The 265,003-nt window shown below is 47.8% G+C and overlaps 5 protein-coding genes and 1 pseudogene across 19 annotated transcripts; 4 read left to right on the top strand and 2 right to left on the bottom strand.

The window, feature by feature from the left end:
• Positions 1-6,460: 6,460 nt before the first annotated feature.
• Positions 6,461-17,610, bottom strand: LOC132487465 (cytochrome c oxidase subunit 5A, mitochondrial). Of its 2 annotated transcripts, XM_060095152.1 has the most exons (6): positions 17,414-17,610; positions 15,954-16,094; positions 12,831-12,947; positions 10,941-11,062; positions 9,163-9,285; positions 6,461-6,626 (listed from the first exon to the last, which is right to left on the bottom strand). In XM_060095152.1, the coding sequence occupies exons 1-5, from the start codon at positions 17,517-17,519 to the stop codon at positions 9,172-9,174; spliced, it is 600 nt and encodes a 199-aa protein (XP_059951135.1). In that variant the 5' UTR covers positions 17,520-17,610; the 3' UTR covers positions 6,461-6,626; positions 9,163-9,171. The 2 variants fall into 2 exon arrangements, with proteins under 2 accessions (XP_059951135.1, XP_059951136.1); XM_060095153.1 differs by lacking the exon at positions 15,954-16,094 and having other exon boundaries at positions 17,414-17,607.
• An 8,395-nt stretch (positions 17,611-26,005) lies between these two features.
• RPP25 (ribonuclease P and MRP subunit p25) lies at positions 26,006-27,456 on the bottom strand. The gene has a single exon (XM_060095151.1). It carries the CDS (start codon positions 27,297-27,299, stop codon positions 26,658-26,660), a length of 642 nt encoding a protein of 213 aa, XP_059951134.1. The 5' UTR covers positions 27,300-27,456; the 3' UTR covers positions 26,006-26,657.
• A 28,381-nt stretch (positions 27,457-55,837) lies between these two features.
• On the top strand, positions 55,838-74,673 carry SCAMP5 (secretory carrier membrane protein 5). 3 transcript variants are annotated; one of them, XM_060096989.1, is made up of 9 exons: positions 55,838-55,956; positions 63,452-63,560; positions 66,002-66,055; positions 66,716-66,770; positions 67,535-67,663; positions 69,862-70,018; positions 71,107-71,208; positions 71,640-71,757; positions 72,023-74,673. In XM_060096989.1, the coding sequence occupies exons 4-9, from the start codon at positions 66,764-66,766 to the stop codon at positions 72,215-72,217; spliced, it is 708 nt and encodes a 235-aa protein (XP_059952972.1). In that variant the 5' UTR covers positions 55,838-55,956; positions 63,452-63,560; positions 66,002-66,055; positions 66,716-66,763; the 3' UTR covers positions 72,218-74,673. The 3 variants fall into 3 exon arrangements, with proteins under 3 accessions (XP_059952972.1, XP_059952970.1, XP_059952971.1); XM_060096987.1 differs by having other exon boundaries at positions 66,002-66,121; XM_060096988.1 differs by having other exon boundaries at positions 63,443-63,560; positions 66,002-66,121.
• Positions 74,674-75,893: 1,220 nt separating this feature from the next.
• On the top strand, positions 75,894-184,107 carry PPCDC (phosphopantothenoylcysteine decarboxylase). Of its 11 annotated transcripts, none has more exons than XR_009531784.1 (8): positions 75,894-75,923; positions 80,604-80,812; positions 93,561-93,656; positions 94,540-94,668; positions 98,514-98,682; positions 117,724-117,884; positions 133,029-133,214; positions 183,998-184,107. XR_009531784.1 is itself a non-coding variant. In XM_060096985.1 (6 exons), the coding sequence occupies exons 2-6, from the start codon at positions 80,627-80,629 to the stop codon at positions 99,155-99,157; spliced, it is 666 nt and encodes a 221-aa protein (XP_059952968.1). In that variant the 5' UTR covers positions 75,894-75,923; positions 80,604-80,626; the 3' UTR covers positions 99,158-99,947. The 11 variants fall into 11 exon arrangements, 2 of the variants coding, with proteins under 2 accessions (XP_059952968.1, XP_059952969.1); XR_009531783.1 differs by lacking the exon at positions 183,998-184,107 and adding an exon at positions 172,730-173,032; XR_009531781.1 differs by lacking the exon at positions 183,998-184,107 and adding an exon at positions 172,562-173,032.
• A 38,841-nt stretch (positions 184,108-222,948) lies between these two features.
• C4H15orf39 (chromosome 4 C15orf39 homolog) lies at positions 222,949-232,683 on the top strand. 2 transcript variants are annotated; one of them, XM_060096983.1, is made up of 3 exons: positions 222,949-223,105; positions 226,455-229,274; positions 231,221-232,683. In XM_060096983.1, exons 2-3 carry the CDS (start codon positions 226,505-226,507, stop codon positions 231,586-231,588), a joined length of 3,138 nt encoding a protein of 1,045 aa, XP_059952966.1. In that variant the 5' UTR covers positions 222,949-223,105; positions 226,455-226,504; the 3' UTR covers positions 231,589-232,683. The 2 variants fall into 2 exon arrangements, with proteins under 2 accessions (XP_059952966.1, XP_059952967.1); XM_060096984.1 differs by having other exon boundaries at positions 226,455-229,326; positions 231,221-231,309.
• Positions 232,684-253,010: 20,327 nt separating this feature from the next.
• LOC132488153 (stress-induced-phosphoprotein 1-like) lies at positions 253,011-257,452 on the top strand (annotated as a pseudogene).
• Positions 257,453-265,003: the final 7,551 nt, after the last annotated feature.

Below are 265,003 nucleotides of genomic sequence, written 5' to 3'. Positions count from 1 at the left end.
TCGCCACAGCCGGAGCTCCCCAAGGGCGGACCGAGGAGAGGCTGGATTGAACGGAAAAGAGCGGTATGACAAAGGGAGGTATTAGCTCCCGTCTCTACAAAAGGAAACAGGCTAGAGAGAAAGGTTCAAGGACCTTGTGGAGGTCACACAAACTAGAGGCAGTGCTTTGGTAACGCCAAACCTTCGTTATTTCCAACACCACGCTGTGCCCGAGACCTTGAATGAGACCTGATCTTCTCTAGGCCTCAGTTTCCACATTTTAAAATGAAACCAACGTCACTACCTGTCTTACAGTGATAAACAAGGACAAAATAGGACTTGGAAAGAAGAGCAAAAGTGCGCTGTGTTTGGGACTTCCCTAGTGGTGCAGTGGTTAAGACTCCACGCTCCCAATGCAAGGGACCCGGCCTGGTCAGGGAACTAGATCCCCCATGCATGCCAGGCAAGTAAAGATCCCACAGGCAGCAACGACGATCCGGCGCAGCCAAATAAATAATAACTAAATATTAAGAAAGAAAGTGTGCTGCGTTTGTGTGCGTTGGGGCATGGAGCTGTCATGGCTCTTGACGTTTCTGGACCCCAAGGGATGTGCTTGTGGCTGGCTGGAAAGTATCTCCAGATCCTTGTAGTAATTGCCAAATCTCACAAGGCTGTCCCAAGGTGAATTTATTAGCTTCCACAGGGTAGTTCAACAGTGTGCAACTTATGAACCCCCAGGGCCACCCAGAGAGTTGAGCGGGAGTATGCCGCAGACAGGATAAGAGGAAAGGACTAAATTTTTTGAAAAATCATTAGCGCAAAGGAATGCTAACTATTTTGGTAGATTCCACCACTGTTTTTGACCTCCAGAAACAGCAATTTCATGTGGCTCAACTTAATATTTAATCCTCCTGACCTCCCAATGAATCACTGTTACTCCCATTAAGCAAATGAGGCTTAGATTTGGTCAAATTCACAAGTGGTACACCTGGAATTTGTTATTTATTATGTTTTTATATTTTTTTGAATTTTATTTTTTTATACAGCAGGTTCTTATTAGTTATCCATTTTATACATATTAGTATATATATGTCAATCCCAATCTCCCAATTCATCACATCTGCATCTATTGAGATGATCATACAATTTTCATCCTTTTATTTTGTTAATGTGATGTTCATTAAGTCCCCTACATACAACCAAGTTCTGTTCTGAGAACGCGTTTGTAAGTCCAATTTGTTCATAAGTCCAACAAAGTTGGCCTAGGTAGCCAACTAACACAATTGGCTATATAGTACTGTACTGTAATAGGTTTATAGTATTTTTCACACAAATAATACATAAAAAACAAACACAAATATAAAGAAAACATTTTAAATCTTACAAGTAAGTACCTTGAAAAGTATGCCAGACATGTGAACTAACTCAAGTTGATTGGACATACGAACGCACGTTCACATCTTTGAAAGTTCACAACTTGAAGGTTCATATGTAAGGGACTTACTGTATCATGTTGATTGATTTGTGGATATTGAACCATCCTTGCATTCCTGGAATAAATTCCACTTGATAATGTTGTATGATACTTCAAATATATTGTTGAATTCTGTTTCCTACTATTTTGTTGAGGATCTTTGCATCTGTGTTCATCAGGGGTGAATTTTTTACCCTGCTACTTCTTTCTGAGGTTTTCTTTTCCCATCTCACCAGGTTTCAGATTTTATCTTTTGACTTTTCCTATTACTGGTAGAGCACAGATAACTGACAAATGGAGCCTATGAATCTGCGGGTCTTTCTGGGTTTCCAGGTCACCAGCCCCACCTTAATCCCCACATTAATTCATGTCATCTCCCTCTAGGGAAGAGATATTTCCCGATCCTCATATGGTACTGTCATACCTACTTCACATATATATAAGGAAAGTGACAGTCACAGGGATTAACTGATTTGCCGAAGGCCACAAAGTCGTATAGGTAAGAGTTGAATCCTTATCTGCCTCAAAGGCGTGACCTCTTTTTATACCAATCAGGTGTATGTCTTTAATGTTATGGACTGAATTGTGCCCCTACCCATCCAAATTCATATGTTGAAGCCCTAATCCCCAATGTGCCTTTATTCAGAGCTAAAGCCTTTAAGCGGGTGATTAAGGTTAAATGAGGTCATAAGGGTGGAGCTGTAATCCAATAGGATTGGTGTCCTTATAAGAAAAGAGACACCAGGGAATTCCCTGGAGGTCCAGTGGTTAGGACTCTGCACTTCCACTGAAGGGGACACGGTTCAATCCCTGGTCGGGGAACTAAGATCCTGCATGCCATGCAGTGTGGCCAAAAAAAAAAAAGAGACACCAAAGATGTGTGCACACAGAGAAAAAGGCCTTGTGAGGAAACTGAGAGAAGGCAGCTCTCTGCAAGCAAGGCAGACAGTCTTAACAGAAACCAACTCTGCTGGCACCTTGATCTTGGACTTCCAGCCTCCAGAATTGTGAGAAATGAATTGGTTTTTTGTGTGTGTGGGTTTTTTTTTCCCTTCTTTTTGGCCGCACAGCTTCCGGGATCTCAGTTTCCCAACCGGGGATGGAACCTGGGCCACGGCAGTGAAAGTGCCAAATCCTAACCACTAGACCATCAGGGAACTCCTAAATTTCTGTTCTTTAAGCCTGTGGTATTGTTATAGCAGCCCTAGCACATTAATACAAATGACATTCTCCAAATTTTCAGAATTTACTTCCAGAGCTTAATACTTGCTCTAACATGATACTTTTAGAATTAAAATGCTGGGCAGAAAGCTAATCATAAATAAAAGCATGACCACAGCTGTGGTGAGCCAAGGCTACCACAGAATCACATCACTTTTTTTTTTTTAACATCTTTATTGGAGTATAATTGCTTTACAATGGTGTGTTAGTTTCTGCTGTATAACAAAGTGAATCAGCTATACACATACATATATCCCCATATCTCCTCCCTCTTGCGTCTCCCTCCCACCCTCCCTACCCCACCCCTCTAGGTGGTCACAAAGCACCAAGCTGATCTCCCTGTGCTATGTGGCTGCTTCCCACTAGCTATCTATTTTACATTTGTTAGTATAGATAAGTCCATGCCACTCTCTCACTTCGTCCCAGCTTACCCTCCCCCCTCCTACTTTTCTTTGTTTTGAACAAACTTCCCCAACGTAGGAAAATTATGCAAAAGTGGGCCAAATGAACTTGCCTTTGCAAAACGTTGAAGATGGACTCCACGTGCTGCTAAGGACAAGTGCCCTGGCATCTGAACAAACAGGAGAAACTGCATTGGCAGCTAGCAAAGCTTAGGAAAGAATCGCCAGGCTTAAACCATTTTCCTAAGCACCATGATTATAAAAATGATTATAATGAATAAGACCTAATCTTATTAATCTTTCATTCTAAGCCTGCAAAGTAGCTCCCATTTTCAGATCATAAAACAGAAGCACAGGAGGGTTAGCTAACTTATCCATAGTCATATAACTGCTATATAGAATGGGATTTGAACATAGAACTTTTCTCACCCTATTTCTACACTGTGTTGCCTTCCGTCAGCTGATGGGTAGATGTAAAAAAAAAAAAATGCTGGACATACTAACATCATGTCCCTCTTGAGGCGTCTTGAGGCGATATAATTGGAATTTCACATCATCTGTGTAGTACTGTAGTACCCCCTTACCCATGTGGGGTACATTCCAGGACGCCCAGTGGATGCCTGAAACTGGGGATAGTACCGAATGAACCCTGTAAAGACTATGTTTTTTCCTATACATACCTATGATAAAGTTTAATTTATAAATTAGGTACAGTAAGAGATTAACAATAACTAATAAAAATGTAGTGTAATAAAAGTTATGTGAATGTGGTCTCTCGCTCTCCCTCAGAATATCTTATTGTACAAATTTAATGTCTTTCCATCTTAACTAAGCGCTTATCTCACTGTGGCTGTAACTTCTGCAGTTCAAGGTTCAACAGCAAAACTAGCACACATTTTTTTCCTTCTTCACAATAAAACAGCCTGGAGTTGTTCTTAGACCTTAGCACCCTCAGCATAGGACTTTTTTTTCTTTTCTTATTAAGTCAAGAACTTTCACCTTTTCACTTAAAGGAAGCACTTTTCAGGTTCTCTTTAGCATATGCAAATTGCCAGCATTACTACTCTTGCACTTTGGGGATATTATTAAGTAAAGTTATTTGAACACAAGCACTGTGATATCACGATAGTCAACCTGATAACTAAGACAGCTACTAAGTGACTAATGGGATGGATGGGATGGAGAGGGAAGGCAAAAGATTTCATTACGCTACTCAGAATGGTGCTCAATTTAAAACGTGTTTATTTCTGGAATTTTCCATTTAATATTTTTGTACCTCAGTTTACTATGGGTAACAAATTGCAGAAAGCAAAACTGCAGATAAGGGAGGGGACTACTATATCCTTGCCAGAAACGTTTAACTGGATTTTAATATGAGGAAACAATCAGGAAGATGCAGATGCAGGACATTCTACACCACTGGCCTGGCCTCTTCAGAAAAATCAACTGTATATATTTTATGCCAAACTTCTTGAAGCATGTTAATGGTACTGTGGTTATTTAGGAGGAAAAGGCCTCTCTCTTAGACGTTGCTTAAGTATTTAGGGGTAGGGGCTTCCCTGGTGGCGCAATGGTTAAGAATCCACCTGCCAATGCAGGGGACACAGGTTTGAGCCCTGGTCCGGGAAGATCCCATGTGCTGTGGAGCAACTAAGCTTGTGTGCCACAACTACTGAGCCTGTGCTCTAGGGCCCATGAGCCACAACTACTGAGCCCACGTGCCACAACTACTGAAGCCCATGTGCCTAGAGCCCGTGCTTGCAACGAGAAGCCACCACAATGAAAAGCCTGCGCACCCCAACGAAGAGTAGCCCCCGCTCACCGCAACTACAGAAACGCCCAAGTGCAGCAACGAAGACCCAATGCAGCCAAAAATAGATAAATAAAATTTATTTTTAAAAAAGTATTTAGGGGTAAAGTGTCACTTTCAACTGATTGAGGAAAAAAAGTGTGTATACATACTACAACGAAATAAATGTAGCAAACCATTAATCGGTTTGAAATTTTTCAAAACAAAGAGTAGGGAAAGAAAAAGCTAGAGACCCCATTCTGTTAGGGTAGAAGCCCTACCCATCATGAAGCTGTGACTGTGTTCTAGCTCTACCTAAAAGTAGACCATATTGTTAGTTTCACATCTCTACTTCTTAAAAAGGAGGAAAGGGGGACGTTTTGGTAGGGAATCAGCCTTTTATAAAAGGTCATTTGTGTTACATTTTACCAAAACTGATTTTTTTTTTTTTTTTTGGCCACACCGCGTGGCATGCAGGATCTTATTTCCCTGACCAGGAATCGAACCCATGCCCCCTGCAGTGGAAGCGTGGAGTCTAAACCACTGGACCGCCAGGGAAGTCCCCGAAAACTGATTTTACTAACATTTCCTTACATGGCTTTAGGAGAGAAGACATCTAAATTTCAACCTACTATTAATCCAATTCGCCTGATGCTGCAGTCTGAACTGGCTGTATTTTAAGTCACTCAAACCTAAAACCTCTTTATCCAGCAGCTGGTTTCTACTATTATGGGGCTTCTAAAGTAAGACAGGATTTGTGTATTTTATACTCTCAAGTAAACTTGGACTTCCCTGGTGGCGCAGTGGTTAAGAATCCGCCTGCCAACGTGGGGGGTCACGGGTTCGAGCCCTGGTCCAGGAAGATCCCACATGCTGCAGAGCAACTAAGCCTGTGCGCCAGAGCCCTCGAGCCACAACTACTGAGCCCACGTGCTGCAACTACTGAAGCCCGTGCGCCCTAGAGCCTGCGCTCCACAGCAATAAGAAGCCTGTACACCGCAATGAAGAGTAGCCCCCGCTGGCCGCAACTAGACAGAAAGCCTGCACACAGCAACAAAGACCCAATGCAGCCAAAAAAAATAAAAAATAAAAAAAAAATAAAATTACTTTAAAAAAAAATCTCATTTACTCAGTTCTTTAAGCAGAAAGCCTTCAAATCTATGCCAGCAAAGTCTTTGATGTCCAAGGCTAATACTGTACTGCGAGGGAAGAACAGGTAGGGAAAAAAAAGAGGCACTAAGGAGCTGGCTATTATCAGCACATCCTCAAGACTATCTTAATGACCACTTTAAAACTTTATTTCACCCATTTTGGGGAAGGTACACAATTTGATCTATCCCCACAGACATCCAATCCCCTAAGTCCAAGGTACTTGCTGGCCTGTCAGCAAGAAAATTCTATATAAATGACTTTTAATTTTTAGCTTATTTACCAGCCAGTGCACCCAAATATGTTTATGTAGCTGACTTTCATGTTGGGTGGTTTCCAGAGAATTGAAGTTCTCTCAGCAGATGACGTGGCAACCAGTGAAACCAACGACCCTATAATAGTTCTTTTTTTTTGCTTTTCAATGCAAACACATGAAACAATATCTAATTTCAGTTCAAACTCATTTCCCTTTTATTAAAGTCCAAGTTACATTACATGGTTTGGTACTCAACAAAGGAAAACTTGTTCAAATAAGGTAATATGTTTTCATCAGTATTTCCAGGTGATTGTTTACAATCAAGTAGCATTATCAATAAATCCTTAGGAAGCCCATCTGTAAGAGAAAACATGAAAAATTAGATAGAAAATAAAGAAAAGGTAGAAATCTTACTAAAAATAACTTTTAGAGCAACAGCCCAAGAAAATCACTGTCTCTGTGTAGTCTCTTCTGCTCTTACTTAATCCTGCCTGCAATCAACACACCAGGTACTAACTGCTTAGTTTTTTGTTGTCATACAGCCGGTAATTGTTGGGGTAGTCTTCTTTTCCAATCAGAAAAGTGTTGGGGAGTTGCCCTCTTAAAAAAATTTTAAGTAAAAGAATACAGTGTTTCTGCTGCTACAAAGTATCCTACATAACAAAGATCTTCTGGACTCCTTGGACTAATACTTGATAAATGAAAGCCTTTCCACGTTTTACAAAGATGTGCTATCTGGCTTCAGGGAGGAGGAGGAGGTGGTAGTGGTATAGGGGTGGACAAAGATAAAATTAAGACTCCTGCTCCAAAGCAAGCTGTGAAAAGAGACCTCAAAATTGGATTACAAAACCTCAGGCATTTCCTGCTCACTTTGTCAGCAGGAAGATTGAATGTAGGGATTCTTTTTGAGTTCTAAGATTTTTTAAATTTTTAATTAATTAATTTATTGGCTGCGTTGGGTCTTTGTTTTTGTTAGATTCCATACGTATGTGTCAGCATACGGTATTTGTTTTTCTCTTTCTGACTTACTTCACTCTGTATGACAGACTCTAGGTCCATCCACCTCACTACAAATAACTCAATTTCGTTTTCTTATGGCTGAGTAATACTCCATTGTATATAGGTGCCACATCTTCTTCATCCATTTGCGTTGGGTCTTTGTTGCTGTCATGGGCTTTCTCTAGCTGCAGCGAGCAGGGGCCACTCTTCATTATGGTGCAGACTTCTCTCTGCGGTGGCTTCCCTTGTTGCAGAGCATGGGCTCTAGGTGCGCGGGCTTCAGTAGTTGTGGCTCGCAGGCTCTAGAGCGCAGGCTCAGTAGTTGTGGTGCACGGGCTTAGTTGCTCCACGGCATGTGGGATCGTCCCGAACCAGGGCTCGAACCCATGTCCCCTGCATTGGCAGGTGGATTGTTAACCACTGTGCCACCAGGGAAGCCCTGATTTTTAACTAAGTGCTTCTTAGGTGTGAAATCAGATGTTCACTAATGGTATCCTAACCCGGCTCTTTATCTTGTGAGGAGTCTGATACTAGCTCTTTAAATAATTTGGGGTCCACTTTTATTAAAACTTTTATAAGATAGTTTAGTTCCATCTTTTAAAAATAAACTTCTTCCTACTCTTAGGAAGCAAATCCTCTACTTAAGCCTCATCATTTGCCTCTGAGAAGTAAGAGTATGGCCTTAGTAAATGCCTCAGTACTGCAATGCAAAGGATGTGTGGCATAGTAAAAGCAATGGACTCTGGACCCAGACTGCTTGGGTTTAAACGTGGGTTCCTCTACTAGTTGTATGACCTTGGACAATGTGCCTCAGTTTCCTCATCAGTGAAACAGTAAAATGGGAATAATTATAATAGTACATACCTCACAGGACTGTTTGAGGATTAAATGAGTTCATACTTATAAAGCTCATAAAACAGTACCTGACACATAGTAAGAGTTATATACACTATGTGTGTTTGTTAAATAAAATAAATATGACTTTTTACTTATATATTTTCTGTTTTACAAAGGATTTTCTGCATACTGCTCACTACCCAGGAAATCCTGTGGCTCGTTTTATTACCTAATCTGTCTTTCCATAGAGGACAAGGTATCAAATAAGCTTTTATTATCAATGAATATTACTTAACTATCATATTCCAACATGGGCACACAAAAACAGAATCATCAAATCAATAAAACCCTATTAAAAATAAACAGATGTATAAAAGCATGCATGATAAACACCTTCTATGTAGTAGATTACCTTTAGTTGGGGGAGGTTAAAGGGCTGCAATTAGGGAAGAGGTACAGAGAGGGCTTCAACTCTATGTGAAACCTGTCATTTCTTGGGGGAGGGGGAAAACTAAAGCACACATGGCAAAAATAATAATATCTCAAAATCTGGGTGTGGTTACACTTATTCCCTATGCTATTCATTATGCTTGAAATATTTTATATAGATTTTTTTTTTTTTTTTTTTTTTTTTTGCGGTACGCAGGCCTCTCACTGTTGTGGCCTCTCCCATTGCGGAGTACCGGCTCTGGACACACACAGGCTCAGCGGCCATGGCTCACGGGCCTAGCCGCTCCGCGGCACATGGGATCTTCCCGGACTGGGGCACAAACCCGTGTCCCCTGCATCGGCAGGCGGACTCTCAACCACTGCGCCACCAGGGAAGCCCTTATATAGATTTTAAAACAAGGCTTTCACTTGCCTTTACGCCAGTAAAAGAATAATTATGACAACTAGAAACAACAATTCTAGCTCCTTAATCATCATAGGTACTCTCTCAATCTCTAAACTCATAGCCTCTAAAAAGGCCATGAAAAGGTCTTACTGAGAATACTGAGATGCCACTCCCTCACCCCTCCCTGGATTCTTTCCTGCCTTTTTCAGGTATGTAGCTTACCCATGGGGTTTACACTTTGTCAAGGCCCAGTTCCTCTGGAGTGGAGATTCCCAGTTCATTTAAAGTTGGTCTAAGTTCCTGGATGACATAGGGATAGATTTCCTTATGAGGTCCTGCTTTGTCCTGATGGCAAAGAAAATAGTCACATTTAGCTCTGAAAAGCTGTCTCTATTAACAAAATGAACTTGAAAATGCTTTAAATCACATATGCAGAGGCTAGTAGCAGAGAATACAAGTCACCTACTTTTAAGTTAACATATTTGTTCAAAAAAGACAGCAACTTGGGACTTCTCTGGTGGTGCAGTGGTTAAGAATCCACCTGCTAATGCAGGGAACATGGATTTGAGCCCTGGTCCAGGAAGATCCCACATGCTGTGGAGCAACTAAGCCCGTGCACCACAACAACTGAGGCTGTGCTCTAGAGCCTGTGAGCCACAACTGATGAGCCTGAGTGTCACAACTACTGAAGCCCGCGTGCCTAGAGCCTGTGCTCTGCAACAACAGAAGCCACTGCAATGAGAAGCCCACGCACCTCGACGAAGAGTAGCCCCCACTCGCCGCAACTAGAGAAAGCCCGTGTGCAGCAACGAAGACCCGACACAGCCAAAAATAAAAAACAAAACAAAGCAAGACAGCAACTTATATAGGCACTATTGAAGGTAGGTTTTTAAGACACGTGGAGACTAACTGAGACAACCGGACTAAAACCAAGGGAAAAAACATTTTAAAGCCTTGAGTTACTGGAAAAGAAGGTGGTGATGACAGAATTTTGTGAAGGCAATTAAACATGCCTAGCAGGCAACAGTAATAATTAAATTATCACAGAAAAAAGTTTTTTGATTTGCCTCAATTTGAGACCCTAACTGAATTAACTACTGGTGCTGAATGGATTGATAGCCTACAGAACCCTTAATTATCTTACCCATTTTAGATAAAGTAATATCATACTTTCCCTCTTACAGTCCTTGAATTTCTTTCTTATAGAACACAATGTCTTTTCATGGAGAGCCACACTTAGAGAATACTTATTTCCAAGGCAAGAGAGTTTTGATGAATACTCGCCATAACATACAACACACCTATATTGTCATAATATTTGTTCCTCAGGGACAAATATTTAAAAAGTCAAATGGACTAAGACAGTGCCAAGCTATTACTCTTCTGTCTTTAACAAATTCTAGGTCCCTTAGCTGTATTTGCTAAATTATAAAATTCTTATTTAAAATTCCATGCATTAATTTGTTCATTACAGAAAAATTAGAAACTATAATCAAATAAGAGGGAGGAGAGTAAGTATGTATCCTCTTACATTTTGATCATTCTCTCTATACTTTTTAATAAAATGGGGTCATACACTGAAAAAATTATTTCATAATTTCCTTCAGTTAATATACTATGAATATCTTTAATGTTAAACACATTTCTACAACATTAATAATAACCTCTGTTGGGAAGTCCCACCTTAAGAAACCACTAGCAACATTTAATTTCATATCACAAACAGCACCAAGATAAACTGTACACTCTAAATTATTTCCTTAAGGTAAATTCTCAAATGGGATTGCTGAACAAATGGGTATCAAGCATAATTTTTCAGTCTCTGAATAAATTCTACCAAACCACCCTCCAAAAAGACTGTAACCGCAATGTACATTCCCTCTAGCTATATAAGAACTAATTTTAGGTATTTTAACAAATCCAAAAACACAGAGTAAGCTAATACCTAATCAGTAGTCCACCTACTTCCAAAACAACTTTAGCACTGTTATTTTACTGACCTTAACAACCTCTAGGATGCGAACTGCACTAGCAAAATCATTTAAGCGTCTGCATGCCCGCAAAGCAGCATCAATGATTTTGGGTTCTGGAACCAGATCATAGCCAACAAGGGTGTTCATCCCTGTCAAATTAAAAAGAGGGGTCATATCAACCTGGAATATCCTCACTTAAACTATGATTTAGTTATCTGTATTTTTATTGAACCACAGACATGTGATCTTGTCTGTTTGAGCCTCTATTCTCTTATCTCTAAAATGAGATAATTGGGAATTCCCTGGCTAGGGAGGACTGGTTAGGACTCAGCGGGTCCACTGCCAGGGTCCTGGGTTCGATCCCTGGTTGGGGAACTAAGATCCTGTAAGCTGCATGGCGCAGCCGAAAATAAAATATTCTAGATAATAAGATCATAGTGGATCTTCCACAGTGAGTTAGTGAAAAGAACTATGCAGTAGCATGCAGACGGAAGGAAAAAAACCTCAAGAGTTTTCTTAAATGCAAACCCTGTTTTCAAAAGTAGCTGGTTTCTTTTCAAACGAGAGCCATTTTCAACTTATATCTTTAACTCTTAGTACAATGTATGTACTTCGATTGCTTTAAAATAGATCTGATTGGAAAATAATCTAAAAACAACCAGAGAAGTGCTTAAGGAGAGGTAATGAAGCCCAAATAAGGACATTAAGGAGATACAGAGAGCCATTAGCACACAGTCACAAACATTCAACCAGAAAATGACTGGGCGTGATTCCTTTTGGCTCGGCACAAAATGATCATCATAAAATTTAAGATTCTCTTAATGGGAATGCACAACTGCTGTTCTTTTCATTACTTCTACTCAAGATTATTCAATAAGAATTTCCCCAGCTGCAGCAAAATAGTGTCATTACATTCCTGCAGAGAAGCATGAAGCACTTAGGTTTCTTGCTTTTATTTATTTTAAAATATTTAAACAAAGGACACCAGTGACTGCAATGCTAGAATATAGTCATAGAGAATGAACTCTTGGTCTGAGATAAACTTCTTACACTTAAAATTAGTTATCTACCAGTCTACTAGCCTGGTTATTATTAATGCTACTTACTTATGTTAAATGTGTACTTATAAATTTAGGATAAACAAGCTCTAGCTTATTCAGATCGGACACTTATTCAGGGCAAGACAAATCACAACTGAGAATAAAAATAACAAAAATCCCCAACTATTACCAAGAGGGGAAGAGAACCAAATGACTACTTGCGTAAATTATCTAAAACTTACACAACTGTTAAATCTTGCTCACCCTGGCCTATCATTATAGCAGTGATGATTTTGTCCCCCAGGAGACATTTTTAGTTGTCACAACTGGAGGTGTGTGAGGGTGTTGGCATCTAGTGTGTAGAAACCAAGGATGCTGCTAAATATCCTACAATGCAAAGGACAGCCCTTGCAACAAAGAACTGTCTGGCCCAAAATGTCAACTGTGCCTCCTTTAAAACCCTGCTTTACAGGAAATACTTACTCTGGAAACTATAAACTTTCCTAATTGCAAGATGCATGACAATCCCCAGTTTGCATGATACATGTTTTCAAAATACAGTTGACCCTTGAACAACATGGGTTTGAACTGTACAGGCCCACTTACACGTGGATTTTTTTCAATAAATACTACAGTGCTACATGATCTGAAGTTGGCTGAATCCGTAGATGGAGAACTTTGGACACAGAACTGTAGATAAAGAGGACCAACTGTAAAGTTATATGTGGATTTTCTATGTGGGGGTGTGTGCTGGTGTCCCTAACCCCCCAAGTTTATCAAGGGTTAACTGTAGTTACTTTCAACAAAGTAGTGGAAAACTACACAGCAGTTCATAACTCTATACTAAAATAGACACATATGCCTATGTTCCAATTACCTTTACGCAACTCCCAAGCATCAATATCTGGCTTATTGAAGTATGTCACCCAACGAGCATCAAACTCCTCATCTGTCTCATGTGACCCATGGGAGTAGCAGCGAATTGACTGGATAGCTATAGGGGAGAGAGAGCAAAAACTTCAATGTATAGAAGTAGTACTTGACATATCTTGCCAATACATAAAGTTTTTTGTTTTTTTCTTTTTTTGGTCTTAAAATACACATAACATAAAATTTACCATCTTAACCATTTCTAAATGCACAGTTCAGTGGTATTAAATACACTCAATGCATGAAGTTTTGAATCAGCTATGTATGTCATGGTAGGAAAACTATTTAGCAGGTCAAATGAAACAAATCTTATGTACTGATTTGAAAAAAATCTTAAAAATTAAGCACATTAAAGCAAGCAGAACAAAAAGTACTATGTACGTATGTTTATGCTTTTATCCCACTAATGTGTAATGCTGGCATGCAATTGTCAACAGCAGTTATCTTTGGAAGGAAAAACTTTATTTCTTTATACACTTATTTTTATGATAAGCAATTATTAATTCTTTATTTAAAATAATGTCCATTCTTGGGAATTCCCTGGCGGTCCAGTGCTTAGGACTCTGCACTTTCACTGTCGAGGGCCCGGGTTCAATCCCTGGTCAGGGAACGAAGATCCCACAAGCCACTCGGTGTGGACAAAATAAAATAAAACAATGTCCATTCTAATTCTTAAGCAAATTTATAAGATACACTTTCTTGATAAATTTAAAAAAAAACATGCTCTCCATTAAATTATATCCCAAAATAAATTAACATCCTGACAAAGCAATGGTAATTTAAAAATTGTTTTATCAAACTACAGCCTCCTCCTTGAAAATTCTAATTTAAAAAGTGACTTACACCCAATGGAAAAAAGTTTTACTAGATTTCTAAGAAGTGAGATTTATTAATATAACACTATCAAGAAAATAGGAAACACTTAGTATTCTGCTCTCAATCAATATACCCTTTCTAGTACCATATGAAAAGCCTTCCCATTTTTAGTTTCTGCCTATCAAATGGACAGTGAATTGGGAGTTAAGAAATCTGAATTCTATCTCAACAGCCACTGAATGGAGCAGGAGGTGGGAGAAGGCATTTTTACCTTTGGGTTTTAGGAGGCAGTGGAGCCTAATGGTCAGATGCTTCTAGGCTCTTCACTCTCCACTGTTTGGCCCTGGTAAAATTAACTCGTTTTATATTCCTTATGTATAAAATGAGGATACCACTACCTTAGCAGAGTTTGATGATTAAAAATGAAAGCAAGCTAACACTTTGCCCAGGGTTTAGTACCTTGTACGTAGGTACTCAATGAATGGTAGCTTTAAATTAATCCTTATCTAGAAACGTCTTAACTGATCTTCTATTTATGGAAATCCTAACTTATAGAAATAAAACATTCTTCAAACTGCAATTCTTGTTATACGAATTAGACAAGCTTGGTATAATTTCTAGTTATTTTTAAAGGCTTAACGTACCAAAAATAACGCTTTAGCCCACGGTTACCAAAAATCTGTAAACTACTTTTTTTTAAAAACTTAACTTATCCCTAGCAGAATAAAGTGCAAGTATATAATCGAAGTATAAACTGTTTACCAGTTCCTTATCAAGTTAAATACACACCTACCATACCCAGTAATTCCACTTCTAAGTATTTACCCAAGAAAAATGAAGTATATAATTCTCTCCAACCACCCAGAAAAGCATTTCATGATAACAAATTTCTTTTGCTCACTGCTGGGCATGGGCACGGATGTCACTGGATGATCGTGGCTTTGTTTTGTTTTCTAACTATGAAAAAGATGGCTAGCAACTACAAATCCTAGACAGGGAGATCAATGGATCACCTTCAACAATTTGTTCACTTTCCTTTTGAGAGTCCCAAATTACAAACTGGTTGTATTCAAAAACAAAAAAACAAAAACCCTGTATGAGACAAGTATTTAGAATACCCAGCAAGCACTGGGAACACACATAGCTTCCAGGTTGGGAAAAACATACTCTCCCACATAGTTTAAATTATATTCCTAATTCCAGTAATGGGTAGAGCAGGATCTATTCTTGTAGTTATTATGGACATGCTTAACATTTTGATTTTTAGGTAAACTATATAGGCATCTTTTCCCTCCCCCACACCACCCCTACTTAAGTACAGCATTTCCACCTAGTTTTGAGGCTTGTATGGTAAATTATTTTGGAAAACAATTACTCAGTGCTTTTATATAAACTAAAGATTCCAGAGTAGGAAAAGGGAAGCAGCTGTAAAAAATTGGGACATTTCTAGGGCTACAATCTAAAAATCTATTTCTAACACTGCTTTCTGGCATTCGTTAAGCAATCTTTTTTTTTAAAAAAGGCTAACAATATATTTAGAAAAATTAAGGGGCTCATTAATCCCCTTCAATAACTAATCAGCTCAGACAAGGCTCAGAGAATGGACATTTTGGTGGTGGTGATTCTAGGAGTAATGGAAAGAAGTGAATAATGTAGAGGGTACATGAACAAGCTCAAAGGCAGGGTTGCAGAGGTGTAAGGCTTAAGAGCAGTCATGAACCTTGGGGTCCAAAGGCTGGAAATCTATAAATGTGGGAGTGGTGCAGAAAAGGTTGGAAGGTAATAAAAAGTGCTACTTAAATTTAGCCCTGCACCGGGCTTCCCTGGTGGCGCAGTGGTTGAGAGTCCGCCTGCCAATGCAGGGGATGCAGGTTCGTGCCCAGGTTTGGGAAGATCCCACATGCCGTGGAACGGCTAGGCCCGTGAGCCATGGCCGCTGAGCCTGCGCGTCCGGAGCCTGTGCTCCGCAACGGGAGAAGCCACAACAGTGAGAGGCCCACATACCGCAAAAAAAAAAAAAAAAAAAAAAATTAGCCCTGCACCAAGAAAGGAAAAGCGGAAACTCCTCCCACCTTTTCAGAGCTATCAGGTTAAGGACAGGTGCCAGGATTGTGTAACTTTTAACGGTTGACTGGAGAATCTAACCATTATTCAAAGCATTTAATTATCTAATTCAGCAGTTGTTGGAAAACAATTCTGTTACAAGTTGGAGACTTCTCCTGGGACCAAATATGGAATTTGGGTTGCTACTTACCTACAGCAAACTTCAGGCCCCTCAGGTAACCCCTCCAGAGCTCTTTCACTTGACCTTGGATAGCCTCATCCAAGAATCTTAGTCCTTTCTGACTTTTAATTGCATAAAACCTCTTCATCTCATATTGATAACAAACCTCACCTATAATATGCAAAAATGAAATGCACTATAAAAAAGCAAATATGTATTAAGCATTTGTGCCAGGAAAGGTGCTATGAGTTACATTATCTCAGTTAAACCTCACAACTACTAAATCTTATCCCAATTTTACAGATGAGGCAACTGAGTCTTAAGGTTTAATTAATAAGTCCATGGTCACACAGCTAGAAAGTAGCTGACACAAATGTAACCAAGACTGCCTCCTTGTGGCAAACATTTAGGTTTATAGGACAACACCTAAAATAAAGCTTTTTATGAATTATACTAAAGGGGGTGACTAGAGTGCCTAAAAGATAAATCACTATGTCCAACTTACTAAGCGTTTGAGTTCACATGTTTAAATATGCATGCTTAGGGGCCAAATTTCATAATGTCGCATATACTACCATCATGAACCAAAATCAAAGTGCAGTTACAATAATTAAAAGTTCCGTGCTGGACACAAAGTTTCCCGGAACACATATAAGGGGAAGGCAAAATAAGAGACAGCAATCAGCAGACCATCTCATACTCCAACAATCAGGTTTCTAACCGGAAGCCAAAAATAATGCTTCCCCATGTTTGCAGAAGCCAGTATTCCTGGGTCTGTGGTACCCAATTTTCGAAAGAGTAATATTCTTATCATAAGACCTATCAACAGTCAGGCTTTCTTCCAGACCTCAGGAAGCAACCACACACGTCGATCTATCGTAAAAATGGAAGAATTAGAACGTGGCACAGCAGTCTCTAAAAATAACAGAATGGTCTGAGAAAGTGACAAACAAAACGCTAACCGAGAAATGTCGGATGAAACGACTATACTGCGTTCCACACGGAAGTATAACGCATTCTCGGAAGACGCTGGGGGCGGCGGTGCCGGGGTCCCCGGAGGGACCACCCCCCCCCGCCCCTACCCTGAGCTCAATGTCACCTTCGCCGAAGCGCTGCAGGCCGGCGGTGGCCACTCCCAGTCAGGTGGCCGCGGGGTCAGCGCCGGGGCAAGGTCACGGCCCGGGGACCGAAGGGGTTCGGTGGGCGCTGGAGGTGCGCTGCGCCCCCTCCTTGGCGCCCACAGCAGGTCCACACTTGACCCGTCCGCAGTGACCGCACCAGGAAGTCACGCCGAGGGAGGCCCCGGGGGCGCGCCCTCGAGTCCTCCACAACTCGAGGCGGCGGAGAGAACGGCCAGCGGTCACCAGGTTCGGCCGCCGGCCCGCAGGGCAGGAGCTAGGCCTCTGGGCGAGCCTGCCCTCGCGTGGCAGCGGGGGCCCAGGTCACCGCAAGGACACGCGGGCGCGGACAGTGGCAGGCGGGGGCCTTACCGGCGGCGGGGCCGGGGGCCGGAGTGGGGTGCAGGAGGCCTCGAGGGCTGGTCCGGGCGACTGCGGCTGCTGCTACCGAGCAGCGGCGGACAGCGGCGCCTAGCATGACGGTGATGGCGGCGCGCAGGATAAGGCTGAGGAGAAGCCGGGTGTGAGCTCAAGATCGCTCGCGAGCTCGTGGGGGCCGAACTCACGCACCGACGCACAGCGGGCGGAGCGTGAGGGCCCGCCCACTGCGGCGCTCGCGCCTTAGCGGAAGGGGGTACCACGCGGCCTCGGGCGGCCTACGGCGGCGCGCTCAGGACAATTTATTTCGGCCCCGCTTTCCGCCGGTTCGCTGGTCCCCTGTACTGCAGCGGCGATCGTGGAGCTAGGATGGAAGGAAGAAGGCAAAGAGCCGTCAGTGGACGGTAGCGTGGTTCAAGTCTGGCTCGGGAGGCGACTCTAGTACCTCAACATGGGAACAATAACAATAACAACGACAAATTATTATAAAAATACCTTCTTTGCTTTACCCCCCTGTTTGAGCCTAAAATAAGAGAACGAGTGGGACAGAACGACTGCTTACCTATAAGGGACCCTATTAGTAACTATTCTTATACCACAAACCCGCAAGCATTCAAAAAATGAGTCCAACCACTTGACTTTACAGAGAAGGAAACGGGCTCAGAAATTAGATTCCTTGCTGGCAATCGAGGCTCTTTTCACCTAATCCCCAGTCCCAGGACTCACCTGGATATTTCTGGTGAAAGGCCCTCCCCCAGTCCCTACAGGAGGCCGTTGATTAAGTTCCAAGACTCTTAACGTCTAATCTGGCTTCACTAACTGCATTCTGACCTTGAGCTCCTGGGCAGTGAGACCACATTCTCCAGGCCTGAATTATCTCGGTGCCACAAGGAGTTAATGAGACAAGTCTCATTATCTCTTGTTATCCCTCATTCTCTATGCCTGGATCTGAGGAAAGAAAAGATGGACATTCACTCTCCACTTCCTGACTCTAGGCCCTGTCTCCAGGGTGTCAGTATTGGCCTTTCTCTGTTTCCTACCCAGCAGTGCTTTAGGGGGTATGAACCTGGCTGGGAAAATGATTTAAAAAGCTTTTTTTCAAAGCACCTGTCCTCAACTTCGCCCACCAACCTAACGAAAGGACACCTGGGGAAGGTTTCGCCTCTTTGATTTCAATTAATATTCATCAAATCTCCAAGAGCTGGAAGCTCAGGATGAGGTCAGGGCTCCCATAATTAAGAAAGCACTGGGAAAAGAATCTAGAAAGAAGTGGGTATATGTATATGTGTAACTGATTCACTTTGCTGTGCAGCAGAAGCTAACACAACACTGTAAATCAACTGTACTCCAATAAGAATTAAAAAAACAAAACAAAAAACTATAAAAACTTGAAAAAGAAAGAAAGAAAGCACTGGGCTGGGAGTTCTGTAGCAGTCCAGTGGTTAGGACTCGGCGCTTTCACTGCCATGGCCTGGGTTCAGTCCCTGGTGGGGGAACTAAGATCCCTGAAGCCTTGCGCAGCCCAAAAAAAAAAAAACCCACTGGGGTATATGGCAACTGAATCCCAACTGGTCTCTGCTGTCAGTCTCTCCACTTGGCCTACAGGACCTTAGATTGGCTACAGGAGTGTTGCGTGTTTTTGTTGTTGTTTTCAGAAACAATTATGACCATAATTTATTATGTGCCACTGCATGATACAAACTATTTATTATCCCATCTAAGCCTTATAACATTGTTGTGAGATAAGTATTTATCCCTATTTTATGGATGAAGAAATAGACTCAGAGGACATTGCCCAAGAATCACACAGCTGATAAATAGTAGTGCTTAGACTTGAGGCCAGTTTTGTCTGACTCCAGAAATTTTCTTTTCCCACCACCCATAAAGGTAGGCTTTGCTGGCTTCCCAGCAAATTCTGAATCCCCCGCTACTGTGAGGGCAGTTCTAAGCCCTCATCACTTGTTTTAGGTTTTTTTAATTGCTGCATACCAATTTACCACAAACTAAGCAGCTTAAAACAATATCCATTTATTATTTCCCAGTTTCTGTAAGTCAGTTATGCCTTCATAGCATAACTGGTTTTCTACTCAGGGTCTTCTGACAAGACTGAAATCAAGATGTCAGCCAGGACTGTAGTCTCATCTGGAGCTCAGAGTCCTCTTCCAAGCTTGTTTAGGTTGTTGGCAGAATTCAGTTCCTTACAGTGGTAGGACTGAGTCCCCATTTTTTTCTTGCGTCAGCCAAGGATCACTCTCAGCTCCTAGAGTCCACCCTCAGGGCCTTACCACAGGGACCCTCCATAGGCCCTCTCACAATACCACCACTTATTTCTTTAAACCAGCAGGAGAGTATCTCTGACACTTCACCCGCCTTTAAAGACCTCATCTGATTAGGTCAGGCACATCCAGCGTTATCTCTCTTTTGATTAATTCAAAGTAAATGGATTACTGGGTCCGCGTGCCGCAACTACTGAAGCCTGTGCACCTAGAGCCCGTGAGCTACAACTACTGAAGCCTGTGCGCCTAGAGCCTGTGCTTTCTCTAGCTGTGGCAAGCGGGGGCTACTCTTCGTTGCTGTGAGCGGGCTTCTCATTGCAGTGGCTTCTCTCGTTGTGGAGCACGGGCTCTAGGCACGCGGGCTTCAGTAGTTGCGGCACGCGGACTCAGTAGTTGTGGCTCATGGGCTCTAGAGCGCAGGCTCAGTAGTTGTGGCACAACGGCTTAGTTGCTCTGAGGCATGTGGGATCTTCCCGGACCAGGGATCGAACCCATGTCCCCTGCTTTGACAGGCGGATTCTTAACCACTGTGTCACCAGGGAAGTTCCAATAAATTTATAAATTTATATAAAAAAAGAATAACGATGGAACCTACCTAATAGGTTATTGGGAAGATTATATAAGATAATGCATGTAAAATACTATGTCCTGGCTGGACACAACTCAATAAATGGAGCTCAATAAATGGTGAGTGTTGTATTCTTCTGTTGTAAATTATAGAAAGTTATTTTCCCAGGGTATCGCATGTTGTGAGATGAGGGACAAGGCATGGAGGTGGGGCGCAGGGATAAACACACCATATAGATTACCTGGGAATCAGGGAGAAAGGGTGGCAGGAGCCTTCAAAGGTGATCCTATGGGGGGCCACCATCCAGTATGGGTAGGAGAGCTCTAATGGTACTTTTTCATAATTAATTAATTAATACTTATGTAATTTCCTAAATTATTTCTTTCATGATAAGAACATCATTAAAGGATATCATTTTTGATTGAGATAGAACTCACAAACCATAAAATTCATCCTTTTAAAGTGTATAATTCAGTGTTTTTTTGTATACTCACTATGTTGTATAAGCATTATCATTATCTAATTCCAGGACATTTGCATCACCCCAAAGAGAAACTCCATACCTGATGGCAGTCACTCCCCATTCCCCCTACCCCACCAGCCCTAGGCAACCACTAATCTACTTTCTATCTCTATGAATTTGCCTATGCTGTACATTTTATATAAATATGAATGTTATTTCGTCTGGTTTCTTTCACTTAGCATGTTTTCAGGGTTCCTCCATGTTGTAATCAGTACTTCATTCCTATTTATGGCAGAATTATACTCCATCATATGGATATTCCACATTTTGTTTGCCTATTCATCAGTTTATGGACATTTGAGCTATTTCCACTTTTTGGCTATTATGAATAAGGCTGCTGTGAACATTTGTGGACATGTTTTTGTGTGGACACGTGTTCCATTATTTTGGATGTATATCTAGGAGTATTATATGGGTTATAAGGTAAGTCTGTGTTTACTTTTTGAGGAACTGCCAAGCTGTTCCAAGGCAGCCTACATCATTTTACATTCCTGCCAGCAATGTATGCAGGTTCCATGTTTTCCACATCCTTATAATTTTTTTTTTAAACAAAGAAAGCTGAGTTTTTGTAGCTGTCTGAACTGAGCCCCACACCCACAGTTTCCAATCAGGAAACAGGGCCCAGGGCAGGGGTACTTTGTGTTCTGAGTTCATTAGCTGCTCTTCTAAAGGTTTCTTCCTGTGTCCCCCAGCTCCTTGAGCCAGGAGACTCTCTTTTCCAGCACCAGCTGTAGGGGGCAGCTCTCAACAGTTCTTGAACAGTTGAGTTTCTCTCCATGGCTGAATGGGAAGGGAAAGAGAAGGGGATTTAGCTTTGGGTCTCTTACCAGTGTGAGTGCCGCTCCTTCTATATATTATCTCAGGGACTAGGCAACCTTGATTAATCATCAAAATCACCTGAGGATCTAATTGAACTGCCCATTTCCAGGTCCTTCCTGGGATATTCTGACCCCGTTGCTTTGGAGTTCAACTCCGGCAATCTGTATTTTTTAAAAATTGAGGTATAATTAACATATAACATACAATCTATATTTTTAACAAGTGCCCTAGGTGATTCTGATGATGAATGATTGGGAAGCCTGGTATTGTCCACACACCAATCTGTCCCATTTTGTAGATGAGAAAGCTGAGGCTCAGAGAAGAATTAACTTGCTCCAGATCAGAGTCAGCCTCATTTCCTGCAAAGCCTATGATCTGTTCAATATGACACCAGGCTTCATATTTGCTAGCAGAAACCTGCAGAGACCCTCTGTCCATGCAAGACTGGACCTTGGCTAACACCCCATATTCCTTTTCCCTATTCCCACTGAAGGTGGTGGGAACACCTATTGTATTAGTTTCTTAGGGCTGCTTTAGCAAAGTACCACAGGCTGGGTGACTTAAAACAACAGAAATGTATTCTCTCAGTTCTGGAAGCTAGAAGTCCAAAATCAAGATGTCTGCAGGACCATGCTCTCTCTGAAGGCTCTAGGGAAGACTCCATTCTGTACCTTTTTCTTAGCTTCTGTTGTTCACTGGTGATCTTTGGCATTCCTTGTCTTGCAGCTGCATAAACTCCAATCTCTGCCTCCATCTTCACATGCCATTCTTCCCTCTATGTGTCTGTCTCTGTTTCTTCTCCTCTTCTTATAAGGATATATTGGATTAAGGACTCATCCTACTTCAGAATGACCTCATCTTACATATTAATTACATCTGCAAAGACCCTATTTCCAAATAAGGTCACATTTACAGGTATCAGGGGTTAAGCCTTCAAAATACCTTTTGGAAGGACACAGTTCAACTCACAATATCTATAATAGTCAGCAGGTGTCAGAATCCTCAAGTTAGATATCACCATGGTGACCCTTAGCTTCTTCAAAGAGAAGGTAGAACCCAAGGGCCCAGACAGTGGGGATAGGGGATAAGCAGTGGTGGGGAAAAGGGGAACATTTTGTCACTGTTTATGGGGCTGGACAGTTAAGGACTTTGATGTGGCATCAGAACAGTTCAGAAATCTGGTTCAGCCAGTGTTTATTCACTCAGTCAACAGCTCTCTGTGGGCTTCCTGTGTTCCAAGATCTGGGTAGGGAGCAAGGCAGGCAGGATCCATTCAATCATGGCTTATGGTTTACTGGGGTGACTGACAACCAGAGGTTCACAAGAATGAGGGCACAATTACAAACTAAGGTCTGTGCTCTGACAGGAAGAAACCTGGTGTCACCAAGGAGACCTTCCTGTGACTATATTTCCTCCTTCCCTTTCTTCAATTGCCCTTCTCTTTGGGGGACCTGTAGGTATTTCAACATCTCAGTGAAATAGAGGGGACTAGAGATTCCCTAGTGGCCAGTATGGGTATAGCAATGATCCAAACTGCAGAACTATGGAGTGGGGGCTGGGACATGAAGGGAGCTGGTAGGGGAGATGGGTGTGGCAGGGTGGGAGTGTCTGACCCAGGTCTTCCCCCAGCTGTACAGTGAACATGCCCTGGCACATTCATGGGCTGTGGACAAGAGCTTCTAAAGCTTTTACCAATTTGAAGCTGTGGACCCCCCTACATCACTCCCCTTCCCCACCAAAATCCATCTATTGTTTGATGCCAGGAAGGCAGGCTAAGTCCTGGCTAAGCTAGGGTTAAAGCCACAAGGAGAAACCCTTCTCTATCCTGGCTGTAATGGCAGTGAAATCCTACCCAGCCTGGGTAGCTCTCAAATCTGTCCCTATCTCTGTCCCCACTCCCACTGTCCCATCTCCTATCTCCCTGCAGTATATGGAATGCAGTCAGGCCCCTTCCAATCCACCTCCCACCTACACAGGTGCCAGAGGGATCCTTCTCAAACATCAATCAGACCAGGGCACTCCCTGGCTTCCACTCCCTGCCCCCTCCCCTTTATTCAGGGAGGCTCCTTGTGACCTAGCTCCCACCTGGTATTCCAGTCCCACCTGCCTCTAGCCATGCTTCCTTCAGACACTTGTGGCTGCCTCAACACCAGACAAGCATCACCTGTGTTCTGCCTGGAATTCCCTGTCCAGTCCTGTCCAGCGGGCTAATTCCTTCCAATCATTGGGGAACCAGCTCCATCAGCACCTCTGACTGAATTAAATGCCTCTTCTCAGAGCTCCCTTCTCCCACTATCACTGCACTGTGCTGTAACTTTCTTTTTTCTCTCTCCTAGACTGGGACATCGTTGCAGCAGAAACAATGTCTGATTATTCCGATTCTTCCACCCCAGTCCTACCCTGTGCCTAGACTGAGACTTGGCATAATAATGAAGTCCCTCGAGGTCCAGCTGGTGGTCCACTGCCCATCTGACCACATGCTCTGGCCTTGGATGATACACATTTATGTTCCCAAATGGATTTTGATTGTGTGACGGGTCAGTTTTGTGGGTGTGAGTCTTCACTGCCACCCCTAGCCTGGAAGTGCCCCAAGGCAGGGCCCAGGAAGCTCTTGGTTAGAGGCCACTATTGGAAAGATGAGGTCTCACGGTTGTGGTGGTGGTCGTGGGGTTTCCCACTCCCTCCCATTCTGCCACTAGTCAGTTCTCAAAGTGAGCGTCTCTGAGATGCTCCCCTTGCCACTCCTTGCCTTACTCCAGCATTTCTCAGGTTCCCACCTTAGCCTTGGGCGTGGGGATGTATAGGGATATCTGTCACCTTCCTTTGGAGCCTGCTCCTGGGCCAGCAGGGCCAGAGGGTCCAGTAAAGCAGGGGTGGGGAGCTCACAGGTGCTGGGTTCCATTGGCACCCATGAGCACCTATCAAAATCCTGGGAACTGAAGCTGCTGGGGTAGAGTAGAGGGTGCACAAAAGAAAGCCAGTTTCATAACCTGCTTTCCAGCATGGGGGCAGAAACAGCCCACATGTGAACAGGTTTACGCTCTAAAGGTTGGGAAACAACATGAAGGGGACTTACCTGACCCAAGGCATCAAAAGAGAAAGTCTCTTCTTGCATAGTCCTGGTGACCCGGCAATCAGGACTTCAGACACTGGTGGTCTTGGAAAGTTGGCCCTTTTCCAGAACCAAGACCAGTCTCTCTTAAGATCCTACCATGCAGGACTCGTCCAAGTTTTATCATGTACTTTAGATGCAGACGCCCAGTGCCAGCCCAGGGCACCTTAGTTGTCAGGATAGTTTACGTTCTCTCCACACTTCCTGGGCCACCCCTGAGAGTCAGACAAGCACACCCAAACCCCTTGGCCCTCCTAGGGACTTATCAAGAACAAGAAATTGGGGAGGTCAACCAGTGTCAGAATCTGTATGGCAGGGCTCTCTGATCCAAAGCTGAAGCCGAGATAGGGGGGTGGGGGTGGACTCCCTGAAGAGCCCCTTCTGTCAACTGCAGAAACCTACCTCTTGTTACCAGCAGGATTTATTTCAGGTTTCTACCTACCAAGTGACTTACATACTTCCCCATCTCCTCCTTTGCAAGGATGCTGTTAAGTTGCAAGGGGGCAGGTCCCCTGAGATCCCAAGGCTATGTGCCCCCCACCGCTGCCGCCCTACCTGCTAGAGTGCTTCCAGTATACAGCACTCTCTCCACCCTCCCACCTTACTTGGAGTTGGGCAGAAAGGCTTATAAGGCCATTATCTCTCAACAGACAGCTGTGCAGGGCTGGAGGCAGCAGCTTATCAGGGAGCCTGCAGTGATTCACAACCCAAGTCCCAGCTTCTCTGCTGAATAGTAATTTCCAGCAGTGGATTTGAGCTCCATCTCTCCTCCCCCTCTCCCAAGGGTGTGCTGTCCTTTCTCAGAGAGAGAAAGCAGTGAAGGTTAGATCCTATCCATGGGGATGTGGAGTCTCTGTGCCAGCTTTCTGGATAAGGCTGTCTATTGGCAGGAGGCTGCAGGTTTAGGGACCCCAGTTGGATCTGCCACCCTTGGCAGTGACAGGAGAGTTCATTGATGCTCACCTTCCTTCCCCTTCCAGAAAAGCAATGTGCTGCTCCCTTTCCCTTAGTAGTAATGTGTAAGGTGAAAATGGTCTTCTGGCCACAAGTCTTGAAGCTAGAGCCAGCCAGGGAGGGCTGAGAAAGAGGGAGAAGCCGGGGACTGGGTAATGTGCCCCCTGCACCATTTTGAAGCTGTCCAGTTTCTGTGCCTAACCCCTAAGACTACAAAGGCTAAGGATCCAGGCTGGAGGGGACTGAGACACAAGGGGGCAGACCAGAGCAGTCTCTGCACAGGCAACTGATTAGGAAAAAACCCAGGGACAGAGCCATTTTTGTGTTTGTTTTATTGGAAGCAAGACTCCAGCTGTGGGGCTCAGGGGAGGAAGCGTGGGAAGTTCTGTTCTGGGTCTCTCCCTCTGGGCCAGCATGGGGAAAGGGGGATGTTAAAAGAGCTAGAACCTATGGAGATGCCCCTGCCAGCATGACCTCAGGATGCTCCCTAAAAGCAGGGCAGGGAAACTAGAAAGGAAACTGTGTCCTAGGTGAGGGGCACAACAGGCCACCCCCACAACTCATAATCCGCTGCCCTCAGGCAGTGGTTTCCAACCCCTTGCCCTCTGCTGACAGTGGTGGGGTGATTCCAAGAGCCTTCCTCAGCTTCCACCCTCCAGGTCCATTTCAAGAATCCTAGGTGCCTTTAACCCTTGGGGGTCCTGAGCAAGGCTCAAGAGTCCCACTGCCCACCATTCCCTCCCTGAGGAAGGTCCCCGTATGGTTCAGAAAAGCTGAAGGTGGAGTTCTGTGTCGTCAGTCCACATAGGTGAAGGAGCAACCCCACCACGAAGCTTCCCTGGGGTCCCCTTATTGTCGCCTTGGGGTCCATGCTGCCAGGTCGTGGGTTCCAGAGTACCAAAGCATGAAAGGCTGGAGGTACATCTCAAGGTCGAAGCTCTGGGGGTAAGATCCAGCCCGCCTAGGTGCCCCAGAGGCCGGAGCTCTCAGGCGGTCTGGTCCTCTTCAGCAGCACCTGGCTCAGGTTGTGACCGCTTCGCGGAGCCTTCTCCAGCTGCGGGTTCCCCTAGACTCCTCTTGGACGTCGATGCAGCTGGCTGGGACGAGGGGCCAGGATGGGGGTTCGGGGGCTGGTAGCCGGGTTGGCGCGGATCCAGTGAATCCTTGGAAAGTAGGATGGCGAGGCTGGGCACGTTCTTAAGTACACTGAGACTGGCGGCTGGCTCGCCAGGCTTCTGACCCGGCGTGGGCTCCGGAGGGAGGCTCTGCCACACTTCGCGCACGCTCCGGTAGCGCAGCCGCGTGACCTGATGCAGACCCGCCAGGCGGCGCTTGAGGATCTCGGCGCACGTGACGGTCTTGGTGGTGGCCCGACCGCAGCCGCTGAAGACGATGGTGCGCGTGGCTGGCTGCGCCATGCTGGCGGTGGCGAAGGCCAGCAGGTTCCGGATCTTACTGCCCTCCTTGACCCGCATGTGCACGGCGCCCGGCGCCAGGTCTGCGAAGGGGCCCGAGCCCGGGCCGCCTCCCTCGTCCCCGCTCCCCACCGGCGCCTCCTCTGAGTGCACCTTACGGAAGTTCTCCATGCGCCGTCGTTGCCGGGACCGCGGGGACGCAGGCTTCGCCATTGGGCCGCCTCAGCCCCGGGGCTGCATGGCGGCCGGTCGCGTCTGGCAAGGGCTGGCCGGGGTAAGGGTGAGGGAGCTGCGTGGACGCTGGCGGGCGGGCTAGGACGGTGGGATCCTCGTCTTCCACTTCTCTCCACTGGGCGCTGCTCTACTCCGCGCTCTCCGCGCCTTTGGCTGAGGCCCCGCCTAAGAGCCTAGGAGCCCCGCCCCTACCGCCAGGCCCCGCCCCTAACTCAGCCAGCCTGGCTGGGGCCCCAGCCTCACCAGCCTCTCAGATCCAGTCCGGTCCTCAGCTACCGGGGCGTGAGAGCTGCGCGCACCGTGGGGCGCCGTGGCAGCGCTAGGGGGTGACCTGTCAGGTGAAGTTTCCCTGTAATCGCCATCAGCCCTCCCAGAGCCAACTCTGATAAACGGGCAACCTAAATAAAAACTGCGTCTGCAGGGCAAACGGCGCTTCGACCCGGGTCCCCGAGCCCTTCCGCGTTTCAGCTGAAGGCCACCCCTTGTCCCCTCCCAAGGAGAGATTTCAAAGCGGCCTGCTGGGGGCTGGGACCTCTTTCTCCCACTCCTCAGTGGAACCCCCCACCCCCACCTTCGTCCCTTCGGCTCCCGAGACGCTCAAGGACAGCCCTGTGCACCGTCAGCAGAGTGCGGGAGGCGCTGTCTCCGGCTCCGCTCCGCGCCTGCCTTCGACGACTACGTCGCGGCGTGGTCCTCGCAGGGCAGCCGGAGACTGAGGTCTCAGCCTCGCCGTGCCTGACTGGGGCTGGAGGCTCCTGGACGCCCGCACACCCCTAGGGTGTGGGGACTGAGGCTCTGGGCCAGGCTGTTCCCTGAGATGAATGGGAAGAGAGCAAGGAGACCCCTTCTCAAGGGGAGTTAAGCTCCCTCCATCCATGCCTGAAAGTCGAGTATTAGAGCTGCATGCTTTAGGGTAAGCCAGGCATTGTTCCCTGCTAAAGTGGGTCCCCCTTTTTCTCAAGTGGAATTTGTTGTTAGCCTGGCTTGCTGGGACCCAGCAGGGTCCTTTTTCAGAAAGGAGACTGGGTGAGGGCAGGTTTTGAGAGAGAAGGAAGGTAGGTGGGAAGTTGAAGCCCCGGGGCCATTACGAAGCTACTGGGTGTCCCTCCCCGGGAACTCCGCAGGACTGAGGGGGTGGCCCCGGATCTCCTGCCAGGAGAGATGAACAGTGAAAGGAGAGGTGAAGTTGGGGTTGAAGGACTGCTGATGAGAGGGAGGGGGTTTGAGAAAGAGCTGGACCCTCCCTAGAACTGCCCTAGCGTCTCGCTCTTCATCCTTCCACCCCCTCGCGCACGCACGGAACCGAGAGTGGGCCAGACCTGATCCGGCGGGAGTGACTACGACGGGGCTTGGCGGGGAGGAGCGCAGAGAGCTGCGGCGGGCGGGAAGCCCTTGAAGTGCTGGGGGCATGACAGTGCCCGGGGGAGCTGGGCCCCAGTCTTGAGACGGGACTGCCGGGGTCCCCCTCCCTCCCCTCGCGTCCTCCTCAGCATCTCATATCTCCCAGCTCCCATCTTATATCTCCCAGCCTTCCTGTTTGGAACCCGGGGCTGACCCCATTACCGCCCTTGGGAGTGACTGGAGCAGGTGGACCTTTGAGCCCAGGCGTATGAATGACCATCCCCCTCTCGGATCTTCTCGCATTCTGGGATCAGGGGCCCTCGAGGTCGCGTTCCCCTCGGAACCTGTATTTCCGTCTCGCCAGCTCCCGCGGGCCCCACAAGGTGCAGCCGTAGGGGTCGGAGGCACAGCATTCCGGAGAAGACAAGAGTCTGCAGCGCGTGGCGGGGCGCAGGGAACCTCAAGCTTTGTAAGGCTCGGGCAGTTGTGGGACTTAAAGGGCATCAGTTTCTCTAGGCCTGAGAAAAAGTCCCCGAACAGCTGGAATCTATGTTCGAACGGGTTGGTTAGGGAAGAAGCGAGCTCTCCATCCACGCAGGTATGCAAACCTAGGCTGAACGTTCACTTGGAGGGGATTACGCGGGAGTCTGCCATTTGGAGGAAGGGGCCGGGGAGCTCCCAGTTTACGTCGGGTGAGAATGAGGCCGTTATGCGTCCGCCTGAGTTGGCCCTGGAAAGCGCCCCACCGCCATCCCCCTCCACTGCCGCCAGCTGTGGAAGTCTCAATTCACTACGCTCCCCAGTCAGTGAAGGGAGACCGCGGAAAAGGCCCGCATCCCCTCCCGTCCCTCCCCTCCCCTTCCCAGCTCCCTCTGCAGCACTTAAAATGTAAATGTACTCCGTGATTAGCCGCCGGGTCGCTAATTACCGCTGAAGCCATTCATTACACTGTCAGCGCGCGTCGTAGCCAGCCGGCTGTGCGCTCCTGCCGTGCCGCGGAGTGGCAGGGCCCGGTGGGGAACGAGTGAGGGATGGGAGGGGGGCGGGGGACTCGAGGAGGGGAGCGGAAAGATTTAAGGCGGGGGAGGAACTGTGAAAGAGGGGAGCGAGGTTGGCTGAGAGGACGCGAGGGCGGGAAAGGGGCCAGTGTGCTCGATGGTGGCGTGCGGGAGCGGGGCGGGGAGAGCGGAGAAATGCACGAGGCAGTTAGGAATGGAGGCGAAGGAGAGGTAGCGAGGATAGCTGGGGAAGGGGGCGCTGTGATAGAGAAACCGGGATGAGGAGTGGGGCGAAGGCAGGATGCGCTGGGGGAGGCAGGGAGGAACCGGGAGGACAGGGCGGAAGAGGTTGGGAGGGGAGTAGAGGGCTCAAATCTGGGAACGTGGGTAAATAAATGTGAGCATCTGTGGCGCTCACTCCGCGACAGTTAGAAACGTGGACAGTCAAGACTTTCTGTTTAAAAAGTCGGGTGGCAGCTATCCACACAGTAGGACCACAAGTATTTTTTTTTTTAAGTTAGGGAGTCTGTTTCCGTGTGTGCATGTTTATAGATGTAAATGTATTTTTAAAATAATTTAAAAATATCTGCAAGAAAACAGCACACTGCATCTGTTACCGCTGAAGCCGCATTTTGTGGGCCTCTCTAAGGAAAGAACTACTAAATATGAATACAAAATTAAGCCCAGAGTTTTAGAACAGTCTGTGTAAGTGAGGTCCTGACCTTGAAGCCTGAGCTCCATTAGTTTCTTTTTGCCTCTTTGTGACCTTGGGCAATTTGCTTAATCCTTATGCCTTGGTTTTCTTAGCTGTAAAATGGGGCTAATACAGGAACCTGCCTCATAAAGTGGTTGTGAGACACATAACAGAATTAGAACCTTGGCTGGTAAGTTCTCAGGAAATGTTGGCTAATGTTATTTTTCATACATTATTTATGATTAAAATAAATTTTAAAAATTTTAAAAGGGAGGGGGAGGAAGAAACCTGGTGAAAAGGAAAAGAAATGGGCAAAGCCTTGGAAATAACAGTTTTCCTAATATGTTGGGGACTAGTGCATGGCAAAGTTGACTCCTTTCACCCTCCAAGGAGGTGGAGGGGTGACTAGGCTGGAGTCCAAGCCTCGCCAATGCAGCACCAGCCCCTGATCTGCAACGGGACCTTTCCAGCTGTACATCCCGCCTCTTGTGGACAAGTTGCCTGTCACCCCAATATTGGGAGAAGATCCCTGGTGCAGGGCAGGTCTCTTCCTCCTCTGTCTCCAGTGGCAGGAAGAGGATGGGGATCCCCTAAAACTCGTGGTCCTAGTCCCAGCTTGTCCAGGCAGGGGCTTGGGGGCATGCAAAGGAGTCAGAAACTAGAAAGTTAGAGAGGGCCAGAGGGAGGTCAGATTTATCAGGCACCCACCAAGTGCCCAGCATTGGGCCAGGTACTCACATCTATTCCCTGATTTAACCTTTGAAATCTTTCTTTCTATCATTGTTTGACAGATGTGGAAACTGAAGCACGGAGAGATTAAGTAACTGGCCCAATATACCACAGCTAGAAAGCAGCAATCACAGATACCTGAATGCAGGTGTTCTACCTCACCTGAGTTTAAGAAAAAAAGAAACTTCTTAATGATTTGAGCTCCCTAGTAAACGTGTGAGTTGGTTTTGGGGAGAGAGGCAGTTCCTACAGTGGGGAAGATGTACTGCTGCATAAAAATTACCCCAAAACTCAGTAGCTTAAAACAAAAACATTCATTCTCTTACCCAGTTTTTGAGAGCTAGAAATCCAAGAGCAGCTTATAGTGGTGGTTCTAGCTCAGGGCCTCTCATGAGGTTGCAGCCAAGATGTCAGCTGGGTCTGGAGCATCTGCTCTCAGGCTTACTCACATGTTGGTCAGAGGCTTCTGTTCCTTATCCCATGGATCTCTCCACAGATCTCATGACAAGCAGCTGGCTTCCCCTGGAGCTGAGAGAGGGGGAATGAGAAAGGGAGGGAGAGAGAGAGAGAGAGAGAGAGAACAAGCGTGGAACCACAATGCCTTTTATGGCCCCACCTCCTCTGAAGGGGAATCTGGTTCCAATTCTTGAAGGGAGCAGTATCAAAGAATTTGTAGACATTTCAAAACCACAACAGAAGGGGAGTGTTTGGGAGGCAAATTCAGGAGGAGAGAGAATTGGGACTCAACATATCGAAGCAAATATGTGGAAAGACTTTGAATCAGGAGAGCTGGATTTATTTGTTTATTGTTAAATGGATGTAAGAGTGACAACTTTTCCAAGATTGTTTTTGGTCATGGGCATAAGAGCAGTCACCGCTCTACAGGGCTCTCCTGGAGGTTGAGTAGGATTATGGCTATCAGAGCTCTTTGTAAATTTAACACTGCTAGGCAATGATGCCTGGAGGTGAGCGTGGCCTGGGAGAGAGTTCTGCTATAACAGACAGGTACCTCCTCCATTAGACTGAGTCCGGGGCCCTGGGCCAGTGCTCTGATTCTAACTCCCCATCTTTGTCTCCACCATAGTCCAGCCTCCTCACCATGTTTCACTTCCATCAATGCTTTTCCCCTTGGGCCAGCCAGGATAGGACCCAGGAGTCCCAACACCACCAAAGCCTCTACCTTCAGGCCACTCCTCCTGCTGTACTGGCTATGGCCCCACAGATGGGGAAACAGGGGTTTGCATAGCAGACCCAGTGAGTGCTTCCCTTTACGGACAAAAGCCATTAACCTAGCATGAAATACGCTTGTTTTCTAGCCAACAGGCCAAGTCACCTGAGTCCTGGGAGGGAGGGGTCAGAGGGGGTATGTGAGGCCTAGAATGAGTGAGGAGAGGGGTCTGTAGGATGGGGAAAGGAGAGGCAAAAGAAGCCACTGGAGCTCCTTCTCCATCTCTTCAGGAGTGGGTGCTACTGCTAGTCGTCCATCTTCCTTCCAGATTCCAGAGGCAAGTATAGTAAAAAGCCACTCACTTGGGCAAAGTTAGAGTTCCCAGGAGAGTGCTTGTCCCCAAAAGACTTCCCAAGAGCCTGCTGGGATGCCTGAAATCCCCCGTTATTTCTTCCACCTTTAGGTCAATTTTGCCCTCTGAAGATAAGGTTATACTCCTAATTCCAAGGTGGGAATTGATTAAAAACAAAAGAATCAGCATGTTTGAGAACTTTGGGGTGGGAGGAAAGTATAGAGCTGATGAGGTGTGCGAATAGTTACCAACTGTAGCGGACACTTACTTAGCACTTACTTTGTGCCGGACACTCACACATATTAACTCATTTCATACAACAGTGAAGCCACTACCCATTTCATAATTGAGGTAGAGCCAGATCCAGAGTCAGTATGGCTTGAGCCTGTTCTTAATCATGGCATTAGACCATCTGCAGGAGAATGGGGAAACAGGGCAGAAAACCACCAGCTCTAGGCCTCTGCAGCTACCCACAACGAAGGTCCTGGAACTCCAGGGTAGAATTCTACTCAGCCAGGTGCTTGCCTGGGATGGGGCGGGGGGGCACCAGGGCCGCTCTTCCTCCTCCCACTCTGACCTGGGCCACAGCTAGGGTGCTTGGTTTACGCCTTCCCAGAATTACAATTATCCTTCAGGGATGCACTGAGTTTTTCTACAACTTAAAAAATGCTTGCCTATCTAACATACATGAGCAGCTGGTGAGGTGGTTAAGAGCATGGACTCCAGCCTGACTGCCTGGGTTTGAATCCCAGCTCTGCAGCTTGCTAGCTGTGCTCTTGGTCAAGCTATGGGACTTCTCTGTGCCTCAGTTTCCTCTATTATAAAATGGAATCTATGAGGATGATAATAGGACTTACTTCTTGGAATTGTCTCAGGTTATGTCCCAGTACCTCCATGGGATCATCACTCCCACTTTGCAGATATAGGCTAAATCCCTTGTCCAAAGACTCAGCTACTGAGCAGCAAAGCTTGGAGGCAAACCTGGTGGGTGGGGTTAAAAAAATTAAAAAAGAGAGAGAGAGGCAGAGCAGAATGTCAGCCCTCATGGGGCAGCCGGAGCTGCTGGGCCCCAGCTGTTTGTTGACAGGTAGGAATGCAGACCCAGTGGTTTTGTTTTGCTTCTGTGTGATTTGACATTTTCTGCTTCATTTCAATGGGGAGTGGTTGTATCAGCTTTTCTGAATGTTACATGCGTAGATCCCTTCTCCCATCACATCCTGTCAGAGTCAGGCTTATAATAAACTGTAATTTTGTTTCTGTAGAGGCCCCTAGGATTTGGAGCACTGGGAAGAAGCCAGGAAATAGTTTCCTCTTCCCTGCACCGCCTCTTTTCCTGGCAATTGTCCCTTCCCCACCTCCTCATGGTGGTGAGAATGGAAGAAGCTCTTTTCACATGATACTCCTGTCACCACCATCCCAGGGTTCATCCCAACCGGGGTTCATCCCAGTTCAACGAGCTAGTTGGTCAAATCCAACTTTATGACCATGAGGGTCCCCTGTCACCACCAGGTAATTAATTGTCTTCCCTTCTTTTGAGCAAAAGATGAAGTTAACCAAGTGTGCCTGCCCTCTATTCTGAATTGAATCACAAGGCGCCTTGTGCATACTGTCCCAGATGATAAATTTTACATATTTCAACAAGGAAAAAGAGCATATTTTGTTTGCAGAATTCCTGGGAGAACCCTCTCTCTGCCCAGAAATCATGCATACTTGCTGATGAATGAACTGCTCAGTGAACCTTCTTTGGGAAAGATAATAGTTGTGATTGGGTGTCACCAGCTCCCATCATTTCTGCCTCCAGGGAAGCCATGGGAACAGGAAGAACTCCCCTTTCTAAAGCAGTTGTCTTGTTGTATCCACAGATCTTCACTCTGGGTATTGGCACACCTTTCAGATTCTTCCCTGAAGTTCAAGTGGGCAAAACAGGTCCAGTGTTTTCAAAAAAGAAGCCCAGGGACTTCCCTGGTGGTCCAGTGGTTAAGAATCTGCCTTTCAATGCAGGGGATGTGGGTTTGATCCCTGGTCGGGGAAGATCCCACATACTGTGGGGCAACTAAGCCCTTGCGCCACAGCTACTGAGCCTGCATGCTCTAGAGCCCGCATGCCACAACTAGAGAGCCTGTGTGCCGCAACTAGAGAGCCTGAGCACCACAACTAGAGAGAAGCCAGTGCGCCACAACAAAAAGACCCCGCATGCTGCAATGAAGATCCCGCGTGCCGCAGCAAAGACCCAACACAGCCAAATAAATAAATAAATAAATATTAAAACACAAACAAAAAAGAAGCCCAAATTTCATATTTTTGTGTGACAGTTTAGGTTTTTAAATGTTACCAAATGTTTCAGTGAACTGTTGCTGGCTAACAAATCACCTTTAAACTTTCTTTTTTAAATAAATTTATTTATTTATTTTTGGCTGTGTTGGGTCTTCATTGCTTCGTGTGGGCTTTCTCTAGTTGCGGTGAGCGGGGGCTACTCTTCATTGCAGTGTGTGGGCTTCTCATTGTTGTGGCTTCTTTTGTTGAGGAGCACAGGCTCTAGGTGCACAGGCTTCAGTAGTTGTGGCACATGGGCTCAGTAGTTGTGGCTCACGGGCTCTAGAGTGCAGGCTCAGTAGTTGTGGCGCATGGGCTTAGTTGCTCTGCAGCACGTGGGATCTTCCTGGGCCAGGGCCCGAACCTGTGTCCCTTGCATTGGCAGGAGGATTCTTAACCACTGTGCCACCAGGGAAGCCCCAAATCACCTTAAAACTTAGTGGTTAAAAATAACAGTGATTTCTTGTTTCTAATGCTTCTGTGGTTTGCCTGGGCCCAGCCTGGCCGTTCTGCTCCATATGGTATCAGTTGGGGTCACTCACTCATAGACATTCAGCGGGGAGCTTGACCAGGGCTGGAACACTCAAGATGGTTTCATTCACATGTCTGGTGCCTGGACGGGGTGGCTGGAATGGCTGGGGGTGCTGGCTGGGCCTGTCCCCACATGATCTCTAGCCCAGACTTATTTCTTAAGTGGCTTGATTCCAAAAGGATGAAAATGGGGGCTTCAAAGACCCTTAAGTTCTAGGCCCAGAAGTCACACATTATTACCCCCTTTGCATTCCATTGGTCAAACTAAGATGCACATCTAGCCCAGATTCAAGGTGCAGGAAAATAAATTCCACCTCTTGGTGGAAGGTCTGACATGTATATACAGGCACGGGAGCCACCTCTCTGGACAGTCTACCATATCAACTAACTCCTGTCATTAAAACACACATATCTGCAGGTCAGTGTGGTCCACAGATGTAACTTCTACTTGAAACTTTTAAGAAATTCACTGGAAATCCTTCATGACCAGGGGCTTTTTATGACAGGAGGTAGGGTGGGGATTAGCAGGAGAAGGATACTCTGGGCTTTCTCTGGTGTTCATGAAGCCTTTTTTCATTGGAAGAGATGAAGTCAGAAGCTAGGCACTGCCCATGTCTGACTATTATTACTTCCTTCTTATCAACCTACTTTGGGACTACTTCCATCAATGAGCCTGAATCCCAAAGCTCCCCAGTTATAACTTGGAGGGAAGAAGGCTAAATGATTGTTAGGATTTCTTTAAATACCCTGGCAGGTACATCCGCTTTTGCCTAAGAAATCATTGCAGGATTTTAATCGGGCCTGTTTTGATTAGGTTAGTACTTTGAAATGCTCACTTAGGATGCTAAGATGCCTCTGTTCCAGTTACCAACTGCTGCCTGACAAATTATCCAAAATTGAGTTGTATAAAGCAATAATTTATTATGTTCACAGATTCAGTGGGACAGGAATTTAGGCAGGGCAGCAAGGGAGGTTTGTCTCTTTCTTGCCCGTGTCTGTGGTTTCAGCTAAAAGACTCATATGAAGGCTGGGGGCCAGAATAATCTGAAAGTTTTCTTACTTGCATGTCTGTTGGTTCTTGCTGGCTGTCAGATGAAAGCCTCAGATCTCCATGTGTGCCTCTTCATGTGGTCTTTCTGCTTAGAGTACTTTGAGCATCCTCACAGCATGGCGGCTGGATTCCAGGGTGAGCATCCAATGACAGAGAGAGCCAAGCATAAACCATATTGCTTTTTATGACCTAGCCTTGGGTGTCACACAGTGTCACTTCTGCCACGTTCTGTTTACCAAGGAAGTCACTAAGCCTTTGCCCAGGCTTGTGGGCAAAGGAAATAGACTCCATTTCTAGATAGAGAATGGCAAAGTTCTGGAAGAGCATGTAGGACTAGAAATATTGCTGTGGCCATTTTTAGAGAATATAATCTGCCATGGCCTTAAAGAGGCATTAATTCAGTGAAACCACCATTACATCCAAAATCTGCACTCCTCCCTCCTCTGATGTCATCTCCCACCACTCTCCCCTTTACTCATTCCATTGAAGCCTCACCAGCTCCCTTGCTTTCCCTCAAACACAATGAACACACTTCCATGTCAGGGCCTTTGTACTTGCTGCTCCTTCTGCCTGGAATGCTGTCCCTCTGATATCCCCCTGGCTCTCTCCCTCATATTCTTCAGTCCCTGCCCAAATGTCACCTCTGACAGGCTTCCCTGACCACCCTAATATAACAAACAAACAAACACAAATCCCCCTACTTCAGTCTCTATTCCCTTCTTTGGCTTTATTTTTCTTGGTGACATTTATTGCCTAACCTAATTATAGTTTAAAAATTGTTTATTACCTGTCTCCTCCCACTAGAATGTAGGCTCCATGAGGGCAGGGACTTTGTTTGGTTCTCACCTGCATCTCCAGCACCCAAAACAGTGTCTGATACTCAGAAGGTGGTCAATATTTGTTGAGTGAATGAATGATGGGCTTCACTGGGTATGAAAAATCAGCAACTCACTCCCAGAACATGGTCTAAAACAGTGGTTCTTAAAGTGTGATTCAGGGATCTTTGGAGGTCCCTGGATTTTGGTGGGGAAATGGAGGGAGGGAGGATCTGTGGGAGCAAACATTTTTGGGAACACTAAGATATTATTTGCCTTTTTCATCCTTATTCTCTCATGAATGTACAGTGGAATTTTCCAAAGGTTGCATGACGTGATATTGCAACAAATTAAATGCAGAAGCAGATATGGGACTCCAGCTGTCTTCTATTAAGTCAGACACTAAAGATATCTTCAGAATTGCAAAATAATGTGCTCTGCTAGTGGGACCTCACCAGAACCTGACCATGCTGGCACCCTGATCTCAGACTTTCCAGTGTCCAGAACTGTGAGAAATACATTTCTCATTTAAACCCAAACAGAACAAAACAAACAAACAAAAACACAATGCCACTCTTCTCACTACTTTTTTATGTGTGTTTGTTTGGAAAATATAATTATTTTAAATAAAATTATGTTTTTTATGTTAACATGTAATTTATTATTATTATTTTGAATGGATGAATACATAAATTTTTTAATGTTTTAAGTTATAATACAGTAAATATTGGTAAATAACCCACATTTTTAAAGTTCTATGGGGTTAATAAAAATAGAAAAACTCCCACAAGGACTCAGAGGCAAAAAATATACAAATCAATTTTCACTGCAAAGTAAAGGAGTTGTTACAGTGGAGGATTACTGGACTGAATGTCAATATTATGACATAGTATGAGTGTGTTTCATGTTTGGTAATTGCAATCATTGTTGCTTTTGTTGTGGTCATCCATTTACAATGCTTGGTGTCAGATTATTTATCTCTTGTAAAAATAAAATACAGTGTGTGTGTGTGTGAAAAAAATAAAAAATAAAAAAAATTTTAAGAAAATTAAAAATAAAATAAAATTCACTGATTAAAAAAAAGTTCTATGGGGTTAATAATTTTTAAGAATGAAAAGTGGTTCTGAGACTAAAATGTTTGAGAGGGTAGGAAGCAGAGAAGCTAAATTATTTTCCATATTACAGAATTGGGGATTGTGGAGCTGATCATCAGCAGTTCCAGAGAGATGAGGGTTGGGAGGAGGCCGAGGGGTCTGGACCCAGGGAAGAGTTGAAGTGTGCAAAGGAGTCAAGCATCACGGTGGCCCATGTACCCATGGAGGAACAAGGCCAGGGCATCAGGATCTGAGTTCAGGAATGACCAAAAATGTTCTAGAGACAGTCAGGTATGTTATTGACTGTTTATTGTTTTAATTGATCCAAAAAGATTTAATTTGTTTGGGGGAATATGCATAAAACATTGTCATTTTCATAGTAATTTACATATAATAACAAAAGAATAAAGCAACCAGATCCTTGAACTCACAAGTGAAAAGCATAACACTGGTGCAAATTTTCAGTTTCTAAAATTAAAAGCCAAGCAAGGAAAGTAATATATATATTTCTTATTAAATAATGGGTGGCCATAAAATTATCAGTTCATGAAAGGAAGGTTGACTTATAGCAAACTAGCTCTCAAGAGACTGATGAATAAACCAGACAGGAACTGTCAAAGGGTCTGGCAGTCACATCCTCTGACTGATCACACCTCTAAGAAAGGTCCATGGGAGGCAAGGTAATGAATGACCAGAGTTATGACTGATGGCTCTTGAGTCAGAGCAAGGGAGTTTGTCATATGACTTACCAGTTACCCTTCCAATAAATACCTTTTCTGCTCACATTAGCCAGAGTTGGCTTCCTCACATTTACAACCAAGAACCCTTGGTTGATCAAGGCATCTTTAACATACATGGGATACTTACTGCCTTGGGAGTGGCTGAAATCACCAGGGGATGTGAGTTAAACAATAGCTTGAGTGCGCAATGGACAGAAGAATAACAATTTTGCTTTTCCTTTTGGGGGATGTTTGAAGAATAAATAGAAGAAAGAAGAAGTTGAGGGCACTGAAGAAAGAGGATAATTGATGGATTAAAATCCCTGAAGAGGCAATAAGTGGGGCTGGGAAAACTGGACAGCTACATGTAAAAGAATGAAATTAGAACACTCCCTAACACCATACACAAAAATAAACTCCAAATGGATTAAAGACCTAAATGTAAAGCCAGAAACTATCAAACTCTTAGAGGAAAACATAGGCAGAACATTCTATGACATAAATCACAGTAAGATCCTTTTTGACCCACCTCCTAGAGAAATGGAAATAAAAACAAACATAAACAAATGGAACCTAATGAAACTTAAAAGCTTTTGCACAGCAAAGGAAACCATAAACAAGACAAAAAGACAACCCTCAGAATGGGAGAAAATATTTGCAAATGAAACAAATGACAAAGGATTAATCTCCAAAGTTTACAAGCAGCTCATGCAGCTCAATATCAAAAAAACAAACAACCCAATCCAAAAATGGGCAGAAGACCTAAATAGACATTTCTCTAAAGAAGATATACAAATTGCCAACAAACACATGAAAGGATGCTCAACATCACTAATCATTAGAGAAATGCAAATCAAAACTACAATGAGGTATCACCTCACACCAGTCAGAATGGCCATCATCAAAAAATCTAGAAACAATAAATGCTGGAGAGGGTGTGAAGAAAAGGGACCCCTCTTGCACTGTTGGTGGGAATGTAAATTGATACAGCCACTATAGAGAACAGTATGGAGGTTCCTTAAAAAACTAAAAATAGAACTACCATACAACCCAGCCATCCCACTACTGGACATATATCCCGAGAAAACCATAATTCAAAAAGAGTCATATACAACAATGTTCATTGCAGCTTTATTTACAATAGCCAGGACATGGAAGCAACCTAAGTGGCCATCAACAGATGAATGGATAAAGAAGATGTTGCACATATATACAATGGAATATTACTCAGCCATAAAAAGAAACGAAATTGAGTTATTTGTAGTGAGGTGGATGGACCTAGAATCTGTCATACAGAGTGAAGTAAGTCAGAAAGAGAAAAACAAATATCGTATGCTAACACATATATATGGGATCTAAAAAAAAATGTTCTGAAGAATCTAGGGGCATGCAGGAATAAAGACGCAGACATGGAGAATGTACTTGACACGGGGAGTGGGAAGGGTAAGCTGGGATGAAGAGAATGGCATGGACATATATACACTACCAAATGTAAAATAGATAGCTAGTGGGAAGCAGCCACATAGCACAGGGAGACTAGCTGGGTGCTTTGTGACCACCTAGAGGGGTTGGATAGGGAGGGTGGGAGGGAGATGCAAGAGGGAGGATATATGAGGATATGTGTATATGTATAGCTGATTCACTTTGTTATAAAGCAGAAACTAATACACCATTGTAAAGCAATTATACAATAAAGATGTTAAAAAAGTAAGTAAAGGAAAAAAAATCCCTGAAGAGGAACTTTGCTGGTGGTCCAGTGGTTAAGACTCTGTGCTTCCACTGCAGGGGCACAGGTTTGATCCCTGGTCGGGAACAAAGATCTCGCATGCAGTGAGGCACAGCCAAAACAAAAAAAAATCCCTGAGGAGTTAAGGAGGGGTGGAAATCAGAGCAAAGTTGGGGGGCTGTCCTTAGCCTGGGAGAAGATGGGGAGACATCTGTTTCAGTCCATTTGGGCTGCTGTAACAAAATACCACAGACTTGGTAGCTTATAAACAACAGATATTTATTTCTCTCTGTTCTGGAGGCTGGAAGTCCAACGTCAGGATGCACTCACGGTGGGGTGAGGGTCTTCTTTTGGGATGTAGACTTCTTGTTGTATCCTCACATGGTGGAAGGGGCTAGGGGGCTCTTTGGGGGTCTCTTTTATAAGAACACTAATCCCTAGTCTCTCCTCAAAGACCTCACCTTCTAATACCATCATATTAGGGGGTCAGGATTCAACATATGAATTTGGAGGGGGCACAAATATCCAGCCTATAGCAACATCTCTTCCTTTGAGACAAGTAGGAAGGAGGAACAGATATAGGGGCATGTTAATTTTTCCACCGAAAGAGTTGAGGTTACCTGCTGAGACTAAATGGAGTGGGCACTATTGGGAGGAATTATCCCCAATGGGCTTTTGCAACGTCCACATTCAAGGACATCAGCTGATAGGAGTTTATTGAAAGGATACCCAGGGAAGAAAGCAACACTATTATTTTTTTATTTTTTTTTAGAATGATTTATTACAATCTTCCTCACTTTTTAAGACTATTATTAATTTATTTATTTATTTTTGGCTATGTTAGGTCTTCGTTTCTGTGCGAGGGCTTTCTCTAGTTGTGGCAAGCGGGGGCCACTCTTCATCGCGGTTTGCGGGCCTTCTCACTATCACGGCCTCTCTTGTTGCGGAGCACAGGCTCCAGACGCGCAGGCTCAGTAGTTGTGGCTCATGGGCCTAGCTGCTCCGCGGCATGTGGGATACTCCCAGACCAGGGCTCGAACCCGTGTCCCCTGCATTAGCAGGCAGATTCTCAACCACTGCGCCACCAGTGAAGCCCAGCAACACTATTATTGATCATTGATTCATTCCAAATATGTATGGGGTCTCTGTTATGTGACAGGCACTGATGTAGGTGCTGGGGATACAGCAGTGAACAACACAAGAACAGTACTTGCTCAGTGGAGCTCACATTCTAGTGAAATAAAAATAGCCCAGTAGATGTGCTCATCACCACCTCCATGGCGCTGAATTGTCAGATGAACTGAACTCCTGATTGCCTCTGCAGTCAGTACACAGAATGAAGCCCATGGCCCCCTGAATATGCCCAGTTGGTGCTCACCAAGTGTGGCAGACAATGCTGGTACCCTCCTCAGTATCCATTCTCCCCGTCTTCCTTACTAATACAACCCTGGTTTTACTGGCAGAGACAATTGTGCCCAGTTAAAAAGTTAAAATGTGCCACACAGTCACTTCCTTGCCAAATAGGAGTGACTATGTGACAGCTCAGGACAATGAGAGATAAATGGAAATTGTTGGGTAGGGCTTCATGGAAAGCTCATTAAATAAGGGTGCAGACTCAGCTAGCATGCCCTTTAGCCCTTTGCCCTTCCTCCTTCCAGCTGTCTGCAATGCAGCCATGGTGGCTGCAGTTGAGAAGCCATCTCAAAAGTCTGAGGAAAAGGCCAAGAGATATGCAGAGATTTCTACGCTGTATCATTTTTTAAAATTGAAGTATAGTTGATTTATAGTGTTGTGTTAATTTCTGCTGAACAGAAAAGTGATTCAGTTATATGTATAAACATTCTTTTTTTTTTTTTTTTTTTGGCTGCACCGTGCAGCTTGAGGGATCTCAGTTCCCTGATCAGGGACTGAACCCAGGCCACGGCAGTGAAAGCATGGAGTCTTAACCGCTAGGCCATCAGGGAACTCCCTATACATTCTTTTTTATATTCTTTTCCATTATGGTTTATACAGGATATTGAATATAGTTCCCTGTGCTATATAGTAAGACCCTGTTTTTTACCCATTCTATATATACTAGTTTGCATCTGCTAATCCCATACTCCCCCTCCATCCCTTGCCCACCCCCCTACCCCTTGGCAACCACAAGTCTGTTCTCTATGTCTGTAAGTCAGTTTCTGTTTCATTGATAAGTTCATTTGTGTCATATTTTAGATTCCACATATAAGTGATATCATATGGTATTTGTCTTTCTGACTTACTTCACTTAGTATGATAATCTCTAGGTCCATCCATGTTGCTGCAAATGGCACTATTTTGTTCCTTTTAATGGTTGAGTAGTATTCCATTGCATATATGTGCCACATCTTCTTTATCCATTCATCTGTTGATGGACATTTAGGTTGTTTCCATGTCTTGGCTATTGTAAACACTGCTGCTATAAACATAGGGGTGCATGTATTTTGAATTATGGTTTTGTCTGGATGTATGCCCAGTAGTGGAATTGCTGGATCATATGCCAACTCTATTTTTAGTTTTTTTGAGGAACCTCTATACTGTTTTCCATAATGGTTACACCAGCTTAAGTTCCCACCAACAGTGTAGGAGGGTTCCCTTCTCTACACACCCTCTCCAGCCTTTGTTATTTGTAGACATTTTAATGATAGCCATTCTGATCAGTGTGAGGTGGTATCTCATTGTAGTTTTGATTTGCATTTCTCTAATAATTAGCAATGTTGAACGTCTTTTCATGTGCCTGTTGGCCATCTATATGTCTTCTTTGGAGAAACGTCTACTTAGGTCTTCTGCCCATTTTTGATTGGGTTATTTGTTTTTTGTTGTTGTTGAGTTGTATGAGATGTTTGTATATTTCAGAAATTAATCCCTTGTCAGGGATTTGCATCATTTGCAAATATTTTCTCCTATTCCATAGGTTGTTTTTTCGTCTTGTTTATGGTTTCCTTTGCTATGCAAAAGCTTGTAAGTTTGATTAGGTCCCATTTAAAAAATATATTTATTTATTTTTATTTTGGCTGTGCTGGATCTTAGTTGCGGCATGCGGGATCTTCATTGTGGCATGCGGGATCTTCGCTGTGGCATGTGGGATCCTTAGTTGTGGCATGTGAGATCTTTTAATTGCAGCATGCAAACTCTTAGTTGTGACATGCATGCAGGATCTAGTTCCTCAACCAAGGATCGAACCTGGGCCGCCTGCATTGGGAGCGTGGAGTCTTATTCACTGGACCACCAGGGAAGTCCCCTCGTTTTTTAATTTTTTTGCTTTTATTTTTATTGCCTTGGGAGACTGACCTAAGAAAACACTGGTATGATTTATGTCAGGGAATGTTTTGCCTGTGATCTCTTCTAGGAATTTTATGGTGTCATGTCTTATATTTAAGTCTTTAAGCCATTTTGAGTTATTTTTGTGAATGGTGTGAGGGTGTGTTCTAACTTCATTGATTTACATGCGGCTGTCCAACTTTCCCAACACCACTTACCAAAGAGACTTTTTCCCATTGTATATTCTTGCCTCGTTTGTCTAAGATTAATTGACCGTAGTTGTGAGAGTTTATTTCTGGGCTCTTTATTCTGTTCCATTGATACATATGTCTGTTTTTGTGCCAGTACCATACTGTTTTGATTACTGTAGCTTTGTAGTATTGTCTGAAGTCTGGGAGGATTATGCCTCCTGCTTTGTTCTTTTTCCTCAGAATTGCTTTGGCAATTCTGGGTCATTTATAATTCCATATAAATCTTAGGATTATTTGTTCTAGTTCTGTGAAAAATGTCATGGGTAATTTGATAGAGATCACATTAAATTTGTAGATTGTTTTGGGTAGTATGGCCATTTTAACAGTATTAATCCTTCCAATCCAAGAGCAATCAATTTCCTTTATTAATGTTTTATAGTTCTCAGCATATAAGTCTTTCACCTCCTTGGTCAGGTCTATTACTAAGTATTATAATTGTTTTGGATGTGATTGATTTTTTTTTACATTCCCTTTCTGATATTTCATTGTTAGTATAAAGAAATGCAAATGATTTCTGTATGTCAATCTTAAATCCAAAAAAAAAAATCTTGAATCCTGCTGCCTTGCTGAATTTGTTTATCAGTTCTAGTAGTTTTTGTGTGGAGTCTTTAGGGTTTTCTGTATATGATGTCATGTCATCTGCATATAATGACAATTTTACCTCTTATCTTCCAATTTGGATACATTTTAATTATTTTTCTTGTGTGATAGCTATGGCTAGGACTTCCAATACTATGTTGAATAGAAGTGGTGAGAGTGGGCATCCTTGTCTTGTTCCAGATTTTAGCGGGAAGGCTTTTAGCTTTTCACCGTTGAGTATTATATTGGCTGTGGGTTTGTCATAAATAGCTTTTATTACATTGAGATATGCTCCCTCTATATCCACTTTGTCTACCCTGAATCTTTTTTTTGGGGGAGGTGCACTGCACAGCATGCAGAACCTTAGTCCCCTGACCAGGTATTGAACCTGTGTCCAGTGCAGTGGAAGCATAGAGTCCTAACCACTGGACCTCCAGGGAATTCTACCCTGAATCTTAAAGTCACCAAGCCAACTCACTTATTCTTGGACTTCTCATTATGTGAGAAAAAGACTTATCTTGTTTAAGCCACTGTTATTTGAGTTTTCTGTTACATGTAGCCAAGCTAAATCCATACATGATACACCAAGAATCATCTGTGTTTGTGGCCATGAGAATGACTTCTCTCATCTTTCATGACAGGGAGCGCAATTGAACAAGGGACCCAGCTGCTGCTTTCTGAAATCCATCACTACATTTGTTACAAGGCCAAATTTCCCATGGGCTGCTTCTGGCTAATGAATGAGCATAGATGGGATATTAAAGCAGGCCCACTCCTGGGAAAATGTGGATGATGGGTGGCTTTTGCTGGAGGACTCCCCAGTGGCATTGCTGAACTTTCCTGCACCGCAGTCTAAAATGCTTCCACCCACCTTCCTTCCTTCCCTCTCTCCTTCACTCAAGCTCAGACTTGTAGCACGGTCTGATGGTTCTCCTAGGCTCACCTGGCTCCCTCTTCATTTTCTCTAACCAATCATTTCCCCTAATAAATATCTTTGGTATTTAATCCCATCTTGGTGTCAGCTTCTCTGGGAACTCAGACTAACACATTCCCAAACCTGTTTATGCCTTTTGTATTCATTATTGTAAATACATAATTTAATAAAGTGTAACTAAACCAAAGAAATACGAGTGCAAAAGGAAAGTTAGTTATTATTTCTATGAAAACTAACTTTACTGCTTTGGAAAATTTGGAAAAGATAGTCATTTGTTTAAAAAGCTGTTCACAAAAAGACAAATACTATATGATTCCACTTATATGAGGTATTTAAAGTAATCAAATTCATTTTGGTTTTGAAAGTAGAATGGTGGTTACCAAGGGCTGAGGCAGAGGGAGAAATGGGGAATTGTTGTTTAATGGGTAAAAAGTTTCAGCTTTGCAAGATGAATTGTTCTTTGTACAACGATGTGAATATACTTAACACTGAATACTTAAATGAATACTTAAAAATGGTTAACATGGTACATTTATTTTTTATTTTTAATTTTTTTATCAAAGTATAGTTGATTTACAATGTTGTTTAGTAAATTCTTTTAATTGAGTGAAAGATTCTTTAACTTCTACAGCGCTTTACAATTTTCAAAAGTTTCACAATATAATTTAAGATGGTAAATTTTATCTTGTGTGGGTTTTTTTTTTTACCACAATGAAAAATAAATGAAAAAAATAGCTTTCAAGTTTGGCTTGGGGAAACCACTGTAAAAGATTTGGGAAACTATAAAAACTCAAGAGTCTGCACTCAAATTGCCTTGCAATTGTCCTAAAACTCTTATGCATGTTATAGAATCTGGAAATCTAGACAATTTGTTATGGGTATGTTTTACAAGAAATGAGGAATTCCAATCAGCAGATCCATATTAAAAAAAAAAGCCTTAGCATTACATCAAAAGATTAGCAAGTTAATACACATTTATATGTTTTAAGTTAAAACATGTCCAAATACATATCTTTTTTTATGATACTCCTTTTTTTTTTTTTTTTTTTTGCAGTACGCGGGCCTCTCACTGCTGTGGTCTCTCCCGCTGCGGAGCACAGGCTCTAGACGCGCAGGCTCAGAGGCCATGGCTCACGGGCCCAGCCGCTTCGCGGCATCCTCCCAGACCAGGGCACGAACCCATGTCCTCTGCATCGGCAGGCAGACTCTCAACCACTGCGCCACCAGGGAAGCCCTATGATACTCCTTTTAAGCTGACTTTTTTGTTGAATTGACCAACTTCTGGTTTCAATTGCATCAGATAAGAGGGCTTCTACTGAAATAATGATAGTAAATGTGAATTGCTTTATTGCCCAATTATTATATGCCCAGGGTGAAAGGCTTGAGTATAGCTACAGGAGAAGGATGAGCAGAGAAGGGAGGACGTTTCAGGCATCAGGAAGAGGCTGATAAACAGGGCTCAGGGAATAATGTCCTTCAAGATTGAAGGACCTGTTTGGCAGTGCCGAGAGGACTGGAAGAAGAGCAGGCTATAGTCCAAGAGACAAGAGGGGAGAATGAGATTCTTGGGCAAAACTGTTCCTGGTGAGGGATGACAAGTCCCATAGTGAGACCATGGGAAAAGGGTGATGGCTGAAGGAGAAACAAAGGTCACTGGAGTGAGGAGGAGTCATAAGCCCAGGGTGTTGAGTGGGTCACCCAGTGAACTCAGAAGTCTTCTAGACTGGCAGCAAGATTGGGCCTGGAGGATAAATGGGGGACCAGTGATGTGCTGGAAGCAGCTCGTACTGGCTCATGAGAGCCAATTGTTAAAATTTCAATTTTGTGATCTGCTTGATAAACACAGCCATTATTAAAATTTTAATTATATTACCTTACAATGAAGTCAACTATGTTAAAACAAAGGTAATAAAATATTCAAAACTCATCACTTTCAGACATGTTTGTTATTTGTCTTCAAGGAGAAGAAACATGAGAACAGTTAACAATCCTAAATTCTGAGTGTGGTAGAGTTATATGTAAGGTAGTGCTGGCACAGAGGAAGAAGAAAGCACAGGCCCTAGGGGGATGAGGCAAGGGTGTGAATTTCAGCTTCCCACACGTTTTTCTGTGGGTTCTCCTTTTTCTCCTCTGTACCAGGCACTGAGCTAAGTGAGTTTCATACATTATTTCTCATGTCTTATGGCCACCCTATGGAAATAAAAATATTTTTTAGCCTTATTTTTCAGATGAGGAAAAAGAGACTCAGAGAAATTAAGTAACTTGCCTAAAGTCACACAGCTAATAAATGGCAGAGCTAGAAATCAAATCCAACCTTGTCTCTTTATGACTGCACACTATTACTTCTCCAACAAGTTGTGTTTAAGATACAGAGCTCTAAAGGTAGAATATGTTTGTTTTTCATGTCTCAGCTTTAAACAACAGATTAATAATTTTCATGATTATGTATTTTTTATGTTTATAAAAATATAGATGATCCAGGAAAAGGTGTTGCTTAAAAGTTCATTGTATATGGGGTTTCTCTGGTGGCGCAGTGATTAAGAATCTGCCTGCCAATGCAGGGGACACGGGTTCGAGCCCTTGTCCAGAAAGATCCCACATGTTGCAGAGCAACTAAGCCCGAGCGCCACAACTACTGAGCCTGCGCTCTAGAGCTCGCAAGCCAAAACTACTGAGCCCGCGTGCTACAACTCCTGAAGTCCACGCACCTAGAGCCTGTGCTCCATGACAAGAGAAGCCACTGCAATGAAAAGCCTGCGCACCGCAACTAAGAGTAGGCCCCGCTTGCTGCAAATAGAGAAAGCCCACGCGGAGCGCCAAAGACCCAATGCAGCCCAAAGTAAATAAATAAATTAATTCTTTTTAAAAGTTCATTGTATGGAATGATCTCTATCAACATTACTCTGGTGCCAAGAATTTGTGAGAACATGTAGCTTTCAAAAACCAAATTCAATTACGAAAAAACAAAACAGATATGTTGTTTCACTTTCTACCATGCCTTAGAAAAGCTTTTCCATAGACTTTAAAATAAACATGTTGGTAATAAATCATATTTTTTGAGCTGTAAAAAAAAACTCATCACTTTCTAATAACTTTACAACATTTTACTGTTCATGCTCTTTAAGTTATTTATGTTTCTTGTCTCTGTGTGGTGGAAATACTACATAATGGTGTGCTACGGTACATCTTTTCTCAACTTTGCATTCAGTGACATCATGTTGGTAGCTCAAAATCAGCCATGATGAAAATATTTACATCACAGAAGTTAGAAATACTATAATTACAGTTTGATTTATTGTTTTGTTGATTATCTACACTCCTTCATCAATTGTAACTATAAGTTGGCTATAGATACAAGAGTTAAGGGAAAACCAATGAAAACATTCTCTGAGAATCAACTGGCTATATGAAATTTACAATAAGGAGTATTGTATATTTTATTATGTGTTAAGTTATTTGTTACACATACATATCAGTAAAACGTAATAAATATATGTGTATATTTATGTACACATTTTCCCCTAAAGAGCCAGTTGTCAAACATTTAGCAAACATACCTCTCAACTAAGGTCTCCTTCCCCTGAGACTGGCACTGGGGTGATGGTGAACAATTCAGATGTGGACCTGCTCCCTCCCTCCTGCTCCAGAACTCACAGGCTCATGAGGAGTCAGGCACCTAGATAACAACACAGCACTGGGTGGCAGGGAGAGAAGCACGAAGCAGAGGTACCTAGTCCAGGGAGCCCTCCAGAGGAGTGAGACTCATCAAAGGATGAGTAGGAATCAGCCAGCCAGAGGAGCAACGCGAGCTAAGCCCAGCTGTTGACAGCAATAATGAAGGACAGAGAGTGGCAAGTCGAGGGACACAGGCCATCGTGTGTCTGCCAGGGAGAAACCAGCAGGTTATAGGATGCTCCACCTGGCCTTGTGGTACCTTGAGGGTGGAGTAAGGGCAGTATCTACTAGAGAGGATCCTCTGGATCCCAGTCCTAAAAACAGTAAGGATTTCTGGACAAAGGGACAGGGATGGGAGTCAGGTGAGGAGAGGAGAGGATGGAACAGCATGTGCAAAAGCAAGGAGGTAAAAGAGAATCTGAATTCTTAGGACTACAAGCTGTGCTGGGTGACAGCAGCAGTGGGTCGCCTCGGGAGTGTCCTAAGTAAGAGAGTGGCATAACTAAGATTCCTGTGACTGCTTGGAGGAGAATGGCTTGAGAGGGTGTCAGGTGGGGAAACACTAAAGCAGGGGTCCCCAACCCACAGGCTGCAGACCGGTACCAGCCCGCGGCCTCTTAGGAACCGGGCCGCACAGCAGGAGGTGAGTGGCAGGCAAATGAGCAAAGCTTCATCTGTCACTCCCCATCACTCCCCATCACTCGCATTACTGCCTGAACCATTCCCCCTGCTACTTCCGTGGAAGAATTGTGTTCCACAGAACTGGTCCTTGGTGCCAAAAAGGTTGGGGACTGCTGCACTAAAGGATGTAATGTCTTTGAGGAGACTATTGCAGTGGTGATGGAATTGGGTAGTGGGTATGGGGAAACAGAATTGATAGGACTTAATTTCCAGGGGTCGGGCTTGGGTAACTGAGGGTTGACACTATCATTTTTTTAAGAGTACTGGTCAGTTATTTTGTAGAATGTTCCTCAACTTTGGTTTGTCTGATATTTTCCTCATGATTAAATTGAGGTTATGCATTTTGGGGGGGCAAGAAAATCATAGAAGTCAGTGAAGCCTATCAGGAGGTACATGATGTCAACATGTCTTATCACTGATGATAGGGCCATTTTTGGAGGCAGGATCACAGGAGGAGGAACAAATATAGGGAAAATATCTGGGGTTCCAGCTTGGGACGGGGCTGGAATGCAGAGGAGAATTCAGACCAGAGACAGAGCTCTGGGAGCCCTGGGCTCCTTAGAGGTAGCGGAGGACTTTGCAGGGGGCAAGGTTGCCAGGGGAAGAAGGTATCAGGATGAAGAGGTAGAAGCAAGACTGGCTTTGCAATATAACTTTTCAGGCAGGTGAGGACTGGAACATGTCCTGTGGTTTTGGTATCCATGGGCTCAGCCAGTGACCGAGGCCACTGTTTACCAGGCCAGGCCCAAGCTGGGACTTGTGAAAGGTATTTTTTCTCTCTGACAGTTATTTGGAGCAAGTTGGGAGGGGCACTCCTGTTCTAACTCGACAAGTGAGCAGTGGGTGTTGCATGTTCAGAGCTGCTGGCAAGGCTGCAAGAGGTGGTGGTGATGAAAATGAGCTGTGTGTAGGCCAGCAGGCTACCCAGTGCCCAGCACTTCTAGCTGCCTGCAGAGAATTAGCTCTGCAAGTGTTAGTGGATGCCAAGTGCAAGTGCAGGCGTGGGCGCCCCCAAGTGGTCTATGGGGGGCACTGTTGGTACAAGAGAAGCAATGAGAGGTGGTCATTGACCTGGGTTTCATGTATGGGCAAGAGGTTGGAGGTCTGGAATCACCTTTGTTCTCTAGATTCAAGCTGCCTCAGGGATCCCCATTTTTTTAAGCTAACAGTCCTCTACTGAGTTATAATCAATAAGTTTTCAGTTTGGTAAGTTTTGACAGTTTTATATACCTTTTAACTATCACCCCAAACAAGATCTAGAATATTTCCACCACCCAGAAATTTCTTTCTTGTCCCTTTCCAGTCAATCTAATCTACCCCCATCGCCAACCAGGAACCACGATTCTGCTTTCTATCACATTAATTTTCCTGGTTTTGAACTTAATATAAGTGGAATCATATAATATGGTTTTTGTTTGTTTATTTGGCTGCGTGCACAGCTTGCAGGATCTTAGTTCCCCAAACAGGGATCGAACCTGGGCCCCCTGCAGTGGAAGCTGGAGTCTTAACCACTGGACCACCAGGGAATTCCTCCTAGCATGTATTTTTTGATCTACCTTATTTTGCCCAACATAACGTTTTTGAGATTCACTCGTGTTGTAGTTACTAATTGCTCATTCATTTTTATTTTTGATTCATATTCCATTGTTTGAATATACAATAATGTATCCATTCTCTTGTTGATGGCTGTTTCTGGGTTTTAGCTACTACGAATAAAATTACAATGAATTTGCAAGTTTTTTGTGAATATATGTTTTCATTTCTCTTGTGTATATAGCTAGGAGTAGAACTGATAGGTTTAACTATGTTTAACTCTTTAATGAACTGCCAGACTGTTTTCCAAAGTGGCTGCACCATTTACCTTCCTTCCAGCACTGTATAACGGTTCCAATTTCTCCCCATCCCTTTTTTTAAAAAATATTATTTATCTATTTATTTATTTATTTATTTTGGCTGCACTGGGTCTTAGTTGTGGCAAGCAGGATCTTCGTTGTGGCATGCGGGATCTTTAATTGTGGCATGTGGCAGACAGGCTTGGATTTAGATCTTGGTTGTAGTTGATACTACTACATAGTGTCCCTTTAGCCATTCCTGATGGCTTTTTATATTCTTATTCTTATCTTCTTTCCATATATATGTTTATATTCTTATTCTTATATTCTTACTGTATGTGAGCCCCTGGGATTTTCTGCCTAAGGGCGTTCTCTGCTTAGAAGGTACACAAGGAAATCTGCAAGTTCCAGGAGCAGCTCTCAACCCTTAGTTTCCTCATTCTTTTGGTGGGATAACTCATTGTATTCTGCATTGTGTCTTGGAGGTCCCCAGTAGAATTGCCCACAGTGGTAACCTGCTCATTACTGCACCCTGAAATGAGTTCCTTTCATTTCTTTGTTTCAACTTCCTCCACTCCTCTACTAGTGCTTCCTGGGATCATCTCTCAAATACAGCAGTGTTTGCTTCTGGGGAAACCCAACCTAAAGATACTGGTTCTTCCACTTCTTAGATACATCAATTCTATTTTCTGAGCAGATCACCTTACCTCTCCGGACCTCACTTTCCTTATCTACAAAATGGAGATAAAAGCATTTACTTCATAGGATAGTCTCGAGGCTTAACATCTCACTCAGATATATATAGGGTTCAGTAAATGCTAATCCTCTTTTCTTTCCGGTTGTTTACTGTCCTGTAAATAGATATTCTTCCAGAGACTGTTGGGTGGACATGCCTCAACATGCCTCCTACCACAGCTGAGCAGGAAAAGATAAGCAGCCTGCAACTGGCCCTGTAGGTGACTGGATTACTGTTCCCAGTCATTTGCTCTCTCCCTGCTATAGGATTAAACATCACCACTGTTTGTCATGTCTTGCATCCTCTAGAGGGAGCAAGTCTCCCTGTTGCCCTGGCATTAGCCATAGGACATGTGTTGGTGAGTGGCATGTGAGCAGATGTGACATCCACCCCATTTGAGAAGAAACTTTAACTGTCATTGCATGGTTTGGCTCTGGCTCTTTTACTCCTGCTCTCCACCATGAGAAAGACGTGTCCCCAGAGCCTGGCACACAGTATGAGCCAGCACTTATTAGACACTTTTTGTGTACCAGGCACTGTCTCAATTGTTACCTATGTCTACACGTGTTAATTCATTTAATCCTCACAGGAACTCTAAGACATAGGTATTATTATCATCCTTATTTTACATATGTGGAAAACTAAGATTCAGTACGGGTGAGTGCCTTGCTCAAATGTACACAATTGGGAAGGGGCAGGCAGTCTGCCTTCCAGGTTTATATTCTTATTTTTTTTTTTAGATTTTACTTATTTATTTATTTATTTATTGGCTGTGTTGGGTCTTTGTTGCTGCATGCGGGCTTTCTCTAGTTGCGGCGAGCAGAGGCTACTCTTCGTTGTGGTGCGAGGGCTTCTCATTGCAGTGGCTTCTCTTGTTGCAGAGCACAGGCTCTAGACGCGCAGACTTCAGTAGTTGTGGCACATGGGCTTCAGTAGTTGTGGCTCGCAGGCTTCAGTAGTTGTGGCTTACGGGCTCTAGAGCGCAGGCTCAGTAGTTGTGGCGCACGGGCTTAGTTGCTCTGCGGCATGTGGGATCTTCCCGGATCAGGGCTTGAACCCGTGTCTCCTGCATTGGCAGGCAGATTCTTAACCACTGTGCCACCAGGGAAGCCCCTCTAGGTCCATATTCTTAATGACTGCACTATGCTGTTTCTCATAGTTAATCAACAAATGCTTGTTGAGTAAAAGTTTGTTTAAATGGCTGTAAATCCTGAAGCATTGTTTCCTTCTATTTACCCAGATTCTGAACGTACAATCCCCTGGGACAAAGATGGGCTTCTGACTTTGGACCTGAGCACTTTTCCTGCCTCAGTTGTTAGCTAAATAGGAGGCCCTTCTAATTCTCTTGATTCGGGAAAAGTCATCTGTGGATTTCAGATGGGAACCCAAATATTTCTCCTGTAGGACCCACACGGACCACAAGATATCTCCTGTAAATTCCTTGTGGATCCCAGACATCTCCACTGTAGATTTCAACATGGACCTCAGACCCCTCTCCTGGAGGCTGATGTGAACCCTATATCTTTCCTGAGGCCCACATGGACTCCCAACATCTCTCCTGCAGGAGCCATGTTTGATAACCTCCTCAGGGTCATGTTCATTTCATTGGGTCCTCTCACAACTCTGTAAGTCAGCTAAAGCTTGTCTTATAGCAGGATAGAGGGCAGTTATTATGCAAGTGAACCAGGGACAGGATCAAAAGCAGAACCTCTTTGTCCTGCCCTGTAGTCCATGACTCTTCTGTTCTGATTGGCATAGATTATGCTTCCTGCACAACACTCCATAGCCCCTGAGGCTCCCTCCCTTTCCTTGCCTCTCCTGCACTAATTCTTGTCTGCCTTTCTTCACTCTGGCCCCCATTCTATCCCAGCTGTGGGAGTGACGCCCCACTCCCAGCAGGCTGAGACCAGACAATGGACCCTTATTCTGGGCAAAGAATCCCCTCAGTGTCTCCCACCCACTGAGGCCCCCTTCCAGGCCCAGGATGGTGTGGGCGGAGGGCACTGTGGAGGGCAGGAGCCATTGGCTGGCAGGACAGAGGGTGGCCCTGGTTGTAGACATCCCACAGGAAGTTTACAATGTAAACATCACTCACAATAAAAGCCAGTCTGTCTTTCACTCCCAGCCCCATCTCTCCAAGTGGGTCTCTCTCAACCCTCATTGGTTCTGGGTTTTTAAACATTTAGCCTGATTTCTACTCACTTTCAGTGTTCATCTCTGCATAACACAGGTTCTTTCTTTCTCTCTCCCTTCCTCTCTCTCTCTCTTCCTCCCTCTCTCTCTTTCTTTTTTTGTTTTTCTTTCCAGACCTCTCCCTTTCTATCCCTCTGGGTAGTTTGTCAGTCCCTATTTCTTATCTCTTTCTCACTTCCTCATGCTCTCTCCCCTCTATCTTTCTTTGTCTTTTTTTTCCCCTCTCCAAATCTTGATCTCTCCATGTCTCTGTCTCTTCGTGTTTCTATGTCTCTATGTTCATGGCTCTCCTCTCTTGTCTTTCTATGTCTATCTTTTTTGGATTTGTGTGTCCTTGTCTATGTCTTTTTTTTTTTTGTCTCTTTATGTTTCATCTCTGATCTACCATCCTCCAACCCCTCTCTGTCACTTCGGGTCTGTGGATCTGAAGGGCTTTCACCAGTCATCACACTCCTGCTCACAAAGCTCCCTCTCATTCTTACTTTCTGGTACGTCCCAGTGGCTCCCGGGACTGGCATGGGAGGTTATTTTCCCCAGTTTACTGATTTGGAAGCTGAGGCTCTGATTGTTGGTACCAGACTCCCATTTCTGGGTCTCTTCCTCGACGTTCTCGCTTTGCTCTTGTCCCCGTGCCTGCCGACCACCTGATCTGGCCTTGCCCCTGGAACTCAGCACCTCGGACAGCTCCTGTAAGGTGAGGGGATGACCAGGCCTTCCTTCTCGCGAGTTCAGGAGGAGCGGCCCTAGAGGAAGCTCGGGAATCTCGCGAGAGCGGCTGCTGCAGGCAGGCCGGCGCGGGCGCGCGAGGAACTGGCCCCGAGGCGCGCGCACGCTCGCGCACCCCGTCCCCAGACCCGGAGCCGTTCGCGGCCGGCTCCGCGCCGCATCGTTGGGTGCATAGCAGCGCAGCGCGGCGGCCTTTCCGCAGCCGAGCGACAGCAGCGGGTGAGTCCCGGGCCTAAAGGGCCAGAAAAGGGCTTTGTAGGGAAGTTGGGCGCAGGGCGAGAGGGGGTCACCCCATCTCCAGCTTTGTACACCCTACGCTTCACCTTTGGATGCCGGGGGCAGGTCGAGCTGGAGAGGCGCAGAGTCGAGGTGACCTTCCCTGTTGGGGCGGGGGAAGAGAATCTCGGGTTCCCCAGACCCCCCAACCCCCGCCATCCCCATTTCCGGCTCCCACAGAAGGAACCCAGTCTTGGATGACGTCAGACCCCTGGATTCTGGAGCCTGGGCCTTGGGCCCTCCATACCCCCTCAGCCCCACCTGGCGTTCCCTGGAAACAGGCCTCCTCCTCCTCCTGGGGATGGCGCACGCGGCCTGGGATGGGGGCGTCTGGAGGCGGGGTGACTGTGGCCTCCTTTGGGTCCTTCCTCACAAGAGGCGCCTGCAGGTGGATGCAGGTTGTACTCCCCACCTCCCAGACCCCGCCTAAGCGAAGCGGCGGACCTTTGGACAGCTCGTCTGAACCGCTTCAGTGTTTCATGGGATGGGTGCATTGGCTTAAGCCTGTGGGCCGCCAGGACTTTGGGGTGGTGTGTTGGGGGCGCCAGATGAAGCTCATTCCAACGCTGACAGGAGTCAGTCACGAGGATTGGGGTGAGATGTTTGGGAACCCGTCTCTGCCCCTGCCTCTGGGAGCTCCTGATCCAAAGGTTGGGAAAACCAAGTATAGTCTTGAACTGAGAATTCACTATCTCAGGCAGTTCAAACCGGCAATGCCAGGATAAGGAGTTGGGGGGGGGGGCGGGCAGACTTTCCCGTGGACACTAGGAGCACAAAGAGATAGGGAGGCAAGAGGCAGTAAATAAGAGGCTTCTTGGAGGCAGTGAGATTGGGATGAGAGGAGAGGTAACAGAGGGCATTTTCGGGGAATAGTCTGGGCAAAGGCATAGAGGTGGGAATTAAGCATAGCTGTTGGGGAGCCTGGCCTGTGAGTCCAGCCACGTGACTGTGCGCATGGGGTGGAGAAGTCTGGAGAATTTTGCAGCCTGTGCCCTAACTGTTCGGCCTCCAAGGGGCAGGCCTCTGAGAGAGGGAAATGGTTCTTGCAGGGGCATGACTGGCAGAGAGATTTTGTCTGGGGCTGCACAGATCGTGCTAGTTGATATTTGATCTGGGTTTGATGAGCCTGAGTTGCTGAGAGAGGACTGACTGGTCATGGGCCACAGAAAGAGGGTCTTCTTATGTCTAGCAAACCCATGGAGAGTTAGCAGGGCCCTGGGAGGGGATCTCTGGTTAGGGGCCTTGGGCTCTGTTCCTGTTTCTTTAACCCTTTCTCTGGTGGGCTGGCTGGCCACCTCTGAACAAATTGATTCCTCTCTCTGGGTATCTCTTTGCCAGCACCTTTCTCTAGGGATGAAATAATAGGACTAAGTACCGACCTCCCTTGAGGAAGCTGCTTGTTCTAGTTTAGAGCGTTCTTCTCAGTTCTTCTACCTCTTCCTTTTCCTTTTCTCCCCCCTCCCTCTGCCTTCCTCTCCCTGTCCCTGCCCCCTCCCCACAGCAGTTCCTCTACAGGCTGCACTTCCTTCCTTGCTGACAGCCTGGAGTCTCTGAAGGTCTCCTGGAGGAAGTGTGGTATAGCAGGGTTCACAGAAGCTGTGGGCTTAGCCTGATTTGGGGAGGGCATCAGTTGCTCCACTCCTATCCCGGGAGTAGGCTTAAGCAAGAACATGATTGACCGTTCTCTGTGCCCTGCCCTGTGCTGGGTCCCTCCTGGAAGCCCCATCCATGATGGAACGAGGAAGAGATTGGATGAGAATGAGTGAGCACTTGGTGCCCAATAACTGGTTCAGAATGTAAGCAGTGGGAGGCACAGCAGGGATGTCTGGAAGGGCTTCCCAGAAGAGGTGGGATGTGAGAAAAATAGAAGGACTCAGAGGCGCTGATAGGGCTCTGGTTTAGGGTCACTGGAAGCAGACAGGATGGCTTGATATGATCTGCATGAAGCTGGGTTGTGTGGGAAGCAGGTCAGCCTGTGGTAGAGAAGCAAAAGGTGGTGGGTCGGAGGTTTGTAGCTGATTGACACAAGGTCTTGATTGCCAAGCACAGGATCAGTAGGGGCTACTGAAGAGTCATCATAGGACAGTGATAGCAATGAGGAATATTCATAGTTTGGGGACATCAGGGCTGGAGATACGGGATTGGGTGTGGGATAAGGGGACCAGAGGTAGAGCAAGAGGGGGAAACTTCCATCTTAGCAGATAGGCTCTGGGCAGATAGCAAGAAAATGACCATTTCTATGCCAAGGATGGGGGCTCGTGCTGGGGAGGAGGGAGGGCTGGTGAGTAGGGAGTCCTAGAACTAACCCCAGGTCCCTGTCCTGATCTGAGGCCAGACTTGACTCCTCTCGGCCACGGGCCTCACTCTCTTTACTGTGGGAACTTCTGTCCTCCCAACTTCACAGTTAGAAATGGAATAAATTATAGTCTGTTTTTTTGAACAAAATTCAGTTAGTATTTGCTCTCTTATTGATAACTAAGGAGGTGCTTCCTTAGGCCTACATCTTTGGGGGGATATGTAGCACCCCCAATGCCTCCCAGCGTTATGAAAACTCTCAGTTAAGGAATAAATTGCTACTTCTCCCATTTTGCAGTTTAAGAACTTTGGTTTGCAGAGGCCAGTCATTGCTGCTCCCCTCTCCCCCAACACAAGTATAAAGGCTAAGCCCTGCTATAAGAGCAGAAGAGCCTGGAACCTTCCATTCTTGTGACCTCAGCCTCCTGTAGCCCTCCCAAGCCTAAATTCTCTCTGGGCTAACCATGTACAAACAAGGCAGCCTTGCTCTGTGCTCTGGCCCTGAGTGCTGGCTTTCCCACCATCCATACTTTGCTACACTGACTTTTCTGTAACCATGGGCACACCTTTGGGAGACAGCCTGGGACCAGACGGGGGTCAGGTAGGAGCCAGGGTTAGAGCCTCCTTCCTTGAGACTCCTACAATCTAGTTATTGCCCACTCTCCCCCTGCCTCTCTTTGTTTCCCTGGAGGACATCAGTGCTGGACCACAGTCTCCCTTTCCACATCCCATTGTCTCATGGAGGGCAATGGCTCCTTTGGCCACCCTTTCTACCAGCTACACCTGAGTCTGGTCATCATTGGCATGTGGCCACCTCCAAAATCTTAAACTCCAGTATCATTCTCTGACCACAGTCCAATTTCTGCTTTACCTACTTTGGGACCTCAAGGAGACCTCAAGTTCTCTGACACCTCCATTTTCTCTATCTCATGAGCATGACACCTTCTGTGTCCTTCCTGGACTCCATGGTCCAGGATTTTAACCATTCTCTGGCTCATACCTTCAATGACCATGCCACTTTGCCTGTGCGTCCCACCCCAGCAGCAGACCCCCCAATTCTGGATTCTACACTCAGAATGTGGAAAGCTTCTGGTGGTCATCACATACCAGGGCAGTCTGGTTCTGCTTCCGTGGAGGGTCTCCAGCCTCAGCTGTCCCTCCATCACTTCTAGAAACCCCGTTCCTCTTCCCATCAGCTCTCCATTCTATTCCATGGGAGGAGTATTCCAAACTTGGACTATTATCCCAAAGTCCTTTACTCATGGAGAGGGTTAGTTGGGGGGGGGGGGTTGTATGTGGGAGTTGGAACCACACTTATGTTTCTCTACTTCTTGAATCCTAGTAGAAGGAGGGCTCCTAATCTAACATGCCCACTCTGTGCTATGGGTGCTGGCCCTACCTATCTCCTGAGATACCAGTGTCTGTCAGCTCTTTCCCCCTCTACTGAATCTTCAGCCTCTCCACTGTTTTCCTTAATAATACCTTCCTCCCAGTCTCCTATCTGGAAAAACCTTTCTAACTGTATGTCTTCCTCTAGCTGCTGTTTTAAACCTTTGGCTTTGTCTCACTAGAAAAGTGATATATGACTGTTGCAGAAATTTTAGAAAATAAAGATAAAAGAAAGACAGCAAATAACTTGTAATGTCACTATCAAGAGATCGCTACTATTAATCCTTTAGTGTATGGTGTTTCTTTGTTGACACTAATATCCTCTATGTTATATTAAAGTCTCAGCTGAGTTTTTTGATTAAAAAAATTTTTTTTAGGTCTTTATTTAATTTGTTACAATATTGCTTCTGTTTTTTTAAGTTTTGGTTTTTTGGTTGCGAGGCATGTGGGATCTTAGCTCCCTGACCAGGGATCAGACCCACACCCCCTGCACTGGAAGGCACAGTCTTAACCACTGGACCACCAGGGGTGTCCCTCAGCTGAGTTTTTTTAAAGATTAGTGCTAGACTCGTTCCTCTTCCTCTCCTCATGTTCCCTCATTTCTGGGCAGTTGACCTCTACCCCACCACTTCCTGAAGCTGTGACCTCCTAATTACCAAATCAGCCCATGTCACACCTGACCACTCTGTGGCCACGGATGTTGTTGACCTGGTTGACCAGTCATTAAAAAGGTTGAGATAACCTGTATTCATTGACATTAAACATTTTCATGAGATATTGAGTGGAAAAAAACAGGTTATAAAAGAGCGTGTACAAAATGATCTCATTTTTGTCATATATGCTTATGTATACATAAAAACCAAAAACCTAAAGGTCAGACTGTTAAAGCAGTGACCACTGAGAAGGTGGATTTTGGAAGAACTTGTATTTTCTACTTTATGCACTTTGATTTTTTTTTAACTTGCAGATATTTTTATACATGTTACTAAAAAGCAACATAATTTCATTTTATTAAAAAAGAAACTTTGAGGTTATATTTTTTAAAAGGAGAAGAAGAAGAATAGAAATCTTCAGTGGCTCGCAAGTCTCAGGATAAAGCTCAAATCCTGCTCATGGCCTTCAAGGCCAGGATGACTGGCCCCTCCCACCTTTCAACCCTATTGTTGCCTTTTCTTCCTTCCTTCCACTTTGGACTTTATCTGTGTGTGCTCTACTTCTTTCTGTTCCTTGAATTCACCATGCTGTTACTCTCCTGACCTTCCCTTTGCATGTGCTTTCCTGGTTCTTTCCTTTCCTGGCAAACTCTTATTCATCCTCCAGGATTCAGCTCTGATATCGCTTCCTCTATAAAGCCCTCCCTGGCTTTTCCAGGATGGACCAGGGAGGTCCTCTGTGTTCCCACAGCTTTGTGTACTTGCTCTCCTGGAGCACCTCTCAGGCTGTGGTGTAATTGCCCCTTGATTTAGCTGCATCCTCTACTCTTGCCACCTCACTTTCAACTCAAACGTGTCTCCCCTATTACAGAGAAAATTGAAGCAGATATGTGGGACATGCACTGTCCTTTCCAAGGCCTCAAACCTCCCCCATCTGCTTGTGTCATGTTCTCCTTCCCACCTGTTAGGATTGAGGCTTGTCCCACCTCTTTGCACTGGACCTCATGTTTCTCCCCCTTTCAGGGCTTTGCTCCATTAATTAACCTCTGTCTCTATTGTAATTGCACCTCTTCCCTGGATCTTTCACACCTCTAGCTTATTAACATCCTAAACAAACAACCCTCAGACATAGTCTTCCCTGGACCCCATAGCCCACCCAGGTAGTACCCTGTCTCTGTTCTCTTCCAAGGCAGGCTTCTTCAACGTGCTGTCCACACCTGCTCTCAGCTTACGTGTTCAACTATTTAATTTGGCTGCTACTAGCCCCTTCCACCCCTCCCCCCAACTCCCAGCTACCACCGCCACCAAAGTAGTCCTTGCTGGGGTCACAGGTGACTTGCTGTTGTTGAGCGTACTGAACATTTTTCAGTCCAGCCCTTTCCATGCTGGACCTCTCAGTGGCATCTGTCATATTTGTCCACTCTCTACTCCTGGCTTTGGAGACTTCACACTCTCCTGGTTTTCCTCCTGCCTCATCAGCTGCTCCTACTCATTCTTTGCCAGCTCATCCTCTTCTGCCTGACTTTTCTTTTTTTTTTTTAAACAGGTAATACATTTACCTGATTCATAATTCAAAAAGATGTCCTAAATTTCATCAATTCTAAGATGAACATTTTGATATTTCCGAAAACATTTTAATGTCTGTGTCTTTAAGAGTTTGGCATCTTATCATTATAAGTTGGTGGCATTTTTTTCTTTCTTTTGTTCAATAAGATAATGATCTATCTTAAAATTGATGGTGTCTTGGATTTGATGGTATAAAGATACATAGTAAAAATTTCCTCCCTCCTACTCCCCTACTCCGCACGTATTCAGTTCCTCTGGCCCCCAGGAACCACAACTATTTTTTTCCTGATGTCCTACTAGAGATTCTTTGTGCATATATTACCAAATGCAACTGTATATATCCCCCTCCTGACTTAAAAGTATTTATTTATTTATTTTTAAATTTTTATTTTATTATTTTTTTTAAAATATTTATTTATTTATTTATTTGGTAGTGCCAGGTCTTAGCTGTGGCTTGCCAGCTCCTTAGTTGCAGCACATGGGCTCCTTAGTTGCTGCAGGCGGGCTCCTTAGTTGTAGCTCCAGGCTTCTTAGTTGTGGCATGCAAACTCTTAGTTGCAACATGCATGTGGGATCTAGTTCCCCGACCAGGGATTGAACCCGGGCCCCCTGCATTGGGAGCGCCAAATCTTATCCACTGCACCACCAGGTCCCTTTATTTATTTTTATGAAGTATAATTGCCATACATTATTTTCAAGTGTACAACATAATGATATTTATACAACATAATATTTGTATATATTGTGAAATGATCACCACAATAAAACTAGTTAACATCCACTGCCACACATAGTTACAGAATTTCTTTTACTTGTGATGAGAACTTTTAAGATTTACTGTCTTAGCAACTTTCACATATGCAGTACAGTGTTATTAACTGTAGTCACCATGCTGTACCTTACATCCCTGTGATTTATTTACTTAGAACTGGAAGTTTGTACCTTTTGACCCCCTTCACCCATTTCACCCACCCCTCAGCCCCCGCCTCTGGAAACCACCAATCTGTTCTCTATGGATGAGCTTGGTTTTTTGTTTGTTTGCTTTTTAAAACTTTATTTTGTTATAGATTCCACAAATAAGTGAGATCATACACTATTTAGCTTTCCTTGTCTGACTTATTTCACTTAGCATAATGCTCTCAAGGTCCATTCATGTCACAAATGGCAAGATTTCATTCACCAACCTTTGGTATCTCATCCTTCTTATAACAGCCATTCTAACACGTGTGAGGTGATATCTCATTGTGGTTTTGATTTGCATTTCCCTGATGATTGATTAGTGATGTTGGGCATCTTTTCATGTATTGATACACGTTGGCCATCTGTATGTCTATTTCCCCAACTTTTTATTTTGAAAAATTTCAAAGCTACAAAAAGTTTAAAGAACAGTGCAATGAACACCTGTACTAGGGTACTTCACCTAGATTCACCAGCTGTTAACATTTCGTGACATTTGCTTTGTCTATCAACATCTCTGATTTTTTTTTTTTTTTTTTTTTTTTTTTGGCCGTGCCTCGTGGCTTGAGGGATCTTAGCTCCCTGACCAGGGATTGAACCCGGGCCCACAGCAGTGAAAGCGCCGAGTCCTAACCACTGGACCACCAGGGAATTCCCTATCTGATTTTTTTGCAGAACCATTTGAAAGTAAGTAGCAGACAAGACACTGTATTTCTAAATATGTCAGCATGTTATCTCCTAAGAACAAAGATATTCTCCTATGTAACCACAACACCTAAGAAATTTAACATTGAACAATGATATCTACTGTTCAGTCTATATTCAAATTTCTCTACTTGTCCTAAAAATGTCCTTTATAGCTGTGATTTAAAAATCCAGGACCAGTCATTGAAGTTGGTTGCATGTCTCTTTAGTCTCCTTTAATTTAGATGAGTCCCTTTAACAATTTTTATCTTTCACTACATTAACGTTTATCTTGGAGAATTTCCCACAGTCTGGATTCGTCAGATTCTTTTTCTTAATAATTATTTTTAGATTAAAGATTTTGGCAGTAATACTGCATTGATGATCTTATGTCCTTCTGTGTGTATCACATCATGAGGCACATAATGTCCTTTTGTCCCATTATCAGAAATGCTAAGTTTGGTCACTTGGTCTGCCAGATCCTCTCATTATAGAAGTACCTTTTCTCTCTTGTGATGAATAAATAATCTGGGGGGTGACACTCAGACTGTGTGACTCCCCTCTTCCCTAACCACCTTCCACCCAGTGGTTTAAGCAGCCATTGATAATCCTTACCTGTATCAGTTCTGCTTAGGGGTTGCAAAATAATGATTTAAAAAATTATGTCATTCTTTCTATATTAGAACTTTTCTTTCCCTCCTCCCTCTCTTTTGTGTATTATAGTTCACTTATGCATTCTTTTCAGTGTGTTATGATCCATTACTGACGTTACTCATTTTTTCTCCAGCTTTTTATTTTGAAAACTTTAAACTAAAGTTGAAAGAATGCAAGGGACACTCATATAACTTCACTCAGATTCACCAATTGTTAGCATTTGCCACATTTGCTTTGATTCTGTCTATATCTATCCATTCATTATTTCTTATTTTTCTGAACTATTTGAAGCAAGTTTCAGATATCACGGTACTTTATCCCTAAGCACTTGAGCACATATTTCCTAAGAAAAAGGACATTTTCCTACATAACCTCAATAACATTATCACACCCAAGAAATGTAACATAGACATAATAATATTATCTAGAGTCTATATTCAAGTTTCCTCTGATATCCCAGTGTTTCCCTCTTGAACCAGGATTCAATCAAGGGTTACACATCAGTTTTTGTTGCCATGTAGCTTTTATTTTTTTTTTAATATTTTATTTATTTATTTGGCTGCACCAGGTCTTAGTTGTGGCACACAGGATCTTTAGTTGCAGCGCTTGGGCTCTTTAGTTGTGACATGTGAACTCTTCGTTGTGGCATGCACGTGGGATCTAGTTCCCTGACCAGAGATCGAACCTGGGTCCCCTGCACTGGGAGTGCAGAGTCTTATCCACTAGACCAGGGGTCCCCAACCCCCCTCGCCCATCAGTCTGCAGCCCGAGGCCTGTTAGGACCCGGGCCGCACAGTGAGAGAGCGAAGCTTCATCTGCCGCTCCCCATCGCTTGCATTACCGCCTGAACCACCCCCACCCCCCTACCCCTGCACCGTGCATGGAAAAATTGTCTTCCGCGACACTAGTCCCTGGTGCCAGAAAGGTCAGGGACCGCTGCACTAGACCACCAGGGAATTCCCCAACAACCTTTCATCCAGTGAAAGATTTAGCGGCCACTGAGGATCCTTGTCTGAATCAGCTATTACATTCATGATTGCAAAATTAAGAGATTTTCTAATTCTGTCACTCCTACACTTAGTGCTAACATTCTTCTGAAAAGAATAGCTTTCTTTCTTCCTTCCTCCCTCTTCTTTTTAAAAATAAGAGTGTCACTTTGGACTCACGGATTATTTTTTAATAATGTTATATTACTGTCATTATTTTTCATGCTCTTAATTCTCCCAAATATGGCTGGTGGTAGCTCCTTCAAACTGGTGTCCTCTTGACACCAATTAGTTGAATTCCTTCTTGCTTCTGGCACCACAAGATGTTTTAGGCTAATGTTGTATTTCCTTGTCCTGGCTTGGGACCAGCCACATATTTTTAAAGTCATGAGTTCATATTGATGCCTCCAATTCAAATCCAACATCACAGGACTCTGTCTTACCTTCCTATATTCCATATTCTGTCTCCATACCTAACACTGAGAACCCAGGTTCCAACAACATGACACATTCTCTCATATGCTGTCTGCTACAGTTCACATGACAGAGTTTCAGAATCATCACACTAGTACCAACAGTAACAGTAAACCTGCTAAGATTTCAGATTTCTTTCCAGTTGTTTTTGATCTTGAGATATATCCCTCTAAGAGAACACAGAGTACTGAGATGAAGTCACTTGGCTAATTCTTTTTCCTGTGTGATTGTGTTATCAATTCACAGTATAGATAGCTTCGTTTGTTTTTGTTTATTTCAATTTTAATGGTTCTCTCCAATTTCTTTTTTGTTTGTTTCTGTTTTTGGCAGCATTTCAAGGCTTGTGGGTTCTTAGTTCCCGGACCAAGGATCAAACCCAGCCCCGTGAGTGAAAGTGCCAAGTCCTAACCACTGAACCACCAGGGAATTCCTTGCTTTTTCTACTTAACAGTATGTCCTGGAAATCATTCCATAGCAGTTCATAGAGATCATCTTCATTCTTTTTTACATCTATATATTACTCCATTGACTGATGTACCATAGTTTATTCAAACAGTTGCATTTAGGTTGTTTCCAACATTTTGCTATTGCAAAATAGTGTCATGTTGAATAACATGTATTTGTTGTTTCTTACTTGTGGGTAAATAACTAGAAGTAGGATTCTGGGGATAAAAGCAAAAAATGTTTTTATTCTCCTCTCTCCTCCTTTTTTTTCTTTTTTTCAATATGAAAGGTAGCATAAACTATTCTATGTCTTGCATTTTTTCAACTACTTATAATTGTGGAGTTCTTTCCATATCAGTTTTTTTTTTTTTGACAGATTTTATTTATTTATTTATCTATCTATCTATTTATTTATTTATTTTTGGCTGCACTGGGTCTTCGTTGCTGCTCTGTGAGGTGGGAGCTGCCTCCGGTTCATTCCACCATGGAAATGTGAGATGAATCCTGCTCCAGGGAGTTTCCAGCCTGGCTGGGACTAAGAGAAGGACTAGGTTGGGTGAGCCATGATCCTCAACCTTCTCTGGCTCTTTTTCCTTCCAGTTCAGGATAAAGAGAAGTGGACAGGCCGCTGGGCTGGCTGGTGCCATCATGTCAGGTAAGGAGAGGGTGGGCCACTTGCGTAGGATGTAACAGTGAACTTAGGGTAGGGGTCCCTTTACGCCCCCTAGTTTTTGAAGGTCAGGTTCTTTCTGTCCTCTTGCCCCTGGATTTCCCCTGGTTCCCCATGGAGGCCTATTTATCCAAGACCCTCACTGTCTAGCCCTCTGTCAGACCTCTGACCATGGGGACCAGGGGTAGCGCATCCTGATGCTCTGGTCCTATTGTCTGTCTGACTTATAAGTGACATGGGTGGCTCAGTCTCCATCCTCTCTGTCACCATTACTCTCTAATACTCTGAGACCTTTTCCTTCTGGTTTCTGAGTTGTCTGGTTTCCAAAGGCTCAGAGCTGGAGGGACCTGTAGGGACTATCTAGTTTGACCCCCACCCCACTGGATAAACTGAGGTCTGGAGAGGGGTAGTGACTCACCCAAGAGCATGAGTGTTGGAGTGGAAGCTAGAACCCACGTACCCAGACTCACCATGCTGCTTCCTCTACCTGGAACTGATCCCCCACTGAAGAGGGTGCTGCACCTCTGATGGACAGTGTTTATTGTTTTTATTCTTCTGAGAGACAGTGACACTGCCTCAGGGCTACTTTGGGAGACCTGAGGCAGTGGGGATAGCTGGGTGGGGATAGCAAAGTGGCCTGTGCCCACAGGGGCCAAGATCGCAGCCCAGGCCAGGGAAAGAGTGATCATATTGGACCATCAGGGAGGGGAACGTTCAGGGTGATACCATATGATGTGCCTCGCCCACAGAGAAAGTGAACAACTTCCCACCATTGCCCAAATTCATCCCGCTCAAGCCATGTTTCTACCAAGACTTTGAGGCGGATATCCCTCCTCAGCATCTCAGCATGACCAAGCGCCTCTACTACCTCTGGATGCGTGAGTGCTGTGGGATGGGGGTGGGCCATAGCTGGGGAATGGGGGAGGGGGAAGGCTGGCGGGTGCTGGGCATTGGGACGGGGTCCCCACAGGCCCGGTGTCCTTCAGCCTCACTTGCAGCATCTGTGTGGGCCAGTAAGCCTTTCCCTCCCTGACTCCTGCAGGCTCCTCTCCTGGGCCGACTCCCCAGCTAGGCCTCAGTTTCCCTCAACCTCCCATCTAGGCCTCTCCCCATCTCCCAGTCACAGAGCAGCTGGGTGGGGGTCTCTGTCTGCGGTGTAATTCCTCATTTCTTCTTCTCCTTCTCCTTTTCACTGGAGTAGTTTTCCAGGGAACCTCTGATGACTGCCTCAGGATTCTGGATTTGGAGAGGAATCCTCCCCTCAAAGCCTCATTTTTCTTGCTTTCTCTGGAAAATTGCTCAAAAAGAACATTCAGCTGGGATTTAGGAGATATGGGAGGAGGCTGGGCTTGTCACTCCACTTCCCAAGTGGCAGGTTCCTCATTTATAGGAAAGAGGGTATTGTCTCAGTGATCGCTGTGGTTCCACGTAGCTCTGTGTTGCGTCTAGAGTTTTAATGTTCTAAGATTTTGAGGTTGAGAGTTTAAAAGCCCCAACTTCTCATGGTCTGTGGCAGTAGAATAATTACGGCCAGGGCACTAGATCAAGTGAGCTGGAGAGAGGTGGGACTGGGAAGAGAGATGTAAACCAATATAAAAGCAGTTTAATGTCTGTTCTATGTAAAGAGCAAATAAACTCAGTGAGAACACCAAGGTTCCAGGAAATCTGGGGGCAGTAAACAGGGATGGAGGAAATACAGCTGAAACCCACAGAAAGAAATGCTTACCCTCAATGTGAGGGGCCCTGAGAAGGGTGTACCTTCACAGGTGACAGCGTTGTCAGGCCCGACTTGGGGAGCACTGGCCCTGGGCTCTGCGGACTCTGCCCCTGAGAGGATCTCATCCAGGAGCTGGATTTAAGGGCTATAAATATCTTTCTAAGTCCTCACTAGGTGCCCGCCAGATGCTGTGTTCCCAAGGAAGTGTATATAACCCTTGAGATGCTTCAGGGTTCTATTCAGAAGCCAAGACCATAGATACCTGGCTGTTTGAGGCCAAGATTAAGCGTGCCTTCCTTTATTTATTCAATAAGTCTTTGTGGGGCCTTAAATGGACTCAGTCTAATGTTCGAGGAAAGGAGCACCCTTATGTCAGATGACCTGGGTGTGTGTGAGTGACAGCATCAGATGAGGAGACTTGAGGTCCCTGCTGGCTGTGACTCAAGGATACAGTGATTCCAAGGTTCAGCTAGATTATGTGGGCACAGAGGAGGGGGAGCCTGGGTGTCACTCTCGGGGAGCTTCTAGTTTGGTTGATGGGCTGGGATTTGTACTTGGGGAAGCATGAGAGTGCCCAAATGTTCAGGAGGTCAGAGGGATGGGAGATGAATAAGGCTGCAGTAGTGAAAGAAGGCTTCTTGGAGGAGGTGGCATAATAGTTGTCTAAGAAATGGATTAAAGAAAGACAGATCCCAGCCACTGCTGCCTGCCCTATTTAAGTGTGCAGCGGATGGTACAATGGCTTAAAGAGATGTTACCTTTTACTTTCCCCTTTTCATGCCCTACCTTGCAAGAGAAGATGGAAGATGGGTTTCCTGTGCCTTGGGCTTGGTGATTGCTATGGGTCTGGGATGGCCAGGGGCTGAGGCCATTCTTATAAGGAGAAATTCTTATAAGGAGAAGAGCATTTCTCCCAGGCTGAGGCTTTGGGGCCCTTCAACAGGGCTTGCTGGGCTGAGGCTCTGAGCTCCTGATCTGGAGACTCTGTTCTCTGGATTTCTCAGGTCCCCAGGAACGGGTGTGGGAAGGGGTTGGTCTGAGCTCCCAGTTTTCTTTCTCACAGTCTGTACTCCCTGTGTGTGTGTGTGTATGTATATGTGTGTCTTGTGTACCTGTGTGTGTGTATTCACTGATGTGACTTGTGGGTGTGACTCTGTACAAATGCGGTTTGCATGTGTGTTTGTATGTGTCTTCATCTTTCTGTGCTTGTGCTGTTTGCCTGTGTTTGATTGTGGGTCTGTGTTGAGTTGTGGGGGATGTGTGTGTGTCTGGGTGCTCATATATTTCTTCATGGGCCTTGGTGTCTGTGTGTGTGTCTGGTGTCTGTCTCTGTGTGTGCATGTGCTCCTGGGTCTGCAGTGAATAGCGTAACGCTGACCGTGAACCTGGTGGGCTGTCTCGCGTGGCTGATCGGAGGCGGGGGAGCTACCAACTTTGGCCTCGCCTTTCTCTGGCTCATCCTCTTCACACCCTGCTCCTACGTCTGCTGGTTTCGGCCCATTTACAAGGCCTTCAAGTAAGTGATGGGTGCTGAACCCCAGCTCCTAACCCTGTCTCTTTGCCCATCTCCACTGTCTCTTCTCTACATATTTTTAATTTTTTTTTTTTTTTTTTTTTTTGTGCCATCCTGCAAACTCACTTTCCCTTTGTTTACCCTCAGCTCAAACTGCCAGGTAGGATTTAGGCTTCCTGAGAGCTCTAGGCTGGGGTGAGAGGGCTGGAAGTTAGAACCTTTCTCTTAGTTCCTTCCTTCCTCACTCTTCCCTTGGGTGGGGGCAACATAGAAACCAGGCCTGTTCTTGTTTACCCTTCCCCAGGCAGCTAGCTGCATGATAAGTTTTGCCAATGGGGCTACCTCTCTTGATGGAGCTGTCCATCCTTGTACCCGTGGGGCTAGCTGATTTGGCGCCAAGTGGACCATCTATCCACGTGCCAATGGAACAAGCCATCCATGTGCCACTGACACTATGTGCTAATGAGGGCATCCAACTCTGTGCCAAAGGGATTCCCCACCCATGTATCAGTAGGGCTAGCTGTCTTAGTGCCAATGGGTGTCTGCCTTGTGTCAAGTGGGATTTTCAATCTTTGTGCCAATGGAGTGACCCTCTCAGTGCCAGTGTGATCTCAAATATCTTTGCCTATTGGACCCATCCATGTATGTGCCAATTAGGCTATAATCTTGGTGCCAGTAGTGTGTCCGTTCTTGTGCCAATGACACTTTCTATCTTATGGGACCATCCATCCATGTACCTAGATGTCTTGGTGCCAGTAGGGCTGTCCAACCCTTTGACAATGGGTTTGTTTATTCCTGCCACAGTGGACCCATCTATTTCTGTGCCAATGGGGCCAACCATCCATGTACCAGTGAGTGGTGCATTCATAAGGAGATCTCTCCCTATATAATGTTGTACACACAGGCCTAACACATGGAAACTTGCAAAGATCCATGGGTAAACGCTGTCCTGTTTTGGCCTCTTAACTAAGGCCTTTAAATGTCTTCTCTCTATTGTGTACCCACTTAAACTTGGAAGGACTTAGAAGTCTTGAAGGCAGGGAAGCCCTGGCTCTCTACCCAGGTGATGGAAACCATCTCCTCTGTTGCAGGACTGACAGCTCCTTCAGCTTCATGGCATTCTTCTTCACCTTCATGGCCCAGCTGGTCATCAGCATCATCCAGGCTGTGGGCATCCCAGGCTGGGGTGTCTGGTAAGAGACGGGGTGTCTGGGACTGACCCAGGGCTAGCAAGGTGGCACCTGGGGTGTGTCCTTTGCTTACTTCTGTGGGCTAAGCTGCCTAGCCTGTGGGAACACCATGAGTTATTGGAAGTGTGAAAGGATTCAGGATAGTTTATAGTAAACAGAGCCATAGCATCAGAGGGGAATGAGAACCTTGCAGTGGTTTTTAGGAGTGCTGAGGAGTATCAAACATCATGAGATTAAACTGAGGGAAGGAAGCCTTATGTCTGAGGAGCTTGTTTCCTGAGCCAAGGGTTCTTTCTGAACCACTGACACAGGCCCTTTGCATCCAATGATATCGTCTCTCCCTGTGACAATGAGATGGTCCCTTACTCTAGTGGGGAGGCTCCTGGGTACCCCTCACCATGCAAGGCAGCCCCACAGCTGGCCTATTTCTGCAGCGGCTGGATCGCTACCATTTCCTTCTTCGGAACAAACGTTGGCTCAGCGGTGGTGATGCTCATTCCCACGGTCATGTTCACGGTCATGGCTGTCTTTTCCTTCATTGCCCTCAGCATGGTATGTGGTCACCTCAAGGGTTAGAGGGTGGTGTTGGGGAGGGACTGTGATCTGTAACAACCCTTCTCCCAAGTTACAAGAGGACCCAGGGGTCTTCCAAGGGACTCACTCTGGAATGGCTTGGTGGACTTTGCTCCCAGTGCACAGGGCATGGGTGGGAGGGAGGACTGGCTTTTACGGTGACTTTTCTCTGGCTCCCATGTCTTTTCTGGATGGGCTGCCTCTTCCCTTTGATTAACCCTTCCTTGTGCTCCTCATTCTACAGGTTCATAAATTCTATCGGGGCAGCGGGGGGAGTTTCAGCAAAGCTCAGGAGGAGTGGACCACGGGGGCATGGAAGAACCCGCACGTGCAGCAGGCGGCCCAGAATGCAGCCATGGGGGCGGCGCAGGGTGCCATGAATCAGCCGCAGACTCAGTATTCTGCCACCCCCAACTACACATACTCCAATGAGATGTGAACGAGCCAAGCCTACCAGAAGCTGGCTGGGGGCCGGTGGAACGGGGGCTCAAGCCACACGTTGTGGTGACCAAGCAGGGTTCCCCCTTCTCTTTTTCTCCTCCTCCACTTTGTACAAAGAATCAGATATAAATATATATATATATATATATATATATATATATGTTTATCTTCTCCCCCACACCCTTGTATTCACGTGGAGCTGTCCCGTGCGGTGATAGCTGTGTCTGTGTCCCCTTGTGAATAGTGTGCAGTGAAGGTCTCTGTTGTTGTGGTGCTAGATGTACGTTTAGAACTAAGCCAGCCCCCCACCCTCCACCAGGCTGCCCCCTCTGACCTTGGCCCAGGGACCCTTCATGGGGCAGGGGGAGGCATAGCAGAAGAGCCTGGCCCCCTCCCAAGGGTTATGAGCTGAAACTGTTTCACTTTTGGTCTTACTGGGAAGCAGCAGTATTTAGAACTCATGGGGATGGTAGTGGGGAGAGTGGAGACCTGCAGAGGATCTTCTTCTGCTCCTTCTGATCCAGGTCTCTCCCCGCCACCGCCCCCAACCTCCTCCTCCCCTCCTCTCTTCCTGCTGTCAGATTCCTGTGGTCCCTTCTTCTGCCCAGGGTCTCTCTCTTCTCTATGTGGCTTTTCTTTGTCTTCTCCAAGGTTGAGTGTCCCAGTTGTATCTGCTCCTGAGACTGAGCCCCTTCCCAGATCCAGGAAACAGACAGGGGAGCTGAGCCTTAGCCCTGATGTGGGAGGGCCCACAGCCGGAGATGTGGAGCCCACCTGGGTACCTGAATCCCAGGGGATGGAAATGCAAGGCAGGCTCCTCTCTTCCCTGCTTTGCCTTCCCCTCCTTCTCTTCCCAGAGCCCCGTTGAGCCCCGTCTGCCTATGTCCCGGCTGTGGCCTGATTCTCCTACCCTACCCCTACTGTGTTCTAGGTTGCATCTGCCATCCATAAGGGCAGATTCCACTACCTTCCCTGAAGAGCTAGGTAGTGTCCAGGCAATTTTCAGGTGTAAAGGTGCAGCTGGAGCAGAGGGTATGTAAATAGCTACTGGTCCCTGGGTGTCGTTTGTTTGGCCCAAGCCCACTGGGCAGGTGCTAGGTGTCTCTGAATGACCACTGGATTCCTGGGAGCAATAGCTGCTCTGTTTGGGTCTGATAGAAGGGATAGGCTCAGAGGGCTGGTTCTGGAGGGAAGATCAGAGGAGAAGGCAGGCAGGGCCCGGTGAGAGGGGATCATGCATCGCCCCCACCCCAGCTCACTCTTGGTCATGGGGCAGTTCTGGGCACTTGAACTCAAGGCCCAGGAAGAAGCACAGGCCCAATCCTATGTGGAAGCACAATGGCTGGAATGTGATTTCAGTTTAGGTGGGGTGGGAGGGGAGATTCTCTGGCTCTTGTTTTTTTTCAAATCAAGATTACTTGCTTCCCTCTGCCTACTAGACTTGATTCTTGGCCCTTCCTCACCCTGTCAGCAACCCCTTTCCTTTCCAGGCCAGTGACTGCAGGCCTGTTCTGTCCCAGGCATTGTGAGAATGTTGTTGGTAGAGGCCCTGGCTCTCTCGGAGGCCTGGAGGGGAGTGGGTTCTCACCCAAGGAGCAGCTGCCCATTTCTCACTCACTGCCCCCACCTCCCACCTGGGCTATTTGTCTTGAAAAAACCAAACCCCGCCTGGCCACTCTGGGTGGCTCCAGCTTAGAACCTAACACCTGGATTTCCAGGTGCCATCCTGAGCTTTGAGCTCCAGGTACTTCATTTTTCTATAAGGGGAGCTAGGGCCTCTGGGAAGTTATCTTCCTAATGGTCCCTTAGGCTTGGGCCAGAATGTGATTGGCTCTCTCCTCTACCACTTTCTCTGCAGAAAGCAGTTGTCACAGCCCCTAGTATCTGAAAAGAGACCCTAGGTCTAGGTTCTTCCTCCCGTTTCCTTTCTCCCCTCCCAGACCTCTGGCTCCCTTTCCTCTTTGTCTCTGTGGTAACTCTAGGAGGCCTGTGGTCCAGTTGCCAGCCCAGCATCCTTGACCTGTTGGATGCCACCTCCAGTCGATTTCCTGTCCTACCCGCCCTTTCTCTTTCCTGGCTTAGACCTGTATGGCCATGCCCTGGCTCTGCCCTTAGGAAGACCTGCTACCTGTGTGTGGCCCAGCTTGTCCAGGCCCTGGGTTGCTGCATCTCCAGGCAACTATGCACTTTCCTGGGGAGGGAGCCAGTATGAGAAGTGGGGGCTGGGCACAGATTCATCTCTGCTGGATGGTCTGGCTTGAGGGTTGGGTGGAAGAAGGCCCAGGTCAGTCTGGAAATCCTCAGGTCTTTGGCCAGCCAGTCACCTGCTTTTGCATTCTGCTGGTGCCCCCTGCCCCTCCTTGTTTCTGGGAGACACAGACCATTCTCCAACTGGCAGTTGACCTGCCTGAGCCAATGTGTCTGTCAGTGGTAACTGAATGAACCATAATAAAGGGGAACATTTGGCCCTCTGTGTCCTGCTGTGTCATGTGTCTTCATGTGGGCCTGTGTGGAGCCTCACCGTGGGCTGTAGGCAATGGGGGTAGGGTGGTTTGAGTGGATCTGTGGCCTGTCATTCCCAGAGGCCAAAAGTCACACACCTCTGTGTGGTTCTTTCTCTGAGGCAGCCTCGAAATTGCCACAGAGGTCTTCTGCCTGTTAGGAGGAGGAGTTCTGAGTTCCCTGAGGAAGAAGTAGAAGGCTGGATCAGTGGGTGAGGGGTGGTTTGGTTCAGATGGTCCCTGTAGGCAGGGGCAGGGGTAGAGCACAGAGGGCCCCCCCTCAGCTCTCATTGAAGGAGACTGGCAGCTGATTGAGGACCCAGGGGCCTGTGGATGCTGGAGAATGAAGAGGGCAGGGAGGTGTATCCAACGTGCTTTCCTCTGCTGCTTTCCCTTTGCCAATGCTGTGTCCTCCACTTGGAGGGCCGTTCTGGCACTTTTTATTTAAGCTCCTGGTCATCCTTCAAGATTCACCTTGAGTGACTCCTCTGAGAGGGCTTCTCTGCCTCTGATTGTTACTTAGGACCCTCTCCTTCCTCATGGACCTTATTCTGTAATTTTTTGTGTCCCTCTTTGTCTCAAGAGCAGGGAAGAGTCTGATTTAGCTCTGTATCCTGTGCACTTAAGACATACAAGGGGCTTCCCTGGTGGCGCAGTGGTTGAGAGTCCGCCTGCCGGTGCAGGGGACGCGGGTTCGTGCCCCGGTCTGGGAAGATCCCACATGCCGCGGAGCGGCTGGGCCCGTGAGCCATGGCCGCTGAGCCTGCGCGTCTGGAGCCTGTGCTCCGCAACGGGAGAGGCCACAACAGTGAGAGGCCCCCGTAACGCAAAAAAAAAAAAAAACAAAAACCATACAAGAGGCTCAGTAAATGTTAAGTATTAAGTGCTGCAGTGATGAGCAGTGTGGGATGGGGCTGGGGCTGGGGCGATGGTAAGTAGGTCAGACAATCTGGGCCAGGCCCAGATGAGCACAGGAAATACCAAGAACTTGGGAGCTGGTGTTCCCGACAGGACTCCCCGGAATGGACTACAGTTCCCAGAAGGCTGAGAAGTGGACTGCAACTCCCAGAAGTCTGCGCAGTCGCGGAGGCTGCCGGCGACTGTGGTAGCGTTGCGTGCCAGTCAGAATCTGCGGGGGGGGGGGGGGGGGGCGATCGAGGTATCGCGATATTTGGGGGCTGCTCCGAGACGCGCCTGACGCGGGTGAGGAGTCTGGGGGGCCCTCTGGAGGCTGGTTTCTTGCGGTGGGGCAGGAGGGAGGCTGGAAACGCTTCATTCGCGATTTTGGGTCTGTGGCTCTGTGTGTGTGTGTGTGTGTGTGTGTGTGTGTCCTCTCCCTCCTATCGGTGCCCGAGAAGCTTTGCTTGCCGCTGCGGGTCTGCGGCTGTGTGTGTGTGTAGGGCCTGTGGAACCTGTGGGGCCGGAGCGCTATGGACCCCTTCCCGTCTCCATCCTGAAGTGGGGCATTTATATATATATATACACGCTCCCATCCCGGCTTTGTGCTGCTCTGCAATTAACCAGTACCATTTAATCTAGTTTAAAAGGTGGTCCTATCGGTTACCCACACTTAACCTTTTGCCTTAAAGAAACAGAAACAAAATCCATGAGCCTGCCTCCAGAAAGGAATGGGGATGGCCCAAAGTACAAACTATATTCTACAAGTTGGTAAAATAGAAAAAGTAAAGCCCTGGGATATTGCAGTTGTACTCTGGCTCCACCTAAAAGTGCCGAACGGCATTGAAAATGAAAGTGAGGCCAAATTTTGTCAGAGAAAAACTTCGTGCTGTACTTTGAAGTATTGGAGGCCTGTGCCAGATAATAGGCAGGGGAGATTCCCAAGCTGGGGAAGTGGTGGGTATCTTGGGGCAGGAGTTTTCCACATCTCTCCCAGTGACTGAGAGGTGGCAGTTCTCAGTCACTCCCTCACTAGTAGTCACCGCGTGTGAATGTAATATATATGTATATATCCCCAACATGTGGCCTTGAGGAGGGGTGCCTAATGGGATTCCAGGAGTAGCAGACTCTGGAAGCATGCCTGCTTCTGGTTTGAGAGAAAAGCAGTCTTTTTGTTTGTTTGTTTTTTGTTTTTAATTTTCTTGGCTGCACTGGCAGCCCATGGGATCTAAGCTCCCAAGCCAGGGATAGAACCTGAGCCCCTTGCATTCGAAGCTCGGCGTCTTAACCACTGGTGTCTTAACCACTGGCCCGCCAGAGACGTCCTGAGAGAAGAGCAGTCTTAGCAGAATGTCAAGACCTTGAGCTCTCCCTGAAGAGCTCCTTGCCTTTCCTTGGAGGAAGGGGTTTAAAGTGCCCCTGTGGCCACGTGACTCCTTTTAATGACTGGGTTTGGGGGAAGAGTACCGCTATGGGGAACTATAGGTGTTTCATTATTACTGGGGCAGAGTTGTATTGACCGGTGGGAGATGAGGCCAGAACAGACTCTTGGGGCCAGTAGTAGGAACTTTGACGTCAGGCTAAAGGATTCAAGCTCGTAATGGATCCTGGATCCCTGCCCACCCACCCAAGTTTGGTTCTGCTTTTTCCTAGGCCCCAGTTCCTCATCATTCCTGTGCTGTGCTGGGCTCATACCCCATCTGGCTTTTTTTTTAGCCCTGGTCCTGCCCTGGCTGCACACTTGCCCATATTGTGGCTGGCAAGTATTCCTGAAACTTTTACTTAACTCTGTCCTAATTAAACTCATCAGAGAAGGAGACTTACACATCACAAGTCTGCCACAACTGAGGCTCTTTACTCTGTCTGGCTTTGTCTTTCTAAAGGACAGAGAAACTGTCATTTTTTTGGCTGTGACTGTATGCATGTGGCTACCTGCATGGCTGGTGCCCTGGGTGCTTGAGGCTCAGTAATCACAACCTTCAGCCCTATAACCTCTCTGCCTGCCAACTCTTTCTGCTGCTCAAGAATTCCTATGAGTAGAGCAGAGCTCAGGAAAATGAGGTGCTGTCTACAGCTACCTTGGCTGTGCAAATAGATGGTTCTAACAGGGACTGGGTAGAGTAATAGACTTACTGGTTTGGGATTTGATCTTTTTTTGACAGTAAACATAAAGAACTGCTGGGACTTCCCTGGAGGTGCAGTGGATATGGCTCCATGCTCCCAATGCAGGGGCCCCGGGTTCGATCCCTGGTCAGGGAACTAGATCCCACATGCATGCCACAACTAAGAGTTCACTTGCCACAACTAAGGAGCCCACGTGCTGCAATTAAGGAGCCTGCCTGCTGCAACTAAGACCGAGTGCAACCAAATAAATATTTTTTAAAAAAGGGACTTCCCTGGTGGTCCAGTGGCTAAGACTCCCTGGTCAGGGAACTAAGTTCCCATATGCCACGTGGCATGGCCAAAAAAAAAAGAATTAAATTAAAAGTAAATAAATAAATACATGTTAAAAAAAAAAAAAAAGAACTCCTGCCAGCTGTCACCCTACATGGGACTGTCAGATTGAACTGATTTGACCTTGCTTTCAGATGTTGGTTAAATTTTCCACTTTCTGATCCTCAAGTACATATCCCCTACCCCCACCCCCCTTCTAGAAAGGTAGTCTTTGGTCCTTAACAAAGATCGCTCAGAAGGCTAAGTAGTAAATCTTGGGCTGTACCACCTGCTATGGGGAAGCAGCTGAAGTCACCAGCATGGATTCCTGCCCCAAGTTTAACTGACTGCTTTCAGTAACCTATTCCCTAGGAATGATATCAATTTGATTTGGAGGAGGTTTTATTTTTATTTTTTTAATTTTTAAATTTTTTTCGGTTTTTTTTGTTGCACCACGCAGCTTGTGGGATCTTAGTTCCCTGACCAGGGGTTGAACCTGGGCGCTCGGCAGTGAGGGGGCCAAGTCCTAACTACTGGACGACTGGGGAGTTCCCTGGAGGAGGTTTTAAATTCAGCTTCTGGTTTTGCAGGAATCTCCATGTCCTTGCACCGGTTGGCTGGGGTAGGACAGGGTCAAGGTTTGGGATTTGGCAGGCGGGTTTCCCTGGAGAGTCCAGAATGTGCCTCTATCACCTACTGTGGGTGCTCACTAGCACACTGATTAGTTCTGGGAAGCTGGCTGATAGGCCCTCTAGACCTTGTCAGTTGCTAACAGGGCACTCCAGGCCCTAGAGTAGACTCAGTTCTGCTCTGGGCAAGCATGGCCCCTGGCTGAGGCCCTGACGTAGAGTAGAGGTTGAGATCGCTACTCAAATGGAATGGAACTTTGGCGGAAGTTCTGTTCTAGGGAACTGGCCTGTGCTTAACGCCTGTTGAGAAGGGTCTGGGCCCCTCAGAGACCCTTCCAGGTAGAAGTGGAGTAATAGACCCAAACATGATCCTCAGCTCATGTGGTTATGTGTCTGAGTCTTGAAGGCAAAAAATGGACAAAGAGGCCCTAAGGAGCCAAGGGGCCTGTGGAGTGAAGAGGGAGCCCTTATGGGTGTGCAGCCACATAGATAGCCATTGGGTGACTCACTGGACTTCCTCTTCGGGGTCTGCCTTGGTCTCCCTTCCCCTTGTTGGTTCTACCCTTTTTGAGTACATCTCCCAGGTCAGGAGCACAACCATGGACAGGGCCCAGGGCTCCTGATTCATAGGCCAGGCTTCTGTTCTCTGCCCCACTCTGCTTCAGAGGGTACAGTTTATTACTCATTCAGCAGATGTTCAGGACCTACTACAGGCCCAATACCTGTCTGACAGTTGGTGTTTAGACCAGGTCGCACATTCAGGGAGCTTGCTGGGGGTGTTGGTGGTCGTGGGAAAGTGGAGAGGGAAAGGCAAGGAAACTGATGTACAGATTGAATCAGTGATCACCAAAAAGGTGCATCCCAGAGAAGGACCCATCTCAAGTGATTTCAGGTGTGACTCTTGTCTTCTCAGTTCATGCACAGATTCCCTAAAGGCGGCGGCTGTCTCTTCCACAATTTCTTTGCCGGTGCTAGATGTAGTTGGTCCTTGATAATTGTTGCTGATGGAGTATGTTTTGCTGGCCCAGTCTGCCAGAATGTAGGTTTTGATGTGTTCATCAGCCATATTATGAACACTCACTTCTAGCAACATCTGAGGGCCAGAGGAAGAAACCAAGCAGCTGGTCTCATGGGGTGGCCTTTATCCTTTTTATGCTTGTCTCTTCTCGGCCTTGGATTTGTAGGGTGGTGCCTGATCCACAGGGAGGGACAGAGGGGCAAATCTCTCAGCTCCCTGGAGCACCCAAACCCCTTTGTTGCATAGGGTTCTACCCCACAGGCATCCCTGGAACCTACCCTGACCTGCCACTCTCTTCAGCCAGCCTAGCCCACTGCAGTGGCTCCTTTGTCTGCCCCCTCCAGTCTCTTCACCACCAAGGCCCCCTCCACACTTCTCACCAGCACCGTCTTTCTAAAATGAAAACGCACCATAGCCCTCACTGTTCTTGACATTTAGTCCTTGACCTGACTTTGCAGCCTTACCTCCTGCCCGCCCCACTGCCCCCCCACCTTCCATCACGCTTTAGCCTCACTGCTAAGCTGCTTTCTGTTCCCCAGACCTGCCACCCTCCTTCAGGCCTCTTCACCTCTGCAAGATTGCTCCTTCTTGCAAAGTTATTTCCTTGTTTCTCTGAAAAACTTCCTCGTCCTGCAGGACTCAACCTGAATGTTATTTTTTTTGGTCTCTGACTTACTCAGACAGTAACTTGTAGGCAGCCCAGCCTCATGGCACCGACCGCATTACATTGTGACTGACCCACGTTGGGTGAGGGTGTCTGACCTTCTTATCACACTGTGTGCTCCCAGAAGCTGGGACTGTTGACCCCTCAGGAACCCTAGCATCTGGCCCAGGGTCTAATACAGGGTGCTCAATACATTTTGGTTGAATGTATGAATGAAGCAGGCACCCCCGTTCTGCTTTTAGATCCTAAATCCTGACAGAGCTTTATGGAGCCCAGTTCTGGCAGGCTCCCAGGACTCGAAGCCACCAGACCGCACATGGAACCCAGGGCCACATGTTCAGCTGCTGCACCCTTGGTGGAGAGACAGTTCCATGTTCTTGTGGGTGTCACTGGGAGTGTTGCTGCCCTGAAGTTGCCTCTTCTGGTGTCAAGGCTTTTGGACATTCCTGGCGTGAGTATGCTTACTAGACAGCCTCGGGCATTAGAGGGCTGATGCTCTGGGGCCAGCCTGTTTTTGTGCAGTGCACAGGGTTTTCTTTTTCTTAATCATGGTGTTTGTGGAAGTCCTCTGTGTGCATTGGTATGTGGGGGACGCGGAGACAGAGACCAGTGTGACAATATAACCAGGAGCTAGATTAGGTAGTAGACAGAGAGTGAGGGGAGACTGCAAAAGGAACGCTGTGGTGAATGGAGGTTTTGGGTTCCCAAACATTTGCTTTGAATTCCATGAAGTCCTAGCATGAGAGAAGAGCTGGCTGGAGAAGTGTGGCAAGTTCTCAGCGCCCCCTGGCTGCCTTGGGCTCCCTGCCTCTGCTTTCACTCCATCCAGGACATTGTGGCTCTGTCCTCCCTCCTTGTTAGACACCATGGGTGTCCTGTCAGTCCAAATGCACTGGAACCTTAGGGGCTCCCCGCTGCCCGCAGCTCTGGTTTCAAACTCTGCTCCTTCAGGTGTTCAGAGATGCCCAGGGGCCACCACAGTGTGTTGGAGGTGGGGGGCTTGGCCCCCTGCCTTTGGTCAGATCACCTCAACTTTGATCAGTTTTATATGTAGGGGTTCTGGGGCATATTCTTTTGCAGGAAAAGTTCAAGGCTTTAAAAAATGTGAAAGCCAGCTGGTGATAACCCCACTTCTTCGTCTGGTAACCTAGGCCCTTCACTGGTCTGCCACTCTCCAGCTACCCCACGCTCCACCCTGATGGCCTTTGCTTTGGCCCAGCCCCTTCCAGGCTGTGCCGCCCTGCCTACTTTTCCCTGCCTTTTCAAATTCTCCACAAACACTTCATGTAAAAGCCTTCCTGGCCTGCCTCAGCCCATGTGGTTTTGCTCCCTTCCTTTTAAAACTCATTTGATGTATTAAAGAAAAACTAGAAGTAAAGTGGTAAAAACAGGTTTTATTCAGAAAAACTATTGCAATAGGGGAAAATAGATCTCAGTATAGAACTGGGTTTAATTCTGAATACAACAAGGAAAAGTGGAGATTTGTAGCCAAGGAGCAGTGTGTGTGTGTGTGTGTGTGTGTGTGTGTGTGTGTGTGTGTGTGTGTGTGTGTGTGTGTGTGTGTGTGTGTGTGTGTGTGTGTGTGTGTGTGTGTGTGTGTGTGTGTGTGTGTGTGTGTGTGTGTGTGTGTGTGTGTGTGTGTGTGTGTGTGTGTGTCAGTGGATGGAAAATTACTAAGAGGAAACATCAGGGGTAAGGGAGATTTTAGCAAAACTGTCCTGACCGGATTCTTGCTGAAGGCAGCCCAGGATGATCTGGGGGCTGTTGGGGGATGAGGAGCCTGATGAGAGATCCAGGCTGATCAGATATCGAGTGTAGGGGATTCTGGCTAAACCAACGTAGCAGGAATCTTGCTCTGGAGGACGAAACCCAAAGACGGGCCTAGTTGAAAAAGTGGCTCAAAGGAGCCTGACTAAAGTTTGGTTAAGAAGAGAATCTTGACCAAGCTGTGGAACCATAGGTTATCTTTGACACTGCCTGTGTTGTCAGACACTAGTTTTCTGGAGTGTTAAGCCGTTGAGGCCCAGGCTGTGCTTTTTTCCTTGCTTGTATCTGCATAGCACCTAACTCAGGGTGGCGCAGGCGGGTGTACCCTAAATGTCCAGCAGGGAGCAGTGCTCGCTTGCAGATGACTATGTCAGGAGTCACAGGCAAGGGCGGGAAAGCGGCTTTTTTTTTTTTTTTTTTTTTAACTTTCCACAAACTTATACCCAGAAAGTCACCCCCTCACCCCACCCTCCAGGCAGCCAGGGATGCCAGTCAGGCCAGAAGAGGGAAGGGAGGAGAGTGTTGTGGCTGCTCTGAGGCTGGGCACTGGTGCTTTGGGGCAGTAACCCCTTCGGCCTGCCCCCTCCTCATGTGCCCAGAACCGTTGGTAGGAGCTGGCCAGCTAGAGCCTTGAGGGCGGGAGGCCTGCAAGCGTTGCTGCAGCAACAGCCTCTGCCACCGCCCTCTGGGGAGGGAGGGAGCCATGCAGTTCCCTTTTCCCATAGCCCCAGAGCAAGTGAATTTCCGGACTTGGGGTGGGTGGGGGCAGGGAGTCCTATCCCAGGAAACAGATGAGCAACCTCAGGGCAGAGGGAAATGGCAGCTCCACCGCTTCCTGCCATCCCACACAGCCAGCATTTATGCGGGTGTGAGGAAAGGGTTGCCTGAAGCAGGGAGGCTCTCCAGCCTACCCTAGGACTTTTAGTCCAGCCTCTGTGGGGGACAGGCCACGTGTGGAATGGGACTTGGCTCTCTGTCTCTGGCTGGAGTTGAAGCTGAAGGTCAGGCAGCCAGAAGGGCAGTGACAAGGAGAGAGGACTCCCTGACTTAGCCTCTAGGAGCCTGCCTTTCTCATTTTAAAATAAAGATGGTGGCTGCCACCCATCCCCTCGGGAATGTTTGCAAGGCTGGGGGAGGGGGACACATGAAACTGCCATCTTGTGCCCACGGCTAGGCGCAGCTCCTGGCACACGGAAGCGCTTAACACTGTTTGTTTCCTGTCCATCCCCCTCTCCTTTTCCCTTGTTGTCGTGTCCTTTGGGGCAGCCACACGTGGTGTGGGGTGTTGGGGTTGGTGAGACGGCCCATGTGGGAAGAGCCGTGGAGCCACCGTCCATCCGCTTATGTGGAGGGGCCCGCATCCCTCTCATCCTGTGGGTAGACAGCTCTCCAGAGAGCCTGGATTTGCTCAGTGGAGTCCTTGTGAGGTGTTGGTAACCAAAGGGGGATCCCTGCTTGCCTTGTGTTGGCCCCGGGGTGGGGGGGTGGCCTTTCCCCTGGCTCTTCCCCACACTCCCTGATTGTACTGATCTCCCCGGTGCCCCCCTTCTGGATCACCTCCAGGAGTAGTCTTTGTCCCTTGGAGCAGTCCTTCTCAGCTCTTTGCCTAAGTCATGGACTCACATGATTGAGGCTTTGCTGAGCTCCCTTAGGGATCCCTAGATCTTGACTAGCAAACGAGCAGCTGGGATATGGGCGGCAGGGAGCTGGGTGATTCTACGGACCTGGCTCAGGATTACTCCTGATCCACCAGTGTGTTCAGGCTTCCCAGGAGGACCATTGACCTGGAGCCAGACCAAGGAGACTATGGGGGAGTGATAGGGAGGGGTAGATTTGGTTTTCTGCCTCACTCACCAGCAGTTGGAGAGAGTGGCCACCAGCAAAGAAGCCTTGGAGGCTTTGTGTGAGGTGGGAGGAGTTGGACAGTGGGGGGCCAGCCCTCCCTCAAAAGAGGCGTTGCACATAGAGGATTTCTCACGCTGGGACTCTGGGCAAGTCAGGTCTTTTTTATGGCCTCAGTTTTCTTATCCCTGCAATAAAGTGGGGGCCAGGTACCCAAATGATACATCTCCAAGGACTCTTCTGGCATGAGTCGTAGAAGATTCTAGATGTGAGGACAAAAAGGACTAGGACCAAAGGCAGCCTGAGAGAAGGTCCTGGGGTGTAGGAGCTGTGGCTGTTTTGCAGTTCTGTGATCGTCATGTAATTGAGTGGCACTTAAATCTGAGCAGTTAGCTTAGTCAGTTTCTGCCCTTTGGTTGGTACCCTCCTCACTATGGAGGAGAAAACAGAACACCTCTCTAGCTTTTGCCGGGTAGGTGTCAGCAGGGCTGAGAGCCAGAAGAGGATTTCTAAAAGTGGAAAAAATCTCCCACCCAGGGAGTTGGCAGGCCTTGGCCTTAGAAAAGGCTGTTGCCAGAATGCCTGTCGGGACATTCAGGACTGTTAAGGGTGCAGGAAGAGGGCCCTGCTCGTACGCAGAATGAAGTAAATTCTGCTTTTCTGGAGGACTGTTGTGGCAATATCTAGAGAAAGCAAAAATGGTCACAGCCCTTGCTTCACCCATAGGATTGAATCCTATAGGGCAGGAGTCCCCAGCTCCTGGGCCACGGACCAATACCGGGCCGCACAGCAGGAGGTGAGCGGCAGGCGACTGAGCAAAGCTTCATCTGCCTGCCTCTCCCCATCACTCGAATTACAGCCTGAGCCATCCCTCTCCCCCCACCCCACCCCCCGCCCCGGACCAGTGAAAAAATTGTCTTCCATGAAACCAGTCCCTGGTGCCAAAAAAGGTTGGGGACCGCTGCTATAGGGTACAAAAGTTCACCAAATGTACACGCATGTTCATTTTAGCACTGTTTATAATTTTAAAAGAAAACGGAAACAAACAAAATATCCAACAGTAGAGCTGTGGTGCAGTTGTGGTTCAGCCTCTTGATGGATTCGGAGGCAGCAGTTCAGAAGAATGGGTGGATCTTGTGCGCTGATATAGGACAGTCCTCAAGATATAAGTGAAATGAGCAAGGTGCTGAAGTTAGTAAAGTGTGGCCCACAGGCCACATTCTTGTCTGTTTCTGTATGGCCTGCGAACCATGCATATGTAAACTACTTACATTTTTAAATGGTTGAAAAAAATCAAAAGAAGATTATTTTGTGCCATATAAAATTATATAAAATTCAGGTTTCAGTGTCTGTAACATTTTATTGGAGCACATCCACACCCATTCATTTAAGTATTGCCTATGGCTACAGTCTTGCTACTACAGAGTAGAGTAGTTGTGACAACGCCTAAAATAGTATCTGGACCTTTATAGAAAAGGTTTGCCAACTGCTGGCATATAGTAGGATTCCTTTTGTGTGTTCACATATCAAAGTTACTGCCTGTGGTCTTCCCCCTGGAGGTGGTTACCCTTGTGGAGAGATGGGGGCAGGAAGGGAGACTTGCATTTTGTGTCATTCTGTTCAATTTTGATTTTCTAACCTCTTTGTGTACTTATTTTGTTTTATTTTTAATTTTTTAATTTATTTTTAAATAAATTTATTTATTTATTTTTGGCTGCGTTGGGTCTTCGTTGCTGTGCACTGGCTTTCTCTAGTTGTGGCAAGCGAGGGCTACTCTTCGTTGCGGTGTGCGGGCTTCTCACTGCGGTGGCTTCTCTTGTTGTGGAGCATGGGCTCTAGGCGCACGGGCTTCAGTAGTTGTGGCACACGGGCCTAGTTGCTCTGTGGCATGTGGGATCTTCCCGGACCAGGGATCGAACCCATGTCCCCTTTACTGGCAGGTGGATTCTTAACCACTGAGCCACCAGGGAGGTCCCCTTATTTTATTTTATTTTATTTTTTAAAGTCAGTGGGGCTTTTAGTAGGGATATCATGGAATGTTCTTTGTAATTTTATCCTTTTTTTTTTTTTTTTTTTTTTTTTAAATAATGCTCACTGAGGAAAGGAGAGCAGGAGAAACGTGGCCTGGTTTGAGGTTTTTCTTTCTTTCCAGGCAGGGGCCACCTGCCTGCTCTGTGTTTCTGCTGTGGAAACTAGTCTACTCAGCAGTAGCACTCTGAGGCATTTTTCTGGACCTGCGCTGGCTTGGCTAGCCCCATCCTTCCCTGGCCTGCTCCCCCAGGGAGTGACCTCTGCAGGCCACTGGTTGGAGGCAGCCAGCCCTGGGCCGAGGGCTCTTGCACCCAGGGTCCTTCCCTGCTACTCCAGAACAGCGTCCCTATGGAGAGCCTCTGCAGTCTGCTTCTCTAGTTTAATTCTTTAGAAATTTGTCTAGTTGGGGAGGGATTGGCAGCTATGCCCTGCTTGAATGGCAGGATGGGCCATGCGACTAGAATACCAGCTCCCCCAGGAGGCCGGCTTGGAGGCAGAGGAGAGAACAGCAGAGCCTGGTGGGAAAGGACAAGGGTCACAAGAGGGCTGGGAGGCGCAGCGAGCTGGAGGGGCCCCTGGAGGCCCTGTGGTCCAGATGGCTCATGGCTCCGGAGGAGAAACCAGGCCAGAGAGGAAGAATTTACCAGAGATTCCCCCAGCCAGTGGGCTGGCAGAACTGGGGCTCAAGGCCGGTTTCCTGACTACCATCAGCAAGTGGACTTGAGCTCAGATTATGGGCATTCTCTACTCCACCTAAACACGGCCATGAGGCTGAGAATCCCCAGGCAGTTGTGGACTCCTGCCTGGTCTGTCTTGCTTTATAGTCAGGGGTCATATATACCTCACCCACTTGTTAGACAGACACACTGAGCCCTTACCAGCTCTGGCTCCCATGTGTGTAGTAGGCTCAGTAAATGTTTGTCAAGTGGAGACATCATTGAGAGCCATTGGGACACCCACTCAGCCAACTGGAGCTCCCTCGGGGATTTGTTAAGGAAGCCACCTCCTCCACAGCTTCCCCCCACCCCAACCCCATGTGCTGATGGCACCCAGAGTCCTTTTTTCTAGAGTATGCCCGCCACCCCCATGCTCAGGGTCATGCCAGCTTCTTGGCTGGCCCCCAGGCCCCGGGCACTACCAGTGTCAACACTGGGAGGCCCAATGTCGGGGTCTTCTGCTGTGTGTTTAAGCCCAGAGGAGTAAGCCACTAAAACTCTGCGTTCCTTGCCTTGTGCCAGGTTAAGTCATAGCTGGTGTTTCCTCTTTAGAGTCCTCATCAGTCTCCTGTGGAGCCATCATCACATGCCCTACTAGAAACACCTGCTCTTTTCTAGCCACTGAGCTGGGGGTTCCAGCTGGGGCTCTTCTTTACTTGTATATGCCAGAGCTATGCTATCTAGCATGGTAGCCACTAGCCACATTCAAATTTAAATTATTAAAATTAAATAAAACCAAAAGTTCAGTTCCTTTGTCACACCAACCACACCTCAAGTGCTCAATATCAACATGTGGCTAGAGGCTGCCATACTGGACAGCACAGGTGTGACATGTTTCCTTCACTGCAGAGAGTTCTATTGGATGATTCTGTAGAGTAGTGGTTCTCAACTGGGGCAGTTTTGCCTCCTAGGGAACACTGGACAATGTCATTCTGGTTGTCATACTTGAGGAGAGGGTGCTACTGGCTCATGGTTGTAATGGATAGAGGCCAGAGATGAGGTTGGAGGTGGACATTCAAGCCATGGGATTTATCTCATCCTGTGGCTGTGAAAGTGCTTCTCCACAGATCCCTTTGATATCTGCCCCAGAAGCAGCCTGGGCCAGACCAGGGGTCTAAAAGTAAAAATAGAAGTATTGCCCCAAATTCTGTTTTCCATTTCCCCTCCCTGACTCCCCAGAAGCCCCAGATGGGATTGCTGATGTATTTTCAACAGAGAAAGGAACACCAGACATGCCCACTGGTTTCAGGAAGAAATCTCTATAAATGCTAAGCAATATGCAGGCAGCTTATATAATAGGGTCTGGCCAAGCCTTGGTCACATCACACAGAAGTTCAGGTTAAAAATATTAAGACATAAAAACTGTTGGCCGGGGTCTCGCCAGGGGGCCAAGCACAGAGCTGCCTTTCAGGAACTCTGATGTGTGTGAGAGATTGTTTTAATGTCCAGCCCCGCTTCTACAATGACCCAGGAGGGTGTAAGAGAAAGCCAGGGAGGGTTCCTGTCCTCAGGAGTTTTCTGTTCTGCCAAGACTCCTTAGCATTTGCTGAGGGAAAGGTCAGGGTGAATGAGTGACTAGTCCAAGTTATTTAGTATCTCAGAAGGTAACACAACAACATGCCTTCTTTTTTTTAATGTGTGCCAACCCAGGGCCGAGCTCTTGGCTCCCAGGACCTTTTTACAGAGTGAATGAAAATGAAAGAACAAAGCCCACAGCACTGAAGAATCAGATCAAGTGACATACTTCTAAAACCAGAAAAACTAGCCTGGGCCTGCCAGACAACACTGGGGTCAGGGTCACTGCCAAGGAGAGGTGGCTGCTTGATAGGGGTCAAGGGAGGGACTTTGGGAAGAACAGGCTCATTACATACTCTTCACATTACTCTTTAGGAAAAACATTGACCCCAAGAAGCTCCCTAACAATGACAGTGTAACCTGGGAGGGTAGCCAGAGACGGATAGATTGAGAGACTAGGGGAAGAGCTTAAGGGGAAGATCTCAAGCTGCAGCTATGGACCAGGGTGGGAGGCCTACTTGGACCCCTGGTTGGAATTCCCCAGGAGCCAGGGGGAGACTGTGAGGGGGATGTAGAGGGAAGGAAAGGGTAGAGCTGAGAGGGAGGACGGAGCCCCTGAACAGGGCCATCACCAAACTGGGAATGTTTCTGAAGGCTGGCCCTAGGCACAATCCTCACGTTGAGAACTGGCAGGCCGTTGGGGAGTTGGGGAGAGTAGGGGAACTCGATCTTCAGGAAGCAGCTTTCCAAATTTCAGAATAGAGAGAGGATGAACTGGGGTGATCTTAAGTGGCAAATTGTTCAGGATGGTCAGGAAGCTCTTAGAAATGAAAGAGAGTAGTCCTCTTAAGGAAAAGAAGGCAGTGACCAGAAACTGATATGGCTATCTGGGACGCCCTCTGTTGAAGGAGACTAGAAAGCAGTTAAATGGAAAGGAGGACATATAACCAAAGATAAAGGTAGAATATGGTCCAGAGGTCACCAGAGTGAGCTGAAGCTTGCAGTGAAACTCAGAATGACCAAGAGGGCTGTTACATATATTTAGAAAAAGAGCAATGGAACAATGCCTGGTCCTGGAGGCCAATGGTATAACATTAGTCGGGGGACAGAAAGAAATGGCAGGGACTCTTGAGTTCACTTTGCTTCCATTTTTTTTCTTTTGAGTTTGAAAAAGTACCAATGGTGGTAGAAGAGACTTGAACCCAAGTTGGGTGATTCATCTCCTGAACTTGGCAAGTTCTGTCCTGGGGTGCTGAGGTTGTGTTTGGTGACCTACAGGATGTGTGGGAAACAGCAGAGGGGCTAGAAGCTGGAGATGACTAATGTCCATTTATCAAAAAGGCGGAAGAGGTAGGCTCCACAAATTAGAAAAACCTTGTGAGCCCTTAGAAAAGCACTTAGAAAATGGTTGTTACTGGGGTTTGATTGGGCTCACTGGGGACAAGCCATATCAATTTTATTTTATTTTATTTTGGATATTAGACAAAGTATTTTTGGATTTGGTGAGGACTTTGATGGAATCTTAGGACATCCCCCTGGACCACCTGGTAATGTTATCAGCATGTTTATAATCAGGGAAAGATCCTACTTGGAAAGGGTTCATTCTTGATTCTTTCCCACCCCAGCCCTGTGGACCTTGGCGAAGGGCTCTGCTCTTGACCTTGTCCTTTTCATCATTTGGATTTGTGTCTTGGGGCTACTGATGGTGGTACTGGCTGAGAACAGGCCAGGAGGAACAGGATTGAGATTTTTGGAGCTCTTTACATAGACTGAGCAAACACTGGGCCAACTCTGGAAAGGTGGAATTCACCAGGGAAATGTGAGGGACTACATTTGGGAAAGTAACAAATGCAAGTACAGTTTGGGGCTTGTGGTTTAGTAGCAACATGGGTGAAAAGAACTTGTGAGGTTTTGCTGATTGCAAACCCCATATACTTCAGTAGGAGGATGTGGCTTCCAGGAGAGCTGATGTGGGCTCAGGCTCCATTGACTTACACTCAGTGGATGCCAGGGACGTGAGACTTCAGGTTCCCTGAGCCTAACAGGTTGCCACCTTCTCAGAGCTCTGTAGGCAGAAGAGATGGCTCCTACCTCTGAGTTCTTCAGTTTGGAGAAATTTCATTTTATTTCTTTTGTAATTTTCACCCCTCTATTTTTCTGTTCTCCCTTTCAGGAACTCCTTGTTAGTCAGATTTTGGACCTCTTGAGTTGGTCTTCTGATTTCATCTTTTTTTTTTTGGTGGGGGGGGCGCTGTGCCATGCGGCATGTGGGATCTTAGTTCCCCAACCAGGGATCAAACCCTCGCCCCCTTCAGTGGAAGCGTGGAGTCTTAACCACTGGACCACCTCATCTTTTTTAATAGTATTATCCATCTCTTTATCTTTCTCTTCTACTTTTTGGAAAATTTCTTCTAAACTTATATTGAATTTTTTATTTGACTATTTGTAATTTTAATTTCCAAGAGTTCCTTTTTGTTCCCTGAATGTTCATTAAAAAAAAAAGATCTGATCCTGTCTGATCTAATCTGATCTGTTAATGCTTCCTTCCACTTCCATATCTTAACTGCTGGGTTTTTGTTTATGTTTTTGTCCTCTTCTCATTGTTCTGGTGATTCATATCTTTTTAAAAAATCCTTTAAAAAAATCCCTTTACTTTTATTTCAGTGGGCTTTTGAGAGGGAGTAGAGTTTAATCCACTTTATTTAACTGAAAGTTTATTCTTTTATTTAAGCTTTATATATCTTTTTGTCTTAAATGTGTCTTTTCAGACACATTTTGAAGTGATTGATGGATTTTAAAACATCCAGTATGAGAGTCTGAATTTTGATCAGGGAGTTTAGCCAATTATATAATTACTATAATTGCTATTCTATTAGGACTTACTTCTTCCATCTTCTTTAATGCTTTCCACTTATCATGTGTTCTCTCTGCTTTTTTTTTTTTTCCTTTCCCTATCCCTTTATTGTGTAGATTGAATATTATTCTTCTTGTGGTTAGTTCTAACTTACTATGCCCCACACCTTACGTCATTACTGTCTTGTGTCTTAAGAGTCTCAGCACCATCCTGCCTTTCTCTGCTCTCCCTACCTGGCTGGTCCTGTGACATCTTCAAGGGCTGGGTTCCATGGAGGGACAGCAGCCCTGTTCATTTGCCATCTTGTTCAGAACTGGACCAGGCTCGTTCAGGGCTATCCTAGAAGGGACTCCCTTGCTCAGCAGGAGTTTGGTTTAAATGACCATTAAAAAGGTCCCTCAGGGGCTTCCCTGGTGGCGCAGTGGTTGAGAGTCCGCCTGCCGATGCAGGGGACACGGGTTCGTGCCCCGGTCCGGGAAGATCCCACATGCCACGGAGCGGCTAGGCCCGTGAGCCACGGCTGCTGAGCCTGCGCGTCCGGAGCCTGTGCTCCGCAACGGGAGAGGCCACAACAGTGAGAGGCCCGCGTACAGCAAAAAAAAAAAAAAAAAGGTCCCTCAGGTTTTATGCAAGTTTGGGGGATGGTAGGTTCCAAGGGAGAGTGAGCGGGAGAATGGACAAATCTGAGAGCTCTTCAGCAGAGCTGGGAGCACCAGACCTTCTGAAGTTCTTCTGCAGTCTGCCTCTCTGAGATTTCTACTCCCTGGTTCCAGCTTTACTCCTAGGTACTGTGCAGAACAGTGTCTGACAACCCACAAAAGGCAGCAAACAAATGAGGAGAGGGAGCCTGGTGAGATGATAGGGAGGGACAGGGACTAGGTTGAGATGGCATGGGCACGGCCCATCCAAAGAGGCAGCCCCACCAAGTCCCACCAAGTCATTTTCAAGCAGGAATGTGGGCCCAGCAGTGCCAGAGCACTCAGTTTTTTGGGTTTTTTAAATAAATTTACTTATTTTATTTATTTTTGGTTGAGTTGGGCCTTTGTTGCTGCGCGTGGGCCTTCTCTGGTTGTGGCAAGCAGGCTTCTCATTGCAGTGGCTTCTCCTGTTGCAGAGCACGGGCTCTAGGTGCACCGGCTTCAGTAGTTGTGGCTCTCAGGCTCAGTAGTTGTGGCTCACAGGCTCTAGAGCGCAGGCTTAGTAGTTGTGGCTCACGGGCTTAGTTGCTCCGCGGCATGTGGGATCTTCCCGGACCAGGGCTCGAACCTGTGTCCCCTGCATTGGCAGGCAGATTCCCAACCAATGCGCCACCAGGGAAGTCCCACTCAGTTTTTTAAAAGGAGCCAGGAAATTGGATTTTCTATGTGAAATCTCCCAATTTGTATATTTTGGCTTAAAAATGTTTATAACCTGGGGCTTGCCTTGTGGTCCAGTGGCTAAGACTCTGTGCTTCCACTGCAGGGGGTGCAGGTTCGATCCCTGATCGGGGAGCTAAGGTACCACATGTTGTGTGGCGCAGCAAAAAAAAAAAAGTTTGTAACCCTATGCAGGCCAAATAGCACATCTAGCCCAGACACTGCCACCCATGACCCTTGCTCTGGTTAGTTGATGATTCTGTCCTTGTCACCCTTGACTTTTTTCCCTCCTGGATAAATGTCCCACAAAGATGTGATTTCCTACACCCCTCCCCTCCCAGCCACCTCTTCTGGGCCCCTTTAATCTGCATGCTTGTTAGTCTGACATCTCGTTTTACCAGTGATGGGAACTGGTCTAGTGCTGTTCACCCTATCATGTGCTATTTCTGTTCTGTTAAGCACCTTAACCATCCCTCTTGTTTGCGTTTTTAATTTATCTGCTGAATGAGTCGTGTGAAGGTAAATATCACTCTTGCCCCATGAGTGTAGGGCACACAGGTTTGCTTTTCCTGGAGCCTGTCTGCAGCCAGAGCCCACGAAGCCTTGTTCCTAGAAGTACGGCAAGGGACTCTGCCTGCTTTCTCGCTGGGCCATGGCTGCAGACACCACATGCAGGACCCCAGCTCCCCAGTGCCTTGCCTGCAGAGGGCAGATCTGCAGTGTGGCCCAGAGCTCAGGACCTGTGAGCCTCCTTGGGGTGGCCCCTCCTGCCTGCCATGGCCTGCGTGGCCCTCTTGCCCTAATTTCCCTTCCTGTCTGTCTCTGCCTGAGCGGCAGAAGCCTGCAGCTTTATATACGCTGGGCAGTTGGTGACTCATTCCTCGGCAGCCCCTCAGATAGGGAAGTGAAACGGCTGCACCTGGTGAGGCCTGACCTTTGGGTGACAGCGGAAGTAGCTATGCAAACATGGGGCTCGCTGCCTCAGAGGGAGAAGTCCTCTCCACAGCCAGGCTGTGAGGAAAGCTCTTGCTGGCCTGGCCCCGTGTGGCCTCCAGGCCGGTGGCTCTGGTAATTTTCTCTTTCCTTCTCCACCCCCACTCCACTTTTTCTTGGTGACAGCTGGAAGTAGCAGTGGTCACAACTGAGCGAGCCAAACATTTCTACAGTCCCCAGGATGTTCCTGTCACCCTCTACAGCGACGCTGATGAATGGGAGGTCAGTGCTGGGGGACCCAGGGCTGAGTTCCATCGTGTTTGTACCAATAGGACAGGACCGTCCTCCCTGCAGCCTATGGTTCTGGTGGCCGGAGCAGACAGGCCAGGCTCAAGTCAGCGGTCAGGGCTCTCTGGGCAGAGGCGATGAGGAAAACATCTGTCTAGCTCTGGCCTGCAGGAGGCCCACAGTCTCCTCCCACCTCAGACAGACCTCAGCTTTGGCCCTGTGCCTGAGGTTGAGTGTCCTTGTATTTATCTGGGCTGATGAAACCACAGAGGAGCTCTGTTCCCACCACCCTTGTCCACGCGGCTCCCAGCGTCGGGGCTGTGGAGAGCGCCTCACTTCCCACGGCTGCCGGGCTCTGCTTTTGCTCTCCTGCAGAGGGGCGGGCACTGGCCGATTCACTAGACATCGAGTGTGGGCCTCACAGGGGTGCCCTGCCAGGCATTTTTAAACATTCTCAGCCTAGAACATTTCTGGCTGGCCCGTCTTCCCCACCCCGCCCCCTCCATTTCTCACCGCCCAGAGCCTTTCCACTGGCTTGGACAACCCAAGCATCCGCCTCAAGCAGACAGGCCAGGAGTTCCCTGCCAGATGTCAGTTCTCTTGAAAACCAAACCATAAAGGGAATAGCTCAGAGAGACAAGGGGCGTTTGTTTCCTCAGGCCTGGTTTCTCTCAGGCTGTTGGCTCCACAGCCGACGTTCACCAGCTTAGCTGCAAGAGGGGTGGCAGTGAACTTGGGCAGGGGTCGCTCAGGTGGTCTCCCTTGGGTTCCTGACTTAGTGTACGTGGTCTGTGTTGGCCCTCACCCCACCTGCCACTCCTCCCTCTACCCTGAGAGAATGGCCGTCCCGGTGACCCCACTTCCTTCCTTCTGCCAGATGTGGAAGTGCCGATCCGACCCAGTTCTCCACATTGACCTGCGGAGGTGGGCAGACCTCATGCTGGTAGCTCCTCTCGATGCCAACACGATGGGAAAGGTGGCCAGTGGCATCTGTGACAACTTGCTTGTGAGTGACTCCCTGGGCCCTCCTGCCTCCCTGGGCCTCACTCCCAGTTTGCTGAGCTGCAGACTGCTTCTCTTCTCACCTTGGAATCCCTTCATGGTGGGCCTGTTTGCTCAGAACACAGTCCCCTGGACAACCCTCCACCTGGCCTCACCTGTGCTCCAGCAAGTGGGTAGAAGGCCTGGTCCTGATGGGTTAACTCGACTTGCGGGTGCCCTCTGAGGGTGTCCACCTCTCACCTGCCCCTCGATGCTCAGCTCCTCTTTGTCCATAGTTCATGGGCTGCCCTCAACATGCTCTTCTGCTGGTCTCCCTGCCCAGCCCCGTTGCCTGCCCACCTTAGCTCTGCCTTCCCACCAGGACCTGGATATCCACATGGGTAATCGGATAAGAGCGTTTACTTCCGTATGGATCTCTTAGGCACACTTATCTCTCCTGTAGCTTTAGCCACAAAGCTGAGATGTGGTTTTCCTGTATATTATAGAAAGCTTAAAGGGGAAGAAAGGAGAAAGGACAAGAGGCCCAAGGTGGAGGAGAGGAAGAGAAGTCCAGCTGTACAGAGTGGGGATTGTCTTAGGCCTGAGGGACCTCCAGGGAGCTGTTGTCCTTAAAGAGCCTTTGTTTACATGATCATCCTGGGAAGACTGGGTGTGATCCCCCTCCCTCTCCCTTATCATCCCTCTTCCCTCATCCATTGAGCTTTAACTTGCCATGTGTCAGGCCCTGTGTGAAGGGACACAGAGGACACAGGGAGCTGACAGTCTGGAAGGAGAGGGTTTTTAGAGTATGCTCTGGTGTGTGGTACAGTCAGTCCTTTGACAATGGCGGCACCACCTTGCACAGTACTGGGCATGTAGTAGGCATTCAGGAAATGCTTAATGTATGTATGAGGCAATCAGTAATTTTACTTTGGCTAACAGCCAAAGTCAATGAAGTGACTAATGAAGCTGGGTCAAGGTTTTGGGGGTTAGATAGGAGGTTAGTCTCCTCATATGTTTGTTGATTGGTGCTTAAGGTACTTCTCGAAGAAGCTGCTAGTGATTTAAGCATCATTTGAAATAGAGCACGGGTGATCAGAAGAAGAGCAACACAGATTGTGTGGCAGGAGCAGGGGTGGGGGAGTGCAGAGGAGGGGAGGCCTAGGAGCAGTGTTATCAAGAAGGCTTCCTGGTGGGGCTAGTGCCTGGCTGGCAGGACGGCGGAGCAGGTCAGGCTCCTGGCCACTTTCATCTACGTGCGTCAGCATTGTGTGTAACCGGCACCATCTCACCAAATCTCCAGGCTTCCCACTGGTCGGTCAGTAGCCAGCTGATGTGACAAAGCACGCTGACCTCTAGGAGCTAAGCCCCGGCCCGGGCCAGTTCTCTGAGGGCTCCTTCCTTACTCCCAAAAGCTCTGCTTCCCTCTTTTCTTCAAAGCTGCCACCACTCCCTGAAATCTTTGGGGTTCCCTCCTACTGAGTTGGCTGAGCAATGGAATATGTTCCCAGGACCAGCCCTGAGGCCCTTTGCCTCAAAGGTTTCCCTAGAAGGTGCAAGTATTTCAAAGAACTGCAGGGGCTTCCCTGGTGGCGCAGTGGTTGAGAATCCGCCTGCGGATGCAGGGGACGCGGGATCATGCCGCGGTCTGGGAAGATCCCACATGCTGCGGAGCGGCTGGGCCCGTGAGCCATGGCCGCTGAGCCTGCGTGTCCGGAGCCTGTGCTCCGCAGCGGGAGAGGCCACAGCAGTGAGAGGCCTGCGTACCACAAAAAAAAAAAAAAAAAGAAAGAAAAAAAACTGCAAATCTTACACTGCTGTCATCATGGTCTGTGGCTCTGTGCTCTCTCAAAAGATGTTTTTTCCTTATATTCCCCAAAAGAAGCTTGCCCTGCTTCCTCCCTCCTTCAGATTGTCTCCCTTTCCAGTGTCCAGAACTTGGGGTGCCATTAGAGCTGTGCGCTAGGTATGAACCTGTGTTCCCAGTCTCAGGGCCCTTGGCCTGGGTGATGTGCATCTCTGTCTGCTCTCTGGCCCACTCAGGCTCTAGCCCTTCTTTGCGCTAAATAACCAAGCAGATCCAGAAAGAGGAGGTGACTTCCCTGGGTCACCAGTATAGCTGGCAGCTGGTCTCCTGACCCGGATCCAAGCCTTCTCTTCACCCAAGCGGATTCCCGAGGGCAGAGCCTGAGGTGCTGCACACAACATTGGCCAAACAGAAGTGACTCTGGGAACTGATGCCTCCTTTCAGCCCTCCTGCTGCTGGAAGGTTTGGAGGAGCTGTGGTTTGTCCAGGAAGTGCTGAGTTTTGAGATGAGGTGGGAAAAGCTAGAGAGGTGCGGGACATGGAGGTATTGAGTTTCTGCTCTGGTTGGTGTGCTTTTCTTTGAGGTCATTGAGAACCCCAGCCCTGCCAACACCCACCCCACACGCAGTCAAGGGACTTTTCTAGGTATGCTCATGACTTCTGCAGAAGCAGCGGGTGGCACAGGGCCAAGAGGAAGTGTAGACTGAAACTGTCCACTCATAGCCAGGTTGCCTCATTGTGAGGACTTGGTGGGAAACAAACGCTGTGTCTGGGATGACGCAAGCCCCCAGATCCTGAGGCTGTGTGCTGACCAACTTCCTTCCTGTCCCCAGGAGAGGGCAGGGGCACTGAGGAGGGCAGGCATTTTCCCTGGCCTGTTCGTGGCATTGTTCTCTGGACTCCCCCTCTTTTTGCAGACAGGCTCCACTTCAGGGAAGGGGTGTGCCAGCCGCTGTCTCCCTGAGGGGCCCACAGCCCAGGCAGAGGCGCCTGAAGCAGTCAGAGCCCAGGGGAGCACACTCCTGCAGGCCCCAGAGCTTATTTCTCCCCGAGGCAGCCCCTGGCCCAGGGAGCCTATGCCTGTAATAATAACAGGAGCTACTATTTCTGGAGCCTGTACTTTGTGCCAGGCCTTGTGCAAACAGCTTTATAAGTATTCTCACCCTCTGCCCTTAAGACCACCCAGTGAGAGGGCTTTTGCAGAGAGGAAGCTGATACTCCCAGCATGAAAGAACTTGTTCAAGTTCTCATCGCTAGTAACAGCAGATAGCACAGCAAGATTTGAACCCAGGTCCATGTGATTGCAAAGCTCACAGCGCTAAAGACTCTGAGCTGGTCTGTCCCTTTCATAGCTGCTCTGGTATGTGACTTGGTGGGATGGCCTGGACATCGAGAGGTAGTGAGGTTGCACGATGCAGTGGAGGATGGCATGGGCGGTGTGCAAAGCCTTGCCCTGGATCATCGTCTGGTGTGTCCTTGGGTAATGGTTCACCTCTGGGAAGTGCAGCTTCCCCTCCGTGAAATGGGACAGCAACTTCGTTACAGGGCCGCAGTGAGGGTTCATGAGATAACACATGGGAGAGGGTTTTGTCATGTGGAAGATGTTGTTTTCATGGCCAAGCTTTAGTTGGCCTCAAGTAGAGCTGGTGTCAGGATAGATGAGCCCACCTGCTGGGCAGTCTGGTCCTTAGCTTTGTAGGAACCACAGGCCTGCCCCCTGCTTCCCAGGGTTGCTTCAGTCTGTGAGGTGTGGCTGACTGTGAGAAAGACAGAGGCTTGGGCAGAGGGAGCCCTTTCTGCACAGAAAGGAAGGTCTGCTTGGAGGTGGCTAGGCCATTGCTAACATTGGTAGAGCACCTCCTGTGTGTAGGGCCCTGTGACAGAGCCTATGGGGAGGTGAGAGAGACCAGGAGACACAGCCCCACCCCTAAAGTATATGATACAGCTCCTTTCAGACAGTGGCTCCCAGTCATCCCAAGTCCTCAGCTGGCGGTGGGTAGGATTTGGGAAGGCCGGGGTGGGGTGGCAGGCAGAGCAGCAGGCACCCCCCACCTTTTTCACAGACCTGTGTCATCCGGGCCTGGGACCGCAGCAAGCCCCTGCTCTTCTGCCCGGCGATGAACACCGCCATGTGGGAGCACCCCATCACCGAGCAGCAGGTGGGCCAGCTCAAGGCCTTCGGCTATGTCGAGATACCCTGTGTGGCCAAGAAGCTGGTCTGTGGAGACCAAGGTGGGTGTCTGGCCAGGCTCACGGCTCATTCCCACAGCCTGGGCCGCGACAGGGCTCAGCTTCAGATCCCAGCCTGTTGTGACCTCCAGCTCAGCTTGCTCATCTGGGAAATGGAAATGGTAATTCCTGTCTCTCAGAGTTGTTAGGTAAACTGCCTGGTATCCTCCCTGGCATGCAGCCCATACAGTTCAAGATGGCTGCTGTGACTGTTCCTGGGGCCTGTCCTGTGGGTGTCTCAGAAGGGACTTGCTGGGTCTGGCTCAGGCCTGGTCCTGGCCTTCTCAGGCACTGGGCTCTGGGTGGGACACTTGGGGAGCAGTGGGTGAGGGTGGGTGGGGGATGGTCCCCTGCTTCAGTCTGCAGGGTCATAGCCGAACTCTGCTCCCTAGGTCTGGGGGCCATGGCTGAGGTGGGCACCATTGTGGACAAAGTGAAAGAAGTCCTCTTCCAGCACGGTGGCTTCCAGCAGAATTGAACCCGGGAATTTCTGTCACGCATGTCCCTCTGAACTCAGGTGTTTTCAGGCCAAGTCAGTGAAGAAGGTGGACTTTGGCAAAATATGGTGAAGACTTCTGCATTTGCTGAGTAGTGGTCTGGCCTGGGCCTGCTCGGGAGCCTCCCCAGGAGCCTGACCTGCCCCAGGTTAAACTAGACCAAAGGCCCAGGTCCCAACTTCTTTCAACCAAGAGACACCCGCTTTCTGGAGTTCCTCCCCACCTTTCCCTGGGATGGGCACAGCAAGCCAGGGGAGCAAGCTGCTGTATTGTTCCTGTGCTTTGGGAAGGGGACTTAGGAATGACCAAGAAACCTTGATCCAACGTTGTTCCCAGGAACTGCTTTTAGAAAGAGCCACAGCTGGAGATCCCCAGGCCTTTGGAGCTTCAGCTTCTTGGTGGGGTGCAAGGAAGACTGCAAGTTGGCAAGGCCCTGAGATTTCCCACAGAACGTGCTGTGAGATCGGGGTTACTGAGAATAAAGAAAAGTGACTCTTTGGGAGACTCTGTCCTTCCTTTAGAGCCTCTCTGTGGTCTTAGAGATCCGGGGCCGGGGAAGGGTCTAGGCTGGCAACTGACTGACTCTCCTTAGTTCCCATATCGTATGGCAGGTAAGGGCAAAGGGTTCAGAAGCCAGACAGTCCATAGTTCAAATCCCAGCTCTGCCTCATACTAGCAGTGGGACTAGGGCTCAGGGCTCAGCCTTTCGGACCCTCACTTTCCTCGTGGAGTTGTTGAGAGGATTAAATGAGATAATGTGTGCAAAATGCCTACCCTACTACCTCTCACATAGTAAATGTCAAATAAAATGAAAGTTAGAGCTAGATATGTATTCATACCCGTGAGCTTTTCTAATGTTTACTGAAATAGACTGTCTCATTTTGGGAAAAATAAAATCCCTGACCCTAAGCTGACATGCACTTTATACAAGTGACAGCCACACAGCCAGCAGGGTTGGAACCTGACCGCCAGGCAACCCAGGCCCCTTGCTTCCTGGTGTCATCCTCATCAGCTTTTCTGTGCCTGAGATGGGGTCCTCGGTGTCTGTACCTCCCCCTGCCCCCACAGTGGCACACATGGATGGAGGAAGTAGACTCCAGAGAGACACATGTTCTGCCCTAGAAACCCTCTGCTACCCTGCCTTTGACCTACTGCTGTTTGATGGCTCCTGTGGGTTGGGACTTGTTTGACTGTTTGGAGCTGAGGTTGGGGCTGCCTTCCTGCCCTCTTGCCTTCCAGGCCGGGGTGAGTGGGTACCCCTTGCATGCCCTCGGACCACTGGGGGATAGAGGCGCCTTAGAAGGACCCAGGAAGCCTGCTGGCTGGAACCAAGCCTCCAGCAGCCTCTAAGAGCCTTTATCTCTATAGCACTTGACTTAATCAAGTGATCCTTTGGGATAAAATTGCCTTAGGGCACTAAAGAAAATATAACTAAAATGGTAGCATCAAGAACCAACTTCTGGGCTTCCCTGGTGGCGCAGTGGTTGAGAGTCTGCCTGGCGATGCAGGGGACACGGGTTCGTGCCCCAGTCCAGGAAGATCCCATATGCCGTGGAGCGGCTGGGACCGTGGGCCATGGCCGCTGAGCCTGCATGTCTGGAGCGTGTGCTCCGCCACAGGAGAGGCCACAACAGTGAGAGGCCCGCGTACAGCAAAAAAAAGAAAAAAAAAAAAAAGAACCAACTTCTTTGGCTGGTTTGGGGGTCGGGCATGGTGAGGGCCTGGATAACTGAAATCCAGAGGCAATCCCAAAGTTCCGTTTAAGTGGTTTCCAACTTCCCTCCTTCTGTCCACATCGCCCTTCCTTTCCCTCAGCAACCTCCTAATGAATGGTGAGGCTTCCAGTTTTAACAGAAACTGCTGCTGAGTGCTTGCTGTGTGCGAGGCTCTGTGCTGGGCACTTTAGCGAGGACAGTTGCTCAGGAGACCTGCTACAAAATGCCTGTTTTAAAAAGTCCCAGGAGCAGAGAAGTTCGTAGGCCTGTCTGTGGCTGCTCATAGCAGGACAGAGCCTTGTTGGCTAGAAGGAAAGAGATGTCCCCATGGACATGGGCCAGCTGGGGTCCACCACTCCATCACGGCAGTCCTGCATCCTGTTGCCCATTCTGAATGAGGGTCTGGATGAATGGGCGGGGGCTGAAGAGCCCAGCTATTTCCTGAGCCAGGCTGAAGCTGAGGAGAGGGCAATTAGTGTCTGAGCTGCGTTTACCTGGCCCCATCTGCCAGCAGGGTGCTGAGGTGGGAGTGATAACCACCGCCTTCTCCAGTAAAAATCAGAGCTCTTGTAGTTGTCATCATCTTGGGTAGAAATGTTTCTCAGAGAAGGTGCTAGCTTCCCTGATGATTTTTATAGAATTCTGGAAGTTTGACAGAACAGAACATTTGGGTCTGAAATTCTCAGTCTTGTTTGGCAGCCTGGAGCCTCTAGGCTGCCGTGGCTGCTGCTGGGCAAGAGGCGGAAGTCTTAGAGCCAGGGCCCAGCCTCCACACTGGATCGTCTCCAGCTCTTCCTCCACACGGCTGATGTGTCCCCCTGCCACCTCCCCACTGCCTCAGGGTAAGGCCCTGACTTCGGGGCAGTATCCTCTTGGCTCTCTGTAATCTGGTCCCTGTCTACTTTCCTAGCTCCACCCCTTACCACACACCAACCCTGCAGGGATCCTTGTCCTCTTGCCAGACTGGACAACTTTGACCCAGCTCTGTTGCTTCTTGCCTTTGCACATGCTGCCGCTTTTACTGGAAGACCATTCTTCCCCTGGCTGCCTCCTACGCATGCCTCCGGATGTACCTGGGTGCCACTGCCTTTGGAAAGCCTTGCCTGGCCAACTCAGGCTGGATTAGGTGGTCCTAGCCCAGGCTCCCATTGTGCCCCCTCTTATTTATTATACCATGGAGTTGCAATAGTCAGTTTGTCTCCCTAAAACTGGGATCTCATGGAGGGCAGGAGTTGTCCTATTCCTCACAAAACCTGGCAAGTCATTCCAAGCTTTTTTGTACTGACAGAATTTTTAAAAGCTTTGTGTGTGTGTGTGTGTGTCTGTGTGTGTGTGTATTTGGGGGGTTGCTCGTTTCTGAGCCAGGCACCCAACCTAGGAGCCATAAAAGCAAAGATTGATAAATTTGACTATAGAAAAATAAACAGTTCCACCTAGCAACAGCCCAAAGGCAAGGTCAAAAGACAACAAATGGGAAATTATCTACAGGTCATATAACAAAGGGCTAAATCCCTTAATATACAAAGAGTTCCTCTACATTGATTAGAAGAAGTGGAAGATCACAAAAGAAAAGTGAGCAGAGGATAAAAAGAGTCCACATAAACACACACACACACACACACACACACACACACACACACACACGACTATAAAAGCTATTCAGCCACATTCAGGAGGAGAGTGGTGCAAATCAAACTACACTGAAATGAAAGTTTTCACATACTAGGTTGGTAAGGGTGTTAGGAAATCGCACCCTCATACTTTGCTTGTCGGAGTGTAAAATGATACAACCTCTTTGGAGAACAATCAAAATTACATATTCACCTTACCTTTTGGCCCAGCAATTCTATTTCTAGGGATTTGTCCCACAGATACACTCACATATATGACATTAAGTCTGAACAAGGCTATTCTTTGCAGCATTGCATATGGTAGTAAAAGACTGGAAACATTCTCCCCATCTAACAACTGAAGGTTGGTTAAATAAATCAGGGTCATCCCTGCACTGGAACACCACACAGCTGCAAGACAAAGAGTGAGGAAGTTCTCTAGGCCTGATACAGGATGATGTCTGAGATACATTGTTAAACAAAATGCAAGATGGAGAACAATGTGTATTGCATGTTAGCTTGTGTATTAAAAAAATGAGGGGAGAAAAGGAGGATCTATTCGTATTGGCTTGTATTTGCTGGAATACTTATTGAAAAATAAATAAGAATCCAGTCCATTGTTTGCCTCTCAGTGGGGGAACTGGGTGGTTGAGAAACAAAGGTGGGAGGCTGACTTCATTTTAAGTTTTGAGCCAGATGAATATATTATCCACCACAAAAGCCACAATTACATACATTTTTTAAAGGGTTCCCTCTGCCCTTTATCCAGAAGTTCTTAAGAATGACTTGGCAGGGGCATCTGAAGATTTCCATCAAGGCCTTTGGAGTAGAAACGGTTTGTTTTTCTTGTCAGGAGCTAATAGAGGAAGATGACTTCTGAGTATCCCTGGGTGCTCCCTATAAGCCTTTGAGGTCTCTGATCTCAAGGACCTTATGCTCTTATGGGAAGAAGACTTAAGGCTTTAAAACAATCAAGTGACAGAGAAAATCAAAAGTGAGACTGTGTGGCACAGACTCTCTGAGTGCCGTGATTCAGAATTGAGAAGCAGCCAGGGTGGGCCCTTTGGAGGGAGTGGCACTCAGGCTGGTGCTCACTGGAGGGCCAGCGTAGTTAGAGTGCAGGCAAAGGTGGAGATGCACTGCCACGTGCTCGATGTGGGATACCTGGATGGGATCTTAGACTCCATGTGCTGAAGTCGGAGCTGTACAGCAGGGGAGCCACATGGTGAGTGTGGAGTGCAGTAAAGATCAGCTGCGTGGTACGTGCAGAACAGATGGGAGACTTGAGAAGCTGGAGTCAGGGAGGAAGCCAGATGCTAAGTCAGGGAAGCCAGGCTGTGCTGAAGGCCTTGGCCACACCCATGGTTCTAGAAAGGGAAGGGATGCAAAAATGAGTGATGGCGTGAAGGAAAATATTAGAAAGTGTAAAAGCCACAGTCCTGTGGCAAGTGGGGGGAAGGAGATCTTAATGACAATTGTGTGCATGGTGGTGCAAGACTTAGTAATGGTTCCCAGTCCCACCCACTAAAAAGAACTTTGCTTTGCTTACCACAGTCTTTTCTTTCAGGATTGTTCAGCCTGCCCTCATGGTTCCCGGACATTTTGTGGTGTAGAATTTGAAAAAACAAGATTGAGATATAGAACTGAGATATAGATACTGAGAAGATGGGAGGAAAAGGGAAGGAATCTTTTGGGGTTGGTTCCAGAGTGTCCTTTATTGTGACAAATTCTGGTAATGCATAAAGGGAGAAAAAAAGTAAAGCATGGAGCATAGATTTGGTTAACTCCATCCTAAAGAGCTGAGAGGGGCCTGAGTGGAGGGATGGCAGCAGAGCCATGCAGGCTGGCCAGAAGTTGGGGTACATTCTGGGAATTGGCTTAACAGAGTCTCCAAGCTGCTAAGAGGTACAAGAAGGTGGGGGTGGGGAGTAAAAGGATTTTTGAGGAATGTTGCTGGGGATTGTGAGTTTGACACACTTTAATGTTCTTCGAGAAACCCAAGTAAATATTGGGTCTTCTTTTAAATTAATTAATTAATTATATTGAAGTATAGGTGATTTACAATACTATATTGGTTTCAGGTATACAACATAGTGAGTCAATATTTTTATAGATTATACTCCATTTAAGGCTACTATAAAATATTGGCTATATTCCCTGTGCTGTACAATATATCCTTGTGGCTCATTTATTTTCTACATCGTAGTTTGTACCTCCTAATCCCCTATCCCTATCCTTTCCCTCCCCCCTTCCCTCTCCCCACTGGCAATCACTAGAATATCGGGTCTTTCAAATTCCTTTGCCAGTCTGTGCTTCTTGGAGTGTGACTCTGTGCAGGATTGAGCCATATGGAGCCCTAGATTATGTCTGGGTTATGTATATGTGTTATGTGTTCCTTATACTGCTGAGAGTTTCCTTGATTTCACTTCACCCTCCTAACATAAAGCCTCATGACAGAATCAACTAGTATATTTAATTCCATTTTATAGATGGGAAAGTGAGGGTCACCCAGCCAGTTTCTCTTTCTGCCCTAAAGCTGCCTCCAAATAGGGTGCCCCTGCAGAACCAGAGCTCCCACCCTCATTAGCATTTACCTCCCTGCGATCTGTTGAAGCACCCCCTCCACCACACACCACCACCACCAGATACCTTTTTTTAGTCCCAATTTAGCAGCTGCTTCATTACGTTTTTCTTCCTGTAGCTTCCTTCATACATATATTGTTTCTAGGGCAGCATGAAAATCTGAAACGTCACGCAACTGCCTCTGAACAAAGAACCCTAGAGTCAGATCCTAGTGACTGACAGGTTGTTTACACCGAGAGCTTCCTGGTGGAACAGAATATAATATTTGAGGCAGGCTTCGTGCCACCTGGGGCAAGGCAAGGGGAAGGAGTAGGCCAGGAGAACTGCTAGCTGTCTAAGAGCAAAGGAATGCCAGGAGCAGGTGGGTGTCAGGGCAAAAGGCAGATGGGAGATTTGAGCTTCAGGGTCTTTGGAGGACATGTTGCTAATCCAGGTGTGATCCGGGAGCATGTTATCCCCTTGCTGCAACAGGCTGGTCTCATGGTGGCTTTATCTGCTGAGATTACATGATTACCCTTTGCCTGCTGGCCCAGATAGCAGGTCCCTGGGGATTGGAGGCCCAGCAGACTCCTTTTTGGGCCTCTAGATTCCTGGAAGAGCGGGAGAGTTCAAAGGTGCCTTCTGTTCACGTGGGCAAGGTAGCTGAGGGCTGAAGGGTTTCCAGCTTATAGCGATGGGCTTGGAAGCTGCCAGCAGAAACACGTGGATGCACGCAGGAAGGAGAGGCTGGAATGCTCCTCAGGGCCTTCAGTGGAGGGTGGAGGTGAAGATCGTTTCTTGCTCTTGGGAGAGATCATGGATTGGGAGCTCATATGTCACTTGGAACTTCTAAAAATCACTCTCTTGGTAGGGGAGAAGTTTAGCTCTGGAGCCCCATTCTTGGGGGGAAGCCAGCATGATGGGAACCGGGGAGAGAAGGCCATGGAAGGGGACTCATGTTTATCTGGCACCTGGCCTATGCCAGACAAGTGCTTTGCATACCTTATCTCATTTAATCCTCTAAGCAGCCTTCAAGATAGGCGTTGCTATCCCCATTTAAAAAAATAACCTGAAGCTCAGAGAGAAGGATATAAAAATCCTCCTAACTATAAACCAAGACGTGGCCTCTTAGAGGGGAGAGTAGAAATGGGTGATGGTGCTGCTCACACAGGCTGGACCTAAGTTGGGAATGGAGAGAGGTGCAGGTAGGCTGACCATGTATTTTGTTGTCGAAAGTGGGCTCTTCTGGGACTTACCTGGTGGTCCAGTGGTTAGGAATCTGCCTTCCAATGCAGGGGACGAGAGTTCAATCCCTGGTCAGGGAATTAAGATCCCACATGCCGTGGGGCAACTAAGCCCATGTGCCACAACTACTGAGCCTGCACCCTTTAGATCTAGTGCGCCACAACTAGAGAGCCCATGTGCTCGATATCCCCCGCTCCACAACTAGAGAGCCCACATGCCGTAATGAAAGATCCTGCATGCCGCAACGAAGATCCCACATGCTGCAACCAAGACCCAATGCAGCCAAATAAATAAATAAAAAGAAAGTGGGCTCTTCTGAGAGTGAAAAGGGGCAGTAAGTGTGCCAGGACAATAGGCATCAACTGGGACTGTCCTGGGAAAACCAGGATGTGTTGCCACCCTGCCACAGAGCACCAGAGGGAAGTACTGCTCAGAAGCCATGCTCTGTGAAGTAACAGCTACCATTTATAACATAATCCTCGTAGCAGTCCCTAAGGGGGAGCTTATTATCCCCATTTGACAGATGAGCAGACTGAGGCTCAGAGATGTTACTTAATGTTCTCAAGGTCCCACAGCTTTTAAGCGGGGAAGCTCTGGCTGGCTTCAAGCCCTGGTTCTTCCTGTGGGTCATGCTGCCTCCCAGGCTCAGGGCCTTTGGAGGAAGACCAGAGAAAGAGACCAAACAGAGAAACAGAGCTGGAGTGTGGCAGACCATGTGATAGTCTCTGTGTGGCCTCTCCCAGGACTGGCATGTGAGCAGTGGCTGAGGAAGGTGGGTGAGTGTGTGGCGGGAGGCTGGGGAAGGGTGGAGGCTCCAAAGACTTCTGCAGCCTTCTCTGATCTTCCTGGACCTCCAGGGGGGGCAGTGGCCAAGGCCGGGAATTTCTAGGAAAATAAATCGTTGTGTTGCCCCATGTCTATGAGTGGTGAACAGGAACACTGAGAAATCGAATGACAGGTATCCTGGAGTCAGGACTGTCCCCTCTGGTCTACAGAGCCTGTTCTGGCTCCAGCTCAGTCCCTCTGGGGGTCCTGGAGAGACTGTGCAGGTCTGGGATACAGGAATACTCTAGATCAGGGGCAAAAGTCTGCAAGGTCACACACATATGGAGGGTTTGTGAACCTTGGGGTTAGTTCCTGCTACGTTCACCAGCCAGCCTGACCTTCCAGGAATGGGTCAGTGGCCATAGCGCTGACAATGGAGGGCCCAGCTGAAACCTCATATGGCCTTTGCAGGCTCCTTAACTTGTTGCATCACAGGTGGATGGGCAGGGAATTGGTCGCTGGTCATCCAGCCAGTCAGACCACACCACCTGTGTGCACTCAGACATGGGCTGACAGGGCTGGCAGGTCTGATAAGGGAAGAGAAGTTCCTGCCCTCAGAGATGACAGGTCTGCCTGGGGTACCTCCCTCAAATACAGTAGCCTACGGCCTCTGCAAGCCAGTGTTGCATAATCAAGGGCTGATCATGTTTCTTCATTCATTAAAAAAATTTTTTTGAATTAATAAACTTTATTTTTTAGAGCAGTTTTAAGTTCTCAGAAAAATTGAATGGAAAGTACAGAGTTCCCACATACCACCCATCCCACACATGCACAACCTCCCCATATTCACATTTTTCAAAGTCTGTGTTCCAGACAGTGTCCTGGACCAAAGACCCAGCCCTGTCATCAAGGCACTTCCGGTTCAGTGAATAGACAGCAGAGCAGAAAGACCAGCCCAGGGAGGGAGGAAGGGATGGCGGTAAGTAGGCCTAGGGTGCCAAGTGAACCAGCAGGACAGCCCACCCACCCTGCCGGGGAGGTCTGAGGGACGAGGAAGGATCTCAGAGGAGGTTCTACCCGGGCTGAATTCTAAAGGTGGTGTGGGCATTAGCAAAGAGTAGGAATGGCAGGAGTGGGATGCAATGTGTGCAAAGGCCTGGGGCCAGATGGCACACCTGAACCAGGTTCTGAGTCTGGCTCTGAAGTTGGACATGGTAGGTGGAGGTGGGAGGAACCTCATCCTGCAGAGCCCAAAGCCAAGGGGTTTAGTCTGAGGAGGAAGGGTCCAGTTGGGCCAGAGCAGGCAGGAGGGGCTTACCAGTGTGGGCGGGGCCAGCAATGGCCCTTGAAAGAGTTGGAAAGCTCAGGTGCTGGATTGTGCAGTTATGGCTTTAAATGTGTCCTGAAGATGCTTCAGGGGTTTTCACTGATGCCTCAATTGCCAGGCCCTTGAGGACAGGATCATTTTTCTGATGGCTGGGTGCTAACGCCTGCTTCACTTCTGCCCAGATATAGCCTTGGGTAACCGTCTCACATCTCACAAAGAAACAGACGAGGCCCACCTGGTGAAAGTCTGTGCCTAGAAGAACTTCTCGGATCATGTCAGGTTTTCTCCATGTATTCATCCCTTGTGGTGGTTCCAAGGGAAGAGGGGTATGAGAAAAAGGAACCCTTTTCTAATAGACAAGCTGACCAAGGCACAGGGAGGGCAAGGACTTGGACCCCTCACCCCAGCATGCCAGAGGCAGAGCCTGAGGCCCCTGGGAGGGGCAGCAGCCAGGACTAGAGTAGGTGAGAGTGCCCCATGCAGTCGAGGCTCAGAGCCTCTGCTTGCTTGTTTAGAAAATGGAGACAGTAAAGTGTGCCCTTTCCCTGTGACTCTGAAAGTGGGATGAGGATATGGGGCTCTGAGGCATCAGAGAGCAAAGATGGTCCCAGACCCAATTAGAGAATTCCCAGAGCGATCTGGTGGTGAGAGACAAACTGCTTCCCTGTCCCCACTGCTCTGCCTGCAGCAGAGGAGCCCCACCCAGGTGATGAGAACCTACCTGCCCGTTAGAGGTCTTGGGATGTGAACACACCCCTCTCACAAGCTTCTGGGAGAGCATTGTGTGCTAGGCCCTTTGCATACATGATTTGTACTTCATCCATCATCCTGTGAGGTGCCCACCATTACCATCCCCATCCCCATTTTACTGGTGAGTAAACTGAAGCTGGGGGAGGTGAAGTGACTCACCAAAGGCACAATCTGGTGAGTGGCAGTGCTGGAATTCAGGCCCAGGTCTGCCTATCTCCACGCCCACCCTCTGCTCTTCATCTTCTTGCTCCATTTGGGCAGGACGGAGTGGTGTGGTAATGAAGGGGCTTCGCCTAATTAGACAAAATAACTCTGTGCCTCAGTCATGCATTCGTTCACTTGATCCAACTTTGTTCTGCATATACCCCAAGCCAGGAACTGTGCTCAGTGTTGGGGATACAGTGTGGAGCAGAAGCAGATGTGCTCCCTGCTCTCAGGGCTAGCTGTCTAGTGGGAGGGATAGACCTTTATCAGACAAGGAAGAGGAGACACTTTGATAAGTACCATGGAAGAAAGATAAGGGTGCTATGAGAGGGGTAACCATGGGGCCTAATTTAGTGAGGGGGAGAGGGGAGCTTCAAGCAAAGACTTCCTGGAGGAAGTGAGCAGAAGAAAGATGAGTGAGCAGGAGTTACCCAGGGAAAGATGAACCAGAACGTTCCAGGCTGAGGCTAATGTGTGTGAAAAGGAAGGAAGGAGAGGGATAGCTGGGGGAACTGAAAGAAGGGTCGTGAATAGGGCAGAGGGTAGTGGTTTAAAGCGGGATAAGGTGGGCAGAGGCCCAGTGGGACAGGGCCTGGGGGCCACAGCAAGTGACTGTGGGAAACCAAGGCAGGTGCCTATGAAATGAGAACTTTCTTTCTCATGAGCTAAAGTGAACATACAATACAATGCACGTAGCTTCCCCAAAAGTTTGGGCTGCATTAATAGTTGCATAGCATGCAGGTCAAAGGAGGAGATTATTCCTCCCTCTGACTCAGACTGCACGTGAAGTGTTGTGATCCTTTCAGGGCCCCCACTGCCCAACATCTGCAGAAGAAGAGCCAGCACACCAAACAGGTGTACAAAAACCAGACTGGATGGGCAGGGAAGAGCAGCCTCAGGAGACAGGAGTATGTCCTAGACCTCTAAAGAATCTCCTAGAGGCCAAGTTCAACCCCATAAAGGGAGAAACATCCTGGCAGTTAGGGCTTATGAAATATGGAGTGAAAATGGGAGGTAGTGAGCCTCTTGTGCTGGGGAGCAGATGCCAGAGGACCAGAGATGTGGAGAGGGACCCTGCTTAGCTTAACGTGTGGTCGAGATTCAGTCCTTGGCATTGACTGAGCACATAGTGTCTGCCTTCTCCCTTCCACCTCTGAGCTGGAGGCTCACCACACATGTCCCCAAAACACAGGGTCTTGGGCCATGCAGATGGTGAGGCTGACACTGCCTAGCATGGGGTGGGCTCTGGGTTTGTCCTGCTTAGACTGCTTTGGGGAAACCAGGCATTGGGAATGGTGGAGGTCTTGGACCTGTGGGCTGGCAGCTGCTGGTCACTATCTGAGGTCACTTCCTAGGACACCTTTTCCAGAATCCTGAGTGTTTTCTAGTACCCTGGACCTTCTAGCCGTCTACCACGGAGTCCCCACTCAATCAGAACCTAGGAGAAGCCAACAAACGTCTCCCCACCTCCCCATTAACTGTGTGTATACTGAGACTTCCCAGAACTCCTTGGTTTCCCTAAAGAGAGGGCTGCCCTGGCTCTCATACATCAGAACTCTCACTCTTTTTTTTTTTTTTTTTTTTAGTTTCTGCTTTATAACAAAGTGAATCAGTCATACATATACATCTGTTCCCACATCCCTTCCCTCTTGCGTCTCCCTCCCTCTCACCCTCCCTATCCCACCCCTCCAGGCGGTCACAAAGCACCGAGCTGCTCTCCCTGTGCTCTGCGGCTGCTTGCCACTAGCTATCTACCTTATGTTTGGTACTGTATATATGTCCATGCCTCTCTCTCGCTTTGTCACAGCTTACCCTTCCCCCTCCCCATATCCTCAAGTCCATTCTCAAGTAGGTCTGTGTCTTTATTCCTGTTTTACCCCTAGGTTCTTCATGACATTTTTTTTTTCTTAAATTCCATATATATGTGTTAGCATACGGTATTTGTCTTTCTCTTTCTGACTTACTTCACTCTGTATGACAGACTCTAGGTCCATCCACCTCATTACAAATAGCTCAGTTTCATTTATTTTTATGGCTGAGTAATATTCCATTGTATATATGTGCCACATCTTCTTTATCCATTCATTGGATGATGGACACTTAGGTTGTTTCCATCTCCAGGCTATTGTGAATAGAGCTGCAGTGAACATTTTGGTACATGTCTCTTTTTGAATTATGGTTTTCTCAGGGTATATGCCTAGTAATGGGATTGCTGGATCATATGGTAGTTCTATTTTTAGTTTTTTAAGGAACCTCCATACTGTTCTCCATAGTGGCTGTACCAATTCACATTCCCACCAGCAGTGCAAGAGTGTTCCCTTTTCTCCACACCCTCTCCAGCATTTATTGTTTCTAGATTTTTTGATGATGGCCATTCTGACTGGTATGAGATGATATCTCATTGTAGTTTAGATTTGCATTTCTCTAATGATTAATGATGTTGAGCATTCTTTCATGTGTTTGTTGGCAATCTGTATATCTTCTTTGGAGAAATGCCTATTTAAGTCTTCTGCCCATTTTTGGATTGGGTTGTTTGTTTTTTTGATATTGAGCTTCATGAGCTGCTTATAAATTTTGGAGATTAATCCTTTGTCAGTTGCTTCATTTGCAAATATTTTCTCCCATTCTGAGGGTTGTCTTTTGGTCTTGTTTATGGTTTCCTTTGCTGTGCAAAAGCTTTCAAGTTTCATTAGGTCCCATTTGTTTATCTTTGTTTTTATTTCCATTTCTCTAGGAGGTGGGTCCAAAAGGATCTTGCTGTGATTTATGTCATAGAGTGTTCTGCCTATGTTTTCCTCTAAGAGTTTGATAGTTTCTGGCCTTACATTTAGGTCTTTAATCCATTTTGAGCTTATTTTTGTGTATGGTGTTAGGGAATGATCTAATCTCATACTTTTACATGTCCCTGTCCAGTTTTCCCAGCACCACTTATTGAAGAGGCTGTCCTTTCTCCACTGTACATTGCTGCCTCCTTTATCAAAGATAAGTCGACCATATGTGCGTGGGTTTATCTCTGGGCTTTCTATCCTGTTCCATTGATCTATCTTTCTGTTTTTGTGCCAGTACCACACTGTCTTGATTACTGTAGCTTTGTAGTATAGTCTGAAGTCAGGGAGCCTGATTCCTCCAGCTCCGTTTTTCGTTCTCAAGATTGCTTTGGCTATTCGGGGTCTTTTGTTTTTCCAAACAAATTTTGAAATTTTTTGTTCTAGTTCTGTGAAAAATGCCAGTGGTAGTTTGATAGGGATTGCATTGAATCTGTAGATTGCTTTGGGTAGTAGAGTCATTTTCACAATATTGATTCTTCCAATCCAGGAGCATGGTATATCTCTCCATCTATTTGTATCATCTTTAATTTCTTTCATCAGTGTCTTATAATTTTCTGCATACAGGTCTTTTGTCTCCTTAGGTAGGTTTATTCCTAGATATTTTAATCTTTTTGTTGCAATGGTAAATGGGAGTGTTTTCTTGATTTCACTTTCAGATTTTTCATCATTAGTGTACAGGAATGCCAGAGATTTCTGTGCATTAATTTTGTATCCTGCAACTTTACCAAATTCATTGATTAGCTCTAGTAGTTTTCTGGTAGCATCTTTAGGATTCTCTATGTATAGTATCATGTCATCTGGAAACAGTGACAGCTTTACTTCTTCTTTTCCAACTTGGATTCCTTTTATTTCCTTTTCTTCTCCGATTGCTGTGGCTAAAACTTCCAAAACTAAGTTGAATAAGAGTGGTGAGAGTGGGCAGCCTTGTCTTGTTCCTCATCTTAGTGGAAATGGTTTCAGTTTTTCACCATTGAGGACGATGTTGGCTGTGGGTTTGTCATATATGGCCTTTATTATGTTGAGGAAAGTTCCCTCTATGCCTACTTTCTGCAGGGTTTTTATCATAAATAGGTGTTGAATTTTGTCAAACGCTTTCTCTGCATCTATTGAGATGATCATATGGTTTTTCTCCTTCAATTTGTTAATATGGTGTATCACATTGATTGATTTGCATATATTGAAGAATCCTTGCATTCCTGGAATAAACCCCACTTGATCATGGTGTGTGATCCTTTTACTGTGCTGTTGGATTCTGTTTGCTAGTATTTTGTTGAGGATTTTTGCATCTATGTTCATCAGTGATATTGGCCTGTAGTTTTCTTTCTTTGTGACATCCTTGCCTGGTTTTGGTATCAAGGTGATGGTGGCCTCGTAGAATGAGCTTGGGAGTGCCCCTCCCTCTGCTATATTTTGGAAGAGTTTGAGAAGGATAGGTGTTAGCTCTTCTCTAAATGTTTGATAGAATTCGCCTGTGAAGCCATCTGGTCCTGGGCTTTTGTTTGTTGGAAGATTTTTTTTTTTTTTTTTTTTTTTTGCGGTATGCGGGCCTCTCACTGTTGGGGCCTCTCCCGTTGCAGAGCACAGGCTCTGGACGCGCAGGCTCAGCGGCCATGGCTCACGGGCCCAGCCGCTCCACGGCATGTGGGATCTTCCCAGACCGGGGCACGAACCCGTGTCCCCTGCATCGGCAGGCGGACTCCCAACCACTGCACCACCAGGGAAGCCCTGTTGGAAGATTTTTAATCACATTTTCAATTTCAGTGCTTGTGATTGGTCTATTCATATTTTCTATTTCTTCCTGATTCAGTCTTGGCAGGTTGTGCATTTCTAAGAATTTGTCCATTTCTTCCAGGTTGTCCATTTTGTTGGCATAGAGTTGCTTGTAGTAATCTCTCATGATCTTTTGTATTTCTGCAGTGTCAGTTGTTACTTCTCCTTTTTCATTTTTAATTCTATTGATTTGAGTCTTCTCCCTTTCTCCCTTTTTTCTTGATGAGTCTGGCTAATGGTTTATCAATTTTGTTTATCTTCTCAAAGAACCAGCTTTTAGTTTTATTGATCTTTGCTATCGTTTCCTTCATTTCTTTTTCATTTATTTCTGATCTGATCTTTATGATTTCTTTCCTTCTGCTAACTTTGGGGGTTTTTTGTTCTTCTTTCTCTAATTGCTTTAGGTGCAGGGTCAGGTTGTTTACTCGAGATGTTTCCTGTTTCTTCAGGTGGGATTGTATTGCTATAAACTTCTCCCTTAGAACTGCTTTTGCTGCGTCCCATAGGTTTTGGGTCGTCATGTCTCCATTGTCATTTGTTTCTAGGTAGTTTTTTTATTTCCTCTTTGATTTCTTCAGTGATCACTTCGTTATTAAGTAGTGTATTGTTTAACCTCCATGTGTTTGTATTTTTTACAGATCTTTTCCTGTAATTGATGTCCAGTCTCATAGCAGAACTCTCACTCTTGATCCCCTCTGTCTCTGACATTCTGTTAGTCCCCAGACAGTTTTTGACAAGGGCTCCAACCCATGCCCTCTGAAACTTCCCACTGCCATCCACCAACCTCCAGTTCTGGGTCCCCCAATGTTTCTATCCTCTGTCTTCTCTCCACTTGGCCTGTCTAGTCTCTGCTGAGTTCTGGGGGCTAGGGCCAGTCACAGTATTTTTTTTAATTGAAGAATAACATATATTATACCAACCAGATCAAGCTAGAGAACACTTTCAGGTCCATCCTTTTAAAATGGCTCCTTCCTCTAGTCTCCTACAGCTTTATTATTGGACACTTGGCAGGTGTTACCTTTCATGCCAGCTAGTTGGAGGAGAGGGAAGCATCCTGTGCACCATTTTTGCCTCTCCCCACCTGACCTAGCACAGTGTAGGGCCCATAGGAGGTGCTCCTTTAGGTCCATTAGATGGAAGGGTGTGGAATTTCCCAAGTGTGTTTTAGCATATGTGTTCAGTTGCCCCTCAGAAATGCAGGAGAGGTGACAGATGAAGGATGCGATCACCAGAGTGTAGGAAAAGCCCTGAGCACCAAGTGTGCTGGTTTTGCTCAGGTGACCGGTCACCCCCAGGATGATGTGTGCAGGCCTGGAGGCACACATTCCCGGCAGAGGGCTCAGGTGTGTAGAACTCCTTGTGTGGAATGCCCTTCCTAGATGGCACTGGCTACAGCATGGATCTGGCCAAGCTCTCATCCTGGCCCCAGGAACTTCAGGTTTGAGCACCCACCATGGCAGGATCAGAGAGCCAAAGGAATAGGGCCAGGCCCAGCTCAGGGAGCCTTTGAAGTCAGATGCCTGGTGCAGAATGCTCTGAAGGAGGCCAGAGCACACAGATTCTCAGTTGGACGCCAAGACCTCCCCTGCTGGCTTAGGAGAGGCTATCCCTTTTCTCCTCTTGCTTTATGGCCTTGCTTAGGAGATGGTATCCTCAAGGAAATAGAGCCGTGGCCTGGGCTTGAGCAGCAAAATGGGTGCAGCAGGAAGGAGCTGGAGGGCGGTGGGGAGGCAGGGTAGTGTGGGGATGTGGTACATGAAGTCTAACAACTGTCCTGAAAAATTGTGTATCCAGACTGTTGGAAGATTTGAAGACACCCTCTTTGCTCTAAGCAGAGAAGAACCTCTTTTCTGAGGTCCAGATGCCAGTTGTCACTGAGGGTCTTCCTCTTGGGTATGTTCTGAGTCCCTCAGACCATATTGTTCCTGTCTCCTCTTATCTCTCTCTTGTTTTTTTGGGCTGCATTGAGTCTTCGTTGCTGCGTGTGGGCTTTCTTTAGTTGCGGCAAGTGGGGGCTACTCTTCATTGTGGTGTGCGGGCTTCTCATTGCAGTGGCTTCTCTTGTTGTGGAGCACGGGCTCTAGGCACGCAGGCTTCAGTAGTTGTCACATGCAGACTCAGTAGTTGTGGCTCATGGGCTCTTGAGTGCAGGCTCAGTAGTTGTGGCGCACAGGCTTAGTTGCTCTACAACATGTGGGATCTTCCCAGACCAGGGATCGAACCTGTGTCCCCTGCATTGGCAGGCGGATTCTAAACCACTGCACCACCAGGGAAGTCCCTCCTCTTATCTCTTTGACTGTAGTAAATAGGGGTATCATCCAAGGCTTGGGGACACTGGGTGAACCTCTGATTTTACATGATATCTGTTATTTCAAGGCTCAGTACAGAGATTGGATCCCAGGTCCACCTGACACCAAATTTGTTTTAAGGCAGCATGGTGGCATAGTCTTATTATCAGGGATGGGCTGTCCCTCCATGGTTGGTAGAGGCATGATCCTGAGCATATGATGTTAATAGGAAGGGAGAGACAGAGGAAGAGAAGTGCACATCGCTCAGTGCAGAGGATAAGGACTGACTGAGGTATCTTAGACCAACTTCTGAATGGGGAAGGCTGGGATCTTAACATTTCCTGAGTATCTGTGGTGTGCCCAGCACTTGCTTATGTGTGATCTGCAAAGGTATATTATTATCCTTATTTTACTAAAAGGGAAGCTGATGCTCAGGGGATTTACCCAATCAGAGTAAAAAAATGTGGAGATGGGTTTTGAGCCAGGTGTGTCCAGCTCCATGGTTGGCCCTCTTTTTCCTCCATAGAACATGATCTCCAGGTGATATGAGCATGCCTTCGGGCTGGGATGTCAGCCCTGAAATAAAGAGCCAGTTTTCAGACATTTGAGGGAAGTCTTTTTTTAAATTTAATTGTTTATTTTTGGCTGCGTTGGGTCTTAGTTGCATCACGCAGGATCTTCGTTGAGGCATGCGGGATCTTTCATTGCAGCGCTTAGGCTTCTCTCTAGTTGTGAAGTGCAGATTTTTTCTCCTCTAGTTGTGGCATGCAGGTTCCAGGGCATGTGGGCTCTATAGTTGTGGCACATGGGTTCCAGAGCCCATGGGCTCTGTAGTCTGCAGCACACAGGCTCTCTAGTTGAGGTGCATGAGCTCAGTAGTTGTGGCGCATGGGCTAAGTTGCCCCGCAGCACGTGGGATCTTAGTTCCCTGACCAGGGTTCGAACCCACGTCCCCTGCATTGTAAGGCAGATCCTTTACCACTGGACCACCAGGGTAGTCCCTGAGGAGAGTCTTTAACATGTAAGAGAGGCCAAAACAATAGAAAAAGGGAACTCAGAAACAAAGATGCTGCAAAGAGCAGATGAAAACTTCAAAGAAACTATTGTTCATAATCTTAGACTGGAAGAGATATTGCATCCTGAAACAAGAACAGGATGCCATAAAAAGGGAACAATAAAAAGCAAACAAGTAAGAAATTTAAAATGTGATAACCAAGTGGTAGAAAGATAAAGTCAAGGAAACCTTTCAGAAAGTTAAACAGAAAGAAACAGAAATGGATAATAGGATGAAAGAGATAAGAAACCCGTTACGTCCCCCTTTGCCTGGCAAAGTAATAAAGCTGTCCTTTTCTACTTCACCCAAAACTCTGTCTTATTTGATTTGGCACTGATGTACAGAGAGGCCGAGCTTTCGGTAACAGTAAGAAGAGTTAGAGGCCATGACATTTGAGCTATGATCTTCTTTCTCTCTCTCCCCTTCCAGGTCATTGTGAAAGAAGCTCTGCTCTAGGCCGTTACAGCCAAGAACACAGGGTTCTCTCTATCCCCAGGGCCCAGTTGAGAGCTAAGGTATCTCCCTGAGAGTGGCAGACCACCAGCATTTCTCATCTCCCTCACCTCTGTGTTGCAGAAGCTCTATTCCAGGTAAGAGTAGCTGAGAGGGCTGGGGCTCTCTTCCTCAACCCATTCCCAACTTATAGGGTGGAACCTCTACCCTAGGTATGGAAGCCTGAGGATACTGAGGCCTTGATCTCCCTCACCCTGGTTCACTTATAGAGTGGAGGTTCCATTCTGGGAGAGGCCAGTTTAGAAGACCAAAGGCTACTGCCACAACCCAGAACCCTTGTAAAGCAGGGGTGCTTTACAAGACACCAGCTTCAGAGCAATGGCACAGAAGTTTTGTACAGGGAGAGAGGAAGTCCATAAGAGGGAGTCCATAAGAACATAAGAACTCTGATGCCCTCCGCAAGGGAACTTATTTGCAACAGAGTGTGGGGAAATACAAGCACATGGGTGCTCTCAAAAACAATGGAGATATTGATGGTAAGCAAAGTCTGGTAGTGCTTTGAGAAAAACAAGCTAAAAATTAGACTAAGTAGAAGTTTGCCAGAGAGAAGCAGGCAAAGAGATAACTAAGAGCCCTCTTGAGGTCAGAACAAACTTCAGAGACTGACCTCAAAGACTACTTCTGCAAAGGGTCTTCATTTCATTGGATCAGACTGTGGAGCAATTTATGCCCCAGGGCATTGTTGAAAACAATAGCGCAATTAGTCAGCAATTAGTGGAGGCAAACAGCTGGGTGTGATACCAATAGAGACAGCTTAACAGAATGGTCAAGGAAAGAGATGAACAGAGCCCTTTTAAAACCACTGTCATTCCAGAGTGACTGCACATATCCAAGGCTATGCAGTTTAGGAGTGAAATCAGTCTACACACTGAGGGGGAAGTAAATTTCAAAATAGTTTAGCCAGATCACAAAATAAATAAACAAACAGCAAGAAGAAGAAGCTGGGGGGAGAGGAGGATGGCTAGTATCCAGAGTTGCTGCAATGTATTATCTAAAATTTTATTACAAATATAATAAAATTATAAACACACGGTTTTCAATAAAAAATTATGAAACATACAAAGAAAGAGGAAAATGTGACCAATATAAAAGAAAAAAAAAAGCAGTCAACAGAGCTGCTTTTGAGAGGGTCCAGATATCAGACTTAGCAGGCAAAGATTTCACAGCAAATATGTTCAAAGAACAAAAGGGAACCATGCATGAAGAAGTAAAGTATGACGATAGTGTTGCCAAAATCTTGGCTGCCTGTACACTGATGCGGAAATGAGATATGGAGACAGAGTTCTGGAGGAGAAATAAAGGGTGGCTTTATTCTTTGCCAGGCAAAGAGGGGAACACAGCAGGCTAGCACCTCAAGAACTGTGCCCCCCTCCCTGGGGAATAGGGAGAGGTCTTATAGTTGGGGCTTGTGGTCAGGGGTGTGCAATAAGAATCAAGGCAGTAACAGTCCTGCATTCTTCTTTCTTCTGCAGAGTTTCAAAAGGGTGGGGTTTCTGACAAGATTAGGGTGTGTGCAGGGTCTCAGGTGGTCAGTCTCCTATCTTGATGAGCTTCTCTGGTCCCTTTAATCTTGCCTCAGGTGGTTTTCTGGCTGCTCCTCCCTTGATTTGCAATCTGCCCTTTGGAACTCAAGGAAGGTCATGGAGGCTGGAGTCTTGCCTACAAGAAATGGGGGACAAAAATTCCTCTGTACTTGGGAGCCCCATAGGGCCCTGCTCAGTTTCATTTGTATCTCATCAAATAGATAATATCAATAAAGAGAAAGACATTAAGATACAATTGGAAATTCTGAGTGTGAAAAATATAAGAATTTAAAAGAAAAGTCCAATAGATGGACTCAGCAGTAGACTTGAGCTGGCAGAAGGAAGAATTGGCAAACTTGAAGATAGGTTGATAGCGAATATGTAATATGAAGAACAGAGAGAAAAAAGAATGAAGAAAAAAGAACAGAGCTTTAGAGAAAAGTGAGATACTGTTAAATGTACCAATATAAGCATAATAGGAGTACCAGAAAAAGAGGAGGAAGAGAAAATTTAAAAATACTTGAAGAAGTAATGGCTAAAAACTTCCCAATTTTGATGAAAAACATTCATCTACACATCTAAGAAGCTCAATGAACTCCAAGTAAGATAAATATGAAGAGAGCCACACCCATATGCATTGTAGTAAAATTTTGAAAGTCAAGGACAAAGAGAAAATATTGAAAACAGCAAGAGAAAAATGATTTGTCATGTCCAAAGAAACCCTAATAAAAATAACAGCTGCCTTCTCATCAGAAACAATGGAAGCCAGAAGACAGAGGGATGACATATTCGAAATGCTGAGAGAAAAAAAACTGTCAACCAAAAATCTTCTTTCAGCAAAACTAGCTTTCAGAAATGAAAGTGAAATAAAGACATTTCCAAGTACAGTAAGTCCCCTATATACGAACCAGTTCCGTTCTGAGAGTGCATTCTTAAGTCCAATTTGTTCGTAAGTCCAACAAAGTTAGCCTAGGTACCCAACACAATCGGCTATGTAGTACTGTACTGTAATAGGTTAATAATACTTTTCACACAACATAAAAAACAAACACACAAAATAAAGGAAACATTTTCAATGTTACAGTACGGTACCTTGAAAAGTACAGTATTACAGTACAGCAGCTGGCATACAGGGGCTGGCATCAAGTGAACAGACAAGAAGAGTTACTGACTGGAGGAGGGAGAGGAGGTGGGGGATAGTGGAGTTGAAGGATCATCGCAATAGGAGATGGAGGGCAAGCTGCAATATCACTCATGCCTGACATTGATAGAATACATGTTCACATCTTTGACAGTTTGAAATTTGAAGGTTCATATGTAGGGGACTTACTGTAAAAAAAAATTGAGAGAATTCGTTGCTAGCAGACCTACCTTACAAGATATACTAAAGGAAGTTCTTGAGACTGAAAGCAAGTGACCTCAGGCAATAATTCGAAACTATATGAGAAAACAGAGTGTTAAAGACAATTAGGTAATTTATAAGATAGTATAAGTGTATATTTCTTCTTTTTCTCTTAACTGATTTAAAAAGCAATTATATAAAACATGTCTATAATTGTATTGTTGGTTATATAACATATAGAAATGCAGTGTATTTGACAATAACAGCACAAAGGAGGTGGGTGGAAACAACTTTGTATTAGAATAAAGAAATGACAACAGATTGTAATTTGGATCCACAGGAACAAATGAAGAGAGCCGGAATTGGTAAATAACAAACTCTATAACTATATATCCTCTCCCTTCTTCTCTCAGCTTCTTTAAAAGACATACAAATATTAAAAAAGTAAGAATTATAACAATTTATTATTGGATTTATAACTTATATAGACATATACAATACACTGTATACTATTTATTTTATAAATTAGTAATAATTAATAATAAATAACTATAATAACAATAATAGCACAAGGAAAAGGAGTATATAAATAAATGTGTAGGAATAATATTTTTACAGCTCACTGGAATTAAATTCAAATAAATTTGAATCAGACTCTGATAAGTACTAAGAAAATAACTCAAAAATAGTGAAAATATAGTGAAAAAATTATTAAAGAAATTAAAATGTTATATCAGAAGGTATTCACTTAGTGTAAAACTAAGCAGTAAAGGAAGGAGAAAGGAACAAAAAAGATATAAAACATATAGAAAACAAAAAGTAAAATAGGAGACATAAATCCAGCTATATCAATACAACACTATACGTGAGTATATTACACAATCTGGTCAAAAGGCAGAGAAGGTCATACTGGACTGAAGAAACAAGATCCAACTCTATGATATCTAAAAGATAAATGCTTTAGATTAAAAAATGCTAATAGATTGAAAGTAAAAGTATAGATAAAGGTCTCTTATGTAAAAAAAACAAAACAAGAGTAAGCTGGAGTGGCTCTACTAATATCAGACAAAATAGACTTTAAAACAAAACTTGCGGGCTTCCCTGGTGGCACAGTGGTTGAGAGTCCACCTGCCGATGCAGGAGACACTGGTTCGTGCCCCAGCCCGGGAAGATCCCACATGCTGCAGAGCGGCTGGGCCCGTGAGCCACGACCGTTGAGCCTGCGCGTCCGTCCGGAGCCTGTGCTCCGCAACGGGAGAGGCCACAACGGTCAGAGGCCCGCGTACCGCAAAAAAAAAAAAAAAAAAAAAAAAACTTGCAACGAGAGATAAAGAAGAACATTTTATAGTGATAAAAGGGCCAGTCCATCAGAAGACATAACAATTATAAACATATAATTGTTATGTCTGAAAAGACAACACCAATATGCATTAAGCTAAAACTGACAGACTTGAAGGGATAAATAGACAATTCAGCAGTAATACTCAGAGACTTCAATATCCCACTCTAAATAATGGGTAGTACAACTAGAAAGAAGAGCAGCAAGGAAATGGAAGAGCTGAATAACACTATAAGCCAAACAGACCTAACAGATATCTAGGGAACTCTCCACTCAAACAGCAGAATACATATTCTTCTCAAATGCACATAGAGCATCCTCTGATATAAACCATATGTTAGGCCATAAAACAAACCTCAATAATTGTAAAAGGATGGAAATTATAAAAAGCATGTTCTCTGACTACAATGGAATTCAATTACAAATCAATAACAGAAAGAAATTTGAGAATTTTACAAATATGTGGAAAATAGGAGCATACTTCTAAGAAATCAATAGGCCAAAGAAGAAATCACAAGGCAAAGTAGAAAATACTTTGAAGTAAATAAAAATGAAGACACACCATATCAAAATTGATGGCATGCAGCTAAGGCAGTGCTTCAAGGGAAATTTATAGCTTCAAATGTGTCTATTATAAGATAAAAATGATTACGAATCTATAACCCCACTTACCACCTTAAGACACTGGAAAGGAGTGCAAACCAAATCTAAAGCAAGCAAAGGAAGGAAATAATAGAAACTAGAGTGAAATTTAATGAAATAAGAGTAGAAAAACAAAGAGAATATAAATGAAACAAAAAGTCAATTCTTTGAAATGACAAACAAAATTGAACAAACTTTTAACTAGACTGACCAAAAGAAAAGAGAAAGAAGACTCAAAATACTAAAATTGAGAATGAAAGAGAAAACATCACTACTGATTTTAGAGATATAAAAAGGATTATAGGACTTCCCTGGTGGCACAGTGGTTAAGAAACTGCCTGCCAATGCAGGGGACACGGGTTCAAGCCCGGGTCCAGGAAGATCCCACATGCTGCAGAGCAACTAAGCCCGTGCGCCACAACTACTGAGCCTGCAAGCCACAACTACTGAGGCTGTGAGCCACAACCACTAAAGCCTGCGCACCTAGAGCTCATGCTCCGCAACAAGAGAAGCCTCTGCAAGGAGAATCCTGTGCACCACAATGAAGAGTAGCCCCCACTCACTGCAACTAGACAAAGCTTGTGTGCAGCAAGAAAGACCCAACACAGCCAAAAATAAATAAATAAATAAAATTTTAAAAAGGATTATAAGTGAATATTATGAACAACTTATACCAGCAAATTGGATAATTTAGATAAAATGGACAAATTCCTAGAAAGACAAAAACTACTGAAACTGATTCAAGAGGAAATAGAAAATATGAATAGACCTATAACAGGAAATTGAATTAGTAATTTTAAAACTTTCAACAAGGAGAGACCAGACCCAGAATTCACTGGTGAATTCTACTAAACATTTGAAGAAGAATTAACACCAATTCTTCACAAACTCTTCCAAAAAATGGAAGAGGGAAAACTTCTTGTCTTGTTCTATGAGACTAGTACTACCCAGCTACAAAACCAGACAAAGGCATCACAAGAAAATAAAATTATGAACCAATATCTTTTATGAATATATATGCAAAAAAATCATCATCAAAATATTAGCAAACTAAATCTAGCAAGATGAAAAGGATTTCCACCACGACCAAGTGGAATATTCTCCAGAAATACAAGGCTCAACATACAAAAATTGATCAATATAATACACCATGGTAATATAATAAAGGACAAAAACCACACATATAATAAAGGACAAAAATCATTTCAATAGATGAAAAAAATTTTTTGACAAAATCCAACACCCTTTCATGATTAAAAAAAAAGAAAGAAAAAAAACTCAGTAAATTCGGAATAGAAGGGAACTGCATCAACCTGATACAAGGAATCTATGAAAAATCTATTACTAACATCATACTTAATGGCAAAAGCCTGAAAACTTCCCCCTACAATCAGGAACAAGACAAGGATGTCCACTCTCACCACTTCTATTCAACAAGGTACTGAGGGATTTATCCAGGGCAATTAGCCAAGAAGAAGAAATAAAAGACATTAAAATTGAAAAGGAATTTCTATTTGCAGAGGACATGATCTTGAATATTGAAAATCCTAAAAAATTGCTAGAACCAATAAACAAATTCAACAAGTTTTCAGAGTATAATATCTATATACAAAAATCAACTGTATATTTACACATTAGCAATGAATGATATGAAGATGAAATTAAGAAAACAATTCCATTTACTATAGCATCAAAAAGAATAAAATATTTAGGAGTAAATTTTTAAAAAGAAGTTCAAAACTTATATTCTGAATACTCAAACATTGTTGAAAGAAATTAAAGATGACCTAAATAGATAGAAAGATATTTGTGTTTGTGAATTGAAGGAAAATATTAAGATAGCAATATTCTCCAAACTAATCTACAGATTAATACAGTCTTTATCAAAATCTCAGCTGGCTTCTTTGCAGAAACTGATAAACTGATGAAAAAATTCATATGAAAATTCAAGAATCCTGAATAGCCAAACAATCTTGAAAAAAAAGCAAAGTTGGGGGCTTCCCTGGTGGCACAGTGGTTGAGAGTCCGCCTGCCGATGCAGGGGACACAGGTTTGTGCCCCAGTCTGGGAAGATCCCACATGCCGCAGAGCGGCTGGGCCCATGAGCCATGGCCGCTGAGCCTGCGTGTCCGGAGCCTGTGCTCCACAACAGGAGAGGCCACAACAGTGAGAGGCCCGCGTACCGCAAAAAAAAAAAAAAAAAAAAAAAAAAAAGCAAAGTTGGAGAACTCACTTCCTGATTTAAAAACTTACCACAAATCAATGGTAATCAAGACAGTGTGGTACTGGCCCAAGAATAGACATACGGATCAATGGAACTGAACTGACAGTCCAGAAATAAACCCACACATCTATGGTCAACTGACTTTCAACAAGGGTGCCAAGACCATCCAATGGGGAAAGAATAGTCTTTTCAACAAATGGTTCTGGGACAACTGAGTATCCACATGTGAAGGATGAAGTTGAATCCTTATCTCACACCATATACAAAAATTAACTCAAAATGGATCAAAGACCTAAATGTAAGACCTAAAACTAAAAAACTCTTAGAAGAAAATTTAGGGTAAACCTTCATGACCATGAATTTGGCAAAGTATTCTTAGAAATGACACTATAAACATGAGCAACAAAAGGAAAAATAGATACATTAATCAAAATTAAAATCCTTTTTGCTTCAAAGAACTGTTTTGTGTTGGTTTCAGCCTATCAGTAGTGATGCTATTGGCTAAAAATGCCTTAGGCATTCTCCTGGCCTCATACTACTTGTGGCAAGCCGCCGTAGACATTTCCCAGACTGGAGCCAGTGTTGAGGTTGGACTGGCCCTTGTGGTTCTATTATGATTGCAAGATGCACCTCAGCAACAACTATCAGAGAACTTTGAAAAATCAAGGTTTATTATTCACAGGTCCTGGAAGGTACAGGGCATCCCCAAGGATCACACAATGAGGTTGTGGGGAGAGAGAAAGTGCGGACCCGGGGTTCTGCCCTTGGGGTTGAGGGTGGGGTGCCTAGGATTTCATGGCTTCACTCTTTACTGGCAAATTTAAAGCATAAGAGTGGGAATTAGGGCGTGGGAAGGGAAAAGCAGAGTCAATCAAGTGTCCAGTTACTCCAGGGCTTTCTGAAAGGAGAACTTCATGGGTGGGGTCGCCTGGCTACTTATCTATTTGTTTAACTAGAAGCTATGTCATACAGCTGGCAACATGTTTATTTGAGATGGATGTCTTGAAATGGATGCCTCAGAAATCAAAAGCTTAATGCCAGACACTTACATTACAATACATAAAATCTTAATGTCAGGCATTTATACTACAAGGACACTATATTAATTTCCTAGGGCTGCCATAACAAAGAACCACAAACTGAGTGGCTTAAAACAATAGAAATTTATCTTGTCACAGTTCTGGAGGCTGGAAGTCCAAAATCAGGGTATTGACAAAACCATTCCCTCTGAAATCTGTAGGAGAGAATCCTTCCTTGCCACTTCCTAGCTTCTGGTGATAGTCGTCAATCCTTGGCATTCCTTGGCTTACAGCTGCATAATTCCAACCTCTACCTCTGTCATAACATGGTGTTCTCTGACATCACAGTGACTGGTAATGGACACAGGGTTTCCATATGTATCTTCACAACATCTTCTTATAAGGATACCAGTCATATTGAATTAAGGCCCACTGTATTGCAGTTTGACCCTAGCTTAATTAATTACATCTGCAATGACTCTATTTTCAAATAAGGTCACATTCTGAGAAACTGGGGGGGTTAGGACTTCAACAGATCTTTTTGGGAAACATAATTCAACTCATAACAGACACTATCAGAGGTGAAAAGACAACCCATAGAATGTGAGAAAGTACTTATAAATTACGTATCTGATAAGGGACTTGTATTTAGAATATATAAAGAACTCTTAACCCAGTAATAAAGACAATTTAACCCAATTTTTTTTTTTTTTTTTGGCCGCACCATGTGGCATGTTGGATGTTAGTTCCCCCACCAGGGGTCGAACCCATGCCCCCTGCAGTGGAAGCATGGAGTATTAACCACTGGACTGCCAGGGAAGTGTGTAATTTAACCCCATTTTTAAACGGGCAAAGGAGGGAATTCCTTGGCAGTCCAGTTGTTGGCACTCTGTGCTTTTGCTGCCTAGGGCTCAGGTCAATCCCTGGTCAGGGAACTAAGATCCCACAGGCCACGTGGCATGGCCAAAATAATAATAATAATAATAAAATAGAATAAAACGGGCAAAGGAGATGAATAGACATTTCTCTAAGGAAGGTATACAAATGGCCAACATGAAAACATGTTCAACATCATTAACCATTAGGAAAATGAAAATCAAAACCACAGTGAGGGCTTCCCTGGTGGCGCAGTGGTTGAGAGTCTGCCTGCCGATGCAGGGGACACAGGTTCGTGCCCCGGTCCGGGAAGATCCCACACGCCACAGAGCAGCTGGGCCCGTGAGCCATGGCCACTGAGCCTGTGCGTCTGGAGCCTGTGCTCCGCAACGGGAGAGGCCCCAACAGTGAGAGGCCTGCGTACAGAAAAAAAAAAAAAAAAAAAAAACCACAATGAGATACCACTTTACATCCACTTATAATAAAAAAGGTAATAACGAGTGCTGTGATGGATGTAAAGAAATGGGGACCCTCAGAGTGCTGGTGGCAATGTAAAATGGTACACTTGCTTTGGAAAACGGTCTGGCTGTTCCTCCAATGGTTAAACATAGAGTTGCCATATAAGCCAGCCAATTCTACTCCTAGGTATATACCCAAGAGAAATGAAAACATATGTTCATACAAAAACTTGTACAAAGATGCTCATAGCACCATTATTTATAATAGCCAAAAAGTTGAAAAACTCAGAAGTCAATCAATTGACAGATGAATAAACAAAATGTGGTGTATCCATACAAGGCAATATTATCCAGCCATAAAGTAGAATGAAGTGCTGATACATAACACAATATGAGTGAACCTTGAAAACATTGTGCTAAGTGAAAGTAGCCAGTCACAAAAGACCACATATTATATGATTTCATCTATTTGAATGTCCAGAACAGGAAAATCTATACAGAGAGAAATAGATTAGTGGTTGCCTAGGTCTGAGTGATTTGCGGGGAGGTGGAGAGTGACTGGTAATATACAGAGTTTCTTTTGTGGGTGATGAAAATATTCTAAAATTAATTGTAGTGATAGTTGTTCAACTCTATGAATACACTAAAAAACCATTGAATTGTACAGTTTAAATAACTGAATCATATGGTATGTGAATTGTACCTCAAAAAAGCTCTTTTTAAAAATGGAGGACTTCCTTGGTGGCACAGTGGTTAAGAATCTGCCTGCCAATGCAGGGGACATGGGTTCAAGCCCTGGTCTGGGCAGATCCCACATGCTGTGGAGCAACAAAGTCCGTGCACCACAACAACTGAGCCTGTGCCCTAGAGCCCGCGAGCCACAACTACTGAGCCCATGTGCCTAGAGCCCGTGCTCTGCAACAAGAGAACCACTGCAATGAGAAGCCCATGCACCACAATGAAGAGTAGCCGTTGCTCACCGCAACTAGAGAAAGCCCGCGTACAGCAACAAAGACCTAACACAGCCAAAAATAAAATAAATAAAATAAATTAATTAATTTTTTTTAATGGAGAGAAGATTCCAGAAAGTGATATTAGATCTTATACAAAGGATCAGGAATCAGATCAGAATCAGACCTCTTAATAGCAACATTTGAAGCTAGAAGTCCTCAAAGCAATGCCTTAAAGATGCTGAAGAAAAAGTATTTTCAGCTGAGAATTATATACCCAGCCAAAATATCAATACAATGTGAGAGTAGAATGTAGATATTTTCAGATATGCAAGGTTTGAAAAACTTTATCTCCCATGCAGACTTCCTCAGGAAGCTACTGAAGGATGTGCTCCACCTCCTAGAAGGACATAAAACAAGAAAGAAAAAATTGAATCCAGGAAAACCAGAGATAATTAAAGAAAGAAGTTTCAGTATGTTGGCCAGGAGAAGTCCCAGGATGACAGCTCTGTGGCTGATCTAGAGCTATTAGTTCAGATGGAGGCAGGAGAACCAGAAACTCCAGTAGAGGAGTCTCAGAGGGAAAAAAGAAATAAGGAATTGGAACTGATAATGAAAATGTGTATCAAGAATCATTTTACAGGGCTTTTGCAGGGTGTGGGAAGGGTCAAAAAAAAAAAGCAAATGAAAAAATGAGTCAACGATTACCCTGAAGAGAGAAAAAAGTTTACAAAGAAAGGAAAGGTAGTTACAGCATATTACTTGGCTCAGCCATGAGCACTATTGATTGATTGTGAATGTAACCAAGAAATGTGGTGTCATGCTATTGAAAGGAGAGGGAACAGGGTGTAAGTGAACCTCATCTATCATGAGAGGAAGGCCAAGAGACAATATCTAAATTGGACCTCTCTGGAGATAATAATAACAATAAATGCTTTATTTAGGAGATAAAAACCCAGAAGAAATAACAGAATGAGTTGAGGCAGTCACTTCTGGAGAGCAGGGTGGAGTGACGTAGGAGGGTGCTGTCTTTGTTCTAACCCTTTAGCACAGTTTAACTCTGTAAACAATTTTCGCACATGAGTTCGGGAAGATAAAAATTAATTGAGGGCTTCCCTGGTGGCGCAGTGGTTGAGAGTCCGCCTGCCGATGCAGGGGACACAGGTTCGTGCCCCAGTCTGGGAGGATCCCACATGCCGCAGGGCGGCTGGGCCCGTGAGCCATGGCCGCTGAGCCTGCGCGTCCGGAGCCTGTGCTCCGCAACGGGAGAGGCCACAACAGTGAGACGCCCGCCTACCGCAAAAAAAAAAAAAAAAAAAAAAAATTAATTGAAAGACAGATGAGAAGAAACATGACAACAGTAAGGGTCTTACCTTTTGAGACACTTCTGTCCTCTGAATTCCCCTTTTAAAACTGAGCAAACAACCCCATCCGTCTTTTCAGCCATCTCATAAATTGCATTCTCAGCCTGTGAGGCATGTATGATAAGGGTTCTTGTGAGGGCCAAAAGAGATGCTGCTTCGTAAAACATGAAGTTGCATGTGGTTTAAAAGGTTGTTATCAGGCAGGACAGAAGGAAATATCCCCATGTTACACACAGGAAAACAGAGACCCCCCCCAGCCCAAAATGGAAGTAGTCCCCCAAATTGCACAGCTGGCGGAGCTGGAGTTCTGACTCCCTGTCTGGCTTTCACTCAGCTGGCATCAGGCCCAGGGACCTCTTAGCAATCATGCTTCCCCACCTCCCCTCTCTCCCAGCTGACCCCACCCTTGCCCCCAGACACTTTCCACAACTTCCCTGGCTCTGAGCCTCACCTGGAGGGTGATTAATGTGAGGGCCCTTGTCATCAGGACTGAGTTCTCATTCTGGTCACACTCTGAGCCCTGATCCTGGTCATAGACTGATCCCTGATGCTGGTTGCAGACTGAGCGCCTCATCCCTTGCCACTAAATCCCTTAATAATATTTACAACCAAACAAGCTGGGCCTGGCCTAGAAGACATGGATGGCTGGGTTCCATCCCTCTCCAGTGCTGTCTCAGGGTCAGGGTTGGTGCAACTGTGGCCTGGCTAAAGTCTGTGACATGGTTTGCCTCCATCCTGGACTAGACTCAAAGCCACAGCCTGTGCCCATTCCATTTCTGTCCCCTCCCACTGCTGTTCCTTGTGCGGGTGGGGGATTGTGGGGCCCATGGTACACTTTGAGCAGAGATTGTCTGTGATGAGTCATCCTTCCTCACAACAGAGGAGTCTAGCATGGATAGCAGTTTTTCTGACTTCTCTGCTGCAAGGGAGTAACCTCACCAACACATACGTTCAAGTAAACTGGCTGTTTCCCACCCTGAACTCTTCACTCCCATCCCTCACCAGGGCAGCATTTCTCCAACATGATTTCCAGGAATTGCCAGAACACTGGCTTGTTGCAGCTGCTGCCCTGCGCTTAGTGACTGGCACGCCCTCCGAGCAGTCCTCTAGGGTCAGATGGGAGGCAAGGCTGACTTTTAACCCTCTCATCTCTTGTCAGTCCCAGGAGAGGTGGAAGGTCAGGGAAGGGGGAGTGGCAGATGCTGGGTCTGGGAAAGTTGGAGGGAAGACAAAGGGGTGGGGTGGGGGCCAGGCATAGGATCATGGTCTTGATATACCACTGGGTCACAAATGTCAGGGCAGTCAGGAAGCTGAAAGACTTCCTCTCCTGCCCCTGTGTCAAACAGATGGAGAAATGAGGTCCCTGCAAGAGGAATGTTCCTAAGATCCCACAATGGCTTGGGATCAGATTGGGGGCCCAAATTGTGGATTTTTTGTGCTAAAGATTAGCCTCGGGCAGAGGGGGCAGACTCCATGGCCCCTAAGGCCAGAAGAGGACTCTTGCAGAAGGCCCAGGGAGACAGAGGGAAGGGCTCCAGGGAAGGAAGACCTTCCTTATTATCTGAGTTGTCCAGCCCTGGGACCTCTGGTTGGAGGGGACGTAGGGTCAGAGTTCCTGATCATCAGAAGCATAGCAAGTACAGGCTGGACCATAGTATGGGGATGTGCCCACAGTGAGGAGAGCTTGTTTGCTCCCTTGGCCATGTTTCTTTTTGTGGGACTGGAACCGAGTTGTGTTCCCCACAATCCTGGGGTTCCTTTGCTTGACCTAAGGGTCTGCTCTCCTTTCTGAGCCCTCAAGGTCCAGAACAGCTCCCTTGAGCAGCCCTGGAGCTCTGCAGCTGCCTCTGGCTGGCCACAAGGTACTGGGGCTGTAAGAGGCACCTGGACCCATAGTTAGAATATGTATTTGAGGAGGAAAGTTGGGAGAGGGCCACCCTGGGAGGTGTTGCTTATGGGGGCAGACTAGGTGAGAGAAAATCATGGTAGCAGGTGGGAACCCTGTCCCTCCTCCAAGCCAAGGGTCTGTGCTGCAGCTTTAGGGTGGCAAGAGGTGCTTAGGCTCTTGCGTCAATGCTGCTACCCAGTGCCTCCCAGATCCTCCCTGCCTGTGCACCAAAGCCTGTTTTTGGGGGCCTCTGGTGGCTATGTCACCCTGGGGCCATCCTTTCTCCACTTTGGTTGTTTACGTGTCTCTCTGCCACTAGGCTGGCAGCTCTTTGAAAGCCAAGTATTGCGGGTGAGTTCTCCGGGAAGCAGACTATGACTCAAAGTTTAGCATGCTGGATGTTCTTTAGGGAGAGCTCTTGAGATTGATGCCTGTAGAAGGGAGGGGGAAGAGGCAGAACTGGGCAGAGCTGCACTGCAGGCCCCACCCCAGCCTTGGTTGCCTCATTGGGAGCTTGGAGCAGAATGGCCTGTCACAATCCCACACTGGGTTGAAATAGCTGGGCCTTTATACCCCAACTAGATTAGTCTTTGTGTATAGAACACCCAGAGAAGGGCATGACCTCTAGTAAAGCAAGTATCTGCAGTTGAAGCAATCCCTTGAGGGGCTGACAGCCCACAGTACTCCTGCCCCTGGGTACCAAGTCCTTCCCTGAAGGGGAAAATGGGCATCTCAGTGTCTACTGTCCTGTGTTTTAGTGGGCTTTTAAGGAATGCTAGTTGAAGGAATGCATAGATTGCTTTGAAAGAAGCCCCTAAAACATTTTGGCCTCATTCTCCCTGTCTATTAAATGGGTATATCTTTTACACTCATGCTATAAAAGGCAAAGCTCATTATAAACACCATGTCCCATGGATGTATGCAACTCCCTTCAGTTCTCTTTCAGTTGATGCCCTGAGGTTGGGGCTAGGGCACTGACGGGTGGAGTGGGGAGTGGAGGGTAGATGGGGTGGGCTTGGCAGTTAGTGGTTGCTGTTTTAGGGAAAACCACAGCTGCCTGTGGTTTAGGGCGGTCAGTGAGGCCCAGGGGAAGGGAGGTTCACATGCAGGGTGGGCTGTGGGCACTGAGTCACCACCCAGAGGAAAACCACAGCTTCAAGAGCCCCAAGGCCCAAGGAAGGGTGGCAGATGAGTTGGGCAAGTGCCAGGTCTCAGGAGCGGGGATTTGGACAGCCTCCTTACTTCAAGGGCCAGCCCTGTTCAGGCTTGCAGGGAAGCACCTACCGTATGCCTGCCATGAGAAAGGCTGGCTCAATGGCACATCTCTGTGCAACAGAACAGGGCAAGAGCTGGGTGACCCTAGAAAAGAACTATCCCTCTCTGGTCTCTAGCTCTCCACTCTCTGGGAAAATGGGGACGACTCTTGAATTTGAGAAAATTCATCTAAGATATCTGAAAACTCATAGTCCACAACTTTGCTTATATATAATTTTACCATCATCATTGTAGTCTAGAGTGGCTGCTATCTGTCACATTGCATTCATCTAATGATTCCTCAGTAACTATGAAATGTCTGTTTTTCTTTCTTCTTTGTAGGAAAATGAAATATTCTGAATTCTCATCTTCTACAATGAAAGCTAAAACAAACAAACAAAGATAATGTTTCTAGACTTCTTGTTTCCATCTTCTTGAAAGATGTCTAATGCTTTGGACAGAACAATAAGAAAATTGAAAGATGGTGGAATAGTAATGATTCATATCACTATTGAATCATCCTTCCAGGTAATTCCATCATTCTTCTGTTTTTTTTTATTATTTTAGTCTCTGTTTTTAAAAAGCATGGTTGAGAATAATTAATGAGTAATGATGAAAAATAGTTCCTAGGAGGATGAAATAGCAAAATGTTTTAAGATCTAGGATAAATTTTTTTTTTTTTTTTGCGGTATGCGGGCCTCTCACTGTTGTGGCCTCTCCCGTTGCGGAGCACAGGCTCCGGACACGCAGGCTCAGCGGCCATGGCTCACGGGCCCAGCCGCTCCGTGACATGTGGGATCTTCCCGGACCGGGGCAAGAACCTGCATTCTCTGCATTGGCAGGCGGACTCTCAACCACTGTGCCACCAGGGAAGCCCCAGGATAAATTTTGAATTTATCCAGGATTCAATGGATCAATATGGCAATTGATACATTTTGGATATATAAAGGATCCAATGGATCGTTATGGCAATTGTAAGATAGAACAAGCTTTATTCTATTAAAAAGATAATTGAAATTTCTCTTTGGTTTTTGGAAGACCCCTGTGAAAGGATAGAAGTCATAAAATATCCATCCTTATGAAGAGTTAAAACTGCTCAAAAAAGAAACTTAAAAATTAAAATTGGGTTTAAAGGACCCTGATGGTATACTGAGAGTTAAAATAAAATTCCCCAAGGGGGATTTAGCTGAAGGTCCACTTTTCCCTACACCCAAATAGGGAGGAATAAGCAGAGACTGTGAATTTGACATAAAATGAGACCCCATGCAAATGACAAATGACATGCAAAAAGATGCAAATAAATGAGGACAGTAGTGAGGGCCCCATTGCGCCTGGTAGACATGGGATACTGGCTTCCTCTGGTTGGAAGGTAGTTCCAAGAGAGCTGCCCCATCCTCCTCCCAGGGGCCACATGGCCCCTCTGGCTGGGAGACTCAGGCCCAAAGGCTGTTCTTGCTTCCTTGCTCCCTCTTCCAGTCATCTACAGAGGCCTCTGTGGCCCACTGGAGCCCTAAGGCTTGGCACTCCAGGCCCCCTGCCACTGCCTGCCCACTCTGTTCTCTCTGCTACATGGACCCTGGGGATGGAGTGTGGCACTGGATTCAGGGCCCTATGGAGTCAGGACAACAGGGCATCATGGATGGTTCTGTGGCACTCCCTGATCTCCTTCACAGTCTGTCCCCTTCTCTTACACAGCCCCCTCCCCGCCCCCACACCATATGTTCAGCTGTTCTCTTCCTCACAGCTTCTTCAAACTCATTGTTTCTACCTCTTAATCTCTTAGCTTGCTGGGCATGACCTCAGAGTCCAGACAGCTTCATGGCCTCTCTGACATGCACCCTTTCAACTTAGCCTCAACCTCTCAAATCCCTAAGGGAGGAACTTCTAGTCATGGTAGGGTCATTGGTTTTAGATGGAATCTTCCATGGTAAACAACTATGAATGTGAGCAAAATATATGTGACAACAGTTTGCAGGGACTAGACAGCAGGCAAAGCAGGGCTATGATCTTTGGCAGATGGAGGGCACACAAGGTGAGCCCCATACTTACCCACTTTTCTTCCTGAGACCATTTTCCAAACTGAGATGCAGGAAGCTAGACCAAGCAGGAGGTGACATCTCAAACAAATGTTTTAAAATAAGTAAGAATAATATGTTAAAGAGAATAGAGCAAAAGATGGACAAAATGGGTGAAAAGCTTGAGTATTTAAACAGAAAACTTGAATCTATAAGAATGAAAAAAAATGGCATACTTTTCTGCAAAATACAATATCTGAAATTAAGAACTCACTGAATGGGTTTAACAGGAGACTGTATACAGCAGAAGACAAGATTAGTGACCAATCAATAGAACTTATCCAGATTGAAGCAAGAGTGAAAAAGAATTGAGGAATAAACAGAGCTGAGCAGAAGAGATATGCAGGGCATGCTCAAATACTTGAATAAATAATGACTGACAATTTTCCAAATATGATGAAAGGCATCAAGCCACAGATTCAGGAATATCAGTGAGCTCCAAGAAGGATAAATATAAAGAAAACTACACCTAGGCCTATCATAGGTAAATTGCTGAAAATCAAAGACAAAGCAGAAAATCCTAAAAGCAACTATATATATATATTTTTTGCAGTACGTGGACCTCTCACTGTTGTGGCCTCTCCCATTGAGGAGCACAGGCTCTGGATGCGCAGGCTCAGCGGCCATGGCTCACGGGCCTAGCCACTCTGCGGCACGTGGGATCTTCCCGGACCAGGGCACGAACCCGCGTCCCCTGCATTGGCAGGCGGACTCTCAACCAGTGTGCCACCAGGGAAGCCCAGCAACCATGTTTTTAAAGAAAGAAGGAGAGGGAGAGAGAGAGAGTTAGTTATCAGTTAACAGTACTGATGGCTGATTATGGAAGCCAGAAGACAATGAAATGACATCATTAAAATGCTAAAAGAAAAAAACCCTACCAATCTAGATTCTATGCCCAGAAAAATATCCTTCAAAAATGAAGACAAAATAAAAGTGTTCAAGTGGACAAAAATTCAAAGAATTTGGTTTGTCACTAGTACACATCAGCACTACAGGAAATTCTTAAGGGAGTTCTTCTGGCTGAAGGAAAATGATCCCTGAGGGAACTGCAGGAAGGAATGAAAGGCATAGCAAAAGATAACAATGTATATAATTATAAATGAATATTGACTATTTAAAACAAAAATAGAGAATTCCTTGGTGGTCCAGTGGTTAGGACTCCATGCTCTCACTGCCAAGGGCCCAGGTTCAATCTTGGTTGGGAACTAAGATTCCACACACTGCACAGCCAGTAAATTAATTAACTAATTTTAAAAATAAATAAAAACCAACTTAAAAAGAATAATATCTCATAAGATTTTTAACATAAAAGTAAATATATGTCAGCAATAGCACCAAAGATGGGAATTAACAGTTCTAAGGTATTTGCATTAAGTACTAACTATAAAAATACTAATTTAAAATAAATTGACATAAATCAAGGATGCATATTGTAATATCCAGGATGATCACTAAAATCATAATAAAATAAGATGCAATTAAAAAGCTAATAGTAGAGCAAAATGAAATAATAAAAATTTAAAAACTTGATTAACCCAAAGGAAAATCAAAAGGGAGGAATAAAAGTACAAAGGAAAATAGAAAACAAATAGCAAGGTAAACCCAACTATGCCAGTAATTACAATTAATGTGAATAGTATAAATATGTCATTTAAAAGACAAGGATTATCAGACTAGGTAAAAAACAATATCTAACTCTGCTGTTTACAAAAGGCTCACTTTAAATAGAAGGACACAGAAAAGTTAAAGTTGAAGGTTAGAAAGCAATGTCATATAAATACTAACCCCAAAAAAGCTGATATGGACACATGAACATTAGAAATTTTAAGTTAATAAGTATTATGAGAGAAAAAGAAGACTATGTCATAATAATCAAATTCCTAAAGTACTATCTATTTGGCCCAACTAGTACAGCCAGAGCAGGTTATAAGCCACTAGCTGTGAACTGAGTGCCCTTTCCCATCCCCAGGATGTACTGGTGCTAAGGAGAGCTGCCCTTTCAGCAGCTCTAAGGAGGAAGGTGTGGGCCCCTTGCCACTCCTTCTGGTTTGCTCCTAACTTCTCTGTGTTTAATGTCCAAAAGGGTACCCGGGTGTGACTGACCATGCTTCCCTCATCCTAGGCAAGTGCTCAGCTACTAGGATCTCAGTCTGAATCTGGGGTGTACAACACTCCAAGCTTGACTTTGAGCTGCAGTCCTGCCAGGGTCCCCATCCCAGAGCCCATGGCCTTATAGTGGGGGTTGACAGTCCCTGGAAAATCCTATCTTGTTTGGCTTTAGGCACCGTTCTCATGAACAGTGACCATGTGGGCTCATGACTGTGGCTCAGCCTCTTCCCTCACCCCAGTGGACAGGCAGGTCTTTGCTACCAACATGTTGGGCAGGCTGCATAGGAAAGGACATGGAGCTCCCCACCAGGGCCACAGTTCATGGCTAATATACCTAAACAATCATCTCTCAATTTCTGTGACCTCCCTTCTATGCCACAGAGAAAGCAGTGGGACAGGGTAGGCCACACTATGTCTGGGTCTGTCTGTGGCCATATGCCTGGCTCCTGCCTCAATTACTAGCTCTGATCTTTAGCACTTTCATCCTTCAGGCACCATTTCATCCCTCCAGCTCCAACTGCTCCTGCCCCACTGTTGGGATCCCTCCATTTGAAAGAGCAGGTGAGATAGATGCCTTTCATTGTTCTCCATCTATGGCTCCCCTTCCTCCCAATTCTGCAAACTTTCAAGGCCCTGCCCATATGGTTTGACAGGCCTCAGCAACAGCTTTTGCCTGCCTGGCTAGTCCCTACCCCTGCTCACCTGGGCAGATCCTGACCCACTCCAGGTCATAACCTGGGCTAGTTTTGGTAGAGCCACCACTAGTAGTCACCTTGTCCACAATGTTCTCTCAAGAGACATTATCTGTCTTGCTGGAGTCTAATATTCTCTGTGAGATTTTATTAGCTGTGGCAGGTGTGTGGCACATGACAACTGGGATGAATGATATTAATTAGTTTTAACCTCATTCAGGGGGCTAAGGGGCTGAAGAGTATGGGCTCTGCAGACTGGCCTGGGCTTGAATTCCATCTCTGTGATTCTGACCTCTTTGAGCCTGAGCTTCCTCATCTGTGAAATGGATTAATATCTACCTCCTAGGAGAGTTGTGTGGAATAAGTAAGATGATGTTTATGAAGTGCTTAGTATAATGCCTGGCACATAGATAATGCTTAATACCACAGATGGTAGATTGTTATTTCTCAGGACCTCGGCTAGGTTATAAATATTCTAAGTACAGAGACCATATTTCTGTTTTGTTGTGGCTGGGTTTTTCTATCTTTTTATTTTTTGAATTGTGGAATATATCATATATACAAAAGAATATGCCTTATATAACATATATGTACAAGTTTAAATAATAATAGTATAATTAATACCAATATACTTATTTCCCAACTAGAAAATAAAACACATCCAATTCCTTGGAGCCTTCTATATCTCTTCCCAAATCATATCTGCTCTCACCACTCCAGAGGTTACTACTATCCTGAATAGTATAGTGTAAGTAGAGGTCATAAATACAGGGGGCAGTAGGAGACACACCTACTCCTTACAGCCAGGGAGGTGTAATGGGAGCCAGAATTCCCATGCCCTCCCAGAAATAACACATAATACCCCCGACTCAAGAGTCAGTGGAGGCTGTTATGAACTGAATTGTGCCCTCCCCCATTCATAAGTTAAAGCTGTAACCCCTGATGATACAATGTTTGGAGATAGGGCTGTTAAGGGGGTAATTAAGGTTAAACGAGGTCATAAGGGTGAGGTCCTAATCCAATAGATGTCCTGATAAGAAAAGGAAGAGACACGTGGGATGCAAGTGCACAGAGAAAAGGCCATATGAGGACAGAGGGAATAGGTGGCCAACTGCAAGCCAAGGAGAGAGGTCTCACTAGAAAGCAAATGCCAACATCTTGATCTTGGACTTGATCTAATCTCATACTTTTACATGTCCCTGTCCAGTTTTCCCAGCACCACTTATTGAAGAGGCTGTCCTTTCTCCACTGTACATTCCTGCCTCCTTTATCAAAGATAAGTCGACCATATGTGCGTGGGTTTATCTCTGGGCTTTCTATCCTGTTCCATTGATCTATCTTTCTGTTTTTGTGCCAGTACCACACTGTCTTGATTACTGTAGCTTTGTAGTATAGTCTGAAGTCAGGGAGCCTGATTCCTCCAGCTCCGTTTTTTGTTCTCAAGATTGCTTTGGCTATTCGGGGTCTTTTGTTTTTCCAAACAAATTTTGAAATTTTTTGTTCTAGTTCTGTGAAAAATGCCAGTGGTAGTTTGATAGGGATTGCATTGAATCTGTAGATTGCTTTGGGTAGTAGAGTCATTTTCACAATATTGATTCTTCCAATCCAGGAGCATGGTATATCTCTCCATCTATTTGTATCATCTTTAATTTCTTTCATCAGTGTCTTATAATTTTCTGCATACAGGTCTTTTGTCTCCTTAGGTAGGTTTATTCCTAGATATTTTAATCTTTTTGTTGCAATGGTAAACGGGAGTGTTTTCTTGATTTCACTTTCAGATTTTTCATCATTAGTGTACAGGAATGCCAGAGATTTCTGTGCATTAATTTTGTATCCTGCTACTTTACCGAATTCATTGATTAGCTCTAGTAGTTTTCTGGTAGCATCTTTAGGATTCTCTATGTATAGTATCATGTCATCTGGAAACAGTGACAGCTTTACTTCTTCTTTTCCAACTTGGATTCCTTTTATTTCCTTTTCTTCTCCGATTGCTGTGGCTAAAACTTCCAAAACTAAGTTGAATAAGAGTGGTGAGAGTGGGCAGCCTTGTCTTGTTCCTGATCTTAGTGGAAATGGTTTCAGTTTTTCACCATTGAGGACGATGTTGGCTGTGGGTTTGTCATATATGGCCTTTATTATGTTGAGGAAAGTTCCCTCTATGCCTACTTTCTGCAGGGTTTTTATCATAAATGGGTGTTGAATTTTGTCAAAAGCTTTCTCTGCATCTATTGAGATGATCATATGGTTTTTCTCCTTCAATTTGTTAATATGGTGTATCACATTGATTGATTTGCATATATTGAAGAATCCTTGCATTCCTGGAATAAACCCCACTTGATCATGGTGTGTGATCCTTTTACTGTGCTGTTGGATTCTGTTTGCTAGTATTTTGTTGAGGATTTTTGCATCTATGTTCATCAGTGATATTGGCCTGTAGTTTTCTTTCTTTGTGACATCCTTGCCTGGTTTTGGTATCAAGGTGATGGTGGCCTCGTAGAATGAGTTTGGGAGTGCTCCTCCCTCTGCTATATTTTGGAAGAGTTTGAGAAGGATAGGTGTTAGCTCTTCTCTAAATGTTTGAGAGAATTCGCCTGTGAAGCCATTTGGTCCTGGGCTTTTGTTTGTTGGAAGATTTTTAATCACATTTTCAATTTCAGTGCTTGTGATTGGTCTATTCATATTTTCTATTTCTTCCTGATTCAGTCTTGGCAGGTTGTGCATTTCTAAGAATTTGTCCATTTCTTCCAGGTTGTCTATTTTATTGGCATAGAGTTGCTTGTAGTAATCTCTCATGATCTTTTGTATTTCTGCAGTGTCAGTTGTTACTTCTCCTTTTTCATTTTTAATTCTATTGATTTGAGTCTTCTCCCTTTTTTTCTTGATGAGTCTGGCTAATGGTTTATCAATTTTGTTTATCTTCTCAAAGAACCAGCTTTTAGTTTTATTGATCTTTGCTATCGTTTCCTACATTTCTTTTTCATTTATTTCTGATCTGATCTTTATGATTTCTTTCCTTCTGCTAACTTTGGGGGTTTTTTGTTCTTCTTTCTCTAATTGCTTTAGGTGCAGGGTCAGGTTGTTTACTCGAGATGTTTCCTGTTTCTTCAGGTGGGATTGTATTGCTATTAACTTCCCCCTTAGAACTGCTTTTGCTGGGTCCCATAGGTTTTTGGTCATCGTGTCTCCATTGTCATTTGTTTCTAGGTATTTTTTAATTTCCTCTTTGATTTCTTCAGTGATCACTTCGTTATTAAGTAGTGTATTGTTTAACCTCCATGTGTTTGTATTTTTTACAGATCTTTTCCTGTAATTGATGTCTAGTCTCATAGCATTGTGGTCGGAAAAGATACTTGATACAATTTCAATTTTCTTATATTTACCAAGGCTTGATTTGTGACCCAAGATATGATCTATCCTGGAGAATGTTCCATGAGCACTTGAGAAAAATATGTATTCTGTTGTTTTTGGATGGAATGTCCTATAAATATCAATTAAGTCCATCTTGTTTAATGTATCATTTAAAGCTTGTGTTTCCTTATTTATTTTCATTTTGGATGATCTGTCCATTGGTGAAAGTGGGGTGTTAAAGTCCCCTACTATGAGTGTGTTACTGTCGATTTCCCCTTTTATGGCTGTTAGTATTTGCCTTATGTATTGAGGTGCTTCTATGTTGGGTGCATAAATATTTACAATTGTTATATCTTCTTCTTGGATCGATCCCTTGATCATTATGTAGTGTCCTTCTTTGTCTCTTCTAATAGTCTTTATTTTAAAGTCTATTTTGTCTGATATAAGAATTGCTACTCCAGCTTTCTTTTGATTTCCATTTGCATGGAATATCTTTTTCCATCCCCTTACTTTCTTTTTTTTTTTTTTTCTTTTTGCGGTATGCGGGCCTCTCACTGCTGTGGCCTCTCCCGTTGCTGAGCACAGGCTCCGGATGCGCAGGCCCAGCGGCCATGGCTCACGGGCCCAGCCGCTCCGCGGCATATGGGATCCTCCCAGACTGGGGCACGAACCCGTATCCCCTGCATCGGCAGGCGGACTCTCAACCACTGCGCCACCAGGGAGGCCCCTTCATCCCCTTACTTTCAATGTGTATGTGTCTCTAGGTCTGAAGTGGGTCTCTTGTAGACAGCATATATATGGGTCTTGTTTTTGTATCCATTCAGCCAATCTGTGTCTTTTGGTGGGAGCATTTAGTCCATTTACATTTAAGGTAATTATTGATATGTATGTTCCTATTCCCATTTCCTTAATTGTTTTGGGTTCGTTATTGTAGGTCTTTTCCTTCTGTTGTGTTTCTTGCCTAGAGAAGTTCCTTTAGCATTTGTTGTAAAGCTGGTTTGGTGGTGCTGAACTCTCTCAGCTTTTGCTTGTCTGTAAAGGTTTTAATTTCTCCATCAAATCTGAATGAGATCCTTGCTGGGTAGGGTAGTCTTGGTTGAAGGTTTTTCTCCTTCATCACTTTAATTATGTCCTGCCACTCCCTTCTGGCTTGTAGAGTTTCTGCTGAGAGATCAGCTGTTAACCTGATGGGGATTTCCTTGTGTGTTATTTGCTGTTTTTCCCTTGCTGCTTTTAATATGATTTCTTTGTGTTTACTTTTTGACAGTTTGATTAATATGTGTCTTGGCGTATTTCTCCTTGGATTTATTCTGTATGGGACTCTCTGTGCCTCCTGGACTTGATTAACTATTTCCTTTCCTATATTAGGGAAGTTTTCAACTATAATCCCTTCAAATATTTTTTCAGTCCCTTTCTTTTTCTCTTCTTCTTCTGGAACCCCTATAATTCGAATGTTGGTGCGTTTAATGTTGTCCCAGAGGTCTCTGAGACTGTCCTCTGTTCTTTTCATTCTTTTTTCTTTATTTTGCTCTGCAGCAGTTATTTCCACTATTTTATCTTCCAGGTCACTTATCTGTTCTTCTGCCTCAGTTATTCTGCTATTGATCCCATCTAGAGTATTTTTCATTTCATTTATTGTGTTTTTAATCGATGCTTGATTCATCTTTAGTTCTTTTAGGTCCTTATTAACTGTTTCTTGCATTTTGTCTATCCTATTTCCAAGATTTTGGATCTTGGAAATAGAATCTTGGATCATCTTTACTATCAGTATTCTGAATTCTTTTTCAGGTAGACTGCCTATTTCCTCTTCATTTGTTAGGTCTGGTGGGTTTTTATCTTGCTCCTTCTCCTGCTGTGTGTTTTTCTGTCTTCTCATTTTGCTTATGTTACTGTGTTTGTGGTCTCCTTTTTGCAGGCTGAAGGTTCATAGTTCCCGTTGTTTTTGGTGTCTGTCCCCAGTGGCTAAGGTTGGTTCAGTGGGTTGTGTAGCCTTCCTGGTGGAGGGGACTAGTGCCTGTGTTCTGGTGGTTGAGGCTGGATCTTGTCTTTCTGGTGGACAGGTCCACGTCTGGTGGTGTATTTTGGGGTGTCTGTGGACTTTTTATGATTTTAGGTAGCCTCTCTTCTAATGGGTGGCGTTGTGTTCCTGTCTTGCTAGTTGTTTGGCATAGGGTGTCCAGCACTGTAGCTTGCTGGTCATTGAGTGAAGCTGGGTGCTGGTGTTGAGATGGAGATCTCTGGAAGATTTTCGACATTTGATATTATGTGGAGCTGGGAGGTCTCTTGTGGACCAGTGTCCTGAAGTTGGCTCTCCCACCTCAGAGGCACAGCACTGACTCCTGGCTCCTCAATTTGGGATGATTCGTTGTCTATTCATGTATTCCACAGATGCAGGGTACATCAAGTTGATTGTGGAGCTTTAATCCACTGCTTCTGAGGCTGCTGGGAAAGATTTCCCTTTCTCTTCTTTGTTCTCACAGCTCCCGGGTCTCAGCTTTGGATTTGGCCCCACCTCTCCGTGTAGGTCGCCGGAGGGCATCTGTTCTTCGCTCAGACAGGACAGGGTTAAAGGAGCAGCCGCTTCGGGGACTCTGACTCACTCAGGCCGGGGGGCAGGGATGGGCACGGAGTGCGGGTGGATCCGGCAGCGGCAGAGGCCTGCGTGACGTTGCACCAGCCCAAGGCACGCCGTGCGTTCTCCCAGGGAAGCCGTCCCTGGATCCCGGGACCCTGGCAGTGACGGGCTGCACAGGCTCCCTGGAAGGGGGGCGTGGACAGTGACCTGCGCTCGCACATAGGCCTCGCAGCGGCGGCAGCAGCCCCAGCGTCCCACGCCCGTCTCTGGGGTCCGCGCTTTCAGCCGTGGCTCGTGCCCGTCTCTGGAGCTGCTCCAAGCAGAGCTCTTAATCCCCTCTCCTTGCGCACCAGGAAACAAAGAGGGAAGAAGAAGTCTCTTGCCTCTTCGGCAGGTCCAAACTTTTTCCCGGACTCCCTCCCGGCTAGCTGTGGCGCATTAGCTCCTTCAGGCTGTGTTCACGCCGCCAACCCCAGTCCTCTCCCTGCGCTCCGACTGAAGCCCGAGCCCCAGCTCCCAGCACCGCCCGCCCCGGCGGGTGAGCAGACAAGCCTCTCGGGCTGGTGAGTGCCGGTTGACACCGATCCTCTGTGCGGGAATCTCTCCGCTTTGCCCTACCCAGGTACGTGGGGAGTTTCTTGCCTTTTGGGAGGTCTGAGGTCTTCTGCTAGCGTACAGTAGGTGTTCTGTAAGAGTTGTTCCACGTGTAGCTGTATTTCTGGTGTATCTGTGTCCATAAGTTTTTATTCATTCTATTGTGATGGACATTTAGGTTGTTTCCATTTTTATTGCTATTTTAAATAGTGCTCTGGGAATATTCTGTTCATGTCTGCAGGAGTGGAATTGCTGGGTCAAAGGGTATGTGAATGTTCACCTTCACCAAATTATGTAAAATTGTTCTTCAAAGTGAGTGTACTAATTTTTAGTCCCACAGCAGTTTAATAGTTACATTTTGCCAACATTTTGTCAATCTTTAAAAATGTTTCCAAACCAGTGGGCATGAAATGGTAATTTGTGTTTTTATTTGCATTTCCCTTTCTACTAACAAGGTTAAGTATATTTTCATAAATTTAATGGGCCATTTGTGTTTTCTGTGAAAAACGCAAATGCCTGTTTGTGCTTTTGAAAATTTTTCTATTGGATTGTCTTCCTAATTGATTTATAGGATTTGGCTACTAATCTTTTTTTGGCTTTATGTGTGAAAAATTCTGTTAGGACTTGATTGGAAAAGTAATAAGGCTATAGAACAATTTGGGGAGAAATAACAACTTTACAATATTTAATCTTTCTATCCATGAACATGGTGTTGCTGTGTTTGGTTTTCTTATTGCCTTTCAATAAAGTGCTATAGTTTTCTACATAAATATTTGCACATCTTTTGTTAGATTTATTTTCAATGACCTTATATTTTTCATTGCTGTTGTATTTTTTTTTTTTTTTTTTTTTTTTTTGCGGTACACGGGCCTCTCACTGTTGTGGCCTCTCCTGTTGCAGAGCACAGGCTCCGGATGTGCAGGCTCAGTGGCCATGGCTCACGGGCCTAGCCACTCCACGGCATGTGGGATCTTCCCAGGCCGGGGCACGAACCCGTGTCCCCTGAATCAGCAGGCGGACTCTCAACCACTGCGCTACCAGGGAAGCCCCTGCTATTGTAAATTTTTAATTGCATTTTCTGACTTTATTGCTGATGTTTATAAATTCATTAGACATATTTATTGGACACTGAATTGATATTTTCTCCCAGGCTGTAGATTGCCTTTTCCTTTTGTAAACAGTGTCTTTTGAAGATCACTAATTTTAAGCAATTTGTTTATGATGTACCTTGGTGTGGTTTCCTTCATGTTTCTTCTGTTTGGGTTCATTGAGCTTTTTTGTAACTGTTGGTAATTGTCAACAAATTCAGATTCTTCAAATGTTTTTCTGTCCTGCTTTCTCCCTCCTCTTCTTCTGGAACTGCAATTACATGTATATTAGGTTTCTTGGTGTTGTCCCACAGCTTACTTTTGCTCAACTTTTTTTTTTCAGTCTTTTTTTCTCTATATATTTCATTTTGGATAGTTTCTATTGCTATGTCTTCAAATTCACTAATCTTTTCTTCTTCAGTGTCTAGTCTACTACTAACCCCAACCAGTGCATTTGTAATCTCACATATCATATTTTTATTATCTAGTAATTAAATTTGCATTAAAAAATATTTATTTATTTGGTTGCGCTGGGTCTTAGTTGTGGCAGGCAGGCTCCTTAGTGCGGCTTCCTGGCTCCTTAGTTGCAGCATGCATGTGGGATCTAGTTCCCTGACCAGGTATTGAACCCGGGCCCCCTGCATTGGGAGTGTGGAGTCTTAACCACTGCACCACCAGGGAAGTCCCTAAATTTGCATTTGAAGAAATACTTTTCATGTCTCACTATGCTCAGGCTTTGTCTACTTTTTTGAAGATATGCAATATATTTATAATTTCTGTTTTAATGTCCTTGTCTACTAATTCTATCATCTCTGTCATTTTTGAGTCTGTCTCTACTGATTTATTTTTCTTACATTATGGGTCACATTTTCCTACTTCTTCATGTACCTGTTAATTTTTTTTCTTGAGAATAAGTCAATTTTATTAACTTGCAAGCAAGGAAGTAGCAAGGTGACCAAAGTATGCTGTATGAGAGAGGGTATGAGGAGGAGTAGTGAGATAGTATGGACACAGATCATTTGCCTAAATGGAATGTTGCCTAAGCAGGGAAGAGAATGAGGTCTTTTGGCAAGATGGTAGCAACATTAGGTCTCTATCATTTTATCAATTGTCACAGAGAGGGCCTTTGTGGAAAGCGGCCTGAGGTACCTGTAATCAGGAGCAGAAACACATGATCAGGACACATTTGTGTGTGAATTGAAACCACAAGGTTCATCACCCCCAAGGTGTGTCTCACTGGCCAATTAGCAGAAGGCAGGAAACAGTGTCACCCCAGACAAACAGCCAACCCCAGAGCAACAGGAGGGAATGATAAACAGGCAGGCCACCCCCAGTGCATTTTCTCAACCTCAGAGGATGCAGTGTATGCAGGTTGCCCATCCCTTAGTTTGCAGACAAGCAGATCTTCCTGTGCAACTTCATTTCTTAGCTGGAATCCCCAGTGTGGGCGCGTTGGAGAGACCTCTGATGCACCGCAGCAGCCCGCTTTAGTCCGTTTTGCCTCTATGTGGCTTATTTGCTGGCAGCCCTCTGTGGTCTGCCACCACTTTCGGGGTGATGGCATTGAAGCCTCCTCCGGGTCTGGCTGCAGCCCGGATACAGTGTCTTTCTCCCAGTGCGTCCTTACCGCGTTCCCAACAGTGTGCAGTCTCTTGGCACCGGACCCCTTGCCTTTCCTCGCGTGATCCCTTCCACCTACCCCGAGGCCCTATCTCGGACCCCAGCGGGCAGACCCGGTGGTACAGTACCTGCCCATTCTAGGTATTTAGTGAGTGGACAAGGGAAGAGGGAGAAATGCTTTTACTATGATATTATATGAACAGCTTCTCTTTTGAACTCTTGTTGGGAGAGTAGGATTTGATGAGCATATGTAGGATGATTTATTACTAATCCTAAGGACCCCTCTTCTGTTGGTGATGATCCCACCTGGGAAACCTTGATTCCTGTCTGCCTTCTTCTTCTTCAGGCCTACCATTTCTTCTCTCACTAAATCAATCCCTCTTTCACACTTCTTGCCTTCCCTTCTCCCTCCTTTCTTTCCTTCCCCCCTTTTCCTACTTCTGCTTCTATGCCTTAGTTCAGGTTCTTTGTGCTCAGCTCCTAACAGGTTTCCCCCTCCACTCCACCTTACATGCTATACTCCTGATGACCTTTTAAAAAATATCACTACTGAGACTTCCCTGATGGTCCAGTGGTTGGGGCTCTGTGTTTCCAATGCAGGGGACGTGGGTTGGATCCTTGGTCGGGGAACTAAAATACTAAGATCCCACATGCCCTGAGGCCAAAAAATAAAATAAAATGATCCACTCAAAAAAAACATATATATATATATGGCTACTAATGATGTCTGCAGTAGGGTTTGGCTCTGACTATGCCATGGAATTTTTTTGATGCTTTCCAGCCTTACCTCTGTTGCTGTCAGCCTGGCCTCCTCTCAGTTTCCCTAGGAGCCAGGCTCTTTTTCTCCTTCTCACCATTACTGAGTTATCCTTCCAGACCCACATGGAAGTCTTCTATGAACCCCTTGTGCTTGTAGTCATACAGTGTAGCCCCCAATGTTCTCTAGTTTCTTCATTTCTTCATTGTGGTAAAATACCCATAATATAACATTTACTATTTTAACCATGTTTAAGTGCACAATTCAGTGATATTAAAATACGTTCGTTGTGTAACCATCACCACCATCCATCCGCATAACTCTTTTCATCTTGTAAAACTGAAACTTTAGACCCATTAAACAATGACTCCTCATTCTCCCCTAGCTCCAGCCCCTAGTAACCACCATTTTACTTTCTGTCTCTATGAATTTGACTCCACTAAGTACCTCATCTAAGTGGACTCATACAGTATTTTTCTTTTTGTGATTGGCTTATTTCACTTAGTGTAATGTCCTCAAGGTTTATCTATGTTATAGCATATTGCAGAATTTCCTTCCTTTTTAAGGCTGAATAATATTCCATTGTGTGTATATGCTACATTTTGCTCATCCACTCATTCATCAGTGCACACTTGGTTTGCTTCTGTGTTTCAGCTGTTGTGAATAAAGCTGCTGTGAACATGCGTGTACAAATATGTTTTTGACACCCTACTTTCAATTATTTTGGTTATATACCCAGAAGTAGAATTCCTGGGTTATATGGTAATTCTATTTTTAACTTTTTGAGGAACCATCATACTGTTTTCCACAGGAGTTGTACCATTTGACATTCCCACCAACAGTGCACAAGTGTTCCAATCTCTCCACATCCTCACCAACACTTGTTTCCTGTTGTTGTTGTTTTTTAATAGTAGCCATCCTAATGGGTGTGAGGTGGTATCTCATTGTAGTTTTGATTTGCATTTTCCTAATTACCAGTGATGTTGAGCATCTTTATGTGCTTGTTAGCCATTCATATATCTTCTTCAGAGAAATGTCTGTTTATTCAAGTCCTTTGCCTGTTTCTGAATCAGATGGCTTTGTTGTTGTTGTTGAGTTTTAGGAGTTCTCTATGTATTCTGGATAATAATCCCTTATAAGATGGAGGATTTGCAAACATTTTCTCCCATTCTGTGGGTTACCTTTTTACTCTGTGGATAGCGTCTTTGATGCACAAAAATTTTTAATTTTCATGAAGTCTAATTTGTCTATATTTTTCTTTTGTTACCTGTACTGTTGGTGTCATATCCAAGAAATCATTGCCAAATCCAGTGTTGTGAAGTTTTGGTCCTATACTTTCTTCCAAGAGTTTTGTTGTTTTAGGTCTTACATTTAGGTCCTCCATCCACTTTGAGTGAGTTTTTACATATGGTGTTAAGGATCCGCCTTCATTCTTTTGCATGTGGATATGCAATTTTCTCAGTGTTGAAAAGACTGTACTTTCCCTCATTGAATGGTGTTGGCACCTTTGTCAAAAATCATTGACCATATATGTGAGAGTTTATTTCTGGGGTCTCTATCCTATTCCATTGGTCTATATGTCTATCTTTATGCCAATACCTCATGTTTTGATGACTGTAGCTTTGTTGTAAGTTTTGAAATCAGGAACTGTGAGCCCTCCAGTTTTGTTTTTCTTTTTCAAGATTGTTTCGGGCATTCGAGGTCTTTTGAGATTGCATATGAATTTTAAGATTTTTTTTTTCTATTTTCACAAAGAAGTCATTGGGATTTTGATAGGAATTGCATTGAATCTGTAGATTGTTTTAGATAGTATTGACATTTTAACAATATAAAGTTTTCCAATCCTTGAGTATGAGATGTATTTGCATTTATTTATATGTTTAATTTATTTCAACAATGTTTTATAGTTTTCATCATACAAATCTTTCACCTCCTTGGTTAAGGAAATTCCTAAGTATTTTATTCTTTCTGAAGCAATTGTAGATGGAATTGTTTTTATAACTTCTTTTTCAGATTGGTCATTGTTTGTGTTTAAAAATGCAGCTGATTTTTGTGTGTTGACTTCGTATCTTGTTTTATTGAATTAATTTATTAGATCTATCATGTTTCTTTTGTTGTTGTGAAATCTTTAGGGTTTTCAACATGTACAATCATATTATCTGCAGTGATAATTTTACTTCTTTCTTTTCAATTTGGATGCTTTTATTTCTTTTTCTTGTCTAATTGCTCTGGCTAGAACTTCCAATGCTATGTTGAACAGAAGTGATGAAAGCAGACATCCTTTCTTTATTCTTTTTTTTTAAATCATATTAGGTGTTTTCTTAATATTTGTTTATTTATTTTTATTTTTGGCTGCATCAGGACTTAGCTGCCGCATGCAGGATCTTTCATTGTGGTGCACAGCCTTCTCTCTAGTTGTGGTGGGCAGGCTCCAGAGCATGTGGGCTTAGTTGCTCCATGGCACGTGGGATCTTAGTTCCCTGACCAGGAATCGAACCCACCTCCCCTGCATTGGAAGGCAGATTCTTCTTTTTTTTTTTTTAATGAATACAGATCAGTTATTTTGTAGACTATCCCTCAGTTTGGCTTGTCAAATGTTTCCTTATGATTAGACTTAGGTTACACACATTTTTTTTTTACATCTTTATTGGAGTATAATTGCTTTACAATGGTGTGTTAGTTTTTGCTTTATAACAAAGTGAATCAGTTATACATATACATATGTTCCCATATCTCTTCCCTCTTGTGTCTCCCTCCCTCCCACCCTCCCTATCCCACCCCTCTAGGTGGTCACAAAGCACCAAGCTGATCTCCCTGTGCTATGCAGCTGCTTCCCACTAGCTATCTATTTTACATTTGGCAGTGTATATATGTCCATGCCACTCTCTCACTTTGTCACAGCTTACCCTTCCCCCTCCCCGTATCCTCAAGTCCATTCTCTAGTAGGTCACAGATTCTTAACCACTGGACCACCAGGGAAGTCCCCCTTGCTTTATTCTTGATATTAGAGGAAAAGCTTTCTTTAACAATTGAGTATGATGTTCACTGTGGGTTTTTCATATATGACTTTTATTATGTCAAGGTAGTTTCTTAGTTTGTTGACTGTTTTCATTATAAAAGGGTCTTGAATCTTTTCAAATTCTTTTCTGCATCAATTGAGATAATCATGTGTTTTTTTCCTTCATTCTGTTGATGTGGGATATTACATTGATTGATTTTGCTATGTTGGACCATCCTTGCATTCCAGGAATAAATTCCACTTGTTCATGCTGTATAATCTTTTTAATATGCTGCTGAATTCTGTTTGCTAGTATTTTGCTGAGGACTTTTTGCAGCAATGCTTATAAGGGATGTTGATGTAGTTTTCTTTTCTTATAGTATCATTGTCTCTCTTTGGTATCAGGGTTATGCTGATCTCATAGAATGAGTTAGGAAATGTCCCTCCTGTTCACTTTTTTGAAAAGGTTTGAAAGATTGGTATTAGCTCCTCTTTAAATCTTTGATGGAATTCACCAGTGAATCCATCGGGTCTAGGGCTTTTCTTTATTGGTAGATTTTGGATTCCTGATTCAATCCCCTTACTAGGTATGGGTCTATTCAGATTTCTATTTCTTCATGCTTTTGTCTTGTTAGGTTTTCTGTTTCTAGGAAATTTTCCATTTCATCTAGGTTATCCAATTTGTTGGTGTACAATTGTAATTGTACTCTCTTATAATCCTTTTTGTTTTTTCTGTAGAATTGTTAGTTATCTCTACTTTCATTACTGATTTTAGTAATTTGAATGTCCTCTATTTTTTTCTTAGTCCATCTAGCTAAAAGTTTCTCAAGTTTGTTGATTTTTTTTCAAAGAGCCAACTTTTGGTTTCATTGCTTTTTCTGTTATTTTTCTATTCTCTATTTTGTTTATCTCTGTGCTAATCTTTATTATTTCCTTCCTTCTGCTAGCTTTGGGTTTAGTTTGTTCTTCTTTTTCTAGTTCCTTAAGTTGTAAAGTTAGGTTGTTTTGCGATCTTTCTTGTTTTTTTAATGTAATCATTCATAGCTACAAATTCCCCCTTAGCTCTGCTTTTGCTGCCTCCTATAAGTTTTTGTATGTTGTATTTTCATTTTCATTCATCTCTAAGTATTTTTTATCTAATTTTCCTTGTGATTTCTTCTTTGATACATTGGTTGTTTAAAAGTGTGTGGTTTAGGGACTTCCCTGGTGGTGTAGTGGTTAAGAATCTGCCTGCCATTGCAGGGGACACAGGTTTGAGCCCTGGTCTGGGAAGATCCCACATGCTGCGGAGCAACTAAGTCCGTGCACCACAACTACTGAGACTGAGCTCTAGAGCCCGCGAGTCATAGCTACTGAGCCTGTGTGCCACAACTACCGAAGCCTGTGTGCCTAGATCCCGTGCTCTGCAACAAGAGAAGCCACCGCAATGAGAAGCCCACGCACCGCAACGAAGAGTAGCCCCTGCTCGCCTCAACTAGAGAAAGCCCGCGCAGAGCAACAAAAACCCAACGCAGCCATAAATAAATAAATAAATAAATTTTAAGAAGTGTGTTGTTTAATTTCCACAATTTGTGAAATTTCCTTTTTATTGATTTCTAACTTCATCCCATTTTGATCAGAGAAGATACTTTGTATGATATCTATTTTTCAAATCTATTGAGACGATTTGTGGCCTAACATATAGTCTACCCTGAAAAATGTCCCATGTGCATTTGAGAAGAATGTGTGTTCTGTTGTTAGGTAGAGTGTTCTGTATACGTGTGTTAGATCTAGTTGGTTTATTATGTTGTTTAAGTCCTTTATTTCCTTACTTATGTTCTGTCTGGTTGTTCTATCCATTATTGTGAAGAAGATATTGAAACCTCCAATTCGTGTAATCATGCCTATTTCTCCCTTCAATTCTGTCAGTTTTTGCTTCATGTATTTTGATGGTTTGTCATTAGGTGCATAAATGTTTATACTGCTTGCATATTCTTGCTGTATTGAATCATTTATTATTACATAATGTCCATCATTTGCTCTTATAAACTTTTTTGGTTTAAACTCTATTTTGTGTGATATTAGTGTTGCCACTCTTGCTTTCTTTTGGTTACAATTTGCATGGAAAATCTTTTTCAATCCTTTCAGTTTTTCTTTTTCTTTTTCTAAATCTTTTTTTTAAATAAATTTATTTATTTTATTTATTTATTTTTGGCTGCATTGGGTCTTCGTTGCTGTGTGCAGGCTTTCTCTAGTTGTGACGAGCGGGGGCTACTCTTCATTGCGGTGCACAGGCTTCTCATTGCAGTGGCTTCTCTTGTGGAGCACAGGCTCTAGGCATGTGGGCTTCAATAGTTGTGGCACGTGGGCTCAGTAGTTGCGGCTTGTGGGCTCTAGAGCGCAGGCTTAGTAGTTGTGGCACACGGACTTAGTTGCCCTGAGGCATGTGGGATCTTCCCAGACCAGGGCTCGAACCTGTGTCCCCTGCATTGTCAGGTGGATTCTTAACCCAGGGAAGCCCATCCATCCTTTCAGTTGTAACCTGTTTGTGTCTTTGGATCTCAAGTGAGTCTCTTATAGACAGCATGGTCGGATCATGTGTTTTTATCCATTCTGCCAATCTCTGTCTTTGATTGGAGTGTTTATATTAATGTAATTATAAGAGAGAATTACTTGTCATTGTGCTATTTGTTTTCTATATGCCTTATAGCCTTTTTGTTTCTTATTTTATGCATTCTTGTCTTTTGTGTTGAGTTCTTTTTTTGTAGTAAAATGTTTGAATTCCTTTCTCATTTCCTTTTGTGTATATTCTATAGCTATTTTTTGTGATTACCATGGGGATTATATTTAACATTTTAAAGTTAAAATACTCTGATTTGAATTTATACCATCTTAACTTCAATAACATACAAAAACTTTGTTCCTTTATAGCTCCATCCCCACCCCTTTCAGGTACTGATATCACAAAATGACATTTTTATAAATTGTGTGCCCCAAAACATAAACTAATAATTCTTTAAATGCATTAATCTCTTGAATTATCCAGCAAACAAGATTTAGAGTTACAAACCAAAGTTACAGTAATACTAGCATTTACACTAATAATTGCTTTTTTCTTTAAATATTTTAGTAGAAAACAAAAAGTGCAGTTACAAACCATTGTTACAATAACACTAGCGTCTTATTTGCCCGTGTATTTACCTTTATTGATATCTTTTTTTCTATATATATGACTTTGAGTTACTGCCTAGTATCCTTTTTTTTCAGCTTGCAGGACTGCCTTGAGCATTTTTTGCAGGGCAGGTCTATTGGTCACAAACTCCCTCAGCTTTTATCTATCTGGGAATTTCTTGATTTCTCCCTCACTTCTGGAGAACAGTTTTGGTGTATATAGGACTCTTGGTTGACATTTTTTTTCTTTTAGTACTTCAAATATAGAGGCCCACTGTCTTTTGGCCTCAAAAATTTCTAATGAGAAATCTGACAATTATCTTATTAAGGATCCTTTGTGTGTGATTATTCACTTCTCTCTTGCTGCTCTTAGGATTCTCTTTGTCTGGCTTTTGATAGTTTGATTATGAGTCTTGGTGTGAATCTCTTTGAGTTCATCTTACTTGGAGTTTATTGAGCTTCCTGGATGTTCATATTTATGTCTTTCATCAAATTTATTAAGTTTTCAGTCATTATATCTTCAAATATTCTCTCTATCCCTTTCTCTCTCTCATCTCCTTCTGGGACTGCCACAGTGCTTATTTTGGTCCTCTTGATAGTGTCCCATAGGTGTCTTAGGATCTGTTTACTATTCTTCAATCTCTTTTCTTCCTTTTCCTCAGACTCAATAATTTTCATTGTTCTATCTTCAAGTTGGCTAATTCTTTCTTCTTCCTGCTCAAATCTGCCTTTGAACCACTCTAGTGAGTTTTTCATTTCAGTTTTTTTACTTTATAGCTCCAAAATTTCATTTTGGCTCCTTCGTAAGTTTTCTATCTCTTTACTGATATTTCCATCTTGTTCACACATCATTTTCTTGACTTTATCCCATCTTCCTTCAGTTCTCTAAGCATCTTTAAGACAGTTGTTTTAAAGTATTTGTGTAGTATATCTGCGATTATGTCTTTTTCTGAGATAGTTTCTGTTGATTTAATTTTTCTCCTTTCCTGTTTCTTGGTATGGCTTGTCATTTTCTGTGAAGACTGGATATTTGAATCTAATAATATGGTAATTTTGGAAATCAGATTATCCCCTTCCCCAGAGTTTACTGGGTTTTGTTTTATTGTTTTCTTTTTTTGATTGTTGTAGGCAGTCTTTGTGCTGAAGATCAGCCTGAGTTATGAATTTAATGTCTTCTCATATCTTTTCTGAGACTTTCCCTGGGCATTCACGGTCACTTTCTAATTTTCCCTGTATATGAATTTGTTTTTGAATGTCCTAGTCTTCAATGTCTGGTTCCTGAAAGGGGAAAAAGATAAAAATGAAGGGTGGATGAAAAGTGCCATCCCTTTAAATCCCATGGAAGTCATTTCAGCTAGAGAGGGAGGAGCTTGCAACAATGGGAGGGGTGCAACAACAATGGCTGCCCACCTCTTTGTCTCCACCTCTGTAATCAGAAGCAGCAATCAGCCATCAGAAAAGAGATCCCTGATATTTGGAGGACAGGGTCCTTTTTGTACCCCCTTGCTTCCACATACTGCATGTAAGCTGTTGCAGGAATATGTACACAGTTGCCTGCCATGTGGCCGTGGGTGTGGAAGATGGGTAGCTGCTACTGTGCTAAGAGCTGAAGTTGGCTGAAATTAGCTACAATTCACCATCCAAGTCTTCCCCTGGAAGCTGCAAGCCTTCAATAGACTCCAGATTTCCAAAATAGTTACATCAGAGAGATTATGCCAATGCAATTCCAGGTGGAGAGACAGATTCCTGGTGCTTCCTACTCTGATATCTTCCCAGAATCTTCCTCTATACCTGGTACTTTTTTATTGGATACTAGATATTGTAATTTTAAATTGTGTTCTGGAGTTTTTTGTATTTCTTTGATTTTAATCTTTGATCTTAAATGCAGTTATTTGGAAACAATGTGACCCTTTTGAGACTTGCTTATGAGCTTTTTTTTTACATGGCTCCAGAGTAGTCTTTATTCTAGGGCTCATTGGCAATACCTTTCTGAAACCTCTCTCTGTTGTGTACTTTGTCAGAAGGTCCTTGCACACAGCTGTTGGGAACATGAACTATTCCCAGTTTTGTCAGTTCTGGTGATTGTTCCTCCTGTCCTTTTCAGTGGCTCTTTCCCTGGCCTTGGTAGCATTCTCACACATACGTGCTGTTCAGTACTCAGCTGAAGACTACAGATTACTGGAGCTCTCTTTCTCTGTAAAGTTTTCTCTTTCCAATACTCTGCCCTGCAAATTCTAGCCACCTCTCCTTCCCGAATTCTCAACTCTGTCTCCTCAACTCTGGAATAAACATTAATACACAGATTTTGAGAGGTAGGTGTATGTTTTCATTTCTCATGAGTAAACACCTATGAGTCAGATTGCTGGGGCATATGGTAAGTATATGTTTTACCTTATGAGAAACTGCCAAATTGTCTTCCAAGTGGCTGTACCATTGTATAATTCCATCCAGCAAAATGATTGTGCTGTTTTATAGTCTCACCCAGTAATGCATAAGAATTCCAGGTACTCTCCTTTCTCTCCATTTTTCTTTTAGCTGTTCTAATAGGTATGTAATGGTATCATATTGTAGTTTTAATTTTCATTTTCTTAATGTTGAATGATACTGAGAATTTAAAATGTGCTTATTGTCATCTATGTATCTTCTTTGGTGAGGTTTCTGTTAAAATCTTTTCCATATTTTTTAAGCTGTGGGCTTTTTTGTCTTGTGATTGAGGATTTTTAATTTATATGCCATCAAACTCACTCATTTTAAGTTTAAAGTTGTACAATCACAAAAAGAAAATAAATAAATTTGTACTACCATCACCACAATATAGTTTTAGAAAATTTTCATCACTTCAAAAATTCCCTTGTGCCCATTTGTTCTCAGTCTCTGCTCCCACCCCAAGGCAACTGGTGATCAGTTTTATATCTTTATAGTTACATTATTTGAATTTTGTATGAATAAAATGATTCACTATGTAATATTTTATTTCTGTTCTTTTCCATTTAGCATAATGTTTTTGAGATTCTTTAATGTTATAGCATTTACCAATAGTTTGTTCCTTTTTTATTGATATATAGTATTATATTATAAGGATATATCACATTTTTTTATCCAGCTACCAATTGATAATCATTTGGATTGTTCCAGTTTTAGACTATTATAAATAATGCTACTATGAATGTTCATAAACAAGTTTTTGTCTGGTAAATGTATGCTTTCATTTCTCTTGGGCAGATCACTAGGAGTAGAATTGCTTGATTGTACAGTAGGTACATGTTTAATTTTTAAAAATCTTTCTTTGATGAAATATCTATTCAACCTTTTGCCAAAATTTTAATTGGGTTGTTTGTCTTCCTGTTGTTGAGTTGTAAGAGCTTTTATGTATTCTGGATACAAGTACCTTAGCAGATACATGATTTACAAAAAATTTTTCTCTCTGGGTTATCTTTTCACTTAATTAACAGTATCCTTTGAAGCCCAAAGTTTTAAAATTTGATGAAGTACAATTTATTTATTTCTTCTTTTGTTGCTTTTGCTTTTGCTGTCGCATCTTAGAAGGCTTTGCCTAACTCAAGGTCATGAAAGTTTATGCCCATGTTTTCTTCTAAGAGTTTTAGATTTTTAAGCTCTTAGATTTAGGAATATAATCTATTTGGAGTTAATTTTTGTGTATGATGTAAGGAAGAGGTTAACTTCATTCTTTTGCATGTAGTTATCTAGTATCCTAGTATCATTTTTTTAAAAGACTATTTTTTCCACACTGAATTGTCTTGGCACCCTTGCTGAAAATCGATTGACCACAAATGTCAGGGTTTATTTCTGGACTCTCAATTCTATGCCATTGATCTACATGTCTATTCTCATGCCATACTACACAGTCCTGCTTACTGTAGCTTTGTTGTAAGTTTTGACATCAGGAAGTGTGATTCCTCCAACTTTGTTCGTCTTCTTCAAGATTGTTTTGACTATTCTGGGTCTCTTGCATTTCCATATGAATTTTAGCATCAGCTTTTCAATTTCTGCAAAAAAAGGCAGCTGAGATTTTGATTGGGATTCCACTACATCTGTAGACCAATTTGGGTAGTATTGCCATCTTAACAATATTAAGTCTTTCAATCCACAGACATGGGATATCTTTCTATAAATATATAAATGTCTTCTTTAATTTCTTTCAGTGATGTTCTGTAGATTTCAGTGTGCAAGTCTTGCACTTTTCTGTTAAATTTATTCCCAAGTAATTTATTCTTTTTTATGGAATTGTTTTCTTAATTTCACTTTTGGATTGGTCATTGCTATTGTATGCACTTGAGTTTTGTTCAAGGCAAATCTGCTGAATTTATTTATTATTTCTAATAGGTTTTACTGTGGCTTCCATAGGATTTTTTATATACAAGATCATGTTACCTGAAAATAGAGATAGTCTTACATTCTTCCTTTCCAATATAAAGCCTCTTTTTTTTTCCTCTCTCTTTTCTTTTGTAATTACCCTGGCTATTATCTCTAGTACATGTTTGAATAGGAGTGGTGACATTGAACATCTTTGTCTTGTTCCTGATCTTTGGGGGAAAGCCTTCAGTCTTTTACCACTAATTATGGGTTTTTCATAGATTCCCTTTATCAGATTGAGGAAGTTCCCTTCTATTCCTAGTTTTCTGAGTGTTTTTATCATGAAAGGGTGTTGGATTTTGTCAAATGCTTTTTCTGCATCATTGAAATGATCATATGGTTTTTGTTCATTTTTCTATTAATACAGTGTATTACACTGATTGATTTTTTATCCAGTTTTTTTCAGATATAATTGACATGCAGCACTGTATAAGTTTATTATTTTTAATTAATTAATTTTATTTTATTTTATATATTTTTGGCTTGGGTCTTTGTTGCTGCACACGGTCTTTCTCTAGTTGCGGAGAGCGGGGGCTACTCTACGTTGCGGTGTGTGGGCTTCTCATTGCTGTGGCTTCTCTTGTTGCAGAGCACAGGCTCTAGGCACGCAGGCTTCAGTAGTTGTGGCACGTGGGCTCAGTAGTTGTGGCTTGCAGGCTCTAGAATGCAGGCTCAGTAGTTGTGGCACATGGGCTTGGTTGCCCCGTGACATGTGGGATCTTCCTGGACCAGGGATCGAACCCATGTCCCCTGCATTGGCAGGTGGATTCTTAACCACTGCACTACCAGGGAAGTCCCAGCACTGTATAAATATAAAATGTACAGTGTAATGATTTGACTTACATATATCATGAAATGATTATCACAATTAGTTTAGTGACCATCCATCATCTCATATAGATACAAAATTAAAGAAATAGAAAAAATTTTTTCTTGTGATGAGAACTCTCAGGCTTTACTCTCTTAACAATTTTCATATATAACATACAGCAGTGTTAATTATATTTATTGTGTTGTACATTACATCCCTAGTACTTATTTATCTTATAACTGCAAGTTAAGGTTTGTACCTTTTGACCACCTTCATCCATTTCTCCCTCCCCACCCTGCATCTGGTAGCCACAAATCTGATCTATTTTTCTATGAGTTTGTTTGTTTTTTGAAGTATAACTACAACACTGTGTTAGTTCCTGTAACACAGCATAGTGATTTGGTATTTCTATACATGTCAAAATGATCACCAAGATAAGTCTAGATATGCTATGTCACCATACAAAGATATTACATAGTTTTGACTATCTTTCCCACACTGTACATAGCATTATATATATTTGATTATTTTAAGTTGCTGATCTGTTAAGTTCAAACATATTTTAACAACCATGCATTTTTACTCCTCCCCTCCCCCATTTACTGTTTTTGACATTGTATTTTACATCTTTTTGTTTTGTGTATCCCTTAACAACTTATTGCGGATATAGATGATTTTACTATTTTTCTCTTTCGACCTCCCTACTAGCTTTATACATGGCTAATTTACTACCTTTACTGTATATTTGTCTTTACTGATGAGATGTTTCCTTTCATAATTTTCCTGTTTCTAGTCGTGGCCTTTTCTTTCTCACTTAGAAAATTCCCTTTATCATTTCCTGTAAAGCTGGTTTGGTGGTGCTGAACTCTTTTAGCTTTTGCTTGTCTGTAAAACTTTTGATCTCTCCATAAAATCTGAACAAAAGCCTTGCTGGGTAGAATATTCTTGGTTGTATGTTTTTCCCTTTCATCATTTTAAATATATCATGCCACTCCCTTCTGGTCTGCAGAGTTTCTGCTGAAAAGTCAGCTGATAGCCTTATGGGAGCTCCCTTGTATGTAATTTGTTGCTTTTTCCTTGCTGCTTTTAATATTCTCTCTTTATCTTTAATATTTGCCATTTTAATTACAGTGTGTCTTGGTGTAGTCCCCTTTGGGTTGATACTGTTTGGGATTCTCTGTGCTTCCTGAACCTGAAAGTCTGTAGCCTTTCCTAAGTCAGGGAAGTTGTCAGCTATTGTGTCTTTAAATATGTTCTCTATTCCTTTCTCTCTTCTCCTTCTGGGACCCCTATAATGCGACTGTTAGTACACTTGATATTGTCCCAGAGGTCTCTTAAACTGTTCCCTTTTCTTTTTATTCTTTTTTCTGTTCAACTTCAGTGATTTCTACTACTCTGTCTTCCAGCTTGCTGATCTGTTCCTCTGTATCATTTAATCTACTGTTGATTCCTTCTAGTGTATCTAGTGTATTTTTCTTTTTTTAATTTTTATTTATTTATATTTATTTTTGACTGCGTTGGGTCTTCGTTTCTATGTGAGGGCTTTCTCTAGTTGCAGCAAGTGGGGGCCGCTCTTCATCACGGTGCACGGCCTCTCACTATCGCAACCTTTCTTGTTGAGGAGCACAGGCTCCAGACGCACAGGCTCAGTGGTTGTGGCTCACGGGCCTAGTTGCTCCACAGCATGTGGGATCTTCCCACACCAGGGCTCGAACCTGTGTCCCCTGCATTGGCAGGCAGATTCTCAACCACTGTGCCACCAGGGAAGCCCCTAGTGTATTTTTCATTTCATTTATTGTATTTTTAATCTCTGTTTGGTTCTTCTTTATATTTTCTAACCCCTTGTTAAACTTCTAACTTCTCACTCTGTTCACCCAATCTTCTCCTGAGTTCTTTGAACATCTTTACTGTCATTTCCTTGAACTCTCTATAGGTGGATTGCCTATCTACACTTCACTTAGTTCTTCTAGGGTTTTATCTTGTTCCTTCATTTGGAAGATATTACTCTGTCACCTCATTTTGCCTAATTTGCTATTTTTATTTCTATGTATCTGGTAAGTCGATTATGTTTCCTAACCTTGGAAAAGTGTCCTATGTCTAGGAAATGTCCTATGCGTCCCTGCAGCACACTCCCCTCTGGTCACCAGAGCTATATGCTCTAGCGGTACCTCCTATTTTGGCTGCATGGATCCTTCTGTTGTGGCGGGCTAACTATAATGGGCAGTATGGTAGTTGTGGCTGGCCCCCAGTCAGGTTCGTTGCCAGGCCCTGCCTTGTGCAGAGGCTGCCAGCCACTGGTTGGCAGGGCCAGGTCACGAGGCTGCTGGCTTTGGGGCTCTGGGGGGGACACGGGACTAGTACTAGCCCACTGGTATGTGATGCTCGGTTCTGGAGTGGGTGGTTATGGCGCTGGGGGTCCCAGATCTAGTGTCAGCCCTCTGGTGGGCTCTTCCTGACACAGCTGGCTGTGGAGTCTGGGTGACCCAAAGCTGGTGTTGGACCACTAGTGAGTGAAGCTAGATCCTGACTGAAGGGTCCAAGGTGTCTTAGAGCTGGTATTGGCCTGCTGGTTTGTGGGACTGGGGCCCAGGGGGTCCTGGGGCTACTGCTAGCTCACTGATGGGTGGAGCTAGTTTCCTGGGTCTCTGGCTGCAGGGCATGGGGGTCCCACAGCTGGTGTTGGCCTGCTGGTGGGCAGGTCCAAGGCCCAGGGGGCCCTGGGGCTAGTACCAGCTCACTGGTGGACAGAACTGAGTCCCAGGGTCTCTGGCTGCAGGACCCTGGGGGTCCCAGGTCTAGTGCCTGTGCATTGCGTGCAGGTCTGGGTCCTGGGCCTCTAGTGGACAGAGCCAGGACCTGGGATGGACTCAGGGAGTCTTAAGGCAGGAGGCCTGCTAATGGGTGGGGCTGCATCCCTTCCCATCAAGTTGCTTGGCCTGAGGCATCCCAGGACTAATGCCAGAAAGGCTGGTGGGTGAGGCCAGGTCCTGGTTCTAATAAGCTCCAGCGAGGATTCCAAAATATCGCTTGCCAGCACCAATGTCCAAGTGGTAGAACAAACTCCCAGAAATGGCTGCTGTCAGTGTCTGTGTCCAGTGTGAGCTCCAGTTGCCTCCTGCCTCTCTAGGAGGCTCTCCAAGATCAGCAGGTGGGTCTGATCCAGGCTCTTTTCAAATTACTATTTCTGCCCTGGGTCCTGGAGCATGTGAGATTTTGTGTGCACTTTTTAAGAGTGGAGTCTATTTCCCACCGCCCTCTGGCTCTCCTGAAGGTAAGCCTTGCTGGCCTTCCAAGCCAAACGTTCTGGGAACTCATCTTCCCAGTCCAAGACCCCTGGGCTGTGGAGTCTGATGTGGGATTCAGATATCACTTGCTCCTTGGGGAAAACCTCTGCAATTGTAATTATCCTCCATTTGTGGGTTGCCTACCTAGGGGTATGGGTCTTGACTATACTGTGTCTTCACCCTCCTACCCATCTTGTTGTGATTTTTCCTATATATATTTAGTTGTAGAAGATCTTTTCTGCTAGTTTTCCAGTTTTTCTCATCAATAGTTCTTCTGTAAATAGTTGTAATTTTGGTGTGCTTGTGGGAGGAGTGCATTTAAGGTCTTCCTACTTCACCATCTTGACCACTCCATGACTGATTTTCATATGTTGAGTCAACCTTGCACTCTTGGGAAAAATCTTACTCTGTAATGGTGTATAATCTGTTTTAGATGTTTCTGGGTTCAGTTTGATAGTATTTTGTTGAAGATTTTTGCATCTATATTCATAAGAGATATTGGTATATAGTTTTTTTGTTTTTGTTTTGTTTTGTTTTGTTCCCTTGTGATGTCTTTGGTTCTGGCCTCATAAAATGAGTTGTAAGTGTTCCCTCCTCTTTTAACTTTTGGAAAAGTTTGTGGAGAATTGGTGTTAATCCTTCTTCAGATGTTTGATTGAATTCACCAGTGAAGTCACCTGTGCCTTGGCTTTTATTTATGGGAAGTTTTTTATTATGCATAATTATCTTGCATACCATGACCCTGCTAAACTTGCTTATTAATTCTACTAATTTAAAAAAGTATTTATTTTATTTTGTTTGTTTATTTTTGGCTGTGTTGGCTCTTAGTTGTGGCACACAGGCTCTTAGTTGTGGCGTGCAGTCTTCTCTCTAGTTGTGGTGCACAGGCTTCTCTCTAATTGTGGTGCATGGGCTCCAGAGCACGTGGGCTTAGTAGTTGCTGCATGTGGCTTAGTCGCCCTACAGCATGTGGGAACTTAGTTCCCTGACCAGGGATCAAACCCGTGTCCCCTGCATAGGAAGGTAGATTCTTAACCACTGGACAACCAGGGAAGTCCTAATTCTACTAATTTTTAAAGTACACTCCTTAGAATTATCTACATTCAGAATCATGACCTCTGTGGTTAAAGACAGTTTTACTTATTACTTTCCAATCTGCATGCCTTTAATTTCTTTTTCTTCCCTTGTTTGCACTGGCTAGGACCTCCAGTACAGGGCTGGATAGAAGGGAGAGAGAGAGAATATCTTTCCCTTATTCCTGATCTTAGGGGGAAAGCACTCTGTTTACACTATTAAGTATCAAGTCAGCTGCAGGCTTTTTGTAAATGGTGTATTCTGATGTCTCCTCTTTCATTGCTGGTTTTGGTAATTTGTGTATTCTCTTTTTTTCTTGGTTAGACCAGTAAGCTTTATCAGTTTTGTTGATCTTTTTAAAGAACCACTTTTGGTTTCACTGATTTTTTTTTTTTTTTTTTTTTGGTAGTACGTGGGCCTCTCACTGTTGTGGCCTCTCCCGTTGCGGAGCACAGGCTCCGGACGTGCAGGCTCAGCAGCCATGGCTCACAGGCCTAGCCGCTCCACGGCATGTGGGATCTTCCCGGACCGGGGCATGAACCCGTGTCCCCTGCATCGGCAGGCGGACTCTCAACCACTGTGCCACCAGGGAAGCCCTCACTGATTATCTTTTTCTTTCTTTTATTTATTATTATTATATTTTTTTCCTATGTCATAGCTTTCTGCTTTTATCTTTATTATTCCCTCCCTTCCTCTTACTTTGGGTTTGATTGCTTTTCTTTTTCAAATTCTTTGAAACAAAAGCTTAGATTATTGATATTTGATTTTTCTCCCATTCTAACCTAAGCCATTTAAAACTGTAAATTACTCTTTAAGCATTGATTTAATGACATCCAATAAATATAGATATGCTGTGTTTGAATTTTCATTCAGTTCAATTTATTCTCTAATTTCTACTTTGTCTTCTTTTTTGATCCATGAGTTATTGAGAAGTGTCTTAATTTCCAAATATTTGGAGATTTCTCAATTTTCTTCTCTTTTAGATTTCTAATTTAATCAAAAAAATGTGTATAGAGAACATACCTTGTGTGATCTAAGTCTTTTTTAAATTTATTGAGTCTTGTTTTCTGGTCTAAAATTTAGAGAGTCTTAGAGACTAGAGAATATTACATGTTTGCTTGGAAATACTATGTATTGAACTGTTTTTGGTTTGAATTTTCTGTCAAAGTTAGGTCAAATTGCTTAGGAGCATTGTTCAAGTCTCTTATATCCTTACTGATTTTCTGATCATTTGCTCATCAGTTACCAAGAGAGGCATATTGAAATCTCCTACTATAGTTGTTGAACTGTCTATATCTCCTTTCAATTCTGTCTGCTTTTGCTTCTTAAGTGTTGGGGCTCTGTTATTGACTGCTTATTTATTTGTTTGTTTATAACTGTTTTATCTTCTTGATACATTGATTCTTTTATCATTATGGAGTATCCCTTTGTCTGTAGTAGTGTTTCTTGCTTTAAAGTCTAATTTTGCCTGATATTAATATAATTACTCCCACTCTTTTATGGTTACTGTTTACATGATATATGATTTTCCATCCTTTTTACATTCAACCTATTTATACTTCTGAATTTAAGATGTGCCTCTCGTAGACAACATATAGTTGGATCTTGCTTTATTAGACATTCTGACAGTCTATGTCTTTTTACTGGAATGTTTAGACCATTTATATTTAATGTAAGTATTGATATGATTTCATTTATGTCAATCCATTTTGCTATTTATTTTCTTATGTCTCATGTCCTTTTTGTTCCTCTGTTCCTCTTTATTGCCTTCATTTGTGTTAAATAAATATTTCTAGTGTACTACCTTCATGCCTCTGTTGATTGTTTTAACTATATATATATATATATATATATATATATATATATATATATATATATATATATATATTTTTTTTTTTTTTTTTTTTTTTTTGTGGTACGTGGGCCTCTCACTGTTGTGGGCTCTCCCGTTGTGGAGCACAGGCTCCGTACACACAGGCTCAGTGACCATGGCTCACGGGCCTAGCTGCTCCATGACATGTGGGATCTTCCCAGACCAGGGCACAAACCCATGTCCCCTGCATCAGCAGGTGAACTCTCAACCACTGCGCCACCAGGGAAGCACCTTAACTATATTTTAAAGGTTATTTTCTTAGTAGTTGCTTAAGGATTAAAATCCTAACATCACTATCTACTTTTTTTTTTTAAATTTTGTTTTTGATGTGGACCATTTTTTTTTTAAAGTCTTTATTGAATTTGCCACAAAATTGCCTCCATTTTATGTTTTGGTTTCCTGGCCGCTAGGCATGTGGGATCTTAGCTCCGCCGCAACCAGGGATCGAACCCACACCCCCTGCATTGGAAAGTGAAGTCTTAACCACTGGATTGCCAGGGAAGTCCCACTATCTACTTTTATATTGATTTAATTCTGCTTAAATATAGCAACTTTCCTCCAATACAGCTCCATTTCTTCTCCCCTCTTTGGTGCTATTAGTTTCATATGTAATTTATATATGTTATGAACTTAACAATACAGTGTTATGTTATAATTATTGCTTTATATAATTTTATGCTTTCTAAAAGAAATTAAGCGAAATGAGTTGGTCACAAAAGGACAAATGCTGTCTGATTCCACTTATATGAGGTTGTGCTCAAATACCTTGACTCTGTAAGATTTCCATTCTGCCAGTTGATCTGTATGTGGGTTGTAGAGTTTATTCAAAGTTCATCTAGTTCTCAGGACTGCCTTGGCCTTCACTTTCTGCTAGGGCTCTTGTAGATCTCCTCTGTGAATGTGCATACTTTCCCAGTCAGCCAGGAATGTACGGAGAGCTGATCTAGCCCTTCTATGGCTGTCTGATTTCCAGGATCTCCCCATTCAGTTTCTTGCTGGTGTGCTGCTCTCCCAGCCAGGCTAGCAAAACTGCAGGTTTTTTTTTCATTTGTTTCCTACTTTTACAGACAATGCTGCTGGTTTATGTTTTTGTCTATCTGGGGACTTCCCTGGTGGTCTAGTGGGTGAGACTCCACACTCCCAATGCAGGGGGCCTTGATTTGATCCCTGGTTGGGGAACTGGATCCTGCATGCATGCTGCAGCTGGGAGTCTGCATGTCACAACTAAGAGACTGCATGCCACAACTAAGATCCACATGCAGCAGCAAAGATCCCGTGTGCAGCAGCTAAGACCTGGCACAGTCAAAATGAACAAATACATTATAAAAATTTTTGGTTTTGCCTATTTCATTTCAAGTGTATCCCCTCTTGTGGATATACTTCTGGTTTTCATCCACACCCTGTTAACACTATCATTGTCAGTGACCAAGCTGGGGGGTAATGGCAGCAACCCTAGGCAAAAAGATTGCAAAATTCCACTGTTTTTGCTCAAAGTTCTAGCATTTTTTCATGAATAAATGCTTCTCAATTTGTTGTTTGCCTTTGGCTAATTTCCAAAACACTGCAAAGGTTTTTTGGTTTGTTTTTGTTTTGGGGGTTTTTATGTGTCCAGTTTTATACTTGTTTTGGGAGGGAAGTATTTGCCAACCTCTTCATGCCACTTCAGCCAGAAGTTCCCCTTCCTATTACTGACTTTTGGGAATTCTTTGTACATTCTGGATACTAGTCCTATATCAGATATGTGTATTGCAAATATTTTCTCTCAGTCTGAGACTTGCTTTTTCATCTATTTAATAGTGTTTGAAGAGCAAAACCTTAAAAACTTTTATGAAATGGGCTTCCCTGGTGGCGCAGTGGTTGAGAGTCCGCCTGCCAATGCAGGTGACACGAGTTCATGCCCCAGTGTGGGAGGATCCCACATGCCACGGAGCGGCTGGGCTCGTAAGCCATGGCCACTGAGCCTGCACGTCCGGAGCCTGTGCTCCGCAACACACGGGAGAGGCCACAGTGGTGAGAGGCCCGCGTGCCGCAAAAAAAAAAAAAAAAACTTTTATGAAATATAGTTTATTGATTTTTTTCTTTATGGATCATGCTTTTGGTATAATATCTAAGAAAGCTTTGCCTGACCCATGGTCACAAAGATTTTTCTACTGTGTTTTAGGTTTATAGTTTTAGGTTTTACATTTTTGTCTATGGTCCATTTTGAGTTGATTTTTTAATATGGTGTGATTTATGGGCTGAGGTTCTTCTTCTTCTTCTTTTTTTTTTTACTGAATGTTCAATTATCCCAGTACAATTTGAATTGACTTGACACTTTTATCAAAAATCAATTGACCATATATGCATGAGCGTACCTTTAGGATCTCAATTCTGATCTCTTAAAAGATAAACTAAAGTACATTAAAATTTGGAAGACTTTATTTCAGCAAATGTGGATTTAAACTGGGCAGCACCAAACCAAGGGTGATTAAGAGCACTCTACCAGCAGGAGCTGGGGGAAAAGGCTTTTATAGAGCAGAGATGGAAGCAAAACAAGGAAATTATTTGATTTGCTATACCTTAAGCAGTTGCCTTATTTGGAAAAGCCTAGTTGACTGTTTGTGATTGGTTGTTCTTCACTTTCAATTTTTTAACCTTGGGGCATTTACAGGAATTTACTCTGGATTAGGTTTGGTTTGCTTACAACGCATTAGAGCCACCTCAGTCTGAAGGCCTCCTTGTTTAATTACTAACAGCTCCACTGACATATGTATCAACCCTTTTGTCAATACTATACTCTTTGTTTTTTTCCATAAATTTATTTATTTTATTTTTGGCTGCGTTGGGTCTTCGTTGCTGTGTGCGGGCTTTTCTCTAGTTGCGGCAAGCGGGGGCTACTCTTCGTTGCAGTGCGCGGGCCTAATATTGTGGTGGCTTCTCTTGTTGCAGAGCACAGGCTCTAGGTGTGCGGGCTTCAGTAGTTGTGGCACACAGGCTCAGTAGTTGTGGCTTGTGGGCTCTAGGGCACAGACTCAGTAGTTGTGGCAAACGGGCTTAGTTGCTTTACGGCATGTGGGATCTTCCTGGATCACGGCTCGGACCCATGTCCCCTGCATTGGCAGGTGGATTCTTAACCACTGCGCCATCAGGGAAGCCCCAGAACAACTTTTAAATATATTTTTGCTTGGAGTTTTTCCACTCTCACAAAGAGTATGATTTAGGGCTTCCCTCCACATGAATTTTTTTTTTTTTTTTTTTTTTTGCGGTATGCGGGCCTCTCACTGTTGTGGCCTCTCCCGTTGCGGAGCACAGGCTCTGGACGCGCAGGCTCAGTGGTCATGGCTCACGGGCCCAGCCGCTCCGCGGCATGTGGGATCTTCCTGGACCGGGGCACGAACCCGCAGCCCCTGCATCGGCAGGCGGACTCTCAACCACTGCGCCACCAGGGAAGCCCATGGATGTTGTTTTATATCAGGAAAACTAGTGGGCTTTTTTTATCCCCTGTGTTCCTGCTCCACCCAGAGCTAAGCAAATATGGGAAAGTCTTCTGTGTGTGAGTTGGTATTTTTCCCCCTGTTTCTCCCCTAGAGCATTGACTTTTGAGAAGTCCCAAATTGGGGGGAGGGGAGGGGTCTTTGATAACCTCCTTCCCAGGCCCAGACTTAAGACATTTTCTTTCTCTTTCCTGCTCTGTTTTGTTTCTCCTAAGGCAGAGCTTCAGACAAAACTTGCAGGCAGTTAATTTGACCCCAGGGAACAGGAGTGAGGGTTGGGAAAAGTGAAACAAAGAAACAAAAGCCAGTACAAGATTACCTTATCAAGGGGACCTCTGATATGTTCTTGATTCTCACAGGATCTTCTGAGGAGCCTTGTGACATGGAGACTAAATGGAGAAGCATTTGTTATTTGCTCCTGTCCCCCACTGATCAAGAGTGGCCCTACAGATATTAAGTCCTCTGAACTTAGGGGTTGCACATGTATGAAGGTCCAAGAGATTCCCAAGGTCATCCTGCCCTGCAGAGTCAAATAGTCTCAGACAGGAACGAGAGGTAGATCACAAGTGCCCAAGATGAGGTGACACCTACATGAGGCTGGTTGAGGTCCACATGAAAATGGTCACCTCTGCAGTGGCTAGAATCAGAGTGGGGGTCAGAAGTACTGACGTGGTGCCCAGGAGGTCCATCTACATCCCAGTCCCTCAGGGGAGCACCGGCTCTAGTTAAGGCTTACCCTGCTAGGATCATGCTCTCTTGTTATTCTGGCTTCGGCCTGTTTCTCTTACTTTACACTAGTTCATCTATGCTTTAACATGCACATTTTTGATATTCAACATTTTTAGAGAGGGATTTCACTACTCAATTTGTCTGCATATTGCCAGATACAGAAGTAAAAGTCATTATTTTCAAAATGCTTATAATGTACTTTAATATTCCTTTCAAAGTTTGTTGAATATGGAAATCAAGCATCCCTTTCTGGAGTTCCCAGAACCTACCTTTGTGCCCTGTTTTGAAAGACAGTTCAGTCAATAATAATAACAACAGCTACTAGATTTTGAACACTTACTATGTGCCAGACACCATGCTGAGTGCTTTATAGGCAGTTTCTCAGTGAATCCTTCAGACGGTACTAGGATAGTCACTTTGGTTCCCATTTTATAGATGAGTAAACTGAGGCCTAGAAGTTGCCCAAAGGCACATAGTGTATAAGTTGTTGATTTAGTTCAGAGCTTCCCCAATTTCACTACATAGTCTGCCTTTCTGTGGAAAAGTCTTCCCTTCTCCCCGCAGGACTTCTCCGAAAAACCACATTCAACCTAGAGGATCCCTTAAGCTTCAGGGTCCCTTGGCAGCTGCCTGGGATTGAGCAAACTGAGCTTGAGGGAGCCAGGAGGCACACACAGAGCTTTCCTATCCACCCAGGAAACCTACCAGGGCCCCATAGGCCTTCGAAGGCTGGCAAATCCCAATTCCATAGGCAAATAGTGACCCGCCCCCCCACCACCCCCTCCCCCGCTAACTTACAGACTGGTTACTGTCACTGCTGGAGGTCTGAGGAAGTGGGTGGGGAATCCAGGCCCAGGGAGCAGGTACAGAGCTAGAGCCAGCTGCCCCTCCATCCCAGCTGGGGGCCCACGCGGTGAGCATTTCACTCTCCTTGGGTTGAGGTACTCAGGGAAAAAGCAAGGTTCAGCCTGAAGGCTTGGGGAGTCAGAAGGTGTAGGGCTCCTTCTGGCTAAAATGTGCCTTTGTGATGGGGGGACAGCACACTTAAATATTCTAGGGAAATTAGAGCATCTCTGGGGTAATCCTCTGGCTTGGTCAGGGGGTCCCCAGAGTTCCTAGGAATGCATATGTACGTTGAAAACCATAGAACCTGATTGTCAGCATGAGCAAGGACCTCGGGGACAGGGACATTAAGGCCAACATCTTGTTTTAGAGATCAGTAATCTGAGGTCCACACACCAGGGGCCTAGTGAAGGAGCCAGATTCAAACACAGTCTTTTCACCCTCTGAACAGGGCCAGCTCTCCTCTTCTGCACTTCCTCTGTATGTGTATGTGGCAGTGGGTGGCTGTGCGTGACTGTACATGAGGCAAGTTTATTAATTTGAACGCATGTGCTTTGTGTTCCACAAGTGAATGCACAAGTGTGTGTATATGTCAGCGGCTGGGAGGGTTATATAACCAAGCTGAGCACACCGCAACAACAAGACACATCCCTCTTTGGAGCCCAAGCCATGTTTGGAGAAGAGCAGTGCTTTCTCATGCCCAGACACCAGGGGAAGAAAGTGACCCCTCGTGGCTGCCCTGCATGGCTGTGCTGACTTGTGCCCTGGGCCATGTGGAAGATTGCAGCTGGCTGGGGCCTTGGAGTACCACTGTCTTCAGCCACCCCATGGCCGTCTGCAGTGATGGCCATTGCCCTTCCTGTGTGCTAGGGCTGTACTGCTCAAGTCCCCAAGGCCCTGAGGGATGGCCGGAGATGTCTGTCCTCCCCACAGTGCCCTCTAAGTCTTCTCTGACCACTCTGGTCTCCCGCCCCCAGCCCTTGTTATTTCAGGAGAAAGAAGCTTGTCTCTGCATCTGGACCTAGAGCTCTCAGGGGCAAGAATCACTTCTCTCATGACCCCCACAGACCTGGCATTTTATCAAGGATGGGTTGATAAATGTGTGACTAAAACAGGATGGGATGGAAGGGTAGCAAGCAGAGCTGCAGAGCCACAGAGCATGCCTCTGCCCCAGGTGTCTCCGCCTCAACCTTGACCCCAAACCTGCTCCTTCTTCTCAAGCAGCGAGGGACACCACTGTCCACATAGCTTTGCAAGTCATAAAACTGGGAGTGAGGGAATTCCCTGGCGGTCCAGTGGTTAGGACTCTGTGCTTTCACTGCCATGGGCCTGGGTTCAATCCCTGGTCAGGGAACTAAGATCCCGCAGACTGTGTGGTGCAGCCAACACAAGCAAACAAACAAAACTAGGAGTGAGTCTCCCTCCCACTGCCACTGACATGCAATCAGTCATCAAGCACTGCCGCTGCAAAAGTGCTTCTGAAAAGTAGATAACTCACATCTTGTCATGTCATAAGGATCTGTGAAACACTACCAGGATTATGTCAAAAGAACATAGGAGCTGGGATTTCCTTGGCGGGCCAGTGGTTAGGGCTCCGAACTCCCAATGCAGGGGAAACAGGTTCGACCCCTGGTTCGGGAACTATGATCCCGCATGCCACACGGCACGGCCTAAAACAAAACAAATCAAAACACAGGAACCAACCTGAATACACTTCCACTAGCCAAAGGAAGGATTACTTGAGCATCAGTAAGAATAATAACTGTAATAGACTGATTGACACCCATGAAACATGTTTAAATCCACTGATTCATATGCATTTTTAAAAGTAACTCATTTGTCCCTTTAGGAGGCTGCTAGGCAACTGGTAAATAAAAGGAAAGCATGAAATATTTAGCCTGTCTTTTATATATGATCTCTCCCTCAGGGTAAGTAAATAATCAATGAGGGGAAGTGTCACTTTGTAGAAGTATGCCTGCTAATAAAAGAAGAATAAGTGATGTGGTTAAAATATCACAGCCCGGGCTTCCCTGGTGGCGCAGTGGTTGAGAGTCCGCCTGCCGATGCAGGGAATACGGGTTCGTGCCCTGGTCTGGGAAGATCCCACATGCCGCGGAGCGGCTGGGCCCGTGAGCCATGGCCGCTGAGCCTGCGCACACGGAGCCTGTGCTCTGCAACGGGAGTGGCCACAACAGTGAGAGGCCCGCATACCGCAAAAAAAAAAAAAAAAAAAAAAAAAAAATATCACAGCCCCTCATGAATCCAGGCAATGAACATCAGTGGCTGAAAATGTCACAAAAAGAGAGCCAACCAGAGATTAGGTGCTCCTGATGGAAGCACACATCACCGCCTAAGAAGCAGTCTTTAAAAAAAAAAAAAAGTTGAATCTGAATTTGCTCAATTTACAGAAAATACAGAAGACAAAAGAACATACTAAATGGTACCACAGGGATGAAATCAGCCAAGTCCAGACTGTGGCAAACTACAATGATGAATGATCCAATTTCTTTCACAAAACAGTGTTACAAGGGACTTCCCTGGTGGCACAGTGGTTAGGAGTCTGCCTTCCAATGCAGGAGACACGGGTTCGAGCCCTGGTCCAGGAAGATCCCACATGCCGCAGAGCAACTAAGCCCGCAAGCCGCAACTACTAAGCCGGCATGCCACAACTATTGAAGCCTATGCACCTAGAGCCCATGCTCCACAGCAAGAGAAGCCACCGCAATGAGAGGCCCGCGCACCAAAACAAAGAGTAACCCTGCTCGCCGCAGCTAGAGAAAGCCCGCGCACAGCAACGAAGACCCAACACAGCCATAAATAACTAAGTTAATTAATTAATTTTAAAAATAAAATAAAAATAAAAAAGAAAATGAAAGAGAAGAAAATTATAAGATAATCAAAGAAATATAAATGCTGACTGGATTGCTGTTTCTGTTAATGAATTATTAATGATTTTTTGTATAATGTATTGTCTTATTTTAATTCCTTATCTTTTGGAGCTACATACTGAAATATTTACAGATGAAATAATATGATCTCTTGAGCTTGCTTCAAGATAATCCAGGAGTTGAGGGAGGAGTGGGCAAGGGTATAGGTGAAACGAGATTGGCCATATGACACACACATACCCAGAGGTTCATCATACTATTTCCCCTACTTTTGTATATGTCGGAAATTTTCCATAATAAATTTTTAATGCCTCTCTATTAGTCTGTTAAGAGCTAAAATGTGGCTGTGTAATAAATGACCTCCCAAAACTCAGAAACTTATTCACCATGGAAAAGGCACTAGATACCAAGATGACTTGGCCATCTGACATCAGCCAACTTCAGTCATTGGTCACTCTGGTGCTGTCACAATGGACACATGAAGGAAGTAGCTACAGTCAGAGGGATGGAGACCATGCATGAACCCAACAAACAGTGTAGGTTCCCACTAACCAAGGCTGACTTAACTACTGTTGCTAACGAATGTCCAAACTGCCAGCAACAGAGATGAACACCAAGTCCCCCATTTAATACCATTTCTCCAGAAGACCAATTACCTCCTTGGTGGCAAGTTAACCTGAGGGCAAGTTAACTATTCTGGGCCTCTTCCATCCTGCAAGGACCAGTGATTCATTATCACAGGATAATGTTTATTCCAAATAGCATCTTAACCAAATAATCCCAACCAGTAAGAATAATTCATTTCAATTCCTAGACTCAAGTCACTCCAGAAAGATTATGCTAAGAGGTATTGATTGTATTTTCCTACAGCAGTTATACCAACACCCTGGTATGGACTATAGCTAAGGTCTTAGTCTTCTATACTCCCATCTGTGAAATGGTCTCCTGGGATTCTTTACTCTGTGCTTTCACTAGCAGTCTGTACGTGAACTTGAACCATCTCAGCACTCTCCTGACTGCCTTTGGAATGTCTTCTGTGTTTGGGGGTTAAATGTTGCTTGATGGTAAGCTCTGCTGTCAGCAAAATGATGGTTGAGTTTATAAAAGCCTGCTAAATGCCATTATTTTTTTTCTAGCTTTATTGAGATATAATTGACATACAACACTGTATAAAGTTCAAGGTGTACCTAAAGTGCCATTATAAAATGATTACTTGTGCTATACCAAAAACAAAACAAAACAAAAACCACTCAGAAGCTTAAAACAATAACCATACATTGTCATGCTCATGGGTCTGTGAGTCAGCTATACCTTGAATCATCTAACTTCAGGCTCCAAACCAGGTTGAGTTCAGGTGTGCTCTACATGTCTCTCATTCTCCTTGGACCAGTGGCTACCCAGGGCATATGGTCTGTTCCTGGACACTCATTCCAGGACCCAGACTGATGGAGCAGCGGCTGTCCAGGGAATGTTTTTATCATGATAGGTTACTGCAGCACAAGAGGGCATGTCCTGTGAGCAAGCATATTTCAAAGCTTCTCTTGTCAGATTCACAAACTTCCTAATGGCCAAAGCAAGTCACATAGCCAAACACAAAGTCAAAAGGTGGGAAAGTATTCTCTGTCCACTATGACAAGGGTATGGATGGAGAATTCTTTTACAGGGAGCAAAGATTTGGACCAATAATTCAATTATCACAGCTGCTTCAGCTCCATGCCACTTGCTTGGTTCAAGCCCTAGCATTAGACAATAGGAACATTCTGCTAGGAGCCCTGCCTGCCTCTTGTCTGGTCGTTCCAAACCTTGCTGCAGCCAGAGTGATGTTTTTTCAGTAGTCCTCCTCCAGTTTTTTTTTCCTAATTGTGGTAAAAAACACATAACATAAAACTGACCAACTTAACCATTTCCAAGTATACAGCTCAGTAGTGTTAAGTATATTTACATTCTTGTGCTACCAGTCTCCAAAATTTTTTCAACTTGCAAAACCAAAACTCTATACCCATTAAACAACAACTCCCCATTTCCTACCCCCCACCCAGTCTCTGGCAACCACAATTTTTTGTTTCTATTAATTTGACTACTCTAGAAACCTCATATAAGTGGAATCACAGAGTATTTGTCTTTTTGTGACTGGCCTATTTCACTTAGCATAGTTCATCCAAGTTGTAGGATATGTCAGAATTTCCTTCTTTTTTAAGGCTGAGTAACATTCCTTTGGATATATATACCACATTTTGCTTATCCATTCACCTGTTGATGGACACTTGAATTGCTTCCATGTTTTAGCTATTTTAAATAATGCTGCTATGAACATGGATATACAAATATCTCTTTGAGACCCTGCTTTAAATTCTTTTTGGTACATACCCAGAAGGAGAATATGGTAATTCTATTTTTAATTTTTTGAGTAACTTCTATACTGTTTCCCACCATGGCTGTACCATTTTACATTCCTACAAGCAGTACACAAAAGTTCCAATTTCTTTGCATCCTCACCAACACTAGTTATTTTCTGTTTTGTTTTGTTGTTTGTTTGTTTTTGATAGCATCCATCCTAATGGGTGTCAGGGTTCTTTTTTAATTAAACTTTTTATTTTGTAATAATTGTAGTCACGTGCAGTTATAAGAAATAATAGAGAGATTCCCTTCATTTGGTTCCCATCCCCCAGCTTTCACCAATGATGACCTCTTGTAATAGTAATAATAGCTACACCCTGGAAATTGACATGGATACAATCCACCAGTCTACTTCAGATTTCAGCAGTTTGCATGATTTTTTAAACAGGTGAATCTGATTGTATCACTTCCCTGTTTAAAACTTTTCTAAGGATGTTCATTGCATCATTGTTTTAATTATTTAAAAAATAAAATAAAATAAAAATTAGAAACAATCCCAAATGTTCAGCAACAGAGGAACGGTTTAATTGATTACATTACATTCTTATAATAGGCATATAATGCAGCCATTAAAAAGAACATAGCAAATATATATATACTGATATAGACTAGTTCCTGTGGTCCATTATTTTGCTACTGAGAAAATCCAGGTGCAGAATAGTGAGTACCTTTTGGGTATAAAGACAGAGAATGTAGGGAAGGATAGGCAAGACATTGTCCACAGCAGTGGTCTTTGGAGAGAAGCAAACAGTAGGCTGAGATTCAGGAGTGAGATGAAGACATTCACTCTGTTTTGCAGCGGTTCTCAGACTTTTTAATTTTGGACCCTTTTATACTCAAAATTATTGAGGACCCAAAAGCACTTTTATTAATGAGGGCTATTAGAAATTAAGACTAAGAAAAATTTTAAATATTCATATATTAATTCATTTAAAAATAACTATAATAAACCAATTATATATTAATGTAAAGAACATATTTTTATGAAAATAAACTATTTTTTCCAAAACAAAAAAATTTAATGAGAAGAATGGCTTTGTTTTGCATTTTTTGAGAGCCTCTTTAATCCCTGGCTTAATAGAAAACAGCTTGGTTCTCATATCTGCTTCTGCATTCACTCTATTGCAATGCATTTTTTTGGTCGAAGTAAGTGAGAAAACTCTGTCACAAAGATATATAGCTAGAAAAAGGAGGAACCTTCTAATAGCCTTTTGTGGATGTTCTTTTCTGATAGCACATCAAAATTCGACAAGTGGCATTTTCTTTTTTTTTTTTTTTTTTTGCGGTATGCGGGCCTCTCACTGTTGTGGCCTCCCCCGTTGCGGAGCACAGGCTCCGGATGCGCAGGCTCCGGACGCACAGGCTCAGCGGCCATGGCTCACGGGCCCAGCCGCTCCGCGGCATATGGGATCCTCCCAGACCGGGGCACGAACCCGTATCCCCTGCATCGGCAGGCGGACTCTCAACCACTTGCGCCACCAGGGAGGCCCAAGTGGCATTTTCTTAAAGGTTAGTTGCAATGTAAATCTGAAACCACGGCAAGAACATTTTTCATACTCTGTTACCTTAAAATCTATTGTCCTGTCTTGCACTTTGAATGAATCTTTTATATGTGCATGACTTTGTAACATCATACATTTGTCATTTGGAAAATACTGATTGAGTTATACAGATCTTCCAAATCTTAACACGTTTAATTATACAATATTGAAAAATCACATTTGTTACTATCACTACTAATCTCATCAGGAAAGTCTTTAAGTACCAGTAAAAGAAAAAACTGCTGTTTTTCACAACACTTATGATACACAATGTATGGATTTTTTTTTTCTACATCAACCAGTTTTCTAGACACCAACTGACACTAACTACTTGGAGTTACAGCAGACCCCCAGGTTAAGGGCTCAGTCCCACAGACCGCCACCACTTCAGATGCCAGCCACAAGTCCCAAGTTGTCACTTGTACTGACAACTAATCAGTTATTAAGTCTGGGGTTCCCACAACCCCCTTTTAGATAATTTGCTATAATGGCTCACAGAACTCAAGGAAACACTTAAATTTACCAGTTTGTTATAAAGGATAAAATAAAGGATAGAGATGAAAAACCAGATAAAGAGGTACATAAGGCAAGATCTGGAAGGGTCCTGAGTGCAGGAGTTCCATCCACATGGAGTTGGGGTGCACCAACTCCCAGCACATGGATATTTTTACCAACCCAGAAGCTCTCCAAATCCCTTTGGTTAAGGATATTTATGAAGGCTTCATTACAGAGGCAAGATTGATTAAATCACTGACCATTGATGATTAAGTCAGCCTCAAGTCCTGCTCTCCTCCCCAGAGGTAAGGGATGGACCAAAAGATCCAACTGAAACAGGAGGGAAGGGGACAGGGCACAACCTTTAAAAGAATGACATAGCCACAGGACATGACAAAAACTGGTTAGAACTAACTAGATCCAAGATGGTGGAAGATTTGACTTCCAGTGGAACTTGAGCCTCGTTATGTGCTCATTGTAATACAATAGCATAAGCTAAGTGACACACCCACCAGCACTGTGACAGTTCTGAGGCCAGCCAAGAGTTGATACTACCCTCCCTATTATACAGCTGGAAAAACTGAGGCCCAGGGAGGTAGAGTAACTTGCTCAAGGTGAGAGCCAGGACTCACATATGGTTCTTAAGTCATTGTAGCAGCCAAGGCATTCTAGGTCAGGACATTCAATTCAGAGCGGCAGCCTCAGGGGCCACCAGGGATCAGGGCAAAACAGCCTGAGGAAGGGAAGCAAACACAGGTGAGGTCTCTGTTTCTTGGAGCCAAGAGCTTCCTTGGAGAGAGTGGGGTGAGCTCTACTTAGTAGAGTCATCTTGGCCCTAGAGGCTAACGGTAACTTGGGGCAGCAAGTCTCTGGTCACCCCAATCCCTGAGAGGAGTGCCCTGGGAGGGGGAAGGGACCACAGGCTGATCAAAGGCAGTGGGCACCAAGTGGCCTCAGCCCTCCCATCTTCCCCCTCGTCCTCCAGGCTCCTGGTGGGAAGGAGCAGAAGTGCCCAGCCCTGCAGATTCAATCAGAGCAAGGAGTGGGGCCAGGCCAGCCTCAGGAGTATTGCTAGGAGCCCCACTCCTCTCTAGCCTCCCTGACCACGAAAGATCAAAAAGTGGGTGGTGGCCCAATTTCTGGAAATCCCCATCCTTTCCCCAAAATAACTGGAATACTCCTCCCACTCATTAGCCTATGAAATTACCCACCCTATAAAAACTGACAACCCCATACCCCAGCGCTGCTCTCACCTTCTGAGATGGCCCACACTCTGTCTGTGAAGTGTGTTTCTCTCTAAATCCACTTCTTACCTATCACTTTGCCTCTCACTGAATTCTTTCTGTGGTGTGACATCAAGAACCTGAGCTTCATTAAGTCCTGAGACTAGGTGTGTGATCTCAGTTAAAAGAACGTGGGTTTGAGACTTCCCTGGTGGTCCAGTGGTTGAGAATCCATGCTTCCAATGCAGGAGGTGCAGGTTCAATCCATGGTCGGGGAGCTAAGATCCCACATCCTGTGTGGTGCAGCCAAAAAAAAAGAAAAAGAACATGAGTTCAAGTCCCAGTCTGGGTTTTGGCTTGCTTCAAGTCCAAGCGCATGGGTTCAAGTCCCAATCTGAGTTGCATGGTTTCACAATCCCCTCAATCTTACGATTAGTTCCTCTGGCAACCAGCCCAACATCCTTCAGAAATCATCTTATTAGCATAAACTCAGGTGTGGTTGAAAGGGGTTTATGATGAATAACAAAAGACCTTCTCTCACCCCTATGACTCTGGAACTTCCAAGGATTATTGGAGCTCTGTGCAAATAAATGGAGGAAAACCAAATACATATTTCTTATTATATCCCAGTTTTGATGCCAAAAACTCGGCCTCCGTGCTGAATCGAATCTTGGAGACAGAGTTTTGGGTGATGTAGAAAAGGATAACTTCATTGCTTTGCCAGGCAAAGGGGAACACAGCAGGCTTGTGTCCCTCAAAACTGTGTCCCAGCCTAGGAGGATTTGGTGAGGAGTTTTATAGCAATTGTTCAAGGGCAGGTTGCTGATAAGGATTAGAGTGTGTGCAGGGTCTGCACTCATTTAATCTGGCCTCAGTTGGTCTCCTAATGAGCTTCTCTGGTTCCTTTAATCTGACCTCAAGTGGTCTCTTGATGAAGTTCTCAAGGTTATTAAACTATGATCTTCTCCAGAATGAAAAATGCTAACATCTTCCATTTGTTCGGGGTTTTAGTTCTGTAAAGAGTTCAAAGAGGTGGGGTGGTGGTGTGATGAATTGGGAGATTGGGATTGACATATATACACTAATATATATAAAATGGATAACTAATAAGAACCTGCTGTATAAAAAAAATAAATAAAATTCAAAAAAAAAATTGAAAGAAAATAATCCAAAAATACAAAGTTGGTTGTACAAGAATTAAATTTAGCTTTAAATAATAATAATAAAAAAAGCACTCAAAGACGTTGTTATGTATAACCCTTGAAGCAGAAACAGGACCCTGCCCCAAGGCTGCACTATTGTTTCTTGGCTGCTCCTCCCTTGTCTCTTCATACCCTCTCTTCCCTGATTAGCAACTGTTTGAAAGGCTTCCATGCCCAGGAGCCCCACAGGGTCCTGCTTGGTTTCAGTATCGCAGTAGGAAGCTGTGAAGCTCACAGTGAATACAAGTTTTCCAAAATTCTAACTTTTGCTTGAAAGTTCAAATTTTACTGTAAGCAACAAATAGTGTCCATCATTTTCCATGAAGTGACAGGTTCACTACATTCGTTTTCAAGAAAATGTCTGTCAAATTATCAGAGTCTGAATCATCAGTGTTTGTCACTCTTTTTTTCAAATAAAAATGGTACTCCACGAAAACAGCTAGTTTGGCTGGCAACTCAAAGAATCACACAAGTGCGTTTCCTTGAGACAACCAACATACTTTGGATGTTGAAGTGCTTCATGCATACTTTCCCCTTTCTCACACAGAATATTAAAAAGACAGACATGCACTACTCACAGATTGAGATTTAATAAAATTAATATTTTTTACTGCTCCATCAAGGGCATTCATATTGCAAATACACAGCAATGAAGCCTACAATGACTACCAGTATAGTTTGGTGTGGTGGGGAGGAAAAACTTTTCCTCTACCCTCTTAGGTTCAGAATATGGGGGCCAGAATATATAAACAAACAAAAGACAGATTTACAGGAGAAAAGCATACAATTTTTATTAATATTTACATGTATGGGAGTTTACAGAAAAGAACTGAACCTCAAAGAAGTTATTAGGGTTGGGGTCTTATATATCATTCTAACAAAGGAAAGGGGGTTTGGGCTTTGAGGAATAGTAAACCATGGGAAAGTGGCTAGGAAATATATGAAGGAACTGATGGAAGATAAGGGCTATTCTAGTAAGGTCTGTCTACATAGACTCATCTTTGTGTTCACTCTTCATCTCCAGTGATGAGTCTCTCCTCCCTTCCTGGTACTGAGGGAAACACCTCCGCAAAGGGAAATCGATGCCCTACTTTTAGGTAGATGAAGCGAGGATAAAGAACTCTTCCTGCATCTGTTGATTCTCAATTGCCTTCAGGTCACAATAATCCTTATGCCAAAATGGTATACTTTGGGGTGGCATATCCTGATCCCTTCATGTGCCACTGCCTTAATTTGTGCTAAGGTATTAACAGATTTACCCACCATTCTTTTGAGTGATCAGTCAAATGATAACATAATGAAAAGGGTAAATAATGTCTTAGTATTATTGCAGCCAAGCAGGACCCAGTGGGGCCCTCCTGGGCACAAAAGCCTTTCTGCGATCTGCCCCCCACCCTCACTCCTTGTTCCTTATTTGCAGGATAAAGGCTTCAGCCTCCTAGATTTCCCTTAGTTCCAGGGAACAGATTTAAACAGTTGCTAATCAGGGAAGTAAGGGAATGCAGAAACAAAGGAGGAACAATCAAGAAACTATAGTGCAGCTATTAAAGCAGGATCCTGGTTCCTCCTCAAGGAATATACATAACAAAATCTTTGAGTTCTTCTACAGGGACTAAGGCCCCCACCCAGGTGGACGATGGTAACTTCAGGCTGAGCACAAGATTCCTGGAAAACCACCCTGTTACCTCACCAGCAACCAATCGGAAGAACGCCACACCCTGCAGTCCCACCCCCCAATTTTGCCTATAAATACTTCTCCCTGAAAACCATCAGGGACTTCGTGGGGTTCTGAGCACAAGCCACCTGTCCCCCTTGCTTGGACCTGCAACAAACCTTTCTTGGCTCTTCCAACTTTTTGGTTTGTTTGGCCTCATTGTGTGTCAAGCACACCAACTTGCCTTTGGTAACAGGAGCCCTGTATTTTTATTTGCTTGATCTGGCAACCTTAAGCAAGCCATTACTCTTCAGCACCCCATGCAAGGTAAACCCCTTTTTATACACAATGTCACCTCTGTCTTTGTTAGTCCTTGTCGCCTCCATGGGAAGCTTAAACAGCTTACTGAAATGAATACTTTCAGTCCCGAAACTGCCCAGACCCAGGGGACAGAGGCAAACCGTGGGCTGGGATAGATACTAGGGGTAAGGGCAGGTCTCTTCCTGTAAAGGGGTGGGGGGCTCTCCATTTCAGCTTGGTCACAACCTCCTTTTTTCCCTTTTATTTATTTATTTATTTTTGGCTGTGTTGGGTCTTCATTGCTATGCGCAGGCTTTCTCTAGTTGTGGCGAGCGGGGGCCACTCTTCATTGCGGTGCGCGGGCTTATTGCGGTGAGCTTCTCTTGTTGTGGAGCACAGGCTCTAGGCGTGCGGGCTTCAGTAGTTGTGGCACACAGGCTCAGTAGTTGTGGCTCGTGGGCTCTAGAGCGCAGGCTCAGTAGTTGTGGCACACAGGCTTAGTTACTCCGTGGCATGTGGGATCTTCCCGGACCAGGGATCGAACCTGCATCCCCTGCATTGGCAGGCAGATTCTTATCCACTGCACCACCAGGGAAGCCCACAACCTCCTTTCTTAAGCCACCTCTTCTCCCCACAGTCCCCTCAGTCCTCTCTCTAACCTTCCAGGACTGGTGTCTCTGCAAACTCTCCCCCCATAAGACTGACCACCGCTCCCCACAGAGCACTGAAACCCAGCGCTACCTCCCAGATGGCCCCCTGGGTGTGTATGATTTCCCTGGCAGGCGGGCTCCGCTCTGAGGTTGGGGGTGGTGATGGGTCCTCCCTCCCAGCCCATTGCTCTCCACCAACCCCAGCTGCTTGCATTTTCTCCCTTTAAGGACCTGAGAGCAAACTCTCCTCCCTGCTGGACTTCTTCCTCCCGAAGATCACAGAGTGGAGGATGCACCCTCTAGCTTGCATGAGGCCCTGATTTTCCTCATTAACCTGACCTTGACCCTTTTCCCTGCTGAGAGTACAGCTCCCACCATATTAAACTGAAGATGCCTTTCCCTCCTGCTGGGCTGCCATTCCCATGTCCTAGAAACTGAAAATGCTTGCTGCTGAACCACCCGATTGAATGGTGCAAATCTGCACCTCCAGGCCAGGGTTCCTCTCTGAGAAGAAGACCACAGAGGGAGAGATTTGGATGAGGCAGCCCCAGCCATGGGCCAGTCCCTAGGAGAGGCTGTGTGAAGTCAGATGTAGCAAACATCTCCTGTTGTTGGGCACTGATCTGGAAAATAGCTGTGATCAAAATCAGAACAGGTTTGCCCCCATAGAGCCAGGGATGGGTATATTCTGGAAGGGGTGATGTGTTCTCCTAAGGAGGTAACGGGAGAGCTGGGACTTGTGTGAGCAGGTAGTCACTGTTGCTGGGTGTGGAGGAGTGGGCAGAGGCTTTAGGGCCAGCCCAGCCCGCCATCCCGATTCACAGGGGAGGAGAGAGTGAGGCTGGAAGACAAGTCAGTTGTCCAAGATCACACAGTGACTGAGGCCTAGAACTTAGGGCTTTGGGCTCTCCATCGGGATAGGAGACCTCATGGCCAGGTGGCAGATTCTCCCTCCCTCTGCTCCTGGAGGGGAAAGGGTGGGGTTTCCTGGTGAGTCTTGTGCCAGAAAGAACTCTTGGGACTAATTCAATCATTCCTCCCCTCTGAGGCCTGTACCCTAGCTGCTGCTGTTGGACTCACAAGGTCAGGGAGACTGGCTATGGAGTCCTGGCTGGACACCTTCTGGTTTAAACAGAATGGCTTCCCACAGGTGTGGACACCTAGATCAGAGGAACCTGAGTGACAAAAGACTGCCACCGCCTGTATCATTTGCAGGCCTGCGGCAAGAGAACATACAGAGGCTCCTACCCGTGGCTGGCTTCCCTTCTCTTTGGTGGCATGTTGCATATTTCAGAGGTGGCCACCACAATATATCCAAGTACCTTCTTACAATGTACTTTGACACAAGTCCCATTAAGACGTGGAGCCTGTGTGCCCTGCCCTCTCATTTGGGCAGCCTTATGACTGCAGCAGAAACGATGCTATATGATTTCTATAACTGAAAGTTATAGCTTCTGAGATATAAAGTTTCAGCTTCTGCCTGATCGTTTTCAGGACTCTTGCTCTTAGACCCCAGCTGCTATGCCGCAAGGAAGTCCCGGCGCACACCAGCATAGGTGGAGGCGCAGTGCCCACAGCCAGCATCTGACTGCCACCACATAAGAGACCCGAAAACAGAACAGTCCATCTGAGTCCGGTCAAACTCCAGAACCGTAAGAGATAACAATAAAATGATTGTTCCTGTTTCACACCACTAAGTGTTGGGGTGGTTGGAAATACAGGAGTGACTGGAACATATTCTATCACAGGCTCCATCCTGCACCATGAGTAGCCTAGGACTCATGTGTGTTGGCACCCCAGAACGTCTGTTCAAACTCTCCCTATGTCCTCTTGCACAACAGCACCATTGGCCAGCCCTTGGGAACATAAGGTGGGCAGAAACCAGCTCAGGTCTGGAAAGTGGGCTGGGGGCCTTGTAGGCAGGGGACCCAGAGTGTAGTCTAGAATGGAGTGTGGGTTCTACTCTTGGTCCCAGTGGAGCAGGGAGGGCAGGACCAGAGTGAGGCCTTCTAAAGCCCAGAGCCCAGGCAGGGGCAGTACTGGCTGAGTACTTTATATCTACTGTCTCTTGTTCCTCCCCAAGCCCTGCCCCACTGGGCTCATCGTCTTCGTTGCCCACAAGAACACAGAGGCTCACAGAAAGTCAGTCACAGGGCACAGGCACACCAGCAGCAGCCAAGGTCGCATGGTGGCCTTTGTCATACCACATGGCCCCCAAGGCCCTCCTTGGCTCAAAGACACTTGATTGAGCATTTCTTAGACATACAGTCTACCTACCTTTGTTTAAAAACCAAACAAATCTGTACCCACTTTAGACTAAAATGGGAGGCCCGAGGAGCCTGAAATAGGAGAACCCAGCCTTGACCATGGGAGATGAGGCCGGAACTCAGAGCACTGGAGGCATCCAGCTGCCGTCCATCCAGGAGCCCAGTCCTGTTGGAGGTCACCAAACCAGCTGGTGGAGACTCATTTATCTCTTTAGCTCCCCACCAAAGGATCTCTTTATCAGCCCAGTCTTTAAACCCAATGTCCACCCCAAGGAGTGTCTTTTAAAACTGTTTGGCCTTGAGAAAGGCAGTCTGCCCCTTATCTCTCTGTTTTGTTCTGTGTTGGCTTCCTGGTGGGTTATCAGGGGAGGCTTTGGTTTCTCCGTCTTCTGTTATCTCCCTGCTGGCTTTCAAGGCTGCCCTCTCAGCAGCTCCTGGCCTGAGCTGGTGCCTTACCCTGCAGAGAGTAGAGAACTGGCGGGGCAGGAGCCTTCCAGCCGGTCCTTCCTGAATCCCAACTCCTGGAACTTGTCTGCCCCTCGTCCAGCTGGGCGCTCAGCAAGGCTGGCTGTGTGTCACTTATGGCTTCTCCAGGGACATATGACATCAAGAGGGCAAGCCCCATGGAGCCTAGATTTGGGGAGTTCACAGAGCAGCCACTTTTAGTTTTTTTAGGGAAACCAATGTAGGCTTCTCACTTCACTTTTGTATGTTTATTTATTTGCCAAATACATTACAAAAAGTAACTTCTATTTCTTAAGAAAGGATGAGGAGGATTCCCTGGTGGTCCAGTGGTTAGGACTCTGCACTCTCACTGCCAAGAGGGCCCGGGTTCAATCCCTGGTCGGGGAACTAGGATCCTGCAAGCCATACAGCATAGCCAAAAAACAAACAAAAAAACATCTCCCAATAATGTCAGATTAAAATGATGGTGTGCCCCCACTCCCAGCCCTATCCTCTGACAAGAAAGGATGCTGGCAGCCTCATATAATCCCTGAGGCCTGGGAAAACCTTGTCTGGGTTGCATCAGCTCCTGGATAGGTATTAAGACCCAGATCTGAGGAAACAAGGCTCTGGGAATTCCACAGAGCTGCCAGGTCCTCGTACACACAGGGCTGTTTCATGGCCTGCATAGCACCCTTGCCTGCGATGCACCCCCTTCCCCTCCCCCACACTCACACTCATGCTTCAGACACAGCCCAGGTGTCTCCTCCTCTAAGCAAGGCCTGCACTGTCGGTGTAGGATGTGTGCGGTCACACAGGCCCTGTGCTGAGAAGGGCCCAGTGCTTGGTTTAATGCTCTGCCATCGCCATCTCAAAATCTGAGCAAGGGGCCTTGCATTTTCATTTTGCATGGGGCCATACAGGTTATGTAGCTGGTCCTGCTTCCATAACATTTTTCTGATGTCACCTCTCACCCTAAGCTGAATCTGGGGCCTCCACTGCACTCAGACAGCCCCTCTGCTCACTCCCCGATCACTCTACGCTGAAAGCCCTACTCACTTATCTGTCTCCCCACTAGACTCTGAACCCCCTGAGGGCTGGGGCAGAGTCTATGTGAGTCCCACACCATACTTAGTACATGGCAGGTGCTCAGTAAATGTGTGTTAACATAAATAGTCGAGGGGAAGGCCTGGCCCAGTTCCTTATGTGATTCTGGCTAGAGCTGGGCTTTGACCCACTTCTCCTGCTTTGGGGCCAAGACAATCTTCCCTGCCCTCTCGCTCTCCTGACCAGTGGCCAAAGGCCAAAACCAACCCAGACCAAAGCCAAACATAAATTTGTTTTTCTGACCTAGGACCCAAATTACTGTATTTTGTTTTTTCCCAAAGGTACTCAACATTTTCTAGAAGAGTTAAAGCCAACTAATGCAGACCATCAGAACACCCTCAACTCTCCAGTGCTGGGTGGAATAGAGTCAGAGTAAGGACCACAATACTTCCCAGAGAGGACCAGGACCCCTGCTGGGTCATAAGGGACTCAGACTAGGTCCCAGATATGAGAAACCAGTAAGCTGTGCACGGGGGGAGTGGCAAGTGCTGAGGCTAGATTTTATAGGAGCAAAAAAACTGAAGGGTATGGCTTCTACCAGTTCTGCCAAATCCACCATGCAATCCCCTTACAGCCTTTCATTCATTCATTCATTCAACCACTCATGCAGGGGATGTCTAGTGAGGAAGACTGACAGATTCCAATCTTTTTAATGCTTAGGTTCCAATCTTCTTTGGAACAAAGCAGAGTCTATAAATAATATGGGGGAAACAAGCCATTGGTCCCCACCTAGCTCTCTGCACTGGACAGAGGTTCCACAGACGCACCTCCTGGGCTTTTGCTGTCTTTAAAGGCAGCCCTCTCCTTGCTCTGGGACCCAGGCCCAAGCCAGTGGTTATCTGAGCATGCAACAGGCAGCACTGTGCTGTGCTCTGAACTTCCCCAACTTCCCCAGGGCCCCTCTCTCCTCCCTTAGCTGAGTTCTCTCACCCAGCTGCTCTAGGACCCTAGTGCAAGCCAGACCCGGAGCCACAAGGTCTCCTCTGCCTGCCCTGGAGGCCTGAGAGGTAGAACTGACCATGCCTCCCCTCAACAAATATTTAAACACCTCTGGGTGCCCAGCTCTGGGCTCAGGAGGGTGTATCCAGCCCCAGGAGGGAAGGGATCTGGTCTGCTTTCTGGAATTCTGGTCCCCATTGTGGGCACCCGAGAAAGAAGTGTTGAAGGAATGAATGACCCGGTCTGGGCAGACTAACTTCTGGACAAAGTTGGGGCACACATGATCAGTGCTTGGCTGGTCAGAGAGGGAAGAAGTCAGGAGTGTGGGGGAGGTGAAAATAAAACGTTTCTATTTTCTAAATTCAAGAAAAGAAAAGACATCTGGGGCCAAGCCCTAAGCCACGAACAGATCCATTTTAAACCTGGCAGAAGTAACCATCGACAGCCTTACGGCAGTACCCTGAGAGCCAGCCAATCAGTGGCGGTCTCATTCCAGTGAGCACGCTTCTGAGAGCCAGCCAATCAGCAACAGCCTTATTCCCCAGCGCTACCGCTTCTGAAAGGCAACCAATTCCTAAACTTTAAGGTTGAAAGTCAGCCAGTCTGCAAACAGTCTGGCTTCTGAAAGTCAGCCAATTGCTGAACAGAATGCTTTCCATACCCTGTGTAAGATCAGCTTTTGCGTTGCACAGATTTTGTGCTTTCATAGCAAGTACAGTTTTGTTTTTTTCTTTTTGCAAGTAATAAATACAGCTTCATTGTTTCAGATACATATGGGGTGGCCGGGGGAGACTTGCACTCAGAACACGTGTCGCAGTGTGACCAGCAGTTTCTGGGCCTCTGGGCCAGTTCTCCATAATCCTGTCCTCTTCCTTCCCCAGTGATGTCTTGAGAACTGGGGAGAGAGAGTGTGTGTATGGGGTATCTTCACAAGATCCTCTATGGGACCCCACAGGTGGGGGAGGAGGGCTCAGCCTAAGGGAGATCCACGGGCAGACACAGCCCAGCTGTCCCAGGGCTGCTCTGAAAGGGACACTGATGGATGGGGAGATGACATCACATCTGATTGGAATGACATGGTCTGATGGAGAAGGCAGGACACCTAAGAGCAATCAGCAAAACAACTCTGGATCTCCCAATCCTCACTCAGCCAGGCCCCTCTTCCTGGCCCAGGAGGTACTGAGGAGGGTGGGGAGGGTAAGTCAAGGAGGGCTTCGCAATGGAAGTGACGTTCAGGGGACTAGAATGCCTTCCCCAGTCATGCTCACATTACTCGCCAGCACTTCGTGTCAGGGAGACGAAAAGGACAGCACAGCTTCTCCTTTCCATCTTCTCCCAGTCCTGTCCCCCAGTATCCCTCAGGCTAAACCGCTGATGGGGTTGTTACCAAATGCAAGTTCGTGTGCCCGACACACAGAGACCAAAGAAACCAAATCAAAATGTCAGAGTTTGAAGCAGAGAAAGATTTATTGCAGAGCCTTGCAAGGAGAATGGGTGGCTTGTGCTCAAAAAACCCCTGAACTCCCGAAGGGTTTCAGCAAAGCACTTTTAAAGACCAGGAGAGGGAAGGGCATGCCGGGGTATGTGATCAGCTCATGAACAATTCTCTGGTTGATGTTGAGGTAACAGAGTGGTTAACATTATCAGTCCTTAGGCACCAGTAGGTCTGGGGGTGCCATGCTCAGGATCATCAAGTAGTTAATTTCTTCCTTTTGGCAGTGGTTTTTAGCATCTGAAAGACTCAGGAAATATGCATGAGATACTATTATCTGGGTACTTCAGAGAGAAGCTACAGCAGAGGATATGGGGGAGGGGGTCTATCCTGGGAAGGCCGCAGAGGGTCCTGCTTGGTTACAGGGTGAGCCCAAGGCAGGACCCCAAGGAGGAGAGCTTCTTTGAGCTTCTTGGAAGAGGCGCCTGGGATGGCCTGAAGGAGGTCTGGCTGAGGCACTCTGAGTGGCTGGTACGATAAGCAGAATCAGCCTCTGAGAAGATTCTGTGTCCCCTGTCTGCTTTGCCCCACTCTTCTCCTCCCCACAAACACCTGTCTCTGCACCTCCCCATCACTGAGTAAATGAAATACTTTAAGGTGTCTTTTTCATTCACCGGAATAGACCTAAAGTGGCAATCGACTATCTCAATAAGTTGTGCTTTACTAAGTTCTGGTCTGGTTGGGAGTTTGAAGTGATTTTGGACCTCCCCTTGCGCAATGGGTGCAGCATCCACCCAGGTGCCCTCCCTTCAGACTGCCTACTGGTGCTCCTTCCTTCAGCCTCCCACCCTCACCCCCATGCAAACCTCCAAAAGGCTGATTTGCATAACATTTTGCCTGTGTTTGCATGGTGGCTCCTCTCCTTTTGGAGCCAGCCTGGAACTCCTGGGTTCTGGCTGCAAGGAGCTCTGTTCCTTCATGTCTGCCTGCCTGCAGAAAGACCCGGTTCCTCAATTCTTCTCCCCTGATGTTAACCTGGGGCTAAAGTAAGGCCAGCAAAGTGCCTACACCAAAAAAAATAATAATAATAAAAAAATAAAGAGATACTCTTTTGTGGGGGGGAGGTGGGCACCACACCACATGCCTTGCCAGGTCTTAGTTCCCCGACCAGGAATAGAAACCGGCCCCCGGCAGTGGAAACACCTAGCCCTAACCACTGGACCGCCAGGGAATTCCCCCCCCCTTTTTTTTTTTTTTTTTTTTTTTTGTGGTATGCGGGCCTCTCACTGTTGTGGCCTCTCCCGTTGCGGAGCACAGGGAGCTCCGGACGCGCAGGCCCAGCGGCCACGGCTCACGGGCCCAGCCGCTCCGCGGCATATGGGATCCTCCCAGACCGGGGCACGAACCCGTATCCCCTGCATCGGCAGGCGGACTCTCAACCACTGCGCCACCAGGGAGGCCCCCCCCCCTTTTTTTTTAAATTGAGGTGTAGCTGATTTACAATGTTGTGCTAGTTTCTGCTGTACAGCAAAGTGACTCAGTTATACACACATAGACATACTTTTTTTTAATATTCTTTTCCATTATGGTTTATCCCAGGAGATTGTCTATAGTTCCCTATGCTATACAGTAGGACCTTGCTGTTTATCCATTCTAAATGTAATAGTTTGTATCTAGTAACCCCAAACTCCCAGTCCATCCCTCCCCCTCCCCTCCCCTCCCCCTTGGCAACCACAAGTCTGTTCTCTATGTCTGTGAGTCTGCTTCTGTTTTGTAGATAGGTTCATTTGTGCCATATTTTAGATCTGAGATTCCACATATAAGTAATAACATATGGTATTCGTTTTTCTCTTTCTGACTTACTTCACTTAGTATGATAATCTCTAGTTGCATCCATGTTGCTGCAAATGGCATTATTTCATTCTTTTTTATGGCTGAGTAGTATTTCATTGTACATATGTACCACATCTTCTTTATCCATTCATCTGTAGATGGACCCTTAGGTTATTTCCATGTCCTGGCTATTGTAAATAGTGCTGCTATGCACATAAGGATGCATGTATCTTTTTGAATTATAGTTTCGTCCAGGTATATGCCCAGGAGTGGGATTGCTGGATAACATGGTAGTTGTATTTTTAGTTTTCTGAGGGACCTCCATACTGTTTTCTATAGTGGCTGTACCAACTTACATCCCCACCAACAGTGTAGGAGGGTTCCCTTTTCTCCACACCCTCTCCAGCAGCTGTTATTTGTAGATGTTTTAATGATGGCCATTCTGACTGGTGTGAGGTGGTACCTCATTGTAGTTTTGATTTGCATTTCTCTAATAATTAGTGATGTTGTGCATCTTTTCATGTGCCTACTGGCCATCTGTATGTCTTCTTTGGAGAAATGTCTATTAAGGTCTTCTGCCCATTTTTCAATTGGGTTGTTTGTTTTTGTTGTTGTTGAGTTGTATGATCTGTTTGTATATTTTGGAGATTAAGCCCTTGTCGGTTGCATCATTTGCAAATATTTTCTCCTGTTCCGTAGGTTGTCTTTTCACTTTTTTAATGGTTTCCTTCTCTGTGCAAAAGCTTGTAAGCTTGATTAGGTCCCATTTGTTTATTTTTGTTTTTATTTCTATTGCCTGGGAGACTGACCTAAGAAAACATTGGTACAATTTATGTCAGAGACTGTTTTGAAGAGACACTCACTCTTACGTGCTGACCCTGCACTTTCAGGACGCTGAGGGTGAGAGCCTCCTAAACTTTTGCCCCCTAGATGCCTCACTTGACTTACTGGAGCCTCTGCTGGGAGTGTTCAGGCCCCTGGGGTCTGAAATCAAATCTTATCAAATATGCCCTAAAAGCTGTTAATCCTGAGTCTGTCATTGAGCTGACCTAGGCACCCCCTTCCCTGGCCCCTGACCCCTCTTGGAGGGGAAGCTAGAAGAGGTAAGAAGGGGTCTGAGGTAGGTGGGATTGTGAGATCAATGTCAGGATCAAGAATCAGAGGGGAACGCCCCCCCCCGCCCCCCACCCCAGGAACTGAAACCACATTGAAGGAATCTTGGAGTGACATGCCCTCAGAGGCAACCAAGCAGGCCAGACAGTGATTGGGACTAAATGCTGATGTGAAAACCAGAACCCTGAGCTGAACTTGACCCCTGCACAGCCTATCCTGGGGATTACCTGGCCCTTCCCAGAGAGGTCTGAAAGGCTCTGGGGAAGGCCCGGCTGAAGCATGAGGTTTAAACTCCGGGTCTCCAGGTCTCTGATAGGAATTAGCTGTGAAAGAGGACTGTTGTGAGACCAGGAGAGACAAGGCAGTAAAAGATCCACCTGTGGGCTTCCCTGGTGGCTCAGTGGTTGAGAGTCCGCCTGCCGATGCAGGGGACACGGGTTCGTGCCCCGATCCCGGAAGATCCCACATGCCGCGGAGCGGCTGGGCCCGCGAGCCATGGCCGCGGAGCCTGTGTGTCCGGAGCCTGTGCTCCGCAACGGGAGAGGCCACAGCAGTGAGAGGCCCGCGTACAGCAAAAAAAAAAAAAAAAAAGATCCACCTGTGTTGTAGAGGACCTAGGGAGGGGGTGCATTATCAGTGGGTGTGGGCGTGTGCCCCCATCTCCATGCTTAGGCCTCAGTACCTGCTCAGGCACTGGGCGACCTTCCCCCTCTCTCGGGCCCTGCCTGTTCCTTACTCTGCAGAGAGCTTTATCCTGCCTGACCCCTTGGGCATCCCTCCTGCTTTCAAAGCTCATCCAGAGCCTGGAACCCCATAGTGCCTGGGTCACTGTTTGTGGCCTCAGGAAGTGTTTTCTTGGGAATTCCCTGGTGGTCCAGTGGTTAGGACTTGGTGCTTTCACTGCTGTGGCCCAGGTTCAATCCCTCGTCGGGGAACTAAAATCCTGCAAGCCGTGTGGCATGGCCAAAAAAAAGAGAAGTGTTTCCTTAAGTCTAGCTGGAGGAGAGCGTGCCCCAGCTCACTGGCCTCTTCTAGCAGTTGGGTGGCAGTGGTCCACAAGCCCACGTGGGCAGGAATGGGGGGTAAATCAAGTGCAGGGTGAGCGCCCTCCTGTGTCTGGGGAGGTGCCGAGCCAGGGCTGGGTGTGTGTGTGTGTGTGTGTGTGTGTGTGTGCACGTGGAGGTGCTCCTGCATTATTCCAGGCTGGGTCTTCTGCATTCCCTGCGTGTCTGAGAGGCCTGAGCTCACTGGACAAACACAACCCTGGCAGGTGGCACATAGGCCATTGTTTTCAGGAGGTATTTCCTCACTTCCTTTCGGGAAAGGTGAAAGCAAAGACGAGAAAGAGTTGACTAATGGTTCTGAGCCTCACCTCCCCAAGTGTGAAGTGATCCCAAACTCCCCGCCTCCCATATTTCTCCTCCCACCTCCCCCAGGGCTGGGGAACCCAGGAGGCTCCTGGCACTTATGAGACCTCTGATAGGCAGGCCTCTAGCCTTGGCTTGCAACCCTCTAGTGTCTTATGCCGCCCCAGAGAGTATGAGGTGATAAAAAACAGAGCAGACTTTGAGACTGGCCGAGAAGTGGTGGCGTGGGGAGGCTGGAGGGAACTGATCATAAATCAGAACTTGTGGGGCACACCCCACACCACTGGCAGGTTTGACAGTGAGGGGAAGCAGAATATGCCATCCCAGAAGGTGTCAATTTCGCATGTGGATTATTTTGAACTGAAGACAGTGGGGTCCCGGAGGGCTCAGGAAGAGCTTTTTACTTCCTCCCTAACTGCCTAAAAGAATTTAGAGGGGCCTGTACCAGGAAGGATAACTTTTCACATCAGGAAGACTTATCTGCAGGGCATGACGAACATTTGTTTATCAAACATCTGCTCTTTTCATTGTCTTGTGAATTGTCTTCCTCCCCTTCGAAGCCCGAACCCTACACCCTTCTCCTTAGCTCAGGATGGTGTATAAGCCTCAATTACTCCTGACTGCCCTTGGGAGTCTCATATTTTTATGGGGCTCCCACATGTATGAAATTTGTTTTTCTCCTATTAATCTGTCCTCTGTCAATTTAATTATTAATCCAGCCGAAGAACCTAGAAGGGAAAAAGGGAAAAGTTTTCCACCCCTACAGCAGTGTCTGGGGCCAGGCCAGCTAATGGGGTGAGTTCCAGAGAGAGAAGTTCCAGCTCAAAAAGAAGAAACTTTTCCCAGCAGAGCTAGTGAGGCTGAAAACTTGACCTCTGTGCACCAGTGCTGAATCAAATCTCGGAGATAGAGTTTTGGGTGACGTAGAAAAGAATAGCCTTATTGCTTTGCCAGGCAGAGGGGGACACAGTGGGCTCTGTGCCCTCAAAAACCGTGTGTCCCGGGCTTCCCTGGTGGCGCAGTGGTTGAGAGTCCACCTGCTGATGCTGGGGACACGGGTTCGTGCCCCAGTCTGGGAAGATCCCACATGCCGCGGAGCGGCTGGGCCCATGAGCCATGGCCGCTGAGCCTGCGCTCCACAACGGGAGAGGCCACAGCAGTGAGAGACCCTCGTACCGCAAAAAAAAAAAAAAAAAAAAAAAGTGTGTCCCAATCTGGGAGGATTTGGTGAGGAGTTTTATAGCAATGGTTCAAGGGCGGGATTGCTAATAAGGATTAGGGTGTGTGTAGGGTCTGTACTCCTTTAATCTGGCCTCAGGTAGTCCCTTGATGAGCTCTTCTGGAATGAAGAATGCTAACATCTTCCATTTGTTGGGGGTTTTAGCTCTGTAAAGAGTTCAAAGATGTTGTTATGTGTATCCCTTGAGGCAGAACCAGGACCCTTCCCCAAGGCTGCACTATTGTTTCTTGGCTCCTCCTCCCTTGTCACTGCATCCCCTTCCTTCCCTGATTAGCAACTGTCTGAAAGGCTTCCGTGCCCTGGAGCCCCACAGGGACCTGCACAGTTTCACTAGGGGCTGTGATCACGATTTCGGGGAACTAATGAGCTTTCTGTCACTGGAGGAGTACAAGTAGACAGTGGGCGTTAGCAGGGCTGTGATGGCTTCCAGAAGGGCCCCCAGAGGGGCCCCAGGTGATGGGATGAGACTCTTCTCTGGGAGCATGGCCAAGAAGGGTATCTCTTCCCCAAATCCAGCCGGGCTGTCTGAGCAAAGGCTGGGGGCTGGAGGGTTGGTCATTGCCTGAATATCCCACTCTCAGGATGGGCCTCTCCTGTGGGCATCAGTAGCTGGCCCTTAGCTTCCTCACCCAGCTCTGTTTCTGTCCCAGCTCCTGTCACCTGGCTCAACTCATTCTCACAGCCAGGTGAAAGCAGGACTGGCGTCCAAAGGTCATCTCTGCCCAGCATCAGACCAAAGCACCACAGTCCCCTCAGGCTCTTCAGGGCTGGGCCTTACCTCCCTCTAGTGCCTCTGGGACCCAGGTGAGTGATGGGTTTCCCTTCTCAAGGCCCAGACCTGCTTGCTGCTCAGGTGAAGACCTGCTTGCTGCTCTGGGGTGGAACCAATAGACCTTGCCCCTCCCATGCTGCTCACCTCTCCCAGGGAGAACTGCTTCACAACCAGGCACAGGAAGGGTGAGGCTGTGTCATGGATGGGCACCGATAGGGAATAGAGTTCAGTGACACTGCACAGGGGAGGTGGTGGGGGCCAGAAGGGATCTTCCTGAGCCCTGGGATTCTATAAGTGGGGCTGCTCTGGGTGTGAGAGGCAGGGGCCTATTCAGATGAGATGCAAATCAACGCTGCGGTGCCCCAGCCCATCCCAGGGCCTTTCTTCACCTTCCTCCTGCCTGACTGTTGCAGGGAAGCTGAGCTGGGACTGAGCAGTCACCAAGGGGGCTGGCAGCTGGGTCAGGCTCCTGCCCTCAGCTTCACGCCGGGAGAGGTTCTTTCCCTCTTGCAGCCTCAGTTTGCCCACTTGAATTATGTCTAAGAGCTTGTTTCAAGTGAACTGAGGTCTAGGAGGCTGTTCAGCCAGGACTGGGTTGGGGTGGAGTAGGGGATGGGGAGGTCTTAGGGGCCAGAGAAAGTAGGAAGTCATCTTGGCCTTGGGGCCTAACATCCCAGCAATGTGGCCAGCCAACTTCTGGCTCAAGGGTGAGAGGCGACGAGCCTGAGGGTGGTCATGAGGGTGGGGACAGCTTGTGCTATTGATATGCAAAGGTCAGGATGGTGGAAGCTGAATCCTCCAAGTGTAGGCAATAAGGGGGGGAGGGGGATGTATGCAGAGAACTTTAAAACAGTAACAGAATAAAGTCTATCTGCCTTTTATTCTCCCATGTGCTGGCAGTTCTAAACCCTGTCAGTGGCAAAATACTCCCCTCTGAAAGTCTTTTATTGGTTGATGTTCTAAACAATTATTCCAATTACTGTAATTTTTGTAATAAATAAAATAAGCTTCAAATTACCACTTTTACTGCATATTCATTAATAAACGTTGTGTTCTACAGGAAAGCTCACTCAGAATTCCCTGTTACACACAGGCCAGCCAAGCTCCAAGCACAGTTTCATCTGTCATTCCTAACCAGGCCGCCCCGTCTCCAGTCCCTGCAGCACAAATTCCCGCATTTAAACAGTGGATTCTAAATAAGCAAGGACAGCACAGTGATTGTAAAGACAAAGAAACAGAACTTGAGGGTTCTGTTTCAATTCTGCCACTCTGTGTGACAGCTTGGAGGTTTTATTTGTGAAATTAGAGCCAAGTAGGAGGTGTAATATTTTTGTTTGATAAATGCAAACTTTACTTCATTATGGAATGTATTCATTTCATTTCACAATCTTTACAGTGTAATCACTTAGAGGAGGGAAGTGTTAAAGAATGGTCCACCATGAGTCACATGTGCTCAGTACGCTGCTGGCTTGTGCAGCTCTGCAGAGGAGGACCAGGCAAGTTCCCTACCCTGGGGGACCTTGACGTCATGGGACGGGCAGGGAAAAGGGTCAGTCTCCCTCATAGAGGAATGGCCTGGGGACTTTTGCAGCCCAGCAGTAGTGCCCCCCCCCATCCCAGCTTTATGCACCTGTGGATGAAGTTCCCTAGTGTAGCCTACAGCCACCCCATTGCCCCAGGCCGGAGGCGTGGGGGATGGAATGGCTCCAGCTTAGCCCTGAGCAAGCTCTGATAAGGAGCAGAGGCCATAAGTGCCCCAACCTTAGCCAGGGAGAAGAGTCTGGAAGGTGTCTTGAAAACCGACAGGTGCCCTCCAGCCTAGGCCTGCATCTCCAAAATCTACCACTGTGTCCTAAGGATTATATTGAGCTGAAGATATTTGAGAATCAACAGATGCAGGAGGAGGCCTTTCTCTAAACTTCCCCTTATCTGCCTAAAAGCAGAGCCTCCCAAAAGAATTCACATGTCATAAATTCCCTCCTGGGAGTTTCACAACCAGAAAAGACGGACTCCAGTCACCTGAGACCCGGATAAGAATTCACCTGAACAGACCTTATCACAACACCTCTCACATCTCCCAGCTTTTCTCCTAAGGGCCCACTTATCTTTCCTAAAAGCTGTTTGTTTTCCCATAAATGCCCTTTCTCCTCTTTCCCTATTAAGATGGTATATAATATCTGATAAGGGGCTAATATCCAAAATATACAAAGAACTCATACAACCCAAAGCAAATGGAAAATACCAAACAGTCCAATTTAAAAATGGGCAGAAGAACTGAATAGACATTTTCCCAGAAAAGACATACAAATGGCCAAAAGGTACATGAGAAGGTGCTTGGACATCACTGATCTTCAGGGAAATGCAAATCCAAATCACAATGAGATATCACCTCACAGTTGTTAGAAGGGCTGTCATCAAAAAGACAAGAAATAACAAGTGGTGGTGAGGATGTGGAGGAAAGGGAGCCCCTGTACACTGTTCTTGGGAATGTAAATTGGTGGAAAACTGTCTAGAGATTCCTCACAAAATTAAAAGCAAAACTACCCTAAGATCCGGCAATTCCACTTCTTGGCATATATCCAAAGGAAATGAAAGTGAGATTTTTAAGAGATAGCTGTAGCCCCATGTTCACTACAGTGTTAGTCACAATAGCCAAGACATGGAAATAACCTAAGTGTCTATCAACAGATGAATGGATGAAGAAGATGTGGTATATGTGTATACACACCATGGAGTATAATTCAGCTATGAGACAAGAAAATCCTGCCATTTGTGACAGCAAGGACGGACCTCGAGGACATTATGCTTAAATGGAAGAGATGGCGAAAGGAAAATACTATACGATATCGCTTATGCGTGGAATCTAAAAAAGTTGCACTCATAGAAACAGAGTGGAGTGGTGGTTGCCAGGGCCTGGGAGGGTGGAGGAAATGGGCAGATGATGGTCAAAGCGTACAAACTTCCCTGTATAAGATGAATAAGTTATGGGGAGTCTACTGTAGAGCATGATGATTATAGTTAATAATGCTGTGTTACATACTGAAAAGTTGCTAGGAGAGTAGATCTTAAATATTCTCACCACAAAAAAAGAAATGGTAGTTGTGTGATGTAATGGAGGTGTTAGCTAATGCTGCGTGGTAATCATTTTCAATGTATGTGTATCAAATCAACACATTGTACACCTTAAACTTATACAGTGTTATGTCAATTATATCTCAATAAAGTCAGGAAACAAAATAAGATGGTATATAAGCCCCAATTTCTAACTGCTTCTTTGAGCCACATTTTCTGTGAGCTCCTTTGTGAATGAACTTTTACCTTTTCTTATGTTAACCTGTCTTTTGTTAGTTTAACTCACAGGTCCCCAGTCACTGAATCTAAATGGGCAGAGGAAAAGTTTGTCCTCCCCACCGTGATTATAATAAAAATAATACTAAAAATAAAAATATATTGAGTGTGTACTGTGTGCCAGCCCTACTATAAGGCTTTATATGTGTTATCTAATTTAATCTTCCTCCCAGTAACCTTTTGAGGTGAGTGCTGCTGTTAGTCCCACTTTATAAATGCAAAAATTGAGGTTAATCTGCCTAAGGCCCAGAGAATAAGTGGTGAAGTTGGGATTTGAACCTCGTCATACCCCGGGAGCTCAAGCCTATGAACGGGGGCTAAGCCACAGGTGCTGGGAGTCCCACTTCTGGCTCCGCCTCCACTGGCCTGTTTCCCTGTCTTCACAGCAGATTGGTAAGGTCTCTCCTAGCTCTGACAGTCCTCAATCACAAGACATGGGCTGTCAAGAAGGAGACCAGCTTGAGTGTGACCTGTCTACATGGTTAGCAGAGGGAATGTCATGCGACAGAAAAAAGCCACTGGCTGCAGAGGGAGGGCTTCTGGGCTGAGTGTTCCACCCATCTCTGCCACTGCCTTGCTGTGGACCTTTGGGCCAGTTGCTTGCTCTCTCTGAGTCTCAGTGCCTTCATCTCTCATCTACCTGATCCTCAGTCTAGAGGATCCAAGGAGAGGGTGTAAACTGTATAGAGTATACTCAAAATGTGGACTATATGACTTCATGAATTATGACTCCCAAGTTCCAGTGATATGGTGATCACAACATCTTATCAGCATCAACATATGAGGGCTGCCTAATCTGCATATCTATCAGACCTACAGCCAAATGTGAAGGGATTGCAGAACCAGCATATATTCGCTAAACCTGTCAAGAGCCACACCTAAAAGCTTAGTTAATTTGCACATAGCCAATCCAGTAAACAAATGAATGGCAGTGCCCTGAGGGGAACTGTGGTATGATAAAAATACTATGTATTATATATGATATTTATACTATAACATATAATATTATAGAATATATTTTATATGTGAAATAATATTCTATATATAATATACATGTAATATATCTCTAAATTATATATTTATTATTTAAATATATTTTTATATAAATGTACGTATAAATTTAAATATATCTATATATTTGTTTATTCCTGGCATAGAGCTCCTAAAACCCTTGTAATTTCCTGAGTGATAGGAATGTCTTTTATTATTCATAACAAGCTACTTTGACTTTACCTGAATTCAGGTTAATGCGGTGACTCAGTGTGGGGCCTCTAGATAATTTCAGGATGGGGACTGGTCACCAGAAAGACCAAATATGTGATTAGAAAATGGGAATTTTCCACTCCACCCACCTCATTCAACCTCCAGGAAGGGGAAGGGGCCCTGGTGATTGGATTATAAAAACTCTTACCCAGTGAGGTTCAGAGGACTTCCAAGTTGGTAAATACATCAAGGTGTGGCAGGGTGACAACCCTGGAGAGGGCATGGAAGCTCTCATCTCACCACCACCACCACCCCCCACCCCGCCCCACCCCACCCCATACCTTGCTCTATATGTCTCTTCCATTTGGTTTATTTGATCCTTTAAAATAAACCTTAGTTCTGTAGGTCATTCTAGCAAATTACTGAACTTGGGAGGGAGGAGTTGTGGAAACTCCTGAATTTGTAGTCAGCCCAGCAGAAGTATGGGTACCCCCAGACACCCCATTTGCAACTGGCATCTCAAGTAAGTTAATCTTATAGAACTAAGCCCTTCAACTTGTAGGATCTGACACTAACTCCAGGTAAATAGTGTCAGAATTGCATTAAATTGTTGGGCGCCCGGTTGGCATTGGAGAATTTGTTGTTGGTGGGGAAAAAACTCCATAGGAACCAATTACAAAAAGAGAGTTCCCCACTGCAGAGTATAAGGACCCAGAGCTTTCTTACCCCCTTGCTCTATTTATCAGCAATATACAAAAAAATTCTGAAATAAAAGGCAAATCTCTGGCAGGAGACTCTGCGTATTGCTGTGAAGAGCTTCCAATGAGATCTGATGTAGAATAACATTCTAGGCAGCCACCACTCTTGGTGAGAGAGCATCTGTAACAGCAAGTGGATCACCATAGGCATCCGCCTGGAGCTTAAGGTACTGTGGTCTTTCTACTCTTGCTCAAAGAAATGTGTAGGTGTGGTGTACATATTCATAGAGACTTTTATCTGAATAGATGGAATAATTCTATATGGGGATCTTTTATGTTGAATAATCCTATAATAAATACAAATAATTTGGTAATGCTGCCCGTCTTATCCTGGGTCCTCTGAAAAACGGAGCTTGATGCAAGGATTAAGATGCTAATACTTTATTTGGGAGGTGCAAGCCCAGGGTAGCAAGGGTGAAGAAAAGAGAAATAAGGCTGGGAAAGGTGGAATAAAGCAGATTGTTAGGGGAATCTGAGCAAGCACCCAAGATTTGTACCCCCAGATGCTATTCTGTTTGGATTCCAAAGTTACTTTGAAGCCAGTGGAATTAGTGTAATACATTCATGGCAGATTGACACAGTTTCTCCATCTGTGAAATGAGAGCGCTTGCTGAGGATGACCTTTCCCCTACAGGCCTCCTTACTCCAGTTCTGTTTCTCAGGGGGGAAAGGCCGCTGGGGGCCCAGCACAGCTCACTCACACCTCCATCCTCTGCTGCCTGTGACCACACCTGCGTGAGCCCTTCTCAAGTCGTAGCCCAGCCAAGGCCCAGTAGTTGAATTCACATTCCCCAGTACCACCTATGGTGTACCAGGGACCCAGAAGTGAATCAGACCCTGTCTTTACTATTTGATTGCCAATAGTAATAATAATAATAGCCACCCGTATTGCCATCTTTTATTGTAGCACCAGCTTTGTGTCTGGCATATAAACATAAACACACACACACACACACACACACACACTCACACACACACGCACTCATGCATCTTGTTTAATTCTGACCACAACCTTGAAGACATGCATCACGTTTCCATTTTACAGATGGAGAAACAGGGGCTTAGATGTGTTCTGGACCTTGCCCAAGAACACCAAAGTGTTAAAGAGGGCCCTGGGTTAGACTCAAAACACTATGGTTTGAATTTCTATGAGGAGGTCAGTTGAAGAACATGCTAGGAGGGATGCCCACTGTTCCTTAATCGTCAGGTTTTCTCAATATGCTATAAAGTAGTTTATAGCCAATGCACCACAATGCACTTCAGGCTAAGGTATCTGGGTGGCTTCCTGCCTGGTTATTTGTGTGTGCATGTGAGGGCTCACCTGGAACAGCAAGGCCCCCTTGCCCCTCCTCGGTGCAGCATAGCCTGAGAGCTCATGGGCTGAGCCTGGGCCCCCATGATGGGGCATCACCTGGACAGAGCTGTGGGGTCCTCTCATCCTTTGCCCTCACTTTGCGGCCCTCCTCCCTGGTGAGATGTCCCTCCAGCAGCTGCCCCCTAGGGCATACGGCCACTCCTGAAAAATTAAACCATAACACCCTTGTCTGAGGCTGATGTGGTGTGAAAAGTGCCCCTTCCACATTCTCATCATCAGGAAGTAGAGGCCTGGGACCCCATGGTCATTCTCCTTAAAGGAACAAGCAACCATTCCTGCTAAGTGGAAATATTTTTTTAAGCCAAGAAGCTGCTGCTCTAAATTTGCTAAAACTGAGTCAATATTTGGCTTCAATCCCCAGGACAAATATCAGTATAGAGAAAACTTTTACAGTTGTGGGTGCTCCATAGACCAATGAATGCAACCAATTATATGTTGTTCAGGTGGGCGGTGAATTGGATGTTTGAAAATGTTATCTTTCACTTGTTTAGAAGCAAAAGACACATTTTTATAAAGTTTTTACAAAAAGAGGAAAGTGGTACAATGCAAATATGAGACATGCAGGTCATTGATGATAAATGTTCCATAACAGGCTGTATTTTTGCTGTTGTTGAACAAGTTTTTGCCCAGTTGCAATGCCCTGTGAAGCTTCCCCCAAGGCGGTGGAGATTTCTTTCTGAAGAGGGGGGGTCTGCGAGTCTCCTTGGCCTCTCTTTGGCCCAGGATCCCCAGGTATCTCTTGACTTGAGGACAGAAGTTCCTGAGGGAGGACCCTGTAGGGCCATTCCTCTCTCACTTGGATGACACATACAGTCAGAACTGGTTTCATGGGTCTGAGACCAGGACAGTCCACAGGGCCCTGCACTCAGAAGGACACCTAGCTTGGTTAAATGCACTGAGATTGATCGGCATCTTGAAATTTTTCATAATTTTATCTTTGAATTTGTGTCTTGTAAAGAAAGTCCAGGGGGGTAATGGAGCCAGTGCCAGGGGCTTGGGGCTTCCTGCTCACAGCACTGTCCTACCTCCTGCTACCTTCCTGCCTCTTTAGACCGCATTCTTATCCTCTGGTACACCTGGCCTCACCTGGCCTTCTCCTCCTCTCTACCCTGCAACCACTGGCCACCTTTCTCTGGTCAGGCAGCAATATGGTGCATCCAGTGGGGTGGCTTGGCCAGGACAAGCCTCTTTCCCATTCCCATATGGGTGCCTCGCATAGCCCGGCTTGAAGGTTGGGACGTGGGTGGGGACTGTGGGCCTGTGGGAAGACAACATGCCTGACTCAACTTCCTGGAGCACGTGCCTGGTGGCTGATATGAGGGACAACCTGGTAGTCGGTGGATCCTATACGTGTGTGCCAAGTCTTGGGACTTGCCTACCCCGTCGCCCACCTGTGAGGGTCTGCACTTGTCCTGTGAGTATCCCCATGCTGGAAGGAGTGTGACATTAAATAAATAAAAAGAGCATTAGGATGGGTTGAGAGAGAAATCGCAGAAAGAAGGAAAACGCTTTAGCTTTTTCCCTGCTTTTCGAACAAGGGACCCTGCGATTGTTTCATTTTGCACTGAGCCTGGTGAATAACGTAGCTAATCCTGTATGCAGTGTTGTGCTGGAGCCAGCTCTCACCGGCTCCCAACTCCGTGTTCAGTGATGTCATGTTGGAAGCTTGAAAGCGGCCTGGTGATAATATTAACAAGACAGAAATCAGGCAAATGCTGCAAACCAGGACCTTTTTTCTTAGAGCTGGTTGTTAAACATTTACCAGCACACCACTGCACAGAGCACTCGATCACGTTGGAAACTTCTTACTCTTGTTATTATTATTGGCTAAACTGGGCAGGCCCAAGCTTCTACGGGGACAGTACAGAGCCAGGGAAGGAAGGCTAGGGAAAAAAACAACTTACTAAGTGCCCAGGCACTGACCCAAACCATTTCACCACCATTTCAGGTATGAAGAAACAAGCTCAGAGAGGTAATGGACTCACCCAAGACCACACAGCAGAACAGCTACTGAGTTCAAATTTGGGCCCAAGGTCCTAGCTCTTAGGAGAGGCTCTTTAGAGCCACCTGTCCCCTGTCCCCTGCACAGTGCCTAGCACAGGGTTATGAACTTCAAGACTAAACTGGGATGAGGGGCTCAGGAGGAAAAGGCAGGAGGGTTGAGGGGGAAGGACCCAGAAGTCCCAACCCTACACTTTTGTCTTCTTTCAGCATCCTCATGGCCTGAGGCAGAGGCCTAGACGAATGGGCAGCAGGACAGAATGTTCTGGCAGCCGCCGACTAGATCAGAGGCACAAATATTTGCTAAGCCCAGGGGCCTCCCAGACATGCTGGCAGGGTTCAGGGAAGCAAGTGTATGGAGCCTCTTCCTGTGGAGCCAGGGAATCCAGGAGAAGGAGAAGCCCCTCAAAGAGTCCTCCCTGACCCCATTTGCTTTGTCACTTTTGTATACAAGTCCCTCACACCCTCAAGTATGTAAAGTCCAATCACAAAGCACCTTCTCAGCCATGAGGGAGAGAGAGGGAGATGACCCCCATTTTATAGATGAGGAAACTGAGGCCCACAGAGGGAAGAGAACATGCCCAAGGGCTGGGAAATGGGAGAGCCTGAAGTGGAGGCAGGATGGGAAAACTTACCCCCAACACCGACATTCTCTATCCTGCATCTGGTCTGCTGCCCGCCCCTACTCAAGAACTGCCCTTGAACTTCACTGGCCTGGACTATTACTTGCTAGTCCCCAACTGACCCCCAGACCCTCCTCTCTGGCCAGACCTCCCACACCCTCGCTTCTTACAGCTCCCGAGGGCTGCTCTCTCCCCAGGGGAACCTCCCCTCTCTTCTTACTTCCCAGCTCAGGGAACACTTCCTATCTCACACCCTCCTCAAATCTTGACCCTCCTGCCTTACCTAGCTCGGACCCGGCCTCCAGTCCAGGAAGCCCTCCTGGACTGCTCCTGCTCACAGGGCTCATGTCCTCTCAGGAGTGGGAACATGAGGGGTCTGGGTCCTTCTCAGGAGTGGGAGTAAAACAGGGGTCTGGGGCCTAGTTGCAGTTCTGGCACCAACTCACTGGGTGATGTGGGGCTACCCTGTTCTCTCTGAGCCTCAGCTGCCTTATCTGGACTCAGCTTGCCTGCCTCACCAGGGAACTGAGAGCATGGGTGGGAAAACCTTGGCAGTGAGCACAGGTCACAGCTGCTGGAGTTCTCGTTGGCATCAGCAGTACCCCAACCTTGGGCTCCATCCAGACCCACTGTCATCCAGCCACACACTGTCTCGACTTCTGCCTCTCCTCTGCGGGTGGGAGGCCTGAGTCTGGCCTGAGAGCTCAGCTGGGCTGGGTGCTGGGCACACAGGCACTCCACTGGCCCCAGCGAGCCAGGCCTGGGAATGGGGCTGGGAGGGGCTGCAGCTAGAGAGTTTGGAGGCAACCTTGAGTCCCAGCCCCTAGGCAGTTCTGCCCTTCAGCCCTCCAGGGTGTTAGCAACTTTTCCCAATCAAGAGCAAACTCTATCTCCATGGCAGCAAAATTAGGAAGGGCCCCCGGGAAATACTGGAGTTTTATTTCCCCCGGAGGCCGACTTTTGGAAGGCCCACAGAAGCGCTTCCCACAATGCCTAGAATCAGAGACTGTCATGGCAATGCATCATATGGAAGAAGCCTGCTCCCCATCGTAGAGATGAGGAAACTTGACACCTAGAGAGATGCAGGGACTTGCTACCACTGCAGGGGAGACGCTAGTACGTTCAGGTAGACGGGCAGTCGTCTTGAAGTTGGCGTGGGCAGAGCAAGCTCCAGCTTTTTACTTAGTTTTAATGCTATTCTGAGTTGCTTTGGGGGCTCAGGCCCTTTCAGAGTCACACCTTTGGCACCGCCACTGCGTCGGGTCTTCAAACGTCTAAGACTGAAAGAAGACCAAAGACCTGGATCTCAGTTCCGAGGCTCCGGACCCTCGGAATCCCACAGAGGAGGGAGCCTCGCTCGCCCAGCAAGGGGTATGGGGGCCCCGCGGGGCGGGGCATGCCGGGGGCGGGGCCGAGGCAGCTATGGCTCCACCCCCGGTAAACTCCGGACTCAGGTCAACAAGTCTAGGCGACGCCTGGGGCTGCTCTTGCAAGCCGGGCGCCGAGTTACATCACGGTTCCCGGGAGCTTCCCACCCCGGCCGCCAGGTCCCCGCGGCCCTCGCTCGCCCGCCGCCTGTGTCCGACGAGCAGAGGGCCGGCGAGGAGCCTCTCTCCCCGGGCCCCCCAGGCCAGGAAGGCCTCCAGGTTTTCTCCGGAGGCCCCTGGGACTTCGTTGACACCGGTTCAGCTAGAGGGAAGGAACTATGCCGTGGCAGCACAAGAACTGCTCCCCAGTTTCCCCACCTGTGAAACCAGGGGGCTGCGTTAGGGTTCTGTGCCTCCCAGCTGGGGGAAGAAGAGGTGCGCCCTGAGCCCAGGGCGAGGGGCCAGTCCCGACCGAGCTGGCTGTGGCTTGGAGCCGGGCTTTCTACTTTAGCGGTGTAGTGGGTGTTCGCAAAGCCAGGTGTCCCAGAACGCAGACCCTCCCCTCCAAGGGGTCTGGGGGACCACTCAGCCGCGCAGAGCAAGGATGACTCTAGTATCCTAGCATCTCCCTCTCCCGACTTGCTGTGGGACACGGACCCTCTGGGTAACAGGAAGACCTGCCGGCCACCCTCACAGCGGGTTTGTGCCAGCGCTTTGGAAAAGGTATTGGGTTGCACAACCAGTGGGGGAGATTGCCGCTCAATATCGACAGCTTGCACCTCGGAGCCTGATCCGAGCAACAGGCTGCCTGAGGAGGCTGTGGGCCCCCGCCCCGGGCAGACTCTCAAGCAGAGTGTGGGCCAGAACAGGTCAAGGAGGCAGCAGAAGGGACGCTTGCCCGATCTCTAGGAGCTGCCCGGTCCCGGCACCCACCGATTTGGTGATTCTGCACCTGCGCTGTCCAATAAGGTAACCACTTGTGCCTGTTGAGCACTTGAAGTGTAGTTTGGGGACTCACTTGGAACCCCAGAGTTGGCATGAAGATCATTTTAAGCTGAAGATATTTGAGATTCAACAGATGCAGAAAAAAGCCTCCTGCGAGTTTCCCTTATCTGACGAAAAGCAGCAACTTCTGGGAAAACGAAGCTACCATAAATCCCCTCTCCAGGGGAGTTTCACGGCCCTGAAGAAGACGAGGGACCTTTCATACTTGTATATACAAATATTATCACAAACTTTCTTATGTTGGTTCTCCTAAAAACCCATTTATCATTCCTAGAGAAATCTATTATTTCCCCCATAGAAGCCATTATTTCCCCCCATTTTCCCTAAGTTAGGTTTGTAAACCTTTAACTTTAATCATTTAATGAGCCAGTTACTTCCTTTGTTGGCTCCTGTGTGCATACGAAATACCCTTTTTTCTCCTGTTAATCTGTCCTTTGTCAGTTTAATTCTCTGGCCTCTGCAGCTGAACCTGGGAGGGTAGAGGAAGATTCTTTCCCTCCCGTGCAGTGGCTAGTTGGCATGAATATGTGCAAGAAGTGTAAAATACCCACAGGATTTCAAAGATTTAGCTTGAAGTAAAAGAATGTAAAATATGTCATTAATAATTTCATATATTGATTACATATGAAACAATATTTTGGATAAGTTGGGTTAAGTTAAATATATTAAAATTTAATTCCACCTGTTTTCTTCTTTTTTTCGTGTCCACTGGAAAATTTTAAAAACACATATGGCTGGTATTATATTTCTATTGGATAGAACTACTAAATGTCAGGTGACCTTGTGTCTTGGGTTTACTTTTACCAGGCAACATCAACACGGCTTTATTAACTGAATGCTGTGTCAGGTCCTGAGCGGCTCCAGCGGGTTGGGTGGAGTGGGGGGTTGCCACAGAGGCACTGTGCCAGTTCTCCACAAGTTGCCAAGCCCCTCTTGGCTCCCAGCTCAGCCTGGCTGGGTCCTCCTGCAGTCCTGCCTCCCCTCCTCCACAGGACACTCAGGCCAGCAGAATGCTGGGCAGAGGATTCTGGAGCCTGACAGGGCTCTGGGAACTCAGGGAAGGAGCTCCACACAGGCCAAGGGTTCAGAAGACAGTGTGGCCAGTGGCCAGAAACCATGGCTGGCCCTTGAGAGCTGTTCCCATAGCCAGGACCACAGAGGAGCCTTTCAGCTGCCCAGTCCCAGGCTTCACTGCACAGCAGCACCTCCCGGCCATCTCTTAGTGGCAGCAAAGCCCTCTACAAGCCCTGCCAGTACCACCTGGCTGTGATGGAACAGGCTCCCCAGCTCTCTCCTCTGCCACCTCCCATTCCCCAGGCTCTGCTTGATTAAAAGATGTTCCTGATAATCACAGGACTGCAGGCTGGAGTCTGGGAAAGAAAGATATCCCAGACTCACATACACACACACACAAAACCCCACGCAACTTCTGCAGCTGGTATTTCTGATTAACAGTCCACACCTGGTAACTTGAGGGCTGTCCTAGTTGGTATGACCCAGGTTTAACCCATGCAGCTGATATGAATGTGACAGCTTTACCGGCGGTAAAGCTAACCAGACCTGTACATAGTTAAACAACCTTATCTAACATTCCTTTATCTTCTCCTATATAAACTTGCTCATAATAACAGTAGCTAACAGTCTTTCATGCTTATTGTGTGCCAGGCACCGTGCTGGTAGCTTACACATATTAATTCACTTAATTTGAATTCAATTAGATTTCAGGCACAACAACAACCCTATGACGTATGTGCTATTATTATCCATTGTTCACGGGTGAGGAAATCGAGGCACAGAGACGTTAAATCACCTTGCTCAAGGTCACACAGCTAGAAAGGGACAAAGCTTGGATTGAAACCAGGTAGTCTGGCTTTAGTGTTTGTGCTGCAAGTCACTTTATTACACAGCTTCTCCCAGGATACTGGAGGAATCTATTGTGTTTTGTTTTCCTTGACTGGTTCCTTTGCTAACCAGTTTATGATAAACCTGTAACACATGCTCACCATCTGTGAGCACCTGTCTGAGACTGACTTTCACAGATTAAAAATGATGAGGTAGAAAAGTGACCAAACTCATGGGGAAGAAGAAAAAAATCCCAGAGGAATAAATCTTCCTATCATTCTTTGTCCATTTCTCTATGTGGGTGGGCAAGAAAGCACTGTCTGAGAACGGGTGTAGCTTGTTAAAAGAGACACTGCAGCGGAAGGTTGTGAGGCCTGGGCTGATAGGTGCCCTTAGTTTAGCAAGCTGCCTGGGCGGGCTCAGAAATGGGGAGACATAGCTGGTTTGCTGGGGTGGGGTGCTAAATTGCCAGGAATGAGGATGGGAGAACAAGCATTTCAGACGGGGGTTGGGGGGGAATCCCTGGAAGATATCAGCAAGCTGCAACCTGAGTCGGGAGTGGCGGGACAGGAAACAGCTGATGGGTTTTAAGACAAGATGGCCACCGTTTCATTGTCTTAGCTGTGACGTTGCTCCTCTGCATTGTCCCGACCTTTGGTCAAAGCCTAACACCAACACTGCTTTGCGCCGGTGAGTGCTGAGGGGCTAAGGGCTGGAGAGGGTGTGGGGGTCCAGCGTGGGGAGGAGTGGGCTGAGGCCATGGGCGCAGGGCGAGCTGCTGGGTGGGAAGTCTGCCTGGAGAAACAGAAGCCACTCGGCCAGCCTCAGAGTTACTGGAGGGTCACTGAGTCCCTGCCAGTTGCAGGTTGGGCAATGCACAAGGATGTCCAGCCCCTGAAATCCAGCACATGCTCTGCTTCCCCGTCAGGCGCCCTGGCACAGGGCTCTGTCTGCACCGCGTGGTGCCTTTTCCCAGACCAGGTGGGCTGGCAGCAGCCCTGTGTGTGGAGCCTCTGCTGAAAGCTAAAGACTTGAGGCCCCTCGGACAGTAGCCGCTTGGGTCCTGCACATAGTACAGGCCCTGGACTACGGCTAGATCATCCTGAGTCAGAGAAATACCCGTAGGGCCTCATCCTGACTTCAGACTCAGCCTCCTGCCTCTTTCTGGGGCCACCCTAGGCCAACCTCCTCTGGGCAGCCTGCCTCTGCAAATGTGTCCAGCCTGTGGGACCTCAAAGACACAGAGATGGGGCCCACGATGGGAGCCCCGAGTGATACTCTATGAGCAATAGAGCATCTGAGTTTGCTAATCAGCGTTTGATTTGGTTTGGTTTGGTTTTGAAGAAGTTAGAGCAGACTCAAGGGTTTGTTTATTTATTTATCCATTCATTCCTATTGTTTATAATGAACCTGTACACCAGATACATTGATTTTCTAATTTAGTCTCACAACATACCATTAGGTGTTTTTATTCTTAAATTACAGATGAGGAAACTGAGAGGCAAAGAATAGCTGCGACCCAGCCCGTCTAGATGGTACAGGTCTTCCCGTTTGGTAGGGGTGGGGTGGTGGCAGCCCGGGCTTCAAGTGGGAGAGGGTGAGCCAGTGAGGGCTGTGCCAGTGCTTTTCATTTGCTTCCACCATAAAAAAGGAAGAAAAGTGTATGAGCCCCATTTCAGAGATGAGAAAACTGGCCAACCTTGTCCACTGACTGGCCTGAGGTCACAAAGCTCGGCTAGGGTGCAGCCAGGATGCAAACTTGCCTTTGCTAGTCTGGTGGAGGAACTCAGTGTAAACCCCAAAGCAGTGAGTTCAGGGACAGGGGCTGGGGATGGGGGAGGGTGGGGGGCGGAGGTGGGGGAGCAAAACCAGAGTCGGGGGCAGTGGGCGATTGAACACCCTCCCTGCAACACCTCCTTATTCTGGGCCAGAAAGGAGAGGCCAGGGGGGCTTTTAGGGCCCTGGGTGACTAGTGGGTCCTGGGGGCACACACAGAGGGCACGCATACCCTGGCATAACAGGCCTGGCAGGGTGCAGGACACAAAGAACAAGGGGGGAATTCCCTGGCGGTCCAGTAGGATTCCGCGCTTCCACTGCAGGGGGCACCGGTTCTGTCCCTGGTCGGGGAACTAAGATGCTAAGATCCTGCATGCCGTGAAGCACAGCCAAAAAACACCAAGGAGTGAGCCAATCAATGAATGAATGAATGGGGGAAAGAATGAATGAAAAGCCATGTTCTGAGGTGTGTCTGTCCGTGAGGGGTTGTGCTCCTGTGGGGTTGCAACATCTTCTCCTCCTGGTCCTCTGAGCTCCTTCCTGTGAGTCTGGCCTAGCTGGGAGAGCTCCATTCCAGGATCAGTGGCAGGAACACAGGGCTGGGAGTGCGGAACCACAGCTTGGGGTCTGCTTCTGGACCTGCTGCTTCCTGGTAGTGAGAGCTTGAGCAGGTCACTTCACCTGGGCTTCCGCCTCTGCAAGACTGGCCTACTAACCCGCAGCTCGGGAGACTTCTGTCCACTACAGTCTGCGAAGCTTCATGAACTGTGAGGCTCTGGACTGATGTTGTCCTCATTACGAGAAGAGTCAATAGTCCTGGACAGAGTCCACAGGCAGCCAGGTGGACAGGAGATTGGACAGGAAATGGGGAGGGGTAGAGGAGGGAATGTGTCCGGCTGAATGAGGGCTGGGGAGGGGGGCAGTGGACACCCCGGTGCAGGCCTGTACTGGGAGAGGGGGCTCTCTTGGTTGTCCCAGGCCAGTCCCCCACATGCACACGCACCTCCGGCTGCACAGCCCAGCTTGGTCCACTCCACCCCTCGGGTTCACCTCCCGGAAGCACTGAGCGTTGCTGAGCCCCAGCTCACGCTGGGTACCTCACATTCACAACCTCACTTAGTCTGCCTGATTGTCCCACAAGGTGGGTGACAATTATCCTAGTATTATACCTGCAGAAGCTGTGCTACAGGGAGATGAAGTGTCCTGCCTAAGGCTAAGAAGCAGCAGAGGCAGGATTTGAGCTGAGGACAGGGCACCCATCTCCCCCGGCCTCTCCAGCCCAGAGTGTGGGCCCCTGCCCTCCAGTCCCGTGGCCCCAGATGCACATTCTCAAGCTCAGGGAGGGCCCTCATTCTGCTCTGTGAGGCCTGTCTCGACTTGTCACGGGGTCGGGAGGCCAGCATCCTGGCAGAAGCCTATCAGGTCACGGTGACAGTCCTGGCTCCCCAGGGACTGGCTCCCAGCCACAGCCCTGGGGGGTGATTAGCACTCTACCTGCACTGATCTGGAGTCACGGAGTCAGCCAATCAGGGAGCCCCTCAAAGTCCACAGGGGTGCCTGGGACCGAAGGGGTTGCAGAAGTGGATGAGAGGTGGCCCTGGTTCTGGGCAGACCCTGACTGAGAAATAAAGAAGACTGATCATGGCTGTGGTCACGTGGGCCCCAGTGAGAGCCCCAGGCCTTTCACGTCCAAGCCAGATCCACTTCCTGGGTTCACCAGCTTCCCCTGATGCTTCCCTCAGCACCCCCTTCCCAGCTGAGAAGTACAGTCTCCACAGTTGGCTCCAAATGACGTCACAAACGCTTTGCCCTCAAGGCTTTATGCTGCCCCTTCTGGGGACAAACAGGGACCATGGTCACAGGCAGGGCTCAGGCTGACCAGAGGCTGAAACTTCTGCCCCCCACCGTCAGCACCCGTGGTGTGGGTCACAAGAAGCCCCCGTGGACTTGAGTTTGACACTCAGAAGATCATTGTGGGCAAGGAGGACCAGGCCAGAGGCAGCAGGTGCCCCTCATTGCCCACTGGAGGCAAGGAGCCATGGTTTCCGAGTCCCTTTCCCTTAATTGAACAAACCCACCTCAAGGCCTTTCGCCCTATTAGGATCGTCCTGCTGTGTTTCCTGGTTGCTGCCTCAGAACTGGGATAGGAATGGGGATAGAACTGGAACTGGGAGCCGGGATTGGGATGAAGATGGGCCAGGAGCTGGAGGCTTGAAAGCAGATGTTACTGGAAGGACTTGCCTGCCCGCTCCCCTCCAGCATGGAGCCTGTGGGGGGAGGAGGGACTGGGGAGGCCGTTTTATCTTTCTGACTTTTCCACCGTGACTCACAGAACTTCTCCTTTCTAGAGAAGGGAAGGTGGACCTCGACTTTCTCAGGGTCCCAAGGCCTTCTCAGGAACTGGCCTGAGAAAGGAGGGGGAACACAGGCTCCCGGAGTGCTTACTGCCTGCCAGGCCCAATCAAGTGCCTGAGAACACTGGCCACTTGAGCCTCACCATGAACTTGGGGCAGGATCATCATCCCACAGTCAAGGACCCTGTAGCTCAGAGAGGTGAAGGGCCCTGCCTGAGGTCCCACAGCCACGAGTGGCAAGTTGGGATTTGGGACTGGGTTAGTGGCTGGTGGCATTTTTTCACCAGAGCATCTTTAATAAGGTAATGCTTATCCCAGGGAAGGAGACACTTACAGGGACTTCTGGCACCAGAACGCTGAGGCAGCAATGGGACTTTTCTAGACTGAACCGGAGGAGACTCACTGCAGGGGCAGACCCTGCCCTGGCCAAGTGTCCTCCCCAGCTGCACCCTATTTGCCCTTCCTGCTGCTAGGGCTCCAGTCTCGTGGCTGACCACAGACCGATGTCAGCCCCAGGTTGCCCCGATCTGTGGGTTTTGGCTTGGGGTGAGGCTGACTTCCCGCCTGTCTGGTTCTCCTGCGCCGTTCACACTGGTTGCTTACCTGGGCCTGACATGCCCTCCCTCACACCCTCCCCCAAGCCTGAGCAGTACTTTGGGGGCACCCGCAGCCCTGTCAAGGCCTCTCTCCCTCCGCCAGTGTTTCTCTGACTCTGGGGAGGGAGACAAAAGCTGGCTTCCTGTGACGCTCACCTCTGTAGCACTGCTGCTCTGCCCCACACCCCACATCTTGTAATTCTCCCCGGAACCTGGGGGCTGTTACTATGACTGTTCCTCTGTTAAAGATGTGGAGGGCTTCCCTGGTGGCGCAGAGGTTAAGAATCCGCCTGCCAATGCAGGGGACACGGGTTCGAGCCCTGGTCCGGGAAGATCCCACATGCCGCGGAGCAACGAAGCCTGTGCACCACAACTACTGAGCCTGCGCTCTAGAGCCCGCGAGCCACAGCTACCAAAGCCTGCGTGCCACAACTACTGAAGCCCACGCGCCCTAGAGCCTGCGTGCTGCAACTATGGAAGCCCACGCGCCTAGAGCCCGGGCTCAGCAACAAGAGAAGCCACCGCAATGAGAAGCCCACGCACCGCAATGAAGAGTAACCCCCGCTCACCGCAACTAGAGAAAAGCCCGTGTGCAGCAACGAAGACCCAACACAGCCAAAAAAAAAAAAAGATGAGGAAATTGAGCTCAGGGGACATCTTGGCCTGCCCCTCACGCCAGAGCCCCTGCGCTGTGGCCTCACACACTCTGACAACCCCTCACATCTCTCCACTTCCTTTTGTCTCTTGCAGGAGGCCCTCTCTGACCCCACCAGTCACAGGCCATCCCACACCCCCCACACCCGACTCAGCTCCCTGATCTGACCCCAATCGGTTTTGCCTCCTTCCTTTGGGGACTTGGCTGTCCTCTCACGCTTCCCCTGCCCGTCACCCTGATATCCCTGCCAGCCAGGGGTCCCTGAATAAGCAGAGCTGCTGAGGAGGTATGTGTGGGTGCTGAGAAGGGTCCCAGCGATTGCGGGGAGAAGGCTTGTCCTGGGAGGGGCTCCTCTGCCTCCCATCCCCCTACTCCAACCCAGAGGGGTTTTTCAGTTGGCTCCGCTGCCCTGTGCTGGGAATACCACATCAGTGAATGCTGGGGCCACCTGTGGGTGCAGGGAGCCTGACAGGGGCCTTGCAGCCTGGCCCCTGGGCCTGCATGAACTTGCCCCAGCCCTGGGCCCTGAGGTCACGGAGACCTCCTCAAACCCCTTCCCAGGGGAGCTGTTCAAAGGCAGACAGGCCGATGAGGTGCTAATTACTGAGCTAATTGGAGCCGAGTCGGCTATAGATGGCCTGGTTGTAGGGACTGCACGAGGGGAGGGGGCTGCCCGCAGAGGGTGAGGAAGGAGGCCCGGGTTCAGAGCGGGCTGTGTTTGCTCAGGAATTGTTGATTTACTAGCACTGGCCAGCTGTCTTGCAACGTCCTGGTCTCCTCCACACCTCAGCCCTGGCCCTGGCTTTCTTGCCACCAGAAGACTTGTGCTCTGAGGCCACACTTGTTGGAAGGGTTCACTGAGCACTGGGGGGCAGAGTGCTGTGCTCCAGGGGAGACTGGAGGAGGAGGGAGGACACCCCTGTTCTGGGGTGGCAGATGTGGGGCTGGGGGCCCTTGAGGCTGCCTGTGAGAACAGCGGTGACATCACTGAGCTGGGTCATCCTGGCAGGGCCTGGGCTCATGCCATGCCAGCCCTGGCTCTTTCTGGACCTTGGCTTGGGCTCTGTCCCTCAAGAACAGGCCTGTGTGGCCTCCCGAGGGGAGGGATGGATTTGTGCTCTGTGATGATGGAGGCTCACAGATGGGGGATGAGATTGACCTCCAGCCAGAGGGCAGGCGAGTTAGTGTGGCCACCTTGATGCAACCAGAAAGGATTCCCCTCTTCACAGCCCACCTTTCTGGCACAGTCATTCTCAGCACCCTGGAGCAAGGGGGTCTTTGGTTTTCTAGGGCCAGACCCCAGGCCTCAGCAGGGCAGTATGTGACTGTCACTCACATCGGCCTAGGTGTCTCAGCGCCCTCCACATCTAGCCCCATTGGCTCCCGTGGCTCCTGACCACACTCTGCACTCTCTCTGGTCTCCAGGCCTTTGTCGAGGCTGTTCCCCCACCAAGCATACCCTCTCTGCTCCTTTCTGCCTAGTTAAGTCCTCCCCACTCTGCAGGCTCTGGTTCCATCTGCATCCCAGACTGCTCTGTGACCTTCTGCTTGATCTGCAGCCCCGGCTCCTCCACACCCCTCAGGGGGCCCAGGACCCCCAGACCAGGTAATCAGGAGACAAAGCTGGGAGGCTAAACACCTCCCACAGGTGAATGCCTGCCCCCACTCTCCTTCCTCTCAGGGTGCTCTCAGAACTCAATGAGATAATGGGTATGAACAGTCACTGGTAGTAATACAGGTTTAATAACATGATGATAATTGTTCCAATTTTCTGAGTCCCTACTTCTGAGCCAGGCATTGTGCTAGGTACTTTCCTTGAATATCTTCTCACAGCAACACTCTGGGGCTGGAGTTTCTATTATCTCCACTTGTCAATGAGGAATTGGAGGCTCAGAGAGGTCAAGCAACCCATCCAAAGTTACACAGCAACTAAGTGACAATCTGGGGACTCTCGAGTCCCTCCCCTCACAATGGGAGGGGGGTTGTTATTTTTTTGCCAACCTGTTTCCTTCCCCCTTTCCCCTCCCTCCCTGCCTGTTATCCTCTGCCTGGTGAGTTTGCATCATTACTAGGGCTCAGGGGTCCAATTAGGGGACCTCCCCAAAGGAGCTGACTGAGGCAATCCCTGCCCCAAGGGGGCCTCCCTGAGCCAAAAAAAAATTTTTTTTATTAATTTATTTTATTTATTTATTTTTGGCTGCATTGGGTCTTCGTTGTGGCGCATGGGCTTCTCATTGTGGTGGCTTCTCTTGTTGTGGAGCACAGGCTCTAGGCATGCGGGCTTCGGTAGTTGTGGCACGCAGGCTCAGTAGTTGTGGCTCGCGGGCTCTAGAACGCAGGCTCAGTAGGTTGTGGCGCATGGGCTTAGTTGCTCTGCGGCATGTGGGATCTTCCTGGACCAGGGGAGCCAAAGTTTTAATTAGCATTTTACAGGCTAAACACTGCCTAATGAGACAGGGGTTACCATCCCCTTCTACAGATGAGGCACCCCGAGGCTCAGACAGGCAATCAGCATGTCCAAGGTCACACAACCACTGAGAAGCAGAGCAGGATTTAGACACGAAGCCCAAGGCCTGTAACCTGGGAAACCATTCTCCTCATGGACCCCACCTCAGGCCACAGAGTGTTGGTCAGTAAGGCCACAGGGCTGCACCCCGGGTCCCTAAAGAGGGAAAAGTGCCCCTCTCTGCTCCCACTCAGCCTTCTCTCAACCTCCCAGAAACCTGAAGGCTCTGAGTGTGGGTGTTTGTGTGGAAGACCCTGGAGACCTCTTTCGTGGGGCAGGGCTATGGGTCTAAGCTGAGAGAATGATAAGGAGTTTCTGAGATTACAGATCTGAGGCACCACCCCCATCCCTCCCAGGCACATGAGACCTCCTGACCATGACCGGAGCTGGCCTGACTGCAAGGCTTCCCCGCTCAGCAGCAGCGGCTGTGCCAGCCCAAAGACAGAGCCGAGCCCTCGGATGCAGTTGCCTGGTAACCAGCCCTAAGTGATGGAAACCCCAGAGGGCCACTAACGTGGGGGCAGCGCTAACCACCTGGCCCAAACCCCACTGCCCCAGCCAGCCTTAGGAAGGCTTCAATGGGCACTCTACCCGGCCTGCCCACGGTAGGACAGGAGGGTGCTCCGGCACTGGGGGAGGGGGCCCAGGCAGGGCCAGGAGGAGCTGGGTTGGCAGCCTCCCAAGACCTTTGAACTGGGGAGCTGGGGGAAGGTAATTCCCTATGGAGGCCAAAGCCTGACCAAAGCGAGGCAGGCACTGGGCAGGAGTCAGGGTTGTGGGTACAGCTTGCCCAGGCCCAAACCACCATCCTGGAAACAGCTGGGCTGCTCTGCCCAGGGCCCAGAGGCCCGGGGGAGGGGATCCCCAGAGAATGGCCCTGGATGGGGAAGGAAAGGAGGTGATTAGGGAGGCTGGCAGGAGTCCAGGCTCAGGATGGGGGGAGCAGCCTCCTGTGACACCGAGGGGGAAATGCATGAGCCTCTCCCCTTCTCTCAGGGGCTCCTCCTCCTCTTCGCCTCACTCCCAGTCCCAGGCTGGGGGCCTCTGAGGAGGGGGCTGCAGGCGTGCAGGTGGAGCTCAGCCAGGTGTTTCTCCCTCCTGGGGGTGGGATGCGGAGGCAGCATCGGAACAAGAAGGAAGCCAGTGTTCAGACTGGACAGGCCTTCAGGAGACCTGCGTTCCAGGCCCGCCTGCCCCAGACCCTGGGCATGTGGCTGCCCCTCTCTGGGCCTCAGTTTCCCTATGTTGGCCAGCAGGATGCTGCTGGCCTCGGGTTTTCGGTTTTGGGTCCTGAGAGGCTGAGAGGGGAAATGCAGGTGCTTCAGGGAAGATTTTGGCAGCAGAGGCTCCTCTTAGGCTCTCACCTCTGGGCCCGGGGAGGTTTTTCTGCCTTTCTTCCCTTTCGGATGTGCACAGTCCCCCTTTGCCATGAACCCTTCACTTCACAACCACAGCCTGACTTAGCCTTGTGCTGGGCACTGGAGTCCCAGCGCTCAGGCAGACCCAGGCTAGTATGGGAGCCAGGCTTGCAATTAGGTAATGGAGATAAGTTCATGGCTAGCATGGAGATAAGTTCAGAATGCTATGAGGCCTCAGAAGAGGTGACCAGACTGAGCCTGGAGCTCTGGAAGGCTTCTTGGAGGAAGGGGTCTGAGCTGAGCCTTGAAGACCAACAGGAGTTAGCAAAGAAAGAGCTGGACAGGCAGCCACAGCTCAGGGAGAGCATATTCCAAAGCATGGAGGTGTGACCCGGCAAAAAACTTTGGCTCTGGGGGCTGCAGTGGCAAGCCAGGTGGGGAGGGTCAGTCAGGAGGCAGGCAGAAGCCAGAGTGGGAAACTGGATCCTGAAGGCACTGGGGAGCCATGGGAGACTCCAAGCTGGGGGCAGGGTCAGATGTGGGCATTAGAAAGACCTCTCTGGAGTCAGGGAGGGAATGTTTCCCACTGCTTCCAGCACCTAGCCAGACCCCCTACCCCACCCCACCTGCCAGTGGCTGGGCTCTGGCATAGCCAGAATGGGGGACCCTCCCCTGACTCAAGGCCCAGTACCTTATACCTCAGGCCTCTATCAGGCCACAGCAGCCCCGTCCCCACACCAGCAAACATCACACGAGAGTGTCATGGTCTATTTTATATCCGTCTCTCTCACTAGCCAGGGAAACAGTACCAGGGTCCCACTCACTGCCAGCATAAAGCCTGTGGGTCCTCAGTAGTTGGTGGAAGGAAGGAAGGGAAGGACAGTCAATCCACTCTGGCTGTTAATTAATCAGAGAGTCCTCCCTCTCCTGCAGTAAGGTCCCCAAATTATTGTGTGCGGGCTTTTTTTTCTAGCCAGAAGGCAGGCATGGTCTTCAGAGTGGTCGAGTGAAAAGTCTTCTCCCTTTCTTGGTCTTTGGGATCCCCCTCTGAGAGACTGATTTCCTCTGGAGGTGGGGTCGGGCTCCTCCAGGGTTGTGGGGGGGGGGTCCCCACTCCCTGCTCACCCAGGAAGAGTAGCAGGTTCCCCCCGCCCCTAACCTGGCCCTCCCTGCAGAAGGAAACCCTGGTTTTCCAGCACATCTTTGGGAAGTGGCTCACCACACGCTGATCAGATCCTATGAACCTGCCCCACCCCAGGTCCTATCCAACCCAGACCCCCTGAGATGCCCTGAGCCCAGGCTGACAGCCCCCGGTACAGGGGACCGCTCAGGCTCTGCTTGCTTGAGTGGCAGAGGCTTCCTGACCACCAGCTGTGCCTGAGCCTTCTCTCAGAAGGGTTTGGGGTCACATAGTCCTGGGCAGGGGGGAGAGTCCCAGCTCCTCCATTTCTTGGCTATGTGGGCAAGCCGCTTCCCCCTCCACCTCTAGAGCTACCACTGGTTGAGGACTTGCTATGAAAAACAAGCTGTGAACTCCTTGGATCTGCATGAGCCCTGTGACATTTTCTAATCATTCCCATTTGACTGATGAGCAAACTGAGAGGTTAAGGGGTTTGTCTAAAGTGACTCAGCTCAGTAGGTCACACCTCAGTTCACTTGTTTTTCACACCCCTGCCTCATATGTTTGTTGTAAGAATTAAATGAGATCATGTCTATCAAGCGATGGACGGCAGGGCCACGTTCAAGGCGGAGCTCCTTGCCTTCTTGCCTTGCCCACCCACCAGCACTGAGATATTCCTCTGCTGAGCAGGAGGAGGGAAGGGATGAGGAAGTAGAGAGGACAGAGAGTGCCCTAACAGCAATCCGGGGGCCTCCCTGAAGGAGGCAATGTCTATAGCTGGGTCTGAAAGGATTGGGGAGAGCATTGCTGTGTGTCTTGGGAAAAGGCACCACACTTCTCTGTTTCTCTGCCTGTAGGGTGGCTACCAGCATGACATCTCCCTCCCCTGGGGTGAGAAGGAGCTCCTCTGAGGAAGGAAATTTGTAAATAGCAGGGGTGGCCTCATTAGAGAGAATGGCATTGTTATTCATAGCCATGTGTAGGTAACAAGCAGAGGTTCAGGAAGCTGACCTTTTACCTAGCCTTCCCAGGGAGCCAGGAGGAGTAATCAGTGTCTGCCTGGGGTGGGGTGGAGGGGGAGAATCTTCCTGTGGAGCCTGTGGAGCCCTGGTGTGTGTGTTGGAGCGGGTGGTGAGTGTGAAACCTCCCTTCCAGGCTTCTCTATGCCACTGTTCGTTGTTAACACCAGCCAGGAAGCCCACATAAGGGCAGACTATTCCCTTCTCTGTTTTTGCTCACACTGTTCCTTCCAGCCACAGTACCATTCCTCCTCTCCAAGACCACAGCCTAATAAACACACGGGGTGCGGGGTGGGGGGGGCCGGGGCGGGGTTCCCAAAGCAGCCACCTTGTACTGATTACCTTCTTTTATCCAACAAAGGCTTGATAGGCACCTCTCCCCACAGGCTCTGCACATGACCTTGGGATAGAGAAGAAGAGGGCAAGGTCACGCCTTCAGGAGCTCATAGTCAGCTGATACTCTACAAACTTTTTATGGTTTACAAGCAATTTCCCACACTGATTTTGTTCATTCAACACTCACTGCAGTCTGTGAGGCAGGTTTCATGGTTCCTGTTTTGCAGGTAAGGAAACTGAGTCTCAGAAAGTTACAAAGTGGCTCCCAAGTCCCCTGCCCTGTGATATCTCTTTTGTAGTCCAAGGTGTCTAAGTGATGCCTAAAAGGAATGGAGAAGACAATGATTAAGTGAAGATACTTTGTGAAGTGGTCTCTGAATTAAGACACGACTCAATGGGGCTGCAGAATCTTTTTTTTTTTAATAAATAAATACATTTATTTATTTTTTTGACTGCATTGGGTCTTTGTTGCTGCGCACGGGCTTTCTCTAGTTGCAGCGAGTGGGGGCTACTCTTCGTTGCAGTGCATGGGCATCTCCTTGCAGTGGCTTCTTTTGTTGCAGAGCACGGGCTCTAGGCATGCAGGCTTCAGGAGTTGTGGCACGTGGGCTCAGTAGTCGTGGCTCACGGGCTCTAGAACACAGGCTCAGTAGTTGTGGCACACGGGCTTAGTTGCTCCGTGACATGTGGGATCTTCCGGGCCCAGGGCTCGAACCCGTGTCCCCTGAATTGGCAGGTGGATTCTTAACCACTGTGCCACCAGGGAAGTCCTGGGCTGAAGATTCTTAATTGGCCCCCTTGGGGTCTCACCAGGCTCATCCTAGCCTGGGTGGGCTCCGCTCAGGCTCAGAGAGATTGAAGGGAACACCCAGCCCGCTGAGCATACAACCCAAGAGTTCTGAGACTAGACCCTAAGAGCTGAGAACACTGCCCTCCACCCAGCCCCTAATTACAGGGCAGAGGCGCGGGAATGCGTGTCGTGGAGGGGAGGCCAGGTTGGTGAAGAGCAAAAGTGGGGAAGAACAGCCTGTGAGCTGAGGCTTGGCCATGACTCCTACTTGTCAGCACACAGATGCACTTTCCTGATCCCAGACTGCTGTGTGACTTTGGGAAAGCCCCGAACTTCTCTGAGTCTCTGCTTGCCAGCTCTCTCCAAACTCTATTTCTAAGAACCCTCCAGCTCTCAGTTAAGTGACACCCTCTCTGCTGCCCCCAGGTGACCTTCACTTCCTCTTCCTCCCTGCAGTGCCCAGCCCCTGCTGCTCTAGCTGCTTCCTTACTCTTGGAACCTGTGGCCTTATGCTTGCTCTGCCCTTTGACTCAGGCAGGCCTGACCTTTGGGATCTGAGCAAGTGGCCTGGGTGGTTTTGCCCCATGAACTTGCTCTGACCTTTGGCATGTTCACCTGTTCCCTCCCTCCACTGCACACACCTGTCCCCAGTCCTTGGGAAGCCCAGGAAATGTGAGGGACCAGGTTTTTCAGAGAAGGTAGCAGCACCAAGGGGCTTCTCATCCAACATCAGATGGCCCAGAGAGGGCAAATAGAGAAAGCCCTTCCACCACTCCAGCCCCTCTCTTGGTAACAGACCATTCCTGGCTGGGGATGCTCCACCCCATCCCACCTCCCAGGCTACACGTGCTCAGGCTTGTCTTACTGAGGGAGATTTGTCCTAAAGGTTCAGAGGCCACTTAACAAACCTCCCAGCATCCTCATTCCTGGCTCACTCCAGAGATGAGGAAATCACCCCTTCCTCAGACAGGTATGGTGCCCTAACAGGAGTTGAGATACATTTGTTTGGAATTTGCCCTCGCTGGCTGCACCGAGATGAGGGGACAGACTAAGGAGCCCTTCTCCAGCCTCCTAATGCAACTGTACTAGCCCAAGAGAGCCAGGTATTTTATTATATATATATATATATATATATATATATATATATATATATATATATATATATATATATATATATATGTTGGGGGTAGGAGTTTATTAATTTATTTATTTATTCATTTTTGCTGTGTTGGGTCTTCATTTCTGTGCGAGGGCTTTCTCTGGTTGTGGCAAGCGGGGGCCACTCTTCATCGCAGTGCGTGGGCCTCTCACTGTCGCGGCCTCTCTTGTTGCGGAGCACAGGTTCCAGACGCGCAGGCTCAGCAGTTGTGGCTCACGGGTCTAGCCACTCCGCGGCATGTGGGATCCTCCCAGCTCAGGGCTCGAACCCGTGTCCCCTGCATTAGCAGGCAGATTCTCAACCACTGCGCCACCAGGGAAGCCCTATTTTATATTTTTGAGAGCCAGATATTTTAATACAAACTCTTCTAAGCCTTACGACACAACCACTATGATATAATCCCAGTTTTACTAAAATAAGGAAACTAAAGATAATGAGGTCAAGTGGCAGGCGCGAGGCCGCATAGCTAGAAAGTGACAAAAATGATCTAAAGTGACTGAATGAAGGCGTGGGATGGGCGCGCCAGGCGATGGTTCGCAGAGTGCGGTGGGTACAGACTGTGCACAGCGCCCGCAGCCCGGTCCCCAGAGGGCTGGCAGAGGCAGGCCTTTCGCACCCCGGCGCTCAGGGGAGCGCAAGCTCCCAGAGGCGCGGCCGGGCTCTGCCCCAACCGCGCGGGCCGCCCCGCCCCCGCCCCGCCCCCAGCCCGCCCCGCCTGGGACCGCAGACGGCGCCCGGCGGCGGCGCGAAAGGCAGCGAGGAGGGTGGCTCCGGGCTCGGTGCTCACCGCGACTTCCCGTGCAGGGCCCGGCAGGACAAGGACCCGCGGCCTCGGCGGCGCTGGAGGATGCGGCCGCGGCCCCGGGCAGCAGCAGCGGGAACCCCGGTGCGCTGCAGGTAGGAGCTCGCCCACTCGGCGGGCGCGGAAACTTGGGCCGAGTTTGCGGGCGGCGCGTGGGGAAGGGGCGGGTGGCGCTGCCCCAGGGCGCCCCTGCCGGCCGGCCCGGGGATGGAGCGCTCTGGGCCTGGGCTGAGGTGGCGTGGCTCCTGGCTGCCGCGGACCCCCGGCTGGCGGGCTGCGGGGCAGGGGTAGCGCCGCTGCCCCAACTTTCCCCGGACTTTGAGGCCCCCGGGGCCTGGTAGCTCTCTGGAGCCCCGGCGGGGCCCCGGCGCCCGATCCTCCGGCGTGGGGCTGTAGAAGAGGAGCTCAGGCCAAGCCCTCGGGCCTCCCGCGGGGCCCGGCTCACGTGGACTGCCCGGGCGGAGATGAGGGGGCGGCGGGGGCTGGCCTGGGGGGCGTCTGGCACTGAGGCGCCGCGGGGCCCTGGACGCGCCCTACTGGGACGGGACGGCCCTGCGGTTTCCTCGCTACGGCTTGACTCACCCTCTGGCCGCAGCCCAGGCTGGCGGGATCGCCCCGAGGCGGTGGCTGCCCGGACTCTGCTGCCGGGCCGCCCCCTGCCCCCGCCGGCCTGCCCCCGCCCTCCCGCCAGTCTTTGGGTGTCGGTCCGTGGGGCTGGGTGCGCGGGGGCCCGAACGAGGGGAGAACGCAGTTCTGGAGGGGCGTGTGTGCAGATACGGGCCAGGCACATACTTGCAGGCACGGGTTTGCATGGGTGGCGGCGGCCTGTATATCGGCCTGCTGGGGTGCACGTGCGCCCCAGCGCCGCAGGGCAGGGCATGGGGACACCCGGAAGCCGCTGGGGTCGGGTGTGGCGGCAGCCCCAAAGCTAGGTCGGCTGAGGGCCCCAGGCACCGGAGTTATGGGCTAGGCAGGTAGGGGAAAGGGGGTGGAGCCGATCCCGCGACCCTTCCCCCACCACGAGAGCCTGGGCTGCCCCTAGATGCGGTTGTAGCGTGGGCAGGGCCCAGAGCCTCAGCTGGGGGAGGTGTGAGAACACGGGAAGAGGAGACGATTCAGCCCTCTCAGAGAGTCCAAGCGCTGGCCACAGCTGGGCAGGATCGCTCTCTTCTTCCTGGTCTTGCCCAGCGTCCATCCGGAGACCCCTTAGGCGTTGGAAGAGGGAATTGAGCCACGGAGCTGTTTGCTCCCCCTGCTGCGTAGGGCAGGGATGGCACAGCGGTGGTGGGCTCTTCTCCTGGGCGCTGCTTGAGGTTGGTCCTCCCAGCCCAGCCGCAACCTCAGCCAGCAAGCAGCTCGGTGGCCCAAAGGGTGATGTGACCCTGCCTCCTGGGGTCCCGCCCTTCTCCGAACAATTGCTTGCCTCTTGCTGCGTGTGTGTGAGGGAAGGAGGCACCTACATTTTGGCTACCGTTTAGAGTGGAGAGGGGCCTCGCTTGAGGGAGTGTGTAAAATATTGGGCTCTCCCCATCTCCTAAGAGCCGGAGGTAATGTTACCCCCATACCCTTCATAGTCCTCTGCTGGCTCCCTGGAGCCCCCATCTCTCCCCCAAAGACTCTTGGGGGTCCCAAGTGGCCTCATCTTTATTGGGCTAAGTCCCGGGGGGGTGTCTCAGGAAGTCTCCAGGGTCAAGGGCACGCAATGGGCAGAACCTAGGAGAGAAGGGCTCTTGGGGCCGGGGGTGGGTATGGAGAAGGCCCCCAAGGAGTGTATGGGGGAGGTGAGACTAGAGCTAGCACTTATTAACCCAGAGCTCCCCAAGGGCAGGGGGGCTCAGCACTCCCCAAACCATACAACCCCTTCTTGCAAAGTTGCTGTGCAGCAGGGTGGGGGCTTTCCCCTTGGGGTGCAGGGCCCTGTCATAGGGCGCTGCTATCGGTATTGTTGCTCTGATGCTCCTTCCTGCCTTCTCGGAGCATCCACTTCTCCAGGCTGGCCTGAGGTGTTGGATTCTGGCCCGGAGATGAGACAGCTTTCTTTCTGAGTCGTGTCTGGCTTCCTTGGTGCACTTAGGCTGGGATGAGGGTAGGCATTGGCCCCCATATTACCCTTGGCTTTTTCTGTCCTCAAAATTTGCTGGTCTCTGAGCATGTGGGTGTCGTTGGCCACCAGCCGGAAGGAAGACTGAGAGGGGGGGCTGGTCTTGGCTTGGTGATAGAAACTTGTGACACCTGTCCCTTGGCCTAATGATAGCAAGATTGAGCTGATTCATCCTTTCTAAGCCACCTGAGGGTTTCGGGGAACAGGGCACTGGGGGAGGTAGAAGCAGGTCAATGTGGTCCTAGTAGACTGGCCTCAGATGACCCCCTCCTGGGCCATTGGGTGCCTGCTGCCTTGAGGAAAGCCACACTTGACCTCTGAGCCTAGGTCCCAATCCTTGCTTGGCCTTGCTTGAGGACCTTAGTCTTTCTCTGGTACTCAGTTTTTCCATCAATACAATGGGGGTCGTTGCCAACTAGCACTTTGTGACCCCTGGAAGCTCCTTCCCTGCATATTCACATCCTCTCGCCTCCCCACCTGCTCCATGGTCCTATGCTGCCCCCATGTTCTTGGAATAGCTGCAGTTTAGGGGCTGGGATGGGCACAGGTTCTCCTCCCCTCCCCTTTTGGGAGCTTCCTGTTGGCGCCACAGCACCATCTGCTGGACAGCCTTTGCTCTACTCCTGGGGGTGGGTCTGGGGTGGGTCTAGGGTGCAGGGTGGGGCTTATACAAAGGGTTGCACTGGGGTACTGCCCTCTAAAACCAAGCCCAGTATCTGTCCTCCTGGGCCTAGGGACCTGGGTTCCAGGCCTGGCTCTGCTATTTTCGATGAGACTGGCAGGTCAGAAAGTGAGATCTAGAGTATCACAGGAAATCTGAATTTGTAGACAGTGCCTGATTCCACGTCTTGGCTGCTGTAGGCATCTAGAGATCACTATGGCATCTTGGAATAAGAGCTTGTAGTGAGAGGAAGCCTGCCTCTCCTCCCATCTCTTTCATCAGTGACTTTGGGATGAATGGATCTCCTCATCTGTAAATGGGTGGAGGTGTGGGCAGGAGGAGTAGCCAAGCGAAGCGATCATCAGACTGTTTTATACAAAGTCTGAAATTGTGGAAGGGGTCTTGGGAGTCATGTGGAGGAAAGCTGAACAGAAGGGGCTCCTGGAGTGGGGGCGGGGGTATGTTAGGGCTGCTGTACAAGAATTCATTAAACAAAGGGTTCTGCAGCTTACAAAATAAAGTTGGCTCATGCCTTCATTCATTCATCCATACAGTCTTTATTGAGCATTTACTAAGTGCCAAGTTCTTGGGCATGGCAATGAGCCAGTAAGAGCAACAGCCTTCTGTTGCTTGCCTGTAACCTGTTTTTCTGACAGCCCCTGCCTCTCCCTCTCTCTCCCAGGTCAGCAGTTGAGTAGCTGGGGCCCTGGAGGGCTTGAAGCCTTCACAGTGATGGCAGAGAAGCGGCCACTGGGGGCCCTGGGGCCTGTGATGTATGGCAAGCTGCCCCGCCTAGAGGCAGACTCTGGGCCCGGGCACAGCCTGCCCCCCTCTGCTGGTAACCAGGACCCCTGCAGCTACAAGGGTGCCTACTTCTCCTGCCCCATGGGGGGTCCTCCGAAGACAGGGTCTGAGCGGTTGGCATCCTGGACCCCATACCCACCCTTGTACCCCACCAGCATGGCAGGACCCCCACTTCGGGCAGACAACCTTCTGACCAGCTGCCTGCTCTACCGCCCACCCACAGAAAGCTCCGAGAAAGTACAGGAATCTGGCCCCGTTGAGCTCCTACCCTTCGGTCCCCAGGCTCACTCCTACCCAGGCCCACCACTGGCGGCACCCAAACCTGTCTACCGCAACCCTCTGTGTTATGGGCTCTCAACCTGCCTGGGGGAAGGGGCAGCAAAGAGGCCTCTGGATGTTGATTGGACGCTGGTGACTGGATCCCTGTTACCCCCCGCCGACCCATCTTGTTCTCTGCCCCCAGCTCCTGGCAAGGGCCAGTCCCTGGATGGCACCTTCTTGCGTGGGGTGCCAGCTGGGACATCTGGCAAAGACTCCTCGGTGAGCTTCTCCCCGTGCCAGGCATTCTTGGAGAAGTATCGGACCATCCACAGCACGGGCTTCCTGGCCTCCAAGTATGCAGGTCCTTACTCTGGGGACCCCAAGCAGGCATTGTCCGAGGGACCCCCCAGTCCTTGGACCCAGCTGGCCCAACCTCTGGGACCAGCCTGTCAGGATGCAGTGCCCACCCACTATCCGCTGCCCCATCCCGCACAGGCCCTCCCTTGCCCTCCAGCCTGTCGCCGCCCAGAGAAGCAGGGCAGCTATGGCTCAACGCTTCCACCACAGCCTCTGAGAGCCCACAAGGGGGCCGGGTACCCAGCTGGTGGGCTAAGCAGCCCGTACCTGAGGCAGCAAGCAGCTCAGACACCCTATATGCCCCCAGTGGGGTTGGATACTTATTCCTACCCCTCTGCCCCCCTCCCAGCACCCTCGCCAGACCTCAAGCTGGAGCCACCTCTTGCCCCACGCTGCCCAGTGGACTTTGCCCCCCAGACGCTGGGCTTTCCTTACGCCCGGGATGACCTCTCTCTCTATGGAGCATCCCCGGGGCTCGGAGGGACGCCACCTTCCCAGAACAGTGTGCAGGCTGTGCCACAGCCCGGTGCCTTCCAGCGGGCATGCCAGCCTCTGCCTGCCAGCCAACCATGCTTAGAGCCTGCAAGGCCTGCAGAGAAGCCAGTGCAGGAAGCTGAGGAGAAGATGTGGCTGCCCAGCTGCGGGAGAGAGCAGCTCCAGCCCCAGCTCGATGAGCACCCTGGGACACCCATCATTATTGGAGATAGTCCAGTTCCACGCACCCCACCGGCACTCCCACCCTGTGCCCAGGAGCGCCAGTCTCTTCCGCAGAACGAGGGCACACTGCCACCCAGCTCCCCACCCATGCCTATTATTGACAATGTCTTCAGCCTGGCCCCCTACCATGACTACCTGGACGTGCAGGCGCCTGAGGCCACAGCTGAGCCAGACCCGGCCCCAGCCCCCAGTGAGAGCCATGACAAAGACTGCAGGGGATCTCTGCCTGGCCAGGAAGCCCCCTCGAGTGTGCATGCCTCACTTAAGGAGGAGGTGGCACTGGACTTGAGCGTGAAGAAGACCGCGGCAGAGGCCCCCCCTACCAAGGTCCCTCATCCCGCAGGGCATGCCAAGCCCACCGCAGCTGTGGATGTGCCAGGCGTGGGAAACACAGTCTCCGACATGCCAGGTGTGGGAGACACAGTCTCAGATCGGCAAGTCCTGAAAAAGGTAGTCACAGAGGCACCAGACCTGCCTGGGGTGCCAGTGACCACAGAGGTGACCCCAAGGACCAACTTCCACAGCTCTGTGGCCTTCATGTTCCGAAAATTCAAGATCCTCCGGCCAGCACCCTTGCCTGCAACTGTGGTTCCAGCCGTGGTCCCAGCTGTGCCCACCTCAGCCCCTGCCCAGCCTGCACCCACCCCCACACCTGTGCCTGCTGGACTACAGATTCTCACCCAGCCCTTGCCTGTGGCCTGCTTCAACCTGGCGCTGCCCAGCCCTCCAGCTGTAGCCATGACCTCCCCCGCCTCGGCCCCTGCTCTGGCTCCATCGCCTGCACCGGCTCCGGCTCCACCTCCGGCTCCGGCTCCGGCTCCAGCTCCAGTTGTAGGTCCCGCTCCAGCTTCTACTCCCGCCACAGCAGACTCCCCAGAGCAACAGTTTGCAGGACTGCATGCCTCCCTGTGTGACGCCATCTCGGGCTCAGTGGCCCACTCCCCGCCGGAAAAACTGCGCGAGTGGCTTGAGATGTCTGGGCCTTGGGGCCGGGCGGCGTGGCAGGACTGCCAGGGTGTGCAGGGGCTGCTGAGCAAGCTGCTGTCCCAGCTGCAGAGCTTCGTGTGCACGCAGCAGTGCCCCTTCCCCCACGTGGTGCGGGCCGGGGCCATCTTCGTGCCCATCCACCTGGTGAAGGAGCGGCTCTTCCCGCGGCTGCCACCCGCTTCTGTGGACCATGTGCTGCTGGAGCATCGCGTGGAGCTGCGGCCCACCACGCTGTCGGAGGAGCGGGCCCTGCGGGAGCGCGCCCTGCACGGCTGCACGTCGCGCATGCTGAAGCTGCTGGCGCTGCGCCAGCTGCCCGATATCTACCCTGACCTGCTGGGCCTTCAGTGGCGAGACTGTGTACGCCGCCAGCTGGGTGAGCATGGGGCAGCCCCAGTAGCCACCGGAGCTGTGTGAGCGAGTGACAGGTGTGTGGGCTGTGTGAATGGTCACAGCCAGGGGCTGAGGGATTCCCGGGCTTCTGGAAAGAGCTCGTGCCTGGGGAGGGGGCTGGCCTTCCAGGGTAGGCTCTGTGGACACCCCTATCCCTCTTCACCCCCAGCATTAATGAACGCCTGCACAGCCTCCTTTGTAAGTCTCTGAACATGCCAACTGCTCTGTCCCCAGGAAAACTTGGCCTTCCCTGGCGCAGCACCTTCCCAGGTTCCCCCCTCATCCTCCGTTGTGCCTGTCTGAGGTCATCTCCCCCTGTGTCTGTCCCGCCCCGCCTCCCCTCTTCTGAGGTCAAGCCCCAAATACCTGACTGCATGCTGGGCTTCTGCACCTGGGGTCTCTTCAACCCTTAACTCCTCCCAAACCACTCTCCTGACCTTTCCCCTGAGCTCATTTCCCACCCCTGTCTTTCCTGTCTCAGTGAGCAGCACTGCACTCATCCAGCACCTCATATCCCAAACCTGGGAGGGGTCCCACCCTCCCTCCCTGAACACTTCTAAATGTGTAATTCCCCAGTCCTCCCAGATATTTACACACACAGAAATTGCCTGTAAGTCGGAGCATCATTTTGTGGTTTGCTTTTCCCTACCAAATAACCTGTGCACAGAGTTCCCCAATGTGCTGTCTTTGTGTCCGAGAGCATCTTCTGCATCAGTTCAGGTAGCTGGACCTTGCTCTCGGGAGTGGCTGTAGGTACCATCAGGATCATTCTTCAGCCGCGGCTTTGGTAATGGTGTCAAGTGGTGTCTGTCGTTGCCTGTCCTACTTCAGGACATCTGGCACTGAGGCCAGAGGCCCGCTCTGTAGTCCCCCTGCCTTACATCCTCTGGTTGTGTCTCCACAGAAACTCTTTCTTGTCCCCTCCCCATCCTGGCAGCCTTGCCCTGGGCATTTACCTGGTCCAGACTCCATATCGGGATGGAGAGGGGGCCTGAGGCAGTGAGGTGCTGATGTGGAGTTTGGGGTGTGGGTGATGAGCATTGCTGAGCACTTACAAAGTTGGGGCATTTGCCCTAATGGGGTGCAAAGAAAATGCAAGTACAAGCCTTCTATTCCCGGGTGAGAAAGAGTGAAGGTGGGTGTCATGCCTCACTCACAAGCCCCCCAGCCAGTCTTCTCTCTATACATTTGGGCTCTCTGAGGCCCAGAGAGGGACAGGTCCTCCGGACAGTGGGTCACAGGCACGTCACAGACCCCTCCTGTTCTGACCAAGCCTTCGAGAGTCTGGGGCCCAGCTTCCTACCACTGGCTGCATTTTGGTGCCCCCGTCCCCATTCCCTCCCGTATCCTTATGGGGCCACTCCTCAGTGGTGTCCTTAGACAGTGCTCCCCTGGCAGCCTCGCTTCCCAGTAGGTGTGCTCTTCGTCAGAAGCCGCCTCCCATTCCCTCCACCTCTTCCTCCACTCCCTCCCTCCAGGCACTGCTCTCTGGGCAGTCCCTGCCTGGCTCTTGTTCCGGTTCTGGGGGTGATGTGGCAGAAGAATGATGGCACCCTTATATGTGGCAGGGTCCTCTCCCTCTGTGCCTCAGTTTCCCCACCTGTTCAGTGAGCCTTTGGATCAGACCAATGGTTTCTGGCCTGTTGAGCCCCTTTCCTCTTGTCCTTGCACCCAAAGGGTTCCTGGGGGGGGGTGCCCTCATTAGATAGAGTGCTGGTATCACCTGGGGCGAAGCACACCCTTTTGGCTTGACGGGCATGACAGTCTGGCCAGTGTGCACATGCTGGGAAGGGTCATGATGTCTGTGACCCTGCCAGGGCCGCCCTGACCTGGGACAGTAGAGCCACTGGTCTAGATGGCTTTGGAGGCCTGGAGATGGGACTTGAGGGTGTTGGGGCTCTGCAGCCTGACGGTATGTTCATTTTCCAGGTGACTTTGACACTGAGGCTGGATCTGTGCCCTCCTCAGAGCCCACCGTGGCCAGAGAGGAGCCAGAGAGCCTAGACCTGGCTTGGAAGTTGTCTGCCCCCAAAGCCAAAAAGCCGGGGAGGAAGCCACCAACCCCTGGCCTGGAGAAAGCAGAGGCGACTGCTGGAGGAGGGTCCCGAGGTGCCTCACCCACCCCTGCTGCTGGTGCCAGCTTGCCCGGCCCCGCGATGAGGGCGCGCTTCCGCAGCCTGCTCGAATCCGCCTGGCTCAATGGCCTGGCTCTGCCCACTTGGGGCCACAAGGCCTCAGGACCTGACCGGACCGCGCCCCGCCCACAGTTGTTGGGCAGCCAGAGCCATCAGCTGTAGCCTTGGTCGCCTCTGCTGTTTGGAGATCTGGGGATCACTCTCTGTGCCCCGCTTCTGCCGGTCCAGCTGCTGAGGGCCAGGAGTGGGCATGGCCTTGGGGTTTCTCCAGCTCTTACCCTGCCCCCGCCCCCCACCCCAGGCTGGGCTGAGAGTCCCTGAACTTTTAACTTGAGGGCCTTTATCAGCAAGGACTACTTCCTATTTCTTCCTTAGAGAAAACGTGTGGGCTTTGGAGCCCGACAGACTTGGGCTTGAATCCTGGCTCCTGTTCCTTGCTGTGTAAACGGGCGGGCCACTTCCTCTCTTGCGCCCTCAGTTCCCCATTTGTAAGATAGGACAACACAGCCTACCTCACAGGGGTGTTGTGGGGTGATGCCTGACACACACCCATCACGGTTTGCTCTCTGCTTCCTGCCCAGGACAGGAGCCTAGATCTCAGCCAGGGCCTGGAATAGGAGGCTGAGGCCCGCAGAACCTTCCTCTAGAAAGTCTTGATGTGTCATAGGACTTGGTCATCTTAGAGTGGTATGTTGTCCAGTGTATATGGCTCACACACTTTCTAGAGTCATTTCCCAGGAAAGCCTAGGGCTACATACAGCCCCAGCATTTGGGGTTGGGCCCTAAGTCCTGAGTCTGGAGCTCCCTGAGGGAGCCTTCCCCTCCCATCCCCTACTACAGGGGGTGCAGGGATATAGCCTGGGCTGGCATCCTTGTCCTGGGCCTGCTGCTTTCACCCCTGGGAGACCCCGGCCTGTGCTGAATTGGCACCAGCGACTTCCCTGAGGTGCCGCCCCAACCTGGTGCATCTTCCCAGGAAAGTTGTGTGTTTGCCGGAAGCCAAGCAGCTGCAGGGACTCAGGGACTAAAAAGGGACAGGCTGAGTGACAGCTCAGTCCTGGGAGGTCTCCGAAGATGTCGACTAAGGACCTTGGCCCTCCCCAAGCCAGGGCCCCATCAGCCAGTCCTGCTGTGGGTTACCTTCTTGCAGAGTGCTGAACTGAGCCAGAGGCTGGCAAGCCGGGCCCTTGGCCTAGTTAAGGTCTGTAATAAGGCTGTGGGCCCTGGAGGCAGGCCATTAAACATAAAAGCATTTGGGTTGTGTTTGGACCTGGGGCCTGACTGTGTCTTGGGGGGAGGTCATAGATTTCATATGTCATCGCCAGGTGATGTCATCGCTAGCCCTTCACTCAGAGGCTGCAGCTCTCCCTGCTCCCAGCCCAGAAGATGCTGAGGCCGACGAGCACGCTGTGCCCACTAGCTCTGGCCACATGGGCCCTCACCACATGCCCACGGGGCAGCCATTTCCCTGCTCAGGCAAAGCCTCTCCCTCCTGAGACCCATGTGGGTCCTGGTGGTTGCTGGTAGGTAGCCCACTGCCCAGTGAGAAATGCTGGTCACCAGACCCTATTGTGTGCCTCTCTGCCAGGACCAAGGATGTGCCTGCCATGGGCTAGGTAAAACAGAGCTGTCCCCATCTCTCCACTGAGGGATGGCCCCTCCTACACCTTAGCTGGGCTTAGGTTCCCTCCAGACACCCTGCCTCTGCTGGCATGTATTCCTACAGAGGTTTGACCTCAGGGCTGCTGAGGTTGCTTCCTCGTTGTGGTTTCCCACTCAGTCTGGGCAGAGCCAGTCAGGGCTGGTCACACCTACCAGCTTCTATCCTAATATTTGTGGGTCTTCACTGAGCTCAGCTACACTATTTGTGTAGACCCATTGCCCCCAGTACTCTATCCACACAGGCCTTTGGAGTCCCCTGGCCTGGGAAGGGGACAGGTCAGGAGATAGGTAACTCCAACACATGTGGTGACTGCAGTGCAGAACCTGGGGGAAGGGTGCCACGGAAGCTCAGAGGGGACCTGGCCTAACCGGGGTGTGAGGAGGCGTCCTTGGGTCCCAGAAGAGGTGCTGCCTGAAGTGGGCCTTGGAGCCAAGTAGGAAGATGTGGGTAAATGAGTGCCAAGTGCTTCCTGAGTCAGGTGGACAGCATGTGCAGGGTCCCAGAGGAAATAGGTGTGGCTGGAGTGCAGGAACAAGATGGGAGGAGGCGGGGCCCGGAAACAAGGCTCAAATCCAGCCTGCTCCTACCACGTCAACTCTGTCTTGCAACCTGAAGAGCTGGGGTGTGGTTCGTGTTTACAGAAAGCTGAAGTGTTGGAGACTTTGAATCACTCCAGGCTACTAGCGTAGGTCGGGAGAGACAGGATTGCAACGTAGGTGAGGTCACTCTGAACCCCTAGGCCCTGGGCTTCTGCACCCTGCCCGGCTACCAGGGCCTTGCTGGATTTGGCTCCGGTTCTTTCCTTCTTTATTTTCTTTTCCTTCCTTCCTTCTTTCGTCTGCCCTCTTCCCTCCTTTCCTGCCTGCCTTGTACACCTACTGTGTCCCTGTCACGTGCCAGGCATGCGTCTTGCACACAATTACCTGGCAGGATCTGAGGCCTCGAGAGTCCGTCTGGGGCCCTAGAAGACCGTAATGGTGCAGAGGCTGGATGAGAGCAGTGCAGAGCTGGAGCTGGTGTGGGGAGGTGGCTGCCTCCCTTGGGATAACTGTGTCCTGGGAGCCCAGTCTGAGGGGAGAGACCTGGCCCTGGCCTGAGGGGTCTGTTAAGGGAGGAGATACGACAGCATCCTAGGGAGCCCAGCCTAAGGTGGTGGGGACGGGAACAGAACTCTGCCCCAGGACTCTTGTCAGGGAGGCAGGCTACCACCCCTCACAGTTTTTCACAAAGCCTGTTCCGTTCTTTGGTGGGGATATTGGTGGCTAAGAGCTGAGGGCAAGGAAGGGGGGGATAGGGTGTGGAGCTGAGTGTGCTGGGTGCCCCCCAGCCCTCAAGGAAACTGCAGTGGGGCCCACTCTGCTTCGGTTCTGACCCCACCGTTCCCTGTAACCGGCTAAGGCTCCTGGGCTGGGCTGCGCCCAGGCAGAGCTTTTCAGACAATCACCTGGGAAATGGTTTCCCGGGCCCTATTGAGAAGGGTCTTGGGCAGAGCCCAGGAACCTGGGTTGTTTGTTTTTTTTTTCCTCTCTCGGTACGCCGGCCTCTCACTGTTGTGGCCTCTCCCATTGCTGAGCACAGGCTCCAGACGCGCAGGCTCAGCGGCCCATGGCTCACGGGCCCAGCCACTCCACGGCAAGTGGGATCTTCCCGGACTGGGGCACAAACCCGTGTCCCCTGCATTGGCATGCGGAATCTCAACCACTGCGCCACCAGGGAAGCCCCAGGAACCTGGGTTTTAATTGAAGGTGATGCTGAGTCAGGTGTTCCAGTAACACGGACTACTACTCCCTCTAAGTTACAGATGGGGAAACTGGTACAGGAACTTGCTGATGGTCACATCAAGTCGGGGCCTGTGTTAACACCTAGAGCCAGTCCTGAGGGTTCTGGGCCAGCGGGGATCCCAGGAACCTTTGTACCTGGCTCCGCTCCGCTCCGCCCCCTGTTGGCCTGGCCCAGACCTGCCCTGGCTGGGCTTCTCTCCCCACCCAGGTGGGCTTGCTAGACATCACGTACACCTCTTGACCTAAGTTAATAAAAGGAGGAGGGCGCTCAGGTGAGCCTCCAGCTTGAGTGAGGCCCTGCCCCCTGGCTGCCCCACCTGGCTTCCCAGCCCAGTACAAAAGGCTGAGGGGGCCCAACCAGCTAGTTTTGCTGCCAGGAGCAAGCTTGCGAAGAGGTGAGTGAGGGGGAAGCTCTGTCTCGAGCGGGTGTCGTGGGGAGGAGGAGAGCGAGGCTATGCATGGGTTGAGGGGTACGAGGATACCCCCCTCCCCTCGGTAACCTCCACGGCTTCCTCCCTGGCTTGTCACTGAGGGGGTTGGAGTGACCGGGCTGCTCTCCCTCCGCCCCTTGCAGGGGAAATGGAGTAAGGCCCAACTCCCACCTGACCGAATGTGCCTCTTCGGACCTCCCAGGCCCCTCTGGAAGTGGGAGTGGTGCCTCCAGCCCTGCCTGCTGCCCCTTAGGCCCGGCCCCAGCTGAAGAAGCCTGGGGAGGGCGTGGGTGTGAGGAAGGCCGCAGGGGCGCTCCGGCCGGTGAGCGCTGGGCTCTGCTCTGGCTGTTGTCCTCTGTGCTCTCGGGACCTCTTCTCGGGCAGCGCCCCCAGCCCCCGGCCCAGGGGGTGCCGCAGCCCAATCTAATGCAGCCCTTCCAGGCCCCAGGGCAGGGGAGGTGCTGCAGAGCCCCTCCTCTGGCTCCCCTGGCTGGACTGAGGCAGGCAGATGGGGGGCTCCTTGGGTACACTGCTGCCTCCTTGGGGACCCCAACTCTGGGCGTCCTAGCTGCTGCCCACCCAGAGGCTTGTATGTCCATCGATGGAGCTATCCACCCCACCTGACACCCCCTCCGCCCCTCCCCAGCCTCAGCCTGAACTGGTCACTGCCTCCTGCACCGCTGCCTCTGTCCTCTAGGGACCCCACCCCCAGGCCCCTGTGCCTTCTCAGGGCAGCGAGAACCTGGGCTCCTGGGAGTGATGTTCTGAGCCCCTGTGCTCCTTGGAAGGACCTCAAGAGGCCTCTCCAATGATTACTAGGCCTGGCAGGGGGGGTCCCTTGCTCCTTTCTCCACCAGCCACCAGATAAAATCATCTACAAGCCCCTCTCCTTCTCAGGTGGGGATGGTGAGCCCGGGCGGTCTTCTCTCCTCCCCATAGTTCACAGCCTGCGATTCCAACCGTGGCAGCTGTTTGTCCTCAGACCCTACCAACCTCCCTTCCCCAAGCCCCACTGTCGGAGGGACTGGGGCTTTGGCTTGGGGCCTCACGGCAGAGAAGCTAGGGGCTTCCGCCAGCCTCTTGCCTGCTGAGGCCTTGGCCCTTCCTTCTGAAGTGTCCTCAGTGAGGCCTGGGCTCCCATCCACTGTGAGTGGGCAAGAGACCCTGCTCGGGGAGGCCTGGGTGCCCCGGCAGTCCTGGGCCCTGCCTGCCTTTCTGCAAAGCTTGGCGCCTCCTCAGTGTGGGAGAGCCAGGGTAGCCCTGACCAGCCTTCCCTGCCATCCCTCAGCTTGCCACCTGTTGGTCCTGAGGACACACGGATGCCAGCTTCCTGGGGCATCTTCCCCAGCCCTGTCCACCACCACCCTGGTAAAGCCAAGCCTAGCAGGTGGCATGAGTCCCAGCTACTAAACCAGGTCCCCACCAGATCTGCCTGATGCTTCCCCAACACTGCCTTCCAGCCCAGTGTGCATCCCAGGCCCCCAGCTTCTGGTACCCCAGCCCTTGCCAGTTGTCCAGCTTGGAGCCTCTCCGGACCTGGTGCTGCTCCATCTGGAGGTAGCTCAGACCCCTCTCCTGGTCGTGGGCACCTCTGACCCCAGCCCCTGGCATCCCGGGCTCTTCCAGCGTTCCTCAGGACTGGTGGGGTTGTTGCCGACTGTGTTCTTGGCCTCCTTAATCAGTAAAAATGGATCAGAGGCCAGAAAAGAAGTTCAGGCAAGGCTTTATTCGGGACCCTGCTGCAGCAGGGGGGAGCGAGAACAAGTGACAAGTAACAGGTTCCATTGCTTGCTCGCTAGCTGAGGTGGGGTGAGCCAGTTCCTTATGTGGGGCTGTGTCCAGGGGTCGGGACGGAGAGGTGGCTCAGGTGGTGTGCCCACCCCTTAGGTGGTGGTGTGTGCAGGGGGCATGCTGAGTACCCTGCTTTTGCTCCCAACCCCCTGCTTTTGCTCCCAACCCCCTGCTTTTGCTCCCAACCCCCTGCTTTTGCTCCCAACCCCCTGCTTTTGCTCCAGGCACTTCAGAAGGGGCAGTTGGGCTTTTTGGTCTCTTTGTATCTCGTTGTCCAGAATTTGCCCCAACTGCGCATGCACGCAGTTATTTTTAGTCCCTTATAATGATACTTTGTATTTTCTTGCTGGAGGAGGCTTGTGTCCAGGTGCAAGCCTGTCTCAGGGAGACCTCGCCCTGCTCAGCTGATGCCACGTTCTGTCCACCAGGCTTGCTTTCCATGCGGCACCAGCAGGTAGACCCTTTCTCTTGTGGCCCCAAGGCCCACCTCCCTGATATGGGCCCTCCAGCTGGGCCCACCCTGCAGAGGAGATGCCTGAGGTTTCTACAATACTTCCTCTCGTGCTGGTCTTCCTCCCAGGGACCCTTCTGGAGCCTGGTGCCACCGACTTCAGTGGGGCAGAGCCCAGTCCCCCTTCTCCCTTACCCATTGGCTCTGTGGCCACCAAGACCTCTGACTGCTGGGGGACCCACACCAGGGCCCCAGACCCACGGCCCCCTTCTTTTTGACTGCTGGCCCACCCAGAGCCTGGACACCTGAGCCTCTGGGCAGAGAGGTGTAATGACCCCCAGGACGTTCCTCTCAAGCAGAGAGCCTACTTGGCACCAGGCCCTGGCTCTCTGGGCTGAACTGGGCAGCGGGAGTGTCTCTGAGGACATCTGTGCAGAGTTGCTCAGTCCTGAGGAACCAGCTCTCACAGCTTCTGCTGTGTTCCTATCCAGTATCCACTGGGGGGACGCAGCTCTCCTCCCACCTTGGCTGCTGGGACCCCCAGCTCGACTCACTCAGGGGTCCTGGAGACTACCACAGGAAGCCACAGCCAGCTGGGAGGAGTGCCTAGTGTTTCTGCACCCCTTTTTATGGTGCCCACTTGGGCGGGAGGGGGTGGGGACTTTGGGGGGACTACAGGTCCCCTCTGGTCAGCTTATGAGTCTAACCGGAGGATGGGACTGCCCCTGTCACAGAGGTAGGTCTGAGTGGCCCAGGCCCAGTCCTTCCCTCAAGCAGAGTCCCTCTGTCTTTCCAGCTGGCCAGCAGGCCCCAAACCCCAGTAATGGCTGGGTGGCCTATGTCCCATCCCACTCTGTCTCTTGCCCCTGAGGGGAGTCTGGCTCCAGTCCCGGCCTGGCACTTGGATACCTTTGAGTGGGAGGCCACAGCTGGCAGGTTGTTCCAGCACGGCCTGCCCGTGCCCAAGGCAGGTACTGTGTCGGAAGCCCCAGGCCTGGCCTCCAAGGCTCCCATGCCCCTCTCCACTTCTGTCTCATGCACGTCACCTATGCACTGCTTCTCCCTCACCCCCGGCTCAGCCTGGAAATCATACTGACAGTAAGAATAGTGCCACCCAAGTTATGGCTGAGCCTGCTTAGAGGGTGGCTGGAAAAGGGCCTGAGGCAGGATGTCTGGGAGGTCCTCTCTGCTTATCTTTCTTTCTCCTAGGCCCTCAAAGAAGGCAGTTTTCTCCGTATCTCCTACCATGCCCCAAGCACACACAATGCTGCCCCTGGCCTCTCCCTCCCTAGAATGTACCCATGTGGGACTGACGCTTTGTTTTGTCCTAGGTTCCACGTGAGAGGCAATGATCCCTCCTTTCCTCAGCAAAGGGGGCCAACTATAGAACCGCTCAGGGACATTGCGTCTCTTATCTACCAGGCCCTCATTGGAGACGTGGCCACCTTGGTAGGCCTGGGCCTGGCCTTGGAGTAACCAGGAGGTCATGCTCTCCTTCTAGGATACAGCCCCCATGGTTCCCATAGGCTCTTCTCCATCTGAGCAATGGCCTGGTGGGCAGCTGCCCCTTCTCCCCTGCAGGGCACCTTGGGGTGGGGGGAAAGGGTGAGGCAAGAGATCTGGTCCTCTCTCACCCACCTGAGGCTGCTTGGAGGCAGAGTGCCCATCCCTGCCCACCTCCCACTCCTGGTGCAGCGGGGGCTGAGCCCCTTCCCCGCTCTCTGGCAGGTGCTGATTCAAGGTTCCCAGTGAGTGTCGCTGGGGTGGGTGGGGGCGTGGCTCACAGCATCTCCCTGCCCTTCAGACCCTGGAGAACCACTGGCCCAATGTTTCCTGCACTGCCACCTCCCAAATCCTGGGGCTGCACGCCCTGTCCTCTGGGTGAGCGTAAGAAAGCAGCAGAGTTCCCACCTCTCAGGTGCAGATGCTAGCACCGCCCTGCTGTGGGCATGTGGTCCTCAAGAACGCAGGCTCTGGAGCCCTGTGGCTGTGACCTTGGGCAAGTCACTTAACTCCTCTGCCTCCCTCTCCTCGGCTGCGAGATGGGGATAATAGCACCTATTCACAGGTGCTTGATGAGTGTTCGGTTTCTGGAATGAACTGAGTTCTGGAGGAGGCAGCAGGCGGAGTGGTCACGGCCGCGCTGCATGGTCATCTCTGAGCCTCTGCTTATTCAGCTGGAGAATGGGACTGCACAGTTCCAGAGCTGCTGAGAATTAAATTCCGTGTAACGGTGGGCTGTGGGAAGTGTCCCGCAGGCCCCATCTGGCCCATGGAGAAGACTTGCTTAGGAAAGACTCGTCTGCGTGAGGGTTTGCTCGTTTGCCAGGCCCCTCCGCCATCCTGTAGACCCTGGTGATGTCTGTCCAGGCTGGTGTCCGCATGGCTGGCTCACCTGCCAGGTAGACCCTTCCTCTTTATGTGTTGCAGGTACTATCACTTCACCTCCAGAGAGACCATGCTAGGTCCCCACGTGTGGGTTCCCTTCCCTGTACCTTCTCCTTCAAACCCACAGAGGTCACTGGGTGTGTCTGAACTGTATCTTCATGCAAGGCCTCACGTGATGCTCCACAGCCTGGCTTGTGGAGGGCCAGGTGACCAAAGCCGGAAGAGAAGAGGGGCTCTGCGTTCACTGGCCAGCCTTGGCCCTCAGGCTCTTTCCTGCTTATCCCACCCCCTTCTCTCCTGTATCACCTACAGGGACTCTCATGGTAAGGGGGGCAGCTTGGGAGAACAAGGCTGGCATAACCCTCCCTCCCTAAGAAAAACACTAGCAGGGATGTTTTAGGCATCCTGACGGTTGGGGGAGCATCTTGCAGGGCCGCCTCCTAGTCCCTGGCCTGTCCTGGCCCTTGAGTCAGAAGTCGTGGAGAGAGGGGGCTGACCCAAGATAGGTGCAGATACCAGGCTAGTTTCCGGGTACCAAGGGGTAGAGGCTTGGGGGGCAGGGGCCCTTCAGGGGTATGAATGAAAGCTTAAGTATTCCAGAAGTGCAGAGGAATCGGCCGCCAGCTACAGTCAACCTCTGCATGGTGACCTTCCTGTTGACCCTCTCTGGCATCTTGGTGCTGGCTGCTATCTTTGGCCAGGTAAGCCCATGGTCTGGGCCCTGGGCTCCTGGGTCCCCTCACCGGGCCTGCCGGCTCTTCTGTAGGTCGAGGGAGCCTTTGGGGTAAGACTACACTTGAGTCTCCTTCCCTTCTAGGTCATGGTTTCAAAGACCACCGCCCTGTGCTACCAAATCTCTCACGTCCCAGCGGGCCCAGGAGTCGCTGGAGCTTTGCGGGCCGAGGCCTTCACCTCCCTGGCTGTCGTCCAGGAAAGCTGCCTCCCCCTCCAAAGCCCCACCCTCCACCCCTGAGAGGCTGTCAGCTCAGCTTCCGTCCTAGACCTTCCCCAGCCGGGTGGTCTGTTCTCTGAGCCCGGCTTGCCCCGTGGCGCCAACCTTCCCTGGCACACAGCCAGGCCTCACCTCGGCCACCAGCACCCCAAGGCCTTTGGTCTGAGGGTGGCCGGCCCTAAGGCGGAGGTGGGGCTGGGACCAGGCCTTGCCCCCAAGAGTCCCCATTCCCACCCTTGACCCTGTCAGTCTTCTGCCCCCACCTCCTCCTCCTGTGGGCTCTGCTCTGAACCTCTCTTGTGTCCTCAGGTTGGATGACTGCCTAGAAACAAAAGCAGTCTTTTGTACCAGCTTCTGATTGCACCGTGTCATTTAATTTTCCATACCCCAAAAGGACCGGAGTTCGGCTTGAGACCAATGATACCTCCAGCCCCACCACCGTGTCAGGCCAGGTGTAGGGCGCCAGCTCTGTTCCCCTGCCCTCATCTTCTTCAGGCCTTCATCTTATCCTGTTCCACCCCCCAGGGCCGAACCTGAGTATGACGATGGTATCGAGTAGTTCCCCAGACCTTCCGGGAGGAGGGGGGTGCCGCCGTGGTTAGAGCACGCCTGGTGTCCCTGGTGTGGGTGGTGAGGCGCTGTCGCCCCCAACCTGCCTCTGTCGCGGCCCTGGGAGTCTAGTCCTTGGATGAGCTAGGAGGGAAGAAGCCCTCCTTGCTGTGTGACCTCAGGTGGTGCCTTGCTGCTCTGGCTCTCGTTGTCAGGGTTGAGGTGCTGACTGTGGAAGGCTGGGGGCGGGGCCGGGAGGAGGAGAGGTTTGGGGTGCGGTTTCAGTGGGGAGCAGCAGCGGGAAGGGGTGCCTGGGGGGTGGGGAAAGGACAAAAGCCAGGAGTCAGGAACAACAGTGTACCCAGAATGGTGCTACCTGCCCTCCCCCACGTCCTCCTGGCTTTGGGGTCAAAGGGGACACTGAGTTGGGGCACGTGTCCCCACTTGGGCGTGGAGGAGTCGCTGCCTGGTCCTCCGGTGGTAGAGGCAAGCTCCCCTCCCCAGGTATCCTTCCCTGCTCCAGCTCTCCTGGCCACGTGGGGCCCTAAGTTCTGTCTCTGACCACCCACCCTCTGCAGCATTTCTGGGGCTAAGTGGAGCGCATTTAGAGGGTTCCGCTTGACCACCCCGGGTTCACCCCCCCATGACAGAGGGGGTGAGCTTTTGGGGCACAGTGACTGTACCACCCAGGCTCTGTCAACACCCACTGGGAAATGTTTGCACGAGGACTTGGTGGCTGGGAGGCCGACCCCATCCAGAGGAAACGTCCCGGGGGGGCAGGGAGAACTGACCTCTATACCTGGACACTCCGAAGAAGGCCTTCCGCGTCAGCACCTGGGACGGGAAGGGTGGGGTCAGGCCAAGCTCCCTGGCTGGAAGCCCCTCAGTTCCTGGGGTGGGGAGTGACCCCTCAGCTTGACTCAGAGGGTCAAGGGCCCAGCCTGTCTCCCGGGAAAAGACCCTGGCCCAGTCAGACACTCACCAGGACGAGGGTGAGTGCAACAAGCAGAAGCCCCAGGATGATGAGCGCCACAGCATAGCTGGGGGTGGGGGTGCAAAGCTGACCTGAGGCTTCAGAACAAAGTGGGCAGATGATGGCTGGGTGGGTCCCCATTCTTCCAGACCACAGACCCCTGAGAAGGCAAAGCCAGCCCTGCAGAGAAGTCCCAGGCGAGGGGTCCTGGCCCAGAAGGTGCTACAGGAATAGAGCTCTAGAGCTGGGGCCACCTTGGAGGGCTCCCGGGAAGAGGAGGAGCCGGGCCTGGACCCTAAAGAGCAGCCAGCTGGGGGCTAGTCCAGGAAGAAGGGAGGGCAGGAGGGGGAAGCAGGCCTCAGAATCAGGGCAAAGCAGGGGCAGCAAGGCAACGAGCCTGAGGGAGGATGCAAATCGGATGACACAGAAACATAGAGAGGGAAGCCGGGAGAGAGGCACTGACCGAGGTCTGGGCTGACCGTCTCCACGGAGAGGCCCTCAGCTTTCTGCAGGGCATGCAGACCCCAGAGCACGCAGTCCTGCACGAGGGCTCGGGCTGGCGCGGCCCTGAAGAAGGTGGCACCCACCCTGGCACCTGTCAGTGGGTTGGGCCCGGCAGGAGGATCATCACCAGTGTCAAGGAAGCTAGACAGCCTGGGGGTCTCAGGAAGGCCATTTCTCTGAGCCACTGGCCCCACCCTTAGAGTTCAGCCCTGGGCCCCAGGTCACCCAGAGCCACCACAGCCTTACTGGAACTTCTCCACCACCGCCTGGCCGAAGTTCTGCAGAGGCCTGAGGACGGTGGTCAGCTGGGGAGCAGAGAGGATGAAGAGGGTCACAGCTGTACTGCAGCCTTGTTGGGTTCCCACACATGAAGCCTCCAGCCTCCTGCTCCTCCCTTCTCTCCCCCCGCCCCCACTTCACCCATCTCATCAGCATCCCCCGAAGTTTCTGGGACTTAGGGCTGCTTTTGTCCCGTAAGGCCTTGGTGAAAGGTTGGTCCAGGATCTGCGGCCACAATTCATACTGCACCAGCTCTGCTTTCTCCGCTAGAGGGGCGGAGAGGTGGGTGGGCATCAGCCTAAGCCCCCTCTCCCGGGAGCCCTGGAGGATCCCAGGAGAGAACCAAGCCCTGCCCCAGGGCTGCTCACCCCAACCTCTATGCTCTCAGCCAGCAGTCAGCCACATCCAGTCTGAGGCTCAATCCAGCCTCGCTGCCTGTTTACCTAAAGCCCATGAGCTAAGAATAGTTTTTACATTTTTAAATAGTTGAAAAACATCAAAAGGATAGTGTTTTGTGGCACATCAAAGTTATGTGATATACAAGTTTCTGTATCCATCAAGTTGTATTGGCACACAGCCATGCCCATCTGTCTACATATTGTCTGGGGCTGTAAGGGAGCAGTCGAGTAGCTGTGACAGATACGATGACCCACAGAGCTTATCTATCCAGCTCCCCATCGAAATGAAATTCTGTCCATTCTCCAGAGGAGAAACATTGAGACCCAGAGAGATTAAGAGGCTGCTGGCCAGAGACACACAGGGATCCCAGCCTTGACTCACCATGGGCCATGATGCTGGATTTCTGGACAGCAGGATCCATTATGTTCTGGGCCAGGTGATTGGCCAAGCCTGGGAGGTGGGTACCGATGGGGGTCTGGAACTTGTATTCGATGTGAACGCCCACCCAGTTGTCTGCATTACTAGGGCGAGTATAAGAGGGGAGCGCAGGGGTTACAGGCTCCGCCAGCACATGTTTCCAGAAGCAGGTATCCACCCTCCCACCCCAGCACACCCTCAGGCACTAGGGCTCCCTACCTCCTAGGCAGAGCTTTATAGGGCCAGCTGGAGCTATCTGGGACAAAGCCCTCCCCTGGTGGCCCCCAGCCCATGGCTCCCATGGCCTGGCTCGGAGTCATGCGCCCCTCTGCCCCAGGGTGGCCCCCAGGAGAGGAGCAGGGCAGGCTGGGCAGCAGGGGAAGAGCCCAACCCACCTGAAGAGGAGCAGGGGGGTCTTCCTGGGATGCGCTGTATAGAATCCTGACACCACGGGTGTGACCTGTGGGGAGTCCTGGAGGTCAGGGCAGGCCTGGGGACTGTCACTCCTGAGACCCAGTGTGGGATGGGGTGGGGGCAGGGCTGGGGTGAGGCAACTGAGCGTCTCCTTAAACATTGCGTCCTGGGTGTCTCACTTCCTCACCCTAGTGCTGGCCCTGGATAGGGGTGTCTGGTTACAGAGCCTGACCATATGTCCCCTGGGACAGAGCTGTCACCTCCCTCAGGCAACCTCCCCACCCCCGGGCGGGGCGTCACCCCTCAAACGGGGGCGCATCGGGCAGGGCTGTGTGCCCTCCATGCCTGCCTCCCCCCACAGGGCCGTGGCTGGGTGCCGCCCCACGCCTAACCCCCAAGCCACGGAGGCCTGCAGTCAAGGAAGGCAAAGTGGGTGTTCCAGGCTTCGGAGGGAGGGCAAGAGGCCACCTCACCTGTCGGAGGGTCGTCTTTTCCAGCAGGACAAAGGGGGCAGAGCCAGGCAGGAGGAGCGGGGGCTGGAAGGGCCTCATGGCCGTGAGATGGATGCTGATGGTCTCCAGGGCCAGGTCGGTCAGGTTGGACCCTGCAGAGCCATGGCTGGGACTTCAGGAGGCCCCAGAAGCCTCCTGATCCACCATGCGCTGCCTCATGGCCAGGGCAGGAGCTGGGCCCCTCTAGGGAGCACCCCCAGCCGTCTGTGGGCAGGCAAGGAGGCACTGAGGTAGGGGGTTGGGGGGGGGCGGGCGGAGACTCACCATCAGAGGCGAGGCTGCTCTCATCCAGGGACAGGTTCCCCAACATCTTCCCTGCGGCCTTCACTTTGCGGTACAGAGTCCAGAGGACTTCACGGGCAGAGGGGCCCGGGGCGAGGCCCCCAAACACAAGGGAGGCATTCACGCTGCAGAGTCAGGCCTGGGGACAGAGACACATCCTTACCAGGGGTCCAGTGGGGGCAGGGAGGGCCCTGGGGGCTGGATGAGGACCTGGCTGGTGCACAAGTAGGCCAGTGTCCCAAGGAAGGGGAACCCACCGGGGGAGCCATGGACGAAGTCCCTGGGTGACAGCTCCCCCCTGGGTCTCAGCTGCCTCCTCGCTAAACCGCGGGTCATGATTCCTTTGCTGGCGGGTTGTGTGATGACTAATGGTGCAGCCAGCAGAGCACAAAGCAGGTGCTCGGGAAAGCAGGTTCCCTTGGACACCCCAACAAACTGGCTCTAATGGGAACACTGGGAATCCCGCCCAGGGAGACGGCCGCTGTGAGCAATCAGGAAGTCAACCTGAGCCAGACTGAGAAAAACATCTTTGGTGGCATCACAGGAGCAGGGCGTCTGGAGAGAGGGAGGTGAGCTCACGATTCACATGTGATGATTTGGACCTTCTCAACCTTTTTTATGAGATTGCAGGGCTGGCATCTGCTGGCAAATCTGGCTTTAGGTCCCCCCAGCATCCCCAGGGGCTCAGAACCAGAAAGGGGATTTGCATCTGTTTACATGTCATTTATGGGCTCCTGGCCCCAGGGAAGTCCTCTGCCTTTCCCACCACATTCAGGCAATGCCTGGCACCCTTGCCCAAGTTCTGCAGCTGGAATTGGGGCTCAGAGCAGGCAGGAGGTCACCTGAGGTCACGCAGCCAGGGGCAGAACCAGATGTGGGCCTCCTGCCCGCCCGCTCAGGGCTTTTCCTGGCCCCTAAGGTGCTTCTGGCCTTGGTGGGGCTGGGCACGGCGGGGCAGCCTGGGCGAGTGCTCTTGTGGCCTGAGAGGACACAGACCGGCTGGCAGGCAGGTGGTGGACCCTGAAAGGCTCACTCACTTACCTAAAGAGCAGGACACCGACACCCTCAAAGCTGGAGAAGGCCTCGTGATAGATGGACTGGAGCTGAGGACAGACAGAGGCATTTGAGGGTCATCGTGGCCCCCCACTTCTCCACAGCATCAGCCCACCCTCGTCCACTCTCATTATCTCTGGTCTGGCCCCTGCAATGGCCCCACTGGCCACCTGGACTGCCGGGGGCCACCCAAGACTTCCCTGCATGGCCACCAGGGACCACCTGCCGATCACCCTCTACTGAGAACCGCAGGGCGCCTCCCGCTGTCCAGCAAACACACAGCCTTCCCAGGCCTTTCTTTCTCTGTAGTATTATTGAAAATCACTCTCCAATCCAATTGTCCTGTATCCCTACAGCTGCCACCCTGCCATCACACCTGGACGACAGCCCCTCCTCCTAATTCTCCCCCTCCCACCCTGGGTTTCATGTCTTCTCCATGCAGCCCCTCTCACCCGTGGCCCTGGGCCTCAGCCTCTGCCCACCTTTTCACCTCAGGGTCCTCACACACGCTGTTCCCTCTGTCTAGAAAGCCCCTCCCCATTTTATCTGGCTGCCTTCTCTCCATCCCAGTTAAAATTCCCCTTTCTCAGAAAGGTGTTCTCGGACTTCCCTGGTGGCACAGTAGTTAAGAATCCGCCTGCCAATGCAGGGGACATGGGTTCAAGCCCTGGTCTGGGAAGGTCCTACATGCCACGGAGCAACTAAGCCCGTGTGCTACAACTACTGAGCCCGTGCTCTAGAGCCCACAAGCCACAACTACTGAGCCCGCGTGCCACAACTACTGAAGCCCATGCGCCAAGAGCCCATGCTCTACAATAAGAGAAGCCACCGCAGTGAGAAGCCCGTGCCCCACAACGAAGAGCAGCCCCCACTTGCCGCAACTAGAGAAAGCCCGCGCACAGCAACGAAGACCCAATGCAGCTAATAAATAAATAAATAAATAAATAAATAAATTTATACAAAAAAAAAAAAAAGAAAGAAAGGTGTTCTCTGGGCAACCCCCTAACCCTGGCAATCTAAATCAGTCTTCTGTTTATCCCGTAACAGCTCCCCACCCTCCTGGGAGAGCGCTCTCTCCACACCCACTCTCTGCAAGGGTCTCTGCCTGGCTCTCCCTTCCTGCTGGAGCCACTCACGGGACAGGGTCAGTTTTCTACCTTTTGGGCTCCCACCTTGCACCCCACATGCTCCTCCCCACACCGAGGAGAGGCACAGGGTGAGTTTCATTGACTCCACACTTCCAGAGCCCCTGTGGGCACCCAGCCCTGTGCCCGGCTGCCCTCAGGGAGCTGAGGTCTGTGGAGAGCCACAGGTTGGGGTGGGATGGTGTGGGAAAGGCAGCTCACAGAGGGAGGGATGCTGATTCTGCAGGGCAGGGGGTCTGAGTCACCAGGGGAGGCCTCTCCAAGGAGGCAGCCTTCGCCAGGCAGCAAGGGCAGCGGAGGGCACGAGGTGGCCCAGGGTGGAGGAACAGCCCATGCCAAAGCACAGAGGTGGGACGGGCCTGGGTGCTCAGAGGTAAGTGGGATAGGGGGTGGGCTGGGGTCAGCACGCCTGAGCAGATGGAGGAAGAAGCCTGCACCTGATGTCGGATGTTTTCACTCAGCAGCTGGTGCTCCAGGGAGGCAGGGTTCCCAAGCGCCGCTGAGAAGGCTTCACTGGTGATCCTGAAGGTCACAGAGTGAGTCACGCGACTGGGTCCTGGGGAGGGGGAGCCTGAGTCCTGCAATGAGACAGCCTGGCCAGGGTGAGGCAGGAAAGACGACTGGGAGGAGGTGGCGCCTCCAGGGACACTCGGGCAGCTGGCGGGAAGGCCAGAGGCACATCCGAGGGGGAGGGTGGTCAAGGGGGCTGGGTTGGCAGGGACCACCGGCCCAGGCTGGACTGTCCGCTAAAGAGCAGCCATTCCTGTAACCACCAGAGGTGGCAGGGCCGGTGGGACGCTGGAAACACTGAAGATAAGGCCTGAGGTTGTAGGTGGGAGCTCAGATGCAGAAGCATCCGGAGAGGTTCTGGCTCCGGTGGTGAAGGGGGAAACTGGGGCCAGGACTGGTGATGGTGATGTCAGTGCAGGTGATGGGGGTGAGGGTGGGGACGACAGTGGCAGTGATGCTGATGACGACTGCGAAGTGGGTACCACTGAGGGCAACGGCAACATTGAAGGACCACTGGGCGCTGGGCCCAGACTGGACGCCAGACCACTTCTGGGTGAGCCTGAGCCCACGGTGAGTGCTGTGGAGGCCGTGTCCAGCCCTGACCACACTGTTGCTACAGGGAGAAGAGGCTCTGTGGCAGCCAACGTGTTACTGATCGATGTAGACGCAAGTGGGCCCTGGGGTGCTGAGGACATGGCCTTCTCTGGGGCCTTTGGAGCCAATGTCAGAAGTGGGGTGGTCCCTGGCCTGAAGTTGCTGGCCCCTGATGCAGGTGGCACCCAAGCATTGGGGTTGAAGGTGTGCCTGCCCACGGACCAGGCCAGAGGTTGTGGAGAAGCCTGCAATGGTGGCGTGGCAGCTATCTCTGGAGACCCAGTGACCAAGATCTCCTCTCCAGGTGCAGCCACGTAGGACACTGGCTGGGACTCAGGGGCCCTGTGGGCTGCAGGCTCAGCTACTGCTGATGGAGCTGGTCTGGGTGTGGCCCTGCCCGAGACCCCACTGGTTCCCAAAGGGGCAGGCTGGTCCGAGTGGAGAGGCAAGTCCAGGAGCGAGCCTAGAAGAGCCTGCTGGTCCCCAGGTGCCTCTGGAAAAAGGGCTCCTGCCTTCCTGCCAGGAGCCTCCCCTGGCCTCTTAGCTGAGGGGAAGACTCCAGCGAGGACTGTCATCAAGGAGTTTAATGATGGGAGGAGGATCTTCTTGCTGTCCCCTTGCAAATCACATGTGCCAGAAGCCAAGGGAGACGGACCCAGGTCTTTGTGAGGAGGAAGAATGGACAGGGCGGAAGCCGAGACCACCAGGACAGCTGCAAAACAGGAGAGGCCTGTTTTGCCAGCCGCTCGGTGGGGTGGGATTGGCCCACAGCCTCTTAGATGCCTGCCCTCCCTGCCTCCTCCCTCCTTTAGGGCGCCTGAGGAGACCCAAACCCTGGCCCCGGCTCTGCCCCAAACCACTGGGCTACCTCTGGAGAAACTTCCTTTCTCTGGCCCTAGCTCACCAGAGACAGGGGAACTCTGCCCTGCCACCAGAAAGGGGGACAGTGAGGGTAAAGGGGCATACCTCAAGGATCCCTCTCTTCTCTCCCATCCCAGCTCCACTCCATGGCAGGACCCCTCCTCAAAGGAGTCTTTTCTGGTGAGACCCAGGCTGCTTGAGGATGCTGGGAAGTGCTGTTTAACCTCCAGCAAGGAAACAAGGCATTGTTTCCATATTCCATTCCCAGAACACAGGATGCTTCTTGAGGGCTGAAGGTGGGTGGGGGGATAGGGAGGGGACCCATCTCTGAAAGCTGTAATACCACACCTGGCTACAAGCCCCTTGGGGGCCAGCCCCATGCCAGGTTCCCCCAAGTGGGTGACGCTGAGTGCCCTCATGGAGCCCCAAGTGTGGGGGACTGAGGAGGGGATCCTGGCCCCGTCTCAGGATCCTCCATGCTGACCAAAGCCAGGCTGACATAAAGACAAGGAAGGTCAGCCCTGATGTGGGAGCCATGGAAGTCCCCCAGGTGAGTGGGCGGGGTCTAGGACAGGTCCCCCACCCCCAGGGGCCGCACCTCCACTTACCAGCCAGGAGAAGCCCAGCGGCTAGAAGCCACTGCCTGTTCATGCTGAAGGCTCCCGCTCAGGCTGCCAAGCCTCCAGGACCAGATGGAAGGTGGCAGAAGATGGAAGGTGGAAGACTCCACTCGGATCCCCCTTCAGGAAAGGAAGGTTGCCCAGCTGTGAGCTCTGGTTAGCTGAAGCCTCCAGCCACTCCCTGAGCCGCGTCTGCCCGGCCCCTTTCCACAGTTCTGCCCTGCAGCTCAGCTGCAAGCCCCTGCTGCCTGACCCTCCAGCAAAGCCCTTCTCCCTTTGGGCTGCAGACTCTGTTGAATGTGCCAGCCCCACAGCCCGAGAGGTTATAGGCCTGAAAGCGTATTGAAGAAGAATGAAAAGTTCTGTCCAGTCTTCAAATGCGAGGTGGGTGGTCTTCGTGGACGTGGTGAGGGTCTCAGTGGTGCAGGTGATCCGGGCGCGGGTGGGGGCGTTAGTGGTGCTGACGGTGGGGTGGGGTGGCTGTGCCACGGCCACAGTGGCGGTCACGGCAGAGCTGTGATGAGGCGGAGGCGCTACCCGTGGTGGGAGCTCTGCTGGTGTCCAGGCAGGATGGGACTTAGTGGAGGGCAGTGACACTGACAGCCACGCCCCATCCCCCGCCCCAGCTCCTGAGGCACTTTGGTCCCTGCTCCCACCACATTAGGCTAGGAGGGGAGTCTGGAGGAGGGCGGGTCAGAGAACAGTCCCCATCTTGCCCGCCCCCACTGGGCCCCTGTGGAATCCTGGCCAGAGACCTGGACTGGGGGTGCTGGGTGTGGAGATGGGTGGGCTTTGGGTTGAGGGGCCCTTCCCGGGTACCCCCCCAGACCTGGCATTCTGGGCAGACCCAGAATGGTGTGGAGTCTCAACCAGAGCCTCCTCCTGGTCATTGCTGCAGTCATTCCTGCTTTCCGCTCGCCACCCCGCTTCCTCCCCCTGCCCCTGCAGACGCAGGAGGAGAAGGACCAGGGCGGCCCTCAGAAGCTTTGAGCTGCTGAGGGCAGGAAGGGCAGGGGTCTGGTGCCTTCACGGGAGCCAGCTCGGCTTGGGGCTCAGACCATGCTCCGCATCCCTCCCCCGCCAATCCCACCCCCGGCAGCCATAGGAAGTTTTCAGCTCTTTCAAAGCCTCTCCCACCAGGCTCCTGGCCTGTGTGTGACCTCCGAGAGGGTCAGTGACCTGTCTGTCCCAGGTCACTCAGGACAGGCAGACCGCAGAAACCCCTTAAGGGGAGATAATCCCTAGAACCCTTCACAGCAGGAAATCAGGCTGGAAACTCCCGCCCTCCTCGCCTGCCTCTTGCCACCGCCCAGCAACTCCTACCTGGAGGCACTCCTTCCTCTAAGGGAAAAATCCTCCACCGTCAGACCCAGCCCTAACACATATATCATCCCAGGATCAGGCAAACCCCTCAGCCCAGCCCTTTCCCTCTGCTCAATTGTTACAAAGCTCAACTGCTTTGTAAACCTGCACTCCTCTGTCTGCACACCCAGAGGCTGCCTTCTGCACCCCAGCCCCTTCAGGGTGAAGAGGTTGAGTCCAGGCCTGGCCAGGTTGTGGGGTGGATGCCCTCCTCAGGGCAGGCTTTGGTCTTTGACAACTTATACCTCCAGTCCTAGTTCCATTGCCCCCATTCTCCCACCTGCCCTTCCATAAGCGGACCCCAACCCCGACCCTGGCCTGTGACCCCATCTCCCAGGCCAGCCAACCCACCTGGCACCCCCATTCCATCTCCCTTGCCTGTGCTCCCAGGATGCCCAGGTCTTACCTGGTGATGCCAGGAAGTCTCTGTCTCCGGAGATGTCAGTGTTCCACAAAGGATGGAGTGACTGCAGAAACCCCAACCTCTGCCCAGGCTGGCAGGGCCGCCCCCTTCCCAGGCACCATCAGGGCCAGGAAGATTTGATTTCTGATGGCTCCAGTCCAAGAGCAAAGGCCACTCACACCCTAGGACACTGGGTCCTCATCTCCTGGCCCCTTCAGCGCCCCTCCTGGCCAGGCCAGGCCAGTCTAGGCGAGGCTAGGGCCAAAGCTGGGGGCAGGGCTGAAGATTCTCTCAGCTCTGAGGCCGGCTTAGCAGCGACGGTCAAAGCAGGAGCTCCCAGGGACAGGAGAGGGATGAGGGACAGAAGCACGCCTGAAGACCACTGCACACCACCGGGCAAGGGCTCTGGGCTCAGGCTCCAGTGGTGGGAGATGAGCACATGCTCACTCTCCCCATTCAAGCCCCTGCTGATCAAGAACAATTTTACAGAGAAAGCTCAATCAAGAGCTAGAGATCAGGGCTCAGCCTGTGTCTAGGATCAGGGCTTAGGTTATGCACAAGGATGGGGCTCAGTCTATGACAGGGCTGGTACTGGAATTTGCACTTGAGCTGGGCTAGACCTGGGGTCTCGCTGCTCTTCCCCTGAGCTCCAACAGGATGGCCATCCCCACACCTGAAATAAACTGTTCCTCGTACCTGAAATAAATTGAGTGGGAATTCTAGCTTGAGATCAAGGATTTCAATACAAGAACTTTTAGAAGATTCACAGCTTCTGGGGCAGGATGGGGATCTGGCACCAAGGGCTGGGTAGTATTTCTCTTCCTGTGGAGCAGCTCAAGCCCCTCAACCAGGCCCTTCCCTGGCACTGCAGCGGGCGCCAGTGCCTCCCTCCTGAGCTCCACAGCCCTGAGAGGACCACAGTCTAGCGCGATTATAGTCTGACTGTCCTGTGTAAGAGCTCTGCACCGCCCCCATGCCCCATTCCTAACACAGCAGAGTACAGAGGGGAACCCTCTCTCTCTGTGATCATGGGGGGCAGTGGCTTCCTGGGGCAGGAGGAGGGTCTGCACTAGGGGTCATCCTGTGACCCTAGTCCAGCACCAGAAGAGAGGGTGTGTGGAGACCCAGAGAGTCCTGGAGAACGTGACAGCAGTGGGCAAGGTGGGACCCCAAAGGGAGGAGCAAGACAGGTGGTCCCAGGGCTGACCAGGCAGACGTTTGCCTAGACACACCGGCCGTGGGGCTGGCAGATGCTCAGCTTTGCCTATGTACCTTCCGGAGGTAAAGGCCTCTCCAGCTTCGAAGGTGGGCCTCCCCTTCCTGGCTCCCTCTTCCGGGCTCCCAGCCCTCTGGTGGAGGAGTTGGGGTGGGGCGAGGAATCAGCTTACATTCCTCGTGTGCCCCTTGTCATGTGCCTGCCCGATCCAGACCTTAATCCCCCGTCTGTTACCTTTGCTCCTCAGAGAAGTGTTGCTATGATGGCCCAAGGGCTCCAGCCGCTTGACCAGGACAGAATAGGGGGCTCACAGGAGGAACAGGGAGAAGAGTATGGGGGAGCCCGGGACCCTCTGCATCCTCTGCTGAATTCTCAATTCTCCACAGCCATTGGAGGCCTCTGGCCAGCCTGCCTGGCTGACCTTAGTCCTGGCCCACTCCCCAGCCCAGCTCCAGCCCTCTCCCCTCGATCCACCCCTACCACGACTGCTGAGGTGGCCATATGCTGGCTGAGGAGGGACCGGAGAGGCGGTATGAGAGAGGAAACAGCACCTTCCTCCCTCAGTGTGCTTCCAGGGAGGGTGTTCTGGGCCAAGAGAACAGCCTTAGCAAAGTTCTACAGGTGAGTCAGCTCATGCACGGGAGGGAGCCACATTCCAGAGCCCCCAGTTCCCTAGCTCAGGGGCCCAGTCAAGGCTCCCCCAGGGTCGGGGAAGGGTCTCCAGTTCTCCAGTTACAGCCCTGCCCACTGCTGCATCACCCAGGTATCCACGATGTCAACCCACCTCTGTCAAGCACGTCGACAGGGTGAGAATCACTCTGTGAGCCCCAGTCAGGGGCAAGGACAAATAGATGTCCCTGCTGAATCAGACAAACTGACTTCTTCCCTGCCTCTCCCCTGTCCACCTTTGCCTCACCTGCTGTCTGTTCTTCCTCCCCGGGAATAATGGTGCCCAAGTAGGAAACCTGGCCCCAGACCTGCCCTTTATCTCCAAAGGTGCATCCTCTAAGGTCAGGGGTCTGATACCTAGAGCCATTTTTCCTGGGTTTTTCTGCCCAGACTGGCATCTGTCCTGCTGGAACCTCTGGCTGGATTCCCCACCTTACCAAGTCAGGCTGTGTATGGCGTTGAATGATGAAAAAAAGGAAAATCATGGTTCTCATACAGATAAAAAATGAACAAATGTTAAAGATTGTGTTTAACTTAGTATTAATGAGGGAACCAGGCAGATGTTACAACCAGTTCAAAGGAGAATTCAAAGAAGCCTTAATTTATATGGAATAAAGGAATGTTTAAATAAATTTAGAAATACATGTAAAACTGGCTTTTTCTATTGGTAGGGGGAGGGTCTAAATCTCCAGTGAACAATCTATTTGCATGATTATAAACAATTATTTTGCACTGCTATCAGTCATCCACAAAGTACAGGTTGTAAAAAAAGAGATGCTTGTTTAAAAATATAGAGAGAGCATCAGAAGAATGTGTTCTAATCAAAACAATGCATAGTTTTCCATCGGAAACATCCAGTAATTTTTTTTTAATTCAAAATTTCCTTACAGTGATCAGACCCTCTGAGCTGTGAAGCAGAGGAAATGGAGCTTAGTAAGTACTGGAGATGTCAGGGAAGGCTTCCTGGAGGAGAGGGGGAGGACAGGATAGGAAAGGGGAGGGCACTAGCAGAGACCACTAGTTGTCCCTGAATATTCCTCCTCCCGTTCTTCATTATTAATACTATCCCTTATTTTTTTAAATTTATTTTTTGGCCGTGCTGTGCAGCATGTGGCATCTTAGTTTCTCAGTTCCCCCACCAGGGATCGAACCCGGGCCCCCTGCATTGGGAGCGTGGAGTCTCAACCACTGGACCACCAGGGAAGTCCCCATTATCCCTTATTCTTAGCTGGGCATGGGGTGGTCCAGAATAAAGACTATATTTCCTAGCCTCCCTTGTAGTGGGTGTGACAATGTGACCCCATTCTGGCCAATAGGATGAGTGCCGTGAGGGATGTAGGGTAAGTGTCCCCAAAAGGAAAAGGTGTTACTCTTTGTCCTTCTCCTTCTTGCTGACTGAAATGTGAAACTCAAGCTCTTGGACCATGAACTAGAGGCTGTGAGTGGAAGATGGTGGAGCAAAGAAGGAAGGTCCTAGACATCCTTGTAAATTCACCTGACTGACCGTGGACTACCCACCTCCAAACTTGTTTGGTGTGAGAGAGAAATAAATGTCTGTCTTATTCAAACCACTGTTATTTGGGGTTTTCTGTTTTTTTTTTTTTTTTACTGCCCTAGCCCTGACTTTACACCTGTGTTGGGTAGAAACTTTGCATGGCCTCCCTTCTCTGACTCAGCAGCCCCCAACTCAGCCAACATGAGCGGGGCTCCCTTCATGGGGGCAGTAGACGGTCTTTGGGGGCATGCGTCTCTTTCAGGCAGCCCAGTCTTTTAGGCGCTCTTAGCCCTTCATGATTTTCCTCTCTTCACCCTTCTCCATGTCTCCCCAGCAAGCACCCTCCGCTTGGGCTAAGTGGGAACCCTCATCCTTTCCAGGTTCATTTCCAACTCCATGCTTTTGCTCCTGTCTCAAGAAGGAGTAGGCAGTGTGAACTGCCCATTGACCAAGGAAGAAATTGGAAAAGCAGTGCAATTTTTACCTTTCATAAAAACTCTGGTTGCAGAGAAACAAAAATCTGCTTGAAGCTGTCAGAGGGTCAACACAATAGTGAAGAATTCCTAGAGCAAGATACAGGAGGAGACAAAAATTCAGAGAGGGAGGCTCAGCATTTGGAGCTGTTTTCCCATGGCAGGCAGCGGGGGCGGGGCGGTGTTGCCAATCCTAAAAAGGCAGCTGGGAAGCTGAGCAGTACTTTGAACAGCTTCTAGATTACTACAGGGACAAAAGTAGGAGCCCAGGGCCTGCCAAAGTTTGGGGAAGGGTGTGTGAATGGCTCTTATAAATCCACAGACCACTGGTTTGAGACCCTCGAAGGCTGTACCTTGGGAGTAAGGGTGATCTGGAAGCCAGACCTCACGTAGACTGCAGCCCAGCTTTGAGTCTCAATCCCTAAAATTGGATTAAAATGATCTTTAATTTCTAGTGAGTTCAGGCACCAGGACAGGAAAACAAAATTGTCTCTGCAGGAAGATAACATTGTGTTAATCCTCAAAACATGCTACAAACTAATTTTTTTTTTTTTTAATATTTGGCACACAACTAAGGCAGCCAAGCACAGGAGGAGACCAGACAACTGAACCAAGAGCTAGCAGAAACAACAGACAATAGAAACACTCTCAGAGGATGGTTGCAAAACTCTTGCCTTCAAGCCTGACTGGGGCAAGGGCTATTCATGAAAAGCAGAAGCTCTTGAGTCCTTAAACCCATTTGAAGAAGCCAAGTGAACCTATGAGGAGGGTTTAAAACACAAAGCAAACAATCCTCAGCTCAAAGAGGGTTTACAGAGTATGGAGGCCTGGCTGGCAGAGAGGAAATTCATGAACCCTTTCAACATGTCCAGTCTGTACCAGAAGTTGGAGTGTGATCCCAGGACAATACCTCCACCACCACTTCCTCCCAAAAAGGAGACCAAGCCAGAGCCAATGGAAAAAGATCTTCAGGAGAGTAAGAAGCAGGCACTGAAAGGAAAAGAATTGGGGAATGATGCTTGTAAGAAGAAAGATTCTGATGCAACCTTGAAGCTCTATGACAGAGCCACAGGCCTGGACCACACCAACATTACTTTCGTGACCAACCAAGCAGCCATGTACATTGAAAAGGGCAACTACAGTGAATTCCTGGAGCTTTTTGAGAAGGCCATTGAAGTTGGCCAAGAAGACTACTGACAGACTACCAGAGCTTATGCTCAAATTGGCAACGCCTATTTCAAAGAAGAAAAGTACAAGGATGCCATCCATTTCTACAACAAGTCTCTGGCAGAGCACTGAACCCCAGATGTGCTCAAGAAATGCCAACAGGAAGAGAAAATCCTGCAGGAGCAAGAGTGACTGGCCTACATAAACCCCGAGTGGGCTTTAGAGGAGAAGAACAAAGGCAATGCATGTTTTCAGAAAAGGGACTATCCCCAGGCCAGGAAGCATTAAACGGAAGCCATCAAACAGAACTCAAAAGATGCTAAATTGTACAGCCATCAAGCTTCCTGCTTGATTTCAGATGGCACTCAAGGACTGTGCGTAATGTATCCGGCTAGAGCCAACATTCATCAAGGGTTATACATGGAAAGCAGCTGCCCTAGAAGTGACGAAAGACTACCCAAAGGCCACAACTGTCTACCAGAAGGCACCAGACCTGGACTCCAACTGTAAAGGAAGCAGCAGGTGGTTACCAATGCTACCTCATGGCCCAGTACAACCAACACGACAGCCTGAAGATGTGAAGTGATGGGCCGTGGCTGCCTTGAGGTGCAGCAGATAATGAGTGACCCGGCCATGCAGCTCATCCTGGAACAGGTGCAGAAGTACCCCTAGGAATATAAATTGGTACAGCCACTGTGGAAAACAGCATGGAGGTTCCTCAAAAAACAAAAAAAAGAGTTGCCATATAATCCAGCAATCCAACTCCTGGGCATACATCCAGACAAAACTATAATTTGAAAAACATGCACCCCTATGTTCATAGAAGAACTATTTACAATAGCCAAGACATGGAAACAACCTAAATGTCCATCAACAGATGAATGGATAAAGAAGATGTGGTACATATACACAATGGAATATTACTCAGCCATCAAAATAGCAAAAGGATGCCATTTGCAGCAACATGGATGGGTCTAGAGATTATCATACTAAGCGAAGTAAGTCAGAAAGAGAAAGACAAATACCATACAATATCACTTATATGTGGAATCTAAAATACGATACAAATCAACATATCTACGAAACAAAACCAAACTCACAGATATAAATAACAGACTTGTGGTTGCTGAAGTGGGGTGGGTAGGAGAAGGAAGGATTGGGAGTTTGGGATTAGCAGAGGCAAACTATTATATACAGGACGGATAAACAACAAGGTCCTACTGTATAGCACAGGGAACTATATTCAATATCCTGTGACAAACCATAATGGAAAAGAATATGAAAAAACCATAATGGAAAAGAAATATCCTGTGACAAAGGACCTGGGCCCCTTTGCTGCAGTGCTGCAGTGCTTGCACCTGGACACACATCTCCTTGAGCAACAAAATACAAAGGAAGTATCAATATAAGGGACTAAAAATAACTGCGTGCATGCACAGTTGGGGCAAATTCTGGACAACGAGATACAAAGAGACCAAAAAGCCCAACTGCCACTTCTGAAGAGCTGAAAGCAAAAGCACGGGACTGCACATGCCCCCTGCACACAACACCACCAAAGGAATGGGCAAATCTCCTAAGCCACCACTCTGGCCCGACCCCTGGTCACACCCCTACCCTCACCCCATATTAGGAACCTGCTCGCCCCACCTCAGAGAGTGAGCAGGGAAGGGAACCTGTTGTTTGTTCTCACTCCCCCGTGCTGCGGCAGGAGCCCCAATAAAGCCTTGCCTGAATTTCTTGTCTGGCCTCTGATCAATTTCTATTGATTAAGGAGGCCAAGAACTCTGATCGGTAACATACTTTGTGGGCCAAGAACCCTGATCAGTAACATACTTTGTGGTGACACAACGAAGGGACTATTGTCCCCTTCCCAGGAGAGGATCTGGGCACCTCTGGGACCACTGAACGCAGCTACCCTGTGGTGACAAGCAGCCTCCTGAACCTCTTGTTTCAGAGTCACCACGTTTGGTAAGTCTGCCTTCTTGGCCCCTGGGGGCCTCAGTACCCTCATTCAGGCAACGTTTTCCCCCTCTCCTTGTTCTTTTTCCCTCACCACTTTCTCTTTCCCCTTTGTCCCTTTCCCTCTCCTGAAACCTCTCTACTTCTCTCTCTGTCCTCTCTTACTTCTGTCCTATCCTTCCAAGAGAGTGGATATCAGGCAGCTACAGCATCACTCCTCTCAGCTCGTGAGACCTGCTCCCTCTGGCTGGCAATGGCTCACTTTGACAGGGGACAAGCAGAGGTGGGAGAGGCTCACCTCACACCTTGGTCCAGTGGGCTCTCCCCGACTGGAGATTTGTGAGTGATAGAGGTTCAAACCTCATATCGTATAGCATCTGGAAGTCTGATTGTCCCAATATTCTTGCCTTTATTTTCCTGCCTCCAAGAGAAGTCCTGTTGGGAACGGGCTGAAGCAGCAGATTTCTATATACTGGTGTACACGTGGGTGAGAGTCCCACCTGTGGATTGGGAACCCACAGATGACGTATAATTGGCTGGTTTCCAGGCTTGATCACCCGGTGGGCAGTGGACGGGGTGCTCCCTCCTTCACTGGCCCTTTTCTGGAAGTGCACAGATTGTTGCCTGAATAGACACCGACAGGGGGCAGGTTGAAATAGCAATCTCTTTCTGTCTCTTTCTCTTTTTCAGTCTTTTCTGTCCCTCCTCCCTTTACCTCTCCTTTGGTCCTCACCATTATGCTTCCATCCCCCTTCATCCTGAAGACTCCTTGTTTGTATCTTTAAGTTTCTGTCATTGGTACATGTGTTTTTTTTGGCTGCATTGGGTCTTTGTTGCTGTGTGCGGGCTTTCTCTAGTTGCGGCAAGCGGGGGCTACTCTTCGTTGCCATGCACGGGCTTCTCATTGCAGTGGCTTCTCTTGTTGCGGAGCTCGGGCTCTAGGCGCGCAGGCTTCAGTAGTTGTGGCACACGGGCTCCGTAGTTGTGGCTCACGGGCTCTAGAGTGCATGCTTCAGTAGTTGTGGCACACGGGCTCAGTAGTTGTGGCTCGCGGGCTCTAGAGTGCAGGCTCAGTAGTTGTGGTGCACGGGCTTAGTTGCCCCGCGGCATGTGGGATCCTCCTGGACCAGGACTCAAACCCATGTCCCCTGCATTGGCAGGCGGATTCCTAACCACTGCGCCACCAGGGAAGCCCCCTGGTACATGTTTTTGAAAGGACCTTTGTTTTATGTAGTTTTGTCTGTCTAACTGCTCGTGCAAGTCTTTGCCAACATTGTGAGCATGGTGGAGCATTTACGCCTTGAAATGAAAATGCAGCCCACATAAACTGAGACTCCAGCCTTGGGTTACTTAGTGAGATTTTTTGTTTTTTTAATTAATTAATTTATTTGTTTGTGCTGGGTCTTAGTTGTGGCAGGCGGGTTCCTAAGTTATGGCGTGAGAACTCTTAATTGCGGCATGCATGTGGGATCTAGTTCCCTGACCAAGGATCGAACCCGGGCCCCCTGCATTGGGAGCACGGAGTCTTATCCACTGCGCCACCAGGGAAGTCCTACTTAGTGAGATTTTAAAGAGCAAAAAAGAAGAGAGGAGCTTGCCTCTCTCTCCTCTGCCTTTGTAATGTAACTCTGCCTGGGCTCTCAGGAACCACCTGATTCATCTGTAGTCCCCCAGACTGAGGGGAAAAAAAAAAAGAGGGTTTTTAAATTCAAGCGGGAAAACTCTGAGATCTCTGGTTCTGTCTTTATGTAAAAACTAATTTGTAAATAAGCTGTATTTAATTAACTTAAAGAAAATTGAGTACTTATATACATTCCCAGAAATTTAAAAGAAAACTCACCAGAATATATTTCAGGTTCATGTGATCTGGGACATATTCAATATTGAATTAATATCTGATATTAGAGCTAGCTTAAGCTTATGGGTTTAATTAATACAGACCTGTCTTTAGAGTCATTAACATTATTTATTTATTTATTTATTGCTGCATTGGGTCTTCGTTGTTGCCTGCGGGCTTTCTCTAGTTGCGGCGAGCGGGGGCTGTTCATCATTGCAGTGCATGGGCTTCTCATTGCAGTGGCTTCTCTTGTTGCGGAGCACAGGCTCTTGGTGCGCAGGCTTCAGTAGTTGTGGCTCGTGGGCTCTAGAGTGCAAGCTCAGTAGTTGTGGTGCACGGGCTTAGTTGCTCCGCGGCATGCGGGGTCTTCCAGACCAGGGCTGGAACCCGTGTCCCTTGCATTGGCAGGCGGATTCTTAACCACTGGGCCAGCAGGGAAGTCCCAGGAGTCCCAGTATGTAGGGTTACTGAAAGTTAATAAATGCATATTGTTTCTGTTATGAAATTTGTCAACAGGGAAAATAATCTCATATGATTAAATTTTTAAGTAACAGTAACTGAGATAACAGCTTTTTGGTAAACTCTATAGGAATAATTATGTTTTGGAAATGTCCATCTAAATAGTCTCTCCAAATTTTGGTAGCGTGAAACTAAATTAAGTTAAATGATAGGAACTCATTGAGTATCCAGGCCATTTCAAATAAGATGAAATATTGGAATATTAATTGCTAAACAGGTCTAAATTTACCTACTTTTGTCTTCTTGTGAGAGAGAAACTAAAGCTGTTTGGTGCCGCCTTGAGATGTTCTCTACCAATCTACAGAATGCTAATGTAAAAGACAGTTCATGGTTGCTTAAGGAAAGTAGGATGTTTGTTTTCAGAAAAGAAGGTATGAAGAATGGAAATATATTTCGTTAAAGGAAAAAGGGTGATTTTTGTCCTAGAGCTGGTTATTTTTGAATGGAAAGAATAAGGGACAGGATAATATGGCTACAGAAAGCTGCAGAAGGTTTGTGGGAAAGGAACATTGAGAAAAGAATTTTGTATATGGTCAGGATTTTCTAAAGTTGGGTTAAATTTAATTAGGTAAATGGATTTTCTTAAGAGTAGGCTAATGGAAGACTGGATTTGGTTTCTCTCTCTCATAAGAGAACAAAGTTTTCCTGGAATGCTGCTTTTGATAACAGATTGTGTGAGTTTCTGTGCCTTTAAGTGATCTGTTTTTATTTTTATTTTTTTTAAATAATTTTTTTATATTTATTTTTATTTTTGGCTGCATTGGGTCTTTGTTGCTGCGTGCGGGCTTTTCTCTAGTTGTGGTGAGTGGGGGCTACTCTTTGTTGCAGTTCGCAGGCTTCTCATTGGGTGGCTTCTCTTGTTGCAGAGCATGGGATCTAGGTGCACGGGCCTCAGTAGTTGTGGCACTCGGGCTCAGTAGTTGTGGCTCGCAGGCTCTAGAGTGCAGGCTCAGTAGTTGTGACGCATGGGCTTAGTTGCTCCACGGCATGTGGGATCTTCCCGGACCAGGGCTCGAACCCGTGTCCCCTGCACTGTCAGGCAGATTCTTAACCACTGCCCCACCAGGGAAGTCCCTGTTTTAACTTCTGAAATATTTTTTTCACCTTAGCTCAAGGAATAATTGTTTCACAGCGACCTACAATTCTATCCGACAAGGTGTTTTAAAACTTCTTGAAATTTTTGACAGACTTCCCAAATATGAAATTCTAATTAAGGTTCTTTTGACTTCCAGCTAACTTTTGGATGCTTCAAACGGACCCTGGAGCACCCCAAAGAGAGATCCTAAACTAATTGGGTTCATTTGGTATGTTAAATTACATGGGAAACACTGTCCAAACTTGCTGCTGCCTGTGTCAGATAGAATCATCAGGCTCTCCTCAATTTTATCGTAGCCACCAAACAGATAGGGGAAAGGGTTTGGGGTTCTTCTGCTGTCTAGTCTCTCACCTTACTCTATGTCCAAAAAATCCCCTGTGGGAATACTCCCACCTCTAGGCCCTCAGGTCCTGACCCCCATGGCATCTTCCATTGTGCCCAACTCCAATTCTTCCAGGAGTTCCCTTTTGCACCTCTAGGACCCCCTTCACTCCAGGTCTTGGCAGCCCATACCTTGTTACAGACTACCTATTGGGCTGGCCAACTCCAAGCAGCCCACGTCCTAGTCTTTATAGATGCTCAATTTGGAGGAATATACCCCAACATAGGGAACCTTGTTATAGGACATAAGCTTTATAGACAACAGATCCCCCTCAAGGGAGAGCCCTGGCAATGTACTGGCACTGGTTCAAATGTTCCTTATTGGGGACCCCTTGCTTGAGGGACTGGATTGACCAGAGACATATGGTTAGGTGATGGGAGAGTAGAGGACACTCAAAATCCCATTAGGCAAGAGGGATTTAGGAGGACACTCCAACCCCCTTCTGACAAAAGCTTCCTGGTAAAATGTCTCTGGGATGTTGGACTTCATTTCTAGAAGTGCTCTTGGCTGCAGCTTACTCAACATGGGACGATCCTCTTCTAAGCCAGAAGAAACATCTCTGGAGTGTATCCTTAAAAATTGGAAAATTTTCGATTGGTTCAAGATGGCGGAGTAGAAAGACGTGCTTTAACTCCCTCTTGCGAGAGCACCGGAATCACAACTAACTGCTGAGTGGTCATTGACAGGAAGACACTGGAACTCACCAAGGAGGATACCCCACATTCAGAGACAAAGGAGAGCCAAAGTGAGATGGTAGGAAAGGCGCAATCACAATAGAATCAAATCCCATAACTGCTGGGTGGGTGAGTCACAAACTGGAGAACACTTATACCACAGAAGTCCACCCACTGGAATGAAGGTTCTGAGCCCCATGTCAGGCTTCCCAACCTGGGGGTCCGGCAACGGGAGGAGGAATTCCTAGAGAATCAGACTATGAAGGCCAGTGGGATTTGATTGCAGGACTTTGACAGGACTGGTGGAAACAGAGACTCCACTCTTGGAGGGCACACAGAAAGTAGTGTGTGCGTCTGGACCCAGGGGAAGGAGCAGTGACCCCATAGGACTGAACCAGACCTACCTGCTGGTGTTGGAGGGTCTCCTGCAGAGGCGGGGGGTGGCTGTGTCTCACCGTGAGGACAAGGACACTGGCAGCAGAAGTTCTGGGAAGTACTCCTTGGCGTGAGCCCTTCCAGAGTCCGCCATTAGCCCCACCAAAGAGCCCAGGTAGGCTCCAGTGTTGGGTCACCACAGGCCAAACAACCAACAGAGAGGGAACCCAGCTCCACCCACCAGGAGACAAGTGGAGTAAAGTTTTACTCAGCTCTGCCCACCAGAGCAACAGCCAGATCTACCCACCACCAGTCCCTTCCATCAGGAAACTTGCACAAGCCTCTTGTATAGCTTCATCCACCAGAGGGCAGACAGCATAAGCAAGAAGAATTACAGTCCTGCAGCCTGTGGAACAAAAACCACATTCACAGAAAGACAGACAAGATGAAAAGGCAGAGGGCTATATATCAGATGAAGGAACAAGATAAAACCCCAGAAAAACAACTAAATGAAGTGGAGATAGGCAACCTTCCAGAAAAAGAATTCAGAATAATGATAGTGGAGATGATCCAGGACCTCAGAAAAAGAATGGAGGCAAAGATCGAGAATATGCAAGAAATGTTTAACAAAGACCTAGAAGAATTAAAGAACAAAGAAACAGAGATGAACAATACAATAACTGAAATGAAAAATACACTAGAAGGAATCAATAGCAGAATAACTGAGGTGGAAGAACGGATAAGTGAACTGGAAGACAGAATGGTGGAATTCACTGCTGCAGAACAGAATAAAGAAAAAAGAATGAAAAGAAATGAAGACAGCCTAAGAGACCTCTGGGACAACATTAAATGTAACAACATTCGCATTATAGGGGTCACAGAAGGAGAAGAGAGAGAGAAAGGACCCGAGAAAATATTTGAAGAGATTACAGTAAAAAACTTCCTTAACATGGGAAAGGAAATATCCACCCATGTCCAGGAAGTGCAGAGAGTCCCATACAGGATAAACCCAAGGAGAAACACGCCGAGACACATAGTAATCAAATTGGCAAAAATTAAAGAGAAAGAAAAATTATTGAAAGCAGCAAGGGAAAAATGACAAATAACATACCAGGGAACTCCCATAAGGTTAACAGATGATTTCTCAGCAGAAACTCTACAAGCCAGAAGGGAGTGGCATGATATACTTAAAGTGATGAAAGGGAAGAACTTACAACCAAGATTATTCTGCTCAGCAAGGATCTTATTCAGATTCGATGGAGAAATCAAAAGCTTTACAGACAAGCAAAAGCTAAGAGAATTCAGCACCACCAAACCAGCTCTACAACAAATGCAAAAGGAACTTCTCTAAGTGGGAAACACAAGAGAAGAAAAGGACCTA

Source organism: Mesoplodon densirostris, chromosome 4 (assembly GCF_025265405.1).
Source record: "Mesoplodon densirostris isolate mMesDen1 chromosome 4, mMesDen1 primary haplotype, whole genome shotgun sequence".
Taxonomy (NCBI): domain Eukaryota; kingdom Metazoa; phylum Chordata; class Mammalia; order Artiodactyla; family Ziphiidae; genus Mesoplodon; species Mesoplodon densirostris.
The sequence above is the reverse complement of the archived record's forward strand: the minus strand, read 5'-3'. Positions and strand labels throughout refer to the sequence as shown.

Excerpts from the sequence above, each read along its gene's own strand:
- LOC132487465 (XM_060095152.1), bottom strand. The coding sequence starts at position 17,519 with ATGCTAGGCGCCGCTGTCCGCCGCTGCTCGGTAGCAGCAGCCGCAGTC. Across the intron at positions 11,063-12,830 it reads TGCTTGGGAGTTGCGTAAAG|GGATGAACACCCTTGTTGGC; the intron begins GTAATTGGAACA and ends TTAATTTGACAG. Across the intron at positions 9,286-10,940 it reads GCATCCTAGAGGTTGTTAAG|GACAAAGCAGGACCTCATAA; the intron begins GTCAGTAAAATA and ends CTTTGCCATCAG.
- RPP25 (XM_060095151.1), bottom strand. The coding sequence starts at position 27,299 with ATGGCGAAGCCTGCGTCCCCGCGGTCCCGGCAACGACGGCGCATGGAG.
- SCAMP5 (XM_060096989.1), top strand. Across the intron at positions 67,664-69,861 it reads CCTCTACTACCTCTGGATGC|TGAATAGCGTAACGCTGACC; the intron begins GTGAGTGCTGTG and ends CTGGGTCTGCAG. Across the intron at positions 70,019-71,106 it reads CCCATTTACAAGGCCTTCAA|GACTGACAGCTCCTTCAGCT; the intron begins GTAAGTGATGGG and ends CCTCTGTTGCAG.
- PPCDC (XM_060096985.1), top strand. The coding sequence starts at position 80,627 with ATGGAGCCCAGTTCTGGCAGGCTCCCAGGACTCGAAGCCACCAGACCG. Across the intron at positions 80,813-93,560 it reads GGCTTTTGGACATTCCTGGC|CTGGAAGTAGCAGTGGTCAC; the intron begins GTGAGTATGCTT and ends TCTTGGTGACAG. Across the intron at positions 93,657-94,539 it reads GCGACGCTGATGAATGGGAG|ATGTGGAAGTGCCGATCCGA; the intron begins GTCAGTGCTGGG and ends TCCTTCTGCCAG.
- C4H15orf39 (XM_060096983.1), top strand. The coding sequence starts at position 226,505 with ATGGCAGAGAAGCGGCCACTGGGGGCCCTGGGGCCTGTGATGTATGGC. Across the intron at positions 229,275-231,220 it reads CTGTGTACGCCGCCAGCTGG|GTGACTTTGACACTGAGGCT; the intron begins GTGAGCATGGGG and ends TTCATTTTCCAG.